Source organism: Paralichthys olivaceus, chromosome 11, assembly GCF_024713975.1.
Source record: "Paralichthys olivaceus isolate ysfri-2021 chromosome 11, ASM2471397v2, whole genome shotgun sequence".
NCBI lineage: Eukaryota > Metazoa > Chordata > Actinopteri > Pleuronectiformes > Paralichthyidae > Paralichthys > Paralichthys olivaceus.
The window spans coordinates 24,426,153-24,669,945 of NC_091103.1; the positions used below are offsets into that span (position 1 = coordinate 24,426,153).

General features: G+C 40.6%; 10 protein-coding genes and 1 long non-coding RNA gene across 37 annotated transcripts in view; 9 read left to right on the top strand and 2 right to left on the bottom strand.

The window, feature by feature from the left end:
* Nucleotides 1-1,994, top strand: part of irf2bp1 (interferon regulatory factor 2 binding protein 1) — a 5,425-nt gene extending 3,431 nt beyond the window's left edge. Inside the window, exon 3 of the mRNA XM_020088373.2 lies at nucleotides 1-1,994. This exon is cut by the window's left edge and continues 1,526 nt beyond it. The gene's annotated coding sequence lies outside the window, so the exon portion shown is untranslated.
* A 4,095-nt stretch (nucleotides 1,995-6,089) lies between these two features.
* On the top strand, nucleotides 6,090-10,546 carry foxa3 (forkhead box A3). The gene is made up of 2 exons (XM_020088557.2): nucleotides 6,090-6,547; nucleotides 7,800-10,546. Exons 1-2 carry the CDS (start codon nucleotides 6,476-6,478, stop codon nucleotides 9,129-9,131), a joined length of 1,404 nt encoding a protein of 467 aa, XP_019944116.1. The 5' UTR covers nucleotides 6,090-6,475; the 3' UTR covers nucleotides 9,132-10,546.
* A 47,728-nt stretch (nucleotides 10,547-58,274) lies between these two features.
* On the top strand, nucleotides 58,275-66,928 carry pld3 (phospholipase D family member 3). Of its 4 annotated transcripts, XM_069534218.1 has the most exons (13): nucleotides 58,304-58,472; nucleotides 60,532-60,653; nucleotides 61,006-61,111; nucleotides 61,287-61,334; nucleotides 61,440-61,597; nucleotides 62,031-62,211; nucleotides 62,321-62,438; nucleotides 62,793-62,920; nucleotides 63,576-63,773; nucleotides 63,915-64,054; nucleotides 64,447-64,612; nucleotides 64,756-64,855; nucleotides 65,221-66,928. In XM_069534218.1, the coding sequence occupies exons 4-13, from the start codon at nucleotides 61,332-61,334 to the stop codon at nucleotides 65,406-65,408; spliced, it is 1,380 nt and encodes a 459-aa protein (XP_069390319.1). In that variant the 5' UTR covers nucleotides 58,304-58,472; nucleotides 60,532-60,653; nucleotides 61,006-61,111; nucleotides 61,287-61,331; the 3' UTR covers nucleotides 65,409-66,928. The 4 variants fall into 4 exon arrangements, with proteins under 4 accessions (XP_069390316.1, XP_069390319.1, XP_069390317.1 ...); XM_069534215.1 differs by lacking the exon at nucleotides 61,006-61,111 and having other exon boundaries at nucleotides 58,275-58,472; XM_069534216.1 differs by lacking the exon at nucleotides 61,006-61,111 and having other exon boundaries at nucleotides 58,320-58,617.
* Nucleotides 66,929-67,286: 358 nt separating this feature from the next.
* LOC109630164 (uncharacterized) lies at nucleotides 67,287-71,396 on the top strand. Its single transcript, XR_002202758.2, has 3 exons — nucleotides 67,287-67,583; nucleotides 67,970-68,086; nucleotides 71,196-71,396. It is a non-coding gene; the product is annotated as an uncharacterized lncRNA (long non-coding RNA).
* Nucleotides 71,397-74,360: 2,964 nt separating this feature from the next.
* On the top strand, nucleotides 74,361-115,416 carry prx (periaxin). 12 transcript variants are annotated; one of them, XM_069534182.1, is made up of 10 exons: nucleotides 74,363-74,613; nucleotides 89,233-89,285; nucleotides 91,716-91,823; nucleotides 93,927-94,052; nucleotides 94,754-94,913; nucleotides 95,610-95,803; nucleotides 95,983-96,215; nucleotides 96,369-109,918; nucleotides 110,021-112,003; nucleotides 113,277-115,416. In XM_069534182.1, the coding sequence occupies exons 1-10, from the start codon at nucleotides 74,370-74,372 to the stop codon at nucleotides 113,561-113,563; spliced, it is 16,938 nt and encodes a 5,645-aa protein (XP_069390283.1). In that variant the 5' UTR covers nucleotides 74,363-74,369; the 3' UTR covers nucleotides 113,564-115,416. The 12 variants fall into 12 exon arrangements, with proteins under 12 accessions (XP_069390286.1, XP_069390283.1, XP_069390281.1 ...); XM_069534180.1 differs by having other exon boundaries at nucleotides 96,369-109,207; nucleotides 109,310-112,003; XM_069534187.1 differs by having other exon boundaries at nucleotides 96,369-108,700; nucleotides 109,310-112,003.
* Nucleotides 115,417-119,624: 4,208 nt separating this feature from the next.
* Nucleotides 119,625-129,696, top strand: LOC109630435 (uncharacterized). The gene is made up of 5 exons (XM_020088646.2): nucleotides 119,625-122,378; nucleotides 124,962-125,134; nucleotides 126,400-126,512; nucleotides 128,118-128,232; nucleotides 129,420-129,696. The coding sequence occupies exons 1-5, from the start codon at nucleotides 119,915-119,917 to the stop codon at nucleotides 129,549-129,551; spliced, it is 2,997 nt and encodes a 998-aa protein (XP_019944205.2). The 5' UTR covers nucleotides 119,625-119,914; the 3' UTR covers nucleotides 129,552-129,696.
* A 6,865-nt stretch (nucleotides 129,697-136,561) lies between these two features.
* On the top strand, nucleotides 136,562-149,662 carry kcnk6 (potassium channel, subfamily K, member 6). Its single transcript, XM_020088610.2, has 3 exons — nucleotides 136,562-137,264; nucleotides 143,150-143,542; nucleotides 148,156-149,662. The coding sequence occupies exons 1-3, from the start codon at nucleotides 136,949-136,951 to the stop codon at nucleotides 148,404-148,406; spliced, it is 960 nt and encodes a 319-aa protein (XP_019944169.1). The 5' UTR covers nucleotides 136,562-136,948; the 3' UTR covers nucleotides 148,407-149,662.
* A 1,012-nt stretch (nucleotides 149,663-150,674) lies between these two features.
* sertad3 (SERTA domain containing 3) lies at nucleotides 150,675-156,706 on the bottom strand. Of its 6 annotated transcripts, none has more exons than XM_069534879.1 (3): nucleotides 156,453-156,706; nucleotides 153,309-153,706; nucleotides 150,675-153,194 (listed from the first exon to the last, which is right to left on the bottom strand). In XM_069534879.1, the coding sequence occupies exons 1-3, from the start codon at nucleotides 156,689-156,691 to the stop codon at nucleotides 152,632-152,634; spliced, it is 1,200 nt and encodes a 399-aa protein (XP_069390980.1). In that variant the 5' UTR covers nucleotides 156,692-156,706; the 3' UTR covers nucleotides 150,675-152,631. The 6 variants fall into 6 exon arrangements, with proteins under 6 accessions (XP_069390980.1, XP_069390979.1, XP_019944204.1 ...); XM_069534878.1 differs by having other exon boundaries at nucleotides 150,675-153,197; XM_020088645.2 differs by lacking the exon at nucleotides 156,453-156,706 and adding an exon at nucleotides 155,655-155,853.
* An 809-nt stretch (nucleotides 156,707-157,515) lies between these two features.
* blvrb (biliverdin reductase B) lies at nucleotides 157,516-162,251 on the bottom strand. The gene is made up of 5 exons (XM_020088137.2): nucleotides 162,035-162,251; nucleotides 159,825-159,986; nucleotides 158,862-158,951; nucleotides 158,577-158,708; nucleotides 157,516-158,122 (listed from the first exon to the last, which is right to left on the bottom strand). Exons 1-5 carry the CDS (start codon nucleotides 162,147-162,149, stop codon nucleotides 157,968-157,970), a joined length of 654 nt encoding a protein of 217 aa, XP_019943696.2. The 5' UTR covers nucleotides 162,150-162,251; the 3' UTR covers nucleotides 157,516-157,967.
* Nucleotides 162,252-164,760: 2,509 nt separating this feature from the next.
* On the top strand, nucleotides 164,761-225,656 carry LOC109630351 (spectrin beta chain, non-erythrocytic 4). 7 transcript variants are annotated; one of them, XM_069534266.1, is made up of 43 exons: nucleotides 164,761-165,148; nucleotides 176,975-177,132; nucleotides 177,514-177,665; nucleotides 178,005-178,178; nucleotides 181,811-181,902; nucleotides 182,035-182,115; nucleotides 182,921-183,036; nucleotides 183,144-183,256; nucleotides 183,379-183,566; nucleotides 184,007-184,124; nucleotides 184,275-184,433; nucleotides 184,560-184,862; nucleotides 185,067-185,217; nucleotides 185,591-185,727; nucleotides 186,123-186,272; nucleotides 186,658-187,026; nucleotides 187,122-187,336; nucleotides 187,431-187,568; nucleotides 190,067-190,307; nucleotides 190,886-191,044; nucleotides 191,515-191,645; nucleotides 191,728-191,953; nucleotides 193,982-194,184; nucleotides 195,189-195,279; nucleotides 199,612-199,758; nucleotides 208,917-209,180; nucleotides 211,031-211,255; nucleotides 211,704-211,793; nucleotides 212,133-212,411; nucleotides 212,557-212,687; nucleotides 213,034-213,238; nucleotides 213,379-213,666; nucleotides 214,250-214,384; nucleotides 215,096-215,340; nucleotides 215,664-215,802; nucleotides 216,184-216,268; nucleotides 216,390-216,586; nucleotides 216,703-217,763; nucleotides 217,900-217,969; nucleotides 218,246-218,505; nucleotides 221,639-221,809; nucleotides 221,972-222,014; nucleotides 224,330-225,046. In XM_069534266.1, exons 2-43 carry the CDS (start codon nucleotides 176,988-176,990, stop codon nucleotides 224,621-224,623), a joined length of 8,181 nt encoding a protein of 2,726 aa, XP_069390367.1. In that variant the 5' UTR covers nucleotides 164,761-165,148; nucleotides 176,975-176,987; the 3' UTR covers nucleotides 224,624-225,046. The 7 variants fall into 7 exon arrangements, with proteins under 7 accessions (XP_069390367.1, XP_069390368.1, XP_069390369.1 ...); XM_069534267.1 differs by having other exon boundaries at nucleotides 221,642-221,809; XM_069534268.1 differs by having other exon boundaries at nucleotides 213,421-213,666.
* A 4,451-nt stretch (nucleotides 225,657-230,107) lies between these two features.
* On the top strand, nucleotides 230,108-241,507 carry acp2 (acid phosphatase 2, lysosomal). 2 transcript variants are annotated; one of them, XM_069534416.1, is made up of 13 exons: nucleotides 230,108-230,269; nucleotides 234,575-234,670; nucleotides 234,864-234,950; nucleotides 235,167-235,227; nucleotides 235,354-235,445; nucleotides 235,560-235,658; nucleotides 236,101-236,190; nucleotides 236,635-236,718; nucleotides 237,421-237,469; nucleotides 239,408-239,496; nucleotides 239,656-239,762; nucleotides 240,274-240,449; nucleotides 240,562-241,507. In XM_069534416.1, exons 1-13 carry the CDS (start codon nucleotides 230,180-230,182, stop codon nucleotides 240,705-240,707), a joined length of 1,266 nt encoding a protein of 421 aa, XP_069390517.1. In that variant the 5' UTR covers nucleotides 230,108-230,179; the 3' UTR covers nucleotides 240,708-241,507. The 2 variants fall into 2 exon arrangements, with proteins under 2 accessions (XP_069390517.1, XP_069390518.1); XM_069534417.1 differs by lacking the exon at nucleotides 230,108-230,269 and adding an exon at nucleotides 233,766-233,884.
* The last annotated feature ends 2,286 nt before the right edge of the window (nucleotides 241,508-243,793 follow it).

Consider the following 243,793-nt stretch of genomic DNA (forward strand, 5'->3'; position numbering starts at 1 on the left):
TTGACTGTATTTCATTAAACGTTGCTTTCATATAAGATCCAGCCCAGCCTACGCTTTACCCCGAATGTATATGAAGATATCTATTGATAGACCTAGGGCTATATTTTTTACTAGAATATTAAATGTTCTATACTGTATAGACCTATAATAGTATGTATGTGCAATCCTTAGTCATAGTATATGCAACTGTTTGGAAAATTTAATTAAAAACGACTGCGTATCATTTCTTAAACCTTTTGTTTTTTAAAGGGAGAACCCACCTAAAATCTACCTGAAAGATTTAATACAATTTTTTAAAGAGTTTTTTTCAAAAACGAAAACTTCTATTGAATTAATATTCATAAGCTCATTTTTAGTTTTAATCATAGACAGTTTGTTTAGTTTGCTTTTCCTTCATACTCAATAATTACAGCTGTTTCAATAACATTTTTCCTTTTCCTGATACCGATTCTGATACCTCGAAATATGATGGACTGTAACAGCTGTATGTTACTAACCCTTTGTGGAAGTTATGATTGCTATCATTGTTGTATTGGCTTTGAAAACCAAATACATACAGAGACTGAACAACATAGAAATTCTCATGTTATCTTGTTTGACAGCCAGAACTGAAAAAGAAGTAAGATGACTAAATATAGGAATTACTTACGATTACTTGCTTTAAATATCTGGTAAAATGCACTTCCAGCGTGAAAAATTTCCAAATTGTTGACCTATTAATTCGCTGTGGCCAACGCTGCACCACTGGAAATCACTTCTTCGCAGCCCAAAAACTGTTCAGCAGTAACAGTACATTGCAGCTGTTCTGGAGCGGTGAAGAAGGGATATCCGGGAATAGGAAATTGCTGTCTGGGTATAATACTTACCATGATACAATGCAATATTGGATTCGATAAGATTTAGAGAAGAGTCGTAATTTTACATGAAAAAAGTTCTAATTTTAGGCCTCGTTTCATTTTACAGGGGGATAGCAGAAGATCATTCTGTTGCCTGTATTAAAATGAGGAATGTTGAGCGTCTTGTTAGATAATACTTTAGTATAGGTATCACACATGACATGATATTTAATCTTTAATCTTGTACTTCAGAGACCTGGTATCAGATGGGTACATAGATTTGCATGTTTTGATGCTGGTATTGGAAACATCTCTATCAATAATATAAGTGACCACAGATGTTCATGCGTAAATCTAATCCTGTTGATAACTCTGTAAATTACATACACATTCAAAGATTTAATTTCCTAAATTGAACAATCCAACAGTTAAATACCCACAGATTAAAATTGATTTGTTTTTTGGTGGTTTCTCTCTTTATGTTCCGTATGTACTCGTCCGTACAGACGCACAAACAAACCAAAGGTCATTTTATGTCCAAACTGATCTTTCTGGATGTAAATGTTTTATGAAAAAAATATATATTGTTATATTTCTTGGCCAGGTCTTAACCGGTTTCCTTCATCAAGCCTGTACAGTAAACAGGCTGACGCAGGTTGACTGTACATTCGGGATTTTACATATAAAAGTCTATAGTATTGAGCAGATACCTAAGGCCTTCTATACTGATAGAATATCCCACTGTTCAGGTGTGTCGTTGAGAAATGTCCTTTGAAGAAGTGGAGTTTAAGTTTAATATGCACTGATACATCATGCAATCCCTTGTAAAGTGCCTTTTTAAAATGTTTACCGTCTGTGTGTGTGTGTGTGTGTGTGTCTGGGAACCTCAGGGGAAGTAGAGTGCAATGGCTTTTTTATTGTCTCGTCAATGATTAACCTGAATCTGTTTCCCTTCAATCGCCATCAGACGGCTTTTGCTTTTATCTGAAGCCTTTGTAAAAGTATGAAGGCCATTCATTGTTTGGATATGGTCTCTCTGCCTCTCTCTCTCTCTCTCTTTCTGTTGAGTTTCTTTTCATTTGTTATTTTTAGATCTGTTGGTTTTATTGTAGCTTCATGTACAAAATAGAAACCAGGAATAAATGGGATGGAAACTTGCTCTTGTTTCTCTGGTTCTTTGGTTTGAGATTCAATCACATGAATTAACTTGTTAATGGAGAAAATCTTATCAGATGTAACATATCAAGATGTCTGTTAGAAATTATAAACTGTCTATGACTGAATGTTGTTTAATGAATCCACATTAACACAACAATCCTTTTTCTCATTATTCGGTCTAACTGCTACAGAAATTAATGATTTTCCTCAGGGCTCGAACTATAGATGACATTAGGATATAAATATCCTGTTTGGTTTCTGGGAATTTGAAAGGCTGATGCAGGCGTTTGATTAGAGTCGATCTTGTGTTTGTGTATTAGCTAGAATAAAATAGATGGGTTTGGTATTTCTCTACCAGAATTTAATCGAGACTGTTTGAAGATTTTTTTTCAGGGGTCTCAGTCTGCTTTGGATTCATGATCTCAGCATCTCAGCAAACCAGAGCTGCAGCATTCACATCTAAAAATGAGTCAATGTACAAGGTGGACCTTTGTCTTGTTCCGGCAGCTTTGAGCTCAATGACTCGCTGCAGCATTTAAATTAAACATCAAGGTGAATTCAAATGGGTTTGTAGAAACTAAAATCGAGGCTCCAGTGAAACACTCATTAACTTTTCTTTGTATACTGTCATGACAGTGAGGGTGTTTGAACGCACCTGCTTACTTACTAAATAAACCAAATTACAACACACTGGCAAATAAAACTCAAGAGTCTGGGGAAAAAAGTTGGAAACACCCAAGGCTTCTTAGGTGTTTCCAACTTTTTTCCAAAACTGAAGAGAATATAAACTATGGAAAGATAACTTAAACCTTAAACCACAAAGGTAACAAACAAGTTATATTTTTTATAAATCTTGATAAAATATTAGATTATGCTTTTCGAAGAGAAATAAACTAGAAAACTGTAGAAGCATGGAGCAGGCTTCATTTAATTATGAAGTGTAAAAACCCTTTTTCTTCCTCTTTGCCTATCTGTTAAACTGGGCAGATTGTATTATGTCTCGATATATATTTACACTATAAACACACATTTTCAAGGTCAATTTTGATGTATACGATTAAATCAAAGGTATGTTTTTAATAATATTAAATACTATACAGTGAGAAAAATATTTTCTGTTTTGCTGCATTTTATTATATAGCTAATATAATATGTTACAGCAAACCTTTCATTAGACCCAAATACAGACTGTGCAGGTGTAACGTGTTTCGTGATGGCCACATGATGGCGCTCTTCAACTCTCTGAAGGCCCAGAAGCTACTGAACAGGTTGATTATACCACGTTTTTTCAGATACAGGATATTAGGTCCTGTAAAGCCAACAAACCTCAGGTGACCTTTAAATCTAAAATCTAATGTAGGCTAAACGGAACTATGACTTAAAATCCATTGCAGGAGTCTGTCTCAAATATAAAATATAATGAGCATCGAACCAAATTCCTAATCAAAGGCAGTTCAAAGCAACGTGGGTAAAATATTATTTCTTAATGCTGAAGCTGCTGATTTTATGTTAAAGTGGAGGGAAGGGGGGGAGGGAGTGAATGAAATCGTTTCCTCCATTAGGCGCAGCTCGTTACAGCTTTTGTTAAACCAATTAAAGAGGTGTTAATGGACGCTGGAGGAGCTATTGGCATGAAAAATGCCCGCAGAGAGAGGATATGACTAAATGTGAGTTTGGGGGGGGGGCCTTAGAGGAGCATTACACCAATCAAAGCTGCGTACTTAGAGGAGAGGAGAAGGCTTGGTGCGTCATGACCAAAATACCCAAATCAGCATCCCTCAGAGAAGTGTGGAAAAGTGAGGTTTTCTTACAATCCATTGCTATGAGATTCAGAGAGCCTCCTTTTCATAACACATGTGTAATAATAATGTTTATTATAATGAACAGAGGAGCGAAACCATTTGAGGAATACGTTTTGCGCACTGGTGTGTCTGTATTTCCCTTTTAGAAGCTGCAAGGATGTGAGGCTGTGTAACCTTCCACATCATTAAATCAGCAGATTAAAGCTTAAAATATGTGAAGTCACAAATGGAACAAACTCTTATCACCTCCCAAACTGATCACACAATAATCTTTTTTATCATCAGTCTGGGGATGTGAACCCTCTGATGGAGTAAAGATATTTGGTGCCTTATTGCTGATGAAGGAACTGAAAAACAAAGTCCAACAAACAAGAACCGAGAGAAACCTGTTTATTCCCATGTTGCCTCGATGATAATCAACTTTATCCTGCGTTTGGTTCGTCAACGTTCTGCGGATGTTTGAAGAGGCTGGAGGTCAAAGTTGATCACCTTTTTTATCTCCAGCTGCATCACCGTGCGGATGAAAAAAAGCTCATCTCTTTCAGGCCTAATTACATCATTACAGACACTGAGGTGTGAGCTCATTCCGCGTGTTAATCGACTTCACAGCCTTTTGCAAACAGGCGATAATCGTCGAGACTTTTACAGGTGAAGTCCTGCGGAGACTCTGATTGACGATGTTGGCTAAATTTCCTTTTTATCTCGGAGCTGCAGCTGAAACATCACGATGAAGACGATGATGGTCATTCTGAGGGTTTGAGGAAAGGCCTCATCTGATTGATTCTCATAGAAAAACCACCCACTACAACCGGACGCTGCAGAAATCTATACAACAAATGTTCCTATCTCATAAAGGTGCTGTTTTCCCACACGTCATCCCTTGTTTAACACTCGACCCTCTCTGCCTGATGTTTCTGCTGCGTGTGCGCGCTGATGTTCCTTCCTGTTATTTCTTATTTCCTTTTTTTCTCACCGTCTAATCCCATCGACCTCCCGCCTGCGCATCAATTACATCTCCATTGAGCGGCCATTAGGCAGAGGCATTGACATTCACAGTCCTCCGTCTGCTCCGAGGCCTGATGTGTATTCGGGCCCTGTGCATTACACCGGGATTACATTATTTATTGTTGGCCGCTTCTCTGACGCGTCGGGTCCCGAATGTCTCTTTAGGAGGAGAAAGGAAGTCTCCAAGAAGAGGCCCTTCGTTTTTAACCGTCCCACATTTACGCACAAATTACGCACTGGAGAATGCAGTTGAACCAAATGGAACTGAGCAAATTGTTGTTGTTTTTCATTATGTAGAGCTGAAGTACAAGTACATTCTTTTACGCAGTACTTACGCACGAACAAACACGTGCGTCTGTTTATTCTTTACGTTTTAATATCTATCTTTTTGGTGCAGCAGAAACACACGTGACACACGGGGGGGGGGGGGGGGGGGGTCTGTTCTTAAATATAATTAATTACTCTGAATATGGCGGTGGGAACTTATGGGGTTTGCAGTTTTCTGATTAGGATCTCTGATTATCTGCTTCTTGTTTTGATAGTCAAATATTCGTGGTTTTTCATGACTATCAGGAAAATATTTGACTATCAAAGACCAGAATCTGGAATAAGTTTGGCGGTTATTACAATTAAGCCCCGGGGGGAACGTGTTAAAAGGCTCAGGGCCTCAGAGAAGTGATAGCCGGGGGAATTAACAACTTTCACACCCCTGAGCGCAGACACACACACACACACACACCCCAAAAACTCACTCCACACCCCCAATCAAACTCGCTCAATCTACAGGCGATCTTTGCAAAATAAATCTAATTATCCTGTTGATCAAGTGCTAAAACTTCACTTTATCAAGCATCATTTATTTTTAGTTCCTATAAACCACCAATAAATTGGAATTAATAAAAGAAATCAATTTTAAAAAAGTTTTTGGTTTACCTGAATCACATGATGACTTTTTCTGGGGTAAGTTCTGTTTCTATTTATTGACCAAGCCCCGAATTTTACATCTGCAGATCAGAATCCTGTTTAATATTTACCCTCTGACCATATTTACACCTCCCTCTTATGAAGTTCACTTAAAAAATAAAGCGTCATCCCTTATCCTGAAAACTCTGTGAGACAGTCAGTGGTCCGGGTGGCCCCGGTGCAGCCGCCGGGCCAATATACAGCACGCCAGGGGGCCATATCGGCCATTTTGCAGGGCCCTTCCTGGATCCTAACACCGTATTCAAATGTGAGGAGCGGGGCGGGACCCGGTGCTCCGTATAAGAGGAGCGCGTCCAAGTTTCTTTACTGTATTTGCGCGCAACAGCTCTGCGTCCCGAGGCCCCCGGTCCACCGAGAGAGACACGGGACAAAAGTTGCTGGGACATAACAAGAGTCAGGTTATGAAACAATGGATGAGTGACAAATAAGAAATATTGACTTTACTATTCCAGGAGCAGAAAGTCTCTTCGCTATTTCACTTTTTTTTCCTCTCACATTTTTTTGGGGGGGTTCGAGATCTTCTCTCCTTCGTTCTTGGCAAAGGAGACAAATCGACGTTTGGATTTTCCCCTGAAATTCTCAAACTCTGCGACGGATTTTATATTTATTTTTGATTTATTTTTAAAGAAAATAGTTTTTTCCCTCAAAAGCCTCAAATAAGACTTCATCCTCCAGAGGTTTGTGTTGGGGATGTTGAGCTCTGTGAAGATGGAAACCCATGATCTGCCAGAGTGGAATACTTTCTACAGCGAGGCCAGTGAGGTAAAGACGGATTCACACATAAATATAATTTTAAAACTAGAATGTTTTGTAGGAATATAAATGTCATTGTCTTCATGAAGTAGGTCTGTGTCTTGTTTTCTTTTTTAGATTCAGGTGGAAAAGTCATGACAGATTTTTATTTGCGCACAGAAGGGCTCGAAAAAAAGCTGGAGTCTTATAAATTCTAAAACAATATTATCAGGACTTAAAACCTTAAAATACTTTCGAAATTAAGTAGAAGTAAAACAGGAATTAAAATAAACTTGTGATAAAATAAGAATTAATGTGCACTTTAATGGATACAGATGAAGGGAAATAATTTTTTGCAGTTTTATCAAATAAATCAAATTGAAATATTTAAAATCATTACAGCAACAGTTACTAATAATCTGAAGCAAATGAAACAATAACTTCTACTTCTAAATTGATTATTTAATCGCTGAGAAGTAATAAAGTTGGAATTATATGATTAAAACAGATGTTTTTGAAAGTATACATTTTTTTATATTCATCATTCTGCCTCCTCCTTCTTCTTCTCTCTTTGTGTTGCAGCCTAAATGTTTTAATTCAGTCAGAGTTAATTTTATCAGCAGCTTCAGTTCTCACCTTAGTTCGACCTGATGAAATTACTGAGAAGAAAGAGTCGGATAATATTTAACCAACGATCAGTAAACGAGCCGAGATACCTCCTGTCCCCCTGTGGATTTAAAAAAAACCTTCTCCTTCACCTTGAGAGCTTTTACAGGTTTTATTCAAAAAGTTCATTTTTGCAATTTAACACTGAAAAATGCATCCTTTCCCGAACATAATAAATATAGAATGAAATAATAAAATCCCTCCATTTTAATCTGACTGCTGGACAACATGTTTTTTCCATGGGAGCAGTGGAGGAGGCCGTCTGAACTCAAGAGGCACCATGACGCACTTTTACGCATTTTCAGGTTAACATCGCCGTGTGAAATCCATGTCCTCTCCGCACACTGAGAGCTTCATTGTGCATTGATAAGAAGTCTCCTTTTTTTAGTCCATCTTTTTTCCTTTCACATTTAACAGCAGTTTAACAGCAGAGAAAATAAATTCAATCAAACCCTCAGAACAGAACTCTTTGTGATTTGATTTTAAACGGTCAAAATTTTAATTAAAGGTCAATATAACACTATTATAATTTGTTTTACTAATTACACTGTTGAAATCTTTGTTGCACCAGTGTGATGTTTCTTGTGAGTAACCAGATGTTCCTCTCTGTGTCCAGATGTATTCCTCCCCCAGCACCATGAACTCAGGTCTGGGCTCAATGGGCACCATCAACAGCTACATCAACCTGAACCCAGCCACCGCCTCCCCTGCTGGCATGAACATGGCGTACCCCAGCTCCAGCATCAGCAGCTCCCCGCTGGCCTCCATGGGACCCGGGCCCGGCCACATGTCCCTCTCCCCGGTGGCCTCGTCCCTCAGCACGAGCTCTCTGACTCAGCTTGGCCCCGCTGGTTCCAGCTCCCTGGGCTCCTTGTCCCACTACCAGAACATGGGCCAGTCCATGAGTCAGCTGGGATACCCCTCGACTGGGACCCTGAGCCGGGCCGGGCCCAAGGACATTCCCCCAAAGCCCTACCGGCGTTCCCTGACCCATGCCAAGCCGCCATACTCATACATCTCCCTCATCACAATGGCGATCCAGCAGAGCGGCAGCAAGATGCTCACCCTGAACGAGATCTACCAGTGGATCATGGACCTGTTTCCCTACTACCGCGAGAACCAGCAGCGCTGGCAGAACTCCATCCGCCACTCGCTCTCCTTCAACGACTGCTTTGTAAAGGTGGCTCGCTCACCAGACAAGCCAGGCAAAGGTTCATACTGGACTCTGCACCCACAGTCAGGCAACATGTTCGAGAACGGCTGCTACCTGAGGCGCCAGAAGCGCTTCAAGATCGAGGACAAGATGGCAAAGAAAGGAGGCAAGAGCCAGGAGATGGGCTCAGGGAAAGGACGCCACAGTGGAGATCACCTAGGGGAGGATTGCAGCCCCACAGGAGGATCAGAGGGAGCCGACTCTACCCACTCAGACAACTCCCACCCAGGCTCCTCAGATGACCAGCCGCACCCCCGAAACTCCCTGATTCCACTAGACTGCCCTGCGCTGTCCTCCTCACACCTCCACAGCCCACCGGTCTCCCTGCCTCCCTCCTCCTCCACCTCATCCTCCATCCCTCCATCCTCCTTGTCCCTCTCTGGCACCTCCTCCTCTTCTTCCTCCAACCCGCTCCTCCACTCCCAGTCCTTAGCAGGCAGCACCCACCTCCTGCCCAGTGCCATGCAGCAGCACATGGACCTACAGAGCGATGCCCTTAAGTCCCTTGACCCCCACTACAACTTCAACCATCCCTTCTCCATCACCAACCTCATGTCCAATGAGCAGAAGATGGACCTCAAGTCCTACCAGGACCAGGTGATGGCCTATAACAGCTACACTGGGACCTCTCCTGTGGGGGCCAAGCAGATCTACGACAGCCCCGGGCCAGTGGCCATGGACTCAAGTGCTTATTACCAAACTCTGTACAGTCGCTCTGTGCTCAACGCTTCCTAATGTGGACACACACACCTGGTGAGCCGAGATGGAGACTTCTCGTTTTCTCTGCCTTTTCTAAAATGGACACCCAAGCTCTCTTTATTTTCCTCTTCCTTTCTCTCTCCCTCTCTGGCTCTCGTCCAGCGGCCTTGAAAGAGACTCACATCTAAAATGGCCACCGTGTTTGAGGGACCAAAGAACAGGCTTTTTTTCTTTTACCAGGTTCTGATAAACGTAGAAATATGGGTTTGGTTACATGGAGGAAAGAAAAGTGAAGCTGGACGTTGAGAAGTCTTAACTGATGATGAAGACATTTGACCCATCTGTGTTCAGTCAACACAGACGTCAGATTCCATCATTGCCCTTCGCAGGAGCTCTGTGTACGGCATTATTGGCTTTGTACAAAATGTAAATAGAACTAATGTGGGGAAAAAGGATATTTGCATTTATTTATGAAGGGAATAAATTTTAATATATCTTGTATAGTGCTCTGTCAGCCAGTTACAACCCAAATGTGAGGAAATAAGAAGTTTCAGGTTACTGCTTCAGGCAGGTGTTACTGCAGTGGGAGACAGCTTAGTACATTTTTGTTTTGTTACAGCATTTCAGATTACGTTCCGTCATTTCTGTCACGTCAGGCGTCCATCAATGTAAATGTAGCCTGTGAAGTCTGTACTTTCAAAAAAATATTTGTAGTTTTAGTTTGATATGAAGAAAAAAAAGCCATTTCATTGTTGCTGGAGCACAAAGGAGACAAAAAACTGCAGCCAGAGGGAAAGAGGCAAAGAAACTGTGGTAAAAAAAAAAAGCATGTTGTGTTTCTGTTTTTCAAGACCCAGATCATTTCCTGTTGCAACGTATACGACAGCATTGAAGCTAAATGCCTTCCCACAGCCTGTAACATTCAACAGTTGGCGGGTGAGGTGCATTGGGGGAGTTCAGTCAGTTACCAAAACAGCAGAGGGGAGGAGAGATGCACTATGGGAGGATTTACATACAGTACTTTGCACTATGGAGCTCCCACTGGTCAGGTGGGCTGATAGTGTGTGTGTGTGCGTGTGTTACAACAATACTTAGAGCGACCCCTTACACCGTCAATGCATCAGCTCAATGGGATCAGTGTAACAATGTCAAAGGGTGTCAAAGAACCCTCGCAGTCTTCTCCTGACTGCCGGTCTGATAAGAGATCAATGTATAGATGATCTATTGAAGGATTACTCAGAGGACGCACAAGTTTCAGGTCACACAATGTCGTCCTTTGTGGAGCATATTTTAGTTCATGTCTTTTATTTAAGTGATGGTCCTTCTCAAACTTTTGAACGTGTGCTGATATAATATATTGTTGTTTTTGTTGCTGTTGGTTTAAATGTGATTAAAATGATTCATGTTTCATTTTTCTTATTAAAAGGCAAAATATGTGGGGAGAAAAAAAATGTGTTTGTTTTGTTTTTCTTGTTCCATCTTTTTGCTTGACAGGGGCAGCGTGTGACAAGATATCACACTGTCACCTCACAACACGCCACCCAAGAGTGAAACAGTTATAGATTCAATATTTAAAAAAAAGAAGTTTATTGTTTGATACTTTAATTAGTACACAGATGTATACAATTTTTCTATTAATGAAAGGAGGTGGATAAATGAATAAGAAACGTACCTTATGTTTAATAACTGATTGGGGCCCTGTCAATTTTGAAATCCCCTTTTGGGACAACACATTTGACCAGATTTTACAAAGAAATAAAAAATAGCACCAAAAAAAGGTACTTTAAGGTTTTAAGAACATAAGCATAGCATTAGCACGTCCTGCTCAATCAATCAATCTTTTTCTTTCACTCGGCTGGTGAGGCCGTGCTGAAGGAATAGCAGAGCCTTGTTGAAACAGCTCCTGACCAAATGACTGTGGTGTGTGACATGTCAGACTGGTAGACTAAACACGACTGGATCACACTGAGGGCCTCAAAGAAGAGCTCTGCACAGGCAGCATCACACAGACACACACATGCACAGCAAGACTCTGACCACTCCAAAAGTGACTGACCTGCCTCTGACCCAGCACTGCACAAACAAGTCCAGAGACAAACGAATAAAACCAAAACACAGAGAACAGAAGAATATTTTTCTCTTCAATCTTCACCGTGTCTGCTCATCTTTAGTGCCTCCTCTGACCACTCACACGCTATTCAGTGAAATTCAACAATTTCTCTAAACATGTTTTCCGAGTGAAAAGCAAGGGAACAGCAGCTGAAATATGGAAACCTGTAGAACTGTAACATAAAAAAACGGAGCGAATCCTGATCCATATTAAAATGTTGCAGACGATGAAGTAATGGATAAAATCATTGTGCTGTTTACAAATACAGCAATGACACTGTGACAACTCATTAGCAGATACATAAAAAATAAATGTATTGATCTTGGTTCCTGCTGCTGCCACGCCCCGACCTCCTGCTCTGGCGACAGGCCTCCTGTCTACTTGTCTGCCTGTCGCCTGTCTACTTGTCTACCTGCCTGCCTGTCTCCACTCAGTATGGTTGCTCAAGCCCCATGTTGTCGGAGTTGTCACGTATTTGTCGCTGCCTTTTTTTGTCTGTCACGTTAAGCCCGGCAGCCACTACGCCTCAAGGCTTCCAAAATATAGACGACAGCAATATGCAATCTTACACGCACACAAACGCACGCTAAATATGTTGTTTAACCCCTGTCTCAATCAATGTGCTGAGATACCGCAGATCATACAATGGTTCTGTCCATGCAGGAAATAAACATCCTGATTATTTTAGCCTTTTTATGATGCAAGATCAATACAAAGGCTTCTGGAAAGAGCCACAACACACTTTAAAAGTCCTCACTTTGCCAAAATGTCCTCACTCTGTGGGTTGTAGGCTCAAAATGGTCCTAACAAAGATAGCTGTACAAGAACATGCACGCACACACACACACCTTAAAAATGGTAACTGGTTTATAGTCTGAGTGGGAATCTAAGGCAGTTTGTCACCTTGCATACACAATAGACCCTTCAGAGCAGTTTGATAAGAAAGGCGCGCACCCGTCTGATATGGTCTCCACAGCTACAAAGACACACACACACACACACACACAGGTATGACTAACCCGGCCGACTCTAAAATGTCACTCTGATACGTTCCCCGGCAGAAATCAGGTGATCACGCTGATAGTGGCCACATTCAGTTCTCATGAAGGAAAACTGATTACAGTCTCCCCACAGCTAATGAAACAGTGAGGTTTAGAAGCAGCAGCAATGCAGCAGGTACTGGAACAATTTCAGCCACAAAACGGGAGAAAATTAATGTGAGCATGACCCTAACATTTGTAACCTCTCGGTTGTAATCTGTCAGCCTCGACCGACCCAGTTTCCAAATGCGAGACTCTTAGAAAAGAGATACCAGCAGCTGATAACAGTCTGAATGTCACAAGAAAATAATCTCCTCTTGCAAACGACCACAATCCAGTCAGGTTCTGGGTTTAGAAGTTTTTTTCCCTGCTCATTTTCCATTCATTTGAAATGTAAAGATTTAAATTAGAAAATGTTTTAGCAGATGTAACACAGTTTCCACAAGAAGGGTGAAAAACACATATTTGGCAAATCACAGCATTAATTATGCTGTTTAGTTAACATTAGCATCAGTCATTTACTGCATATGTGAAACTGATATAAGCAAATTAAAGACAATCCTTGTTGGAATATTGGGGGGAATTTGGCTATTGTGGTTAAAAATCATTATTTCACACAGATAATTTTAAAGTATAGACACTGTTACCTGAATCAAGAAAATTCTGGAAGAAAGATCATTACATTCCTGCAAATTATTCAAAATATTTCATTGTTTTCAAATCAGATCACAACACTGTTTGTGGATCTCTCTGGTCTGACAGTTATAATCTGCTGTGAATTTTATTTAACGTACGCAAGTAAAACACAGCAGAAATAATAGTGTGAATATGCACATTTATCAGTATCAGATCATCTGTAGGTAACAGAGGAGTCTGGAGATCACAAGATGTAAAAATTTGGTTTGACCGATAATTTTTACTATTTAGAAGTAAAGTATGGGAGCGAAAAACAATATGGTTATAGTTTGATATGTTATGGTACAAACATTTAATGTAAGGGTTAAATCAGATCACAGTGAAAACTTTGTGCATTTGTATTTCAGTTTTGACTATTTTATGGATAAGGGTTAGGGTTATAGGCCATATTCTTTTCTACATGGAAAATAAATACAATATATCACCATCAGTTTTGCTGAAGCTATTGATTAACTGCCTTAAGAGAGGAAGGGAAAAATCCTGTATTATGTCAATAAAAAAGAGACACATTCTAACATTTCAAATCTGTGGTTTAATGGTCAAGTTTAGGAAAATAAATATTTTTTTATAGCAAATAAACTATGGTTAAATTATGGCCAGGGGTTAGAGAAAGAACTTGACTTCACAGATAATAAAAAACAAGTTCGGAAAAGTTAATTGAAGATCTGTGACAGGACGCAAACTCCCATCCTGTGCATGAAAGACAGACTCTCTGCCTCACCACATTAAGGGCTGATTCATGGTTCTGCATCAAAGCTACGCTGCACGTACCCACATAGCCTACACGAGCTGATAGATGTTGAAGAACAATGACTTTTACTTATAGAACTGCAACAAAGAAAAGAAAGACGTCGTCCGTGTTCGTTCCTTCAACTCATTTCAAAAATGGCGGCGACTCTGTCGGACCAATCACAGCTCTTGCGGTCTGTGTCCCCTTGAAACGGAGTTGAATTTTCGAGGAGCTGCATGCCAGGGTACGGCGTAGTCTCTGTAGACGTGGACCTTAAGCAGAGGCCTAGCAGAAGTGAAAATGGATGTTGGGCCTCAGAAGAGTTACTGGTTCGTTAAGCTGTAATCAATAACTGCAGAAGAAGAAAAAACAACTAAACTCTGTCAATGTGGCTCGATTGACTTTAATTTACTTAAAGGTACAGTGTGTAGAATTTAGTGATATCTAGTGTTGAAATTTCATGTTACAGCTGAACACCCCTCACCTCACCCTCCTCTTGAAAGAGAACCTGTGGAAGCCTTAAGTTGTCATAAAAACTCAAAACGTAGAGAGGGTCCCCTCGATGTAAATATAAATTATTTAAATATAAGGGCTTTTTCTGGGGTGAAAAAAAACTACAATTCATACAATTTAGATGAAATGAACTAGTGAAAACATCATGAGGATTATTCTACATTAACTTTCTGCCAATAGATCCCTTTCACCTAAATCGTACACACTGGACCTTTAAACTATTTTCTTAGGTTGAGTAATCTGTATTCAATTACTCATGTAACTTTTACATACAGAACCTCACAAGTTTGTTCACATTGACAGGTGAAGGTGTGAAGTGCTGTTTGAAGTGAAAACTGTTTGAGTGGGAAAGTTTTCTCCAGATAAGATCTTGTTGTTTTTTTGCATAATTAGCCGCTCAGCTTTGAGGAGATACTCTTTAAAGGGAGTAAGTTCAGTCGTCAGGTCAGCGGGAGGGTGACGCTGTTGTCATTCTCATTAAAAAGGATATTTGTCTCCTGAGGTGTAACAGTCTCTGAGTAGTTAAACACTTGATGACAGCCGCCCTCAGGCTGCGGCTGGTGACAGTGAGCAGCCCGACGACTGAGACACCTGCACAAAGAACGACTGTGAACAACAGATCACATACAAAAATAAGATGAATTTCCTTCTGCTGCTGGAGTTTATCTGTGACTTTCATTTCAGCACATTATGGCTGCAGGATGGTTTAAACTGCTGCACGCTCCGTGGCTCAAACACTGGAGAAACTGTTTATGCACCAGAGTAGAAGCAAAATGAAGCAAGACAAGAAGTAAAAGTGGTGTTAACATCTTTCACTGAGCAGCAGAGCAGAGAGTGTTTTGTAAAGGGACACAAAATACCGTCAGGATTTCCATAGAACTATGAGTCAGAGAAAAACACATTCAATTTTGATGTGGGGTAGATCCAGGAATCCTGATTAAATCTTGACAAAACCAATCAGCCATTTTTGGAGGACTAATATTTATGTGGGTGTGACATTTGGTGCAGATTGATTGAATTTAAGGAGACTGTTGGGCTTTGGCAGTGGTATGCACTCTGTTTTAATTTAACAGGTGTTTGATTCTGATCTCCTCCCAAAGAAAGAAAGAGAGCAAAGGGAGAGAAAAGGGTGGTGCATGTTTTCAAGATGTGCAATGCAAATGAGGCAGTGCATCCTGGATCCTGTTAGGTGGATGTACTGTTTACTTTTGTTATTGCCTGAGGAGAGGGAGGGAATGACGGAGAGACAGAGTATGACAGAGAAAGAGAGGGAGAGAGAGGGAAAGAGAGAGAAGGAGTGGAGCACTTTCAGTTCAGCCCTCAGGTCATACTCTCCCTTTTTTGAAAAATAAATTGGTTAGATGACAGACAGATAAGTCAGTTGATCCGGGAGATGAGACAATCAGTAATTAAGTTGGTAAATTTACACTTTCGTAAACAACAAAAAAAAGTATTTTTATTCATACAGGACTCTATGTGGACTCCACCATGCACCTGCAATCTCAAACTAATAATAATGATCATAAAGCTCAAATTGAAGCCATACGAAATTTAAGAAATAGAAGAAAAGAAGAAAGTAACACACATTTTTAAAGAGACAGAAAGATGGAAATTCAAAACAATGCAATTTGTAAGCAAAAAAAGAGAGAAAAGGTCAGTGCGTCCATCAATACAGAGTCAGATTGAGCTGCAGCTAATGAATATGCAGACTGAGAGACAGTTTGGCAGTTGACCAGAAGCTGTAAAAAGGCTGTCGGAAAGACATCAGACAGACAGAGAGACAGTGAGACAGGTTCAGCAGCAGAGGAACCTTAAGAGGAGGGAGACAAATCATTTGACACATTTATATTCAAACTGGTGTGAAAGGTTTTCAAATATGTCAACTTGAAATATGATGCAAGTCAAAAGGAGCTTTTACAGACAACTGAGAGAAAATTTTTAATTTTTAAAAAAGTAAAAAAAAATTTTTAGGTTTCAGACTGTTTGGATAAAATAAAAGATCTTTATGTATTTGATTGAAAAAATAAAATAAAGAAAAATTACATCTGCCGAGGAGGTAATGTGTCCACCCCTGTCTGTCTGCTGAATTACACGAAAACTACTGGCCAGATTTACACAAAACTTGGTGGAAAGTTGGAACATTGGTGCTGATCCGGCTCAGAGGGCGGATCCAGAGAATAATTCATGGATCTTGATGAAAAAAGGACTGCTGACTGTTGACGCTCGATATTGAATTGTGACCTGAAAAAAATGACATTAATAATCACAATGTTGGATTTTGGAATTGTATTCAAATAAAACATGATTTACAATTTATCAATAGCAAGAAAAATAAAAATCACACAACTAAAATAATAGTGTACTCTCAACGTACAATATTTAACTACTGCTTCTAGGGGTCAGTCAAAGAGTTCGATGACATCATGAGGCGGAGTGGGATCATAGGAGTCTACCTGACAAAGTCTAACTGACACAACTCAGACACAACTCATGTTCACGAATGACGAAAAAAAAGTCAGTTGGTTAACTGGCTAGAAGTGTGTTGTTCCTCAGTCATAGACAGGTAAAGAGGATGTGATGCAATTAAAAGGTGACAGAAAAATGAAACGTCCTGTTACCTTGAATCAAACTGGGGAACGTTGTTGGAGACATTTTGGATAATGTACGTACACAAGTCAGCAACATTATAACATGGGTCTAATTTGAATGAAGAATTGGTACAAATTAGATGTTGAAAGAAAACAACATAGGATCTATCAATGAGTGAGACAATCAGTAAAAGACTCAGTGTGTTTTCAAAATGAACAAAAAGATGTTAATGAAACAGTAAGTTATTAGGACAGAGACATTCAGGTAAAAGGAGCTGCAGCCTGTAAAGAAGAGACAGTCAGTTAGTCTTTCATTCAGACCAACAGACAGACAGACCGACAGACACTAAGCGCCACTGGACAGCAGAGGAGCAGATAAGCAGGTTGGACTTTGCTCCATCAGCTCTGCGTGTTGCAAAGAGGCCTGAGATAAAACTGCTGGCCTGCGAGAGGAACACAGAGGAGGCTGCTGATTACATTTAACCTGACGGTGTGCATGTGTGTGTGGGTGTGTGTGTGTGTAGGGACAGTATTGATTAAACCAGGGCCATCGACACATGGACGCAACAGGCTAAATAACAGTCACAAAAAAGATGGGAGAGCTGCCTCTGTGCTGTTGAGCAAGCAAGAGGCAAGAAGAAGCAGTGGAGCAGGTTTGTAAAGAAAAAAGATGCAGAGCCTAATCCCTGAGTCACGGTTCAGATGACTGAACCGTCGCAAACGTTAACGTGCCCCAGAGCAAAACATTTACAACTTCAGTCACGTGCGAACGTATTGAATTCTCTGAAAGAAATTCAATTTACATTCATCCAGCTTTAATTGTTAAGTGATGTGTTTATATGATCTCCTGATGAGCTGAACGGCCTGTACTTCACAAAACAACCTGTTTCCTCTGTGCTCGAGCCTCTCGTCCACACACAATGTTTCAAAGACTTTCAAAAGTGCAGATTTTCAAAAACGGACTTCTGTGTACCCTTAAGCTTAAGTTTAGTTCCCACAGTATGATTTTCAGCCTGATTTGCCATTGCTGACAAGTTTAGTAGCCCTCCTTGCCTACAAGGCTCCAAACGTGTCGCGGACTGCGGTCAGCCAACTCCAGCCAATCTGAGTGCAGGACGGGGTGGAGGTGGTGAAGGTACATGTAGTGAAGCGGTGCCTTCTGTAATCTGGATAATCGAGCATCAACCATGTGTCTGAAGGTCAGGGTAACATTAACTCAGCTGATATTAGCTGCATCAGGCTCGGTTCATGTCGGATTCGTGGTGTGAGTTCGGCTGTTACTTCACACATGCCCACTGTTGCTTTGTGAAATGCGGCTGGTCCAGAAACAACTATGGCGGCGATATGTTTTCTACGTTTGGTGAGCACTTCTAGGTCTAATTACAACTTTAGCATCACTACAGCTTTCCTCTGTAGTATTTAATGGATCGTTGACGTAGACTATATCACCACCTACTGGCCAGGTGGGTTTGAGCGTTTGTAGTTGTTTTAATGTTCGTAACTGGACGAAGACATTTTGTAAAGCGAAGGTCTTTTTTGTTTTTATAAAACAGCGGGAAATATGTGTTAAAAACACTGTCGGCAGTAGTGTGGATAAGTCTTCATATCATTTTTATCGTTTCTTCTTCCTTTTCTCATTTTCCTGCTTCATTTCCTGCTTGGCTGCGTCTCGGCTGTTTGCACTGACCCAGTTTCTCCTTAGGGATCGTTAACAGTTCCATCTTATCTTATCTCTGTGTAGCATTGTTTCTGTTGTGATTGCACACACAGCACCTGCCTGGTTAGTCAAGTTTAATCTGCAACAGGATACACTGTGGATTTCAAAATAAAATTCAAATGTTTTATTGTTTGAAAAGTATCACACTGTTTCATATGGCATCGTCTTTCACCGAGCCTCCTGCGATAAGAATCTGTCTGTCTTATCAGAAATTAAAATACTGGTCAAACTCCTTCTCTGTGGTTTCAGGATGTTTAGATATGCAGCGGAGGGGGTGGGAAGTTCAATATCCTCAGGACTTGGTAGTACATTCTCCTTCTCGTGTCTCTGGAGAGCCTCAGGTTGGATTTTATGATGTCAGGAGTTGAGCGCCGTGAGCAGCGGTGAGGGGAAACCCCAGCACGACCTGTTACCGATCACTTAAATAAACCATGATCAACAAAATGAGGGGGATATCAAGCAGCCCATCTCAATGAAAACGCCACTCCAACATGCAAACCAACTCTAATTACAGTGTTACTTCGCCTTGGGTAAAGCTAATACCGCTGGAATCCTGCTGGTATTGGCTAAACGCTCATATCATCAATACCATCACACTTAGGGGACAAACCCTTGAGCAAGACAGAACACAAACCACGTTTGATTGACTTTATTGAATTAATTAAGGTTTTAACACACGCTTCAAATCCAACTCCTGATTCCACAAAAAATAAAAACCTGCTGAACAGATGATTAGAAGCATAACAGCCGATTCCGCACCTGCAGGTTCGATCCAAAATTTTTATATGTTTTCACTGATGGAAAATCAACCAATGCTTGTATTGTTTTCTGACTATTTAGCCTGAAAAACAGGTTCATTTGAACACCTTACATCATTTGACTGCCAATCAGGTGTTTTACTTCAGATACAGAAACATATGGAGGCCACTGTCTGTACACAGTGCATTCACTTAGCCTGTATTCGTGCACGTTGTCTGAGATAAAACAGAGCACTACCACTAGAAACTGTGGGGGGCAGTGTAGCCAATAGTTCAATTTCGACGACCATACGACACGACTAAAGCAGTTGATAAAGAACTACAGGCGTCTATATGATGTTGCTTCGCCCAGGTACAGGGACAAAACAGACGCTTTTGCTTCTTTCTCAAGACGTTATTATCAGAACCTCTACCATCGTCGTGATCTCTCGACTCTGTGCTGCCCTCTAGCGGATGTATTTTCTTATCTTAGCCAACGTAAAGGACTCATGAAAGCATGTGGGCAGTGACGGTTTCATCGTTTGAACGGACGTATTTCTTTAAATAAGTAAGGAAAACATAAATGTTTACTTCCTTTAGTTGACTAGACTTCCTGCAATAGTTTGTAATCAACCCAGAGAACTTCTTTTTAGGTCGGACTAAATTTTGTGATCAGGTCTGAAACTAAAAGTCTGAAGGTCCGGACCAAACAAGCTAGGTGTAAAACCCTCAAATTTTCCTCAGCAAACTTTCTCCAAGTTGACTCCTGGATTTTTGGAGGAGCTCTATAAGCATGTGCTGAATGTTCTAATCCATCAATTTAAATTTCATGTTTGGTTTGGAGTCGCTGAAACATGTTTCATTCAGCCAAAACAAAAGTTCTACAGGTCGGACCTGAGGCAGAGTGAACGTCCTGTTTCCTCATGGCTGCTTTGAATTTGAACAAACTGAGAAGTGGACTGTGACAGTTTCAGGACAGTGTGAGGAGATTAAATGTCCACGAGTGTGAAGAGGCCTTGAGGAATGTTCTCCAACATCTGGAGAGCATGTGTTGGGTCACACAGTGAGTGTGTGTGTGTGTGTGTGAGAGAGAGCTACTGGCTAGACTTTAAGACAACACTACTTGAATTGACATGACAACTACCACTGTCCTCTGCCTTGTAAATCTCACACACACACACCCACACACACACACGTATGAAGACAGAGGGTGTTCATCCTTTGCCAAATGACAGGATCTGATGGAGGAATGTGTCGGGCTGTTCTGTTGAACCTGGCTCTGCTCTAGCATCAGACCCGACCTGACGCTGGGTGAGAAGCAGCTTGAAATCAATTTGGCCGAGTCAGACTCTAATTTCGAACTTGTTCTGTTTTCATGTTGTTTTTTTTTGCTCGTGTAAGCAGACGACATTTCTTCTGTCCGAGGTCTTGCCAAGTTTCTCTGAGAGGTTTATGGGTTTGTCCAGTTTTATAAAAACAGATTGAGACCAGCAGGAGGCCGAGTCTGGGGTTTTAACACCGTCAACAGCTTTTTACCAAAAAGCCCTTTTCTCAACTCATTTAAACAAAGATTGAAGTAAAGAGTGAAGAAGAATGAGAAATGCAGTGAGACAGTCAGCTGGATTAGATAATCAAATAATTGTTTCATCTGATCTTAATATTTACTCAACAGATTGTTAGTTCAATAGGAAAATTGAAAATACTTACACATGCCAATAAAAACTTCTCAAAACTTCAACACCAACAAATTGTTCGTTTTCTTCAAAGATTCATAAATGAATCAACAAAACAATAATGTACTTACAAAAGGATGAATAATTTATAATCAAAAGTTTACATTTTCTTCAAAACAAAAAATGGATGAAAATTAAGATTTAGAATAAAGATAAAAGCTCCAACCAATATAACAGCTCCAAACAATATGTGCAAATTCATCTCATCTGTGTGACAAAATCCTGAGGTATCAATATTTGAGTTTTAATTCATGCTATTTTAAACATTCCTGATGTTGAATTTTTGTCTGGGACCATCGATCAGGAAATTCCAGCTTCATATCTGATCATAAAAACACAGAGAAGTTTCTCTAACTTCATCTCTGGATCGTCTCGAAATCTTACGGATCATTTCATTTCTGGCATGGACGCCGTAACTGACCTCCGTTGTCATGGTTACAGTGATTAAAATGCAGTGAAGCTTGTGGGATGGTAATGATTGGGTCGGGTTTATGGAAAGATCATAATTTGGGTTCAAATAAAAACTTCTTTAAAGTTAGAGGATATTCATTAACATGGCTACAATATGAAACACAAAGTCATTTATAACTAATGTGAACTGAAAATATATTTGATGAAGGAACTGATAAAGATTCACTTTTGATGATCAGCTTGAGTGAGTTTAACCTGACAATTCATTTTACCGAATTGTGCAAATCAAAAATATTAATCAAACTTGGCTCAGACTGGATCTGTGTGCGAGGAAACGTCCTTATGGTGAGGAAGGCAAATATCATCATTGACACTGATTATTTGCTGCAAATATTTGCTGCGAATCAGAGAATTAATCTTTATTTACAGCACAGACAATCTCTGATTGTTTAATATTCTGCCAGTTGAAAACCAAATTTACTTTCAGAGATTTTTTATACAGTGCGAGTATCATTCATAGAGCGATGAAACTTCCCCTACAAGTGTGATGGCCCAGAGGCTCAAAACAGATATACAGTATTATACAGTGACCTGGTGCATTAGAGTGTGCACACATGTGTGTACTCACTTTATACGACTTTAAATAAACCTATGGGGTTAAAACGAGGCACACTTCTTTTCAACTTGCTGATTTTAGTTTAATCGGGGTCTTTTTTTCATTTAGTTTACAACAAATGTCATTTTATTTAATTTTCATTGGTGTTTATTTAAACACATTAAAATTATATTTTTATTTTTTATTAATAAATAACAAATTAAATAAAACCAAATAGAATAAAATCATAATTTTCTTGAGGATGATTTGAGGATGAAACCGATTTACCTCATTGTAACACTGACCAAAAAGGAGCTTTTCATCTTTTAGCTTTTATCTCCTTGATAGAACATCCATAAAGAAGTGTTTACAGTCTGAAAGTTTCCCTTTAAGGAGCCTGTGATGCATGCACACGAACAACATGCCCTGCAGTTATTTTATCAGTCATTACAGGTGTGCATGTGGAAGGGACCCCACCCAGTACTGGTTTCTTGTTAAGCGCGGATACTTATGTGCAAGTGTGTGCGCACATCTGCATGTTTGACTTTACAGATCAGTGTGTGTTTATGCTTATGTGACTGTTCGAAAAGTGCGTTAATACCCACATTAACCTACATGCATATTGAAAGCCTGTGTCAATATACAGTGGGGTTGTTCCAGTCTTTTGGATCCCACTGTAACTTAGTGTGTGTTTTATAATCTGTTCATCTTTACAGGCTCAGAATATAGACCTACAACACAGGGATAAAAATGGAAAAATAATATGCAGATTTTAGACGAAAGACAAATAAACAAAGTGACAACACTGCTAAAACTTAAATCGACTGTTCTTCCTTGTGTTTCATGATTTAATTAAGCCCCAGAGAGCTCAAACTCCTCGTTGGGCCTTTCTAAAAAAACAAAAATCCCTTATGAACAGTCAATATCAGTCACCAAAGAAGAACTGTGTGAACTCTGATGAACGTCACGAGTTTAAAACCATGTTTGTAGGAAATTTGTCTATAATTAGGATAAGAATCAAAGGTTTTACAGACAAGTGATTTGAACAGTAGGGAATCAAACATCAGGATTAAATGTGCAGATCTGGTTTTACTTCATCAGATTGTACTGAGGTCCTCATTTGAAGCTGTTCGTCTAAAACCAATTGACTTTGATTGAATCAGTTTATTTAACTTATTAATATGATATACGCACAAGAGTTAAACATTTGGATTTGAACGTAATGGTCAACTCGGGCCGATCTATGCAGAGTTTACGTGTTCTTTGCGTGTCTGCCAGTAATCCAGCTTCCTCCCACAGTCCACAAAGACATGCACGTTCATTGGAGACTATAAATTTGAATGTGAGTGTGAAAGGTTTTATCCGGCTTCCCATTCACGGTCAACTGGGATTGGCTTAAGCTCCCCTGGGATCCTCAAATGATAAGCGTATAGATAATGAATAGATGGATCACTGTTGGTACGTTTAAATCCTATCATCCACACTACTTCAGAGCTTTTTAATGCCTGAAACGCTGCTGGTCCAGTTCACTTGAAAAACTCTGATAGTACATCATAGTTTAAATGTCCAAAAACGATTGCATATGGAAACAATGACGTAGTATATACGTATTCATCAGGAACAGTTCCACCTTGTCGTGAGTCCCAAGGAAAGAAATCCCACCCTTGTAAAATGTTCTCCTAGTAAGTAACCAACTGCCAAATATACAGTTTCCTGTTTACACCAACAGACGAGACCAGTTAATCACAGGTGTCATGGATGGAGGAGATCACTTCTGATACATAGCTCAAACATCTGGACAAAGATTTTTTTTAGGATTTAAAACGCCATTTAAAAAAATATATATATTAGTATGGATGTAGTCGATAAGTCAGTCCTGCAATATGTTAGCAACCTCTACAGGGTGTATTGGCTTTTTAACTCATCTGCCTGATATGCAGATACCTGTGAACAGAAATTAGGCAAAATGTTGTTTGAAGCTAAAACTGAAGCTTAAACAACAAAAAGTCTCATTGTTTGTTTGTGTGGAGAAACGATCGACTTCTATAAAACTAGTCAGACTGTAAACAGTGTACAACGAATGGCCCAGATATCCACTGTCTACACCGGGAAATATTAGCCGTAGTCCTCAGAGGCTAATTCATCGTCAGAGATTATTAATGCACAGAAAAATGCATAAAAATGATGTCAAGAAAGATTCTAGACGTGATCTTAAAAAACAACACCAGTTACAAAAGCTTGCTCCAAATCTAGTACTCGGCTATATTATATAAGATCATGAAAAGATATCAAAGGTACTTTTTATTTTCTAGTATCTGAATCTTCTTCATTGGATCTGTCCTCTTCCACCACTTTAACCAAAGTAATCTGAAATCAAGCTGCTTTCTGGCCTTTGACTGAAGCTGCTGAGACAGTCACACCACTGTGACAACTGCAGCCAGGCACTTAGAGTTCATTAGCTGTGTGTGTGTACAGCTGGATACACAAACACACACACACACACATAGAGGAGGAACAATATAACAGCTGGGGCTGTGTTCTGAAGCGCTGCCAAGACAAAAGTAGCCTAGAGGTTAAAGAAGCAGATTCAGATAAAACTTCATTTAACTGTGAAACACTCTGTACTTTCTTTGCAATTTAAATATCTGCTATCTGCTGTATATATTCTCTTTTCATTGAATACAGGCTACTGTTTATACTGCATTTACACTGATGTTTCTTATTGTTACTTTCCCACTTGCTGCTGTAACGCTGTAATATAGGATTATCTTATCTTAAACTACAGACCATCAACGATTCTCTATGAGCAGAAAGCTTTAACCACTTATATTAATTATAGTATATATTTTTCTATATCAATTATATTACTGTAATATGAACATTAATATCAAATTAGTAATGTTTGCAGGACACTTAAAGCAATAAAACAACAAAAACTCAAGATTCAATATCGCAGAACATTTTCTCTTTAAACTCATGACAACATTGTTGTTACCGACCAGATGTTTCAGCAGAAAACACTTTAAGATCTTTAACGTCAGCCTGACCCTGGTCCTGCACTTGAACGTGTGAGTTCCACCGTCAACACACAGTTTGCAGATTAAATCATTAACGTCATCAGGTTTCCTTTGAGTGATATAAACCTATAATATTGGAACCGAATCTAAATAAATAAATAAAATACAGAAAATCTAATTGTTATAGACGTTGGGGTCGATGGGTGAGTTTTGTAATGCCAGAACATCATGTAGTGGCAGTAACTTCCTGGCAACCGCAACACAAACATGCCAAAAGTGGAGAATTTCATGTGAAGATCATATTAATCAACACAGGCGTGAACGGCCTTTGCACCTTTCGTCAGGTGGAAACAGGTGAACAGGTCATTTCTGCTGTCAGGACGTGTACACACAGGGGTGATTGACAGCTCTTGTATTACCTTTACCTGAAGAGGCGGGACAAGAGAGAAAATGTGCCACATGTTTATCACAACATTAAACTGAAAAAGAGCAAAAGTACAGGATGTGGATTCATTCAACTATGCTCAGTTATTTCTTAATAATTTAGAAAAAAAGGTATCATCAGTAGTATTATGCAATTTGGTATTACTATATTTATTATTATACATTATTTTATAGCAAGAACTCTGTGATTTCCTGTTTTTGTTTTGACAAATTTCACATCTTTGTTTGTACAGTGTACACTACCAATTTAATTAACTACGCTTAAAAACACTGTGTATAATTTATTTTCTCATACATTAATGCATACAAGCCACAGTTAGTATCCTACCAACACACACACACACATTACTATGCGATCTACGGCAGCACCCAGGTGTGGCAGATTAGGGACCCTCCACCCGCCTATTGTGCTGCCTGGATAATCGGGGGTAAGGATAACACCTACACATGAGAGTAACTTTAAACGCAGCCTCTTCCAGGCAGTAATGCTGCACTTTTATTCTGTCTCATGGTTCTGTATAAAAGACACAGACGCAGAATTGAGTTACATAGATGTTTCTCCTTAACATCAGCAATGGGGGTTGTTAGCGAGCCAGACTTTTTTACATTACACGGCTGACCCAAGAAAACCAGCATGCCATCTAAAAATCACACCCTGAGGCAGCGATATACCATCTTTGTTTGCTTCACACATACGAGAATGTAACAGTGGAGAACCTTCACCTCCCGTTCAGGGAGCAAGGAGGCAAATAAAATGCTTCCTGTGGTGAGGTCAATCGCAGCGTGTTCAACCTTTGCGAACTTTGACCCAAACGCCTGCACCCGCGTATCTGTTACAGTGCCCTGAACAAGTAAAGACGAGTCTTCTTAATGGAAATACAACAGAATCTCTGATTAAAACAAGCCAGAGAGAATAATCCTCCTCTACCCCTATACAGTTTCTGATCCTAATGTGCATTTTTCTGAGCTACATGCAAATCCAGGTTCCAGAGTGTGGTGGTCATTAACCCGAAGCTATGCGGTAGCTGCCAAAAAAACAAGGAAGAAGAACCTCTGCAATTTAGGTCCAACAACAATATTCGTGAATATTTGTTATCGATCCTCATCACTTTTTTTTTTCTTTCATTTTTTGCATCTGTCACTTTGAATTCTGCGGAGGATCTTTTGTTCACACATTCTCCAGAGTTTTGACTACAGGGGGACTAAATCTGCTTAGTTTGTTTTTTAAACATACTCATAGTACCATATCACCCCACTAGAGCACTGTACTCCCATAATTCAGGCTTACTTGTTGTTCCTAAAGTATTGAAAAGTAGAGTAGGAGCCAGAGCTTTCAGCTATCAGGCTCCTCTCCTGTGGAATCATCTCCCAGTTTCAGTTCGAGAGGCAGACACCTTCTCTACGTTTAAGAGGAGTCTTAAAACCTTCCTTTATGATTAAGCTTATAGTTAGAGCTGGTCCAGACTTGCTCTTTGTTATGCTGCTATAGGTCTAGAATGTTGGGGGACACATGACACATGGAGTTTCTCTTTCCTCTTCTCCATCTTTGTCACTTTAAAGACATTAATGTCTCATCAATACATGTTACTCACTTGACTTCTTCTCCGGAGTCCCTGTGCCCTATCGCTCGCAGATCCAGGGCTGCGGCTGCGGCCACATCATGAATCATGATGGCGGATCACGAATTAGACATCGTGATCATAATGGCGGATCCTGTATCGTGCTGGCTGATCATGATGGTGGATCATGAATCCGAGATCGTGATCGTAATGGCTTGTGCTGGCATCTGATCGTAGTGGTGGACCATGTTCAAGGTGGCAGCTGATGGTGGATCCTGATGGCAGCAGTGGATCGTGACTATGGATTATGGTGGTGTATCCTAATCGTGCTGGCTGCTGATCGTGGACTATGATTACAAAAAGACTGCTTGATATACAATATGTCTACTCAGATATTCTACCATTACTGACAATAATTCCTCAATTCATTTACCTTCCATCATGCTACAAACGGTTTACTCTAACCAATGCTGTAATTACTCTTATGTCTCTGACGTTTTCCATTACACGTTGCATCTATTGCACTTCTGTCCATCCTGGGAGAGGGATCCCTCACATGTGGCTCTCTCTGAGGTTTCTACGTTCTTTTTCCCTATTAAAAGTTTTTTTGGGTAGATTTTCCTTACTCTTGTTGAGGGGACAGAGGATGTCCCACCCTGGCAAAGCCCTATGAGACAAGCTGTGATTTGTGATGGTGAATATGGGCTATACAAATAAAATCTGATTTGATTTGATGCTCAAGAACCTATGACTACAGACGACTGCTATTGTACCTGGAGTTATTGTTAGAAACACATTCCACCCCCAGAGAGAAACATGGCAGAACAGACCAGGACAGTGGACACAGTCTCATATGGTTTGGCGTGTTCTGGTGTCTGTAACAGTCACGTTGAGGACGCCTCCATCCTGTCTGTTCGCTCGTCAGAATGTTTTTCTACCTTCCCAAACCCCAGAATGGACGTGGTGTGAGCAGGGGGATGTAGGAGAGGAGGAGGAGGAGGAGGAGGGTGGACAGACGAAAAAACGGGGAAGGACTGAAGGCCACTGGTGGGGAGGTGGGGAGGAGAGGGGTGAGGCGGCTGCTGCCAGAGGATGAATGAGTTCTACTATGTCTGCTGGCTGCGGACTCTGTGCGTGCATGTGTGTGTGTGTGTGTGTGTGTGTGTGTGTGTGTGTGTGTGTGTGAACAGAGCTCCTTAAGCAGCCTCTCACGCTCAGGTACACAAGCTCCACTTCTTTCCACAGCACAGGCTGAAAACACCACCGCTCAGTTTGGGCCTCTGCAGACACCGTAGAAATGGAAGGGAGACGTGATGATGATTTTACATTTTTTAACCGAATCTTCAGATGTTTAAGTTTGTGTGAAAGTGTGTTTCCTGTAGGGTTTGTTTATCTGCAGTCTTGAAGTGAAACTTTGGTTTGCCATTTCCCACATTGGTGGTCAAATAAATATAATATTTGAATAAAGTGACTGAAATTGCTGAATCAATAATAATAATAATGTAATAAATGGAGATAACTTGAAAATAGAAAAATATATTCAACGTCTTCAACTATAGATGCCTCAAGAAAATATCTTCTGGCCTAAAGAGATCCCAAATGAAGACGTGTACAAGAAGACTATAAGAGTGTGGGGAAAGTCCTCAGAATGGACCAGAACAAAGATGGACACCAGTTACCAGTGCAGAGAAAATGAGCCGACTAGTGTCTGAAAGTGAATTTAAAAAGACATATATAACAACAAATTTAAATCATAAACAGCCAGAGCCAACACAGGAGAACCCTGGATACATGGAGAAAGAGATAAGTAATGTCAGCCATGTTTACATCTTAAAGAAAAGTCTTGTCAATCAGGAGGAAAGACATTAAGAACCAGGAGGTGGATGAACTCAGCATCATTTCCTGACTTGCAGCTTCTTACACTGAAGATATGAGCAGTCTTTACTGTCGCACTCCACCTCTCCACACCTCTGCCTCACCCACAAGACACTTAATCATTGACCCAGTCCCCATCATTGGCATCTTGGCACTGAAATCCTCCTTTCAAAATAAAATGCCTGGGCCCTCTTCACTCACTTGAGCGTTGTCTTTGGAAGCAAAGGAATGTCAGAGTCTGAGATTCTTCTACCTCCTCCTCCTCCTCTCACTCTTTTTCTCTCATCCCTCCATTTCTGTCTCCACTTGCACCCCCCCCCCCCCCTCAAATCTCACTCCCTCCTGTCAAAATAAACACTCTGAGAGCTGCCCTTCTTTTCATTCAGACGCTCTGAGCCGACAGCCTCATTTAGGGACCCACTGTCCTCCTGTGTGCATGTTTCTCCCAAGTATTTATAACTCACATTGAAAAGCAGCTCTTTTTTTTTAACACCCCGTCCCTCCTCCTCCACCTCCTGCCCCGGCGTGGTATCTGACATAACCGGCAATGGGTTTCTCTCCGCAGCCCTGCGTTCCTGGCAGATAGAGGGGCCGCCGACCGCCACTGGGGGAACTTTCCTGGCTCGGGGAAGCCGTGGGACAATCACACCTTTCATGGGCCGGAGAGAACGCCGCCTGTCCAGCGGCTCCTCAGCCACGGCACAGGGAATTTCTCTCCCTCCCTGGACCCTCTCCCTCTCCTTTTCTTTTTCTGTTTTCTAACGCGTGTGCTGTGCCACTTGTTCATTGCTGCCATCGGATAAACTGCCACTTTCAACACAAACAGCCATTTTGGTTTCTGTATCTTATCTTGCTGCTCCTGTTGTAACAGTGTAATAATAATAACTATGGCTCTTAAATATAGTATTTCAGTATTTTGCCTTTAACTATAAGAGGAGACAGCAAACCAGAAAAGGGGCCACAAAAAATAAGGGTCTCGATACAAACCAGGGACAGTGCAGGTGCACATTAGGTGCAAATTCTACACCTGAACTAATTTATTTTCTCTAAATACTGCAATATGTAGAATTTTGTGTTCCATTATTTATTCTTGACATACAGTATTTACATTATAAGATTCTGCAAACCCAACACATTATGTACAGTAACAACCTTCATAATTCATAAGGATCAATTTATTCTAGCATTTTGTTGTTGAGGTCTGGCTAAAGGCTAATGTGACTACAGCTACAAACATACATTGGGCATGTGCGGTGTTAAACAGGAAGTAAATTACTCTACTCTAGTTGCTTAGTTGCTTAAAATACAACAAATGGTGAAATGAAGGTGAGTGACTGTTACTGACAGTTAAAAACAACTTTAGCCTCCACCACTGGTAGTCGAGTCGTGACTGATAAGAACCTCATCAGGAATCAAATGTGGGTCATCACTGAAAGCTTGAAAACTCCTGAGTAGTGATGCATTTAAAAATATAAAATGTAGAAGATGGGGGAAGTGGAAGTAGCAAAAAAATGGCGTCTACACACTGCTGCATGGTCGACTGGATTTTCAGCAACAATTACAACCCAAAATAAGATCACTGTAGTCACACTTACATTAGGGGCGTACACTTGGTAAAAAATATGATTCAGTTTGCAAAGTAAACATGAGCCAAGATTTACTCTGAAAATTGTATTGATTAAATCAGAGTCTATTCTAAGAGGAGAAATGCACTTGAGCAATATTATCCCCAATGATATTAGTCAGAATTGTTGTTGGTTCCCCCTCTCCATCATTAGGTATAGGGGCAGTCACAAAGTCTTTTATTCCTGAATACATCATAATCATCCGAGAGGAAAACTTTTCACATATTTGGGATCACAAAATCATTAAATAATTAACTCATTTGCTTTCAGTGGTTTCTGGCCTGCTGCACCTTCTCACACTCCTCTTCTACCCTGTTTTTCTTCCTTGATCTCTCTGCAACTTTCCTCCCCCTCCTCCCTCCAGATCTCCATCTGAAGCCACCTTGGGGTTTACAAAGCAACCTTTTTGCAGGTTTAAATTTAGAATCACCCTCTTTGGGGCCACGACTCGTTCTGTAGCTCGTCCCGGGGAAGGAGAGACAGAGAGGGAAGAGGGGGCTGGTTTCTAAACTCGTCCCTGTAAATTGGCAGGTTCTGTGAAAACCAATTTGGAGAGGTTCGGTTTGGAAGCGAGAGGGGGGCCGGTTGTGATGCTGCGCTGTGCGCTTCCCGTAAACATGTTGAGTAGCTTTATTCAAAGAGCTGCGGTAAAAAGACCAAATAAAGATCAAATCAACATGGAGGAAGCTCGCAGGGGAGGGTTGGGTTTCTGTGCAGTGGTGGGGGCAACCTGGGACAAGGAAAACTCAATGAAAAGGAAGAGGAGGAGTCAATGAAATGAAAGGTTCCCAAAGTTAATGAATGTGTTAATAAATGGAGTCAACTGAAGCACATCAGAGTGAAAAAATTTGTAATCGCATAAATAAACGACACTCACACTGCAATGAGGGACAGTCCCATACCTCCGCCAAGGCTCAACACACTCTCAGATTCAATCAACCCGCACCAAAGCACACACATAGATATCAGTTCTGATTCTTTTCACAATTTATAAACGTTTTCCAGTGGGAAATTCCTCAAAATGTCAAAAAACATCCCACAATGAAAAAGATTTTTTCTTATTTCTACCAGCAGTGATGAAATGTGCAGACTTTGTTTCAGGTGGAGCTTCCCATAAAGAAGTGTCACAGAGTCACACACACACACACACACACACACACACACCCTGACTTGGATTAGCAGAGGGGTGGGACCTGCAGTCTTGCATCCTGGTGTCACGTCAGACTTTTTAATTCCTTCCAGGAACCTGTGAGGATTTTCACCGTACTAACAATGTGTACTCATGCATGACTCACACTCTCTCACACACACACACACTCCCTGTCCCCCTCTTTCTTTCCCCCCACCTCTCTCTCTTTCTCTCTCAGAAGCCCTCATGATATGTGTGTTTTCATGTGGATTCATGTGTGTGCACCTCCACGCACGGATGCAAGTCCCGATATTACTGTGCAGCCTCATCTCTTTAGTTCGGTCTGTTGCTCTTCAGTTTCCCGTCCTGTCGTCTCCTAACACGCTTATGACTTCGCTCTCTGTGCAGGCTCCATCATCTCAGGGCAATCAAGTGCAGTCAATGTTTCTTTCATAAAGACTGCATTTCGCCTCATCGTAATTTCTCCTCAACCCCAGTTTAGCCAGAAGCCCCTTTATCTATAGGCTCATTCAGGGGCTGAGCATATCGCCGTCACCACACGAAAACCAGGCATTTGCAGAAAATGTGAGCTTTTCAAGGACACAGAAAAGACATAAAGTTGTTCCACTCAAGGATTTAAATTAAGTTTTTGCATTACAACATGAATGGGAATCACTTTTACGTCAGAGAAAAAAGAAACTCTACCTCTTACTGAATAATAGTATATATTACTGCATATGTTGATCTTTAGTTAATTTATAATACTGAGAATAAAGGTGCAGGGATACATGTCAATAAAACCACAACTCAGGAATATCTCAGCCAATTAAACAAAGAGAGACAAATATTTCTTGTTCTTCCTGGAGCTGTTTTATCATCATTCACATTTAGTTTGAAGTTTGTGTTGTGGATAGCTCCTTCATTTCCTTTGTGTGGTGCATTATGGGAGAAGAGTTTAATGCTGAAAAAGCCAACGCATCCTGTGATCGCTGATTTTTTCCTATATTTAACCAAGACAAAAGCCTTTGCCACATACTTTGGTGAATCATGCTTTAGTGGCCACGAGCAGAAAGTTAAAACTAAATATTCTGTGAGCAACAGTATGAACGTTTTGAATATTTGTAGATTTGTTCATTCAAAACTCCAACACGTCTCATATCCAGTCTTATTAAAACACCATCAAAGAGATGTGCAAAGGTTCAATTAAACGTGTCGTCTGACAGAGATGCTGGTTCAGAGCAAACAGAGTGGCAGCCAGACAGAACAAGTCCAACTGGTTTTCATTACAGACCCCCTCCAACAGGGTTTGCTTTCCTGGATCCTGTGTGGAGGAGGGCAGGTGGATAAAACTGAGGATAAAAACCTTTTCAGAAACCCTGAAATATCAAATTTGAATATAATAAATATGAAAAATATCAGAGGAATGAACAAGAGGAGGCGACTTCCAATGTGTGTTTATACAGTAAGATGGGGATGTAGCAGCCATTATTCATTATCACATCAGCCATTTTTAAAGGTGGAATCAGCAACAGTATGTAATCATCCTCCTCCACTGTCCTCCACATGAAAAGAAAATACACGTTCAGCCGTTTTTTAAATTACTTTTCGAAAAGAATAATTTCATCATTATTACCCGACGAGCACCTGCCTTCCTTTTCTTGCATCGGGGCTTTGTTTGAAGTTGAATGCGGCCGACAGAAGCCAAATAAAACGCCTCCAGCCTTGTTTGCTTGTTTGAAAGAATTACATGACTTGACAGATTACATGAACCATCAGGTGCTGCAGCAGCTTGTTAAATGGCAGATAGGGAGGATGTTCATGTGTATGCATGTTATATATTTTTTAAAAGAAGTATAACATGTTTTGGAAATAAAGGGAATGGACAAAAATCTTGGGAGATCAGTTTTTTGTGGGATATTTATGAAGTGGTGGGAGGGAATATACCACATGACAATTTGGCCAATAACATCAGGTCCAGAATCATCAATATCAATGGGAACATAATTACTTGCATGAGACAAAACACAATGTAGTTTGTGATGTTTAAAAACAAAAATGAATCATTTGCATGGTTTGAATCCCGCTTCAGGGTCTTTCTGTGTTTGCATGTTCTCCCTGGTTCTGTTTGATGACGTACATCTGGCCTCTTCTATTCCTAAATCCTTGTGTTTTACAGTGACGCACTCCAACTGAAATAACACCACGTAAACAAAGTCTTTACATGTCAGTGATTTATAATATTGGATAAATCCTCAGGAAAAAGAAGGGGTGATATTGCAGCTGCTCAAACAGTCATTAAGAATGAGATGTGGTCGGTGTTTACCACCTGTACTAAATGTATATGGTCTTATTACCACATTATATTCAAATGGAACAAAATGATTTATGCAGCCATAAAAATTGGTTCTAATATTCCTTGTGAAACAGCGAGCATACAACAACTTTAATAACGATTGTTACAGGCTTACAGGAGAATTGTTGAAATTAATGGATTTTTGAATATCAGTAAGGTCATTTTCTGATAGATGTTAAAATCACTTAAAATTGTTTTATTAAAATGATACACACAGGATTATTCTCTCGATTCTCAGGGTCTATAAGTAAGTTGGGAAAAGGACAGAAGTAGTGATACTGCGTGTCGATTATTCACTATAAGTGCAGTTCACTGAACCAAATAAATAACACAACCATTCATTTAATTTTCCCTCCACCACCAGTTTCCTTTCCTTTTTACTGGACTACACTTAGAACCCACACACACACACACACACACACACACAGAGACAAACGAGTGAAGATGTCGACCCACTCAAACAGCAACAACACACTGACAACACAGAGCAAACACATGTCAGAAACATACATGTTCACATGTGGACCCACGCAGAGGGAACACACATGTCGAGTGATGCACACATGCACTAAACACACAAACATACACACAGTGAAAACACGCTCGGCTTCCATGCACATTCGAACATAAATAGCAGAATAAACACAGAGCGGCGAGAGTCCGTTTTTAAAAGGCCTGGTTGAAGTGAAAAAGGTCAGACCGGTTCTCAGACACCTGAGAAGAAACACACACCTCAACTGACCAAAACCAGACTGGACGGATTCAACTCAACACTGGTGCCAATATTCTGATGCATTTTATAATATGTTTAGATCTCAGCCCTAAAGGACAGAATTACAAAACATGTGTGTTCATTATAATCGGACTGGACCTCTGGATCACCACAGGATCCCATATCCTGTATGTACTCAATGCTAGTATTTACTGTTTTAACTAAATAACTCATGTCCTTGGATCAATCCAGATATCTGATCATCAATCTCATCATCCATTTGTTTACTGCTGACACATCAGCTGAGAAAAATAAAATATGCTTTATTCAAAGATTTAAAGGACTCTGATTCCACACAATGTTATGATGCAGTGATCTTAAATACACGGTGCGGTTGAATTTAAGTTTCTGAAATTTCTGAAGCCATTTTCAGACATGAACAGAAATCTGTTTAGTAGTTTTAAATCCGGCTGATAATCTAACAAAAAAACGGACAGGGTGAAAACATCAGGTCCTTGTTAATGATGATGTGAATGGATGTGAGTCAGTGAGGAGACTGGCAGTGAATGTAGCCTGAGAGGAAAGATCATTTCACCACTGGGGAGACATAGGAGTCACGTTTTTCCTTGTTCTGTCTATTAATACTTTAAATAAACATTGACCAAAAGAAAAACACGGAAATCTGAATAAATACAAAGTGAATGAATGCACTGCTTCTTCTGTTTATTATTACATATTACTGATTCTATTACTGGTTTGAATATGAAACGAATCATGACACTGGTTAACTGGGGCAGAATGAAATCATTATAGAGGTTCTCTTTTCCTTTTCTCTCAGCGTTGACTTAACTACAATCTTATGACACTATAGCGGGAGTTGTGTCTGATCCGTAGACTCCGAGAGTTACCACAAACTGCTCATATTATCACTGGTCTATTATCACAGCTAAAATGTGCTGCAGCAAAACGGCACTTGCGAAAGTCACTTGTCGGCCACTGGTATTTATATTCCATACTGCAAATACTGGTACCACAGTTTGTTTTAATGAATGAAATAAATGATGACAACAATAGACTTATGAAGAATTATACAAAAGGGTAAAATGGTAAATGGTCTATATATACTTGGTGCTCGTAGAAGTTCACTCAAAGCGCTCTACAGAACAGTATTTGCCATTCATGCATTCACATATCACTCATACACTTCCAGCAAAGCCTTCAAGGGCTCTGTGTTTTGCTGATGGACATTTCAGCTTGCAGAATGGAAGAGCTGGGGATTGAACCACCGAGTGTCTGGTTAGAGGATAACTCATTCTATCTGCTGTGATAATGGATGTTTAGCTTCATTGAGACTTTGGTTGAGAAACCTACAACTCATCTTAGCTTATATGCAACTTATATCAGAGGTATTTCTAGAAGGTTTTAAATCTAACAAACTGCATGCTGGGATGTTTTCTGAACTCATTTGTTTATTAGAATAGCACACAGTCGAGCTCATACCTCCGCCAAGGTCCAACCATCCTGTTAAATTCAATCCACACACACACTCATAGATTTTTGAATTATGAATTATTTCCCTGGCAAATTGAAAAGAATGTCCTGTATCTGCCCCTTTGTTCAGAAGATTTAATGGGTTCTTTCTTGGCCCATGTCCCATCCTTCCACCAAGTTTCGTGGAAATCTGTATATTAGTTTAGTTTTTGTCCAATGCGGCTGACAAATGATTAACAAATTAACAAATCAAATCACAAAAGAGTCGTCTTAAGTCAAAGGAGGGTTTATAATGTAAAATCATGCTCATGTGCTTTCCTGGATGCATGCAGACTTTTAGAAGCTTATGAATTAGTTTGGGTTTGAAATGGAGAAACAGATTGGTATCCAGATTAGTACCTTAAAATACTTTGAGATAAATGTCTTCTTCTATTGCAGGAAGCTCACTCATGACTTCATGAGGATTCGGATGAAGTCGTCTCACATCTTGTTTCGCACCGTTCCACAGCAAACACAGACCCGAGGCAACGACGGACATTTAAATCCATCCCTCGTCTGTCACTTTTGACCATATTACTGTTTTACAGAGACGACAGCCGGCCGCAGCTCTGAGTCTGGCGGCGGTGAAGCCGGAGTAATGAGTGGGACATTTTGGAAGGCGACTCACTGTTGCTGTGCCAGCGAGGTTTAAATGGAGACAGAGGGAAAAGAAGTGTATCAATGGAGAAAGTGTCCTGCTGCAGGTACAGGTGAGGTTCCAGCGAAAAGCCAAACAGAACAGGTCCAGTTCAGTTCATTTCCACAGTAAAAACAGAGAGAGAGACCCAGAGGGTACAGTTAGTGCAGCTCCATCCTCAGTCTGTTTCCTTCAAAACATCCGCTCCATGAATTAGACATCTTATTTACAGAGCCCCCCCTCCTCCTCCTCGTCCTCCTCCGCCCGGACCTCCATCCCACCCCCTCTGCTCCTCCCCGCCTCTGGCCCAACACCATCACCCAACCCGTCTCTCCCCTCTCCTCCCGGTCTCCTCCCCTGTCTCTTCTCGTACGCCCACAAAGAGGAAGGTTCTGTAAAGGTCTTTGGTTGCCATGGTGGTTCTGTAGAAAACCGCTACGACTCAATGAGCCCTCTGATTTCTTAACGGGGAAAAGAAAACTACACATGAGAATAAATAAGCAACTGTGGTTCTTACAGTTATTTTTAGTCCGGTAACTTCAGTTGCTCTTACAGGACCCACATGTGTCATCTTAACATAAATAAACACTTAAAATCAAAATTATTATTATATTTACTAAAACCTTTAAAGGATTTTATGTATTATTGGTTTCAGAAGAAATAATAAAAACTATTTCAACAGAACCTTTAGTGCTAAAAATGCAAAAACAATGTGATTACCTTCGCTAAGGAGGTTGTGTTTCGTTGTGTCTGATAGTTTGCAGCTTTACACAAAATCTACTTGAAGGTTTATCACGAAACCTGTTAAAAGAACAATTAAAATTTCGGTGCGAATCCAAATGAATAATAAACTTTTACTTTCTCTACAGCGTTTCCAACAGAATTCATTCCGCCTAATGGCGGTAGCATGGCTGCACCATCTGGACCGTCGCTGTAACAGCCAACAGATTTTGCAGAGTATAATGCAAAGGAGCAAAACATCAAGTTAGAGATCTTTGATATTATGAGAAGTGTAGAATTGTTTTTGGTTCACTATGGAAAATTCAATTATGGTGCACCGTTACTGTCTAGATAATTAATGGGCCCTTCTAACATATTAAGAATAAGATTCCTCTATTTATTATTTTATTTTATTTATCTTTATCTTATGAAGGAGGAGATGGAGACGGAGATTGACAGATCATAATGTGACAGAAAAGTGAAGTTTTTTCCTCTTGGTATATGAGTGTGGAATTTGACAGCCATTTCTTTTGTGTGATTAAAACATCTTCTGGAACATTCTCACACAGCACTTCTCACGCGGGTTCTCACTGTGGTTCCCTCCTGAACGCCTCTGAGTTTTGGATAAGTTGAAACGACGTCTTGAGTATTTCTCAGTAACGAGTCATCGCCACCAGATCTCAGACTAAAAATATAATTTCCTCTCTTTAAATCCTCCTCACCTCTCACACACACAAGCTGCAATTTAAGTGTGTTTAATTTTAGTCTCATCTGGCATGTTAGCTGTACAAAGGTAGCAGTGTTAGCTACAGGTCGGGGAGGGGGGGAGGGAGGGTATTTATGGTGAAGAAAGTAGAGAGCAGCGGCGGAGGGAGGAGTCCGCAGCTCAAGAAGGAATGAGACAAGTACAGAATAATAGAGCGGAATATTTGTTGTTTTCATTACCAGTTCAAAGCGTGGTTCAGCTGAGGTCTCTGTTCTGTACAGTTTCCTCCCACGACGTGAGCTTTACATTAATTGGTGACTCTTAAATTTCCAATAGGTGTGAATTCTGTTTGTCTTTATAAATTAGGCCCAGAGTCATTGTGTTTGTGGCGTTTAATCACACTGGTGATTAAAAGGGTGGAGACAGAGACGACAGATGAATCATTTAAATCTTCAGAGCAAACAGTGACGCAAAAAGTCATAAAGTTGTGAACAGAGTTGAGAGGATGCCGTTTGTTATTTGATATCTTAATATTACGCTTGAGTGGCTGCAGGTTCGTTTCTGCCCCAGAACTTTGCTTCCCCCTCTCTCTCACTGAATTTCACACTCAACTAAGTCAAAGGGCCTAAATACGCATTTAAAAAACAGTGTTAACTACTTTTTTACTCCTTATTTCTCTTAAAATGGGAAAAAACTATTGGCCTGAACTGAAATGTGTCTGAATCCAACAAACACATGAAAACAAAATGAAAAATGAAGAACTTTTTAAGAAAGTCAGACACATCTTGTGATCCACTGTCAAACTTTTGACCTGAATTTTAACAGATTCTGGATGTTTTTGGTATTCTTGAAAGATTTAATTTGAAAGAAAGTTTATCACGAGAAGATCAACATTTTTGAGGAGAAAACTTTGCTGCTGAAGGTTTCAACTCTAAAAAAACTAATAGAGGTTCATAAAAACTTTACCGATTTGGGTTTTCCTACCTTACTTTCATGATGTTAATGTGCATTAGCTTGTATTTATGTTTTTAAGTAAATGAGATCATTCCTTTTAATTTCTGGCAGAGGAAGATGTAGAGAAAGACCTGACCACGATAAAGAAAAAGTGAGAAATAAACTCTAACTTTAACACAGAACAAAGAAGTGATAAAGTTTTTTAAAGAGTCAGACACAGGAACAAAAGAGACGACTCACAGCATCTGATTATTGTCATATTTGGCCAAGTTAATAAAAAATAGTGCATCACATTAGAAAATAGTTGAAATACAGTGAGGTATTTTCTAACTGTCTTGCAGAAAAGTGACTTTGGGCAAATGGCCTGAATCTGTATAATGTGTATGTATATACTATATATATCTGTTAGTCAGGATGTGATGAGTTGTGTAACAGCATAAAACTGCTGTACAGTTTCATTCTCTCTCTTTCCCTCCCTCGCTCCCTCTCTCTTCTGTTCATTGTTCCAGCTTCAGGTGCCGTGCCGGCTGGTTAATGGTTAACGTCGGGCTCGGCCCTGGCGGACAGAGAGGGGAGGAGGTGGAGGCCGTGAAGAAACGGTGACATTTCACTGCCATTATTCATCCGTGCTTTGTTCCCGCAGCGCTGAAGAGTGTTTGCACTGGGATGGAGTGCAGGGCGGAGAGGGACACCGAGATGGAGGGATGAATGGGGCAGGGTGTGGAGGGAGAGAGGGGGAGATTGGGGGTTTGAGAGGTGAAGAAGTCACAGGGTTAAAGTGTGAGACACCTATGAGGAGAGGATAAGAGACAAAGACCTCTGTGTTTCTATCTCTGACTTTTAATCCTCATGATCTTATTTTGTTTCTCTTTCCTTTTGTGTCTTAGTCCTTTATTTCTAATTTTTCTACTTTTAGACTCACACACACACGCACACACACACACACACACACACACACACACACACACACACACACACACACACTCACACACACGGACATGCTGTTGGCAGCTGTTTACATGGTGTGTTTGCACAATATGATGGCTGGGAGGAGGAGGAGGAGGAGGAGGACAGTGAAGGAGGGGCAGGGATGTTCTCTCCTCTGTTTAAAGTTCCACAGAAAACCACATCAGCTGCCGCACTCCCAGTATTCCAGGATGGATGCAATCTACCCGAATATACGTCTGTGATGAGCAGATGATTGTTGATCTGCTCGGACATGTTACACTTCTGTATTTGTCCTGCAATCAAAGTCTGTATCATGGTGGTTTGTCTTTTATTATTTATAGTTTATCACCTCTGGAGTATATGTTCCCTTGCTGGACACTTTATCACAAAGCTTGGTGGAAGGATGTATTATGGGTCAGGGAGGAACATTTAAACTTAGGGGGGGATCCAGGCCGATTTTTTTTTCCACTTTCTGTAACATTGCATGATTGTTTTGAGGTCGTTTGGAAACATTTTTTCCAGAGAATAAATCATGAATCTTGAATTGTTTTTTATATTTATGTTTAGAGAACTGATATCTGAGATTGTGCAGATCCAGACAGAATCTGGATCTTGTGAATTTAGAGAGGTTTTATAAGGGGGCTGTTGGGCTTTTCACAGACAAGCAAACAAATATTTATGATGTCCTCCCGGCTTTCTGTTTGTTTATGAATGTGTTTAATGTGTCAAAATGAAATGGTACATCCCATTGGTTTTATCCATATTTATAATACATACAAATGTTATCTTGATATCTGGAAGAAAAAAAACTAAAGATATGTTTAAAGTAAAGCAAATATATGCTCCCCAGATGTTTTATCCAAAGTTTCACTATTGCTCATTTTTTCTGTCAATAAAAAAGGAATAATTGATTTCAAGCAGAAAGAAAATAAAAATGTTTTCCTTTTTTTAAACATACTGAAACATGCTCATCATCAAAAACCTGCAACGTGTAAGTTTCATAATGTTTTGTGTTGAGCCTCAATGAAGGACTGATGTTCATAATGAGCTGTGCCTGCACACGTATGTTACACGTGTGAATGCATCGTGCACGTCATTGTGTGTACAGTGGGGTATATTCTCAGTTAGGTCTCACACTCTGTCACACACACACACACACACACACACACACACACACACACAGGGTATGCAGAACAATGGTTGGCTTTGACAGAGCTGGGCTGACAGGAGGAGATGGGCCGGATCTATTGTCTCCTCTATTTACTGACAGACTCACCTGGCACTGAGCTAATAGCACCAGCTCTATCTGTCAGTGCAGGGGACGGGGGTCCACAAACAGACACACTCTCTCTCACTGACACACACACACACACACACACACACACACACACACACACACACACACACACAGACAGACAGACAGAAACAGCAGCATGCAGTCTCACAGTTGTCTGCAGGACACTAACGCAAAATAATAAATAAAACTTGGAGAGGGTGAGGTTTTTATGTTTTGTTAATGTTTTGATTCTAAATGGCGTGTGTCTCTGTGTGTATCTGTTGTGTGTGTGTGTGTGTGTGTGTGTGTGTGTGTGTGTGTGTGTGTGTGTGTGTGTGTGTGTGTGTCTGTGTGTGTGTGTGTGTGTGTGTGTCTGTGTGTGTGTGTGTGATTGTCCAGTCACACCTGGGTGTCCTGGGAGGTTCTCAGTGGAGGGGAGGGTTTATGGAGTAGAAAGAGGAGGAGGGGGTGGGGGTTCTTTCAGGTTTTTACTACTGTGCAAATACACACACACACACACACACACACACAAAGCAGCCACAGTTGATGGGTTTTGATGGGATCAGTTGGAAGCCTCAGAGTGACCCTGCCCCAACCCCACCCTTGTTTGATCGACAAGGCTGAGAAAAGAGGGGTATGACCGTGTGTGTGTGTGTGTGTGTGTGTGTGTGTGTATGCTGCTCCTACAAAAAGTTAAGGAAAAAACAGTACTACACAGGTACTGTAGTTCATAAGGATTTACATCAGCCTTGTGCCAAAATGTTTTAACCCCAAACAACTTTTATCCCAGCAAGATTCCATTCTATTCTTTTCTTAACGTTAACAAATCATTTAAAACGCAAAACCAACATGTGTTAGTTGTTCTTTAATGTTAAATATTCTCTGAGGCACCAACTCCACGCCCATCGGTTCCCACTGAAAACACTCACAGTATAGTTTCATAATCAGAAGTATAATGTCACTGAGTTGAGCTCATATCTCAGCCAAGCCCCAACAGTCACCTTGAGTCCAATCAAGCTGCACCAAGTTGCACACACTCATAGATATCAGATCCCTAAATATGCCAGATTTTTTTTCCATCAAGATCCATGAATGTTTCTCTGGGGAAAATAGTGAAAATGTTGAAAAATGCCATATCCCAGAAGGTTAAAGAAAGTTTTAAATAATTCCTGGGTTCCACCCCATGATCAGGATTCACTCCTGTCTCTCATCCTTCCACCAAGTTTTGAGGAAATCCATTCAGTTGATTAATCTTGCTTAAAAACCAACCTACAAACAAAGTGAAAAAAAAAAACTCTCCTCAAACAGCTGGACATGACACTCAGAGAGTATTTATAGCAGCGGATTGATACCCAGAGTATCTGTTGGTCTGGTGAGTGTTTCCAGCTGCAGGACGGTGAATGTGGGATTGAATCATGATAATAAACGACAATGTGTGTATTCATGGTAATCAAGTAATATATCACTGAGTGCAGCTCAGTGATGTGTTATCAGACTTTTACACAGACAATATTTGTTGTGAGAATCAAGTCACTGTTGGTCCAAGAGAAACACTATTTCTGATGCTCATTTACAAACCTCAGAAACAGGATTCTCAATCCTCATGGAGATCTGTTACTGCATCAAGTGCATGTAAACAAAATCATTCATTTTGTTAAACTTTGTTAAACTGAAGAAAAGACGAGTGAACTGGTAAAAGCATGAACTTCAGAATAAGATTTTTAAGGTAGAGTTTGTTAACAGTTGCTTTTAAATAAGGTAGAAGGATATCTAAAAAATACAAAATCATGGATATCACCTTAAGTACGTAAACCGTGTGTTATTTTAAAGTGGTGTGTCTTCAAATGTCTCAGTGGATAATGGCGGCCGTACCAGAGGCCTTGCTGTTTCACAGTATTTCCTTTAACTTCAGAGTTTCAAACCTATGTCAGAGTTTCCCCCAGTACACTCTCAGGTCTCAAGGCCTGGCCAGTCAGGAGCCGGGCCGACCTCGGCCGATAAGCCGTTTTTTTGTTGTTTTTCTGCTCGGGGCCTGGCTCGCTGCCAGCTGATAACAACACGGGGCATACCTGCTGCATTAATGATTGGTCAGCCCTGCCTCCTGCCCTCGCCCAGGCTCTTTATTTTAACATCACTCTTTATCGTTCATGCACCCAACACAAACTAAATCTTATCAAGTGAGGCCAGAGATCTATTCATGACTTTAACGGCTCCAATTCTGGCTCTATTGTAAAACATTAAATTAAACCGACTGTATACTAAAGGAACAAATTATAGGAAGTGTCGTATATCCTCAAAATGTACGGACCAGTGTTGATCTGGACTAAACACGAGGCAGCACCAAGCTCACCAAACTCTTATTAACATGAAACAGGCGACAGTGGCTCTGACAGCACTGCAGGGAGGGTATTTATCCACAGTGGCATCTGGTCACAGCGTGTTGCACACCACTGCACTCCTACCTACCCACAAGTGCATGTGCAGCTGTGGGCTTTAACATGACATAATGCCTCAACAGTACCACTGGTTGTGCTAAAGTAACGGCTACAACATCATCAGAACACGATTCAATTATTACCCCCAACAAGGTTATGTTTTCAGCAGGATTACGCAAAAACTACTCAACTGATTTCCATGTAAGTGTGTGCAGGGACGGGACATGACAAGGAAGAACCCAATAGATCTGGTGCAGGTTCAGATCAGGGGTAGATCCAGGATTTTTTTTCAATCACTCTCCTAAACATTTGTGAGATAGAGTTGGTTTTCAACATTTTTGGTAAATTCCTCAGCAAAATAAAAGGCTGGATTTAATATTAGATGCAGAACAAATATATGAAAGTTAAATAAGTTAGATAAGTTGATGACTCGTTCTTGGGTCAAAAACATTTGGAGCCAAAGTCTGCGCAGTGGCGATCGGGGGATGGAGCCACGCTAGCGAGGTCTCGTCGATACACACGCTTGACTTGATGTCATCAAATGAGTATTTAAAACCAAACTTAACAGAAACTAGGAGGTGCTCAAGACACTTTGACTTCACTTTTCGGGGGCCATCTTTATTTACAGTCTGTGATAGAAACCATCAGCAGCATGAGTGAGTCCTAAACTTTTAATCAGAGCTCTCAGTCTTTTGTGACAGTGAAGAAAAAGAGAATTAAAACCAAGTGAGGGTCAGCAGAGTGATTGTTTCGTGTGCAACTTCCACATATTTCGAAAAGAATCCATAACTATTTCTACATCCTCGTTCTGTATTTTTATTTTTTTATTATATCTCTGAGTCAGGCTGTATGTTTAATATCTGCAGTACATCTGAAAATGAACAGTGTGGGTCGGGCAGTGACCTCTGGGTTGTCTGGGCTGGATAAAAGGAAGTCCTGGTTAATGAGTAACTGTGGTGATGTGGTTTGGCGCTGCAGGTGGGGTGGGCGGAGGGGTTGGCAGGGACGCACACTGATAAGAGGGGAAGGTAGGGTGAGTTTTATGGGGTGCAGGTAGAGACAGACAGAGAAGGACTGGAGCTTTGTCTTCTGTATGTGAACCTATCAATGATTTTATTTCTATAATATGTTTTAGTTATAGTTTTGTCCGTGAACTGGAGGAAGGTATTGAGCATATCAAGGGAAAATAGATGCTACGAGAGGCCACCTGTGGGAGGCACGAGGAAGATGTGTTAGATCTATGTATTATGTCTACAATCACAGGAAACAATGGTAGAGCACTCGATGGGTCGCAGGAGAAAATAAATCTCCTAAGAATTTAAGAGAAATTAAAAGTGTTTGCAGCATATTAAATCATTTTTAGTGACAGGTTCATACTCAAAGCTTCGAGCGTAAAACATAATGTTGACTGAGCGTCCTTACGCAGACGCCAGCTGCATTAAGATGAAGTGCAGTTTGCAAATTTACTTTTTGGTCTTTGACTTCATCAAATTTCAGCCACAGCAAAGAATTCTTTCACGTGACATCAATGAGTTTCATCAATTAGCTTCATATAGTAGACTACAGTATTTATAATAGACATAAAGTATGTGGATCTCCGGGTGGTACAAGCTTTACAATGAAAACAGGAATAGGACTTTGTTAGAAGTGCTGAGGGTATACGCAGAAGGTTTGGTATTAGTAACAGTAGAGACAGAAGATACATAGTAATTGTAATATAGTTGTAGTGATAACAGCAGCTTTATTATTATAGCTGTACAATCACAGCAGCGAGTCAATTTACTAGTAACATGAGCTGGAGGAAAGAAGAGTAAGTAGCCAGTATTTACCCCTGATATGAGTCTGAGGTACTGGAACTTTTATTTTTGGACTCGCATATTTATTTAAGTTTTTAGATGTTAAACAAAAATTTGATATTTTAGTCATTTGATATACTTTCTAAAAATATTTCATATTGAGTACTGACATTTTTCTCATTATGCTCTTTAAACAAATGTATGTCAAACTTTTACTTCAGCAGTAATGAAGTAGTTGTATAGCAGCAGCAGCAGCAGCAGCAGCAGCAGCAGCAGCACAGTCGTAGTTTATTGATCTCAAAGTGGGAAATTCCATTTTCGGACGATTTACAGTAAGTAACGTAACACATAGACCAATCAGAGAGTTGCTCTCCATCCTGCAGCTGGAATCACAGTTATATCAACGTCATCTGAAGATGAGTTGAATGCATCAACATCTGTGAGTTACACACGTTTCCCCCCTAAGACATCAACCGCTTCAGTCGACCCTCAGTTTCTTACTGCTGCGATGGAGCGAGCAGGAATGTGAAGGTGAATCATGTTGATCTCTGCGCCATCAGGGAGAGAAGTTTAGAGATAAGACCCCCAGATACTGACCTAAAAGAGGTTGCCATGACAATCACCGTCACCTTTAACCTCAGCACTTTAGCTTCACTTCCTCATTCTAGACAGCAAGACGGGGGGGGGGACCAGAGTGAGATTAACATCAGGAACAATTTGAATCAGTTAGAGTGAATAGTGATCAGTTACTCTATAGATTCAACTTTTTAATTAACTCTGATGTGGGGCCATGATTAAAGACTCTACTGATGCTGCAATATTTCCTTTAATATTAAAAATATAAGAGCATCTTTGGTTCGAGTAATTCATGTTTAATCTATTTCATTTTGTCGTGTTACTCTTCACAAGACACTCTGACACAGGGGAAACTTGTTTTGATAACTTTAATAGATCCAAGTGAATAAAATCTTTTCTACATTTCAAGCCATCTCTGCAGGTTGTTATTTGAAACCCTCTGTGGCCAAATCTTGTTTGTCCAAAGCGCAGAATCTTCACCTTCCTAAAGTGCTCTGCTCCGCACTCTGTTTTTCTTGCGTCTTATCTGAACAAAAGCCGACTTTAAACGCAACAATGCAGAGGAAATCCTTCGCATTCACGGTCAGGGTGTAAAGTTTAGGGTGGAAAGCTTTAAGGGTTAAACTAATGAGGATATAAAGATATACCTCAGGATGCACCGACTCCCTCCTCTTCCCACACACAGACCTGGTTCGACCGGACTGGGTAATCAGTTACCTGCTCGAGCTGACCTGTGCTGCCCACATAGCCTATTACACACATACACACAAAAACCCCAAAGTCCACTTAAAAACTTGGGCCCTGTACTTACTACTGTGGATAAAAGCTGTTTGCATGTCAAAACACTTTGGAATAGTGTTACTACGTGGTACTATGATATTGTGCACTTGGTGACTTCTTTCATTTGGTGTGCCTGCATTATGAAAAATGAATCATAACTTTATAAAGATAAATACAGCTAAGGAAGGTATTTGTGGCTAAAACATAGAGCAAACGTGAAGCCAAATTATTTAACACGTAATACATTTCCCATTGATTTGAATCCAGTTTTGTGTGGAGGTGTTCTGTGAGATAACAAAAAAAAAAAATATGCAAAGCTGAGCAACAACCGAGTTACTAATTAATCTCCAGATGGGCCGATGCACTCTATACGATACATATAGTGATATCATGTCAAGTTTATACGAGTTTTTGAAAACAATTCCACATCATAATTTCAACTGCAGACACCTAAGAAAGCTTATTTTTCCAAAACACAAAATCCAGATTTATGTGAAGTGAAGCATAAAATGTGAGAAAGAAAAGCATCTTCTAATGAATCCACTTTGTGAGTGGACATGGCCTCCGACTGTCTCTTATCTCAATATCTCCCTCTATCCACCTGAACCATAACTGCCCCTCCTCCAACTCCCTACTGCTACAGCCACTTCCCCCCCGAGCAGCTTATTACTAACCCGACCACCTCCTTTCCTCTAACTACCACCTGGAGAACACACTAACACAGTGGCCATTTTCCTGTGGCTCTACAGAATAATGTTGAACTGCAGCACATTGCAGGTCATATAAATATATAGACTCTTCCAAACTGTTTATGTTACTGCTTCCTGCTGCCGCTGAAGAGACGATGGCTAACCTCAGCTAATGTTTGATACTGTTATCAATTGCAATGAGAAATACGGAGGCATCTTATCAACATGATTGATTTAATCTTGGAAACATCTGAGCTTCACACCCATCGACTGTAAATAAAGATGGATGACATGTCTCTACTTCCTCAAACTGTCCAGAAATGCTACCATAACCTACAATGACATCATTTGGAGTCTGTGCAGTGGCAATAGACATTCAAATTACTGAGGTCACACGTCGGCCAATCGCAAGTTATTCTTAGCTGTCAGTCATGATGTTTCACCTTGCTTTTCTTGCATCAAACAAATAATTCAAACCAAACCTGAGCAGAAACACTTGAACATAAACCAGTGTGATAAGAGATACCTAAAAATGACAACAACCAAAATACAACATCTATAACAAAACATTGTGAGGTGTAACAGGGACACTTTGGCTTCCTGTTGTCCATCTTTATATGCAGTGAATGTTCCCACCCTGAGCTGGTGACTGCTTCCACTGCATTGGTTGCTGTAAATTAGTTGGAAGGGGTTTTGAACACCTGTAAATTCCCCGGTCAATTTTGTAAAAACAAAAAACCAACATGCTCTTAATGTGCTCAAAAACAAACTTATTAAAAGTTCATTTCAGAAGAAGTTGACCACAGACACAGTTATTATGGTTACTTAGAAAATAATAAAAAATAAATATTCACATGTAAAATAACTCTTAAAAATTCATTCTACGTTCTATCAAACATCCTCTTAACTTAACAACTGTGACTATGGTGCCTGCAGCCACAACTGCCCCACGTCCATGTTGTTCTGGAGATATTTTGAAGTAGCACAAAATGTCCGAAAACTAACCACAACAAATCTTCATCCGAATATTAAGAGTGGAACAGCCGCCCAGTGTAGTCTTTGACCCCCAGACCAGTATTTGGGTTATCTATCAGCCTTCACCTGTGGCTGAACAGCCTGTTCTCTTTGCTCTCCTCGTTCCCCCCGCTGCCATCCCACCATTGTCACCCACATACCTCCCCCTCTGTACTCCCCCGTCCCTGGTCACCAAGTCCAGCTTTGACAGACGTGGGTGGAGGATGAACAGAATGAACTGGGCCCCCAGTCAAAATCAATTTCTCCTTGTTTTATTTACTCTTTAATTTATCCGCTGAAGTGTCACGTCAGCATCAGAGTCTCGACCGTACACAGAGTACGTTGTTCGATAAGAGAAATTCATCAAGTTTAACGTTGCATTTATTCAAAGCTTGAACCTGAGGTATCTATAGAGTAATATTTAACAACAGGGCCGCAGACACGTATGAGGTTAGAGCGCAGGGATGTATAGTTTGCAGCCAGTTCATAAAACGTTATCATGCATCAGGAGTTGAGCAACTGTGACTTGTAGGAATGTTTTGTTGTGGCACACTGAGCTGGGAGAGCTGGGTGTGTCCCACTAATGTAGTTCTGCACTCTTATACCTCTATGTTTGTGAGGAATAGAATTCTTAGACTTTGAGAAAAGACATTTATTAAAATAGTTATATTGGTTTGTGTTTCGGTTTAAGTCATGTAAAGTAGCTGTAAAAGCTCAGGTGACAGAGTTTCAGGCTACGGAGAAAGAACCTGCCTGTAGGCACGTTAACGAGTCACTCAACCAGTCAGTTGGGTGGCAACTGGTTAATAACAGCTCGAGCAGTCGTTCCACTTCCTTCTCTACATCCTTTAACTGCACAGGTGACGGGCTTTCGTAGGATCCGGGAAGCTGTGTGCGTTTGTGTGTCTGTGTGTGAGTGAGAGAGAGACAGAGAGAGAGAGAGCGCCCGAGGAGGACAGAGAGAGAACAACAGATCAATATGGAGTGACTAATTAAGAACTGTGCGGAGCAGGAAGTCATGAGTCACCACAGAACATCAAACCTGCAGGCGTGAACCTCCAACTCTTTATGTTGAGAAGTAAACCGTTTTTTCAGTATAGTTTCTAAACCAAACATCCAAACATACAGTACAACTGTGGTGATTCATCGGATAATAACTAACCATGATCACGTGCTTGTCTGTTTAAACCAGGACAGAGTTGAGAGGAAAATACAGGAATTTAGAAGATATTATTGATATTTGATTTCTTTAATTAATTTGATTGATGTATTGATGTTATTTAATTAAAATTCACATTAGAGAAAGAAAAACAGCAAATTCTGGACAAACTGACAAATCTGTGTATTTGGAATTTTCATCAAAATTACTGAAATGATTTAGAAGTTATCTATTCATCAAATCAAGTAAGACGTATTATTATACTTATCACTTACTTACTATTTTAAAGTAAGTACATAAGTAAGTATTAATAACTTGTTACTTATTATTAAACTTATTAAATTGACTATTTGGACTATTAATTAATCAATATTTATACAATTAACAGATTGTTGATTATTTGTTCAGTCTTCAAAAAAGGCCAGAAATTAGGGGGAAATCGTTGTGACAGGGACCCACAGCCCGAGGAGATGTCCTCACAGTTTGTTTTATCAAACAGCCCAACGCCCATGTTTCAAACACATTCAATATGTAGATCTACAGATATGTATAGAAAAGACATAAAATATAAATCTTAGAGTTTGAGTAGCATCTTTCCTTCATAAATAAGTGACTTTAAATGATGGATGGACCGGAGCTGTTCTGCGGTAAGTTCTAAACCATAGATTGTTATATTCACTTTGTTTGTTTGTTTAAATCTTTAACATATATTAAAAAATTATCGATTTATTTATGATTCACTTATTAAGGACTACTGAATTAATTATTTTGCAGGAATTCACATACACAGCATTGGTTCAAGATTGGTCATTATGCATCTTTACATATATATACAAACTAGTTCGTTTTTTTTTAACATCGGAGCATTAATATAAAATAATTCTGACAGGAGGAAGAGGACACACACTGCTGTGTTGTTTGTGAGCAGCCTGGTCTGGTGATGTCACAGCTTTTTATGGCCAACACAGTCATAAATGGAATCAAAACCTGAGAGAGACTCTTTACTTTATAGAAGCCAGAAAAAAAAAGACAAGAGCTTGATATTTGCATAAACTCACACATTTCCAGATGAGTGTAAACAAAATGTGCTGATTTGATTTAGTTTCATTTGATTTAACTTCAGATATCTGGAAGGTGCTGCACTAATTTTTCAGAATAATCCCCTCCCCCTCATATGCCCCAGGTGAATCACACTTACTGCACAGAAGGGAAGAGGTGGTTACCCAGAATGCAAAAGGGCAAAATTATTAGGGTGAAAAGCCTCTAAGTTATAATCAGGCAGTTCAGTTCTCACGTTATATTACATTCTCTGCTCTCATACTTAATTTGTATATCAAAAATACACCACAAAACAGTATATCATTCAAACTAAACACAAATTACAGAGATGGATTTGTCTTGTTTCTAGGTAACTGATTAAAGCGTCAGTGGACAGGAGGGATCTCGACTGCGGAAGTGAGGCCAGTCAGCCTTTTATAACCTCGGCCATAACTCTGCCTCCGCTGCTATAAAAAAATAAAACCGTCTGGGATATTCTTGGCCTGTCTCCATGGTTACACAGACGCACATGACACACAAAGTGAGAATAAACATATTTAAAAATACGCTCAGCAATAGTGACACTGTTTAGTAGCGCTCGTGTTTATATTGCTGCAAAATAAAATAAAAACCCACTAGTGAAGAGAGAAAAGAGGTGTATGTTTGTGTGTGTGTGTGTGTGGGTGTGTGCGTCTGGGTGTGCATGTGTTTCAAAGTTCTTTCAATTTGGCTCTTTCTCTCTTTTCTCTCCTCTCAAGGGACATTTCTCAGGATTCTAAAAGTCGCTCCCCCTGCGTCCTCTCTCTCTCTTCTTCCCTCTATCATCCTCTCTGATGTCTCAATAGCCAACAACCCCTCAACCCTGAAGAGCTCAGATATCTCTGTCTGTGCTTGCACTATGGTGCCCCCTGTTGAAATATGACCTAACCACCTGTGGATGCCGTTCTTGTTAGTGAAGACTCTCAAACTCATAACAAACCAGACTGTCACTCAGTACAGTGCATACCCCCACCAAGGCCCAACAGCCACCGTTTGAAACCACGTTTAATTCACTGGATCCAGATTTTTATTTGGTTTTCATCGAAATCCATTTAGTAGTTTTTGGCAGAGGTAATGATTAAACTGCATGTGGGTGTGGACAGCATCAGTCCTGTGCATCAGATATCACACGTGTTTCTTTCTATGATTCAGTACAACATGATAAATCGTGAATGCATCATATTCTTAGAAAAAAATATTAATAATTGGCACGCAGATTGATACAGACAAATCTTTCCATGTTTAGGTGAATGCATGGTAAGTGCATGGGTTATTGGCTAGAGTGTGTCTATAGTCCACAGATGTCAACTAACAAACACATAGGCAGCCATTCACGTGGCCCAGGAAGCATCTGCAGTCACTCGCCTAAAAGAATGACCACCTCCGATTGTGGCAATCAACGCAAATGTGTCCTCAATGTGTCTGAGGTGAGTTCACACCTGTCCAACTGTCCAACTGTGATTGGATCATTCAGGACAGATGGTGACACCAGGTCTGAACAGGTCTAGGAATAAGGTGGAGGAGTTTCAGAGCCTGATGAAAGAGGTCAAAAAGAGATTTTTTAGGTTTTATATCGGAAAATAAACTGCTCAAGAAAAGTAAAGCTTGATGACTCCTTTTGATTTCACTAATGCCGGAATTTAAATGTACTGTAAGTTCAAATACAGTCTTTAAATGCTGTACTGAAAGTTTTATAAATGTCAAATAGACATCATCTAAAAAATGATTCTGTCACTGCATCAGACTACAAGGTTTTAATCATAGATGTATACATCATGTACATCACCAGTCTTATCTGTTTGATCTATATTTTCATCTTCTGCTGCCAGCAGCACTTTGTTCTCATCATTTCACATTTGAATATATATATTAAACATTTTAATATCAGTAATTTCAGCACTTCAATGTCTGTTATGGAAACCAAGGCTGATAAATAATTTGGTCGGTGGCACTACACAGAATTAAAGTTTTACTTCTGGATACTTTTCTCCAACATTTGAAACAGAGGCTCGCTCTATAGTCACAGGTTGCCATGGTGAACCAGAGTATCTAAGCTCCGTAGGTGATGATCTTCTTTCTTTTCTTTTTTTAACACCACACACATGATTATCTCAGAGGGAAGTACTCAGAGCTGACGGAACTCCTTCAGATCAGCTGCTCAGGAACCAAAACTGTTGAGTTTCTCAAGTTCTCCAGGTTCATCGGTTTCTTGAACCTTGGTTACGTTGAGAGTTTGTTAAACAGGTTCCTGATGTTCTTTCTGAGGATTGTATGTTCCTCACCTATTCACTTGGAGCTGTGCAAACACCTTTCGGGTCTTTGTCTTTCCTGCTCCATCTTAGCCAGAGGAAGCCAAGAAAGGGCCAATAGAAGCTCCGAAGAGAAAAGGCAATCATTATTGGACACTGTATAGAATACCTATATATAAAACAAACCTGTCGGAGCCACTCTGTAATATACTGGGGCGCTGCTCTGGATTATACAAGGTGCAGTTGGAGCAGAAAAAGTTCATACTAAACTGAATATTATGTGATGCCTGCACCGCAAAGTTAGTAACTGTGGCTCAGGAGGTAGAAAAGAAACCAACAGAAGGTTGTTGGTGCGATCCCTGGCTCCTCCAGTCTACCTTTCAAAGTGTCCTTGGGCAAGTGACTGAACCCTGAAGGCTGTGCCATCAGTGTATGAATGGTATGTGATGAGAAGTGCTGTATGAATGTGTACATGAATGAATGAATGTGGTTTTGTACTGTTACGCTCGATGAGAGGTGGATAAGACTGGAAAAGCGCTTTACCATCCATTCAGCAAAGGAGTTCAAATGAATAACCAAAAACAAAAATGCGTCTCTCTGTGTTACTGCCACTGATTTAAAAAACAAAATAAAACAAAATGGTAAAAGTGAGGAGTTAGCACCTGGAGTGCAAAAAAAAAAAAAGCCAACCTCGAATCAAGCCGATAAAATTCTAACTAAAGCCAAGATCAAACACACACATACACACAGGTGTTCTGTAAAGTCAGATTCAGAGAACTTTATTAATTTCAGGAGGTTAGTTCCTTTCAACAGCCGAGCCAATTCAAATTTTAAAAAAAACACCTCAGAAATAAATCGTAAAGACGAGAAACTAGCAGCAGAATTCAGATGCCAAATACACAAAATACACTTAAAGCAAAATAAATTGTGTAAAGATACAAATGGAAAGGCATCACAAGGAGAATGTTAACACCCAGGGCCTGAATCAGCACCTCGGAAAGTCTTGATCAAATTCTAGACTATTTGAAATTCTGTTTATAAAACATGTTAAATGAATCATATTGATTATTGCTCACCTGAGTTACAGGTCTCTAACACAGTTTTTAATTTAAAAGGAGAATGAGTAGAAGATAATTATGTGTAAGATGATTTACTTGATGCCAGACAGGTAAACTCAGCTATGAGGGTCTCGCAGCCTGAGAGGCCTCAGCACATTATGTTGATGCTAATGAAGCTTCTCTGCCTGCAGGTGTCAGCAAAAACAACATTTCTCTAAGTGGAGCCACTGAGTTAATTCATACACATTTATAATGTTATTCTCAAAGAGCAGCAGGTTACATTCAAATAATAATCATAAGTGTTTATTCTACTTACTTGTTCGCGGTTCTGACGTAGCCTCAGGCCATCCTCAGCCCAGGGGTGCAGATCCAATGTCAGGATTGAGGGGAACACAAAAGTGATTTTTTTTTTTTGCCCGTATGCATACCATGCCACCATAAATCACAACTTCGTAGAGGCTCACCATATCATTCAAAAAGTACTGCACAGGGAATCATTTATTGTGCTTACCTTTCTTGTTTATTTGTCCTAAACAGCCAACAGCGCCTATCACTGCCTATTTAACTGTTATATTATTAAATCATAATTTTAATGGTCTCGGGCGTTTGTAATGTCTACTCACGTTCTTATCTTTCACCTCCTTCTGACCCTCCCAGATCCACAATTCTTATCGCTATCATCTCTACCATCCCGGATGTCCTCTTCTGCCTCTCAGTTCTAAATAAATGATCATCATACTATAAAACCTTACCTTAGACTCCCTTTCCCCATTATGTTGTCTGGTAATGCTCACCACTTCTTCAGCTGTCTTCCTAACTTTCCTTGGCCCTAGAAAGAAATCTCTTATGTCCCCTCTCCTTTTTTCTGCCATGCTTTGGGAAACAGTGACCAGAACCACACGTACAAGGACAGCCAAAACTGCCCAATAGAACATCCAAAAAAGTGCTAGCTATAGAAGCACTGTATGAATGTGTGTGTGAATGGGTGAATGGAAAACTGTAGTGTAAAGCGCTTTGAGTGGTCTTCAAGACTAGAAAAGCACTATATAAATACAACCATTTACCATTTTACCATTTAATTATGGAATGATTCAAATATGATGTCTTAACCTCACAGTAATATAGCTAGCTAATATAAATAAACACCTGATCAATGTGGACTAGCAAGCAAGCAAGTCATCTAGCTCGTGCATGTAGAAGTATTAGGGCTAGTGCTAACAAGGAACCAACTTTAGGGGAGGCAATAGCTCAGTCCATAGAGATTTGGCTTGTAGAACCAGATGGTGGCTGGTTCAAGTCCAGCATGGACTAAAGTATGAAAGTTGGACTGGTAGTTGGAGAGGTGCCAGTTCACCTCCTGGGCACTGCCAAGGTGCTCTTGAGCAAGGCATTAAATGCCCCAATCGCTCCCCAGGTACCTTCATGGCTGCCCACTGCTCTGTGTGGTCTGATTACATCTTTAAATCATTTATGGCCACACTACTGTTCCAGTATTAGTATTCTACTATCGATCAAAATTACTCACAGAGCCCCAGGCTGCAGCCACTTTCCAGAGCTGAGAGAAAGATTGAGGGGGGGTCATTTTTTTCAAAGCCTGCTGATGTCATCAGCATCTGTGTAAGAAACTACCCATTCACTTGCATTGTAGTGGAGGAGACCAGAGATGGGATGTGGAGTCGGAAATATATTTGTCAAACATTATTTGTTCCACCATTTCAGTCATTTCTTTTTAGATGTGAATCTAAATTGTGAAGAATGTGAAGTCTGAAAATACATTTGTTCAATTTTTTTATAATTTAGGGTATTTTTATTGGGGGGGACAATTCATGTTTTTCAGAAATTGGGGGGGACATGTCCCCCCCATCCCCCCCGGGATCTGCACCCATGCCTCAACCAGGAAGTGAGGTCAGAGGTCAATAAAGTGTGTGATGGATGAACAACGCCCTCCGATGGTCAAACCTAGGAACTTTTTTAAGGTCTATTGGTGTGGGAACACGCAAATTTAAATTTAGATAAATAATTAAAAACATTTAAAATAAGTAATAACACATGTTGAAAACACAAGACTGAAATTTAATCAAAACAAACATAAGATAAAGAAAGAAAGAAATAGATTGATAAACTTTTGTCAAATCAGTCAACGAGGGTTTTAAAATAATATCCAAAATGCAACTTGACAACCTAACAGTTTTTAATATGTGATTATATTTTCACCAGTATTGAAGAGAGAACGAAAAAATAGAAATAAAATAAATACATTAATTCTAAAAAACAAGTCTATTAGTTTGAATAACCATCTTATTTTTTAAGTACATTTAACATGCGTTATTGCAGCTGTTGATACAAGGTTCAAGGTTTAGTTTGTTATAGATGTGGAATTTTCTTTGTTGTAAAATAATTTGCAAGACATAGACATAGAAACAGTGAAAAAATGTTAGTTTGTCCGGTTTTTATATCAGGAGCACATGATTTTCAACATCCACTCATGACTTAAATACTTAAATAAAGTTGACGGAAATTAATCAAAACAAAAATAAGACAAATATCCTATTATTCTCCCTTAAATCAATTTGTAAATATGTCTACAGATTTTCTTTTTTTGTAATCAATAAAATTTTGGGTAACACTTTATATTAGGGAACACACAAAGTGAACATATCCAAGTACTTGATTGTAATTCATGTACAACAACTCCCTTACTTACCATCAATAAGCAGTAATATTCTGTCCTGGATAATACGTGTGCTGTATTTGTAGACAGATAGCTAACTAAAAAGACCCTGTAGGCGAGATTCCAGGTTGAGAACGATTTACTGAAATCTTCTGAAACATTTCTTTGTAAAACTGCAACACAATAAAAATAAACATAATGTTACAATTGAAATTAAATATATGTAACAACACTGGTCACACTTTCTTCTTTCTTTTCAGGTTATAAACCAGGTAAGTACAACACAATATTACATGAGGCATACACACATCTTTTTACAGTATGCTCTTACAGGCACGTAACAGCGTAAACACAGTAAATGGTGATAATAGTTCACACATAAACATAACATGTAACATGAATGAGGCCTGAATTGAATCCACCTATGCTAATAGATACAGACCTGTTAGCATTAGCATTGTAAGCACAATTTAACCAACTAGGTTAGGTTTTTAACTCTAATGCACTTTCAACAACTTAAATGAGCTAACAGCAGCCATGCTTACTGATGGATCTACTCCAAGGCCTAGACAACAACCACTCCGTGGTGGAGCACAGCCTGCTTGTGTTATGTGTGTTAGTGCACTTCTCAAGTCAGACTTTTCCAGGCGCAAAAACCCTGACATGCCACTAGGGGGCCACTAAACATTATTAAGACACTGACAGGAGTCAGAACAAGTAATTAGGAGGTTATTAAGGGAAAACTGTTAATCAATGGAGTAGTGGCAGAATAAGGTCATTAAGAATAAGGCATTAATAAGTGCTTTATAATGACTAATAAAGAGCCAATATGCCTCTAATATCCATGGTAATAAGCAACTAGTTAATGGTTGATATGTGTTCCATAATATAAAGTATTACGAAATTGTGAATTAAATTTTTAAATAATATTTCAAATTGAGGGGGGAAAGCCAGAGAGTTTTTTGGGGGGGACAACTTTACTGTTTATACAATATTATTGTGTGTAAATACAATTATTGAATAAAGAGAATAAAAAAAACTGAAATGAAATTAGAAAATGAATGAATTGTGAAATGAATGAATAGAACTAAATAGAGCACATGTGGAGACAGAATAAATGACTTTTACTTAGATCCACATGTCAGGACATTAATTATTAATTATTTGATCTCTGTCGTGATTTTTGCTGAGTGTATTTGAGTCAAACATATTTAAAACAAACCTTTTTGCCTTGAGTGCTTCTCTTCTCCATGTTTGTTTCTATGGGCGGTTATTTTCGGCTCCACGGTAACTACAGCCGTCACGTCACATGACCCCCTCTCCTCCAACGAGCCGTCGGGACTCAGGTCACATGACCGCCCCTCCGCTCCGGTCTGGATGTCCGCAGCGTCGGTGAGCGTCTCCTCTGTTTTCCTTTGTTTTTAAATGGAATATCCGCTCCGACCTTCCTGCGAGTGAGGACTACACGTGGACGCAGTTTCCCGGGGAGCGACAGTGAAGCCGGACCCGTGAGAACAGGCGAGTGGAGCAGGTTGAACAGGAGAGGGAGATAATGTTGTTGTTGTTGTGTTGCATCGTCAGCGACTCTCCGTCTGTTTCCAGAAGTTTATTCACAGACACGACACCACCATTACACTTTCAAGTCAGAAGTAAGATCATTTAGGTGATTGTAAATGATCAACGTGTGTTTTATGTCCTTCGGGTGTTTGCTAACTCCCTGTGTCGCTCACACAATAAGTGTGTTGCTCTTTTGTTGCCTATGTTTTTGCTCTGACTCACCATCGCTTTCACAACTGGAGCAGAAACTTGGGAGTCACATGTTCCTCAGCTCGGGACTCACTGTTTTTTCTGCTGCCACTCGTAGTTTGATGCTCAAGTGTCCAAAGCACGTGTCCCTCTTTCCCTAAGAAGAAACTTAAAGTCTCTGTTTACTTTAAATACGGTGTAATCTATATACACGAGGTTCAATAGAGATCACAGGGATGGTGTCATTTGTAATACACAAAGTAAGAAGGTTCAAATGGGACTTTACAATGTGTCCCATGTTGCGTCACAGCTGTGTCCATTGAGTTGACGTGTTCAGTCCTTATCAGGCCACACCAGTGCTACAGTATTGGAAAAGCATCAGATTTCCAAATGTCACTATTCCTTATTCCAGACTCTGTTTACAAGACAAAAACATTTGGTTTTCATTATCACACAATGGCTTCAATCGCTACTGTTTTCATGTTAATGTGAGACAAACCTCACAAGTTATTTCTTGTTGTTTCTGGACAATGTGTTTGAAATGCTGGCACAGATTTAAATGTCTGTGTGCAGCCTCCTTCTCCTCTGCTCACAGTTCACCTCCTTAACTTTGAGCTTATTTTCTTCAGTTGACCACAAATTAAATCAAGATAAATATTTTCAATTCAATTTTTTTATTTTTTATTAAGCAATATCAATAATTATCACAGTAGATGTCACATTATTATTAAGTTTGAAGATAGAGTTTTGCTCCTGAGTGAAGGTTTTAGTTTTAAACTCCGACACAACGCACAAGCAACCTATCAATGTTGAACTTTTGTTACATTGCTATAGATTGAAATGATATTGCAATAATTATTGATATTGTTTCATGAAGCATAAAAATGATCAAACTACCGCAGCAGCAGCACCAGTGTGTTTTGGTCACTGAGGAAAGATTTGAGCAGGAAATGTTTTAAAAAATCTGACACGTTAGAGAACTTGTTTCCTCTATTTGCTCGTCCAAATGTTTCTGTGAGCTTCTGATGCTTTTTTTTTTTCTGATGCCAGTCCAGGAAAGTGTTTGTATCAGCAGCTGCAATAAGTCATGTGTTTTGCATGAAGAGACGGGCACTCTTGTGACTGGCAGCTTAGAGATTAAGCGTTCTACTTTCCATACTTCCTCATGCTTCCATTTCAATCAAACCTCACATCACAAGACCTCAGAATCCAGTGAACAGATAATTCTGTTTTATTTTTAACCTTGTTTACTGTGGAGTCTGACAGAATTATCTTAAAAACGATCTGAGCGTTTCTCAGACACGTCAGCTATGGTATTTACTTTTGGAGTAAACTTTTTTTTTTATAGAATAAACAATGCAGAAAAGACATGTTTACATTTACATTGCATAAATCTATGTTGGTCAGTCTGTAGTATTACATTCATGCAGTCTGTCAGCAGCTGAAACCTTGTGTGTCTTTGTGCCAGAGATGATGAACCGTGCAGGTTATTCTCTCTGTTTGGTGTCGAAAACATCTAGAACCTTCTCTTTGTAAAACCACTAAAGGCTAAGCAGAGGTGTTTTTATGTGTGTTTAAAGGGGAGACAATGCTGGTTGAGATTGCCATATGCAGCTAAATCACCCCCAAATTATTCAACTAGCAAATTCATTATATATTTCTTAAAACATAATATTAATCTCCATCTCTACACGGGTTGGTTAACATCAGTTTGCTGAGTGCCCTTCTTTGATTTTCCTTATCATTGCACTTCTGTTATAGACCAAGCGGAGGAACGAAACACATTGTCTATCATGTCTTCACGTGTCTTAATGTTTTCATGTTCCTGCAGTGACGACTCAGTGAATGACCTGATACTGAATCTGCACAAGGAAGCTCTGAGCTGCAAGACTGATACGGAAGTCAGATGTCGTTTTGAACATGACGATGAAAATAGACGTCCCTTACAATCAGGTAGGAGGTGTTATTGAGATCTATTAAAACTGATGAATAATTTCCACGTTTAATTATTTACTTGATAAAAATTTGCCTAACAGATACATTGATGCAAAAGATTTCAGGTCGAGGTTGTAGCCCTTAAGATTCATATCTCTTATAAATTGAATATTTACATTCAAAACTAAAAGAAGTAGAGGGAAACTAATGTAAAGGGTGTGAAAAGGTTAAACTTAGATGGTTGGACCATTCATGGGGAATTTGACTCCAACTGTAATAAGTGAATAAATTAGATTTATACAGTCAATCCGGTTGAGAGGAATTTCCTATATGTGTTCAATAGAATCTTGTAAAAAGTTTTTTTTGCCAGTCGGTGATGCCAGTAAGAAACAGAGAGTAACAACAACTGATTTCAAAACTAATCTGAGGAAGTGAAGGAAAATGGACAAATCGGATTGGACAGCTCTTTATAACAGGTATCAGTAGTGATACTTTCAGCACTCTCAACTTCCCGTTAACATTATTGATTTTATTTATTACGTTTAAATGGCAGCGCGGATATTAAATTAGAGGTCAGTTATTTAGTTTGAGAGGAAAATTCTCAAAATATTCTACAGTCATTGTGTTCATTTATTCCTTTGATGCCTGTAGCTGGTGAACGTGGAGGAGAGGAAGCAAGAGAGCAGAAAAACACTGATGGTATGTTACACACACACACACACACACACACACACACACACACACACACACAGAAGGGTATCAAAGTATCAAAACGCAGACATTTTAAGTGTTCACTCTTTCCAGTACTCCAGGGGGATGCTTGCACTGGCCACGATAGCCACAGTGCTGCTGGCTGCCATGGCCATCTATAACCTCCTCACGCCCAGGTTTACCTCCTCCCACCCTGCCCCAAGCAGCAGCCTCCGTCTGCCCAAGGGCGAGTCCTGCTCCGACCCCTGCAAGTAAGGAAAACATCTGCTCACACACATGGACACAGAACCTGCACATTTACTCGAATTTTTTTTTGCTTTCATATCGCTGTGAATAAGCAAAGTTATAGACAACAAATTCGAGAAATATATATTAAAAACTTCATTGGTAACATCAAAAGGGTTAGTGAGGAAATAATGAGAATAGAATGTAATAAATAAGATGGGAAATAATGGAAACAAATTTTAAATGGGCTAAAATATATCTTTAGCATTTGTGTACTATAATATTTTATCACTTATCAGTGTATTCATTACATGCTATGTCATATAACCTGGTATATAAGCCATAAGCTAATATAGACCATCATATCCACCTGGTTGATTTATCGGCCAGACTCATTTGTGAGCAGCAGGATTTCAGATATCAGTCAGTATCATTGAGACATCCCTTCTCTTCTGTCAGGATTGTTCTGGTGGAGAGCATCCCTGAAGGTCTGGAGTTTAACTCCAGCACCACTCACCCCTCCATCTATCAGGCCTGGCTCAGTCTGGCAGCCGAGGCTCGCAGCAGTCTCGACATCGCCTCCTTCTACTGGACACTCACCAACAAAGACACTGGCACCCACGAGCCGTCAGCCTATCAGGTCAGCCGGAGCTGGAATTAAACATGGTTCTTTTTAACAAATGGTTGTCTTTTTAACTACAGCAGAGCAGATGACAGACTAAGATAACTATGCTCTGGCTGTGTGACAGGGTGAAACCATCCTGAAGAAACTGGCTGAACTTTCAGGAAAGTTAGCTGTTCGTATCGCCGTCAACACGCCACAAGAGAGTCAGCCTCAGGACAACCTCCGGCTGCTCAACGACTCAGGTTCTAAAAATATCTTTATTCATTTTGAGATATTGATTCTAATGATGTCACTCAAAACTCTGTTCCTTCAATAGATAGTGAGCTTTTCCTATTACCAAATTAAAATTTACCCTTAGTTCATATATTCTGTTTCCTGTCCACAAATCTGAACTTCTTAGAAAACAATCTCAAACTGATGGTTGAATAGAAACAAAGGTACATGCATGAAGCTCATATCTACGGTTTATAAATCATATTCAAATAAATGTCTCTGAACTGACTGTGTGTGTGTGTGTGTGTGTGTGTGTGTGTGTGTGTGTGTGTGTGTGTGTGTGTGCGTGTGCGTGTGTGTGCGCATGTGTGCGCATGTTTCAGGAGCTGATATCAGGACAGTGAATATGAGAGAGCTTACTACAGGCGTCCTACACACTAAGTTCTGGGTGGTTGACAAGAAGCACATTTACATTGGCAGTGCCAACATGGACTGGAGGTCCCTCACACAGGTACACACACACACGCACATGTGTGTCACCAGAATAAACTGGTTCACCAACATGTTTTTTTTCTTTGTGAATGTGAAATAGTTTTTTTCTAAATTGTTTTATGGGGTTTTTGATGGTATCAAAAATAATGAGAAGCAGTGCATGAGAGATTTATTTTTTAAGTTTTATGTGTATTCAGTAATTCATCATTCAAAGATTCTAAGCTAGAAATCAAAGGTGTTCATGGAGCTCAGTCCAGTCTTAATGTTTCTTCTGCTTCTAACAGAAAGTTCTTGTGTTAGCTGAAGCTTATGGCCATATGCCACACTGTCGCAATCATTTAAATTAGCTTCAATACTGTGATGGTCGGAAATGTCTCAAACCACATCCTAAGTTTCGCTCACATCATCAGATATTTCATCCTAAAACATCCTGTTTTCAGTCTGCACCAACATCCTAAAAAACTGTGTTTTCGAAATCTTCAGATTTATTCTGATCCCTAAAAAGCTGATCTCTAGAATCAACAGGTTGATTGATAGTTGTTAACATAGTATAATTATTGTTGTAATGTAGTCATTTTGCTTTTTCTCGTGTTTAACGTATTTTAAAAATCTACAAGCTCTAACACTGTAAAGCCAAGTGATTGAGAATAAGTGAATGTTCTGGTGTGTTCCAGGTGAAGGAGCTGGGCGCGGTCGTCTACAACTGCAGCTGTTTGGCCGCAGACCTGAGTAAGATCTTTGAAGCCTATTGGTTCCTGGGGGAGAGTCAGTCGATCCCATCGCCGTGGCCAATCAGCTTCTCCACCCTCTACAACAAGGACACGCCTCTGCAGCTGCCGCTCAACAACACGCCGTCTGACGTTTATCTATCGGTGAGAAACATGCAGGGATAAAGGATGAAGATTGTTCTCCTTTGTGTTTTACTTAATTTTCGTGAAACCATTTCTTTCATTAAAACTCTTTCTGAGCAAATAATAAGCATGAACAAATATCATTTCTAACTTCTCTCTCAGAGTTCCCCTCCGTCGTTCTGTGCAGCCGGCAGGACTCCAGACCTTCAGTCCGTCCTCAGTGTGATGGACGATGCAGACAGCTTCATCTACATCGCTGTCATGAACTACCTGCCCACCATGGAGTTTTCACACCCTAAAAGGTACAGATGTGTCAGATATAATACAGCAAGAGAGAGTAGAGGAGAGTCAGATGATGATTTGATGACCACAGTGCGTCTGTTTCATCCTCTTGATTTTTAAAACCAGAGTACTAACATGTATAAGATAAGACAGAGGAAATTCAAACATGACACAGCAGCGAGAGGGGAAAATGTAGTAAGAAATAGAAATAAGAATAGATAATGAATCTAAAAAAAATAATATAAAAACTGTCTGTTAGAAAGGCACATATAATTGTGACGAGTCATTGATTGAAATAAAAAGAAACTGCACAGGTGTTATTTAGATTTTATTTTAGAAAAACTACAGTCATGTAGTAATGAATTTGAGGTGGTTTTATTCCCTCATACTCATCACATTGCGCCCCCTGCAGGTATTGGGCAGACATTGACACCCAGCTGAGGAGAGTGGCATACGAGAAGCGAATCAAAGTTCGCCTGTTGATCAGCTGCTGGGCGAGCACCCAGCCCGTCATGATCTCATTCCTGAAGTCTCTGGCCTCCGTTTACGAGCCCAAGAGCAAACTTGACATCCAGGTGGTAAGTGCATCTTTTCTATTTCTGTCCGAAGAAAGGAAAACTAGAAAGGAAATTGTACATATCGTGATGTGTATCCTGTAGTAAAACCAATCCTGCATATCCTGTAGTAAAAACCTTTCCTGATAACTTGTTCCACTATCCAGAGGCTGTTTGTAGTTCCTGCCAGCCCCAAGCAGAAGGAGATTCCCTTCGCTAGAGTCAACCACAACAAGTACATGGTGACGGACAAGATCGCTTATATCGGTATGGCTGTAGATACGTTGTATGTTTCATGTGACACACATAAGCTTTTTTAAATGCATCATGCTGTGATGAACACTCACACACCTGACTGTTAATATAATTCAATGATAAGACTTTTTTCCCCCTTAAAACATGTAATTTTACCAAATATGATTAATTATATCACAAGAAATTTGTGTAAAAAAAGTCTTGATGTAATTTTAAAACATTTAATACGCTAAATTATTAATTGATTAATCAAATAAAGGTGAGTTAGCTTTGATTTACCCACTAATATTAATAGTAATATGAATGTCCTCTCAGCCTTTTCTTTAAGCAAAAGTAAAGAATGCTCTTCAGTATAATCTCTGTGGTTCTGTTTCCAGGTACGTCTAACTGGTCAGGTGACTACTTTGTGCACACCGCTGGCTCTGCATTGGTTGTCAATCAGACCGCATCACAGTCCATGGAGCCGACCGTCCAATCACAGCTGAAGGCCGTATTTGAGAGGGACTGGGACTCCGACTACAGCACGCCTCTCACCCAACACTCAAACCTCAAAGTCATCTGTTAGGTTCTACAGCCAATAATGCAAACACTGGCACTCCTCTGTTTAACATGCACAGAGCTGTAGGTGCACATTTAATGTATGTCTTAAGATTCTCAAGGACACTTGGACGAATCAGTTGAAACAATAGAAACCCCTTAGCTGAAACATCAGCCGCAGACAAGCCCTCGGTGGAGCCAAGCTTCTCTGTGTGTGAGAATAAAATTTCCAGCTGACTTGTTTTATCACAGCTTCAGTGCCAAACTCCACTATGAGAGAAATATGCCTCAAACCACTTAACAGCTCGGTAATGCCAGTCTACACATTGTTCAAGGCGAGAAATTCTTTACGTCTCTTTGCTGTTCCGATCGATGCTGACCTAGGATTCGATATGTAATAAGATGCAGTCAGTTAGATCCAGTTTTTGTGTCTGTCATCAGCTCAGCACCAAACATACGAGTGCCGCCATCATTCTGATTCGGAGTCTGCAGTGATTGTTTTGTGCAAAGCTGCAGTATCAAGGTCAGAGTCAGTCTCAGCTGTCAATCAGGATGTTTAACCCCTTTAATGAACACTTCGAGTGATAGGAAGTACAGACAATGGCAGAAACCATTGTTAAGGAACATGTATTTGATGTGTGCTTTGTTTAGTTTTGACAATGTCCCATCTGCTAACATGGAGGAGGCTGAGTTTATTATCTAGACTGCAGCCAGCCACCAGGTTTTTTTGGGGGGGGCTATCATCTTGTTCATCTTTATATGCAGTTTATAACAAAACAAAACTTCAACTAACATGAACGTTAAACACTCAAATAATCCTGTGGTTTGTATTATATCATGCTGTAACACTAGGGGTCACTGTTTCATCTTTTCATTACTCATGAATGTTAATTGATAGCTTTCTCATTTTAAAGATCAATCACTTTGTTTTTTTATCTTAGCTCATCTCAGGGAGAAAAATATTGTGTTTTCTTAGCGAATCAATTTACTTTGCTGGACTTTGCTGTGCCTGAACTGTAATTATAAAATAAGGATTTTAAACTCACTGTTTTTAAAGTAATTTCATTTGGAGGAACAAACATTTGATTTTAGAAGTTTGCAGCTGTAGTGATTGACGATGATCAAATCGAATGTCCACTGTGTGGAGTGATTTCAAACTTCTAAATAGCAAAGACACTGTTGTTATGGCAACTGTCCAAAGAAGTGTGTTGACACAGGTACAACAAAGCTCTGGAGCAGTCATGTGCCCCTGCAGCTGATTCCAATCAGTCACACACCAATCACAACCAAGGCTGTCCATTTAATCTATGACAGACTGACCCCGTCACTACCTGCCGCTGACAGGTTTAACCTCAACCATCCCAGCCTCCACCGTTTCTAGTTTAAAGTGGTAACAAGGATCCAAAGTGTCAAACGTTACTCAAGTGTCTTGGGGAGTTTTCTGCATTGCGCTTCCTGTTGCTGCGTGTTCTGCTTTTCAACAAGTGGAGCCATCAGCCCCAAGTCTAACTAAACGTCCATTTGCTGCAATAAATTGTTTAATGATGAGAGTGTTTGACTGAACTTTTATAAAAGAGAGATTTCGTTTTATGTTTTATCCTATATACATTTGATTTGGTCAATGAGAGTTATTGAGTGTGCACTGGTGGACAACATGACATCTTTTATCATCTAAGAATTAAATCTACAACTCAATAAACTGTAAAAAGTGAAGAGGTGTAATGAGTCTAAACATCTCATTAGCCAACATCTATTTGTCATTAAGTAATTAAGATATACTGAATACTGTGGCCTACACTCAACAGAATACTAACTATTAGAATTGATATTATTATTTTATAAAGCTAGAACGTGGAGCTGTCAGTTTGTTCCCCAACAAACCTGCAGAGTTTTCCAGCCTCCCTGTTTCCATACGAGCGTCCATCTGTGCGCAGCAGAGGAGGAGGAGCCTTAACGGCGCCGGTCAGCAGCTCTGACATGGCGGCGGCACACAGCCTGGTCCCCCGGTACATCGCTGCTGGAATGGATGGAACTTTACTCTGCTGAATGAGTCCATCACGTAACGTTCGATTCCACGCGTGGACATGGACGCGTTTTATTTCTCCCTGCGCGGAGATGGTCGGTGCGTAAAAACTTTCTATGAATGGAGCTGCAAAGTTTCCAGACTCACCCTCGGACCAGCGGCTGTTTCAACAAAATGAAGGTACATATTCACACATTTACGTTTAGTCTATGATAATGTCGAGAAATATACTTTTTCCATAAAGAGTATTTCTTTTAAACTTGTTTCCATCTCCAGTCGAGTATTTATTGTGCATATAGCACCAGTGAGTCCTGCTGGTCCATATAAGGCTGTAACTCACTGCTGACCTTCATCTATTATTAGACATGCAGTTCAGAGACATAACAGACACATGTTATATCAAGTGAGTTCAAATATAAAGTGATCATCAAAGTTTCAAACTTTATCATTTAAAGTTATTATCCACATGTGGTCCTGCACCCTGCTGTTTTATCATGAGGAGAGAGGACTAGTATTGTGTAAAATGTGTGGTGTTATAATAATGTGTTTCCTTTGTGTTGTTGCAGAGATCCTCTGTCGAACTGCTGCCTCTGCACTTTCAGCGGCTCAGGCCGGATTAAACCCGGCTGACGGTGCTCAGTGTGCGGCTGCTCCGCTCCCTCACGCCAGCCTCTGTGTTCCAGGTACAAACACATGCTCACTCAGACCACATGAAACTGTCTCCTGAGAAAATGTGTCTTCTTTTCCTTTTTTAGCTACAGTATAATCATTGTAGTTTGACCTTTAATTTATAAGGTTTTCTCTCTTTTTAAATTGGTTTTCTGGATTGATTTCTTCAGTCAGTTAATCAATCAGTCACTCCTACTTTTACAATAACTACAGTTTGTATTTCTGACCAGAAGCAGTGCAGTTTTGCAGTTTTTATTAATTTTGTTGCAGGGATTTGAAGGAAGCTAAATCCTAAACCGTGTCATACCTTTTTTTAAATCAGTAAGACCAAACATTTCTGATTTCAATATCAAACTTTAGTTTTTTATCTTACACTGGGTTATGTGGTTATTTGGCCTGTGTTGTGTTGCAGTAGCAGATTTCTAACACTTGTGTGCAGCACTGGAGCAGGTTTAACATGACTTCAACAGACCTTCGCTCTCATCTCACTCAGATGCTTCTCCTCTGGAGGAGAGGACAAACTGACGATGAAAATCTGAGCTTGGTTAAATCCCAAACTTTCCCCAGAGAAATCACCAGAGAATCCTGGGAGGTGTCTTTATTTTTTAATTTGATTTAGAAATGGGCAGTGCACAAATCAACACTCATACAAAAGTAAATGCACATAAGCTGAAAGGATATTTTTTTACTGGCACTCCCTTTGCCAGATGTTGATGGACATCCTGCAGTGATAACTCATTGAGCAATAACAATACAGTAATAAACTGCAGCCCACAATGATCATAAACACTTTATGTCTCGACACATGTGCATTTCTCTCTGTTTGTAATTTATTATCTGTCTGACGTGAATCGGTCCAGACCAGAACGACTTGAAGTCCAGCTGTGGTTTATTGGATCTGATGTTTATAGGTGTGTCTTGATGTGACAATCAAACACACTATAGTCTCTGCAGACCAGCCGGAGATGTGCTGCTTCACACACAGAGCGACTTTTCATTCAAATACATTGAATCCACAGTGAATCTGAAATTCTCACATCACATTTCTGTTGTCAGCGTTTTTCTGGATGAAATTTTTTTTTAAAATATCAAGAATACAAGGCTTTTAAGTGCTATTGCTCATGAATATACTGTGGCTGTAACAGGACACACACACACACACCCTGAGATATCTCCTGCACTCCCGAGTATCTAAACTATTCAGTGTCGCCATGGGACAGAGCACAGCCCAATTCAAGAGGTTATTTATGTTTCCAGCCCCCACACACCCGCCACCTGCGTGGTAGACTCAGGGTTCACTCACCAACAGTCAAAAGTGTAAACCAGTAGTAAAATTGCATTTTAAGAATAATAGTACAACTTCTCCTTTAATACACCAGTGGGATTATTTGTCTCACTGTTGTAAAAGAATGATGTTTTGTTTGTTGGATGTGAACATTATATTTAGTGACATATGAAGTGACAGAACAGTGAGCTCTGTGTCTTATCGCTGCAGCATCAAGCTGCACCACCCACATAATAGTGTGATGGAGTCTCTGCTGTCAGGGGACGACCGCAGTGGTTTTCAGTCCTAATGATGACAGTCACACTTGTTTCCTATTCGATCCTTTCTGAGGTTAAAAAAAAGAAGCTGCGTGATGAATTGCCAAGTACTTTCCAGGTGAAAAGAAATGAAATTAGAAATGAAAACCCATGAAAACCTTCCTTGTATATATGAGATTCACATTTTGGAACATGCCCAATCATATCAAACAGCACCGAGCCCATACATCAACACATTGATATACGAACAAAATAAATGAATAAAATACGTGAAAATAATGTGTAGCTGATGAGATAAATATAAGATCAAATGTGGCTACAAGGAAAATGTGATCCATTATTGAAAGTGAAATCTAAATAAAGAAAATAGGGAGGCTGCAATTATAAAAGGATGATCTCCTATGAAATGAACATGTGATGTATTCTCTAATACACCATCACAAATTGCTTCAAAGATCTCTAATCAAATTTGACCCTAAAAATGACAGTGACACAAAGAGAAAACAAATGAAACTCAGCCTCGTCCTGCAGTGTGTCTGCAGAGGGGAGCTGAGAGGGATAATCATAACGTCCCTCAGCTAACTGCACTTTAATTACCACCGTGTCCTCTCAGTGGACTCGAGTGGTGACGAGGGTGCAAACAGTAACTGGTGGAGACTCGACCCTCGACTCAGCTGGTTCTCATCGTACCTGCCTGGTTTGTGGGGGGGGGCTCCACTACAGAGTCAGACCACATGTGACTTTGCTGCTTATTAAGTTTCAAATTTGATTTCAAGGGGACTGTTGGGCCTTGTGCTCCACTGAGTGTGATTCTTGTTTACAATTCAATTTATAAGAGCAGCATTTTACTGCCAGTGATAAAACCCCTGAAGCTGATCCATTTAATTAATGGCTCATTTTAAAATGATGAATCCATGACATTAACAGCTTATTAGCATAAGTGGCTTATTAGAAAGTGAGTGTGTAGTCAGGGGCTACGAGTTAGAATAAGTGTTGTGTGTGAACAGCTGAGAACCTGCCACACAGGGAGCATGAATCAAGCTTTATATCGGCTACATGTGTGGAATTAAACCCAAAACAGCTTTACACACTTTGTTACACACTTAGAACACAAACTAAACCTGAAAACTGAAACACTGGGAAAAACCACCAGCAGAACTACAAGTAAAACATGCTTCCAGATGAACTGGAACACGAGAGTGAGGAGCTCAGGGACAATGCACACACGTGTGTGTATATATTCTATGTATTTATTGTATTTATTTAATATGCAATTTATGTATGAAGGAGGCAGGATCATTGAACTCAATAGAGCAGCTTCAGACGATCACAAAGGAGAGAAACCCGACAAAGTCAGAAAGTAAAGTGAGAGAGACACACAGGAGAAAAGAAGCTTCAAAGTGAAACAGGAAATAATGAACTGCAACAAATATTCAATCATATATAAAAACACAAGGAGACTATAAATCCAAACTGCAAATTAAATTACAATCAGTCACAAGTCAAATGTCTTTCAATAGACATACATAGATATATATCTATATATATAACTGGAGGTCTCTCTCCCTTTCTCTCTCCCAGGTATGGTTGTCCACTTCAGCAGCCCAGAGGAGGAGACGTGTCATTACAGCTGCCCACCATGGATTTACCCTTTCACATTAAGTTTATTTCTTGGATTTACATGACTTTTGACCTATTTTCTTAATGTGAATGTGATGATACCTGAGCTGTTTTTCAAAGACATATGTCAAACATTAAAGAACATTTTTTACTTTTATACAACCTGGGTCTTCGTGTCATTGGTATTTACATGAAGTGGTAAAGTTTTACACTGTTTGACCTCTGTGACGAAGGAAATAAACGTTCCGCTCTGTCTCAGATCTCAGCTCCTCCTCTCGTCCACTCATGCTCCCGAATGTTATCAACCAATTAAGATCATTTCTCAATTCTCTCCCCAGTGATTGGATTAGATGTGATTTGCCGGTACTGGATGTGAATGTTTCAGCAGGTCTCCACTCTGACTCATTTAAAGTCTTTAACTCATATAAGAAAGTTTTCTGAAGCACCAGAGAGGACAAGCGCAATGTGTTGACCAAGAAAAAAAATCTCTGAAACACCTTCTATAATTTAGTTTGTTGCCGAGGGTGGAGTTAAGAGCATCATGAGACACTTTGGCACATCACGCCTTTCATCATATCACTCCACCAATGTTAAACACTCATGTTACATACCTGTAGGGTGTGCATCATAGTTCCTGCTCTAAATTAGGGAGCAGAATACAATATGTACACTGTATACCATATATTATTACCATTTATTAGATTAAAGGATACGACTGAGATAAATAAGGTAATTTACATAATAATTCCCCACAAAACTAAATCTAATCTTCTTAACACATTCAAACTTTATTTGTACAGAAACAGAATCCAGCAGGATGTGTTCACATGGATCATTTCAATAGAGCTCTGTTGTTTAAAACAGTTTTTTACATTACAAAAAAATACAATTAGAAAAATCTGAATAATTTGAATAAACAACTTGTTTTTTTCTTAGGGTGTAAGTTATCATGGAAACACACTGATTGCAGGATGTCACTGATTCACCAGCAGCAACAACAAATGCATCAAAAGCTGATTTAAAGGTCCAGTGTGTAAGAGTTAGGTGAAAGGGATCTATGTGCAGATATTTAATGTAGAATAATCCTCATGATGTTTTCAATAGTTTGTTTCATCTAAATTGTATGAGTTGTAGTTTTCTTTACCCCAGAAAAAGTCCTTTATATTTAAATACTTTATATTTACATCGAGGGGACCCTCTCTATGGAGGCCGCCATGTTTTTTAGTCTAGACCAAGCTTCTTGAAATTGTCATTAGTTTTTATTTTTATTTAGTTTTTCAGTTTGCTTTTTTATTTCACTTTAGTTTTAGTTAGTTTAACAAGTGATTGTGTAGTTTCAGTTTAGTTTTTACTAAGTTTTAGTCTTAGTTTGTCCAGGTATTAAGAGAAAGCCTTGACTTGTAGAAGCTAAAAAAGGATGAAACAATGTGTGACACCAAATATGGTTTATCAAGTCCTTTAATTTCATTCTTTAACCATCACCTGCAGGACAGGCAGGAATCGAGGGAGAAAACGAAATGACAGTGAAAACGAAGCTGAATTTATCTGCAATTCAGTTTAGTTTGAGTTAGTTTTTCATTGTTCATTGTAGTTTTTATTTAGTTTTCGTTTTTTGTAATTGTCGTTTTTATTTCTATTTCAGTTAACTAAATTATTTTTTCATTGCTGGTTTTAATTTTAGTTTTAGTCTTAGTTTTCATTAACTATACTATACACTTTTTGAGTTTTATGACAACTGAAGGTTACCACAGGTTCTTTTTCACTTTTGGAAGGAGAGGGTGAGGTGAGGGGTGTTCCGCTGCAACATGTAACTTCAAAACTAGAAATCACAAAATTCTACACACTGTTCCTTTAAAGCTGGATGTATTTCTCTGTCATAGAACTGTAGTAACAGTAACTATGTTTTCATAACAGTGTAACTGTGTTTTCCTGTAACTAATACAAAGTTGTTCTGGGTCACAAGTTCCTTCATAGTGAAAACACACTGTAGTTTGTTTATCGCTGCTGATGTCGTCCTTCTGTTCTCAAAGGTTGATATCAACCACTTCATGCAAGGGAGAGTATCACTATCCAACTCATGTTATGTCCTTGATGAAGAAATGATGTGTTCTTTTCTCTGTAATGTGTGTTTATATCTGTACAGATTTCTGCTGCATCTGTGTTTTCCTGCAATCGAACTGTTACTTTCCTCTAATTCGAGTTACCTGCTCTGTCTCTTATGATAATGAGCTGTGATGTCACTTCCTGATCTTTCCCAAACCTTTGAATGTCTTGTTCATTCTTCGCTTCAGGTGAGTCATTGAGATGAAGGTCAGAGTGCAGCAACATCTTTTTTATCTTTACCATGCATTAGCCATATTGATAAAGGCTGTTTTACTTTTCCACAACATGCGGGTGCTTTGGTTTATTTACTTTTATTGTTATATCCAAATGTGCAACTCGCTGTAATTTGTTTAGACCCAGTTTCACATGCACCATCCTGCTGCTGGAAGTACGCCCATGAACAGCAAATGAGAGGTAATCCGCTCCAAAAAATAGTCCCAAATATATGTAGATTGTAAAGGGACATTTCTAAAGGGAACTCATGGTCTTGGGAGTGTCACAGACGTGGAAGCTGCGGCAGATTCATTGTTTAGTCTTTTCATTTGCTAAAAAACTAAAAATAAAGACTTTAATGAATGTTTGGTCATCAGTCATGAAGTGCCACAAGCAGAGGATGTGTTGGCCTATGTGAGGTGTGGTTGCGTCTGACTCGTATCCAGTGTCCAGCCCCTCTAAGCCCAGAAACAAGGCCCCACTGGGTCACAGCTAAAGCCTCCAGCACCACAAACAATGGAGCGGGGCTTTACAGAGGGTCGCTGCAAACTGCTGACTGTCCACTAGTGCTAATACACCCCTATTCTGTCCTGTCTCGCTGCTGTCGCCTCTCACACACACACTATGGTGGTTTGTGGAAGAAAAAGAAAGTTCAGTCGTCCATATGTTGATATGTACACACACTGATGAGATAGTCCCTCTCTTCTTCTATTTTTCTGTCAATCCATCCATCCATCCGTCCGTCCCCCTCTCTCTCTGCCCTGGGACCCCTCCACTCTCCCTCTCTCTCTCTCTCTCTTTCTCTCTTGCTTTCTTTCTATGTGTGATCACACTAACAGTGCAGCTCGTTCTCCCGTTGGGCCCAAACGGTCAAACCGACCCCTGGATCGCCTACGACGACCACCTGCCTCCCCCCAGCTCTGCAGCCCACCTCTCCCAGCCCCGAGGCCCGTGTGTGGGCTCCTGCATCAGTGTGTTTCCTCCGTCGGCTTCCTCCTGCTGACCATGTGTGAGTGTCTGCGTGGAATATTCAGAGTTACCTGGACACCTTCCTCCAATGCAGGTCAGGATGAACAACTTGTCTTACTCTACTGCATATGTGGAGCCGCTCAACCTCCATAAAAACAGTTTTGTATGAAGATCATTTTTTAAGAGCCAAAAATGGAAGATTTATGAAAAAGCATTCCCTTTATTCTCTTATTTGTAAATCTGAGCATTTAATCAGCGTTAGATTTGAGTAAATCCTTGTTTGAGGTTCAGCAGATAATTTATGATTTATGTCAGAATTAAACAAAGACATTTTTCAGTTGATGTTCACATCAAACGATCCTAGCACCTTTTCCTATTTCAGCCGTAAGCTTTACTCCTTGTGTCTTCATGTTCATGTACATTGGTGGAGGGAGAAAGTTGTATTTTTACTTAGAGTGTAATATTCCTAACCTTTGATGGACCAGAACTGTGTGGATGTAGAGCTGCATTTACACCTGTAGTGATAGGTACAGCGTGGAAGCAGGAGGAGGCGTCAGATGTGGCCCAATGTCCAACTCATGGTTAAAGATGTGTTGACTATAAACTCATGTTGCTGATTTTACAATACACATGGTTTGTGGTCATCAAAATATTCTAAAGCCACCTACTTCTCAATATTTTGGATGGATTCAATATTCTGATGATCCAGGGGCTAAAGCTCAATCTGCAGTCTATCATATCCACACAACTTTTTATGCAGCACTCACACAGATTTACTACTTGAAGGTGGATGTGCCTGTCGCTTGGTGACATCGTGATTGTCACAACGACATCAACAAATCACACAACCTGACTCTCTTGATAACAGGGCCACGCTAGCTGTCCATCAAAACCTGATAAACCTCCAGCCTCATTCTGACATATGAGTATTAGCTGGTGATTGGCCGCTGCCTGCTTATTTCAACTTCTACCACACGCAGCACAAGCAAAGCAACGGAACCATGATGCAGTTCGGCAACGCATGACGTCATCAATTCAAACTGAATCAGCAGCATTTCTGCATCCAATGTGAACAGTAAATTACAGTGAGAGTCGTATAAATTCTACTCAATTACCCAAATATTAATAGTTTTAACAAATTTAAACAGAGGTGAACTGATTTAAGATAAGAACGTTTTATTGATCCACACACTGGGGAAAATCTGTTACAAAATCAGTTGTTACAGCTGCAGGCAAGTCAGAATGAGGTAGACAAGAGAATAAAATTATCTTTTTAAAGGTCAATAGAATAAACTTTTACATTATATACGCCTCTCACTGTAGTGTTTTGTATTGATTGCACGAGCAAGAAGAAAATACTTTTGTACAGAAAAATAAAGACATTGTGATGTGCAAATGACACAAATGTGCATAAAGTTATTTTCCATTAGAAATGTTGAGAATAGTATAAGTAGACCACGAGTGACGTCTTAAAACAAAAAAGAAGGTCTACATTTGTCCACAGCCAAGTGAACATCACATAAGATCATGTTCGTGTCCATCTAATGAATAAGAGTCAGATATTCCTCATTTCAGTTTCCCACAAGAAATACATCTGGTATTGTTGGATCTTCTTTGCAAGTTTGTTGTAAAAAGAGGCTAAAAGCTGTAGTTTGATCAGCTGTATATAAGCAAGTAAAAGTCCCTGATTTATATACCCAGAAAACTTTTTTATCAACTTTTAGTCAGATTATTATGTAGCCCTGAAAGCCATTATATTTATATTTCAGCTGTGGACTAGCAGCACATTCATTCAGTCATTTATAGAATTTACTTTCAAATGCCAATCATAACTTTAAAGGTACAGTGTGTAGAATTTTGTGATATCTAGTGTTGAAATTACATGTTGCAGCTGAACACCCCTCACCTCACCCTCTCCTCCCAAACAGGTAAAATAACCTGTGGTAGATTCAGTTTTCATAAAAACTCAAAAGGTGTTTAGTTTGTCCAGTCTGGACTAATATGAAAAAAACATGGCAGCCTCCACAGAGAGGACCCCCTCCATGTAAATATAAAGTATTTAAATATAAAGGACTTTTTCTGGGGTAAAGAAAACTACAGTTCATACAATTTGGATGAAATGAACTAGTGACAACATCATGAGGATTATTCTACATTAATATCTGCCAATAGATCCCTTTCACCTAAATCTTACACACTGGACCTTTAAATCACATCCTCTCAGCTGAAATATTTTATTCCGGACACCATAATTGACTCTTGAGGCGAATTTAACAAACAAGACCGAGTTTGTCAGAGTTTATATTTTCCAGTAAACCTCAGTCATTACAAAATAACAAACATACACAGCTTAACACTCAGAAAACTGAACGCCTTGCACTCATCTCTATTAATACCCAGAGGTCAGGTCGGCTCACACACAGGTCGAGGCAAAGAGAGGAAGTGAGCATTGTGTCACTGAGAGGTGTTTTGAGTCTGTGTTTAGTTTATCTGCTCTGAGTGCGTCCATGTACGAGTCTGCATCAGAGAAATGTGTGCACTGCTCGGAATGTGGATACAAACTCACACAAGTGACGTCCATAACAACATCATTCTCGTCTGTGTCTGTTGGTCTGGAGCCTCAAAGATTTCATCTCATCAGTATATTCAGGTGCAGAACCTTCAATGTGATGACACGGTTAACCACCGGAGGTAAAGCTCGTGACTTTGAAAATCAAAGTGACATTGTTACTGGTTCTGGGTGTGAGCACATTGACAGCAACTGGAAACTAGAGTCAAATTCTGATTCTGACTGAATTAGCATTAAAGAAGTAACCTCAGAAACTGTTGTAAAGCAACACAATGCAAGATTCACTCTCGGGTATAGTCAGGTTATGTAATTTACTTCCGTAAATACAAGTTGCGCACATACATGTGCACGTGTCGACAAGCTGACAGAGACGAATCCTGCAACCTCAGAAGCCAAAGAACAATGTCAGCTGATACACATTTAAATAAATATGTAGGGAACATAAGAAAGAGTAATAATAATAAAGTGATTTAGTTTAGCTGAAACACAGCAGGCAAGTAGCCGACCCAGTAATTGATGCGCATCAAATCATAAACATCATATGGATTCACTTGGCCATTAACTCGCAAGTCGACAACTTCACACCCAAGGTCAAGAGAACAGCACAAGATGTACCAAACGAGCAACAATCATCTGTCCTGCATGCTCTGGCCTCTTTCTCTCACTAGTGGGTGAAACATATTCCAATATTCACTCTTGTTTTGGTTTCTTACTCGGTCACTTTCTCTTTTCCTCTTCTTCGTTTTGTCCGATAACGTCCTCTTCGCCTTTTTGATTTTATCAAGTATTTCTTTAAAGGTTCAGTGTGTAGAATTTAGTGACACCTAGTAGTGATGTTGCATATTGCAGCTAAACACCCCTCACCCCACCCTCCCCTTTCAAACATGACAGAGAACCTGTGGTGACCTTCAAACTCAGAAGGTGTTTGTCCAGTTTGAACTACTGTAAAAAACATGGTGACCCCCGTAGAGAGGAACTGCTCCTGATGTAAATATAAAGTATTTAAATTCCCATTTACCCATTTTAACTCTGATAAGGGCATAGCTGTGGTCTGCTCATCCTGCAACATATCCTCACCCTTCACCACTTTCTTTATCCTGCCCTTCTTTTTCTCTCCCCTGATCTTTCTTTCCTGACGTCCCTTCCAGAAACATCATTTACAAGGATTGTGCACAGTCAGTCCACAACGTGTCTCTGAAACGAGGCCTCACTTGTAGCTTAATGATCACGACGAGGTAAAATCATTCAAATTCCCAGTGATGTGCGCACAGATAACCTCCCCTCTCTCACCCTCCATCCCTCCCCTAGCTGACCCAGCCCCTGTACAGGCTTCCAGTCCTCCCCCATATCTAAATCCGGGCTTTGTGCGGGAGCTGGAAAGCAACAATGACCATGTTAGCTGACACAGTGCTGGCTGCCTGATCTGCGCTGACAGCATCTCTCCCTAACACTTCTGCCTAGTTCATTGGAATCCATCATCATGGGGTGAATGCAGAGAGAATCCAGTGTTGCTGTAGCCTGAGCAGTGACGAACACCTGGAGAGTTTAACTGGAGTTAGTAATGTTCATTGTTCCGCCTGTCAACAACGCTTCAGAAATCTGCAGGCAGCCATGTTTGATACATTTTGTCAGCTCATTTCATCCAGCTGAATTACTTCCAGTGGAGAGGATGCATCTCCTGCTCATTTCACCTCAGTGAACATGAAGTTGTGTCGGTCTTGATTTGCTCACATCAGCGACACCTTGAATGATTTCTCACGACGGCAGGTGCTGAATATGAATACAGTTATTCTGAGTGTGAGTTCAACACCTGGGGACAGAGGGAGGACATAAAAAAATAAATAAACGTTTCTATTGAAGTAAAAGTAAATAAGTATTTGCTTTTAGGTTTACTTAAAGTGGTAGCATGTTGAGTGTTTACCTGAAAAGAAATCAACTTAAGTACAGATGTATGAAAGATGTATTCGGTTAATGCATTTAGTTGCATCCCACTACTGCCTGAAGATCACCCTGTTGTGTTGGCTGACCTCTGACCTCAGTAGGATCAATAAATTAATATTATTAATAAAAAAAACAAAGACACACACATGCACAGAAATGCAAACAGCAGGGAACACAAAGCAGACAAACAACACCCCTCTCACACACACATGCACGTGCACACACACATGTATACGCCACACACACACATAACACAACAGCAGCTGCTCCACTGAAAGGAAGAGTCATATCTTTTTCTAAATACAGATCCAAGGCCTGCTCTTTCTATTTTCAGACATTTGCGATAAAAATAACTTGCTGTAAAGTTCATCCAGGTATTTAGAGACAATCCGGGTCTTTTGTTTTGTTTTTTAGAGCCTTTTTTCTGCTTTATTCTGGAGGTTTTTAATTTGCTTGCTCAGCCTGGACATAGAGAAATACAATAACTGATGATTTACTGAAGAGAAAACCCTTTTAACTGAAGTCAGAAATGTGCCAACTCATTTTAATCACCATGGGCTGAATGCACATTACATTTTTGGAAACTGTCCCATTTTTCATATGAAGTCAACAGCAGATGCAGACACAGCAGTCTACAGTCGGATAGTAGATGAGGAGGAACATTATCTGCTTTCATTTCATCGTGTGTAGACGATAAATCACTAACTCAATATTGCTAATGTAGCCAGGTTTTATTACTACTATCACTTAAAATCCATGCAGGAAAAGGTGGGGAGGTGCTCTTATCTCTTGTGCCGAAGTAAAACTTGGCCTCAGATTGTTTGAGATCGATGGACCATTTACTTTAAATGCTTCAGGAAGCTCTCAATTTTTTGGTTTCAGATTTCACCTAATAGCATCAGCTCAGTAGCATCTCAACTATCAATTTCATCATCCTGATGATGCTGGATTTTCATAATAAAATTCAGACACGTTGGAAGAATCTGCAAAGAAAGTCATTCAGGAGCTTCACAGCACAGACAGACAGTCCACTATGTCGCAAACTATGTTATCTGCTTCTCCTCCCTCTGTTGTCCTGGCCGTGCTACCCCGCCCCCTTGCTGCCCTAATATGGGGCATTCCCTCTTGCCCTCCGGCCAATCAGGTGGCCAGGCGCGTCCCCCTTCCAGAGATGCCATGGGCCCGGGCCAGGCCTGGGGTTTCAGTGAGGGGAGCAACAGGCTGGCTGGTGGCAAGGGGGCACGGGCTGTAGACAGGAAGAGGGGACAGATTAAAAATACCAACAACAAATCAACAAGTGCAGGACGGCAGCTGAGGGTAGAAAGGAAGTGAACGTTAGAGAGAGGAGAAGGAGGCTGAGATTGAAACTCTGCAGCTGCTGCAGGTGGAGGTCTGTCACCTCTGAACCACTGGAGGACACACACTGAGCATTGAGGTAGGACGGATGGATGTGGTTTGATGAGGTCTCTGAGCTGATGATACTCTGGAGTCTGTGGATACCTGAGGGCTTTCTGCTGCTGTTTTTGGAGAACGTGCTGCAAGAGGTTTATGGCTTGTGCCTGGTCGTTGCAGAGGGAGAAGCAGGTGACTGATAGCTCACTTTCTGGAGTAGCAGCAGCAGATGACAGTTCTATTGGTGACTGTGCATGTGTTGCTCTGTTTGTATAATTCAGCTTTAAAACGGCCTGGTAGAAACTAGATTTTATTTCTGAAATATCACTATAACATTTGACCGCTCAGGAGCTGCACAGAAGTGTGTGTGTGTGAGTGTGTGTGTGTGTGTGCGTGACTCCACATTGCTGACGTTTGGAGAGAATAACAATAGCATGCTGTGTAAATTTAGTTTTAGTAAAACAGCTGCCGCTTGTGTTTATTCCAACATGCCAGTAGCTGGTTACAAACACTCGAGCATTCAGAGGTTTATGGGGACTATTTGCAGTGTGGCATGTCACTATGCCTCCAAGTTTATAACAGTGTTTTGTAATGAGACCTGGGTCAAATAACACTTGAGGATTATTCATAACATTTATTCAAACCTTTAATAAGTGCCAGACGGGTGGAGCCTGCAGCTTGGACGACAGAGAAAAGCACCTAATTTATCCGAAATAATAAAATGTTGAATATATCTTATGAATGAATTCTTAAATAATTCTTAACCTTAAATTCAACCCATGTAATGGGGCCTAGATGTGGTTGTAGTTGACAGTCAGAGAGAAAACTGTCCCATTGACATTCTTGCATCTGTCACCAGACGTTAATAACAGATCAAACTGAGACATGCAGATGAAGCAGGATAAAGTCTGATAGAAGAAGAGGAGCATCCAAAATGAAACGTTTTTATTTTACAACAGTATTTCACAGCATTTAAAGGAATGTAAATTCATTGTCTAATTGAAACACACCTACAAATAATAGATTGTCCTTTAAATATGTGTATATTTGTTAAGACTAATTCTGAAACTACCCATGTGATCCAATCTACATTTTTTTTTCGAACTTGGCCCAGGTGTGGTTGTAATGATACGTCTTGAAGCCGTCAGAACTGGCCGTGGTCGGACGCAATCATTTCAAATAGCCCCTGTCTCAACGTTACACACCAGCGACAGCTGCAGTGTGACGGTCACAAGATCTGTTTGCCCTCCAGCTCCAGCTCCACCTCAGAACTCGCCCACCAGCCTGGTATGTGTTTTGGCCCAAAGAGGGTTCAGAGGCCGCGAGCGCCAAAACACACCCGTTCTGTGACAGAGGATCATCCACACGTCTGACACTGGGTTACATAATGTACGCACTGGGTGGTTTTGAGGTATTGGTGTTGATACTGAATATCAGACTTTCTATTTCATCAATACGTAAATTAAAGCAAAACAATGCAACTAAAAGAGCAGCTTGATAAGGTGTGCCTGTGAAAAAGGAGAATGTTTCCTCTTTCGTTCCCATTTCTCACCCTGAACGTCTGTTCCATGTAACTTTGGTGAGTGGGTTCGATCTCCTGTGAGAAGAACTGACTGAGAGTCATAGCTTCAACTGTCAGATTCAGGTCCAGCAAGTCGAAGAGTAAAGCTGAACTGTTAAAAAGACTTGGAAGTTTTCAAAAACCAGAGTTTATCTCCAATATTCTGCAGGAAACTTTTAAAATATGAAGAATTCTAAACAGAGTTTGAACTGTTACAGCAGCAGCTCTTCTGGTTCTGGAAGCCAGGGATCATGGGTAATATCCAACATTCAGTTGTGTTTCAATTCACGTTCTTCACAAGCTCTGAAATTAAATTCAAAGGTGAACTGAATGTTTTACAGTGCTAATGAAGTAGTATTAAAACATCTCAGCCGTAGCAACAGGCACCAGCGAGCTACATGGTCATAAACCAATCAGAGCCTATCATCATGGGATAAATTTGGCCTAACTGTGAAGTATAAAGCAACTTATCTTACATGAAGACCTTGGGGTCAAAGGTCAAGCATTAATTTATGTTTCAGGCTTAAAATCTAATGAAATGTAATGTTATTCAGAAGCTTGACTGCAGTGTTTTTTCCGTTTTGGAAGCATTAGCTTTATTGTTTATGAGCTTTCAGCACATTAGAGCATGTTTTAATATGTTTATCAGATGGACTTGATTAAATGGAGGTCAGTAACTGGACTCCTTTAATTCTGTCTCGTACAAACTGTCACTGGGATCACAGGCCTGAGGCTGAAGTTAAAAATAAAGTTGGAGGTGTCAAACTCATGGTATTTTGTTATTATGTTCACTCTAAGAAATCATAACCTGAGTTATTTTGAGGTAACATGTTGCTCTGGAAGATGTGTAATAAATAAAAACGTGCATGTGTGTGGATGAACTGAGACTTAATGATGTCAGAAATGAAATGATGGATGATGAGAGCAGTTTCCTGGCGACATACTTTTGGGTGGTGGTGTTTGCAATTGTGGGTGGGGTTAATTTTAGACCAGGAAGCTGGGTCAAGAGTCGATTGGGTGGTTTTGGTAGGGGCAGGGGGCAACTCCTGAGGAAACACTGCTTGATGTACGTATACAGGATTTTACAAGAAGGAAGACTCATGTAAACAAATGTCATTTAAATATAATTATTCTGTAAAATATAAGATTTAAGTGCAGGTTAATATCCTGAAATGACTCTTGCTGGGTGAGTGTTTCTCATCATATGCTGAGTATATCTCCCCAAAACATCTCTATTTCCTGTTTACATGGAGGCCTTTCCTGTACGAGGGCTCACGCCTGCGGGTGTGTCTTGTTTTGTCCATCTGAGGCCGGGAGCCATGCTGGAATCTGTCTCTCTAATCTTGGAGGGTTCAGACATGAAGCTCACAGCAGCAACACTTCCTAAATGTTCCGCTCAACAACTCTGACACCGTCCCTGCTGGGCTTTAAGGGAAGTTGTGGCATCAGTAACACAGCCTGTGATTTACAGCTTCATTTTGCTTTTAGGGCGGCATGGCGCTCGCCTCACAGCAAGAAGGTTCTGTGTTGGAACCTGACGGACTGGGCCTTCGATTTTGCAAGTTGTCCTGTGTCTCTGTGTCTCCGACTTCTTCTCACAGTCCAAACACATGCAGCTTGGGTTAATTGGAGACTCTAGTGTGAGTGTGAAGAGTTTGTCTCTGTAAAGCTGAAGGAAGGTTACGGAGTAGAGTAGAGTACTGGAGTGGAGCAGCATGCTGTAGTTGTCACTTTTTTATACGTCAGCAGATTAATTTGGAATTTCATAATTTGCACTTTCACGACAGGTTGATGATACAAATAAAAGTTTGTTCAGGAGAGAGATATATGTGGAGACACCTGCAGGCTGTTAAAATAAAGAGGTTTTGTGAATGTAGGAAACATTTACAGACACAAATGAACAAAGTGAAGTAAAATAAACTCCAAATGTATGAAATATTTTGGACATCATCTTTTCCATTGTTCTGAAAGAGATGTTCTGGAAGCAAAATAGTGTTTTTTCTGAATTCAGTTTAGTATCTGGAATAGAAAGGTTTTCGCTCCTCTGGTTTTGTGATTGTCCTAAAATTTGGCCCAATAAGATTTGTGTTACTGTGTGTTCAGGCTGCCACTGAATGCAGAAGCGTAGCGGTATTTCCTCTGTGTGTGTGTGTGTGTGTGTGTGTGTGTGTGTGTGTGTGTGTGTGTGTGTGTGTGTGTGTGCACACTCTTATGCAACTGTGTGTGAGAAGAAAACCTATTTTTGTCGTTATCTGGCCTCTGCTGATAATACCTTTGTCCATGACTAAATCCTAACCTCACATCCTCAGCTGTCGCTCACACGCTGCATCACCGCTGCAGCGTTGTGTCAAAGACATGTTATTAGGTTTTTGGAAGGACAGATCAGTTGTTGTTTTCTTTGCAGAGGACACTTGAGTTGTTCCATGACCGACCAACTGTAACATCATCAAGTTGTCCATCTCTAATTGGCTGAGAGCAGCTTCTGCAAAGGATTAGAGCGACAGGGTCATTTGCACAAGTCTGCTGCAAGAACAAGAAAAACTATTCAGCTCACATTGTCACATTCAATCTATCTATCTATCTATCTATCTATATCATCCATCCATCCCAGTTTTAACTGCTGTTTCAGTAGGGTGATGACCATAAATCACATGTTAAGTCATTCAAAAAATCGTCACATTACTATGTCTATCACTTTTAACAGATTGATTATATGATTGTTGATCATTAGATTGCTCTCATGTGTGGGCTCAGTCCATGTGATCAGTTCAGGGAAAGTTTTCTCTCGGGTGTTTGATCTCATTATAAAAGCATCTGTCACTGCTCAATAACACCTCGGGAAACATGACGTAGCTTTTTGTGCAATCAGTTAATTTACTCGATTCCAGCACATTTCACACTTTTGCAAGTATCTGAAAGATGAGAAGCTGCTACCAGATGATGTTTAAGCTGTCTTTTCTCTTCCGTGACCTCAGGAACCCGCCTGCATTATCAGATCTATACTGGAGACAACTTAATCCAGCTGCTGTTGGACAAAGTGCAGAGTGGCTGACAGCTCCAACAAGCTCTCTAACTCTGGTTTGTCCAGGATTTTAAAAGCCAGAGCTCAGTGTGGAGCAGCAGGACTCTTCAGCTGCACATTAGTTTTGTTAAGATGATATTAGCAGGGCGCTCTGTCTCTTACCCAATAAATTACAACTATTTAAACCTTTCATGATAAACGGACAGATTATTATTTACATTTTATGGAAAGAGTTTGTGCCTGATGTGACATTTGATTTGTTTGTAGGATCATGTAGTAGCAAACATATATTGTTGTGTTTGTGCCTTTTTGATTCAGCTCTCTGGATATTTTTTCTGACAAGGCACTGTGATCACATCTGTGAGTTCAGTCTGTCAGGATGTAAACACTGGATCGGCCCCAGAGAGACTAAACAGTGTCTACTAATCTAAGTCTGCATCAATTTACAGAGATGGCATTTGGCATTTACAAGGGTCCTGGGTGTGTTTGTTTTATTGCACAGCTACAGGACATTGGTAAACCTGCTCACAGCAGGTTCTGCTGAGTAGGGCGGGGTTGTTTTTCTGACAAGGTTTGGGTCTGCTTGTCTCCATAGGGGGAGGAGTGATAGCAAATCAATCTGTTGGAATGGACGTAGTCTCTTCCAAGCTCAGGGCATGAGGAGGTCCTGTCTATGAAATTTGAAGAAGCTCTGCTCTGTGAGGGTCAATGAGGCCTTGTTGTGATTGACCAGTGACAAACAGCATTCATACCGTCACGTCCACCCTGACTGACAGGCACAAATGGTAAATGCTCTGTATTGATATATTATTTATATATCTCTAGTCTCGATTCATACAGTGCATCTATGTGCAGCACTTTCTCTGTCATACATAATGTAGGCAGGTGCCACAGCCTCTGGTTATTAGACGACCCGTTCTATCCTCTGACCCACAGCTACCCTACATAGAGGACAGGTAGAACCTTTCTAAGTTAATGAAGGACCAGGATTTTTCCCAATGTGCCAGATTGTTAGTTACAGCATTGCTGCATTGTTTTCTAATGTATAACTTTTACCTCTCACACCTCAAATGGCTTATTACGATTATCAGCTGTGACGTGGATGGATTTTGGCTCATATTCACCAACCATGACACTTTTTTTTGCTGTGCAGGTCATGGGTACTAAAGTATTGAGACGTTCAGTAAATCAAAAATGTAATTTATGAATCATCCAGGAGACTTTATGTTTTCATGCTGACGCTTATCAAATATTTTTTTCAAAACACTTCACTACACACCTACGTCTGCAGAAGGTTGAGGGTCCATGTTTGTTGGGGCAGGCATGTGTGGGCCTGCAGACATGACTCTGATCTATAATAAGACTGTGAGACATTTTAAATCTTCACCTCCTTCTCTGCCACGCCTCCATTCCTTCACCGTGTCCAGGGAGTGCCTCCTCCTCCAGCTGCTGCTGTCTGTCTGTCACACAGTGCTGCAGTTTAAAGATGCTGTCAGGTGCAAAGCTACACAACTTCAGTTGTAGCTAAAAATCATATTTACTTACACTGAAAATTTTGGCAACAGTTTATAAACTCACACAGGTAACACAGGTGATTGTAAAAAGTTTTTAACAAAATCTCCCACATTGGTCAATAATGAGCCCATTTAAAAAAAAATCCCTTTTCATGCATTTAATTCACGTGTACATTTAGTGTCATCCTGCACATTGCAGCTGCTGCTGTATCTGCCATCCAGAGGTTAATTAAACAGCAGCTAAAGGCTGTTAGTGCAGCAGTGTCACGGTTGCACCTGTTGTTGTTGCTGCACTTGGTGAAATGTCCGACACTCAGCACAAAAATAATATTTAGAAAGGCCGGATCTTCACACAGCAAGATGAATGTCTCTGTTTGAATTCTCCTCTTGAAAGACGTTCACATTTTGTTTAAATGCACAAAATATTAATATTAAAGAACAAACACCATCATGTTCATTTCATCATGATTAAATATAAAAACGTTACATTGTGGATTCACGTCTGAAAGCAAATTGTTATTGTTGTTTCATCTGTTTCAATATACCAAGTATCACAGAATACCCTAGTATATAAACTCAGTAGAGTGCATATCACCCTCAAGGCCCAACAGTCTCCTTGCATTTGACCAAGCTCCACCAAATTACAGAGACTCATAAATATCTGTCCCTTTAATTTGCTTTTTTCATCAAGATCCATGAAATATTCTTAAGTCTTGACAGCCGATCGTCCTGTTGTCATCGCCGCAGCAGCACCAGAGCGAAAGATGCAGAAGAGACTCAGTGTTTTCATCACCTTTCACTTCATGTACGAAGGGTCTCCTCTCAGAACCTTGTTCTGTTCCATCACGGCCTGTGTCTGCTGCTCTGTGACTGATACAGTGACGGCCGAGCTGCAGTGAATGTGTGTTATGTGTTCCCTGTGACATGCTGGACACCAGATACCTGCAACCCACCCAAACAGGCACGGCATCCACGCTGACACTCTACACGTCCCCCAAACACACACACACACACACACACACACACACACACACACACACACACACACACACAGGCTTTCCTCTTTAATAAACACACACACAGCTATGCAGTTTAAAAAAAGTAATCACATGAAGGTGGGACTGTGAGGAATGAGATTGCAGGGGGCCAAGGAGACAGAAGTCCAAGTGATTCACAAACAAGTCGAGCTGCTGATGGACGGACGCTAAACTGACAGACTCGTCATTTCAATCAATGACTGCTTTTAAATGTTCAATTTGGACAACGTCGATAATGAGCTTGTCTAGTCTTAAATTACTTGAATGTCTTTACAGCTCAAATTCACCCAATCACACACATTCATTCAGAGCTTGTTCTATACATAGTGCTTCGTACACACAGAGCGATCGCACATCATCAGGGTAAGTTTCTTTGACAGCTGGTCAGGATTCAAACCACTGATTCAATTTGTAATGTGTTTGCAAAGGAGCTAAGCAAACGTCTCTGCAGTTTAGTTTAATTCGTCCATATTTAATACAAACAACTCTGTGCTATGGTGGATTTCTGCAAAAGTTTTCACAGGTTTTTCATGCATCTTCTAACTCACAGTTACTTTCACAACTTTATTTGATCGTTTGCTCAAACTTTCTGAACCCGTACTGCTGATGTTTCAAAACCGATGTGAGTTATTGATACTGTATCAGGTTCAGTGGCTCCTGCTCACTGCGTTGACTGGTTGCTGAATGTCAAATTTGTGGCAGAAAAAAAAGTAGGGACATGAAGTTGCTGAACACGAACTATTAAAAAATCCTCTTATCATGTGACACAAAAGTCACGACGATCTTTTACTGCTGCAAGTCACGAGATGTGGATTTTTTTCAGAAACTTAATTTAACTCTTTGCACCAGCTGTCAGGGTCTCATCACCTCACATACAAGTTTGACTCCTGAGGTTTTGGTGGATAACTTGGTTTAAGTTCAGCCGACGATGCTTCTGCTCTTTGTACCAGTTTGAAGTTTCAACTATCTTCTGCAGCACAGATTGTTTCTCTGTTATCCTGAAATTTCTGCTCCTTCCTCTTTTCACAGTTTCACAGCTAGTTCTTTCTGTCCCCTGGCAGTCTTGTGCAATTTACATTTCTCTTTTCATTAAGAATTACAACATTTTTAGTTATTGGGATACGTTACTTCTCTCATTAAGCTTGTCGAGACCTGTTCACCTAGCAGCATTGATTTCCTCAAAGCATCTGTGGATTCCGTGCAGATGGTTTGGGCTCGGGTAGCCGGTGCAGCGCCGTGACCCAGACCTCGGAAAGAATCTCAAACTCGCAGTCCCAGAAGCCTCAGACTGACGGTCATGTCACTACTACTCAGATGCTTAAAATCCATAGGCACAAGCCTGACATACACCTGATGCAACACTCCCTTGGGAATGCTACCAATTTACTGTTATATGTTACAGTATGCAAACTTGTCCCAAACATTTTTGTTTTGGAAATACAGGGAGAAATGGAACTAAATATCAGAAAAGAGATTATTCTTTACTCTAACAGGACATTAAGACTTTTTTCATTTTTCTGGCCTTCATTTAAATCTAAGATTAAAGGTCATTGTACATTTGTCACTTCTATTAAGTCCATGTTTATGTGCTTTTATCTGTAAGAAGACCAGTTAGAAAAATCAGCTCTCCATAGATCCTCACATAATGATCTGCATTGTTGTGTTTTTCTGTTTCAGACTCTGACAGAGAAGAGGACAGCCATGTTTTCAGTCAGACCAGAGATTCAGCCGTAAGTGAGCACCCCTCCTTATGATCTGAGAATGTGAGAAAATTGAGAGATCTGGTCATATAGTCTGATTCATGAGCTAATACATAAGGAAGAGAGCTAACACCAAAGTTAGCAGGTGCTGAGGATGAAAAGACCTCAATCAGTAAAGCTTCATATGGTAATTTAATGTGTGTGTTTGCATGTTATTGTGACCAAGCAAGTTGAATATATGTATATTTTTGTTCATTTGATACGATCACTATGTGAAACGATCACAGGTGAATCCTCATGTAAGAAAGGATTAAAAAGAAGAGAGAGATAACAATTTAAACTCATCCGAATGGGTAACTCTCTATTTCTGAATATAATAATAATAGCCGGTGGGTGATATGACAGGGATGTGACATTAAGACTCTGTGACAGTGGCTTTATGATTCTGTTGAAACTGACAAAAAGGCAACAGACATGTCCCCTGACGGCAGAGAGAGTGAGCAGGGTCAGAGGGTTTGTTTGGGTGAATATGTGAGAGGACTCATTGATCTTTAATCTCACTGAGGTTAGAATCTAAGGCCACGATCTTGACTCTGACAGATCAATAGTCAAATCTGTGCTGTGTATTGATTAATCTATGGAGCTGTCTGTGGTGCTGACCTTCTGTCAGTTTTGTCTCGGAGCTATAATCTTCTCTAAACTGCAAACTATAAAAATTCACTACTTCATGTCCTAGAGACACACTGCTGTGTGTAGTATTCATCAAATATTTCATTCATTATATTTAAGATAAGATATATAAGATAAGATAATATTTTAGAGTAGACATGACCACAGATATAACGGGCAGGTGGTGCAGTGGTGCTGGCTCACAGCAGGAAGGCTCTGGGTTCGAACGTGTGTCTGCCTAGATATGAATATTATTTTATGTATAGTATATATGTGCCCAGTGATGGACTTACAGGGTTTACCCCACCTCTTGCCTAATGTTAGCTAGCAGTGTAGATAATAGATGAATGATTATAAAGCATTGTCTGTGTATGACCGGTATTTTACTTAAACACACTACTAAAATAGATATCTTTAAAAAAAATTATCAATCTACCAAAATAAAATAAATAAGAGTTATTTAAAAGCTGTTATTAAATGTCCACATCCAGTAGACGAGCAGGCCTAAGCTAAACATTGTCATAGCAGTTCTACTACATGAAATATTCCTGTGTTTATAATATTAAGAATCATCAAAACACCTGTATAATAATATTATAGCCATCCACCCTCTTAAAAAAAGTACCATCCAAATATACATGTATGTGTGCAAAGAGGTAAATGTGTAAGTGCAAGAGATTATGTAAGTGAGTATGTTAAAGTTAAAAGTTATACATATACAGTATACACTGGACACATTACCTACTGATGATCTATCTAGGAGAAATTCATTTCCATTAACTTAATTGTATCTGTTTAAAAAGCAAATTGTTTAAATGTGTGAATAATTGTTCAATAAAAGGACAAAAAAATAGGAAATACCATCCCTCCTGCTGCGATTACAGCACATATTATTCTTTCAGGAATTTAGCTCACCGTCACACTGGACATTTATAGTTGAGACAAGTGTTGAAGGTCACAGCAGCCTGACAAAAGGTGAAGTGTTAGAACAGGATGTTTATACAAGATTCACCATGCAAGAGTTTATGGAGCGAGTAGAGGAAGGAGATATGGGAAAATGGGACATGACATGTTTCCTCCAGAAAGAAGGTAAAAGGAAAAACAACCTCCAGTTCAGCTGAGTTAGTCCGGTGAGATCTTTCTAGAGGAGCAATTGAAAAAAAACACAAAACCTAACAATACTTATATCCAGGAGAAAAAAACACTTAATTTACCTGTCTCTTTAAAAATCCGGTTCAGGAAATTAAAACTAATTGAGTGACAGAAAAAATAAACTGTCAGCCATGTGCAGACGATGATGAGTTTAGCTTTCTCATGGGTAAAAACCATGTTGCCATTATTTTACTCCCTCTGTATTCTGACTGAAGTTCACTTGTCAATGATTTTTCTTTGATTTGTCATGAATACATCCTCAAGTTAATGGCAGCAGCATCACAAGATCAGCAGCTCAGAGTAAAACAACCCCACAGCTCGTATTTCCTTTTTTTATTAGTGCTGCAGAGAAAGCTGAGAGCGCCTCACACACACTGAATCAAACACCAGGAGCCTCCCAGTTCAACCAGTTCTCTCCTGCTGAGCAGCTTCACTGGAGCAATGAAGGCCGACAGCCGAGAATGTCAGCGGTTATTAAATTAAACTGAGAACATTCACATCATGAACCTCCTGCTTTTTGCATCCTCCCAGAGGAGGCTCCCACCGGCTGCAGTGCAAAAATAATGGTTGAAGAGTAAAAGCTGCTACTGCATGAACTGTCTCAGTGTGACTTTACACCCTCGTCTTCTCTGTGGGCAGGTGAAAGACAAGAGGCGGTCGCCCCCCTCGGACAGATCCCCCGCCGGCCCTCAACGCAACCCTCACCACAGCGGCTCCACAGACGAACAGGAGAGCCCTGAGAGAGTGGTGAGACACACACCCACACACACTGAAATCAACTAACCTGGGAAGTCTGGATAAAGCTGTCTAGTAAAAAACTGTGACTGCAATTCTTGATAAAGAAATCTGATGTGTCACAGGAATGCTAAATCCTAAATTAAAAACATTGTAGGATCTTCTTAGTTTTACTGTAAATTGTTTTTTATTGTGTTTACCCGTGTCATTGTATATATGGTCATTTTGTTCATTACACCACTTTGGTCTAGACTGCAATAAAATATGTGAACAACTATTGGATGGATTCACATGAAATGAAACAACTGAGCTCGGAGATCGACTGATTTAATTTCATCTTTAATTCTAAACTTAAATTTTCAAGGTAACTTCATATGTGTAAAAACAAGATGACCTCTCCATTAGCCTCAGCAATACACTGTGTGTAATGCTAATTACCTGTATGTCCACTTTGTATGTACACTAGGAGTGTGTACACCTACTTGGCCAAAAAGCTGATTCTGATCAACTACTTAGCATCAGTATGTTAGCCTTGTCAATTCAGGCATTTGAGCATGCTAAAAGTGCAATTTAGTCAAATTAAATGAAAATATAAAGTAAAATATGAAATATATCAGTGAAATCCATCTGGAAGAACAGTTTTATGAGTTTTAACATTTATCAGACACCAAAAGCACAGAACTGTGGTTTGAATTTCTCTTTTTATCTAACGTTTACATGACTGAATACTGAATATGACTATTTTCATAAAAGATTGAACTTTTCTGAGATAAATCCTTGTGATTTACTTTAATTCACCGAATGAGAGTCTGTATGACATTGAACCATAAAAGCAGCAGTTGCAAAATCTGTTGCTCAGATTAATTCTTAGATGAAAACACAACATTGTGATTGACCTCCTGACCCCAGCAGCCACCAGGCCAGTGCAAACTGGATCACAATGGTCCAGGCCTGATCTGCTGAGGTCATTGTCCGCAACATAAACAACCTTTCATTTCTCCCAACTCAGCACAGATGCCAGTCGTGGCCTTTTCATGCCACAGCAGCAGCAGCAGCAGGTGCTGGACACAAAGTCAACAACAAAAAACATCTGAATGTGGCGGCTCTAAAACCGGCTGCAGGTGTGAGGGAGCCTGTAAACACTTTGACCCACATTCAGAGCGTTAGTGACTGTTGCTTGTCAAGAGACAGCGACACGTGTTGGTTTCTGTCAGGCACATCAACTAGCGAGTTTTGCGGTTTAAAGACAATAAGATCCAAAATTATGTAAAAATATATTTTAAAAACTAATAATACACACATTTTCTGAATAGATATATATTTTTATATACACCAACACACACATGCACATAAAGGATGATTTTCTCAATATTTACTTTTCTGTACCTATATATATATTTATATACATTTAACTACAAAAGGTATACCTTTGTTAAATCTCTTTTTTGACGTGACACCACATTTTGACTCTTTAGTATTTTAGCATTTTCTTTTTTTCTTCAATCATCTAAAAAAGGTTATTACATCAATTGGTATGACTTATAGCAGTGGAAATGCATTAAGTTAATGGATAATATACAAATTACATTAATGTGTGTACCAATGGGAAGTCACATTTAATTAAATCAGCAGTTGCACACTGATTAATTTATGATTTATAATGTCATTCCATCAAAAAATATATTTAAATACATAAAAGTTGAAAAAGAAATAGCAGGACTTCTAGTGAATTGAACTGCTTTTGTAATAACCAGTTCAAAAATAAGATAGTGACACAAGGAATTTAAGCCAAAACCCAAACATGTATTTGCACTAATTCAAACAACAAAAAAGAGAGTAGAATGATAAAAGGAGAAACAAATCTAAATAAAAAACCAACCCAGCTTACAAAAGACATGGAGTCATCACACTTTCACCATCACTGTCTAATCATAGTGCTAAAAATCGAGAAATAGCAGTGGAGTAGTAACAGATTATAGTTTTAAGTAATAACCCCAGTTTTATTATTAGTAATAATATTTGAACCACACTTTTCCAAACGTTTTGATAGTTGTTCTCGTCAGAACATCCACTCACCCTGCAGACCATGTGACCGCATGTTATCTGTGGTCTCAGGTGCAGAAGGAGAAGCTTCATGCAGAACTGAAACAGGTGCTGAGTCAGAAGAGAAGTCACCTGAGAGAGTCGACCTGCCAACTGGCCCAACCAGAGATGGACCCAGATCCCACAGAGGAACAAACAGTAAGCTGGACTCTGATCAACTCTGTTAATGCGACTTTTCAGGCTAAAATCTTTGGTACGCTTATTGATATGAGTAGTGAATTAGTTGTTTAATTATCATTAATGTTTCAGGATATAGTAACCTAGTAAGATACATGATTTACTTTTTCCTCTATCGTCTGCAAGATATTTCTTTAGTGCTTTCAAAAGTAGTCCAAGAATAGAGTGACCTTCCCTCAATGACACTTTAATGGATAAAATGGATTCAAAAGGGAAGTGAAAACTAACTGTATAGCAAGTGAAACATATGGATTTAAAACTATTTCAATATATTGAACTGAAAAAGAAATATTCAGTTCTTAGTGTTTCTTATTGTTTAGACAAACAGGGTTAAATCTACAGTTTGTTTTCTATTGTAATGCAGATTAATAAAACTAGTGACTTGCAAGTTTGGAGACAGCAGGCACATTCTGCTGCAGTAAATTGCAGTGTGAGTTGTTTGGGGGCATTATGCTGTCAGTCGATGATTTGTCATTCTGCTACAGTGTGTGGAAAATGTAGGGTTTCAGGCATCTTATTACCATAACAACTGTTATTGTAATTCAGCCTCAGCTCAAACTTACCACCATAAATAATGAGGACAAAGCACAACAGAGATAAAAAAAATCTTGATTTTGCACAAAATCTTGTTTTGGGTGATAAGTTGTCTGTGTGTGTTTCAGAGCATGGATGAGGCCTCTAGTTCCATGCTAATTGTGGTGGAAACGGAGGCGGAGGCTGGAGCCAGCGGCTACAGCGTGACTGGCGGAGGAGAGCGAGGGATCTTTGTTAAAGACGTCCTCAAAGACTCTCCAGCTGCCAAACATCTCAGTCTGCAACAAGGTACCTGCGAGAACCTCTGATTCATTTCACAGTGCTCCTCACAAAGTGCCGTAAAAAGAAACATTATAACTGTGTCCTGAGTTTGTGAATCAGCAATTATGCTTTGTTACATATATTCATATTTTTATCCAAATGGAAAAAAAAATCCAAAGAATTATATTTTATGAAGGTTGGGAAATAATGGAATTTGTATTTGGAAGAAGTATAAACATTTATTGACTTGTAATAAATTGAGAAACGTATGAGAAAGGTTTAGTAAATATGCGATTCTTATGAGTACTTTCATTTTATTGTCAAGTTGCAGTTCTACACAATGACCACAGGAGGGCAGTAAAAACTAACATCCAGAGCTGAAACTTGCCAGTAAAAGCACAAGAAATCGTTGTATTGATCAATTGTATTAGTACCAACTGTGTGTAGCCACGTGGGAGTAGTTTTGCCACCCTTGGTTGTATTCCAGACATTTTCGAGGTGTAAGGGTGGAGAGAGAGAGACAAGAAACAGCAGCATACAAATGCCCAGAGAGGATATTCAATTACGCTACTTTTAAACCCTGAGCACCCAAAATACATATTTTAAAATTTTTAGAGGAGATAAAATACATATCAGATTGATTTAAGATTTTTAGAAGTTTCATAAATCACTTTGGCAGCCTCGACACTGGAGTCATTAATTCTTGATGTGCTTCGTGTGAAGGTGACCAGCTGCTGAGTGCCAAGGTCTACTTCGACAACGTCAAGTACGAAGATGCTCTGAAGATCCTTCAGTGTGCGGAGCCATATAAGGTCAGCTTCCAACTGCAGAGGACCATCCCCGGAGCAGAGGTCAGCATGCGGCCTCGAGTTCCCAGTGTGGAGGTCAAAGGTCCCAAAGCCAAGATGGCCAAAATGGTAATCAAATCTATACTGTATTTATGTGTGGTATACATTAAAAAGGTGTAATTTTTCTTTTTTACAATCAGACATAGCTAATTAAAAGACTTTTGTAGGCTTTTAATACAACTTCAGATTAAATTCACAACTTAAAATATACCAAACATTTGGCCCAACACACAATGTGTGTATTTCAGAGTGTAAAGGGCACCAAGCCATTCAAGGCCAAGAAGAAAAGAGGTGGTCGTTTTGGTCTGAAGAGGCTGAAAGAGAAGCGCAGGGAGGAGCTGGTGATAGAGGGAACACCCCCCAGGCTGGAGATGAGTGATGTGGATGTGGAGTTCTCTCTCCCCAAATTCAAACAGAGGAGAAGTGTGAAGGTGGAAGCAGAAGGAGCAGCAGCCGGAGCAAAAGGAAAGACGAGGATCAGGTTGGCTTTGTGTTCTTCTTGTGTTGTCAAATGGTCACAGTTAAGGCAATTGTAATCTAAAGAGCTGCATTTGAAAAGACGTCAAATGATTGTCTGATTGGTATGTTTTCAATGTATTTCTCTTTGTTTCCTTTCTTTACACCATTCTCCCAGGTTTCCTCGTATGAAATCAAGGGGAGGAAATGTGGAAACAGGACGGATTGAGGGACATGCAAATATTTCTCCATCTGAGATACCTGGAGCCAAAGTGAAAACCAAAGAAAAGCGACACAAATTTGGAATCACCTTTCCAAAGAACAAACACACAAAGTCAGGAGCAGCTTTGGATACTGGATCTGTGGAGCTGAAGTCGCCAGGTGTGAACATCCAGCCACCAGCAGTGGACTTCAGCTTGTCTGGAAATAAAGACATGGACATGGAGAGGGGAGCACTCAAGTTTAATGCGCCGGGTGTGGAGTTTGATCCTTCTTCCACTGAGGCATCTTTGCCCACCGTGAAGGGAAAGGCAGATATCAAAGTTCCGCAAATCAATATCAAGGGAGGAATTGATGCAGCTGAAGGAAAGGGAGATGCAAAGCTCAGATTGCCAAAGTTGAAATTACCCAAAGTTAGACTCTCACGTCATTCAGATGAAATAGATGGTGACATCAAGATAAAAGCTGAAGGGGTAAAAATGCCCATTGATCTCCCTGCAGCAAAGTTGGAGGGCGACCTTTCAGGAAAATCTGCATCTAATAAAATACCTTCTGTTGATATTTCTTTACCAAAAGTGAAGGGAAAGTCTGACATTGACGTCTCACTCCCAGAGTATAAAGGAGCTGGGAAGACCACAATCAAAATGCCTACCATTGACATCTTAATGCCTGATGCTGATTTGGAATTGGACACTGGACGAAGAATACCTGATGAGGTGGAGGGCACTTTCAAAGGGCCGAAAATCTCCATGCCACAGGTTGATATCTCATTACCTAAGATGGGATCACCTGATGTGAATATGGAATGTCCAGAGGGTGGAGGAAAATTCAATCTACCTTCTGTTGACATCTCTCTACCAAAGGTGAAAATGGAGGGTGGAGATGTGGATATGGACTATTATGTTGGTGGGGATGGGACGTTCAAAATGCCTAATTTTGACATATCTCTACCAAATATTAAGTCACCAGAAGGAGAAGTAGATATAAAACGACAAGAGGTGGAAGGGGGCTACAAGTTGCCCAAAGTAGACTTGACCCTTCCCAAAGGCAAAACTGGAACAACTAATATTGAAGGAGAAGGAAAATTTAAGATACCATCATTTGACATATCACTCCCTAAAATGAAGACAGGGGAGTTGGATGTCAGCATCGCTGGCCCTGAAGTGAAAGGACATACATTTGAATTGGTCACACCTGATGTTGACATTTCTGGAGATGTAAAAGTCGCAGGACATGCTGAGAAAGGAGGAAAATTTAAAATGCCCACCTTTGATGTTTCTGTACCCAAACTGAAAGCACCAGAGGGTCACATGAACATAGAGGGGCCCAAATACGAGATTGGAGATAAGATCCAGATGTCCTCTGTTGATATATCTCTGCCAAAAGGAAAGATGGGAGGTGACATTGAAATAGAAGGTCCATCTACAAGAGGAGGAAAATTCAAATTGCCCTCACTTGATGTCAGACTCCCAAAGATGGGGACACCTGGAGCTGAGGTTGACTTGCAAGGACCTGAGATTAAAGGGGGGGAAATTGGATCACCATCAGTGGACATTTCTTTACCGAAAGGTAAATCCAAGGGAGAGGCTGACATAGACGGAAAGGGAGGCAAGTTTAAAATGCCTTTGTTTAATGTAGATCTTCCAAAAATGAAGTTTCCTGAGGGTGAGGTTGTTTTGCAGGGACCTAAAGTTAAAGATGGAAAGATAAACATTCCCACTGTTGATATCTCTCTCCCCCAAGGCAACCTAGAGGGAGATGTGAACATTGATGGTGGTGAAGTAAAAGGAGGCAAACTTAACTTGCCCTCTGTGGACATTTCTCTTCCAAAAATGAAGCTACCCGCAGGAGAAGTCAAGCTAGAATGCCCTGAACTTCCAAATGTTGACTTTTCACTTCCCAAAGCAAACTTAGAGGGTACCATGGAACTTGAGGGCAGCGGAGCAAAGTTTAAGATGCCGACTTTTGACAGCTCACTCCCAAGGATAAAAACAAAAGATGGAGTGGTTGACATTGAAGGGTCTGAAGTCAAAGGAGGAGCAAAGTTCAACATGCCATCATTAGACATCACTCTTCCTGCAATGAAATCACCACAGGGGGAGGTGAAAATCCAAGACTCTGAATTTAAAAGAGGTAATATCCAGATGCCTTCTCTTGATGTGTCACTACCAAAGATCAAGCCACAGGGAGGTGACATTGACATCGAAGGTCCAGTGTTTAAGGTTAAGTCACCAGAGGCAGATTTAGACCTAAAGGGGACTGAGATTAAAAGTCAGATAGATATTGAAGGACCCCCAGGAAAAGGAGGCAAATTTAAGATGCCTTCATTTGATGTATCTCTACCAAAGGTGAAGTTGCCTGAGGGAAATATTGGCCTTGAGGGGCCCTCAGTTGATATCTCTATCGAAAAAGGAAAAGCAGAGGGTGACATTAAAACTAGAGGTAAAGAAGGACATTTTCAAATGCCCTCAATTGATGTTTCTCTTCCTAAAATAAAATCAAAGCGAGGTGACATCAACATTGAGGGTCCAGAACTCAAACGTGGGGAAATTAAGATGCCAACCATTGACATTTCACCCCCTAAAGGAACATTTGAAGGTGAAATCAATGTCAAAGGTGGAAGAAAAGGTGGCAAGTTTAACGTACCATCTGTACCTGCAGTAAAATTTCCTGAGGGTGATGTGAATTTTCAAGGACCAAAAGTAAAAGGTGGGAAATTTGAAATGCCAAAAATCAACATAGAGCTTCCTAAAGGTAAAGCACAGGGGGATATTGATATTGACATTCACTCTGGAAAAGATGCAAATATTGAAATACCATCCTGTGAAATTGGTTTTCCCAAAGGAAATGTCACAGGTGACATTAATTTTGAAGGAGGGAAAGGAGGGAAGATAAAGAAGCCAAAATGTGATATTTCATTACCAAAGGTAAATTTTCCTGAGGGTGATGTAAAATTAAAAGGGCCGGAAATCAAGGGCAGAAAGATCGAGATGCCGGACATTGATATTTCGCTCCCCAAAGGAAAAGCTGAAGGTGAAATAAATGTTGAAGGCCCTGAGATGAAAGGGGGCAAATTCAAAATGCCAAAATTTGATCTTTCTTTACCAAAAGTGAGTCTTCCAAAGGTCGATGCAAATGTGGAAGGACCAGATGTAAAAGGAAAAATTGAAATGCCAACTGTTGATATCTCACTTCCAAAAGGAAAGATGGATGTAGATGTTGACATCGATGGGCACCGTGGTAAAGGAGGCAAGTTTCACATGCCCTCAGTCGATATCTCTCTCCCTAAAATCAAAGCAAAGGGAGTTGACATTGATATTCAAGGACCTGAAGTCAAAGGTGACATTTCACTCCCTAAAATAAAGTCACCAGAAGTAGATATCAGTCTTGAGGATCCTGATGTTAAAGGAGGGATGTTTAACATCCCAAATGTTGACATTACACTCCCGAAAGGAAAAGTTGAGGGGGACCTTGAGGTTGAGGGCCCTGAAGTGAAGGGTGGCAAGTTTAAAATGCCCAAATTTGATGTGTCTCTACCAAAAGTTAGTCTGCCAGAAGGTGATGTCAAAATAAAAGGCCCAGACATGAAGGGAGGGAAGATTGAGATGCTAGACATTGATGTTTCACTCCCCAAAGGAAAAGCAGAAGGAGAAATTGCAATTGGAGAACATACTGGAAAAGGAGGCAAGTTCCATATGCCCTCTATTGATATCTCACTTCCTAAAATGAAAGCTAAGGGACCAGAGGTCAACATAGAAGGTCCTGAACTTAAAGGAGGGAAAATACACATGCCAGACATCGACCTTTCACTTCCTAAAGGAAAGGTTGATGCTGACCTCAGCCTTGAGGGCCCTGACGTAAAAGGAGGCAAATTGAAAATGACCAAATTTAACGTTTCACTTCCAAAGATGAACCTGTCAGAGGGCAGTGCCAAACTGGAAGGACCTGATGTTAAAGGAAAGTTCGAAATGCCAACCATAGATGTTTCACCTCCTAAAGGAAAAGTAAAGGGAGAAATTGACATTAAGGGAGATGGTGACCAAGGGGGCAAGTTTCACATGCCTTCAATTGATATCTCTCTTCCTAAGATAAAAACAAAGGGAGCTGATGTTGATATTGAGGGGCCTGAACTTAAAGGTGAAATTTTATTTCCAGAAGGAAAAGTTGAGGGGGACTTAAACGTTGAAGGCCCTATGATAAAAGGGGAAGGAATCGATGTTGAAAGCCCTGAAGTTAAGGGTGGCAAGTTTAAAATGCCAAGATTTGATGTGTCTTTACCAAAAGTGACTCTCCCAGAAGCTGATGTCAAAATAAAAGGCCCAGACATCAAGGGAGGGAAGATTAAGATGCCAGACATTGATATTTCACTCCCCAAAGGAAAAGCTGAAGGTGACATAAATGTTGAAGGCCCTGAGATGAAAGGGGGAAAATTCAAAATGCCAAAATTTGATGTTTCTTTACCAAAAGTGGGTCTTCCAAATGTCAATGCCAATGTGGAAGGACCAGACGTAAAAGGAAAAAATGAAATCCCAACTCTTGATATCTCACTTCCAAAAGGAAAGATGGGTGTAGATATTGACAGTGATGGGCACAGTGGTAAAGGAGGCAAGTTTCACATGCCCTCAGTCGATATCTCGCTTCCAAAAATCAAAGCAAAGGGAGTCGATGTTGATATTCAAGCACCTGAAGTCAAAGGTGACATTTCACTTCCTAAAATTAAGTCACCAGAAGTAGATATCAGTCTTGAGGATCCTGATGTTAAAGGAGGGAAGTTTAAAATTCCAACTGTTGACATTCCACTCCCTAAAGGAAAAGTCGAGGGGGACCTTGAGGTTGAGGGCCTTGAAGTGAAGGGTGGCAAGTTTAAAATGCCAAAATTTGATGTGTCTCTACCAAAAGTTAGTCTGCCAGAAGGTGATGTCACCATAAAAGCCCCAGACATGAAGGGAGGGAAGATTGAGATGCCAGACATTGATATTTCACTCCCCAAAGGAAAAGCAGAAGGAGAAATTGATATTGGAGGACATGCTGGTAAAGGAGGCAAATTCCATATGCCCTCTATTGATATCTCACTTCCTAAAATGAAAGCTAAGGGACCAGAGGTCAACATAGAAGGTCCTGAATTAAAAGGTGGGAAAATACACATGCCAGACATTGACCTTTCACTTCCAAAAGGGATAGTGGACATTTCACTGCCAAAAGAAAGTGTCAAACTGGAAGGACCTGAGGTGATAGGAGGAAAGATGCCAGCAATGCCAGCTGTTGACATATCCGTTCCAGTGGGAAACATGGAAGGAGATATCAATATTCAAGGACCATCAGGAGATATGGAGATACCAGCCAAGTTGAAAGTTAAGGGTGCAGACATTCAGACAGGTGGTGTTGAAGGTCCAGGCGCATCACTTAAACTTCCCTCAGTCAAATTGCCAATAGTTGACATCACAGCTCCAAAGGTGGATTTAGACTTTGGTCTTAAAAAACCAAAAGGGGACGATGTGGAAGTGGAGCTTCTTAAAGCAGAGGGAGGAAGGCCTTCTTCTGGGGGCAGCTTTGATCTACCTGATGTCTCCCTCAAAGTCCCCAGTTTTTCTTTCCCCAAGTTTGGTACAAAGTCCAAGAGTGGTGAATTAGAGATATCAGGCAAAGGCCCTAAGGCAGATGTTTCCCACGGCCCACCACATGTGGGAGGAGAGATAAGAGCACCATCAGTAGAGTTCGATGGGGATGGAAAAGTCAAGGTGAAAAAAAATAAAATCAAAATCCCCTTATTTGGAATAACCAAAAAAGATACAGATGTTTCTGTGTCTTGTCCTGATGTGGATGTTAAAGGGAAAAAAGGGAAAATTCATATTCCACAACCAGAAATCAAATTTGAGAGCCCAGATGTTAAATCAAAATACAAAGTAAAATTCCCAAAGTTTAAAATGTCGCCACCAAAGGGTCAACTGCCAGAAGAAGAAGTTGATGCAAAACTGGAGACAGATGTTGAAGGAAAAGGTGGCTTCCATGCACCTGATGTTACTATCAAATTACCCAAATTCTCCATGCCAGGATTTGGCTCCAGAGAAAAAGATTTGGGGAAGCTTCAAGGTGACCTTGGAGCCAAGGTCAAGATGCCCTCCATTGAGCTGTCACTACCAGCAGCTAAAACTCCAGAGAATGAGGTTCTTCTCCCCAAAGCAGAAGTTGATGTTACAGAGGCTGATATCAAAGGTTATGAGGGAAACCTTAAAATTCCCAAAATGCCAATTATTGATGTTTCCATTCCCAAAATAGATCTGGATGTATCCCTGCCAAAAGGAAAGTCCCAAAAGATCCAAGGACCAGAAGTGGAATTAAAAGCGGGTGAAGGAAAGTTCAAAATGCCTCACATAACAATGCCAGACGTTGACCTTTCACTTCCCAAAGGAAAGATTGAAGGTCCAGAAGTAGAAATGAAGGGAGGTACAGGAGGAAAGTTCAAAATGCCTCATATTAAAATGCCAAATGTTGACCTCTCTTTGCCCAAAGGAAAGATTGAAGGTCCAGAAGTCGAAATGGAGGGAGGTACAGGAGGAAAGTTCAAAATGCCCCACCTCAGCATGCCCTCTGTTGATATTTCACTTCCCAAAGGAGAGATTGAAGGTCCAGAAGTAGAAATGAAGGGAGGTACAGGAGGAAAGTTCAAAATGCCTCATATGAAAATGCCAAATGCTGACCTCTCTTTGCCCAAAGGAGAGATTGAAGGTCCAGAAGTTAAAATGGAGGGAGGTAGTGGAGGAAAGTTTAAAATGCCCCACCTCAGCATGCCCTCTGTTGATATTTCACTTCCCAAAGCAGAGATTGAAGGTCCAGAAGTCGAAATGAAGGGAGGTAGTGGAGGAAAGTTCAAAATGCCTCATATGAAAATGCCAAATGTTGACTTCTCTCTGCCCAAAGGAAAGATTGAAGGTCCAGAAGTGGAACTGGAGGGAGGTACTGGAGGAAAGTTCAAAATGCCTCATATAAAAATGCCAAATATTGACCTCTCTTTGCCCAAAGGAAAGATTGAAGGTCCAGAGGTTGAAATTGAAGGAGGTAGTGGAGGAAAGTTCAAAATGCCTCATATAAAAATGCCAAATGTTGACCTCTCTTTGCCCAAAGGAAAGATTGAAGGTCCAGATGTGGAACTTAAGGGGGACAGCGGGAAATTCAAGATGCCCAATCTCAACATGCCCTCTGTTGATATTTCACTTCCCAAAGGAAAGATAGAAGGTCCAGAAGTTGAAATGGAGGGAGGTACAGGAGGAAAGTTCAAAATGCCTCATATGAAAATGCCAAATGTTGACCTCTCTTTGCCCAAAGGAAAGATAGAAGGTCCAGAAGTTGAAATGGAGGGAGGTACTGGAGGAAAGTTAAAAATGCCTCATATGAAAATGCCAAATGTTGACTTCTCTCTGCCCAAAGGAAAGATTGAAGGTCCAGAGGTGGAGCTTAAGGGGGAGGGTGGAAAGTTCAAAATGCCCCACCTCAACATGCCCTCTGTTGATATTTCACTTCCCAAAGGAGAGATTGAAGGTCCAGAAGTAGAAATGAAGGGAGGTAGTGGAGGAAAGTTCAAAATGCCTCATATGAAAATGCCAAATGTTGACTTCTCTCTGCCCAAAGGAAAGATTGAAGGTCCAGAAGTTGAAATGGAGGGAGGTACAGGAGGAAAGTTCAAAATGCCTCATATGAAAATGCCAAATGTTGACCTCTCTTTGCCCAAAGGAAAGATTGAAGGTCCAGAAGTTAAAATGGAGGGAGGTAGTGGAGGAAAGTTTAAAATGCCCCACCTCAGCATGCCCTCTGTTGATATTTCACTTCCCAAAGGAAAGATTGAAGGTCCAGAGGTTGAACTAGAGGGAGGTACAGGAGGAAAGTTCAAAATGCCCCACCTCAGCATGCCCTCTGTTGATATTTCACTTCCCAAAGGAGAGATAGAAGGTCCAGAAGTTGAAATGGAGGGAGGTAGTGGAGGAAAGTTCAAAATGCCTCATATGAAAATGCCAAATGTTGACTTCTCTCTGCCCAAAGGAAAGATTGAAGGTCCAGAGGTAGAGCTTAAGGGGGAGGGTGGAAAATTCAAGATGCCCAATCTCAACATGCCCTCTGTTGATATTTCACTTCCCAAAGGAAAAATTGAAGGTCCAGAAGTTGAAATGGAGGGAGGTACAGGAGGAAAGTTCAAAATGCCTCATATGAAAATGCCAAATGTTGACTTCTCTCTGCCCAAAGGAAAGATTGAAGGTCCAGAAGTTGAAATGGAGGGAGGTACAGGAGGAAAGTTCAAAATGCCTCATATGAAAATGCCAAATGTTGACCTCTCTTTGCCCAAAGGAAAGATTGAAGGTCCAGAAGTTAAAATGGAGGGAGGTAGTGGAGGAAAGTTTAAAATGCCCCACCTCAGCATGCCCTCTGTTGATATTTCACTTCCCAAAGGAAAGATTGAAGGTCCAGAGGTTGAACTAGAGGGAGGTACAGGAGGAAAGTTCAAAATGCCCCACCTCAGCATGCCCTCTGTTGATATTTCACTTCCCAAAGGAGAGATAGAAGGTCCAGAAGTTGAAATGGAGGGAGGTAGTGGAGGAAAGTTCAAAATGCCTCATATGAAAATGCCAAATGTTGACTTCTCTCTGCCCAAAGGAAAGATTGAAGGTCCAGAGGTAGAGCTTAAGGGGGAGGGTGGAAAATTCAAGATGCCCAATCTCAACATGCCCTCTGTTGATATTTCACTTCCCAAAGGAAAGATTGAAGGTCCAGAAGTTGAAATGGAGGGAGGTACAGGAGGAAAGTTCAAAATGCCTCATATAAAAATGCCAAATGTTGACCTTTCTCTGCCCAAAGGAAAGATTGAAGGTCCAGAAGTTGAAATGGAGGGAGGTAGTGGAGGAAAGTTCAAAATGCCTCATATGAAAATGCCAAATGTTGACTTCTCTCTGCCCAAAGGAAAGATTGAAGGTCCAGAAGTTGAAATGGAGGGAGGTAGTGGAGGAAAGTTCAAAATGCCTCATATGAAAATGCCAAATGTTGACTTCTCTCTGCCCAAAGGAAAGATTGAAGGTCCAGAAGTTGAAATGGAGGGAGGTAGTGGAGGAAAGTTCAAAATGCCTCATATGAAAATGCCAAATGTTGACCTCTCTTTGCCCAAAGGAAAGATTGAAGGTCCAGATGTGGAACTTAAGGGGGACAGCGGAAAATTCAAGATGCCCAATCTCAACATGCCCTCTGTTAATATTTCACTTCCCAAAGGAAAGATTGAAGGTCCAGAAGTTGAAATGGAGGGAGGTACTGGAGGAAAGTTCAAAATGCCTCATATGAAAATGCCAAATGTTGACTTCTCTCTGCCCAAAGGAAAGATTGAAGGTCCAGAGGTGGAGCTTAAGGGGGAGGGTGGAAAATTCAAGATGCCCAATCTCAACATGCCCTCTGTTGATATTTCACTTCCCAAAGGAAAGATTGAAGGTCCAGAAGTTGAAATGGAGGGAGGTAGTAGAGGAAAATTCAAAATGCCTCATATGAAAATGCCAAATGTTGACTTCTCTCTGCCCAAAGGAAAGCTTGAAGGTCCAGAAGTTGAAATGGAGGGAGGTACTGGAGGAAAGTTCAAAATGCCTCATATGAAAATGCCAAATGTTGACTTCTCTCTACCCAAAGGAAAGATTGAAGGTCCAGATGTGGAGCTTAAGGGGGAGGGTGGAAAATTCAAGATGCCCAATCTCAACATGCCCTCTGTTGATATTTCACTTCCCAAAGGAAAGATTGAAGGTCCAGAAGTTGAAATGGAGGGAGGTACTGGAGGAAAGTTCAAAATGCCCCACATCAGCATGCCCTCTGTTGATATTTCACTTCCCAAAGGAAAGATTGAAGGTCCAGAAGTAGAAATGCAGGGAGGTAGTGGAGGAAAGTTCAAAATGCCTCATATTAAAATGCCAAATGTTGACCTCTCTCTGCCCAAAGGAAAGATTGAAGGTCCCGAGTTGGAGCTTAAGGGGGAGGGTGGAAAATTCAAGATACCCAATCTCAACATGCCCTCTGTTGATATTTCACTTCCCAAAGGAAAGATTGAAGGTCCAGAAGTTGAAATGGAGGGAGGTACTGGAGGAAAGTTCAAAATGCCTCATATGAAAATGCCAAATGTTGACTTCTCTCTGCCCAAAGGAAAGATTGAAGGTCCAGAAGTTGAAATGGAGGGAGGTACTGGAGGAAAGTTCAAAATGCCTCATATGAAAATGCCAAATGTTGACCTCTCCTTGCCCAAAGGAAAGATTGAAAGTCCAGAAGTTGAAATGGAGGGAGGTACTGGAGGAAAGTTCAAAATGCCTCATATGAAAATGCCAAATGTTGCCTTCTCTCTACCCAAAGGAAAGATTGAAGGTCCAGATGTGGAGCTTAAGGGGGAGGGTGGAAAATTCAAGATGCCCAATCTCAACATGCCCTCTGTTGATATTTCACTTCCCAAAGGAAAGATTGAAGGTCCAGAAGTTGAAATGGATGGAGGTACTGGAGGAAAGTTCAAAATGCCCCACATCAGCATGCCCTCTGTTGATATTTCACTTCCCAAAGGAAAGATTGACGGTCCAGAAGTTGAAATGGAGGGAGGTACTGGAGGAAAGTTCAAAATGCCTCATATGAAAATGCCAAATGTTGACTTCTCTCTGCCCAAAGGAAAGATTGAAGGTCCAGAAGTTGAAATGGAGGGAGGTACTGGAGGAAAGTTCAAAATGCCTCATATGAAAATGCCAAATGTTGACCTCTCCTTGCCCAAAGGAAAGATTGAAAGTCCAGAAGTTGAAATGGAGGGAGGTACTGGAGGAAAGTTCAAAATGCCTCATGTGAAAATGCCAAATGTTGCCTTCTCTCTACCCAAAGGAAAGATTGAAGGTCCAGATGTGGAGCTTAAGGGGGAGGGTGGAAAATTCAAGATGCCCAATCTCAACATGCCCTCTGTTGATATTTCACTTCCCAAAGGAAAGATTGAAGGTCCAGAAGTTGAAATGGAGGGAGGTACTGGAGGAAAGTTCAAAATGCCCCACATCAGCATGCCCTCTGTTGATATTTCACTTCCCAAAGGAAAGATTGAAGGTCCAGAAGTAGAAATGGAGGGAGGTAGTGGAGGAAAGTTCAAAATGCCTCATATGAAAATGCCAAATGTTGACCTCTCTCTGCCCAAAGGAAAGATTGAAGGTCCAGAGTTGGAGCTTAAGGGGAAGGGTGGAAAATTCAAGATGCCCAATCTCAACATGCCCTCTGTTGATATTTCACTTCCCAAAGGAAAGATTGAAGGTCCAGAAGTTGAAATGGAGGGAGGTACTGGAGGAAAGTTCAAAATGCCTCATATGAAAATGCCAAATGTTGACTTCTCTCTGCCCAAAGGAAAGATTGAAGGTCCAGAGGTGGAGCTTAAGGGGGAGGGTGGAAAATTCAAGATGCCCAATCTCAACATGCCCTCTGTTGATATTTCACTTCCCAAAGGAAAGATTGAAGGTCCCGAAGTTGAAATGGAGGGAGGTACTGGAGGAAAATTCAAAATGCCTCATATGAAAATGCCAAATGTTGACCTCTCCTTGCCCAAAGGAAAGATTGAAGGTCCAGAAGTTGAAATGGAGGGAGGTACTGGAGGAAAGTTCAAAATGCCTCATATGAAAATGCCAAATGTTGACCTCTCTCTACCCAAAGGAAAGATTGAAGGTCCAGATGTGGAGCTTAAGGGGGAGGGTGGAAAATTCAAGATGCCCAATCTCAACATGCCCTCTGTTGATATTTCACTTCCCAAAGGAAAGATTGAAGGTCCAGAAGTTGAAATGGAGGGAGGTAATGGAGGAAAATTCAAAATGCCTCATATGAAAATGCCAAATGTTGACTTCTCTCTACCCAAAGGAAAGATTGAAGGTCCAGATGTGGAGCTTAAGGGGGAGGGTGGAAAATTCAAGATGCCCAATCTCAACATGCCCTCTGTTGATATTTCACTTCCCAAAGGAAAGATTGAAGGTCCAGAAGTTGAAATGGAGGGAGGTACTGGAGGAAAGTTCAAAATGCCCCACATCAGCATGCCCTCTGTTGATATTTCACTTCCCAAAGGAAAGATTGAAGGTCCAGAAGTAGAAATGCAGGGAGGTAGTGGAGGAAAGTTCAAAATGCCTCATATGAAAATGCCAAATGTTGACCTCTCTCTGCCCAAAGGAAAGATTGAAGGTCCAGAGTTGGAGCTTAAGGGGGAGGGTGGAAAATTCAAGATGCCCAATCTCAACATGCCCTCTGTTGATATTTCACTTCCCAAAGGAAAGATTGAAGGTCCAGAAGTTGAAATGGAGGGAGGTAGTGGAGGAAAATTCAAAATGCCTCATATGAAAATGCCAAATGTTGACTTCTCTCTGCCCAAAGGAAAGATTGAAGGTCCAGAAGTTGAAATGGAGGGAGGTACTGGAGGAAAGTTCAAAATGCCTGATATAAAAATGCCAAATGTTGACCTCTCTCTGCCCAAAGGAAAGATCGAAGGTCCAGATGTGGAGCTTAAGGGGGAGGGTGGAAAATTCAAGATGCCCAATCTCAACATGCCCTCTGTTGATATTTCACTTCCCAAAGGAAAGATTGACGCTCCAGAAGTTGAAATGGAGGGAGGTAGTGGAGGAAAGTTTAAAATGCCCCACCTCAGTATGCCCTCTGTTGACCTCTCTTTGCCCAAAGGAAAGATTGAAGGTCCAGAAGTAGAAATGCAGGGAGGTAGTGGAGGAAAATTCAAAATGCCTCATATGAAAATGCCAAATGTTGACTTCTCTCTGCCCAAAGGAAAGATTGAAGGTCCAGAAGTTGAAATGGAGGGAGGTAGTGGAGGAAAGTTTAAAGTGCCTCATATTAAAATGCCAAATGTTGACCTCTCTCTGCCCAAAGGAAAGATTGAAGGTCCAGAAGTTGAAATGGAGGGAGGTACTGGAGGAAAGTTCAAAATGCCCCACATCAGCATGCCCTCTGTTGATATTTCACTTCCCAAAGGAAAGATTGAAGGTCCAGAAGTTGAAATGGAGGGAGGTAGTGGAGGGAAGTTCAAAATGCCTCATATTAAAATGCCAAATGTCGACCTCTCTTTGCCCAAAGGAAAGATTGAAGGTCCAGAGGTGGAGCTTAAGGGGGAGGGTGGAAAATTCAAGATGCCCAATCTCAACATGCCCTCTGTTGATATTTCACTTCCCAAAGGAAAGATTGAAGGTCCAGAAGTTGAAATGGAGGGAGGTAGTGGAGGAAAGTTCAAAATGCCTCATATGAAAATGCCAAATGTTGACCTTTCTCTGCCCAAAGGAAAGATTGAAGGTCCAGAAGTTGAAATGGAGGGAGGTACAGGAGGAAAGTTCAAAATGCCTCATATGAAAATGCCAAATGTTGACCTCTCTTTGCCCAAAGGAAAGATTGAAGGTCCAGAAGTGGAACTGGAGGGAGGTAGTGGAGGAAAGTTTAAAATGCCCCACCTCAGCATGCCCTCTGTTGATATTTCACTTCCCAAAGGAAAGATTGAAGGTCAAGAAGTTAAAATGGAGGGAGGTACTGGAGGAAAGTTCAAAATGCCTCATATGAAAATGCCAAATGTTGACCTCTCTTTGCCCAAAGGAAAGATTGAAGGTCCAGAAGTTGAAATAGAGGGAGGTACCGGAGGAAAGTTCGAAATGCCTCTTATGAAAATGCCAAATGTTGACCTCACTTTGCCCAAAGGAAAGATTGAAGGTCCAGAAGTTGAAATGGAGGAAGGTACAGGAGGAAAGTTCGAAATGCCTCATATGAAAATGCCAAATGTTGACCTCACTTTGCCCAAAGGAAGAAATGATGGTCCAGAGATGGAGATCAAAGGGGAGGCTGGAAAATTCAAGATGCCTCACATGAAAATGCCAGATATTAATATCTCACCACCCAAAGGAAAGATTGAAGGTCCAGAAGTTGAGATACAGGGAGGTACTGGCAGAGGAAAATTCAAAATCCCTCATTTGAAAATGCCCTCAGTTGATATTTCGCTGCCCAAAGGAAAAATTGGCAAAATTGAAGGGGCAGAGCTGAGGATAGGGGTAGATGGAGATAAATCCAAAATGCAACAAGTGACAATGCCCTCAGTTGACATTTCATTGCCAAAAGGAAAGACTGAAGGCCCCAAAGCTGTGATGAACTTACCAACTGTTGAGGCAGGAGGGAAAATTAAAAAACCACAAGTCTCGTCACTGGATATAGAAATCGATGCGACCTCTGGTAAACCTAAAAAAGACACAAAGACTCATGGGGACGTTGATTTGCATGGTGAAGGAGAGCACAAAGGTCTGAAACTCAAGATGCCAACAATAGATATCAAAGGTCCAAAAGGAGACTTGGAGCTTGATATAGGAATTCATAGAGGAGAGGATAAAACAGACAAGAAAAAAGTTGAACTACCTGACCTGGATCTCAACACAGCAGGAACTAGCAGCAAAGCAAAAGGGCCTAAAGTTAAAGGAACAAAATTCAAGATTGGAAAACCAAAAAAGAAAACTGGCAAAGATCTAGCAGAGAAGGAGCACGGATGCAAGGTCAAAGAAAGATTTGAGTATGAAGTTGAAGTTGAAACTCACAATGGACATAAAGATGACAAAGATCGCATTAACGTCTCTGTGTCGGAAGTTACAGTACCAGGCGTTAGTATGAAAACCAAACAAGGTTCTACCAACCTAGAAACAAGGGGAGCATTTGAGCTGTTATCACAGAGTGGAGAGATCAAAGTCCCCAGGATTCCTGACATAGAGTTTGATATTTGTACATCACAAGATGAAGATGATGATAAAACAGAAAAAGGAAAGAAAATCAAAATCCCAAAGTTTGGTGTCCCATTACCCTCCATTTCCTCTCCCGAGAGAAGAATCTATGGGCCAGAAATTCAGTATGAGGGCCCAAAAATGCCCAAAGTAAAGAAAGCTGTTTTTGTCTTGGTAAATCCTTCCCAAACAAATGAACCTCCTCCATGCACAGGGCTCATGCAGGAGGCGACGACAACTGAGATTGATACAGAGGACATCAAAGTGAAGTTACCCAAAATCAAAATGAAGCCAAACTTTGGGAAGACAAAAGATAAATCAACCACTGCGAGCACAGAGAGAGAATGGTTGAGAGAGGAGAAGTCAAAGGGAGGGAAGGTCAATATGTCTCAAGTGTCGTTTTCTCCGGGAAAATCTGGGTCGTATGATGTCAATCTCAAGGGAGACGGTTCAAGTTCAAGTCTCAATGGTGAAAACGCTGCAAGTCCTAACAATGATTCCAAGGACAACAAAGGGACATTCACTGGTAAAATTAAACTCCCAAAGGTGGAGTTCACCAGTCCATATGGCAAGATGGCTGCTGGGGAGGGAGACACTGAAATGAGTGTGAAACAAGAAAAGGCGTTTTCAAAGGATGTGGTTTCATCTCATGCCAGAACAGAAATGCTGGACAGGGACAGCTCAGAGTCTCCTGGTGGTTCTGCCATAGAGTTCAGCTCGACAAAGGTCCGTGTTTGGAGTGACATGGAAAGCAAAAGTGCAGAGTCTGAAGAAAGAGAGTCTTCCTCCTGGTTCAAGGTCCCTAAGTTCACCCTGAAGCCACACTCCACAGGTAAGGACAAATGATACTTTAATCTTAGATAACAGGATGTTTGTAAAACGGATGCTGATTGAACGGAATTGCTTTAGTAAGGGCTGCTCCGATGGTCTAATCAATGTAGTTTACAATACAAAGGAATCATGTAATCATTGTCTTTCATTGTAATTGTACAATATGTTTCTGTTGCGTTGTTCTGTACAAATGACATCCATTGCACGTCTGTCCGTCCTGGGAGAGGGATCCCTCCTCTGTGGCTCTCCCTGAGGTTTCTTCCACCTTCTTTTCCCTGTTAAAAGGGTTTTTTTGTGGGCAAGTTTTTCCTCTCTCAAACCGAGGGTCTAAGGACAGAGGGTGTCACTACCTGTACAGATTGTAAAGCCCTCTGAGGCAAAATGTGTTTTGTGAATTTGGGCTATACAAATAAAATTTGATTTGATTTGATTACAATTTGATTTGTTACAAATGAGGTGTAATAAATCTAAGGGTTTGTTAAGTAACAAGAATAATACAACCAAAAAAAGAATGACTTCATGACATAGGAAAGCATGTTGTCTAGATTTATAGCTAACTTGATTGGTATAGACAGAATTAACACGATTAATGTTACACAATCTGAACCCAGACTGCATTATTTCTGAGCTACAACATAAATGACCTAACAAGTAAACGGTGCCCAGCTGGGGGATTTGGTGCACTGATTGTATCCAATTCAAACACTGGAAGAATTATATTAATCAAGTTATATTTAACTCTAATTATATAGAGTATAGTGTATTTGCTGTGTGGGGGGGGGGGGGGGGTTGTTCGAGGGAAGCTCCTACAAAAGTCAGTTTACTAGTCATAGTATTACTCACCCTGTGTTGTGTCTTCTGCATCTCTGCAGCCTCTGCTTTTTGGAATTTTCTAAACATTTATTTTCATGGTCCTCAATCTCTGTAGTAGGGCAAGTTTAGGGAGTGAATAATTGCTCAAATCTTTCAGAATTAGCAGCAGTGTTTGCATTTTATTTTCCAAATGTGTAATACGGATATTCTATCATCTCTACATTATCATATATTCTGTTGCAATATACTTGACATTATACATAATTTATCATTTTACCTTTGATGTTTTCCTGTTTTTATTCCATAAATTATTAATATATCATCTCCCATTTTATCTCTGCTACACAAGACTAAGTTTCCTTTCCTCTTTTACATTCTTCCCTCTTGATTTCTCCACCTATCCTCTTCTCTGTTTCCTCTCATCCACTTGCCTGTCCTTGTTTCCTCTCCTTTTGCCCCAGGCTTCCTTCAGATAACCCCCGAGGGTTCTCCTCAGGCCCAGAGGAAGGGGGAGGTGGGAGGTGAGGCCGACGTCTTGGGATCCTTCTGCTTCCACACCTCGGGGCTGGACTTTACCACTCTGGAAAAGTCAGAAGAGCACCAAGTGTCCTCCACCGAGACGGAAACTCTTACCACGGTGACCAAGACCACCCGAGTCACCCAGTGCTTGGTTTCCACTGAAACACGAACAGGTGATTCTTCGACAACAGTGACAACAACCAAACAGGAGTCCGACTTTAAACACTGAGGATGCTGTAATGATTTCTTCAATGTATTTTCAGTTTGGTTGTTTTCTTTGGTGAGGTTGCAGTGTTCTCGTAAGCTCCACCTGCAACGTGGCAAACCTCTCTTAAAGAAACGTTTTTACATTATATTTTAATAGATTAAGTATGAATGTGATGAAAAGCAATGACATTTCATCGACCAGCAATATTATTATATCATATATACTTCCTTTTTTTCATTTTAATATGGCTGTAATTTTGTTACTGTTCTTTGAGTTTTGTTCAGTTAGTTTAGTCCTGATTATTATTGGCTTTTGTTTGGTTTTAAAGGTTTCACTCTGAATGTAAACATGTCAGATTGCTTCTTTATTTATTGTTGTTTGTGTGTTCACAATACGATGGAATGAGTCATTGGCTCACATCAGCTTCATGGATTTGACCATGATTTTATGATTAGTTCAAAATAATTAATTTTGAACCACAACAGTCCAGGCCAGAGTAATATTTATGTAAATATGACTTTATTTAAATTGCTTTTTTGAAGCAGTAACCCTTCAATCTGAAATGTAATTATTTTCATATTCGCCAGAGTCAGGAGTGGAAGTTGTATTTTTTCTGACCTGATAACATATTTTGTTTGTCTCGAAGGAAAAGTGTGAGCTTTTTGGGATCATGGCTTGTTCTCATTTTCTGCCATAGTTTTTATATTTGATTCATTTAGCTGGTGCTGTTACCCAGACATATTCACAATGAGTGGGCAGGACACTCTGGACTCTATCTGCTGTGGGGATCAAACCTGTGACCACCTGGTTGAAGGTTGCTCTCTGACATATAAGCCAACCTGCTGCTAATCTATTTTATGTATTTACTGTACACTGCCAGATAAAGACACCACTGTATATTATGTGATTGAGGCTCAAAGATACACCTCCTGAGTGATGTTGATGTTTTGATGACAGCAAACTGGGAGGATATATCGGTTTCTATGGGTAAATGCTATTGTAAAGGTAAAAATATATATATAAAATAACCCTCTAAAAATGATATCACTAAGGCTGCTACAATGACACACAGGCTAAGGAGTGGCAAGCCTTCAGCTTTTTACAAAGGCCATCACACAACATAGTTAATCTATAGACAGAACAGAGAGGATCAAAAATAAAAGGATGGAGGCATGTTTTCTAATTTCATTAAAATATTCTCAATAATTCTTCTGTTTTTTGTATGAATATTTCTAAGAATGTCAATAGAGGTTTACTTGCAGTTAAAATTACAGATTAATAAATGCATTTTATTACCTTTACCCATTATTTTTCAGGTGTTTCCTCCATTTAAAATAAAAGTTGCTCTGAGGGAGAAGATATATATTACGTATATATATAGAATATTTATTATGTATTTAAAGTTTCACTCGCAAATGCAGTAAATACCATTCAAAGCAAAATTTACCTTTGAAAAGTATTCATTTTATACATTACTTATTTAGACATTTACTTGACAAAGGTTGCAAAAATCTGAGGAATCAAAACTATTATTCAAGAGGATGTGAAGCATTTGAGAATGAAGACCTTATCACTTTACTTGGTTTATTTACTCGGTTGGTAGAAGGAATGAAATCGTGTGACTGTCCTGACAAATCCACTCCCACATTTTTTACATTAACATTTAATTCTGTACTTGTTTTGCAGAGTTTAGTGACACGTGGAGGTAACACACATAATTTCTGTGTCTATGTAGATTTTACACTTTCTGGTTTAATCAAGTCTTCGCATTTCTTTTAGATTATAAGGGTTTTGGTGCCATGTGTTTTTGTCAAAGCTGCATTGGAAAGAATGTTGGTAAAGATGTTTCATCAATAAAAAAATATTCACTCAAACATTGTTCAAATGATTGTTCACTCATGTCTTGACCTTCACTCCGACTGAAAACAGCTTTTGGCTCATTGGTCTTTCCTCAGGTTTTCATTGTCATCTATGAATCTAATTTAAATTTGGTAGAGATGTACAGTAGTTTGGAAGCACAGTTACACCAGAAAAAGTGTTATATAATAATATATGTTAATAATAATAATATTACATTTTATGTCCTGGTGGCTGTCTAGACACCCAAGCCTTACAATATCTCAAAAATAGACACAAATAATCAAAGAAAGAACAAGTTTTAAAAACAACACAACACATGTAACACAAGAATAGCTTAATAAATAAGATCAAGGTTAAAAGCAGGTTAATGACTGTTTGCTGTTATACTGTCGAAGATGTGGCAATGAAACAACGGACACACGCACAGAAATAAAAGCAGTGACACTGATTCATCTGAATAGAATAGAATAGAATAGAATGCCTTTAATGTCATCATACAATGAAGCATGGCGAAATTACAGCAGCTAAGGTGCATTTAGTAAAAAAAGAAATAAAGATAACAATAAAAATAAACATGTTTACATGGAAAAAAACACCTTACAAACTATACAAAATAGTGCAAAAGAGGTGCAAAAGGAGGTAGTTGTGGTTGGATTGTATAAAAAAAATTTTGGGAGTTCAGTGTTCTGACAGCCCATGGATAGAAGCTGTTCCTCAGTCTATTTGTTCTGCATTTTAATGACCTGAGCCGCTTCCCCGACAGCATCAGGTCAAACAGTCCATGTCCAGGGTGGAAAGTGTCCCTGGAGATTCTCTGCGCTCTGCTGAGGCAGTGGGAGCTGGCAATGTTTTCCAGGGGGGGCCGAGGGGAACCAGTGATCCTCTCTGCGGCCCTGGTAATCCTTTGCAGAGCCTTCCTGTCTGCAGTCGAGCAGGCGGTGAACCACACTGTGGCACAGTACATCAACACCGGCTCTATGTTGGACCGGTAAAAGGACACCAGCAGTTTCTCCTCCAGATGGTTCTTCCGCAGCACCCGCAGGAAGTGGTGTCTCTGCTGGGCCTTTTTGACCAGCGCCAATGTGTTGGCTGACAAGGTGAGGTCCTCAGCGATGTGTGTCCCCACGTATTTGAATGAGGCCACTCTCTCCACGCTCAGTCTGTTGATGGTCAGTGGAGCATGGACCCCGCTCTGCCTCCTGAAGTCAAGGATCAACTCTTTGGTCTTGGGGGATGAAGGCTTTGGCACGGAGCACTTTGCCCAGTACTCCGTCCGGTCCGGCAGCTTTTCGTGGATTAACTGCCTTCAGTGGGCACCTCACCTGATAAACCTGGAGGATGAAGGTGAGAGGGCTGGAGGGGCGGTGGGACACTGTAGGAGTGGCAGTTGTTAAAGTCATTGTTAACCAGTAATAAAGAGACAGAACTCACAGATACAGGTCAATATACAATGGTATGGTCAATACATAATTTTCCTTGCAACTTCAACCAATGGTAACCAGACAAAAACATAAACATACATATGAAAGACAAATAGGAAAGGAACAGGAAAAATGTGTTTTTACTCAATCTAAGTCACATCTGCAAGTAAGCCGGGGCCCCAACAGAATGACCACGTTTTTAATTACCTAGTTAATTTTTTACCAGATTAAGAAAGTGAATAAATAATGTCCTAGATCTGCGCTTTTGAAATCTGCTTCGTGGAAATCTCAGGCGCAATCCTGCAGAAAAACAAACTTGCAGGGGCTAAATCTGAACTTCCTTAACAAGTTGCACCGAGAGGTGGGTGTTCCACAACAGCAGACGAGCATGTCAGGTTTCCTCTCCAAAAACCGTTGCAGTGGACACGGTTAAACAACGTGTGATGGTTAAGGACTGAAGAGACTAAGCCTGGTTTGATGAATCTGGATTTCTGCTGAGACCGCAGACAGTGCTCAGAATTTGGCCTCAATGCCATGAATCTATAGATCCAAACTGCTTTTAGTGCACTGTGCATTAAAAATAGAGCTATGCCTCTCCACAGCTTTAGCATCACAATCACGGTGAGAAAATGCAGGGTGTCGTCTGTATCCTGCTTAAATCACATGGATTAGACCTGTTCACATAGAGAATACAGTGTCACATCAGATGGTTTATTAAAGAAAAAACAAACACAGCAAAACTATCTTTATTCTCACCTTTAAAAACTAAAAAGAAAAGAGAGAGAAAACAGGTTTCTGCTGCAAATCAGAGACACAGAATGAAACAGGTGAACTGAAAAATGCCTGAAGAAGAGGAGAGAGTGGTCGACTATTCACAGAGTGTATGACGTCTTCCCATTGTGTGTGTGTGTGTGTGTGTGTGTGTGTGTGTGTGTTCCCGATCTACTCATCTGCTGCTGTGATGATGCTGTGCGACGTAGGCTACAAGGGTGTGCGTGTGTGGGGCGGGGGGGAGATTAATACTGTATGAGGAACAAACAGTGCCATAGAAAGGCGGAGGGAGGGACTGAAGCTTCACCTTTACTGTTTGCATCTCACTGTTGACGTAGAAGCTTTTACTTAAATAAAACATTAAATATTTTAGTACCTCATAACCTAGAATGAAATTGTCATGCAGAGGTTTTATATAAGTGCACACACTGTTCAGGGCAGTGCACAGTTGCTGTCTCTCTGAGCCCTTTGTGCAGACTCTCCCTAAATTGGCAGTTTTGCAGTCTTTGCCGAAAGTAACTAGAGGAACGTCGGTGTTGTAAGGTGATTAAAAACAAAAGTGAATGGCAATGTAAGAATGAACCAATCCCAGTGTAGACGTTACAAATACAATTATAAACATAATTATATCTCCTGGCTGATTATTACCTAGAATTCAGGTAGTCAATTTTTTATTTTGACAGAGGTCAATAATATTGGCAGCACCAAGACGGTGTGTGTGTGTTTGTGGCGTGTTGCAAGCGTCAACATCGTTTACGAGAAAATGAAAAGAAAAAAAATATCTACATGTTCAGGACCTAAGAAAGTGCAGTGTCGGATTTGGTTAAGTTCTTTGCGCAGCAGCGGTTCTTTACTTCAGATTAACCCTTTGGTGGGTTTTTTGGATCAGTGAAATAGCGGTTTGAGTGTGGCACCAACAAGCCCTCATACACTTCCGCTTTCATCTCCTCTCCCTGCCGCTGTGTGGCATGAATCGCCCTCCCTCCGTGTGAGTGGGCTGCAGGAGGAACCAGCTCCGTCATCGTGCGCGCTGCGGAGAGATGCGGCGGCGCACGGTGAAGCCTCAGCGGTGGAGGAGCTGATGCGCAGTGACCGAGACACGGAGCAAACACCCAGGGCTGTGCTGGGCCTCTGAATCCAGGCGATGGGACGGCGCTGAAAGGCATCGGACGGGTTGGTTGTGCAGCAGCGGCAGCGGAGGGGCTGGTGGTGGTGGTGCAGGCCGAGTGGACGGATGATCCTGAGCCCAGAGAAGGATGCTCCATCTCCAGGGAGGGTTGAACAGGCTCCTGTAAACAATGAGGAGGCAGAGAGGAGGACTCTTCATCCACAGCCTGAGGAGACACTGAGGTGAGAAAAGGCTTCTTCCTCTCAGGTTGTGCTGGTTTGACTCCTCTTCATCACAGGTGGCTAAACCTGCTTACTCGTTCACTTTTTGTAAAATCCTCTCAGCTGTGTGGGCATGAGCAGTGGGTGTTCAGAGGATTACAGTCACCTGTGTTTTCATCTTCAGTCCCTGAGATGATTCCGTGGCTGATGCAACGAATCATCTAACCGGCACCGTGATGGACGCATTTGGATGGATGCATTTATTTTCGAAATCAAACTGAGGCCTGTTTGTGTAGGAGTGGAGCCACTTGGACTCAAACGTTTGACCTCTGACAAACTCCCTCCTCCACAAACAAATGAGATCCATGAGTCAGTCTGAATCAGTCATTTAAAGTCTCTTTGACGTTTCTGTCTTCTCTTCCTGATGCCATCCTCACGATATCAAAACACTTTGCTGCTGTTTCATTGTGAGCACACGTCACATTTTTTCCATCAGACTCCTGATTTCCCTGTTTTGTCCCCTGCAGGTTGTTGTGTGACAGCTGAGTCAGTCCACAGTGACGAGAGGCTCTGAAGACGCCGTTACGGAGTATCGTGGGGGGAAACCTCTCCTTATTTTCAGCGCTGACAGCTCAACGTCTGACCTGAGCATTTCTTCTCTTCATCAGAGGATCTGGAGCCGCTCCAGCTCCCTTTCACAAAACAACTGACTCTGATTTACTTGTTTCTTGTCCAAAACCTCCAGATGAGGTTGAACTGTTAAGGTACAAGATTAAGTGGAGTCACTTATCTCCTGCAACTAAGAATTTTCTCTTGAGAGGATTTCAGCTGTTTCATGATGCCCTCTGTGTTTTCGCAAAACCTTTTTACTGTTGCTCTGAATCTAGAATAGATTCCTGATAGTGGCAGCTTTTCCTCTCACCGATGAGAATTCGACCTGACGGGCTGAATTTTAATAAAGGATAAGTGAGGACAAACTGATACAACATAGATGAGGCCAACAACGAGCATCATGCTCCAGCAGAATAACAACAACAACTACCCCTGTCTGAACGTGTCAGGCTCCACCCGGGAGATGCTCCAGAAGTGCTCCAGAGCCTCCCTGCCCTTCCCCAGCCGCCTGGAACTGGGTCTGGGAGACCTGCCGCTGATCAGGGGCCTCCGAGCTTGGGCCCTGTGCTCAAAGAACCGCTGCAAAGCTGGTGGTCTTCTGGGAGGAGGTCAGGCCCCCCTAGCTCCACTCACAGGCCACGGGGGCTCAACTGCCGGCCCCCGGCCTGCAGATGTGCACCTGAGTGGGGAGTGGGGTCGTATGGGGTATGGTCTTCCCTTGGGGGTGGATACCAGACAGGCTGGGATTGGAGCTTTGGTAACAGTCGCCACTCTGAAGACCTCAGAGGGCAGTGGGAAGACGCAGACTCAGTGCCTCTTCCTGCGGACTGAGAAAGGAAGCTGTTTATACTCAACCGCTAAACCTGGTTCTGGGAGTGCAAGCGGTGCAGTGGCCTCAAGCGGGGTCGGAGGATGGCTGAGAGGGAAGACAGGAGTCGGAGGCAGTGACGCTCTAGCCGGGAGGAGGGACAATGGGTCAAATCTGCCGGCACAGACTGGAGCAAACCGGGTTAGAGTGCGTTCAGGCCGGAGATGGAGGAAGTCTGGTAACGCAGCTGGCCGTGAGAAAATGGGCGTGAGCAAAGAGAGGCAGCAGAGGAGCAGGGAAGGACCTGCAGGAGAAAGACAGGAAGAGCAAGACAAAGGAGGTCTGCACAGTGAACAGTTTCCCAGCATGCAGCAGGATGGCCGGAGAGCCAGGCAGGAGAAAGAGAGAGAGAAAGAGGGAGTTTGCAGAAGTCCTAGAAGCTGCCACAGTGTTTCTCCTAAAACTCAGAGTGGAAGGATAGTGCAGAGAAGGGAGAGCCAGGAAGAGGGCGAGGGAGGTGAGAGTCCGAGGAGAGAAGATGTGAGAGGAATGAGGAAGGAGAAGCAAGAGGAGGAAGGAGGCCCCTGTGAGTTACAGTCCTCTGATTCTGTTTTGGCTTTGGCAAACCCTGACCTAGAATCTAACTGCCTTCACCCACAATCCCCCAGTGGCTGTGATGGTGAAGAGATTAGAGAGGCCGACAGCAGTGAGGAGCCGAAGACGCAAACCACTCCCAGGATGCACTGCTGTTCAGAGGAAGAGCAGGATTCAAACTCTGAGATTCTGAAAACACGTAACGAAAACAATGATATCATTCACGTCCAGTCTGGACTCAGCGGAGGTTTTAATGACAGAGAACCAACTGAAAATCCATGTGAAGACAAAGTGGCTAATGTAAATGGATTTCCTGATTGTGCAGAAGCAGATGAAGACAGGGAGACAGCTGAAAGTAAAGAAGAGGAAAGGAGTGTCTGTCAGACTCCTCCTGAATTCACAGTTGTCTCTGACTGCTACAAGGACGTCTCTATCTACACCCGTCCTGTCTCCATTAGTGCTTCAGTGTACCCTGAGGCCTCTACTCCTGCAGAGGGCAGCATCTGCCCTGCTGACCACCAGACTTGTTGGGTTGAAGGAGTACAAGAGAAGAGCCGTGCAGAGCACCCAGAGTGGCATCATGAAGGGGACTCAGGCATTGTGGGTAAAGAAGAGCTGGATGTTGAGTCTGATGAGAAGAAGGCTGTGAAACCTCAGCTCTTCTGCAAACATGAGGAAAACAGCATCGAGGTGGAGGAGAGAGAAGCTTCATATTCCCTTCTCTGTCTCAAAGATCCTTCCATCTTTGAGAGTGAAACAGAAAACAGATGCAACAGTCACAGAAGTGAAAATGAGCAGAGAGTGGAGCTGGAGTCAGAGGAGAAAAGAGAGGAGACGCTGAATCCTGAGGAAGGTGAGGAGATCAGGGGGAGGGAGCTGGACGGTATCAGCAATGAAGGTGATGATGAGCACACAAGGGAAGAGACACGCGTTAGCGACGCACTGATGGACAGTTATAAAGACGTGGAGAAGAACTGTGCAGCAGAAGATGAGCAGAGGCGACAGGACTCTGCAGACGGATCCAGAGGATGGAGGAAAAACCATGGAGACACCTGCAGCGTCACCCATCCTGAGGAGAACCGCGAGAGCAGCACTGACCTCCCTAATGTCGCCTGCTCTGATCCCCCCACCTTTCTTGCAGCCTCCCCGGCTAATCCTGACCCCTCTCTGCCCCCCCTGGGATCCGTGGCAACCAGCCTACCCTGTCTGGAGGAGGAGGAGGTGCTCAGAGCGCCGGCCAGAGACGGAGGTCAGGAAGGGACGAGGCGGTGCAGGAGAGAGCTGGAGGAGGAGAGGGGTTCCACCGTGGCCACTGCAGACAGGAGGAAGGAGGAGGAGGAAGATGAGTTTGGAGTGTTCATGCAAGCGGACGGAGAGCTGGCCTGGAGCGAGGGGGTCACCATGTCTGCCTCAGTGCCTTGTGGGAGCAGAGCGAGTGCTGGTGAGTCTCATTATTGTTGTTCTCTCTCCACTGTCAAGCCCTCCCCCTCTCTCTATCTCTCCCTCTTTCTGTCTCTCCCTCTTTCTGTCTCTCCTTCTTTCTGTCTCTCCTTCAGCGTTTCTCTCGCAGCTGTAGTTCAGTCAGTCGACATGTGACAGAGGAGCTTTGGTATAAGTTGACAAGCCTGACACTGAGCGGCGTCAGAAGCCGAGCACAGACTTTGAAATATGTCAGAAAAGCACATTTAAAGACATGAAAACATCAGCAGCTTCTGTGTTGCTGAGCGTGAGTCACGATACATTAGTGCAAGGTTAACCTTTTGTACAGTTTCAGGAATGTGTGTGCATGTGCTCAGGTTTAAAGGGCCATGCCAGTGAGTTTGCAAGTTTTAGCCCTTTTGCTACAACCAGTGCAGTGGCCGTTCTAAGCCTGCCTGTTTGGAATGGGCTGTTTGTTCGACCTGTGGTGATGCTGGTGCAGTTTTCTGTCTGAATCTGTAAAAGCGACCTGCTGAGCAAATAAAAACCTGCTGCTGGACAGAACCTGAAGCAAAGAGCTGCTGCTGCTGCACAAAGAGATGTTGACCTGTTTATTCAAAGTTCAGTGAAGCTCGACTCTGGACATTCAGTCTTCGTTGCTGCTGTTGAGTCGTTTGTTTATTCAGAGTTTTGAATATTGAACTTGTCCAAATTGCACCAAATGTGTTCTATGTGAGATATGTGAGCCACTACGGAGTTTACCCAGAGTTTGTCTTTCACACATGCACAACACAGGGGGAGGTTTTCTGCACAGGCGCGTTCACAACAGCATCGAATCCTCTGTGTTCATTCAGGCAAGAGGTGGAGCACCCGGGTGCAGCAGACAGGCACAGGAAGTGACGTACTAACTCCATGGCGGAGATCACGTGATCATGTTTACAGCATCATCACGAGCTCTTATCACCACAAACTTTCTTGACATCTTCGTCGGTGTCTTCTAAGTGTGTGTCACGAGGAGATGATTTGTTTTCTTTTTGTTATTTCATTGTTGCATCTGTCACGTGTTAGAAGTGTCATCAACCCCCCCCCATTCACTAGCGGTGAATCCAGCAGAGGTCCGCTGCTGCGTTCAAACATCGACTTCTCCTGGATTTGTATGGACTTTATACAAGGAGGCCAGGCAGAGAAAGTCTCTAGAAACTCACACATCTACCTCCAGCTTGACAGACAGAGGTTATGAGGTGATGCACTGGAGACATTTGAAAGAAGTCTGCACTCTATTGATGTTTTCATGACAGAAATGTCGCAGACTTTATCATGATCAGGTTCATTTTTGGAAAAAACAAAATCTGTCCAAGACATTGAGACTCGAGTGATTGTTAAAGCCTCAGGATATATGGTTTAAAATCTAAATCACATTAACGTAATGAGCAATAATCTTGTTCAAAGCTTGGTCAGATAAGTTCTTCTGTATTTTTATTAAGTTTAAGAGCCAGAAACTGATTTTGGTTTGATTTTGATTAAATTATGGTAAACTCCACATTCATACACAGTATGTTGCATCACTTTTTCCAGCTGAACCCTGCCCACTTCTAACTAGGGACAACAATCTAGAACCAAAGCACAATTTAGTCTGATGTGATGTAACTGGAACAGTTCTAACTATAAAGAAATGTGTCTTTTTCAAATCCTGGATCTCGTTGCTCATTCAACGAAGCTGATTGCTTTCAAACACTCTGTCGTGACCTAACGACTTCAGACTCTTTCACAGTGCATGAACTGGCACTTATTCAGTCCCTCTGACACATGTATGTGGCTGTTTGGCATCTGTGTGTGTTTGTGCCTTTTTGTTTTTCTCTCAGTGTTAATGAGTCGTTATGTTCCCTCATTATGCTGCTTTTAGATAATCACCTAGAAGCCCAGTTTCCTCTGCAGGGCTGAACAAGGCTAAGCTGAGGTTTGCTCATTATTTAGATCATCTCAGCTTATCAACATAAAAAAAATATTTTATTTCTGAAGGCTTATCAGAGGAGGATTTATGAGGTGCTGTCAGAAGTGTGCTCTGGAGTTTTCTGCAAGTTGTAACTTCACTAAAATATGAACCTCTGCACTTTCAGGGAGTTGGTTGAATTTTTGGAGATTGCAGATTTCCCAATTTCTTTGGTTTAAAGTAGTTTAAATATCAGTTTTCAGTGATACATTTTATTCATCTCAATGTCACTGAGTTTAAGGCAGAAATAACTTAGCTCCATGTTTACAGATTTGTCAACATTCAACAAAATTCAGTGTGACGCTCACTGCTTTCATGATTTGAATGTTAAATAATGTTTGTCCTAGTTACATTATTATGTCTGTACTGTAGTTTAATGCAGATCAATACATTAACCCTTATTTAACATTGATGTACCTGAACCATACGGTATGTCACTTTGGCTGCTAGGGGTCTCTCCATCAAAGCAATAACGAACAACCTACTTTAGACCGAAACTGCACTGGTTGGCGGAGGAATGAAACTACAGGGCAGCAGTTCTTGTTAGAAACATTATAACTGGGATGTTGCTGGGGTGCTATTTTGAACTGTGTGTGTCTGTGTGTCGGGAAACAGCCAGGGAGTCGACCCAGTGGACGCAGGGCTGGACGGACAGCAACTTCCACCAATCAGATGATGCCTGGACAGCCTTTCCGTCGTCAGATGAAGGACGAGACGTTGCGGGACAGTGGTGGCCGACCAGCGCTGTGGAGGCGAGGAGAGACAGGCCGTCGGCCAATCAGAACCTGGTACGGTTGTTTCCGTGTTCATACGTCCAATAGGTGCTTGTTTGCATGCAGGCAAATTGCTTGCATACTTTTGCTGAAAATGTATCACGTCTCCTTTAAAACAATAATACAGTAGCCACCACTCCACCGTTACCGTGGAAACAGCTGGACCTGACACAGCCCTGGGGATTAGGTGACGAAGTTTTTAAAATGAGTCAGTATTTTGTCCACGTGTCTGATGTCTTATTCAGATTATTCTGAGCTGTCAGGGTTTTTTATTTTCCTCATTGGACATTAACATTTAACTGAGAGAGAAGATGCAGATTTAGCTCTGTCCAAATCCTGCAGAGTGTGAGTGTTGGGTTCTGTTTGCTCAAACTGCCATGAAAGTCAATCTGTGATGAGCTGCTGGAACTTTTCTGCAGTTTTTGAACTTATTCAAATTTCTTATCTTTCTAATCTTTTATTCAATGTCTGCGTCACACTGGAAGATAATCAGGCTGATTCGGGGTCAGATTCAGGCCTTCTTGCTGATTCAAAGCTGATTATGTTGTCAAATGATGGTTTTAGTCTGATGCACTCACAGACAATTTTAATGTAACTGGAAAATCCACAAATTCGAATCCTAGAACTCAAACGTGTTTGAAATTTACAATTTGAATCAGGGAGATTTGTGTAGTGTAAACAGCGACTGGACGAAACCCACAACCAGATGTTGCATTCTGGTGTCAAGAGGACTACAGCGTAAATAAGACTTTTGTTTCCCGCACCAGGAGGACGGTGGAAAAAAACAAACGTGCAGAATTGTGGCAACAGTATGTTTGAGAGAAAATCCTGTTTTGTGCAAAACTTCACACAAACTTGTGCAACCTGCCACCTCCATCTTTGTTTTTAGTTCACGGTCACAGAAGCACAAATGTGAAGCGAGTATTGATGGTTCACCAAAGTTGAAACCACGCGTGAAGTCGACCTGCGTTTTCACTCACCATAGGAAGCAAATGTTTTATTCATTCGTATGTGTGACCAGGCCTTTATTCTGAAGTTGATCATATGAGTTTCTGTGAGTTTCCAAGTCTCTGGAATTTCCGCTCAGAAATCGTTGTGTGCGTTCTTGCGATTAAATTATGAAAAGTAATTTAATCTGTCATTATGTCTGCGGACTGTCACATTTTTAAAACCAGGTAAGGTTTGAAAATCTTCTCATGCGCAGCAGGCAGAAGAAAACATCAGTGTTATTCTCTTCTGTCTCTCTGATGTTTCTCTCTGTGCATCTGTCTCCTCTGCAGACGTCTGTCTTCACTGAGGCCTTTCCCTCATTGCCGGGCTCACCGCCATGTGACTTCGACACTGTTCCCACCCTGACCCAGCTCCTCAGGGGCAGAGCCAGCCAGGACCAAGGGTACGTAGACTTCTTCTTCTCCACCGGGTCCACTTCATGTTTGGTTACATAACCAGATCGTTTTGATTTTCTGCAGGGTTTAGCGTTTGTTTGAACTCATTTCTGCAGTTTTTAGATGATGAGATATCAGAAGCCACTGGAACATCTACATGATCTGCTTATAATTAGCTTGAAGAGAATGAAGGATTCTGAATTTCATGAGCTTTCATTTAAAAACAATTTGATTTCTGTGCAGTGTAATAGGATGTAATAATCTGTTAAAATGTGTCTTCATTCATACCAGAAGTTGCTGGATGATAGCTGTATAACCATAATCATAGTGAGGGGAATCATTTTCCAGTTTTCACTAATAAAGACACGTAGATAGTCTCTTCACCCAGAGAACAAAGGTAACAACGCAAGCTGGTGTGTCTTAAAAAAAATATCCATGCACCTTGACAGCAGGGGGATCATCCCTGTACACATGGAATGGAGTGGAGCGATAGTCTCTTCACTCAGAGAACCAAGTTTGCAACGTAGCCGAGCGTTTTAAACATTTCTACATGTGCATCAGCTCAGTTGGTTTCTGATGAACTAAGTCATGGGTCACGGGAGGAAGTGTCCAAACAAAGGCCTCATTTGAAGTGGTCACATGTGCAGCTCAGATGCATTCAATATATTAATTTGTAGCCACCAAGTGGTTAATGTGGTGAACTGCAAGTAGGAGTTAGACTCTAGCAGTGAGTGATTCACAATGTGTGTGATGCATGTTACGGTTTGACCATTACGGTGTCCTGAAATACTGACGTTTGTGAAGTGGAGCAGTCAGTTTTCAGTTTCATTTATAAAATAATGCTCGGCAGTCTCCTGAAAATCCATCAAGCTGCGCCAAATTGCACACACACATAAATATCAGTCTCCTAAACATGTCTGGTTGTTTTCAACAAGATCCATGAATTATTCTCTGAGAAATCCACATCTCACAGACAAGAGATAAAACGTACCTGGATCTGCCCCCTGATCCAGATAAGCACCAAACTTGAATGGGTTCTGTTTTGACCTATTCCTCTGAAGAGTCCACATTTAAAATTAAAGGTTTAAATAAATCATGACCATATTTAAATCTTTTGTCTGTAGAAGAAAAAGTCAGTCTGTCTGTGACCTTTTTACACACACGTCATGCAAGTGTGCAGCTGGTTTGGGTATAATGAAGAAAATATGTTAAATATGATCAGTGCTGGACGATATGAACACAATAGATAACGAAAGTAATGAGTGTACATTGATCATTCTTACGATAAATGTCACATCATTGTTTCTTTTCAGTTTAAAGACTGATTTGATGAACAACAAAACATTTGACATATCTGAGGTCAATCAATAATGTGTTACACCTCCTCAATTTACCTAAATAAATACTGATATATAATGAACCTTTTATATATTGCTATTAATAAAAAACATGACAATAATTACTGATATTGTTTTATTGCCCAACCCTTAATGTGATAAAATGTAAATATGATGTTTTGACACAAAGTGCACATCTGTATTTTATAAAAAGCTATAATTTAACATATGTCCCTAATGTCATTGTTTCCTCTGTGTCCGTGTTTGATGTCACAGGTTGTTGGACGGTTTCCATGACTTGAACAAAATGATTGGTCAGAGATACAAGAGAGCCAGTGGTGTGTCTCGTGACCTGCTGCTGACGACCCTCCCACTGGAGCCGCCTCCCACCGTGAGTAACGGCTCAGCCGCATGAACAAACATGGGAACGGCCGCACGACAGAAAGTGTCACTTGACTCGCGTCACGCTGACATGTTTCAGCGTTCAGTCACAAAAGAATCGGATTTTACAGTGAATTCTCCGACACACGCAATCTCTCTGCATTTCTCTTCGTTTCATGTGAGAGCATGAACAGAGCGCTCAGTGTCCACTGTGTGAGGCTTCAGGGTTTCTATGTAAAGTGATGCTGTTTGACCGATGGCCTTGAAAACTGCAGCTCTATGCAAATCATTTGACCGCTGCTGTATGCAAAAACACCGCTCACACAGAACGCGTCATATCAAACAGCTGGAAACATGTCGAAGAACCTGCAGAACTTGTAGTTTCCTCTTTAAAATGTGTAGAATGTTTATGTTTCAGTATTTTACTGGTGGATCTTGTATTTCCCCAACTTCTTCTCTGAGTCCCAGACAAAGCACCTGTTAGCTGCTCATGAATTAGCCGTTGGATGCTGATTTGTTTCTTATTTGCTAATGATTCCATCTAATCTGTCACAGAATATTATACAAATGAGTGACACAGTAAAAGTCACGAGAAGGATTATTAAATGTCAAATGTTTTAAAAGATATTAAACTAAAGTCTTTTCTTCATCAAATCAAGATTTAAAATGACAAAATGATCCATGTGTGATATGTCTCATTTATATTTCTAGTTATTTGCTTGTATTTGCTTTCTCTATAGAGTGTCTCTGAGCATTGTTAAAAATGCTATACAATTTATCATTATTATTTATATATATTGAGATATTATATTATTATTATATATTATTATTATGTTGCTCTATGAATTTATAATTATAATTGACTGCTGTTAAATTAATCTCCCATTAAATGTGCTATAACACTAACAAATTGAGAAACTACATACTGCAAGTGTACTTTACTTTAGTTATATATATTATTATACTTATAAAGTTAGTAAAGGATATATTCATTCAATAAAATGTCAAAAGTCAGAATTTTTGCTTCATGAATAAGATCAGATAAAACTTGATCCAGAAACCGAGGTAATTCACTTCAGTCAATTATTGCGTTTAAAATTAATTTTCTCTCTAATCATTCATCCTGTGTGTTTTTAATCAGTGGGATGTGTAACTGTTTTTGCTTTTGTTTTATCACGACATTTGATTGTGTTTCAGGAAAGCAGACCTGCTCCCTGGACAACCAACCGGCGTCTCTCCCCCGGCCTCCCCTCGGCCAATCAGCACGTCCAGAACGCTGCCGCCAAGCGACGGCTGTCATACGACTACAACAGAAACGTCATGGAGTAACTCTTGAGTTATACTTGAAGAACTGAGGGTTTTAAACCGAGCTGAGTCGGACAGATCGACCACAGGTTCATCAAGACTCTGCAACTCTCTGCTGTTTAAACTCTGACCATTTGACCAACCTGAGGCGCTGAGAAGACTGAACCCGTGAAAGTGGAGCGACGTCGTCTCCTGTTGAACTGGTGCAGAAATCTTTCATCGCACATCTGCCGTCATGTTCAACACCAACCTCCCAGTTTGATTTTCTTTTATCAACATGTTCGAGACCTGAGGGTCCAAGGTGCTCACTCACCACCGTGTTGGGGGGCGTCCACCCTCGTATTTATTCCTCCTGTTATATTATTATCTGAAAAGGTTGTTAAGTCTAAAGTAATTCAATCAAAAGTTAGAACACTCTCATTTCTCCACTTTTTAACTAACATTTAAGCAACACATCCAGTGATTGAAGAGAAATGAAAGGCCCCATGAAATGAAACATACAGTTTACCAGTATTCATCTAATTAATTGTTCATTTCTCACTTTTGATTTGCCGGACAGCAGAGAGTCGGCTCTTAATGGTGATTTATAAGTTTAATGTCAACGTTTTCCATTTTGATGGAAAACGAAATGGAAAAGTGTCCGGCTGCAGGATGAGTCAAACATTCAGATTAAATTTACTTCATCATAGAAGATGCTGTAACTTCAGAAACACTGACACGTTGAATTAAGGACATTGAAATAATCGCTGGAAAAATGGAGATGTTCTACAACCTTCTCTGAGTCGTGTTTGTCTCGGAGGCAGAGCCACTCGCTTGGCAGAAACAGTCTCAGTGGTTGAATTCAATCTTAATGAGCTGATGCATGAATCATGACCATGGAATTGAGGATTCTGAATGGTTGACATGCTGCTAACAGATCAACTTCTGTTATTTCTTTGTGGATCGTTTTTTCTTTCCTCACGTTCTCCCTCTCATATCTGCTGCTTTATGCAATGAAATATGATTTACTTGTCACATCCAGAGAGTCAAACAGAAACAAAGAGTTCAACCAATGAGAAGATTTGTTGCTGTGAGAGGTTTGAAGAACGGATGTCATGTGGAAATAGAAGAGAAGAGACGGTTTATACAGTCTGGGCATAAAAGAAATAGTTTACAGTATTTTATCTGTCAAATTCAGTGCTGATGAATGACAACAGATGATACGATGCGAACACATGAAGCTCCAGTCAACCTCTCAGACCTGATGTTTTGGTTTCATTAGAGGACGAGAGGCTGTGGTTATCTCAGTCAAATGTGCTGTAACAGCTTCTCTAGCCTCCTCCTTCAGTTTCTCTCTCTGCAGCAGAAGCCTGCAGTGTCAGACCCTGCGTGGCCTGTCACATGCACAACTGTGCTCAGTGTCACATTCTCACTAAATGTTAAAACTCATTCTCATCCCTTTGTTTAGTTATAATTAAAAGTAACAGAGAAATATGTCATCACCGTGTCGGGCAAGATAGAATTGTCTGGAAAATTGGGTTCTGACATTTTCCAGAGTTTGAAGAACGCAGCAGGAAATTGTTAAGGTCGTTGACGATGAGAAAATGTCTGGAACAAGGACGTAATGACACAATGAACCTGGCGTCGATCCTTAAAGCCAAAAGCTCTCGAATTTCTTATTTCTACGTCGACACCTTTGTCTGTGGATCCTCTTCATCATCCTGATTTTTCTGGTTTGGGAGACACTGTGGTGCAGTAGTTAGTGCTGGTGCCTTGCAGCACAAGGTTTTTGTTTCAAACCGCAGTTTGTTCAGGGTCTTTCTATGTGGAGTTTACTTGTTTTCTTTTTGTCTACGTGGTCTCCTGCAGTGCATAGACCTTCACACTGGGGTCAGGTTAATGGCTGGGGTACAACCTGGGGTACAGCAACAACAACTCTCACGCAGCTTGCATTGGCTCTAGCTCCCCTGTGCTCCTTGAAAGGAAAAGCGTTATAGAAAATGGATAGATGGATATTTGTATACCGCCAGTTTTGTGTCCGTCACTCACTCACTGTGAATTTCAGGTCGTTTTCCTGTTGTATTCTCACATGAGCTCATTCGGACATTTCACATGGGGGCTGCAGTAAAGGTTCCGGAAAATGTCCAACTGACTCGGACATTTGCCTCCTCGCATACAGAGCCTCGGGATAATTTCAGAAAAATGTCAGGACTTCGATGTGCGTCTGAAAGCAGCTATAAGGGGATTAGGATCCTGTTTCCAGATGCGATGACTTTTGAATTTTACAGTTTGCAGAGTGATGCATGTTCTTTCATTGTGTAACAGAAAGAAGAAAAAAACTGATGGGAATGAACCTTACCCATAGTTTTGGTTCCAACAAGCTTGTCTTCCAGTTGGTGCGACAAGGACACCAGAGAAAGTGCTAATGTTTACACGACATCACAGAATCATTACAGACACGTTCAGGAGAAACGCGTCAGATGCAGCGGTCAACAAACAAAAACTCTGGCATGGGATGATTTCTTCTGTTGTTTTGTCTTGTTTTTTTCCGACAGACTGTTTTGTCATGTGAATGCATCTTCTTTTTTCTTTTTTTTGCAATTGAGTTCACTTCTTGGGCCAAACTTGAATCGAGCTGCCAATCAAAATGATATATATTTTGAGATTATTGTCAACATGTCGGGATTCACTGCCCATTTTTAGTTTAGACTTGCACATTATGTCATTATCTCATGTCAGAAAGTTGATTTTACCTTTCGTTGTATATTTCACTCGTCAATATTTGTGATGAAATTCAGAAACAAATCGTTTGTGTGTGTGTGTGTCGGCCATTTGTAGAAAATAGAAATTTCTGAAAAAGAAAAAGATGAATATTTTCTGATCTGTTCAATGAGGAAGAGGGTGATGTTGCCTTGGTAACTGATGTAATAAAATGATACCGCGTGATGACCGCTTCCTCAGTTTCATCATCAGGCGAACGAAAAACACAAGACGAGGGGGAAAGATACATCCAGCTTTTTAAAAGTGAAATCAAGCAGGTCTGAGTGAGTCATTAGTTGATGCATGATTTACTTCACAGAAGAAGTGATTGAAACTTGTAATGTTGATGTTAGGATGATGTTAATGATATTTAAATCCAGTAACAACAAGGGATGTTTGTGAGGTTTGTGTTTAGTTTCATCAGACTCGTGACCACCGACATGTGGTCGGTGTGAAATTCATCACGCTGCCGTCGAGCTCCCTGCTCCACGTGAAATGTTGCAGGATTATTCCAGATGTGTATCTTTTTCTGAAACGTCCACAGCAGGTTCTTATGCAGAAGAAAAAAACCTGACACTGCAAAATGATCAATTCTTCAGACTTGTAAAGCACGCTCCATATAAACCATGTAGCATAAAAAGCTTCCCAGACTAAAATAAATAAAAACACCCACCCCTCCATGCGATATTAACAGGAAGTGAAGGAACACTGTTGTAAAATTAGAAACAGGAAAGGCAAGAAAACAAAGAAAGATGAAATGATAAAGATAAATCATTGAAATATTAAAATAGATGAGTGAAGGACAAAGACAAAAATAAAACCAGAATGTGGCTGAGTTGAGCTCAGACCTAAACCAAGGCCTAACAGACTATAAAACCACATTTAAATTCCATTTAAGTTTTTTAAAAATAAAAAATCCCTAAATATGATTTGTTTTTCATCAAGAAAATGTTGAAGAACAAAAAAAAAGAAAAAAGATTCCTGGATCCTCACAGAAATTAAATTGGCTCTTCCATTGGTCATGCCCCACCACTGCACAAAATGTCATGGAAATCAAAGAAAACAAAAGGACACAAACATCCCATGATAATAAAATGCTTGAAGAAAAGAAAGCAAAACCAGGGAGGAAAACTATTAGTGAAAACAATTCAGAGAAAGTAAATAAGTCAGTAAATTATATCAAATGAACCAAATGTAGGACTCAGTGGATAATATTAAAAAAGAGCTGCTGATACATGTCACCATCACCACACAGAGCAAACAGCTCAATGTGACACTTCTACTTGTTTTTCAAAGCAACATCTTGATCCACATGTTGAGATGTTTACATGTTCATGTGTGTGTTAGTGAGAGAATATTCACTACCTGCACCCGGGCGTGTTACGAGGGACTTTAAGGGTCGCAGGCAAAAGGAACATGGGGGCCCTACATAGAACCGAACTGAAAACAACACATGAGGCCAAACCCCATCATTCTAATCTTCAAAGTGTTCCTTTAAAATCAAAATTACGAACAAAGTGCAAACGTTGCGTGAACGTAAACAACAGTAGTGTAAGTGCAAACCTCCACCATCATCACAGGCACCTCATGCACACATTCAGTCTTCTAGTCATCAACCAAACCTCTTACATTACAAAGCTTTTTGCAGAAAGCTGATAGCACGGGGCCTCACTAGGAGGTTTTCGACCCCGGAGCTGATTTATTAATCAAGAGGGGGCCCACTACATCACTCTGGACTAATGCAATCAGCTGTTCTTGGGGGGCCCCACCTCAGCTTGAGTTAATTTTGCAACGCCCCTGCCTGCACCTTGACATATCTTCGCACATCACAGGATAAACAGTGATCGGGCTCAGGATTTATTGAAATAGATCAATAATATTCATTGCAGGTTTGCCTGCTTATTTCTCAGGAAATGTTAAAGACCTAAGCTGCTTTACATGTTGATTTAATCCATTCTCAACAGTGTGATCCTGTATTTAGATGCTGTGAACATGAGGCTGCTGCGGTGCAGAAAGAGTTAAAGGCTTTGTTCTGCTGAGTCAGAGCAGCTGCCTGCAGAGCTGTGATAACACAGCTTTGTACTGCGGGGTAGAAAACAGGCCTACGGGCGGCAGACTGCCCTGACCCCGCCGTCGACACTGCATGAGTCAGCCGGCCTTTTACATAAACACCAAAAAAACAAGACAGTGTAACTTTCAGGAGAAGCAGAGAGTGGTGAGGGTGTTGTACTGTGACTGGGGGTGAAAACAAGAGCTTGGGCTTTGGTGAGATTGTAATTATTCTTGGTTTTTATACAGATTAATTGAGTGTAATGATTCTCCAAATCCGCTCTTTGGTCCACTCCTTATTTTTTTGCAATGGGTGGGAGAGAATAAACTTTCTAATGGTTATCATCAAACCTTTACCACAGACATGATCACTACATTGGACCAAACACATCCATAAGACAGATGAAAAAGAATAGAATATGTATAATGTGTAACATTAAGAGTTTCTCTAACTTTAAATAGAATCATGATTTGGGGATTTGGGGGGTTAGGGTGTAGCAGTTCCGTTGTCCTGTATCATGATATGTTAAGCTAACCAGCCCCTGGTGGTATCTTTTTATTTACAGTACATATAGTGGCATCATTTTGAAACTGTGGCACAGAAAACAAATTGTACATTTCCCAAAATGTCCAAGACATTGATTCGAGTGATTTTTGAGTGACGATATATTTTCTTCACAAAGGCTGTTCAAATGTCTGACGAGCAATGTGCAGGAGTGTATTGTAAAAGTAATTTACATGTAGATTCTATCCTGAAAGAACCCGGTCAGAAATGTAAACCCTGGAAAACTTCTTCTAACATCTCTGAAGCTGCATATTTTTTACTTCCCATCCATAAAATTTCATTCCACCATTTCCTTCAACCCCTCTGTGTTCGTGCTGTGTGATTTCATTCTTGTTACTGGCGTGAGAGGCATTGGAAAATCATTTACTTGCTTCAAGGAACATGTGAACCGTCCTCTGAGCCATACCACGGTTCTCTGAGGTCAGGGGAACATTTCCCTTACAAAAACTAGCACAAACATATGATTGAACTATAACATGAAGTGATTTGGCAGGTTTTACAGACTGTTCTCTAGTTCCTGTCATATACAGATGTGGATTTCCCCTCCACATTTTCAGGCATCCTGAGTGCAGCCACCTCCGAGCCTCATGTGACCCACAGAAAACATCCAGGAGCAGCTACATTCACATATCCGAACATACGCACATCACAACCCCTTCACCTTCATATCCACAAACCAGATGAGACCCGAGGTTCCGTGCAAAGACTGTCAGCAAAAGAAACAATAACAGATAAGTTACTTTTAAAATTCATTCACAACAGCTCTAATTTCCCACTTGTTACTGACATTTTCAGAGTAAAGTCTCAGTGAAGTGATTTTGAGCTCAAAGCATAAGACCAATAAATAATAAAGATTAAAAAAAAGCTTTAATCGTGAATTGAATCTAATTCTCTTACTCACTCAGCAGCACAGTGTGACTTTCTCTCTACTCCATGAAACTTTGTTCCTCTGCAGAAGCTAAACATGTTGCACTCAACTGAACTCGTATAACTCCTGAAGAAACCATGACCTGGATGAATCTTCACAGATATGTTGCACCTTCTAAACTAAAGCAGCTCTGTGGGGTTTCAATCTGAGACTGTTCCGCTCCTTCATCATGTGACACCTCCGCCTGCGTCTCTTCTTCTCATGTTTTTGGGCCATGATCTTGTCGTAGGATGAAGCTGTGTCAGTCTGTTACCGCTCCTTTTCTCACCATTCTGAACACAGAAATCGTCAGCACCACTTCCTGCAGCAGTTTGTAAATTTCCCCTGTGCAAACCTTCAAGGATTAATTTCCCTCTGTTGCTGCAGGAAATATTTACATTAACCAGCTTCTCCATCCCTGGAAAAGGCCGGTTCAACATTGTATTTACATGATTTTCCAGTTTTTGTTGACCGTGTATTTTCTTGTCTCACTCGGTTAACCATTGGTCTTTGTAACACTAAAACTCTCTCACTTGAATTTTAAGAAAAAATGGACAAAAGTTCTAAAACTTTTGACTGTCTACACATCAACATTATCCACACCTACTGTTTACACAATGAATAAATAAACTCTGTCAAACTGAGCCAAAACAAACATGGTAGAAGCTTTTGGACGAGGTGACGTGAATAATTAAATGTTTACAGCTCAATTAGGATTAAAATGAAGATCCAGATACATGTAAATGATAATAAATATATTTTCATTTTACGAATGGGACTCACAAGAGGAGCAAATAGACAAGTCTCTCTTTCAAAAGTTCAGAATTTTATCAATGATCATCATCAAGTGACAGTCCTCGAGTGACATGACACTGTGTTGACTTCATGACTCATTGATTTTTCTCCAGGGTCCGGATTATGACCAGGATGCAGTTCCAGGACGCAGAGCTGAACACACCCTCCTCCTCCTCCTCCTCCTCCTCCTCCTCCTCCTATGTGGGAGGAGGTTGATGTGACAAAGGAGGGGTTCAAGTTCAGGCAGGTCCAGCCCCTCAAACTGTTTCCACTCACTCACAGCAGAAGGCAAAGTGGACTTAGACGCAGGGAGTGAATCTCTGTGCGCAGCTTCACTGATGTTGATCCAGGAGTGAAAGCACAGACATGCATTCTGTGGGCAAGTCGTGGCTGCTGCTTACAGGCTTCATCCTCTTCTACATCATCTACCTGTTGTTCGGAGCCCTGGTGTTCTCCAGCATCGAGCGGCCGGTGGAGGACAAGCTGCGCCATGACATGGACGCGCTGAAGCAGGAGTTTCTGAACCAGAGCTGCGTCAACGCCGCGTCGCTCGAACTCTTTCTGGTCAAGGTGCTGACGGCCAACAAGTACGGCGTGTCGGTGCTCAGAAACTCCTCCGCCACCTCCAACTGGGACCTGGCATCGTCCATGTTCTTCGCCAACACGCTGGTCACAACTGTGGGTGAGTTCACACCAAAGCACACTGGGTGTTTTCAGACAAAGGGACTTTTACGCACGACGGACAAATACCCAAACTTCAGATATCAGCGCCTACAGTGGTATGAGCCATGAGCTGTGAACAAACATGAATATGTGGACTTAACTCTTTGTCTTTAATTGGATATAAAATACCAAATCCCTGTCATAACTTTTCTGGTGATGTTTTGCCACGTGTCAGGGATGTTTCTGACAAGTTGCAGCTGTGCAGTTTAACAAACACAAACAGCCAGAGGGGGAGTAGTTTAATCCATAAAGTGAAATCAACTTTCTGTTGCCTCAGCCAGATGTGGAAGTTTGGGCAGAAAGTACAGAGTGATTCTCTTCATCAGATTGACGTTCAAGAGGCTTTTAGTATGAAATTATGAGACAAAGTTGTGGTTATGGAGGATTTATAAGTGTGTTCAGAAGATTACAGGGTCTGATCCAGTTCTCATGAACGTGGCTTGGTCTGAAAACCCTCTGTGATAAAGTGACCTGAGCTGGATGTGAGGGGAAGTGCAGCTGCAGGGAGAGTTTGTCATGTGTCACAGATGATCGGCAGTGATATGCTACTTGTACTTCCACACGCTCACAGCACATTTTACCCTCATCATGCTTGAGTGGAGGCATATAATCAAAAGCTCAGGGTAATTATCCATCTTCAGCTGATTCAACTTTTACCTCAGATGTGATCATTCCAGCAGGTTTGGACACAAAATATGAAAACATGACACGAACAGATGGTACAATATTTACAACTTGTTCTCACTTTAAATTAAATTGTGATATGGGGCTTGGTTGTCATGGTCGTCCTGTTGTGTTAAAAGATTGTGGACGTTTGATTCGTGGTTACCGTCTTGGTTTCGGAACACCCTTATTAATTGGTCTTAGTTTAGCTGTATGTCCCAGTGTCTTTATATTTTACACACAGACATTTTCTCATCTAACACTTGCACAGAAAGCAAAAAAGCAAATCCTATTCATGCATGAAGGAGAAGTTTGTTTGTCGTTTGGTTTGTGAGCTTCAGATGTTCACTCTTGTCTCCTGATGAAGGAAACACGATACACGGTTTAAACTTCCATAAACTAAACTGAGCGATTTAAAAAGAAAAAGTATTTTCATTCCATTAAGATTTGAAGAAGTGGCAGTTAAATACTGTATTGGTGCAACTTTTACATGTGCTACATTCATTAGTTGCACACATGCAGTGTTTTGTACTTGATGCATCAGTGTTATAGTTGTTTTAATCTAATTATGTGAGATTTAGTTTAGTCAACAGGAGCTGCATGATATGACGACATGTGAAAATGTCTGGAGGTTATGCTCTATTGTTTATTTTTCATTATGAGCAAATAGCTCAGGGTTGTGGTTCTTCCACATGATGAAGGTGCAGGCAGGAAATTTTGCTTGAAGGAAACAAGCAAACATGGAGGAGAGTGAATGCGTCACAGAACGGGGAGAGGATGTGGTTTGGGTATGACAAGCCTGACACGGAGCAGAAAACTGTACTTATTATGCCCATTTTACCACCACAACACCACAAACCTCTCACCATCAAACGCCTCGTGTCAAGCGAGCCTCAGACGCTGCAGGAGGATTTCACCTTATGCAAAGAATCATGAAGGAACTATAGATTGAAGGAGATAACAGTCGCTGTCACACTGCAAACACACGGCCACATGTCACACAGAAGAACAGAGGCTTTAAAATGTATTGTGAGGAAATGGAATTCATAAAACAGAAAACTTGTGTCACAATCAGAGAAGTGGAGATTGAAAGATGTTGATATTTATAAGGAAGGTAGAGTCTAGTGTCAAGTGATACGATGGGAAATGTAGGCTACAGTTGTAAAAGCAGGATATCTCAACCTCTACTACTTTGAATATCTTTAACAGTGTCACAAAAGCAGGGAAACGCTGCGTCTACCTGGATGAATCGTCAATTGCTCATGCAGTCTTTTTATTACCTCCGCCATGAATGTTGTGTTTTGTCTGATTGTTTGTTAGAATCACACAAAAGCTTTTGACGGATCGTCATGAAACTCCGTGAAGGATGTGTGGTGTGGGTCAGTGAAGAAACCATTAAAGTTGGGCTGTGAATCTGGATCAGGGGGTGGATGCAAGAGATAGAAAGGTTTGCAGCATGTCTGTTGTTTCTCAAAGAATTACTCATGGATCTTGATGAAAAAAGAAACATTCAGGGGAGTGCTATTTATGACTGTGTGTAATTTGATGAAGATCCAAATAAAAATCTGGATCTAGTGAGTTTAAATGTGGTTTCATAAGGAGACTGTTGGACCTTGGTGGAGATATGAACTCGTGTCATTCTACTTTGTAATTCAGTTGATTTCATCATTAAGGTGCAGGTGGTGGTCTTGGATAGGAAGGGTCCTCTAATTTTAGACCCAGCCCAAAATGACATGTCAGTGCTGGTTTCAGAATGACACAGTTGTAATTTCCCCTTCAACACCCACATTGTTTAAATAGAAAATGCACTTGCACCTTTCTGAACACCCGTGGGCGTGTTGGTTTTAAGATGAGCTTGTATTCAGGAGCTTTGTCAGCACAGCGCAAAGTGACTGCACGTTTGACTAATTAAAGCCTGTTTGGATTCACAAAACACACCAAAACACCCATAAAACTCAGTGTAAATCACTCCATGCATTGGATCATGAAAATATAACGTTAGTTCTGCAGCTACAGGGCTAAAGGACCTGAGGGTCGGAGAAATGGTCATAAGACGTTTATTTTTTCCACAAAGAAATGTGTTTCTGTCTGTGTTGTGGAAAAAGTTTTGAGCAACAGGACAAATCTTACGTAATGATAGAACTTTATTCATACAAACCTAAATTGAAACATAACTTGTGTTTTTAACATCCTGAGAAAGTTGGTGTCAGTGTGTGTGTTTGCTGTTTTGAACCTGCTTCACATACAGGTCACTGTTTTACTTGTGGGACTAACATCGCTCATATACTGTAAAGACGTGGTTTCATCAGTGCAGAGATTCACATACTCACAGATGTTCAACTGTGTTTTCTGCAGAATCTGAAGCTTTTGTGATGTTGGTATTGGAACATCTGTATTCACATCAATTGTAGAAGCAGTTTAGTGAATCTTTGCTACTACTACGCCAAAGTTTACTTGTGTTTGAGTCCAGGATATTTTAAATTATTTATGACTTGTCCCTAGAGATTCAAAGGAAGGGTTGGCAGGTTGTTTCTAAAGTCAGATATAGCTGATATTAGTACTTTATTAATAAGAATACCTAGTAGTAATATCTTACTAGCTTGACGCTGTTATGGAACGATTGATGTGACAGGAATTTTATATGTGAGTTTATACTTTGTACATTATTCTATGTATATTTAGTATGATATCTATCATGTTGTGTTTATCACTATTGCTTATACACATGATTTGTTCAGAATGGATTGTGGGTTTTTAAGATGGTGAAGTTTGAGGAGGAGCCTTGTGCCCTTAACCGGAGCTTGAGGTGTGTGGGTTTTTCGCTCATGCAACATTTCACCCTGTCAGACGTTTTTTTATTTTTTTTATTTGTACATTCTCAGTCCAACGGTAGAAACAAGACAAGCTGTGAGGTTGTGAATAAATACACCACCAGTTTATTATATAACTTTTACCTGGAGGTGGAACCAGAAGTGAACACACCCTGATGTGTCTGTCACCGTCACTAATTGCACAGAATTAACTTTGTGCAGAACAATAACAAATATATTTTACATGTTCCCTCCCTGTTGAAGAAGGGACAGTGGTGGAGGAAGTACACAAATATTCCACTCAAGTTAAAGTACAAATATATAGAAAATGAGAACTATGAGTACTACTACTACTATGATCATGGATCTGGTTTAACTGAGTCTCCGCCTCAATCCACGTTTTCCCTTCATTAGTGATTCTGACCCTGCAGGAGGCGGGGTCTAATGTTACCTGCCCGCTCTGATTGGCCCAATCAAATGTCCCCTCTCATTATTGATTCATTTAAACATGCCACTCAATTCTATGTTAAAATGAAGTGGAATACAAAGTGCAGATATAACAATTCAGTTAAGAATTGAAACATTAAGTACAGATGCATAAACACTGCACATAAGTACTGTAAAGAAGTCAATGTACTTACTTGCATCCCACCACTGAGTAGCGACATTTCCAGAATGTTCATGCTCCACTTTTTGAATTGGTTTCATTGATTAAAGATTTGTACAGAACACGATGGAATGATTTCATGTCATTGAGCTTCAGCAGCTTGTGACTGGTGTGAATGGAGAATATTGGTGAAGAATTGATGTCGCAGGTTCTATATGTCGACTCACTGTGAATTAGTCGCAGATTCGTCACATGTGGAACACGATGCTCAGCCCCCTGTTGCATTCAGGGTCACCTGGTTATTCTTCTTTGTTTTGTATTGGCGGGTGGCAACCAACGTCAAGGTGCATTACCGCTATCGACTGTATCCAATGACTGTGAAGACACAGGAAACAACCCCAGGGCAGACGGATGTCCTGGGGATTGTCTAGATCTGCTTCAAAACTTTTTTCTGTATGTTGGTCTGTTTTATTTTCGTCTGCTTGCTAGTGTAGCAAGAAGCAGGGTGTTGTTTTTTCATTTTGATTTGATTTGATTGATTGATGTTTGAGCAAATAGCTCAAATGAATGGTCCAAAACACATATCTTCACAAATAATAGAGACAATCTAAAGGTTGTATTGATCAGAAAATGATTCCCAATCAAAAGACGTCATATGATACGTGACATGAAAGACTCACACCCAAGTCAGAAAATGTTCCCGGTATCTCTACATCATACAGGACGACAGACACGACCTTACATGGATCAATAATTGTTTTATGATCTTATGGTTAATGATGTCATCACGACATCACATTCGACATATATTTAGTTTGTTTTATTTTCCTTCCCCAGCATTAGTTTCCTGTTTTGTTATTGGCCGCAGCTGCTGATTTTAATGTGACGTAACATTGGTTCATCGATCAGGGGCCTGTAGTTGTAAAGCAAGAAGCCGTCTACGATAAGGATGTGAGTCCCTTCCTCCTTATGGGCAGACTTGGGATGATCCCAGTATCCAGGGTGTTATTAACGCCATGCGACTCCTCAAGCCTCACTGGTTTCTCCAACAACGTGTAGATTGCACTCATCATGACCGTCCATGTCCAGAGCAGCGATGACATCGTACAACTTAAAGCCTTCTTCATCAACTTCAATTTGATCTTGGAGCTGGTTTACATTCATTATACTTCCACCCAGCAGGTTTTTATTGTTTAATCTTTGTATTGCTGTCTGTTTAACTTAGCAGGATTGTGCAACAACTAATGGTTACGCTGGATAGTGACATACATCATAATGTCTTTAGACGTCACATGAACTAATCTTTACTTTACTTGGTCTCTTTCTAGTCTCTTGTTATCAGGTTTGTACAGGCTCTACTTAAAGTGTTCATTGAAATTGAAATAAATAAGTAATTGTGTTTGGTTAAACTGACTTTAGCTCATAAAACCATGAAGACAAAACATAATGTGGTGAAAAGAAAACCAATAAGATGAACAGAAATACAAATAACGTACTTAAAAACTTTAAAACGTAACATCAGATATTGTTTAACAAGATGTGTGGCTCAGTTTTTTAGTCAAAAATGCAAATGCGAGTTATAGAACAAACAAATCTAAATATTATTTGGATTGTCTTAAATAATTTAAGAGTTTTAATAATTTGAAATGGATAATAATAAAACAGATAATAGATTTTATACAGAAAAGCAGGAAATCACAGGTACATTTTGACCAGTGTATAACAATTTTCTCTCCTCTGCTGTCTCTCCCTCTTCACCTCCAGGTTATGGTCACACCACTCCTCTGTCTGACACTGGGAAGGCCTTCTCCATCCTCTATGCCCTGATAGGAGTCCCCTTCACCATGCTGGTCCTCACTGCCTGCGTCCAGAGGCTCATGTTCCCTCTTGTCCACGCCCCCGTCGGCCTCCTGCAGCGTTCGGGGATGGAGCCTCGGCCTGCCACCGCCGTCCACTTCCTGCTGCTGCTGGTCTTCATGGTACTGTGCTTCTTCGTCGCTCCAGCTGCGGTGTTCAGCACGTTGGAGGTGTCCTGGTCCTTCTTGGATGGCGTGTACTTCAGTTTCATCTCGCTGTGTACCATCGGACTTGGGGACTTCGTTCCGGGGATGCAGCCTGGACAGAAGTACAGGCAGCTGTACCAGGTCTCTGTCATGGGTGAGTACTTTCATGAATATATCTCAGAGCCGAATTGGATCTATTGTGGCTGAGAAGATCAGACGAAAGAGATGAGACCACATGTCTTTTTATTTACTTTTAATATTCTAAGTGTTTGCTTGTTAGTTCCCCTCGGGTGAGGTCAGAGTGCTTCTCCATTCTCTCAGCTACTCTCACTCAGTTCCTCTCTGATGTTTGGTCCATGGCCGAGTGTGTTTGACAAGAAGGTGTTGTCTCATTTTGACACTTGACTCAGTGACGTTAATATTAGTCACTGTTTACTGAGCTGAGAGTCTGAGGCAACAAATTAGTTTTAAATGCAGCTGCAGTGTTTGTTAATGTGGATGGATCAGTACACACAGCGTTTTAGTTTCCGGAGTTCCACACTCGAGAGTTTTCAAAAGAATAAAAAAGTTTAGAAACGCAGCTGCTCCAGTTTTAGTTTGAAACATCCTCGGCTGCTTTGTAGTCGTGACTGAACAAAACTTTTTGAATTTGGTTTCTCATCCTCGTTCACTTCCTGATCTCCCTGATCCCTGACTAGAAATCCTGAGATGGACTTTTCAACATTGTCGTTCCGCGTTTGTTGTATTTTCTGCAACTTAACAACCAGTTGCAGAGTAAATGTTTTGCTTCCTGTTTACACCTGCACACTGAGAATGGTTTATTTATTCCTAAGGCAATTTTAACATATTGTTAAAAGTAAAGCGCAGTTTAAAGTATACTTAACTTATACAAATATAATATAATTCTTCATAAATTCACATCACAAAATCTAAACCGACTTCAAGAATGAACACTGAAGATTTTTTACAAGTGATAATAAGGAGGATGGAGATTTTTTACTGATGAGCTACTGAGAAGATTGTGTGGACGGAGGTCGTTTTTAAAATGCCTCTGAAACTAACATTAGTGTGGAGACAGAGCCTCACTCACACTTGAAATGTATCATAGACGTGTTGAAATATACGAAATAAGTGCCAGGCCTCTACACCACTCACTTTCAAAGTCTATGTTTAGTTGACAGTATTTTGTCAGGAGGTCGGAAAATAAAAGATCTGTTCCTGAAGGAAACGGCTGCATAAACAAACTGTTGTGCTATCTTGTGCAACATGCAGCGTAAAAATATCTTGGGGGGAAAAAGCTCAATGCTCAAGACAATAAAGTCTGAGTCTTTCTCGTCTCCTCCTAATCGCAACATGTTTATTAAAGTTTACCTCAGACGCTCTGACCTGTCGGAGTTCGATGGAGGACTTTGTTATGAGCTGGTTCCATGCAAACGTGTTAATACGCAGCTCTGCCAAAAGGTTCACTTCATTCCACTGATCTGCAGGGGCCGTTAACATGTTCAATGTACGGGAACATGCAATCAAAGACAGAAGAAGATTAATCAATATTTGAAATGCTGTCTGTGTCCATGTCCCAACTTTTCAGACAGTTTTGTTGAAATACATTCAGTAGTGGAGAATCCTGCAGACAAACAAACAACAACTCCACAGAGGTGAAAACGTAACATCCTGTGTGCAGATTAAAAAACAGTGATACCATTCAAAAGAACATGTGACCTGGATTTGTGCCAAGACTCTTCAGCCAGTATCAGGAGTGTCATCTTGACGGGCTGGACAGGAGCATTCTATTCATCTGTGTAGAAACCATTCTCATCCTTATGATTCAGATGTTCAAATGTTTTTCATCAATCTCTACTCTGTTTAAAACAAGAGTCACATGATGGAGGTTATTTTCATACTCGTGCTCTTGTTTTTCAGCCTGTGTGTGTGAGTGTTTTCTCTCTAATTGAATCAGGCCTGGAATGATGCTTTTGTCTAAAAGTAGACGAGCTGTTTGTTTTTGTTACAGTGAATATCTGATAAACAAGGCTTATGAGATGAGGGTGGTCTGTTGTATTCAGGACTGAAAAATCATCTGCAACAAATTCAGCAAGGCCGTTTTCAGACATCTTCAGAAAATGCCTCGTAATATGGGAAACCTCATCAACACGGCCACTAGCCCACTTTGACATTTTCGTGCTGTATTCTCACACGGACTCACTCGGACATTTTACCAGGGGGCTGCCAGGATAAGTTCTGGAAAAGCAACTGACTCGGACATTTGCATTCTCACATGCACATCTGAAATCTGCTTTAGAAACAACAAGTTCCACCCTAAAATGCTTTTTCCTGATGATGAAACTTTAGATTTAGGACATGACGATGTTTTTTTCCATTTTTTCACCTCTAATAAATCATTTTAGGAGGATTTCATGTTTAATTCAATGGTCAGAGACATTCAGGTGGACATGGCTGCCACACGCTGGGTTTTCCTCGCCGTCCTTTCTCATCTAATCCCCCCTGACTCCTGCTCGCAGGAGAAGCGGCGGTTCACACGGAGCAGCCGTGTTGTTGCCTCGTCATACAGGCTGTGTTACATAATCATGATGTAGGTCGAGTCAGATTAATCCAAACTGGCCCTGAAGGTTCTGAGTAGGATTAGTGATCCGGCCTGTTGTTCTCACAGCCTGATGACGGGACGTCTCGTGAAGCCGCTGTGGTTTTTCCAGCTGTAGTGAACACGTTGTAAATAACAACACATCTGCAGCTGCTGCGGTAAATGAAAGTGAAGCCGACTAAGTGGCAGTTTTATCCATCGCAACCCACATCAGGAACTCTCTTGTATTCTTTCAGTAGCAAAACAAATGTTTCTTCAGTTTTGTGTTCATCTCTGCTGAGACAATTTCCCCCCTTTTATCTGTTGTCGAACTGAAGCTTACAGGAGGTACAGAGCTTTTGTCTGAGGAAGTCAAAGTTTCATATAGAAGATATTCTAAAGTTATACAATATACAGGCCTCAAACATGTTGATACACTCAGTATAGTATTGACGACGCAACGTTCAATTGAGCAAGATGCACTAAACTGCTGTTTAAAGTTTTATCATTTCTAGTGAACTCGTTGAACAGCAAATATTTTGTGAAGTTTGGAGTTTGAACTGTCAAAGTCCTGGAACTCATCACATGCTGTTATCCACCATGAAGAGGTCATACAAATGGTATAATACAGTATAATATTCAACATTCAAAGTCTGCAGGTTTAAACTCTGTGATTCAAGCACTGTAATTAACTAGAATATCAGTAGAGCTCATACCTCCGCCAACAGTTACATTCAATTCAGCTGCACCAAATTACACACATTCATGGATATAAGTTCTTTAAATGTGCCTCTCTTGTTTTTTACATCAAGATCCATGAATCGTTTTCTGGGTGATCAGTTAAAATGTCAAGAGACGCTCTGTCTCTATAATTTTAAAGAAAGAAATCAGTTAAGTAGTTTTTGTGTAATCCTGCTGAAAAACAAACAAATCAGCAGACTGGGGTGAAAACATAACCTCCTTTTCATTTTCTTTATTTCTTAAATCAAACTCCAGGTTTTTGCATGAAATCGTTTTTTTAAGATCTGAATCTGCAGATATAAAAACAGCCTCTCGTGTTGTCCTGGGTCCCTCAGGATTTCCTCTGCAGCACTTTTCCTGTAAACTTCCCACAGTAACGGTCCAGTTCAGGGTCGGGGCCTCTGTAATCTGACGCTGTCCGCCCCCCCCCCCCCCCCCCCCCTCAGTTGGCCTACTTGTGCAATGAGACACTATTGTCCAGGACCTGTGGTGATTTGGGGCGGTTTAGTGCACATATGTGACAGAGGAGAACCTCATGGCTTTAAGGCAAACACAAGAATCTGAGCAGGAACAACAGATGTTGAGCACATTTAGTTTTCACCCTCTTGCTATTACAACTAGAGGGCGCTGTTGTCCTCCTTTCTGCCCTCGGCACAGAAACACATTAATTGCAGAACACACAAAGCTCCTTATTCATCTCTTGTTTTGCTGTGCTTCATAACCAACCATTTCTAAAGAAAAATAATACCCAAGGACAAAGCTCCAACCAGTATTAGTACTATTATTATTGTTATAACCAAAATTAAATTGCATATTTGATGCCATTGAAAAAAATACTTAAACTCTTCAAAATCTTTGTATTTCATGCGACACAGGAAGTGATGCATAATGTGCAAGAAAGTACATGTCCCAGTGCACAGCTGCATCAGCCAGCATCCAGCCTGCACTCTGACATGCACAGTGATGACAGGGTGAGAGGGCCCAGTCAACACTGCTCATTGGATTTTCTGTTTACCTTTACTGAGGAGCTCATGTTTTCATCTCTGTCCACTGGTTAGTTTATTTGTCTGCATGATTATGAAAAAAAACAGAAGGATAGCGCTTGTGTGTGTGTGTGTTCCTAACCAGAATGTTGGTGCTTGGAATCAAGTGTACATGTTCTTTTATTCACATTTCTACACAGTACTCTAAATGGCAGCCTTTTTTATTTTAATATATATTATTAATTGAGATTTCTTATTTTACCAGCTCCAGACATTTCATACATAAAGTATCACGCCCACCAGGGGCCAATCGAGACACATATTTTAGGTCTAAAGTTCTTATCCACTCCTTCTGATGTTTCCATTATATCAGACAGAGTGATGCAGCTTCAGGTAAAAAATATTTTTGCGTGATTGAGTAAATAATCTCCTGTGACACCTGTGTCTCTCTGCTGCCCCCTGTAGTCTACCTGTTTGTGGGTCTGATGATGATGTACCTCCTGCTGCGCACCTTCCACAAAATGGCCGACCTGCACGGCCTGACCACCTTCCTGCAGCTGCCGCGCTGCGAGGAGTCCGACCAGGACGAGGACCGGGAGCCCATCGTGGAGAGCAAACGTGACGACCAGACGCCGCCTTACCTGACGGACAAAGCAGCCAGTAAGCCCCTGGAGCCGGGATCTCAGCCCTCGTACAACACCATCAACAAGGGCTGAGCTGTGGGGCGGCAAAGACAGGAAACAGAAGCTCTACCTCTGCCGATCCCTCGGTCTTAAAGCAGCAATAAAGAAACCCACACCGGTCGGCTGAATCTGAATTCTTCTCTTAATTTCCATTTTGTTTCCCTGAGAAGAGAGCGGAGCGATAACGAGGAGTTGAGATGAGAGTTTTGAGATTCAGCCTCAGTGGAGAGGGCGGATGAACAGCGTGTTTGGTCGTTACATCACTTCCTGCACGTGTAAAAGGATTTTCAGAAATTGATGCAGCCCGCCTGGGCCAAAAGGCACAAATGTTCCTGTTAAACACTGGTGTCACACATGACTCGGAGTCGCACATGAACCAAAACTGTAGCTACATGGTGGTTTGTTTGTTTTCACTTTTATCCTGCGTGGGGGTTTTTTCTTGTTCATGTTTCTTTTTTGCGCCGTAGGATTGGGTCACACATTCAGGACTAACAAATATTTAATTCATAAAACGGCTCAAATTAAAACTTCACATTTTATGTAAATCTTATCTTATCTAATTTGTTTTTGTTTTTCTTTGAGGGGCGTGTATCGTTCAGCTCCTTCTCTTTATGTTTCACACATGCACATCATGGTCAAAACGCCTCCAGACTATTCACTGCACCGTCCACTCGTGTCAATGATCCTCTGGTTGGTTCGGCCTTGACTTTCTCTTGCACCACTTGCATGAACTAATTAGTCTGTTGCAATTTTAGGTCTAAAATACAGTTCTCATTAAGATCTGAGCTTTTCAGATCTGGAACCTGTTTCTTATTTAATCAGATTTAATTTGTAAAAGTTGCAACAGCCTTAAGCACAGAAATACAGAGGAACAGTGTGTTTCCTTCAGGACATGTTCTGTCCTCCTTTATGATGCCGCCCCCTGGTGTCTGCATGTGTGCAGTACCACACCTCCAGGACAGTAGCAAATAAATAGGGTAAAAGGGTTGCAATAGAGGGACTGCAGAGAAGGAAACGATGGCAAAGAAGTGTTTCATTGTGGTGATTGAGGACGTGATCCATGAAAAACCAAATGTTTCTGTAATGTGTGATTCATAGTGCATGGATTTAATCCATCAGAAGAGAAACAAACATTTGAAATGCACTTTAATGTTCACATCAGTTCTTGTAGTCAAACAGGTTAATTACATCCTGATACTGTAACATGATTTGTTCCTGTTCATGTGTATGTTGTTGTAGTTTAGCAATGTAATGTATTCATATTGGAAAATAAATTAAATAAAAAAATATCGTGTATCATGTCTGCATGTTTGGAACAAAAACCTCCCCTCTGTCTTTTCAACCCCCCTCTCCTCTCTCTCTCCCCCATTTTTCTCTGCTCACCCCACCAGTCGAGGCCGATGGCTGCCCAAACAGACTTTCAGTTCTGTGTGACTAGGGTTGCAAAGGAGCAGAACATTTCTGGTAAATTTCCAGAAAATTTCCATGGGAAGTTAAGGTGGGGAATTTTGGAAAGATTCCAAATTGGAAACTTTCCATGAGAATTATGGGAATTAGTGGGAATTTATGGGAATTAACTGTAAATTGGGGGTAATTTAAACAAACTGGATATCCATATCCAAATATAAATGTAAATATATTTGTTTTGTCATAAGCAGACATCCATGCAAAATAATACAATTAAAAAACATGACATTTCAAGAGATTTATTTGAGTAGAACTTTAGTTTTATTTCTTGTATGAACAATTCTTTAATGAACAACAAAAACATGAATGTTGAGTAGCCTCTTAAATGGTCAATGAAATGAAAACTAGCTTACATTTAGCACCTATTTTGATTTAATATTTCCAAGTTAAACATCAATACTATTATAGATCAAATATATTTACCCCATAATATTATCAAAACTTACTTGACTTCAGATAGTCCTCGGTCTCAAATGTGTGGCTTCAATAGTCTTGAAATCAGATGTGCATGTGATGGAGGAATGCACAGTGCATGTAGGGGGTGTGGCCTCAATTGCCCTGAAGTAAGCAGTGTGCTGTGTGCATGTGATTGAGGAGTGTACGTGAAGTAAATATGGTTGTTTTAACTAAGATTATGCTACAATATATTTTCCCCAACTATATTTAAGTTCCCTGTTGAGGGCCAACCTCCAATTTTGTAAATTTCAGATTTATTCCCTTTAAATCCCATATATTCCCGTTAATTCCCATAGAAAGTTTCCAACTTTGAAAATTCCTGGAATTTTGCAACCCTATGTGTGACACTTATCTGCTAAAAATTCAAATAAAGCACAATTTCATTTTCACGTTTTATTAAAAACGTCAGTACAAGTAAACATTTACCTTCTTTAAAAAAAGTCTAAATACATAGTATCTGAGCATTCTGCCCTCAATTTTAAAACAACCATTAAAATATTTGTAGAGAAAATAAAAATTAATACAAATAACTGCCATAACAGAATATTAATAAACCAGTATTGAATTGTCAAACATGGTACTGTTTTGTTCACAAAATATGCAGATTCAGAGTAGTTTTGAGACGACGTCCCTGTTGTTCAAAGAAGCTTTGCACAGAAAGCAACTTTGATCCATGATAAAACCGAAATCTAACAGACATCCTCCTCGCGTGCTTCCTCAGCCACTCCTGTCATGTGGTTATAGCAGTGTTGGTTAAAACGACGGATCAACATCTAGAACCAATGACGTTACAGTCAGCACACCTTATTTTCAACAATATGCATCAACAGAACATTTAACAGGACCACACTTTACTTAACAGGTCTGACAAGGGACAATTAGGCCAAATCTTACCTGTAATGTAACATTTAAATAAATACAGAGTAAAACATAAACCACATGACACCAGATTTCAAATGCATATCATTAACAAAAGTGCAATATTTCAGATGTAAACCAAACTAAACTTCTTCTACATCAGTATCATAGAAGCGGTTGAGTAGTGGTTGTGACTTTAAATAACATGACACCTACAGGGTGGGGGGGCCTGTACTGTCACATTCAACCTTCTGAGGGCGTTTGTGTTCCATCTCAGCACCGTAAAGGCTCTCTGAATAAAAGCCTCTCTCAGATATCGAATACTCTGCACGTGGAGTCGTGACAGGAAGACGACGTGTTACTGTGGTTTCTCAGCTGCACTCGCACATGTCGGATGGAACTAATTTTAGCTTTACTCCTCATTTGAGTCATGATTTGACTGTCAGCTGGTTTAAACAGTTTTTACAGAGTTGTGCTTTTTCCACAGATGTTGAAGGACTAACTTTTTTCTATACTGCGAATACAGGAATATATAAATGAAATGTGATGATCACTAAAATATCACTGGTGAAAATCAAGCTTAAGAAAAGCTTCAAGAATTAAACACAATTAAAACTTTCAGTTTCTTTTTTCTTATTTCCTAACTGCACAAACTACTGGTTCTTATGGATTTCTTCTCCTGGTCGAACCTCTCGTTCTCTCAATGTTTTGAGTTACTATGGTCCTATTCAGACTGGTCTGAACAAAGTCTAACAGTCACATTTTCCTGGGAAGCTCGACCGTGTTAAAATCCTGATCTCTTTTTTTCTGACGTGATTCCCTCAGTTATAACCAACTAATAAATATGAGGTTAAAGAATTTCTTCACAGAAGATTTGACCAATAATTTTAGTGTTTCAACCACCTTCCTCCCACACCAGCCAAATCACATCCTCCCAGATCTCAGGTCAACGTTTTACACTGGTTATAAAGGAATTTGTCTCACATCTCCTGAATTAATAAATTTTGTCTTTACAATTTGAACACAAGATCCTGATCTTTACACAGGCACTGCACTATTTCTGATTATCTGAGTCACACTGGAATTAGTAATAAAATGCATTTCTACAGCTCATTATGTGGTGACTCACTGAGCCTCATCTGACTTGATTTTCACCCTCAGTCGACTTCCATTTTAGCAGTAACACAAATCCTTCCTGTTTTCTGTACTTCAACTTACAAGAGGAGCTGTCAGGCGCATCACAGCTTCTCTTGTATTTTCTGTCTTACACGTGAACCATTTCTACCTGTCAATAACACTCGTACTACTTTCTACAGCCTCTAATACATTGCTCATTGAGCAGTTATATATATGAACAGCAAAGACAATATTGGACATGTTTGACAGTCCATTTGAAGAATACAGTTTTTGTCCACTAAGTTAGTGAATGGTGTTCAGGTAACTTCCTGTTTACAGTATGATGAAGCTGACTAGGCTCTCAGGACTCCACCAGGATCTCCATCAGGTGCTCCAGCTCAAGTCCTTCTCTCGCATGATTGTGGCCAGAGAAGACAGAACACGGTGGCGAGGAGAGAGAAGGCGAAGAAGGCGACAAGGAAGACAATGGGCTGAATGAGGATAAAGAAGGCAGACACTTCAGATTCTGGTTGAGAGAGAGGGAGAAGGAGTGTGAGGAGGGAGAGAAAGGCGGCAGGTAGCGGAGAAGATCATCCCCGGCTGGGTATCCACCTCCACTGCCTCTGAGCCCAAACACTCCCATGTCCCTCTCCAGCAGGGATGTGTCTATGTCCTGGAAGAGATCTTCCACGGTGAGATCGCTGAGGTAGCTGGACCACATCACCTCCACATTGCTCTCCCACACCCTGCATTCCTCCTGCTGCTCCCAGCTGCCCCCATAACCTCTGACTCCCTGTTTTACCCATGCTGCACTTCCCTCTGGGGACCTCGACAGGTTCTCCAAGGAGCGGAGAGGTGTCCGAGGAGCTGCCTGAGGGCTCCCGTCAATGGTGGAGTCCAGTGCGGAGAGAATGGAGGAAATGGCTGCTGAAAGGGAGAAATCAGGATCAGTGGACATCGACCCCCAGTCCTCATCTTCGTCTCCTAAAGACAGCGGAACATTGGATGTATATGAGTGGCAGGTTGCCTGACACCTACTTGTAACACAATTTGATGAGTAACCAGAGGAAACCTCGGGGCAGGTGGCAAGAGCTGAGTGGCTGTTAATCACCGCTTCAGCAGGTTGGTGTTTTGTAACACCGGTGAAAATACTCTCCTCCTCCTCCTTCGCCTGGAGTGCAGATGAAGAGCTGCATGGTGATACCTCTACAGAGGGGGCTCTGCAGGCCTCGAGGCTGATCTGTCGCAGTGTGTTGGCGATCAGCACCGACCTCCGCAGGCTGGGCTCAGGTAGCTCCTGGCCTCGCTGATACTTGCTCAGGGAAACGGAGAACACAAACTGTCGCTGGCTCTCCCAGGTCAGGCTGCTTCCGTCGGAAACTTCCACGTCCTCTGGTGGGAATTTGCGCTTCTGCCCCTTCATGATCATCTTTGAACTGCAAAAGAAGGCAGACGCTGTTAAAATGACCTGAATTAAGTGTTTTACAGTAAACACTTTGTAGATGATCAGTTTCTCCTCAGTAAAGAAATTAGGGATTTTAAATAACAAGAACCGAATTACATAATATGAATTTAATAATTTCACAACAGATATGACAAACTATATGTGCAGGGCTTGGCAATATGGCCAAAAAGAATAAAGATAAAACATTTCATATGAGTTTATATCAATAATTATCACGATATACATCAAATTATTATTTATTTTAAGTTTAAAGATATCTTTTTTGCTACTTAGTGAGGTTGTGGTTTTAAACTCTTATTTATGAGCAGAGAATGACAACAACTTTCTTAAAAAGCTAATTGGCCTATTATAAATCTGAGGTAGACCAATGTTTGTTGGACCAATGTAGGTTGTAATAAATATTTGACACATTTTATAAAACTATTTCAAAATAAAAACATCAAAGCCGTGAACTGACAATAAACACTGTGATGCAAACCAAATGATTGGAAGGACGACATGAACAAATGTTTTAGATATAAAGAGCATATACTTCATTGAGACAGAAGTTGAGCTGCATGGTGAAGTTTAATAAAATGTACATTATTATTACTATTATTATATTTCACAATATAGAGCACAGGTAAACATCATATTTATAGATACATAGGAAGCTGGTTAAGTATAAGATAATATTAAGATGAGATCGTGTAAGTTTGTATATTTCGTCTCACTCCTTTTGCAATATGTAGATTATGTCATTAAGGGTTTTTTCCCCCTCATCGCTGTTTGAAAATAATTCTCAAATATAGAATTAATACATATTGTAATTAGCTCCACTACTGATATTAATAATTACTAATAATAACTATGTTGTCCCATAGTGATAATTTAATTCAAGTTTAGTTTACTTTAGTTTGGAAAGGTTTAAGTTGAGTTTAGTTTACTTTGGAATAGTAAAGTTTAGTTTGGAAAAGTTTATGTTCAGTTTAGTTTACTTTGGAATAGTTTAGTATGAAACAGTTCAGTTTTAGTTTAGTATGGAACTGTTTAGGCGTAGTTTAGTATATAGTATAGTAATAGTTTAGTTTAAGTTAAGTTTAGTTTATAATAGTTTAAGTTCAGTTTATTACGGAATAGTTTAGTATGGAAGTTAAGTTTAAGTTTAGAATAGTTAAGGTTTAGTTTAGTATGGAACAGTTAAGTTTAAGTTAAGTCAAGAATAGTTTACGTTCTGTTTAGTATGGAATAGTAGAAGTTTAGTTTAAGTTTAGTTTAGAATAGTTTAAGTTCAGTTTAGTATGGAACAGTCGAAGTTTAGTTTAGAATAGTTTAAGTTCAGTTTAGTATGGAACAGTCGAAGTTTAGTTTAAGTTTAGTTTAGAATAGTTTAAGTTCAGTTTAGTATGGAATAGTAGAAGTTTAGTTTAAGTTTAGTTTAGAATAGTTAAAGTTTAGTATGGAACAGTTTAGTTTAAGTTTAGTTTAGAATAGTTAAAGTTTAGTATGGAACAGTTAAGTTTAAGTTCAGTTTAGTATGGAATAGTAGAAGTTTAGTTTAAGTTTAGTTTAGAATAGTTAAAGTTTAGTATGGAACAGTTTAGTTTAAGTACAGTTTAGTATGGAATAGTAGAAGTTTAGTTTAAGTTTAGTTTAGAATAGTTAAAGTTCAGTTTAGTATGGAACAGTCGAAGTTTAAGTTTAGTTTAGTATGAAGTGACTGATCCACTGAGCTACAATGAGTGTTGGGGGATGTAACATTACTTTCACGGTGCAGGAGGGAAACAGCAACTGTGGGTAAAAACGCCATTAAATCCACACACAACCTTAATTAACCACACTCTATTTAAACGTCTTAGTTAAAACCAAATGATCTGAAACAAGAATGAAAACCACTGAACTTTAACCGGTTTTTTTAAAAAGTCTTTAAACCAACAGACCTGATGAATCACGGCTCCTCCGTAACTCTTCTTCTTTTTCTTCTTCGACGGTAAAAACAAATCAATCGAACGTGTCGCAGGTTTCAGCTCGTTCGGGAAACAAGTCTTTTTACTAAAGCAACATTATTCGGATTTAGAAACAGTTCAATCGTCGTCGCTGAGTTTCAGGAACCGACTGCTTCTTCTCCCGCTCGTGATTTGAGTTTTACGCCAAAACGTCTACAGTTGGGGGCTGCAGCTGTCGCGAGGCATTCTGGGCAGTGGAGTTTTACTGCGTTGCATTCCAATACAGAAACTTTCACACTACAAATCCGCTTCAAATGCATTTTTTTGACAACTTAATTAACAAATATAATGACTCCACGTTAATGAATGTATCACGTAGAGCTGTAGATTCACCCCCAGCCTCATTCATCAGCAGCCAAACCGGACTGCTGAGCTTGTTTTTATGGGATTTACATAACAGTGATTCCTAAATGATCACATCAACCACGGCAAGACAGGGATCACTAATCTGAGAAGTGACTTTTAAATTAATGATTAAATACAAGGCAACGTGTAAAACAACAAGACACACTTTACACAGAGTCAGGATGTTTTAGTCAAAGTTACCCAAAAAAAAGTTTGAAGTTAAGAAAATGAAACTTTCAACTTCTGAGAGGATCGATAATCAAAACATAGAGATTTAAATTAAAATGAAGGTTAAACATTATGGTACCCAGCACAACAAAACTCTGCATCATGTTTAACTCTGATTAAAATGTGCAAATCAAACTGCACGTAGAGACATGTACTTACCTGAGAGATGCAGGGGACCTGTCAGTGAAGTAAACTCCATCAACATGTAACTCTTTATTTTCTGTTTCGTTTTTAAATTCCACCAACACTCGTCTTTTCCCCTCAATAAGCAGATGAAGCAGAGTCCAGACTCCTCCTCTGTTTGAATAGAGGACAAACAGGAAAATACAGCAACTGCTTCTGGTCTCCTTCAAAATAAACTCCACCGGAACATCTGCTACAAACAAGTAATAAGACATGATACAAAAGAATCCTTTATTGGATTTGATTTTCCTTACTTAACTAATAAATCTAAACCCTCAAAATTTCAGAGAGCTCCAGCTCATCTAATACTTTCATATATGTCGAAATACATTGGCATCTACATCCATGTAAAACAATTTTAAAAAATCACAAGAAAAAACAAGCTATTACTTTATTAGTCCAACTTTGGGACAACTTCCGGTGTTACAGCAGCGAGGAAGAGGATAGTAAAAATAAACACTCAGTAAAAGTAATAAGTGAATAAAGATGCAACATAAACATTAGGAAATAGAAAGTTAGTTGAAGTTGTGAAAATGTGTCTTTTCACAGAATAACAGTGAACATATATGCCTCATATGTGATCTGTTTACATTTTGTGTATTCAAGTTGTGTATTCAAGTTCTGTGCATAATGTAAGAAAAAGGTGACAATCATGCATTACCCTGTAAATTTGATGTTATGAATGGAAAAAGTTTAATAAATGAAATATGAAATCCCTTTACAGGGCATCACTCAGTTACAGAGGTTTATGGGGTGATTTATTCTGAAATGTTTCTTGTCCTGATGCTGCTTAGATCTATTGTTAGGATCTGTTAGGTTCCTCTATAATACTACTTCTACCGCTGCTAGAACTACTACTGCTAATAATAATTATGTTAATAAAAAGTAAGTAAGTCTCTGAAGCACAAAAGTTTGAGAACCATGCTTCAACAGAGTAAATTACTGTACAGGAACTAATCATATAATTTAGTCACAGCCCCTGTTGCTGTACATTAGCCTGAGTTCAGTCACATGACACTTTACTCTTTCACCAACACAGTTTGTACAATAAAGTGTTTTATTTTCAACAGCAGTAAAAAAGGGAGGCGACTGTCGGCCTCACATGACAAACGGTTCCATGGAGGGAAACAAAACATTCAATATGTAGGAACAGTTCATGTGACAGCACAGACGTGATGTTAAGAAATACACACAGCTACAGAGCTAAAGCTGTTGTGCAGGCTGGCACTTGTTTTAACATATCTCTCATACACTTCAGATTATTAAAACTGAAATTATTATTAATTAACAACAAGCTAAAGCTGCTCAATTATTATTATGTAGGTGAAAACAGCAAAGCAGAAGAAAAACAAACATATTTCTATAATTTATCTCTCGGCACACATAAATATAAAATTTCTCCAGTTTGTTTGTTGGAAAAAAAGCAAAATAAAATAAAAAGAAATGTAATCTCTTTAGCATGTGGAGGAAATCAGCCGGGTTGGTTCAGGATCATTTGTAGTCTCCCCAAAGTCCGACAGTCTTGGCATCCCACTCTGAGGTGGACAGACACTTGACGAAGAAATGTCCCAGGTCGTGTTTGGAAATGGCTCTTCCTTTTAGCATGTTTTCTGCTGTCATGTAACGCTCTGTCAGAGGGAGGTCGCCTGGAGAGAGCGAGACAGACACGGAAATATTCAACGAAAAACATATATCACTGCATTCTACAACCACAGTTAAAAGAAAAATTGATGTGATAGAGATGCTTTTCACAGTAAAATAACCATTAAAACAGAAATGTTCAAATCAATGGTAAGATTTTGTTTTGTACAAAAGAGGTGAGTTGACAGTCTATAAATATTTTCTCTGTTAAAGACAAAAATCTATGCACTGACCCCTCTGTTTTTCCCCTTTTGTACATTATTAATTTCAGTAGACACTTTTATTTATCCATTTACTTTTGTTGATGTCACTGCCATTAATTTTTTTCAGTTGAGATTTGAGGTGTTGTGTTTTATTGTTTAAAATCTACTTGTAATCAATTTTTCCCAAATAAGTGTCATCAGACTGGCTTATTGTGGGACTTTTTTGCAGCAATAAAAGTTTCTACTTCTTACTTACTGGCGATGTGAGGAGGCATGACAGCCACGTAGTCCAGCTCGGACGTTTTCAACACCGTGTACATCCTGTCGTGGTCCTCTGTCAGTGGAACCAGACGGGGCGGGACCTTGTTGCGATCCCACAGCAGGAAGGCTGGAAGAGAGGAGGATGAAGAAAATGAGTAGAGAAGGATGAAATACAATATGTATGTTGATAAGAAATTATAGGACACATATGTATCTAATACATGAGCTTCAAATACACTCTCTCAATCTTCTTTGTTACAACAGTGAGTCGTACTCGTACCTGACATGCAGCCGATCACTTTACGGATCCCTCGAGCTCTCATGGCCTCCACGATGTTCTTGGTGCCTTCAGACATCATGGTGGTTGGGCCTGATGAAAAAACAGAAAAAACTATTAAAAACTGGGCTTGAGTGTAGTTCTCAGGCCGTGACACTATACACTTACTCCACTTTCATTAGAGATACACACATGAAAAGATTAAAATGTGTATACAACTTTTATCTTTATATTGCACATTTATTAAACAGCCTTGTGTTGTTTTTAGTCTTTCTATTTTCATTTTATTTATTCTAGATTATATTGGAATTGCATTTTAAACTTGTGCTGCTACTTCTTTGTGCTGCTGTTATTCAGATTGTGTCACAGTGGGTTGAATGTTGGGTTATAAGTCTTATGGCGACCTCTAGTGATATTTTAAATTTTTACACAATTAAAAGCTACAATCCTCCTTTTGGAGGGCAACCGTAGTCAGTTACAGGAAGATGTTGAAATTTAACAATCTGTGCAAAAAAAACATGTAAAATCTTATAAAAGGAAGAGAAATCATATGCTGTGCAGTCTTTGCACAAATGCATGAAGAAGAAAAATGCTGCAAGGAGAAAAAGACTGTGGAAACATCTAAAGCTAGAATCAAGGCTCATTCTGTGAGGTCACTGTTGAAGGAGGGACTTACCTGGATTCACCTGTCTGTGCAAGGGGAGGAGTTTTGAAGTGGAAGTTATGTAAGGTCTGGGTGTGTCCAGCCGATTACTTGCAGCCCAAGCACCAGTAAGTGTTTGATGTTGGCTAGTTCCTAATAGCTAACAGCTCATTTGATGGTGACATCTATGAGAGTACTTTGATTTCCTGATGACGACTTCAGATGTTTTGTGGACATAAAGGTTCAGTGTGTAAGGTTTAGGTGAAAGGGATCTTTTGGCATCTTTTCTCTTATATTATATGGTTGTGTGTTTTTCCTCTTACTCAGGTCACTACGCGTGCCCAGGATGATGATGACAGCATCCTGGCCCTCCATGGTCTTCCTCACATCCTCTTTATTCAGTACGTCTCCAACCACCACTCTGGAAGCCTTGTGGTCAGCAGGCAGCTTGGCAGGGTCCCGCACTAGCACCGTCACATTGTACCCTGAGGGAGGACACGTGGAAACTAAACAGGTCAACAGAGAAATTGTAGCAACATGTGCTCACTGCCCCAAAAACCACAGATGTAACTTGGCAGAGGTTGTCTTGCATATGAATACATAACACAATTTTAAATGCATATAGAGATTTATGGTCTATATGCCCCTGAACGGGCCATCATGTACTAAATGAACATCATGCTGTATTGAAAACCTTAATGCTGATGTTATAAATCAAGTAAGAAATAAAGTAATTTACTCATAGACTTCTATAGAAACTGACTTTTAAAACCGCCCTCTGCTGGTAATTCAAGAGACTTTTTTTATACACTACTGTAAAAGAGTCAGCATGTAGGATTTAGTGGCATCGAGAGGTGAAGTTGCATATTGCAACCAACTCTAAACTCGCCTCACACGCTATGAGGATAATTGGCTGACCCACTCCCTGCGTAAATATAGCTATCATGCTGCATTTTTTTTTTTACACACAGCATGATATCTATATTGTTTTTATACTATATATTATATTATTTATTCATTACACAATACAATAATAACCTAATAGTGAATATGATGTCATTGTTTGTCCTTCTTTTAAATCCTATTTAAAGTGTCTGAGTTCCATGAAAAGTGCTTAACAAATAAAATATATTATTAGTATTCCAATGAGGCACATTCTTGGTGTGAAATGTGTGAAATTTGCTGCGGCTGGATTTAATTTAAAGGACTGTTGGGCCTTGGCACAGATGCATGCTCTATTGAGGACCATTTTATTTGCCTTTGTGAAGCAGAATTAAAATGATCAGTTTTTCTGCATTCTCTACTTCTAATGCCCTTATCCCTGAGGGAAGTGTGTCATGAACATGAAAACATTGACAGTAAAATTCATCAGCATGACACAGTTTTTTTAAACTCAACATGGAATAAGTCTTCTCCATAAGCAGTGTAATAATGACTCCACCCATTCTGTGCAGGCAAGATAGTAACATCTTCTATCGGCTCTCTGTGTCTTGCTGTGACTCAGCACATTCTATAACGTCTAAGGTGACTCAACAGATTTTTTAGCGGGAGGAGAGGAAATGAAAATGCTGTTGAATCGAATTAATCTTGTGACATGATGTGTGATTTGTGTGGGTGTGAGTTTGCCTGTATTTTGCATTTGTGAGTCTTTCAGTGGAAAATTGAACCAATTACAGCAGAGATTTAAAGTTAAGTCATATTCTGATGTGACTTTATGAATGAAGACAAACACAAGCAATGCTAAATTTAAGTTTACACGAAGAAGACGTTTCTCATTATATTAAATATGTTAGTCTTCGGAAGCAATTAAAATACAACTGGAAAATCCAATATCACCAAATTTTGGTCCCATCTTGATATAGTTATTAAAAAATCATGTATTGATCTATAGATGATTCTCGGTGCTCTTGCACTACTGAAAGTCTGAGGGGAAAATAGTCATATGTATGTTATGCAGAATCGAAATGTGAAAGCTACAAGTTAAGCTATAACCTGCTCTATAACAATTACACAGGAAGTATAACAATATAATTTCAATATATTACATTGATCTACTATCCAGCTCTAAATCCATGGCAGACGCAGATGTCTACACCTTGACTCTCCTAATCCTAAAATTAAGCAAATCCAATAATAATACTATATTAATGAATCATGAGTCTTTTTCTACAAATTGTATTTCTAATGTTGTTGATCTTGTATGCATGAATGTGTTCACATCATAATTGTAAAGCCTCCTGTTGTTTTTAATGTGCATCTTGACTTGACCAATAATAATAACAATAATAATAATATAAAGAACAAATTATCATTTTAATAATCATTGATAATCAAACGCAAATCTATTACAATGTAAATGCATCATTTGGATAGATTTAGAGCTTCACAAGTGTATCCCACAGTTCACTCCTGTATGGATTAGTGAACTTAGACAGATTCCACTTGTCTTCTCCAACTCTGCACAATAACATGTTAATATCGTGTCAATGAACTGTATGAAACATGTCAATGTCATGTTAACAGATGTTCTCACCTGCGGACACAGCCAGGGGCAGAGTTGCCAGACCGGTCATTCCCGTCGCGCCAAAGATCGCAACGTTTCTGATGGACTCTGACATATTTAGTAAGAAAGGAGGAGCGGGACTCATCAGCAGCTTGTTTCTCTGCGGTTTGACGGACTTTCACCTCAAAACACACTCACGTGTCACCATATGTAACCGCGCACAGACGCGCCCCCTTTATGTCACACTTCCGCATGCCAGACTCCTCCTCCCGCGAGCCTTGACGCTGCCATGTTAAAGTGACACTGCACATGTTTCAAACTAAATTATGCCTGAAATACATGAATGCTGCTTTCAACATCACATTAATACCAAATTAAACATTCTTTAGTGCGCTCCCCAAATTACAGTGTGAAACCAAAACTTACCAGATCAAATGGAAACAAAGGAACGAAGAGATGAAGCTTGGTTCGGACTTTCAAGTGTCAAAATGTCCTTTTAGAGACATTAAAATATGATCTTGTTAGGACAGACTTCATTCTGCAGACTGACCACCAGGGTCTGCAGTGGCTCCATAAGAACCCAAACTTTGTTTCACACTCAATGAAAACCTGAGACAAGTCAGATCAGATGTGATCAGTTATTTTCTCATAGTGGAATCACCTACGTCTTACATTCTTGCCTGTTTGACATTGAAAGTCATTTTTAATAGTAATAATTGAAGTGTGCAGTAACATTAGGTTTGATTCCACCTTTAAAGACATGTGGTGACTGTGGTTTGGTGAAGAATTCCGGCTTTGAGATTGTGTTGTGAGAGGAGCAGCGATCGTCCTCCAACCTGAATGTTGGCGGTTCAATCCCAGTCTTCCCCATCTGCATGCCGAAGTGTCCTTGGGCAAGATGCTGAACCCTGAATTGCCCCTCATAGAAAAAAAAGTGCTGCAAATAGATGCACTGTATGAATGTGTGTGTGAATGGGTACTGTAAAGAGCTTTGAGTGGTCAAGACTAGAAAAGTGTTATATAAATACAAACCATTCAGTTTTCCCTCACCTCTTATTGTTTTGATTTAACAACAGAGACCTAGCAGTCGTATGAACTCTGATAAACATCTTAGTGAACCCCTGGAATTAATTTAGCTTCCTCACTGCTACAAGCAGAAAAGTAAATAAACTTCAATTAAGTAAATAAATCTGTCAGGGTTTTTTTTTCTAATTATCAAATCTGAGGATAGAACAGTTCAAATAATAACTATATGTATGAAAAATATAAAGATATATGTTTTTTTGTTACATATAAATGTTTATTTTTCATCATTTAGATTATATACCAACCATCATCTGGAATAAAAGTGCAAACTTGGATAAATAGACTTTTTAATTTTCTATTTTTGAAGAGATACAGGTCTGAGGAGGGTAAAGAGGGGAGGGGTTAGGGGGAGTAAAGGAGGGGAGGAAGTGGGGTTTAGGGGGTAAGGGTGTGGGGGGTTGGTCTGAGGGGATGGTTGAGAGAGGAAGGATGACAGAGGAGATTAGGAGGAGTTCTGGTGTTTAAATAGAGAACTGGGGAACATCTTCATCCTTTCCTTCTTCTCTTCTTCAGTTCTTCTCTCTCCTTATTCTCCTTTTTGACCTTCAGCTCATACTCATCGGTCTTCAAGACGTCTTCCTGAGAAGACAGAGCAACATAAGTTTCATAATTTTCTTCTTCAGAGTCTAAACATAAAACAAACCTATACAATCCATATAATTCAAATCAGAAATGATCTGATGTAATGTACCTGACGCTCAGTGTTCTGCTGGATCAGGAGTTTTACTTCTTCCTCCATCTTTCTCTCGTTTTCCACTGACTGCTCCTGCTCAGCAGACCACTTCTCCTCTGTGTCCTTGATTCCTTGATCATGATCATGTTGACCAAGTCTTCTCTGGCCTGACACAGCTGTGAGGCAGTAGAGCCCATCGGCTCCACCACCTTTCTTTCATTATCCCAGCTGAGTTTCTTGTTGGCGATGTGACTCTTCAGAGCGTCGTTCTCTGCAGCCAGCTCCTTGTTCTCCCTCTTTGAGTCTTTGCGCCCGGCGGAGGGCCTGCAGCATTTTGCTGATGCTGCACCCGTTGGGTTGGGTAGCATCAGGCTGCATTTGTCCGAATGACTTAAAGACACAAATACACACAACAGGTAAAAACACAGAGATGAGTAGTTTAAGGTTACATCTCTTTTACATGCATTTCAAAGGTTTGACAAATTGAACTCAAAACTGCAGTAAGTTGTCTGACTGTGGCTAACATTTGGTTAGCTGGTGTCGCGACCTAGCAATATTTGAACTTAACTTATGCTGAAACAAATGTGTGAATAATTGAGTTGATGCATTATTTAACCCTTTCTATTGGTCGACCCTCATATGTTTTCAATTCCTACTGTTGCTCGTCCAGCAGGAAAAGAAACTGATGTTTCAAGAGACACAGACTGACATCAGTCTGCTTTATGGCAGTGATGTCCTTTCTCCCCTCCTCTCGTCTCTTCCTTCCTTCCTCCCCTCCTCTCGTCTCTTCCTTCCTTCCTCTCGTCTCCTCTCACATTCTCTTCTAGTCTCCTCTCCTCTCATCTCTTCCATCCTCTCCTCTTGTCGCCTCTCTCCTCCCTCTGTCCTTCTCTCCTCCCTCTTTTCCTCTCTTCCCTCCTCTCCCCTCTCGCCCCCCCCTGCTCTCCTCCCTCCTCTCCCCTTCCCTCCTCTCCCCTCCCTCCTCTCGCCGCACTGATGCTGATATTTCAGTGCAGCCTCACCAGTGGAGAGGAGGAGGAGGTGGAGGAGGTGGTCGTTGTGTCAGGTGGAAACACAGACCTCTATGGATCATCACCTCCGTCCAGCACCGGCTCACATCCTCGGCAGCACCGACAGTGTCTCCCGGCCGGCGGTCACAGCTGCAGGGACGCAGCGCCCCTTCATCCGCCGACACTTTGCGTTTCCCCGGTACAGACTCCCCGGACCTGTCCTGTAGACACCCAGACGAAGGAGGTCTAATAGAGGAGAAATAAAAAGCTCCTCCATTGACAAACCGCTGTCCTGCTCCTCATCGATTCAGCCCATCTTGGTAGAGGAGGACAAAACCACCACCCCCCCCCAGGAAGCTGCCACAGAAGCCGAAGGTAAGGCCGATAGATGGAGGACAGGATGCCTCCTCTCTCCGTTTCGCTCAGTCGTCCCCTGCAGGAGAGCGAGGAGGAGGTGCGCGGTGTTTTGTTGCGGGGACGCCGGCCTGCATTTGGGTGCAGGGTACCGCAGTGATCCGGCGGAGGGACGCGCCGCTTCACGCATTATTTCACCGACATGCGTTACGCGATGCACGCGTGGAGACGTGTTTGCGGTGTCTGCCGGAGCTCGTTGTCTCATTTGAACAGATAAATGGGTGCAGATGCAGAGGCCTAGTGCTGGGGCTGCAGGAGAGGACGCATGTTACCGGCTTTAACTTTCATTTCACTGAGGGGCTTGTTGGTGTCAGTCTGTTCTAAATGTGCTGCAAACAAACACAACTTTCCCCAAATCTTTGCAGCAATGCTTTATATACTGAACCCCTGCAGGAAGTTAAACTCTGTCTGTGACCTCAGATCAGATTTAGATTTAGCTCCTCTGTTGGGGGGGGGGGGGGGGGGGGGGGGTAATAAATTCCTGATGATTGTGTGCTTTAGTGAGATTAGGCCAACAACGGCACAGCAGCCTTCAGCAACACAAGGACCAAATGCACTGGAGCCTGTCAGGTCCTGATGTCGTGTGTTTGATCACAGCTGCAGTCGAAAGTGACCTCAGTTTGTCTAGTAGATATAGCTGGTTATTAGATATTAGGAATCTGCAGCTACTCATCCAGATGTGTGGTTAACTGGTGCAAGGTGTGTGTGTGTGTGTGGAGAAAAGAAAAAACACACGAGTGTACTATTTTCACAGGCAGTCACAATAAGCCAAAACTATATTGTGATTTTGCTTTAATTCAGTGATTTCATAATGGATGACAGCAATTATACTGCAGGTAAATAAGTGACACTCACTCTCTCCTTCATTGTTTGCAGTAGCTTAGATGGAAAGTTGTTAACCTTGTTGTATTCAATGGAATATAAAGTCGTGCTGTTTTCAAATCATTTCTGTTACACACTCTGTTACATAAGAGGCTGCTCATCAGTTTGGTTTACATCTGGTGCTAATAACAATCATTTTAGTAACTTTTATAGTGCTTAATATTGAACTATATAGTGTACATACACATATTGTACATATTATTGAGGTCAGACGTTATAAAAATACAAAGATATAGATTTAAAATGATTAATGGTACATCTCCCATAACCCCGCACAGCTCAGTTTTAGTATGGAGTCCCTCTCCTGCTTGTCGTCATCAAACCTTCTGGATGATGACCGGCCTCCTCTCCTGGACTCTGACGCTCTCTGCTGCTGTTGTGTTGTTTATCCCACCACAAGGTGACGGTTAGGAATAAGACTTCTTGCCAACTCAGAACTGGGCGGCGGCTGCTGCACTTGCTTACAGATGTTGTTTCACTCTGCTGGGGTGAAGTGAGTGGAAGAGACTTAATGCTGTGTGTGAAGTGCACAGTGTGTGAAGGGGCCTGTGTGTGTGCAAGAGAGGGAGAGAAGCTCCATCCCTGGAAGATCAGCCTCGGTTTCGGATATTTTTGCAAAGTGAGATCATCCTGGATAAAATGTACAATGAATCTTATAATAGTCCAATTTAAGGTTAGCGTAGGTTCTCACAGAGCAGCTCATGTTATTACTAAATATACAAATGTCAAAGCCTTTCCAATATACCAAATACATTGAGTTGACATTGTTATGGCAGCTATTGGCTGGTGAATACAGCTGAACTTGTGCATCTTTCTCTGCTTTTTTTTGACAGACTAATAAGAAGTATATGTGACACAGGAAGAACAAATTTCAAATCAAATAAACTTTATTGTCCCCATGGAGACATTTTCTTGGGCTGAAGTGCTGCAGCCGCTGCAGAACAGTACATTGTACAACAAACAGTACACAAGGACATATCGTGTAGGAGAATAATAATGCAGAATAAAAGTGAGTTGAATATTGCACCTGCCCTGAAAAAACATAAAAGGTGAAAAACAAAAACTGTGATTAAAACCTAAAAGCCAGTAAAATGTGCCAGACAAAGTGCAAAGGTTATTGAGCTACATGGCCAAAGCAAGATGTTTCCTTATCGAGTGGTGTGATGGACGTTGGAGTGAAAAAAGCTTGAGGCTTAACTTTCTGAAACAGTTCTCCAAAGTTTTATTTCTTATTTAGGAATGGAAGGAAGGAGCCTGTTTGGGTTTGATGTATTAGATTAATTTGCAGACCCTATAATGATTATATATGGGTATTGGTGACTGTGATTGATTGACACACACAAGAACCACAAGTCTTCACATATGATATAGGGAAAAATAAATAAATTTGTCAAGTTTATTATGATGCAACAACATCAGTTTCTTAGTATCAGGGATAGTGCATTAGATGGCTCATTGTGGAGAATATTGATATTTTACTAAATTTCTTCTCAGATGCTGCAAAGGGAATTTATTTGATACTTGATTATTTAATATCTCTAAGATATTGTCGACCTGTGTGCGTGTGTGTGTGTGTGTGTGTGTGTGTGTGTGTGTGTGTGTGTGTGTGTGTGTGTGTGTGTGTGTGTGTGTGTGGTTTCCATTAGAGAAACAGAGACACAGAGACACAGAGCTGCTGCCACTGACTGATTAACACTGGCAGGTGTCTCTCTCTCTCTCTCATTCTCTCTCTCTCTCTCCTTCTTTATCATTCTGGTGATCTCTCTTTTGCTCCTTCACTTTCTTCCCTTTTCCCCAATTCTCTCTATTTCACCTCTCTCCCTCCACGTCTACCTTCTTTTGTCTCTTGAACATCTTTGTCTTGTCTCTTTCTTTATATATAGAGCCTCCTCATCGTAATCATTCTCTCTCTGTCTTTTGATTATGTCTCCCTCTCCTCATCCGTCTTAAAATCGAACCTCTGAAGAGACAGACACTCAGATGTCCGTGATCTACTTCAGGCTATTTTTGGATCATAAGTGCAGCAAAATGCTTAGAAGGAAAAAAGCAAACAACAGAGGATCTTCACAAAAATCGTTCTTGTTTCTGAAGAAGTCATCACGGACTGGTGGGGTCACAGGGCGTTTGGGGCTAGTGTGTTTTCTGCCATATTTCGGTGAATTTCCTGTTGGATCTGAGTTCCAGTTACAGATTTGACATCTGTAGATAAAACATGGACACACACATTTAAAAATATCCACCATAGATTTGTGTTGCCTGTGCCACAGCACAAAACTTCTCAGTGTGAAGAATTCCCAGATTTTAGGCTGTTTACTGTCGCTTATGGAACATTATTGATCCAGTTATATTATTATTAATTAAGAGCCTTTACATTTCCCTGGTGGGCTTTGATTTTCAAAACAAATTGTTCAAACATCTACACAACTCCAGGAACTAAGCAGAGGAGCTAAACTTTCCTTAAGCTCAGTTCTGCTTCAGCTGCACTTCCATGCCTGAAGATGACACTGATTAAAAAGGTTTTGCATAGGACATGATAACCAACTGTTGTGAGTGTGATATGCATTTCAATTAGTATTGGAAAGGTGACATGTCAAGTCCAAGTGGAGAATCAAATCCTAGCAAGTGTTGATTTAGAATAGAAAAGCTCTTATTGTAAGAAATTACAAAAAACATGAGATGTAATTGTGCTGTGGAAAAGTGCTTCAGTTCCTCTAGAGTAGAGGTCAAAAACTACAATAGAAAAGGCTTTTGGAAAATGCTCCTGCAGCTTGTTCAGGTCTTGTGAGTAAATGCTAAAGTGTTGCTCTGGGCCTGAGTGGTGTATTTGTTTTGAGGAGGTTAGCAGAGGATCAGAAAATGGAACCCCTGGAAAATATGGAACTAGATTAATCGAAAAAGGTTTTTGGAAAATGCACTCGCAGCTAGTTTTTGAATCAAGTCATATTTTACAAACTAATCCAAACTCATCAGTTTATCAAACTGGAATAAGACCTTTGGTTGTGTCTTTGTCCAGTGTACATCTACAGTATTTGGGAATTTATGAAAAGGATCAGGACCTTTAGTGACAAAATTAAATTTGCTCTCTTCCCTTCTTGATGACAGTGATAAAGTTTTATAAATTGACAAGCTTGTGCCAGGACAGTCTTCAGCCTCTGAATATTCTGCTGTTGGTGAGTGAACAGCTTCATTGCAGCGTTTTCAGGGTTAAGCGCTCGTTTCAAGGTTGCCTTGTGTTGCCGTGAACGGAACGATTAGAGTATTGTCACTCTTCGGTATAGCATGGAGGCATCAGGCCAAATGCTAAAAGCCAAAAACACATGTGTGGAGACCAGAGAGGATGGGAGGAGTGTGAATAGAGGGGGAGGACAGTTTAAAAAAGGGTGAAGGATAATAAAAGGAGAGAGGTGGTGGTGGAGGGGCTGAGGCTTTAATTAAACCATTAGCCTATTGGTTTATTGTGGTTACAAGCAGCATCATAGCTGGGGAGACGATAATAACAGTGAGTGGTTAAGAGGAGAAAGTATTATGACTGATGTTTATACAAACACACACACACACACACACACACACTCACAACCTCATATATATAACTGCTGACACTATGAGGTCATTGACTGAATATAAATAAATAATCAAATCATTTGATAATCTGTTCATTTTCCTTTATCATACAAACACATTTTCGTTTCTGCTTCTCAGATGTGTTGAGTTTGTTTTACTTTATAAATTCCACGCCTTTGTATTTTGGATCTTTGGTTGAACTTAATGAGCGATTTGAAGACATCATGTTGGCGTCTCACAGTGTGTGTTGGACTATTATTTTCGAATGTGTGAAGACTAAATAATCAACAGAGTAGCTTTAAGAGTAATTGATATTAATTAATAATGAGAATCATTGGTTGCAGTTAACCAAGTTATACATGTAAAGTCATGCAGTACAAAAGAGAACTTCGATTTTAGAATTAATGTATTTAAAAAATATATATTTTGTGTGTTTTTGCACTATACCATTATTTCTCTCATACATTGTACATGGGATGTACACACACACACACACACACACACACTGCTCTCTCATCCAGCTCCATGGAGAGATCAGAGAGGCTGCTGCTGTTCAAGTGTTTGATGGTTCAGTGTAAGAACAGTTGACTCCGTCTGACGTGTGATCACGTGAACTCTGTAATCCTGTGGAGTCCAACAGGACAAACCCCAGAACCAGAACCACATCCAATGTACAGAAAAAACAACAGTGTCCAAAAACAACCTTTATCCCGATCATATAGTCCTACTGTTATTTCCTTCACAATGTTGGACTATTTGTTTTTAGCATGAAAGATGAGTGTAGATATTAAATCATATAATTACTGCTAAGTTAATAGATCTCATCAGATTTAACAAAGGACACACTGCACTGCTGTCACCATTATAAACGAACAAGAAGAGAACCTTGTTAAAGAAGCAGAATAAACGGGCTGTAGGAAAAATTAGCAGCGCATCACTTTCGTTTCAGTGCAGCTTCGTGGTTTTAGGTTTTGATTACTGACCAACTTCACATCCTGGCTGCTGTGAGGGCAGCAGCATTACTCAGCACTTTATTTTGAACACTGTAGTAAAGCAGCTGCATTAATAAAGCATTTGAAAACAGTTAAATAAGACTTAAAATAAGGCTTTTTTTTGCAACCTTTCTATAAGTGATTTATACTGTATATTTGTTTACTTTTCAGAGCAGTATGAAGTAGATGTCCCTTAAAGGTCCAGTGTGTAAGGGATCTATTGGCAGAAATTTAATGCAGAATTTTCCTCATGATGTTTTCAATAGTGCGTTTCATCTAAATTGTATGAATTGTAGTTTTCTTTACCCCAGAAAAGTCCTTTATATTTAAATACTTTATATTTACATCGAGGGGACCCTCTCTACAGTGGCCACCATGTTTTTTACATTAGTCCAGACTGGACAAACTAAACACCTTTTGAGTTTTTATGACAATTAAAGCTACCACAGGTTCTTTTTCATGTTTGGAAGGAGAGGGTGAGGTGAGGGGTGTTCAGCTGCAACATGCAACTTCAACACTCAATATCAAAAAATTCTACACACTGTACCTTTAAACATTATACATATACACACCTATACCTGACACACTGACACTCACAGAGGAGGAGTTAGCTTTTAAATAAATTAAAAATGATTAACAATGACGCAGTCAGATGCTGATCCATCCTTTTGTGAGCACAAATACACTTAATACAACGATGGTTTTGCTCCTTGGTTTCTTAATTTTTACTCATAATTGATAAAGATTTGAGCAGGAACATATGTTATTTGGTACTGTGCAGTCAATTTGCTGCAGTTATTTGATGATATAAAAATGGAGTGAAACGTCATGATTGACAGCTGAGACTGACGTGATTGGTCAAGCGTGTGTATTGGTGGGACTTTGTTCAGACTATGATGCCTAATGAAGAGGTCGCAACGTATCCAGGATATTTTTGGCTTCATTTCTGCATAGCGGGAGGAAGTTGACACGCATCGTCCAATCTTCACGATTTAGACAAAGATGCACTAGAATAAATATTTAGACTGTGGTATCTTGCGTTTTTCTCCAGCGTTTTTGGACTATTGACATTGACCATTGACCTGCTCCTTTGAGTTAGACCATTTAAAAAAAGCAAAACCTAATTTCTCAGTGGTATATTTAATAATTGACTGGAATATGCTTTTAACGTTCTTTCACATTTGTCTCCACATTTGGTAAATGTTGCTGATGTGAGACTGAAACCTCCAGCTGATGTTCCGAATGTAGATACAATTATACTGAGGTGTTTCTCTTTGTCTTTTGTCCATCCAAGATCTCCAGGCTGTGTGTGTGTGTGTGTGTGTGTGTGTGTGTGTGTGTGTGTTTTATCACCTTTATTCATAATAATCAGACTCAGCTGTTCAGGAACCAGTCAGCCCCGGGCAAGAGAATCAATGCTATATCTGACAATAACACACCCACACACACCCACACACACTCACACCCCCCCCCCACTCACACACACACACACACACACACACACACACACACACATCCGAGCTATCCTCAGTGTTGTGAGTCTGATTGATTGAAAGACACCAGGTGGGGGAGGTTAGGCGAGGATCATGGCAAAGTAGAGGACACACACACACACACACACACACCACAGTATTTTGATTTGACAGTGTGGCAGTTTGACTGATGTGGACCTGCAGTTGTGGTGCAGATATTGTTTTTCCTTAAATCCAATGATCTCATCACTTTGAATTTCTACTCTCCTTTAGGTCTCTACCAGGAGTTTGTTTTACCTCATTCAGATAAGTTATATTCTCTATATCTCTGTGACAAGAGCGCTCCCGTTCAAACCTCTGCTGACTTCATGGTTTGTAATATCAGTCAGTTCAGTCTGCAGCCAATCTTAATTCTGGCTCCTACACACTGTGAGGGGAAGTGCTGGCGAAGGATTTTGCCAATCAGGAGAATACAGGTGAAAATGTGCAGGGATTTTATGGGAGTTTAACATTGGGCTGGTTCATTTGCAGCGTAGATCAGCTGCTGCTCATCTGAGACTTGAGGTAAAAAGTGGTTTTATGAGACAGGACATACGCTGGAATTAGCTTGTTAGCATGCTAATGCCAGTATATACTGTATCTTTGCTACATTATGCCAAAACTGTTATTCTTCACAATTTATTTATAATCTCAGTTAATTGGTCATTTTTTTAAACTCATAATCACACATGGTTATTACATAATTACACTGTAGCAGTTGCAGTGAGACACAATGTAGCAGATAAGCTTATATTATGTGTTTTTTTAAGTTATATTTGTTTTTTAATTAGCAGTTTTAGATAAAAATATTTTATTACAAATAAAACCCCTAAGCACCTCATGAAGATTGTTCAAAGTTGTAAATCATTTATGTATCTGTTTATGTATCCTGGTTCAGTCGTCAAATTTTCTAAAACTATCAGTCATACTTCCCCATATTATATGATTTCATCATCAACATCCCATATAATAACAAGAGAACAATTTTTGATAACAAGATGTGAAAAATATATTCCAATCATAAATGCTTTGTCTCTTTAACCAAATCGTTATCTCAATAGTAAAAGTATTACATTTCTAGCAGGGCTGGGTTTAAAATAATCGATTCTCTGATTAAAATCTTAACTTAAATGATCTGATATCAATTCATAAAAAGGTGGAATCGATCTTTCGATATGTGCCTTTTCCCATCTTGACCCCACATTTTAGCGAGTTGTTTCTCTCATCTCTTATCTGTGTGTGGAGATGAAGCGAGACAGTTTCCCCTCACACACAAACAATATTATTACGATAATTTACTTTCTGCTTTTGGACAGTTTCATTGACATTTTCTTTCTATTTTCTGACTTTATGTATAAACTTATTTCTCAAGACAATAATCATCTGAATAATCTGCAAAATAGATGTTAGTTGTTTCTCCAGTATGTACTGCATTACTTTATATACTGTCATTACACTGTTTTGTACAGAACTTGTATTTTACTTCCTGAATGGCACAGTGGGATTAGCACCTCTACATAGCTGCAAACAAGCTGATGTTTTCATGATACTCATTTTTCTTTTGTGTTGGGTTCTGCTGCAGTCCACCATCTGCCTCATCATCCCACAGAAAGCTCCATAATGTTTGGCTGTTATTCGCTCCAGGGAGAACAGCTAAGTGCATGAGCACAACTACCTCTCCTTGCACTGCCGTGCAGAACACAATGACATTTACTTGATATGGCTACGTTGTTGTCCAGTGGTTTAGGTACAGTGACAACTGTGAGCTTGGGTCTTGTGGCAGTGGAGGAGGAGGAAGGGGCCAGAATAAGAAGAGGTGGGATGAGGAGAGGACAAAGAGATTTACAGCAGAAAGGTTGAAGCAGAAAAAGTCAGGGAAACCTCTTAAGCAGCTTCAGTCCCACTGAATCGCTTTTAATCTTTCACTCGAAATCCTGATGAATCAACCACAAACGCATGAACATCATTTGATCCAGTTTTAATGAATGTAAACATGCAATACAAACACATAGCATGTTGTTCAGACTTTCCTTAATATATATTAATATAAATCTGTAAATTTTGCATCGGTGCATCTGTCTTTTTAATTTATTTGATAGATGTGTGTGTGTGTGTGTGTGTGTGTGTGTGTGTGTGTGTGTGTGTGTGTGTGTGAGTGTGTAAGAGAAAGAGAGGTAGAGATGGGGGAAGGGAGAGGGCTGAGGGGGATTGAGAGGGAAAGGACATTTTTCATTCTGTGTTCTGTGTTATCTTACAAGGCATTTCAAGGACATGGGCTCCAGTGGTGCAGAGAGAGCTGAGCAGTTTTAGTGTGTTGGGAGAATCCCAACAAACATCTGATGGGAGGAGGATATACGAATAGATCTTGATAGTGTCTTTAATTTCAGCTGCAGTCGTTTGAATGTGAACTGGGAACAAAAAAGAACAAAAGTGTAACCGATATATGAGCCTTTCACAGACATGTGTGGTGTTCATCAGTGTTCATTTTTCTTGAAATCTTGAATTTTACAGAATAAATAATGCAGAAAAGAATGTATGCATATATTCTCCATAAAAAGTGTTGTTTGTTTCCTTTTGGTTGTGTTTGTGTTTTCTTAGTCATTCATTTTAAATCTTATGGGTAAACAGCAAAATAGCAAACCTCGATTATTTTTCTTTGTAATATTGACATCTTAGGAACCAAAGCCTTTTTTAAAAACATATATATATATATATAGTGTTGCTTTAAAAAAATAGGTGCCTGCCATTCAGAAATGTGGCACAAAATCATCCTTACAGTGTCACATATTTCCCTGTTTTTTGAATTGCTGAAAAAAAATCTGAAAAATATTGTATCAAAAATATGTAAATAAGAAGCTGCAGGATGTTTCTATCATTACATTTCTAAATCAGCTTTGTCCCCCGCGCCTACATGTGGAAAAGCTCAGTAAGGACGAGGGTGTGATTTCCACAACACGCAAACATGGCTTCCTCCAGCGTCTGCAGCTTTGGAGAAGAGCACCAAATGGCATATTTCATATCCTGTGGGCACATCTGCTCTTTACCGCAGAAACCACTGAATGTGTTTTCTATCTGTCACGTATGCAAGACAAAATGAGATGAAGGAATGTGACATATTTACATATTGAAACCTGTTTAAGTTTTCATCCATCACAGAGAACAAATTATCTATAAAAAACCTTTCTAATTCTTTTACAAACATGACTGAATACTCTGTCTTCTGCTGTTTAATAACCATCATTGAGCACTATCATTTTCTTTTCATATCATTATTTTTAAATTCATTTTTTCATTTTATTTGATTCAATTAAATTCAGATATCTGGGCTGCTGGAATATTCAAATTTCCCCCATAGGGATCAATCACCTTCCTACCTACCTACCAATCTACAGTACATGTCCACCTGCCTATACCAACCCTACTTTTTTCTTCATAACTAACTATGGGGGTTATTGACATGATATTAGCTGAACATTTAAAATCCATAGATTTTTGATTTCAGAGTCAATATCAGACATATTTTCCGTTTATCTGTAGTCTTACAAAACGTAGCTGTCAGCCTTTTCAGTCTTGTAGACACAAGGATTTTGAATTTTGCTGCTGTCTGCTGATTTTAATGATGTCCCTGAATTTTTTCACTGATACCTGAGACACCTGGTGTAATGTTTCTTTTCTTCTGCATTTTGATGTTTCCAATAATTCCCTTTCTTACCTCTCACCCTGTTCTGTGTGATTTTTTGGGGAAGTTATTTTTGTCGTCAGGTGTTCAGCCGTCAGTGGAAGAGACAGGAGAGATAAGAGAGACAAATCATTTGGAGTCTGTCTCCCATCGTCCTTTGGATCATCAGAGAGGTTTTATTTTAAGCTTCTCTATTGTGAAATGCTCTGATTCCAAGGACAGGTGCTGCATCATTCATGAAAGGGAAAGAATGTTTCTTTATGGACTCCTGAGTAGTTTTCTCTTTTCTCTGTGATATTTTTTGTACATTCAGTTAAATTGGTTTGCACGTATTTCTCTCTGTGAATGGTGAGTGTGAAGTTGCTTCAGTGAACGTGTGTAAGTCAATTGGGGTTAAAAGGTGTGTGATGAGGTGTGTGAAGTCAGTCAGAGTTTACATATGAAGTGTGGACAGATTCTCACCTGTGGGGATTAGTTTGATGGTTACACAGGGATGACGAGAACACAGCAGTGACACCCGTCCCCTTCATTCTGTCCTTATCCTCAATGAGTAAAGCTTCTGAAACAGCATTGAGAATGAGCATCAGTACTGATTTATATTATTTCGATCAGCAACAACTACTGCATGTGTGCAATCAGACAAGCTGATATAAATTGTCCGATATGAGTCTTTCACAGACATATCAGCATTTATGTTTGCCAGTATGAAAACGTTTATTCTATGGATTAAATAATGCAGAAAAATATGTTTGAGTATGTAAAACTTAAATATAAATAGAACTCTAACTAAAATAACTATTACAAATATTTAGATTTTCACAGTTCTAGCTCTATTTATTTGGTTGTATTTGTGTTTTCTTTTTAGTTATTTAAAATAAAGTTTATGGTTGAACTGTAAAATATCAAGCCTCTACTACATTTTGTTTGTCATAAGGGTTTGAATAGGACATCTTAAGAATAATTTCAGATTTTTATATATATATATAATTACACAGTATATTGGCTGATATATCAGTTTCAGCATCAGCCCATGAATCCATATCTTGTCGGGCTCTAAAGCTGATTTTGATATTTCCTTTAATCAGTGTTGATATGGGTTCATGTCTCCTGTCTTCCTGATTCCTCTCTGTATTACCTGTATCCTTGTGTGTGTGTGTTTCAGGGCGTCGGGCGCGATGGCTAATGCCTCCCCAGACCTGGACAACGCGGAAGCCCAGCGCCAGCTCAACAACAACAACCGACCAATCAGCTCTGGGTTCTGGGAGACGGAGTGCACCAGCTCCAAGCTGTTCGAGTGCTCCCGCATCAAGGCCCTGGCAGGTCAGAGGTCACACACACAGATTAGAACACACGTCTACTCACATCCATACGGGCAAGCACACATCTGCAATAGATGGTATATTATTACACATAGTATATGGTGTTGTTTTTAGTCGTGATTCTTTTTAGGTTGTTAATTTTGATTTTGTTAATATTGTTTTAGTGGTAAAGCAGAATTAAACTGGTCCTAAAAATCCTCCTCCCGATGAACACAGAATACAGCTGTTGTATTTTACAGTCTCATTTGTTAACCCCACAAGACAAAGCAGTTAGCACACATTGATTTAATGCTTGTTATATTAACACAACTTTCTCATCTAAAATAAAGCAGCCACACTGTTCTTTGATCAGAGGTAAAGCTCCATCCTCTGTTTCTCTCAGATGAACGAGATGCAGTGCAGAAGAAGACTTTTACCAAGTGGGTTAACTCACATCTGGCCAGAGTGTCCTGTCGTATATCTGACCTCTACAACGACCTGAGAGATGGATACATGCTCACCAGACTGCTGGAGGTGCTCAGTGGAGAGCTGCTGGTGGGGAAAAAAAAACCACACACACACACACACAGACAAAATGCCAAATCAGAATGGGCCTTGTATTAGTTTATTACAGTTGTACATAAATGATTTGTTTTTCCTGTACTTCACTCAGGAGGGTAAATGTTAGAATTTTCTTGTCATTTAACCAAAAGCCTTTACCTCAAATCCTGTTTTTACTCTGTTCTTGTTTTGTTTTAAGTATAATCCAAGCTAATGGCTGATTTGCATATGGGGATGATATTAATATGTATTATAACGTTATGGGATGTTAGTATTTAAATGTTAAGGGCTTTGATATCAAAAGTAGTAATTGGGTCTCTGTCTCTGTCTCAGCCGAGACCAACTCGGGGACGTATGCGGATCCACTGCCTGGAAAATGTTGACAAAGCGCTGCAGTTCCTTAAAGAGCAGAGGGTTCACTTGGAAAATGTCGGTTCCCACGACATCGTGGATGGAAACCACCGTCTCACTCTGGGCCTTATGTGGACAATTATTCTACGCTTCCAGGTAAACACCATCCAATATACAACACTTCGCTTATATTAAACCAGGTGACTTGTTATCAAAGCTTGTGATGTGAGTTACCTCTGGCGGAGAAGTGGCCAACGGCTAGAAATGACGTTTTCAGTATTAACATCGAGGGATTGTGATTTACTGTAAGTAACTTTCATAACAAAAAGCAATCAAAATTTCGTTGACTTACGTTCAATGACAATAAAGGAAATCTGAATCTGAATCTGAATCTGAAAAATGAATCCTTAAGAATGGGGAAGACGTGCAGCAAGGGACAGAAAGACACATCATTAAAGCATAGTGCTAACCTAGCTGATAAGTGTAGTACTTTGTGTTTCATGTGAATGGCTTCAAAAAATAAGCTTGTTTCACCAGCTAAATACTTTTAATATGAAGCAGCAGAAGGAAATTGTTTTTCATTAGCAGTAACTTTTTACAGAGTGAAAGCTGAATCACATGCTGCATTTGATCTGGTGAGTCCAGCGCATCAACAGAACTGACTCCTTAAACCAAAGAACGGTGGTTGGGTTTTTGATTCTTTTCATGTTTTGGATTATTCCTGTGAGGGACTGAGGTTCTTACTTCCACATGTTCCCATGCTACATGCCGAAGCCCTGGGATGGTAAAATCAGCAGTCGCTTAATTTAGGATGAGCTGCCAGCGGTTGTGTTTGGGGCGGAGGTTGTCACAGCTGCAGCATCATCAGTGTGCGACAGTGACAGACAGCATTGTTTGGTGTAGAAAGCCTGAAAGTCACCCAGGGCTCAGTGGCAGTCGCCTTCTAGTCTCTCAGACAAGGTCACACAGGCACACGCACACACACACACAGACACACACACACACACACACACACACACACACTCTGTTTGTCTGTTTCTGTCTGTCTCTCTCTAGTCATACGTACACCGATGTCCTCATATATTGTCACACTCACTCACACACACACGTGCACTGGTTTCCAGGCCTTAGCAGCAGTGATACAGGATCATTTCATGCGATGTAAGTACAGTAGAAGCTCAGGGCTTGTCTTCATCACGCTTCAGTGCTACAGCACGGCCTCTGCATGAAAGGCTTGTTTAGCATTTTTCAGACCCCTCTGGAACATTCTTGGTGTGCAGCCGCCTGGTGGCTGTCCCCTGGGACTCAGTATTGTCCTGCTTGGCCTAGCTACCTACCACAAAGCACATTTAACAGCACTGCAGGCAGAATTATCTCATGATTTGTTGGGTGACCCTATGATATTAGGTTGTTAGCTCAGTCGACCGTAGAAACAGCATTTATAGTTTAGATTTGTACATTTCTCACAGATATGCTGCACAACTTTATGGTGTTGTCAGTTTAGCTGAGCAGCTGTAACTGCAGTGTTAAGTCTGCAGCAGTCTGCACCCCAGAGCCGCCAGTCAATTGCCTCTTCAATTTTGCATGTGTTGAGAAAGGAGTGAAGGGGACTGATGTTCAAGTGTGTGTGCAATGCTCACCATGGATGGTATATTAAGATGGACAATATGTCTCCACTTCCTCCCAGTGGACAAAAATTCATTTGATATGATATGTTCGGAGCCAGAATCTGCATCGTAGTGATGGTGTGGAGCCATGGTAACGAAGAATATGTTTGAAACTAACTAGTACATACATAACTTAAGTATTTTATCAAGTATATCATATATTTACATTTATTTTAAATAATGTGAACATATAATAATAATAACTTTATTTGTATAGCACTTTTCCTAAACAAGGTTACAAAGTGCTTCACAAAATACATGGCAAAAAAATTAATAAAAGGCAATTTTAAGTGCAAAATCATAAACATTTTAAGACAATTATAACAAATATTTAATACAAGTATGGAGAGCAGCTCTTTGGCCACTGTGGAGAGAGAAAACTCAATTACTGGAAGAAACTTCTTGAACCAGACTCAATGCCCAGTTGGATGGAAAAGAGGGGAGGGGGGTGGTGGGGCAGTAACAGTTGTATAACCTTCATTATAATCGTACCTCAGATAAGTGGAAGAAAATGGAAATGATTACCCATTAGCCCATTTTGTGATGACACTATTATAACTATGATACTAACAGAGTCTGAGGTCTGAGAAGAATTTAGGACCTTGACCTGCCATGTAAAGTGCCTTGAGATAATGTATATGGATAATTACAATTTGGTGGTATACAAATAAAATTGAATTGAGGTTTGATTCCAAATCCTAAGATCTGTTTATAGGGTCAGTAACTGCCCCGTTCCCTCCGTCCTCTGGGGTGAAAGAGAGAGTTTGCTTTGCCCAGTCAGCAGGTATAGGACCCAACCACTGCAGTAACTGAAACTGCACACACGCAGAAAGAGGGAGAGAGAGAAAGAGAGGGAAAGAGAGGGGGAAGAGGACAGAGGAGTGACAGGCAAAGGAAAAGGTAAATCCAAATGCGTTTACAGAACCGTACACAAATAATAACAGAATGTTATTATTTGCAGGAACTTCAATTATAGTCTCTGGTTGGCTTGGGGTCCTATTGTTGTGTACGTGTGTGTGTGTGTGTGTGTGTGGTTGTGGTTGTGGGGGGTGTAATATATGGATGTGCTTTCACACAGATCATTGCTTTTTACAGTGAACCTGAATCAAGACACATTGGTCAATGTTAATGTCAAATTAAGAAGATACTGTATCAAGATTCAAATCTATGATATTAATGCTAATACACTCAGTATTTTCAGATTTGCATTCAAGCATCTAGCATTGAATTATTTCAACTTTCTCCATATTCAGATATTTTCAGCTGTTGTTTCTCTGTTTATTCATAAATTATATCTCTGCTGCTGAAACAACATCTTGTGCCAGTTTCTTTCTCTCTCTCTCTCTCTCTCACACAAACACAGTTCAGTTATAGTGTGTGTGTGTGTGTGTGTGTGTGTGCGTGCATGCGTGCGTGTGTGTGTGTGTGTACGTGCAATGTTGTTTCTAACAACATGGGTAGCAGCTGATTCGTGGGTGTCAGTTCCCCAATTACCTTGGATCATGTCACTGTGATGTGATTGGCTGAATAGCTGTCACTTCTCATCAGGCGCTCTAATGGCTCTGCACTTCTACACACTGAAATCCTCAGCTCTCATTGCTGTCGTCTGTTTTTCAGGAAAAATAAGTCACGGTTTCATGAAGCCATTATCATGATTTGAATGGTGGCTGTGAATGGATGTTCTGAGTCTTCGTGGGTCAACACTTAATAACTGATCTAATCACTGCTTATGACCCACTGCTGTATAGTAATTACAAATCATTTGATAAGTCAACCACAGGTAGCTAATTAGTCAGCTAACTCTCAGTGACTGGCTCAAAAAAACTCAATATTTGACCCTGTAGTGAGAAGTAAACTGAAATTGTAAATACTCAACAGTCACTGACAAGTGTATGAGATACACGGTATTGCATTCTGGGATTTTTAGCAGTTGTATGTGAACACAAATTTAAAAGGCTTGTATTGCCCAGTTTTAAGCTAACCTATATATCGGTCAGGCTCTAGTAAATACCTGTACTGCAAATGTGTGTATTAAAATGGTGTAGGGACGGGAGGTGTTGGGTCTGTGTCACATTGTCTCTCTTATCAATGCTAAACTGTTGCTGTTGTGTTTCTTTTCAGATCCAGGTGATCAAAATAGAAACAGAGGACAACAGAGAAACTCGCTCTGCCAAGGACGCTCTGCTGCTCTGGTGCCAGATGAAGACTGCAGGGTGAGCACTGTGATTGTATATCAACGTATATAGAGGAAAATGTAATGTTCCACGATGAATTAAGTTGATTTGTTAGTGTTGGGTTTATGGTTCTCCTTGGTTCATATTTAATAAAGCTTCTCTCTGGTCCAGGTACCCTGAGGTCAACATCCAGAACTTCACCACCTGCTGGAGAGACGGCCTCGCCTTCAATGCCCTCATTCACAGACACAGGTGATAATTACTTACAACACATTACTCATGATTATAATTTGAAGCTGCAACTGCAGATGATTCAAAACACAGACGCACATGCGACGACTGTGTAATATTCACAAGTACTCAGCCGTCACTGTTATTACGTATTTATATGTTCTTATGTCTTGTGCTGAGAATTCTTATTTTACTTGTATATATTTTTTATTGAATACACATTTTGTCCTATTTTGTGTATTTATTTACTATTTAGCTGCTTTTTCTTTACTATGGGGCTTCTCTGCAGGTTTTTCCACATGATCATAACCAACTGATGTCACAATAATGAGAATGTTGTCCTGGATTTTTATTTAAATTTACATTTACATTTAGGGCATTTAGCAGACGCTTTTGTCCAAAGCGACTTACAATAAGTTGTTTTTTATGTCAGAGAAACAGCCGCAACACACAGAACATTCATGGTGGTTTAATTTAAATTTGATTTTAGTTTGTTACCAAACCAACCAAAGAAATTTCAACAATGATATAAAAATAAGAAAAAGAATCACCGAATGCCCAAAATGGGAGAAATAAAGTGACCCAGCTTGCGGTGGGAGGGGAGGTGAGTGAAAAAACCCAAAACATAGTATATCATGGGCAGTTATAATCATACCAATATACAACCACCAAAAAGGTACAAGTTTGACCATTTTCATAAAATAATGTCTCATGCAAACTGGGTGATCATCAAAACTCACATTTTTGTTTGCAGGGAAAGATTTAGAGTAGAACAGGTTTGACTATCAGAGTCATAAAAACATTTGGATCATTTTGCTCCCTCCAGACCCGACCTGATAGAGTTCCACAAGCTGACGCGCTCCAATGCAACTCATAACCTCCAGCAAGCCTTCAACATCGCAGAGCAGAACCTGGGCCTCACCAAACTCCTGGACCCTGAGGGTGAGAATTTTCAACTGATTTTGGGTCAATTTCAGTTCAAAGCACATTAAACCTAAAGTTAAGCCAATGTTTAACGCTCTGCTTCCTGTCTCGTTCCTCTGGTACAGATGTAAACACAGAGAACCCAGATGAAAAGTCTATCATCACCTATGTGGTTTCCTACTACCACTACTTTTCCAAGATGAAGGCTCTTATTGTGGAGGGCAAGAGGGTTGGGAAGGTAATAATCTGTGTAAATCCACATGATGCTAACACAGCAGTGGAGTAGCCTTTACTTTGAAAGTTAAAAGACCTGCAGTGTCATCAAGCTGAAACACAGCAATAATGAATCACCTTCTTCAGGTACTCGAGAACTGTGTCGAAGCGGAGAAAATCATCAACCGCTATGAAGCTCTGGCATCAGACCTGCTGGACTGGATCGAAAAGACCATCGCTATCATCAGCAACCAGAAGTTTGCCAACTCACTGACCGGAGTTCAGCAGCAGCTTCAGGCCTTCACAACCTACTGCACCATCGAGAAGCCCATCAAGTATGATCTTTTTGCTTCTGTACGATAAGAGACAAGATCCAAGCGAATTTATATTCTTGTGTTGATGCCTTTCATAAACCAATGTTCTGCACATGTTTTTAATTCAAGGCAAATCTTTCATATTAAGGGGTTTTGTACTTGTTTTTTCATTGAAGCAGTGATAAACACCCCAAGCTACAAAAAGTAAACTCCCCCAGAGTGATGACAGCAGGTTAACAGAGTGAACAAAGAAGTCGGCCTTTACCCAGAGTCCTCAGACCTCCCTGTCAGCAAGCGTTCATGCTGCGTTGTGTCCTTGATCAAGACGCTGAATCCCTGAATAACTTTGTGGATGCAGCTTGTTTCTTTGACCTGGTGTTTTTTTAGCTTTTCCTATAAAAAAAAAGGAATGGAAAGGTCGTAACATAATATTCTAAAATGTTTTTTTGTTTCTCGCTCAGGTTTCAGGAGAAGGGAAATCTCGAGGTTCTTCTTTTCACCATCCAAAGCAAACTCAGAGCCAACAACCAGAAACCCTATGTGCCTCATGACGGGAAGCTGATCTCAGACATCAACAAGGTCAAACGTCCATTTCTATTTTGTCTGGAGTATTTTTCGTTTCAATCGCTGATTCATTTCGAGGTCAGATCACTCTGCAGTAGCTGAGAGAAAACCTCTTTTTCATCGCATTGCCGCCAACAAAAGTGTGTTTTGTCATTTCCTGTCCAGGCCTGGGAGAGGCTGGAGAAGGCGGAGCATGAGAGGGGTGTGGCCCTGCGCAAGGAGCTGATTCGTCAGGAGAAGCTGGAGTTGCTGGCTCAGCGCTTTGACCACAAAACCACCATGAGACAAGCCTGGCTCAATGAAAACCAGAGACTTGTATCACAGGTAAGGATCTGAGGACTGAACCAGAATTCAATAATCTTAACCATCCCTCTGCCCCACTTGCCCGTCTTGCCATCCTTTTCCTCCACTCTCCTTCCATTTTCTCTTCTTCTTTGTCTCCTCCTTCAGGACAATTTCGGCTACGACCTGCCAGCAGTCGAGGCGGCAATGAAGAAACATGAAGCCATAGAAGCGGACATTGCCTCATATGAAGAGCGAATCGGAGTGGTGGTGGAACTTGCAGCAGAGATGGAGACGGAAGGATACTATGACATCCGACGTATCTTGGCTCGTAAGGAGAACATCCTGGGGCAGTGGGCTCTGCTGAAGGAGCTGGTGGCAGGGAGGAGGACCCGGCTGGAGAAGAACCTGGCCCTGCAGAAGACTTTTCAGGACATGGTTTACATGATTGACTGGATGGAGGACACACAGGTATGGAGGGGAATGCAGAGAGAGACAATCATCTTGTACAAGCAGTAGAAACAGTGGCGATGGAGGAACATAGAGAAAGAGTCAAATCTGCATAGTTTAAAGAGTGAAAATTGAAAGAGAAGACAAAGCAGAGACATGTGTCCATTAAAAAAATAAAATACAAATTTGTCTTCTTGTCCCTCCGTCCCTTTGCATCCCTCTCAGGTTCAGCTGCTGTCAAAGGACTTTGGGAAACATCTCCTGGAGGTGGATGACCTGCTGCAGAAACACAGCCTGCAGGAGGCAGACATCGCTGTGCAGGCTGAGAGGGTGGAGACGCTCAACACAGCTGCGCTCAAATTTACCACGATAGAGGGTACACACACACACACACACACACACACACACACACACTCACACAGCTATATCACTTTTAAACAAATTATTTTGATCTGTCTGAAGATACGTATATACACTGAGATGATGCAGCAATGAATGTGAAAATGATCAGTTTTGAATTCCAAGATTAGGCCAACACTTATTAGTATTAAACATTGACAAGAGCATCAGACCATGACAATAGAGCTTCAGGTTTTAGTATTCAACCTTTGTGCAGCGTATAATGATCGCTAATGATCACCATGACTCAATTTTTGAAAACCTAATATGAGTAGGTTGATCAGTTTAATAAACTAAATAATAAAGTGTATGTTTTTAATGAACATTAACCTAATGTTGTGGCCCCTCAGGATACCAACCGTGCGACCCTCAGGTGATCTGTAACCGTGTCAACCACGTGTCTTCTTGTCTGGAGGAGCTGAAACAACTGGCAGTGAAAAGACATGCTGAGCTCGAGGAGTCGAGACAGCTCTGGGCCTTTTTTCAGGTGAGACGCCTTGAAAGGTTGTGTTGAATATTCCTCTTCAGTCGAGGGGTCCTTGTGCTGGTGTGTTTGTTGGATACTTCAACCAGTGGAAACATTTCTTAAACTTCATGAAACCGACAACTGTGTGGAAATGAGAGAATAAGCAGGGTTCTTCTCTCAATTTTTTATTTGAAGATTTTTTTTCTTTCACTTTTCATTTAAACAACCAAGTAACTCTTTGAATGTCAAGAGAGACCACGTGCCATTATCCTTATGTTTAAATAATTATCACATTTCCCGCATCTCTATGGCCACTGACTCATATGATTTTTAAATTTTTTTAAATCATTTTTTTTCTTGACGCCTGTATGTTTTTTGTGTCCAAACTTAATGAGTATGTGCGTGTTCTCCTGTAGGAGCTGGAGGAGTCGGAGGCCTGGATCAGAGAGAAAAGCTCCATCCTGGGAGCGCAGGGCTACGGGAAGGACCTGAGCAGTGTGCTGAGGTTACTACAAAAGCACAAGACTCTGGCTGGAGAACTGCTGGCTCACCGGACGCTGCTGCAGGTGTGTGTATGTGTGTGTGTATCTGCTTGTGAGTGATTCAGCACTTGGAATATCTGCAGTACCTGGAGTTTCTGTTCCGAGCTTCATGTACGTCAGTAAAAAAGATTCATTTGCAGTTGTGGTTAGATGTTAGGTGCAGTACCTCCTAAAAGATGAGTCATAGGACTCAGTGTATTTTAATGCATATGTTTTCTCAGCTCTTCAAAGTTGACCACTACAACAGTTTTCAGACTATGATAATGATTTGGTTTCAAACCCTCTTTTCTGCAAATAGAGGAAGCACAGCACTAAACTTGAAATACTGGCTACTGTTCTACTTTAATGTTCCCAGTGTGAAATAATTTACAGCAACGTGTTACCCCTCCATCCTCCCCCACTCCTCCAGAACACCATGAAGAGAGGGAAGCAGATCCTGAGCGAGAAGAGCTTTGGCACCGCGGGGATCCAGGAGCGCATTATGGAGGTGAAGGAAGAATGGAAGCAGCTGGAGGACCAGGCAGCGCAGCGTCTTGGACACCTGCAGGAGGCACTCAACTTTTTCCAGTTTTCCACGGAGACAGACGACTTGGTGGTTTGGCTGCAGGACGCTTACCGCCTGGTCTCCAGCGAAGACTTTGGACATGACGAGTACTCAACTCAGTCACTGCTGAAGAAACATAGAGGGGTCAGCGAGGCTGTTGACAAACATCGTCTGCATGTGGTGACGCTGCGCAAACACATGATGGTGCTGCCTCTGCGGTACCGTGATCAGGAGGTGGGTGAAGGGTCAAAGATGTATTTTTTGTTTTTTTCCCCATTTTTTAATTTACTTGTTATTGTAATTGCGCCTCTTTTTTCTCCTCTGTGCAGGAGGTGCAGGTTCGTATGGGCGAGGTGGAGCAGCTGTACACTGAGGTGGCTGAGGTTGCCGTGCTCAGACAGCAGTGGCTTCATGACGCCCTTGCTGTCTATCACATGTTCAGTGAGGTCAATGCCTGCGAGCTGTGGATTGATGAGAAGGAGCAGTGGCTGGATAAGATGGAGATCCCTGAGAGGCTGGAGGACGTGGAGGTGGTGGCACACAGGTGAGGAACCACTCATATATTTCGAATTATTGTTATCGAGGCTGAGGAGTGACGAGCTCTGACTGACTCTCTGCATCAATGTCCTTGGTTGTAGGTTTGAGAGTCTGGACCAGGAGATGAACAGCCTGATGGGAAGGATCCTGGATGTCAATCAGATAGTTCAGCAGCTCCTGGATGGAGGTCATCCGTCTTCTACGGAGGTCAGAGGTTGTCAGGACCATCTCAACTCCAGGTACGGATATAAAACTGCATTACTCCCAGCATTTACTACTGCTTTTAGTACGACCAGTGACATGACAACTACAGAAGCTATACAAAACATCCCAGCGCTGAGCAAGAAGTGCTCTCGCTACCGCTAATAAAAGATCACAGATTACAATTACTACATCTCTACTGATAGTACTCCTCCTGAGCCAGTGTGTCTGAAAACAAATGAGCCTTTTGGGGCAATAGACACCATAATTTGGGTGGAGGCAGCAGATATTCAGGCCAAGACTCCATCTTTTGTTCACTGTAGACTGTTTGCAATCCCACTGGTTTCTTTTATCACGTGAGTCTAGCGTTTCTCCACACCAAACATACAATCATACTTTACGTAGGGGTTTTGAATACAGACAACATTGTTGGCTAATTAACAGCCAACTTCATATGAATACAGATACATTTTATAAAGGTCTCTGTGTTCCGCCTCTTTTGCTCTTCCAGACCCAAAATCTTTGTCCCTCCTCTGCAGAGTCGTCACATTCACATGCAGAATCTGTCTGTAGAGATTACCCAGAGGCGACCAAGACCAATTCATTTGTATCAAAGTTTTAAACCTAATACTACTATACTGTGGATGTGTCTTTCTGTACTGGTCCTGTGTAGTGATCAGCTTTTTGAATCAATGTGGAGAAAAACCCTTAATCTCAGTTATGGTCCAGTAAAGAGTTACTGCCGCTGTCACCTAAACAGTCAAGAGGATGTGCTGAAGTTATTTTCTAGCTCCTTGGTGGTAATTGGACTTTTTTAACTGTCTTCTCACAAACACCTCAGGCCCTTTCAGTTGATTCAGTCTTGTAGAAAGATGCTGGACTTTAACGTCCCTTCTTGTCTTCGATCAGTGCCTGAGATGTAAATGTAAAATGGCAGCAGACTCAGTATCTCTTCTGTGCATCTGCTGCACCAGTCTCTCGTTATCTGGCTCCTTCTCTGTCTGGCATGTTAATCTATGGTAGCATCCGGCCAAGACCACCCTGTGAAAGGACCTGGCTTTTTTATCCATCTCGGTCATATTCACTGGACACTGGTGCGTCTGGCAGCAGTGTCCATGACGGCCGGGTGTCCATGAATCTCATGACCTTGGCAAGTGGAGTTGGTCTCAGGGTGACCATCTGTGCTGGCTGCCTTAGTCAAGATAGAGAGTAGTTGTCCCAAAAAATAAAAACAAACATTCAAAATAATCTCTGGTATTCATGACTAAAATTCAGTTTTACTAAATAATATCAATTGAATGTAAATACATAAATGCATTGTACAGTGAGTTTAGTCACCTTGACATCCTTGTACAAATACATACACAGATTATAGGTCATATTTGCCCACGTACAGCAGCGACTGCCCTCATTCACACCTCAGCACCAGTGCTGATCTGATCTATGAGACGACTCGTGCAGCTCAGTGTCACTGAGCTGTTTTCCATCCTGCCTGCTGAGCGCTCTGTCTGCCTCTCAGTGACGCTGCCATTACCTCATTACAGTCACAAGGGTCTCTGTGTGTGTGCATCAGTGTGTGTATGTGTGTGTGTGTGTGTGTGTGTGTGTGTGTGTGTGTGGAGACCTGCTGGTCTGGAGCAGAATCAGGAGAGCATATTGTGTGACGATATGGTGAGCAGACGAGGCCTGGGCTGGAACCACAGCTGAGCAGAGAACAAACAGAATCAACTATCTCAGATAAACAGTAACGGTTCATAGCAAGTCGTCATTACAGTGGGTTTAACATGTATTTTAAATTTGATGCAGCTCCTCTCTTGTCAAAGTCAAAATAATTGACTGAGATTTGTGTTTCTTAAGCAATAGACTCAGAGTTACAAGAGAGTGGTTGAATGTTTTCAGCTGTTTTTAGCTGTAATATCTTTAACTCCTGACACATCTGCTGCATTTCAATTTATGCTTGAACAAATAAATATAAGCCCCACAGTTTATACTTATTCAAAACTGATTGTATGATCCTTAAACAAACTGTGTTATCGACAATGTGATTCTTAAAGATATAATATGCAACAATTCTTCATGAAAATGGCTAAAACACCTGAATCTATATATTTAGCTGACTTGCGTACGTGCATTATCCAACACCGTTCAAACCCAGAGAAATTTAAATCAAGGCAGAGGACCTTTTATTTCCTTTGCCTTTCAATCACATCATATCCTCTTAACGCGAGGCTCTGTTATAATTTCCGAGGCACACGCTGTTTGCACCGATCACTCATTATAGATCACAATTATTCATTGTTTAATTATTCATTCATAAAACTTTAATACATGACCTTATCTGTGAATATAATTTGTGACTGAGTTGCGTTGAGTAGATTTTCATTGGCAATCCCACCTTGCTTCACTAAGTCACCAAACTGGGTCTTTGTTATTGTTGTGATTGAGAGACCACTGGCGGTGGAGGTTACACAATGTGCGTTTAGTACTGCAAATGAGAGTGAATGATCTCGTGTCTTTCTTCCCTCTTGAATTTTAGGTGGAACAGCATTGTGGAGCTGGTTGAGCAGAAGAAGGATCAGCTGGACTCCATGTTGCGTCTGCAGAACTACTTGCTGGAGTGTGCAGAGATCAAGTCTCAGATCCAGGACAAGAGAAAAGCCATCGACTCCACTCAGTACGTGGGCAGTGACCTGGGAGGAGTCCTGGCACTGCAGAGACGCCTCTCCACCATGGAGGGAGCCCTGTCTGTCCTGGAGCCTAAACTACTGCATCTGCAGGTTTGGAAATAAAGATATTGACTGTATAAACATTAAGAATAAACTCTCAAATTACTGTGTGAATAAAAATCTGTTTTGATCAAAGGTAGCATTTTGGCAATTCCAGGTTCTTTGGCTTGTTGGCTGTAGTTGTCGTTGATGTAAGCTACCAAAGTCACTGTTGCTGCTACAGAAATTGCATCAGCAAATATAAAAGGATTCATGAATTGGTTATGTTGTCATGCATTTATTCCGATAAAGAGTGATTCTACTGCTGGAGATACACTTGCTTTTAACCATGCAAACACGTCATGTCCGCCTCGTGCATCCTTTTGGTGCATTGATTGCATTGAACGCTACATGTCTGCAAGATTCTGTAGTACATGAAAGTTCTATATGGTCTGAGTTCTGTCATGTTCCCACAAGTGGAATGTTCCAGTAAAATGAGTATCACACAGCAAGTATTTGAACAGTTACGCTCACCCCACATCTGGTTGTTAGACAGCAAGTATATCTCCAGCCGGGGAAACTACAGAAGATATAAACAGCAGAATAAAAGGCTGCACTCACGTTAATGCTGTCGGTGTTTGGTGACGCAGGAGGAGGCGGAGCATCTGGCCTCTGCTCACTCTGGTCGGACCATGGATATTCTCGTGCCCTTCGATGGCATCAGCCTTGAGTGGGAGGAGCTGAAACGCACCCTGCAGGGATGCGAGGACTCACTGTTGGTGGCTGGCAGGCTGCAAAGCTTCATACAGGTACACAGGGATAGTTCATGCATAAGGACATTTCTATTTCTCTGATCAGCCCTTGCTGATAATCATTAGGAACAGAATTGTACCTGACATTAACAATAAAGCCACATCACCCCATTTAAAAACACAGTGCTGCTTTGACTTATTATTGTAACAAGGCAAAATAAACAGTGCTACAGAGCAACATAAACTGTACCTATTGCTTGTTACATTGAAACATGTTTTTTGATATCATATCATATATATTTAAAGGGATATTTTTATCATTTTCACATAAAACAAGGAAATTGTCATTGTGCAAGAGAGAACACGTTATTCCAAACAAAATCCTTTCAAACTGATGTATGGTTATAATATGCTAAAGAGGCTTTAAGTGATCTTTCATCAACACAATTGTCTCGGTGCACAGGCGTATGCAGTGTAACAGTAGAATGGATGAAATGTAAATGGTGTTGCTCTCTCCGTGCTCTCAGGACCTGGACTCGTTCCTCACCTGGTTGGTCCAGACACAGACAGCTGCTGCCTCAGACCAGCTGCCCAACGACCTGGAGGAGGCAGAGAGACTCATCAACAAACATGCTGCCCTGAAGGAGGAGATAGGACGGTGGGTGACCCAATTTTCCTGAGAGATCCTTCAAACTCATCAGATCATGAGAACATTATGAATCAGGACTTTCTCTGTGCAGATATGAAGAGGACTACGAGCGCCTGCAGGCCATGAACGAGCTGCTGGAGTCCGAGGAGGCCCCTCTCCCTCAGGCCGCTCTGCAGCAGTGGCTCCAGAAGCTCGATGTCGGCTGGAATAAACTGCTGGAGATGTGGGAGAGCAGGAGAGAAGTTCTGGTCCAGGCTCATATTTTCCATCTGTTCCTGAGAGACGTTAAACAGGCTGAGTCCTTCCTCAATAACCAGGTGAGATGAGGAAAGAGAAATGGAGGACATCATTTCAAACAGATGTAGTTCATTGCGTACATAAAAGCAGCATAAATGAGTCTTAAAAACTTTAAAAAATCACGTTTTCAATGGCTCGCCCTGGAATCTGGTGCCGATATTCATGTTCCCCAGTGGATGAAGCTTAATGACTGCGTTTATTTAACATGTCAAAGCTTTTACAGTGTAAAATAAGTCCACATGAAAAAGCAGCATCCTTGATCCACTGTTCTCAACGACTTCTCGTCTTTTGTATGCCAGGGTTTCAAATTCTAATGTACTCACATGTCAAACTGAAGAAAAATTGAGGGTCAAATAAAAAGGAAGAACAGACTCACAAGAGAGGGTCTGCAGAGCACCTCTGTATTTTCTGATGTTGGAGCTGGAGCAGTGGTTTCTAGAAACTTAAGATCTACATCATGTTGAAGTGTCAGAGGATGAGCTGTGTGTGTGTGTGTGTGTGTTAGCAATATACAGTATGATGGTATTTGCATGTAGGTCTGAGTAAATTACACATCTTCCCTATTGGTTAAAATCTGTTCATGAGTCATTGGTTAATAAACAAGTGTCATACTCTTAATTTGAACTGTTTAAATAATGTAGTTGCATCATGAATAAGGTAAGATTATCTTCTCTTTAACAGAATACTAGTTTAACAAAATTACAAAACATTTAGTGGAATGAATTAGTAATAAAAACGAAGTGTAGTGTTTTATGTTATGAATCTGTGTTAGGAGCATCAATCAACTACTGACGATGTGTAAATCTACTTTAAAAGGTAATTAAAGTTTTAAATAGATTTACACATTGTGAGTAGTTTTGACTGAATGATGATTTATTTCTTAAGAAAATAATCATAATTTTGTTAAATATTTGTGTGTAAATATGATCTAAGGACGTTAACATATCTACAGACTTGCCTGAGTCATGTGGTTCAGAAGAACAGTGAGTACCACATGCACAGAGGTTTGTTTTTCTAACCTGAAATGTCACAGGCAGAGCTGTCCCTGACCTGTGTGTGTGTGCCTGTGTGTTAACGTGTGTGTGTGGCCTGCAGAATGTGTCCTAACCAGGGACCACCTCTCCTTATAATTGCCATGGTGGGGGAGGAGGGGCTGTTTATTCAGGGAGCAGCATTTCTTCTTCAATAAGTATCAACGATGTTTGAGGCCATAGACCTTTTTCTGCCTCTCCCTGTTGTTTCCGCCCTGATCTCATTTGCTTTCTTCTGTTTCCAGATGATAAATTAAAAACAAATGTTCAATTTTCACATGAATAGTAAAATATAAAAGGATTCCTCATAACGAAGGCTGAGTAACGATTGATGTCGTTATTGATTTATTCAGCTTATTTCATGTTGAATCAACTGATAAATTGAATAAAGATTTAGTGACAATGACTATAAAAGTGAAAAAAAAACATCATAACATACAGTTGATGTCTTCAAAGTCCGAAACATAAAGATATTCCATTCACTAACAGAGAACGAAGAAAAGCAGTGAATCTTCACATTTGACAGACTGGAACAAGTGAAAAATATCATCAGTATCTTTTCCTTTGATTGTCTCATCAATAATGTTGTAACCACAGACTGTAAATAAAAATGGATGTCTTCTCCCACTATCCAGAAATGAAGCCAAAAAATTAGAATTTTAGTTAGAATAATAATAGAAAACTAATTCAAACCAAACCTCTCAGAAACATGAACTCTTGAACAATCATCAGTGTGATACTACCTAAAATGACTCTTTAGTTTGGTCCATGTCCCATCTGCTAACATGGAGGAGGCAGGGTTTCTGACCTATACTGCAGCCAGCCACCAGGGCATGATAGAGGTCATCATCTCGTCCCTATTTATTTATGGTCCATGGTTGTAACCAATAAAGTTGGTTGTTGGAGAACTAACAATGTAAAAGAAGAATCTCATTGTGATATTTTTCTGTGTAATGTGGATCTTCACATTTTTCTTCGTTGCACACCTGACATCACCTCACTTCTCCTGTCTTCCAGGAATCGGCCCTCGCTCACGTTGAGCTGCCCACCACAGTGGAGACGGTTGAAGCCGCCATAAAGAAACACAAGGACTTCACCACCACCATGGAGCTGAACCTGCACAGGATCAAAGCTGTCATCGAGGCCGGCGAGAGTCTGATCAGCCAGAGCAACATCTACTCTGAACGCATCAGGGAACGCATTGACACCCTCGCCAACAGGTACTGACAAACAAGAGGAGTTAAAAATAAAAAGGAATTGGACTCAATCTGACAGTGTTTGTATTATTACGTAATGTTATACCAGTTTCACTTTAAGTCTTTTCAAAGCTCCAATCATATTGAGGATTCCGTTTCTCTCTTGGTTTGTAAGTTTTTATTGATAAGAACTTGTGTGGAGTGTGAGAATATGGCATGTAGAAATAAAACCAGATACAGGCCCGTAGCTCACACGGTCCTCCTCGCTGTGTGTTGTGCACATTTTAAAGCATCTGAGCAGCTGCTTAAACACAATACAACAACAATGAAAGATTAGTAGCTCTACAATCTGAAGAAAAGAGAATTGAAAAGTGTAACTGAAACAGAAACACAGAAAAAGAACTGACACCTGACCATGAAATCTGTGTGATGGTTGTGTGGGTCTGCGTTTGTGTGTGTGTGTGAGAGAGAGAGTGAAGTGGGGGTTGGGCTTTTTTCTGTGTTCAACAATAGGTAACCATATGGTTTTTGAATTTAATTTACATCAATTAACTCGGGGGACGTTAATTATTCTCCCATGGACATAAATAAATGTCACAAAACTGCCACAATGTGATTTACTGTATTGTGGTTGTTTAATAGATAACTTCACAATCATTACATCAATCAATGCTCTTTTTAATAGACACGTTTTCTCTGATAAATAAGTATGTTGAATTGAATTCTCTGTTATCTACAAATATCAATATTCTATCTGAATATTTCCAGGCCAGACATTGAAATAAATACAAAATAGAATGGCCAAACAGCCCCTTAAATATGCATATAAAGCAGTCCCCTAAACATGATTCTTTTTCAAGTTCCATGAAACAATCTCTGAGAAAACCTTTTGGAAAAAGGTTTGTTGAAGTTTGTCAGGTGGTGGAAAAGAAAGAAGACAAACAAAGATAGAAACACACACACGTCTAAATGTGCTTTAAATGTGTTACATGTTTAGTTATTGAGGAGTCTGTCCTTCACTCTTTCAGGGGAAACCAGAACAGAGAGCTGGCTCAGCGGTGGCTGGAAAAACTGAACGACCAGTGGGAACTTCAGAGGTTTCTCCAGGACTGTCATGAGGTAGGAGACCAGACCGGTTTCACACACAGGACGACCTCACGAGGAAGTGAATAAAGCCAGTTTAAAAGCATTTTCTTAGGGAAAATAAAGAAAAATGGTTGTGATATTGTTTGTTTTTACGGGAGCTGACTTCCTGTGTTCTCTAGTGGCAACATCAGATAGTTTTTCATTATTTAGGACTCCGTTAATTCATACTGATTGTTTTAGGATCAACCAATGTTCAATTTTGCCAGAGCAGGAGCAGCTTTTTTAAAGTTCTGTAATGTGTGTTTTAGAAGTTTGGATATATATCGCCTCATCACAGCAGCCGGTTGGTATCCAGATGTGTAAATGTGTAAATCAGCAGTCATGATAATTTCAATGTGGATATAAATATTTCCTTAAATGTTGTTTACGCTGCTTAACGTTGTCAGTGTTATAGTCACACATTGGGAAAGTTTCTTTTCTTGTCATTCAGTAGTTAGATAATGTTCTATATCGACCTCAACCATCTTTTTTAAAACCATGAACATAAGATTGGAGGGTGATATATTATATAGACTCATTGATTTCATATCATATCATTATATATATTCTCTCGGCTTGATTAGCAGGATTTTCCGTCTCAGTATTTTCAGGATAACCACTTTAATCCTGTGTTGTTGTAAGCTATCATTTACATGGTCCGCACCCTCGTGCGTGTCTAGTTGTGTTGCACACAACTCACCTCTCCTGCCTCCTGCAGTTTCTGCTCTTTCACCCTGCAGAGTCACAGACTCCTTTCTGGGCCAAAACCTTGTTTAGTTTCAGCAACTTTCTCTCGTTGGCTCTGCTGAATAATTCAGCAGAGCAGCACCTCATTACTAATTCAGAGGAGGAAGAGTGTATCTAACTGTACATGAGTGTGTGTGTGTGTGTGTGTGTGTGAACCTGAACTCTCAGCTGGCAGTGTGTGTTCTTCTCTTCAGTCAACCCTTCATCCTTGTGTTTCACTGCTGCTCCATCTCCACTTTACACTGACGTTCACAGTAATGTTTGATAGTGATAACATCTTAGAGTTTGTTTTTGTTCTTTAAAGTTAAAGTTTTTATTTCAGCAAACAAACACTGCTTCTCCCAGAGACTCATATCAGCCGATTTTACTGTCGAACAGATATATCTGCCTCTGGTTGTAACAAACGCGGTGCAGAACAGAACATGTTAAAAGGTTTTGTGCATTTGATTTTTGATTTTAAACTATTGGGGTATATTTTATTATCAGTCACATGGGTCCTCATGTCCCTTGGTGATTGGACTTGTAATGCACATGCAGCCTGTCCTGGGAATTTGTGTCTGTGCCTTTCATGAACAACTTTATAAAGAGTCCGAAAACCTCTTATGTAACTTTAGAAGTCCTTCTGTAGCATCTTCCACGTTGTCCTCAGAACAACTCCATCTTCAGGACAATAGGAGACTGAGGAAGTGAACGCAGGTCAAGTTAATACTGTTGTTTTTTTTAAACCAGACTCACCTGTGGGTGTATTTCAGGAAAAGCAGTTTTATGCTCAAACATCAAAACAGCAGTAACAGTAGCTGTAAGTTTGACCATGCTTCTTCCTCCTACTGTATCTGCAGTGAACTACTGTTTGTGCTGGACTCACCTGTCACTTACACTCAGAAGCTATGTAAATAAACTGTTCTTGGAAATGTTATAGATAAACTAAATTCAATTTAGCCTGTAATGTGTTTCTGTCAACATGCAGGTCACACAAAAACTTATTTTTAGTCTTAGTCCTAAGAAGGACAAAGTGTGTTCCTCAAGTGTTTATTTATATATTTTATTAAAATCTAAAACGTAGTCATCAGTTACTCTTGGAATCCCATCACTGTCTACTCAAAATAGAAAAGAATGAAATTGATTTAAAAAAAACCTACTTGAAAACATCTGGTAAATAATCAGTTTTTATTGTATTGCAAATAATTCAGATTTAATAAAATGTCAGTTGAAGTAACATCATCAGATTTATTCTGTTCCACTCATAGTTCCAAGCACAATGATGTTTGATGATGTTTAATAAAGAAAATATCCTTAATCATTTTTTATGTTGAACTTATAATGGGACACTTTTGGTTTTGCTGTGGATTTTCCAGAGAAGCTTTGTGAGACATCTGTTTGAATTCTGACGACGTGATGATGACAGCGAGTCTATAAATCCTCCTCTTCCGTTTCTTGTTGTTCTGCTCTATCTACCCCCCCTTCCCCTACCCATTCATCCTCATTCATTCTCTGTTCGCCCCCAAAACACACACACACAAACACACACACACACACACACACACACACACACACACAGACACACACACACACAGACATGGTCTTCCTCTTTCCTCATTCAATTCATTTACAGTCTCAAGGGGGGCATCAGGCTGTGACCCACCGTGACCTCTGCAGCCGTGTGTGTGTGTGTGTGTGTGTGTCTGTGTGTGTGTGCGTGTGTTACACCGTGTACACTCCTAATGAGTGTGCACACAGTCTTTTTTTTTGGTGTCTGCTCGTAGGACGTGTGAGGTGTGAGCATGTGTGTGATATCCTCTGGAGGAGGTGACAAAGGCGTCGGACTGAAATCCAGCCCAGGAGCAGTAAATCTATCAAACTACAGATGCATCATCCAGGAGAAATCGCTGTCCCTTCTCTCTTCACTATCACACCTCCTCTGTCCAAACCTCTGCTGTGTCTCTCTCTCTCTCTCTCTCTCTCTCTTTTCTCTGCTTTACCACTGCAGCAGCGTCAGGCGAGCTGGAAACAGAGAGTACAGCTGCCTGGGACTGCTGCAGAGAGGAGGAGAGGGATGGTAGAGGGGGGTGGAGTGTGGGAGGCGGAGAATAAAACAAAAGCAGCTGTAGAGGAGTCGTGAGCTTGTCTGTTAGTGGAGCCCGGCGTCTTTTAATCCTTTAGAGCAGCTAAAACTTCAGTTTTTCACAGTTTCTCAACCTTCACACTCGTCCATCCTCCTCCTGACACAATTTAAAAACCCACCTCCCCCTCAGCATCATTAGCTGTGACCGGTGAGCCTGGAGGCGCTGCTTCCACCCCCTGCCCCCTCCAAAAATGTTTGAAATCCCAGTCTTTTGCTCCTCCCCCTCCTCCACTCCATCTCTCCTCCAACCAGCCCGCTCACTCGCTCGCCTCCTCATGAAGGTGTGGAGCTCCCATGCGTCGGCTCGGCAGCCTGCCATTTTATTGTTTTGGGGGAAGAGGAATTTTTTTTCTCTTCTTCTACGTCTATCAGTCATCCTCATTCTTGCCCTCTCGCTCGTCACTGGTCCGCCCCTGCCCCTCCTCTCTCTCCTGGTGGAGCGTACAGTGAGGAGCAAGGAGGAGAGGGGAGCGCAGCCTCAGTCTGAAGTCTCCAGTCTGTCTCTTCAGCCTCCAGTATTGTTGTTATCTACCCTCATGGCCGGCGTTTTTCTTTCAGCACACCTTCTGCATCCCTCAGTCGCGTTCAGCTCTCCAGAAGACCCCTCTTTCCTCCTCTCTTTCCTTCTGTCCCTACGCTCGTTCTATCCGTCTCCATCTGGCTCAGTGGTGTGGAGCATCTTTGCATGTGTGTGACGGCAGACGAGCGAGGATGCGGATACCAGCGGCTGCCTGCAGCTGACACAACCCCGTGGGCTGTTCCTGTTAAAAGCTGCCGGTAAACGAGCCATCCGTTGCACAGTTGGTTGAGAGGAGACCGGTTACGACTAAGGGAGGCGCGGGTGGAAATGTTAGATGCAGGTGTGAGGATGTATATGACAGAGAGATGAGGCTTGCTGATGCTGACCTGAATATGTTGGTGATGCCGTTAGCGTGCACTGGGTTCTGCTGTGTGTTGGCCTCACACAGACAATCTGTGTGTGCACATTTTACTCTGGAGGTGTGTGTGCGTGTGCGTGCGGATTGTTTACTGTGTGGCAGCATGTTGATGCTGTGATCTCTTGTGCTGTGTGCACATGTGAATTCCTGCCGCCATGCTTGTTGGTACACGTGTGTCTGCCTACATGTGCCGGCTGTGCGTCATTAAATATTCATGTCTGTGTGTTTGACCTTGTATTTCCCACTTTATGTGTCGCTGGTGTTTCTTTTTGCTTCTTCACACAACAGATGCTATTGAAAACATACATGTGTGATTAAAAAAAATTTTTTTTAATGAGTGTATAACTAACATACGTTTCTCTTATGAAGTGGCATATAGAGTGTGTGATCGTGTTTGGTGAATCCAAATCTTAAAAAAGAGAAATCTACAACACCAACAGTTATTTGTAGTATTTATACTCATCCACTATTGACATCTCTCTATCTCCCTCTCTCTTTCATTCTATCCCATTCACCCAGCTGGGAGACTGGGTGTGCGAGAAGATGCTGATGGCGAGGGACAGCAGCCGAGACGAGACCCAGAAGCTTCACAAGAAATGGCTGAAGCACCAGGCCTTCATGGCCGAGTTGGCCCAGAATAAAGAATGGCTGGACAAAATTGAGAGGGTGAGTGCTGGTCATCCAAAGGACGGATCATTCCTTTCTCGCTGATACAGTGACTTGATACCTGAGTTTAATATTCTGGTGTCGAGATGTTTTGTGACAACTGGCTGCTTGAAACTGGAGAAAAGATCTCTGTGGAATAATGGTTTTGTATTTTAGAGTTTGTGTTTCTTTTGACATCAGGATAGATGATAATATTGATTTCGACTTATTTTCACGGAGTTTGGCCATTGACCCTCTAAAGAAACGCAACATATTCTAATTTGTGCCATGCAAAGTACACAGTCCATATCGAGCAGAATATATTGATTATATATTTGAACAAGTTCAACTCCTTTTTCATAATATCTTTTCATCATAAATTATTTGTAGTTTATTTTATAATGTTTAAACTTGAATTTAAGGTGACGGAATGGGCCTTAGCAGAAGTATACGCTCTTTTTGATGGTGTATTAGAGAAATATAGTGTCCCGTGATGCACAGAGGACATATTTTAACCTCTTGTCTTGTAACCACATCAGTGCCTGAAACTCTCCGGGCAAGAAACCATGTTTGCTGTCAAAGAAAAGCTACAAACCACTTCTTGTTTCTGTTTCCCTTTAGACAGGCATCACTGATGTAAACAGCGTGTGGGCATCAATCAGCACAGCCCTTCATTAATGTCAGATTTATGAAGCCGTTCTGTTAAACACTACAGTGTTAAACTTACTTAAAGCGTAACGAAGCCAGGAGCTAGGACACAAAGTATCAGAGGGGTTTAAAATAGAAAGGGGAGCGCTGCTGTAACCTTCACCACCTCTGCTCTGCGTCCGGATTGAATCTGTTTCATATTGAAGAGATTTAAAGAAGATTTATCAGCGTCTTGTCTAAAAAGCTGTTTTTGTGTGCTGTGTCTCTTTCTTTGGTAGGTGAGAAGCAGTGAAGGCGATAATTGAATGACATTTGCTCGTGTTATGATACTGCAGATGGCACTAGATGTTATATTGCTCTATATTCTATCAAAAGATTTCTCAATCTCTAAACTTCCCTCTGAGCTTTTCACATGGTTAGTGTTTGTCATGGCTAACTTAATTTGTGTGATGCTACTGCCCAGTTACAGTCTACATGACATTTCTCTTTTTTTAAGTTAAACTCCAGTTTGCTTGTCCGTCTTACCCCGTGTGTACATGTCATTTAGTATTAGCACCGGCATCAACCCATGTCACCAAAAGCTCTCGAATGTCAATGTCTTTCCAAGTTGACGTCCCCTGGCTCCTCGTTTTCATTCTGAGATTTTTGTATTCTTCCTGTTTTGCGTCTGTCATGTGTTACAAACACGCCTACTCACACATTAAGAATTTTTCTTGAAATTTTCCTGCTGTATTCTCACATGGAACTGGATGTTTTACAAGGAGGAAGAGAGAAAAAGTTAGGGCCAGACTTCGGTGCATGTCTGAAAGCAGCTCATGTGATGCCTCTTCAGTGTACTCATGGTGTATAGTAGTGAGTGGCTGACATGTGGAGTCTCATGGACTCATATGTGCTGATGTATAAACTCAAACCTGTGACTGTTTAGTTCTCAGCGTGTAATTCTATGTGATGGGAATGGCAAACAAACCTTGGCTTTCCAACTGTTGTGAGGGAAAATCAAGGAGATACTGGATATTTACTGGAGAGACACTGATGCTACATTTCTTATGATAAACCTCAGCACTTGTGATTCTTAACGAAACATTAAATATGTCTGTACCGAATGCATTTCATTCATAAAAGCTCATACTTTTGCTATCATGGTGCAAACAGTTGACTGTGATATAATGGCTCAGTCCTCTGCAGTCATACTGGGCAGGGCTGAAACTGAAGTCCCCCGTGGGAGCAGAGTGGGCTGAGCCAAAGCACAACACTGCGTTTTGTTTTTATCTGAACACACACTGTACTTTAAAACAACCCGCAACATCTCTGAGGCCAGAGCCGAAACAACCAGTCAATGAATTGAATGGCTAATTTTCGTGAGAAAGTGTTTTTATGACATTCTAAAATGATGCTGTCTGTAAAACAATCTTAAGGCAGAAAAGTTTAAGCATGTGTGTGTTTGTGTGTGTGTGATGATTCCTATGATGTCCTCAAACACAATATGTACATTTATATTTATATATTACAGTTTATCATCAGAAATAATTATAATACAAAGCAAACACAAATACAACAAAATAAAGAGAACTTAAATTAATAAAATAATAAAGTAAAGGATAATTCAGTGTATAAGAACTGACAGAATTACATTTGCATTTGTTTACATATATTATTGGTATACTTTCTGTGGACACCAAATCGAAACTGGCTTTGTTCGTCTGAATCGTTGCACCTCTTCAAATATCAAATCTGCTCCTGCTCTAAAGTATAAAAGAGTCCATTGTAGTTTTTACGCCCACAAGCTGAAGTATTAGAAGAACATTGAGTGAATTTCTTTGTTGTATTTATTTGGCAGATTGTAAAAAATCATAACAACCTACTCAACACTTGTCAAAACTGACACTACTCAAACAAAACTGCTCAAAGTATGTTCCTTTTTTGATGGATACGCTCTGTCTGATTTCAACACATATTTCGTTTTGTTTGTGGCATTCAGAAAGATTCATGAATTATTCCCCGGGAAATCTGTGGAAATGTCCTATTAAAGAAAGTGATATTTATCCGGATCACTCTAAAACGGAGTTATTTTTTGGCCCATGTCCCAAACTTCCTCCGAGTTTTGTAGAAATACACGCGGTAGTTTTTGCATAAGGCTGCTGAAAAACAAAGAAACAAAGGTGTGTAGAATGACGAGAGAAGCATGTTTTTACTCACACTCACGTTTACAAAGAAACGTGTGCTTCAACACGTATGTAAACACGGCTCAGCGCACACTAACAAAATGAAAACATGAGTTTCTTCTGCATATACTCATCTGTCCTTTACTTTCAGTACATTGTGATTTCTTCAGAGCTCTTCTAGCTTTTACAATTTGGTTTTAGGGTTCATGATAAAATAGGTTTGGGATTAGAGTCTGGCAGTGAAAGGTTATAATTGTAAGTGCAGAAGTACATCCCATGTGTATGTGTGTGTTTCAAAGTGTATGCTCTTCAGTGGCAGTCTGTAGTCACACCAGGATTCATAGCTGTTGATACAAGGTTTTGCTTCTGAAGTCGTACAGTCACGTTCACCCCACATGGCTGCTCCTTGGTCGTTGCTTAGCAACTTATATGTTTTTTTGCTAGAAAATATTTATAGGATTTGGATTTTTGTATCATGTAAATACTGATCAGAATCTTTAAACGTTGCTGACTGGTGTCCTTTTGTCTGGTGCGGTTGTGTCTCCATGTTTGTTTCCTCTGAGAGTCTTCAGTCTATTTATGTAATTAGGTAAGAGCCGCTGTCTGGCATGAAGATGTGAAGCACGTGGCCTGTTTTTGAGGAAGTGTTATCTGTCCATGATTACATGAGTATCAGTATTACAGTACAGACAAATGAACAGTGCATGGAAAGAATATGCATGAGATTTTTCGAGGACAATGAGTAACTGTCCAAACAAGACACTCTATACATCCAGGTCCATCTGCCCTCTTGATTCTGCTGTCCTCATCAGCAGTATCAGTAGTATCAGTTTTATAAAACTGGGCTTAGACTGCAGGAGGTTTGGGCTGAATGGATTCAGACGTCCCAAATACAGGTGGAGGAATCTGGTCTGGGTTTGTTTAACAGATCCAGTCTCCTGAACTGCCTGAATACTCATTCCTGTCTGATTAATACCACATATGCCTGATAATGGGATTTAAAATCTGAATTATTATGATTATGGTTGTGTCTGTACTTTCACAGCTTATGGTCTGGCCAAGCATCAGCAACCATTCTAACCGTTGGGCTATAATTTCCTATCATGCTACTGATGACAGATATTTCTCACTGCAAACATACTACTACTACTACTACTTATAATGCTGCCACCTGTTGTCATGCTAGGTGGTGAGTTGCTCCATGATTGCTCCTCTGACACACTAACGTTCTATAGTATGTGATGCACCATTATGTTTTAAATCTTGAACTGTGTGCATGTTTGAGATTAGAAAAAGGTTTCTCTGTGTGATGCAAACCAGTTTTAAAAAACATAGCTTTGGATCATAAAACCCAGACAGAGGCCGGAGGAGATGTTTCCGATGACATGAAGAACAATGAAGTGGCATCAAACTGCAGACAGAGGCTCACACGTGGTCTTCCCTCAGATATAAGTCCTGTGATGCCGGACACCCCAGCAGAGGATTATAATGCATCTTGTGCACTGAGTCAGTTTGCAGTGACGTTAAGAAGCAGCTGGAACAACGTGTCTCCTCTTTCCTGTGATTGCAGTGGTTACCAGGCAACAGCTGCCCAATCGCCTCTCTCTTCACCCTGTCTTCCCTCCCCTCTTAGCTCAGCTCATGTGTGAAGGTCATTCCTCATTCTTTCCCTCGTCAGTTCTCTCCCCTCTAACCAGGGGACAGGAAGCGGGCTGAGATTCAACAGGAAGTGATGTAAGATTTCCAAAATAGCAAAAGAGAGCTGCTTTGGAGTATTGAAATTCAGCCCGAACTTGTTCGGTGGTGTAGTGTAGAGTGCTAAATCTAATAAGCTGAGGTTTGCAGTGTTCTGAATGTGTAATGTAATGTTTAATCAATAACTGCTGTCGCTGCAAGATGTCCTGGGATTCCTCAACAGGCCAGAGTGCCACACAAACAAATCCGAATATATACATTGACCATAGCTCTACTTCAAAACTTAAAGCTTGTGAATGAAGGAATGAACGATCAGATAAAAAAAAACAATCAAAGAAGAGCAAAGATTAATATTGTTGTATTTATGAAGAGGAAACAAACATTTTCAACCAACCCTGGTTTTTCTATATATTTCTAAATAAAGTTACACATCAATGTGGCAGTCGTCTGGTCACCTCTTGGAGTTGTGTTGGTTGTACAAACATACAAAGTAATTCTGTAAATGTCTCTAATGTAACTCTGCAGTGATTTAGACCAAATACAAAGTGCTGGCTGTTAAAGGGGATTTGCTTCCATTGCAGCAGATTGCAGGCATTTGATTCCTGTCCCATTCTTTCCTGTTTTGCTTCAATAATTAACTTCATTTACTCTGAATAAGTTGAAACTACAAATCTAGTTTAGAGTTAAGGCCTCAGTTTGGCCTGAAAATTGGCTTCCCCTATTTCAGGGGACGGAACATGGACCAAACTAAAAAAAGTCAAAAGTACGGTTTGTGTCATTTTAGGTGGTTCTTCTCATTCTGATGTTAGTTCAAATGTTGATGTTCCTGATATGTTTGTTTAATTAGTCATTTGATTATAAAAACATGGGATGAAACGTCATCATCAACTCCATACCTTTTAAATTTCATTCATTTGTACTACCTCTGCAGAACAGAAGTGTGTGTGTGTGTGTGTGTGTGTGTGTGTGTGTGTGTGTACTGTGAGAACATCAATGAGGCACTTTTAAAGTGGTGAACCAATCTGCTGTTGTATTTTTATTCCTTTCAATCATTTCCAGTATTATTTAGATACTTTGACGATGCTCTTCAAACAGTATTTATGCCAGTCAAAGCATAAATGATGGGGAAGACGAGCAGGAGAGAGTCTGGTTGATTTGTTTTCTAATCTAAACCATAGCCGGACAGTCAGTAGTCATTATTTTCGGGTTGTACACCACAGAGACCTCACATCACACCTGTCATCATCTAGTGTCATGCCTTCATCTCTTATCTTTCCACCTTTGTACCTGCTCACTCTGACCTGAATGTGTCTCATAGTGAAACACACAGTCGCTTCACATGTGTTTTATTTTCAGCACAATGGCAACAGAACATTCAGCCTGTTCCACAAAGATGTGAAAGAAATGTCACTGTTGTGTTGTGTAGCAGTGGGGCGACCAAGACACATGTCATGGACGCCTTGGCTGGACCCTTTTTTGTCCCATCACTCCTTGTGGAGATGTACACGTGGACGATCAGATTTTTCACATGCAAAGTAAATATTGACACATTAGCTGCAGAAGCCTGAGAATAACAGACACACTGACCAGCCGAGTGTCAACAGTGACGCTCAGGAGCAGATGTCTGCTGTGATACACAGACAGCAGAATGAGGAGGCTCCATCTTTTACTGTTAGCATCAGTGTCCTGTCAGGAGTTCTTACTCTCATGCTTGGTCTTTATTTTGTTGGGTCATATGTGCTTTTGGCATTTGAATCATCTTGTCATCATCATTTTTAATGTCAAACAATGAAAGTGTGGTGTGAGGAAGTTTGCAAAGTGATGCACAACAAGTGTCAGTTTGTAAGAGACTGATCTTCACTGAGCCACTTTAACCTTCAAGGAAGGACACAGACTTCCCTGTTTGGATTAGCAGTAGAATAAATGATTCTGTGTGAGTGTAGCAGCTCTGAGCCTGTGGAAGAAGCTGCTCGAGCCCACGCAGCCCACCTACCCACCCACTCACTGCAGAGGAGGACACACCTCAGCAGCCGGAGAAACACCACACCACTGTGAAAGCTGACGTAACACACCTACACAGGAAATCACAGGACTGAGAGTGGTGAAGTGTAGTGTGGCCTGTTGAACAGCTGCTTATTCATCTGATGTACACATACCATTAGAACTCCTGTCATCTCCAGTTCTCCAAGGAAAAACTGCATTATTTTTGTTAATCTTGCTGGCACAGGAATCGGAGCCTCTTGTGTTTATATTTTACATTTTTACTCTCATTTAAAGGAACAGTGTGTAGAATTTTGTGAAATTGCATGTTGCAGCTGAACACCCCTCACCTCACCCTCTCCTTCCAAAAATGAAAAAGAAACTGTGGTAGCTTCAGTTTTCATAAAAACTCAAAAGGTGTTTAGTTTGTCCAGTCTGGACTAATGTAGAAAACATGGCGGCCTCCGTAGAGAGGACCCGCTCTATGTAAATAGAAAATATTTAAATATAAAGGGCCTTTTCTGGGCTAAAGGAAACTACAATTCATACAATTTAGACGAATTAGTGCATTAAATTTCTACCAATAGTTCCCTTTCACCTGAATCTTACACACTGAACCTTTAAATACAACATTTGACAGAGTCATTTATTCAGCAGATATGTTCACATTAAAATATGTTATATTTTACAATACATTTAGACATTTACAGCACTTGTAAAATATTGTGTATATAATTATTATAAAAAAAATATGGTGTAAGTAAATCCAATGCAATATTTTCAATAAGAGATTATTGCCTCTTTGTATACAGTACTATTTACAGTACTATACGACATACACAGCATCTGAAGAAAAATATTTGATATTGTGTGAGTCAAAAATTAGAAAGTTAAATCGCCACGTGTTTTGAAATGTAGGTGAAAAAAATTCGGACAATTTATTGTAAATGAAATAGCATTTTGTGATGAATTACATAATTTTTAATAACTGACTTATTTGTGATATTGTGATACAAACTGGAGATCTGTCCATCTCTCGCTGCTCCGGCTCCTCCCCCCCTGCGACCCTCTAAGGATAGGAAGAAGAGCTACTGGATGGATGGATGACTAAATATTCATGTTAATCCAGTTACATTTTCAGAATCGGGTTTAATTCCCAAGTAGGTTAACACATACATGGAGTTTGCTGCTGTGTGTTTGTGCAATTATAAATATAGAAAATGTAAAAAAAAAAAAATAAGAAAAAAAATTTAATAGAAATTGAGAATAGAAAATACTATAGGCAAATAAAATATATCACTTATAAACCCAATAAGTTGGTTCTGGGTCTTTTTCAGACCTCAAACCTGTGATGTTTCTTGTAATACTTGACTTTGTACTGTCACATAAGGCTGTTATAAGTAATGTAGCACAAACGGAGATTTCCTGAACCGTGGTTACACAGCCGGTGAGGGGGAGGGTGACCGGGAACCCTGTGATGGCCTCAGTGTCGTCCAGTTTCCAGTCATCGGGCAGCTCTCTCTGTAAATTTGATCAGATCCCGCGTCAGTCAGAGGGGATGCTGTCCTCTGCAGATGAGTCACTGCTCATAGGTACTTAACCCAGTGAAGTGTTTGGCATCCTGACAGAGACTTAAACTGTCACCAACAAGCAGCACATGAAGGAAACATTGAGAAGAGAAATATGTCAGAACAAGTCACCAGTTAGAGAACAGCATGCACCCCTGGCTAACGTGGCTGTAGACGCTTCACTTCATCCATCTCAATGTTGAATTTTAAATTTGTATAGTTTTTATTGCTACACATTGAACACATCAAAATTAAAGTGCTGCTCAAAACAACTCATTTTTATGAAAGTTACTAGACTGCAACATTGATTAGTGTTCAGTTTGAGACAGAGTTAAAATATGTCACAATTGTTTGTATAGTTTTCTGTCTTCCTTTTTTTATTTATATTATTTATATCTTTCTGTTTCTTCCTTTTTTCCAGCTCTCTTTCTCTTTTTCTCTCTCTCTCGCACATACAATACACATACAATTGGGGAGGGATTTCACTGTGGGGGAGGCTGAGAAGAAAAAAACAGAAGGTGTGTGTGGTGTGTGTGTGTGTGGGGGGGGGGGGGGGGGGGGGGGTTAAGGGGGTTCAGAACAGGGTGAGGTACAAAGGCAGAAATATGAAAAAGAGCACACACAGAACGAGAAAGGGGGAGGGGAGTGTGAGGTAATTTATGAGGCATTTTAACGCAGTGAGGTTTAATCTCTCCACACACACACACACACATACACACACACATGCCTCCTAACCCATTTCCACAGTGTCTACACATAATTATTCAGACTTAAGATCCAGTGAATATCTGTGGATGTGATGAAAGATGTTGGATTTATGCTTCTTTGTTGACCTCGACTGGTCATAATTATGTTGATGATTAAGTCCATGTCATTATTGATTAGTCTCCTAATTATTTTCTAAATTCATTTTTACATTATTTGATCAATTAAATGACTGAAAATTTGTGGAAAATGCTTGTCACAGCGGGAAGTGCTGGAGAACATTTTTCTTATGGAGAAGCTGAAACCAAACAGGTTGTAAATTACTGATCACTGCAGGTCTACATCTCAGTGTATCAGATTTAATGACCAGTTTAAAAGTGTACATTTTTCTCATTAATGAATCCACTTCCTGTCCATCCAGGAGGGCCAGCAGCTGATCCAGGAGAAGCCGGAGCTCAGTCCTGTGGTCCGGAAGAAACTGGAGGAGATCAGGGAGTGCTGGCAGGATCTTGAGAGCACCACCCACGCCAAAGCCCGCCAGCTCTTTGAGGCCAACAAGGCCGACCTGCTGGTGCAGAGCTATGAAAGCCTGGACCAGAGGCTGGGCCAGCTGGAGGGTCAACTGGCCTACGTGGACCAGGGACAGGACCTCACCACTGTCAACAAGCAGCTGAAGAAACTGCAGGTATGAAGATTTAAAAAAAAATTTTTTTTTGCAATATTGGACAAAAACTTCATTGTGGTGCTGTCACTTCTTATTGTACTTGTTGAACTTTCTCAGAAAGACTCACTGTTTGCATTATTATCACCTCACAGTGGTGACATCATCTCATTAACATTTAAACACCACATTATGTTTGAAAATGACTCACAGCTTTTCTCACCCTGTGCCTGCAACATTTTCCGTTGAGCTTTTCATCTCATTTCAGCGAAGTCAGGCTTTTTTTATTTTAAAGCCAACATTAATATTTAATTTGCATTGATGGATTTTAGAGACACTATCAGCCTTCGTGCCAACATCAGTCATACCGATGATTGTGAGATATAATGATCAGTATATTTTTAAATACAGCTGCCAGGATCTTGCAGAATTAGTTTAGATCAACGGATGCTGATTTCAACATTTACCTCTATAAGTCCTGTGTTTAGCTAATTGATGTTGCACATTACAATTAAAATTCCTTAGAGAACTGGTTCATCTTGCACTGTAAAGGAAAGCAAATGAATCCTGGATCCATTAATTAAGTCTGATCAATTTAGTGTTTCAGTACTTTTTATGTAATCATGCTCACAAATACAGTAAATAAAACCAGTAGACATCGCTAAAACAATAACAAATTCTTGAAACCGGAAGTAATCACATTTGGAGGAGCGGGGGAGGAGCCAAGGACACTGGACGCCTTCCACCTCCACGTATTGGATGATACTAGCTGTCAATCACACATGCCTCAATGCAAATGGTGCTCTATGGTCTACTTGACTCTAAATGGACCATCATTTACAAAATAAAGACCATGCTGTATTGTAAAAGACTTGACACTAGATTTTGAGACATAAACTCTTTTGGTGTTTACTGACGTTGTAAATCAAGTGAGAAGTAGAGTCATTTTCTCACGGACTTAGACAAACTTCTTTTAAAACTGATGTAGTCCTCAGCTGGTCATTTGAAAGAATACAGGTTTCAGGCACTTGGCCATTGGCTTTACTCTCCAGACCTGGAGTCTACGTCCGTTTTTATTTACTGTCTATATGGACTGAGGTGAATATCTATTCTTAATGTCCTTAATGGCTGTAAAAATATTCTCTTGTCTGTATACTTGTGATGTTGGGATGCAACTCCACCAGTGATGGTTTGGAGGAGAACATTTTTTTAACGCATCAGAGAAGCAGGCAGGTGTGATGTTGGCCGACACACAGCTTCATCCATTCATGAACTCAGCACTTCACCAGACATCTCTCACTCTCCTCTCCCACAGCATGCCACTCACAGCTTCTTTAACAAGCCGCCATTAGCTCTGCTTTCCCACTTCATCTTAACTCCACTTCCCAGCATCCATCCTGACAAGGGGTACAGTAATCTTCACAACACTTCATGTCTGTCAACTCTTCTTTTGCTGCTTTGGATTGTTTTTAGTCTCATCTTTGCCTTTTTTGCAATATAAATTAGGATAATCTAATAATAATAATAATAGAAAGATCATATCAATACAAGGATTATTGAAGCTATCATTTTTCTTGTTATCTGTCTGTAATTTTTACTTAAAAGATTTACTTGCAGTTTTTTATTTAGTTTTTGACAATATTGTTCTGCTTAAAAACCTGATAATTCTTGAATCTAATGCAAGAAAGAATTTCTGTCACAATCTTTACATCCCACTCATCCCATCTTTATCTTCTCCCCTATGACGACATCCAATTTATTCTCTCTCCCTTTTCACTTACCTCCATCTCTCACTTTTAATCAACACATCCAATTTTCCTCGCTCTGTTTTCATAACTTCGGCTCTATGCCTACTTCTCCTCTTCGCCCCCTAGACCATGGAGACCCAGATGGAGGAGTGGTATCAGGAGGTGGGGCAGCTCCAGGTGCAGGCAGCCTCCATACCACAGCAGACGCAGATCAAGGGGACGGTAGCAGAGCGTCAGGCCGTCGTGGAGGCCAGGATGGTGCGTCTCATCGAGCCGTTGAAGGAGAGACGGCGCATCCTGTTGGCGTCTAAGGAAGTCCACCAAGTTGGACGAGACCTGGAGGACGAGATTGTGAGTTTGCTGGTTGTCAGAGACACGTACACGCAGACATAATGTTGCACATTGTAATTTATAATATTAAATAAAATTATCTTATGACCTGAACTGTTAATGGATTTCTATGCAGACTACACAGATACATTAGGAAAATTAAAATCTTAAATGTTTTGCTCTAACCCAACAATACAACCTGTTATTGAAACACACACTGTTTTGTTAACAGGTATCAATGAGATTAGGCAGGTTATTTAAATATTGAATTTTCAGTTCTTTCTAAAATTACATTTTGTTTTCATATCAGCTTATGAGCTTGACAAGTTCATTTAAATTTCTTTTTTTGACCTCAGACACACATAATTGTATTTATGTAACAGTGCTTTTAAATACATTTACAAAATTATAGTTTGCAAATACTTACTACCTACTTACTACTAATACTTACAATGTGTTGTGGTTGTAGTTGTGGATCCAGGAGCGCCTCCCTATGGCCATGTCTCAGGAGCATGGTTCTTCGTTGCAGGAAGTCCAGCAGCTAATGAAGAAGAATCAGGTGAGGAAGTCAGAAAGTTGGTGATTCTGACCACAGCCTTTAATGAGAATGGCTCTTCAATCAAGCTGCACCAACCTGCACACAAATAGATTTTAGTACCATGAATATGCCTGATCTAACCTCCTTGGCAGAGGCAACTAATGTTTAAATTTAAATCTGACTCCCCCTGTTGATATGTCATCAACACCCTAATTCAATCTTTCCATTTCTCACTTACTCCCTCTCGTGTAGCTTATGATGCACTGACCTTTCTCCTGTTATGCAACATCTCGTCATCTATTTTCAACAACACAGAAAACTTTCAAACGTTCCTGAACTTACTTGCCTCTTCTCCTCCAGACACTTCAGAGGGAGCTGCAGGGCCACATGAGCAGGATTGATGACGTTCTGGAGAGGGCGGGAATCATCGCCTCAATACGCAGCCCCGAGGCAGACTGCGTCAGGGCTGGCCACGGCCAGCTGGCCCAGCTGTGGGCTCTGCTCTGGACAGAGACCGAGAGGAGGCAACTGGTCCTGGACGCCATGTACCAGGCCCAGCAGTACTACTTCGACACGGCGGAAGTGGAGGCCTGGCTGAGCGAGCAAGAGCTGCACATGATGAACGAGGAGAAGGGGAAGGTGAGCGTGTGATTGAAATATTCTTGTCTTTTCAGTAAACAACATCTAATTAAATGGATAGAAGATAGAGGGATAGAACATTTATTAAATCTATAAACTGTTGTGTATAAAGTAAAACTTACATGTCATTTCGTCCTCCCATCAGGATGAGCCCAGCACCCTGCAGCTGCTGAAGAAACACTTGATCCTGGAACAGACCATCGAGGACTATGCTGAGACCATCGGCCTTCTGTCGCAGCAGTGTCGGCAGCTGCTGGAGATGGGGCATCCAGACTGGTGAGCATGTAGAAAACACACACACAGCCCTAGAGAAAATGCTGGAGTACTATCAAAATTCAATACAAATCAAAAACTCATCTGAATCATAACCATCCCACCTGAGCCAAATGTTTGTTTATTGATCTGGTGTGTGGTTTATAATCAGTATAAAGTAAAGATCTGAGAATAATTAAAGAAAAGTTAGAACATTTTTGTAGATTCTGTCAATTATGGATTTTAGAAAAAAAATCGAAGACTTTAAAAAAAATTGTTACCGGCCAAGAAAATGTATTTCTAATACACGGTTTCCTGCTGCCGATACACTGTGCGTGACCTGACACAGTTTCTCTGCTTCTTTTGACAGCGAGCAGATCAGCAAGCGCCAGTCGCAGATTGACCGTCTGTACGTGTCTCTGAAGGACCTGGTGGAGGAGAGGAAGAGCCGCCTAGAGCAGCAGTACTGGCTGTACCAGCTAAATAGAGAGGTGGATGAGCTGGAGCAGTGGATCGCTCAGAGAGAGGTGGTTGCCAGCTCGCCTGAACTGGGTCAAGACTACGAGCATGTGACAGTAAGTGTGTTGACAGATGATGGATGTGGATGAATAATTAATTCAAAGAACATATTGGAAATAAAAAACACTAGTCTCATTTGATTTGAAGTGAAGTCACAACTGTTAATTATTATTTAACACTAACCCAATATTTCTAGATGTTTGTTTTTCCTTTCTTAACCTCCTATCCACAACTCCAGGTCCTGCAGGAGAAGTTCACAGAGTTTGCTTCAGAGACAGGCAGCGTGGGGCAGGAGCGAGTGACGGCCGTCAACCAGATGGTGGACGAGCTCATTGACTACGGCCACTCAGAGGCCGCTACCATCGCAGAGTGGAAGGACGGTGTGAACGAGGCCTGGGCCGACCTGCTGGAGCTCATCGAGACCCGGGCACAGATGCTTGCCGCCTCACATCAGCTGCACAAATTCTTCTCCGACTGTAGAGAGGTAACAGAGCTGACGTGATGTGATGCAGTGAAATACAAGACACGAAAACATGATGCAGTTGAATTGTTTGATTCCAATTGGTTTAAAACAATTTGAAAAGTCTGAAAAAGGGAAATAATTTTTAAAATCTGCAGATTATGCATCAAACTAGATTAGATTAGATTTCCTTTATTGTCCCTCAGTGGGGAAATTCACATGTTACAGCAGTAGCACAAGATTTAACTCCAAAGAGAGGACAAACAAACAAACAAACAAGCAAACAGAAACACACAATATCAGGTAGTATATATAGCAGCAGTTGTACATGGGCAAATAGCAACATTTTTTTGCTAAGCGCATCACTTAGCAGCACAGGCTGTTTTGGATGTTAGAAGCATTTACTTTTTTTCTGTCTAGTTTTTATGATGATCATACCACGCGATAAAATCAAGAAAAGAAATGTATAAGCTAGCTAATTTTTGTGGTTTAGATTCTATGAACCTTCTTCAAAACCACATTTGAGTTTAAATCTGAAAATGACATTTAGCTTCAAAGATAATTATATATACTGAACTCCTCTGCACTGCTTTGTGTGTTTTTTCAGGTTTTGGCTCAGATTGAGGACAAACATCGAAGACTGCCAGAAGTTCGGGCTCGGCAGGGCAGCACTGCCAACACTAGCACCCTGCAGAGACTCCTGCACAGCTTTGAACAGGACATACAGCTGCTGGTCACGCAGGTACAGCAACATGCAAAAGAGCGTTTAAATTCACTCGCTGCGATATTCAGAGGCCTTAGGACTCATGCAGGGAAGAGACTTCCTTTAAGATGATTACTATGTATTAGGTCAAAGACGTTTTTTTTTAAGCTAATTTAGCTTTTTTCCACATTCACAGCAGATGTTTGTTAAGCAAACACCATTAATTAAATTCAAATCAGGTGGAGGTGATGATTTTGAATCAGTACAATTGCAATAATGCAATATTTTCATGTCTTTTCATGCACTCCAAAAGCCACTCTATATTATTGGCCTGTTATGTTGGAGTTGTTTTCTGTTTGGATGTATTTTATGCACATAGGTTTAGTGTTGAAGCTGTGGTAGCAAATTCAATCTGATAAAAGTTCAATAGAAAATAGACCAGTGGTAAAGATTTCTGGTTATTTGTGAGCCTGAATCGTCATTGCAAAACTACGCTCCTACTCCGCATTTAATTTTGCTTTGTTTAGTCTCTGTCATGCACCTGGAGAAAAGTGCATTTTACTGAAGAAAGATGCAGAATCACAGCTGCGCCGACTGTTTGGCCTCCACTGAAGAAAACACAGCTGTCATAGCAGCTGTGTTTTCTGCGTCATTTGGAAAAGAAACTCTTTGTCTTTCCTTTTCTTTAAAGATCTGATTCTTCCTTGTTCAGCCTAGCTTCTTACTAAACTCTGCTCTCCAAACTTCCAGGTGCGTCAGCTGCAGGAGAGTGCGGCCCAGCTGAGGACGGTGTACGCCGGCGAGAAGGCTGAAGCCATTGCGTGCCGTGAGCACGAAGTGATGCAGTTCTGGAAGGAGCTGCTGACGTCCTGTGAAGAGTGTCGAGTGCAAATCACCACTGAGACAGATAAGCTGAGGTTCTTCGGCATGGTCCGAGACCAGATCATGTGGATGGACTCGATCATCTGTCAGATAGGGACAGGAGAGAAGCCCAGGTACTATCAACACAGGATCTGTGTCAACCTCAGGGTTAAATCAAAGCGATAGAAGTGTGTACTGATTTCAGACATTAATCTATAAGGTTTAGAAAGACATTCTACTTTCATCATCTTCATTTGTGGTTGTTATCTCTCTTAAACTGAGCTGGAAATAACCGCTGTATTATTAATGAATGAAGTTACTGATTGTGGAGAAGGAATTCTGACTCTTAGGTTGGATTAAGAATTCAGTGTGGTTCATGTTAAAATCATGCATCAGCCAGGCCTCCACTACAAGCATTGTATTGGTGTGTGTCTCAATGTGTTTGTGGTTTGTGCAGAGATGTGTCCTCAGTGGAGGTGCTGATGAATTATCACCAGAGTCTGAAGAGCGAAGTCGAGGCTCGCAGTCGGTGCGTACTCAAGTGTATTGAAATGGGAAAGACCCTGCTGGCTGTTCGAAACCCTGCAGCTGAAGAGGTGAGATGAGGAGACATGATGAAGATTATAAACTTGAGGGAAAATAATACACATTTAACTGCTTTTTGTTTTTTACAAAGCTATTTATTTACAAATGTCCTGATGTAAACAAGTATCCAGCATCATGTGGGCTTTAAAGATACTGGCCTTTTAAAGTATTTCTCATTCAAGCATCACAGATGAAAACCAATGAATCAGATCCTTTATGAAGCCTTGACTTTGACCAAAAAGTGGAATAAATTGATGGAATAAATCATCAAATCTGGTTTTCCATCTGGTATTCTACATGGTTATTCTCTCTATGATATTCTACATGGTTATTGCACGGTTAACAGTAACTTTGAGACTGATTCCTGCGACTTTTGTAATTTCAATTGTTAGATTAAGGAGAAGCTGGACAAGGTGGTTGCTAAGCAACATGAGCTGTCTGAGAAGTGGGACAAGCACTGGGAAGTCCTACAGCAATGTGAGTGCACACATACCTTACATCTTACATAAACACACACAGATGTACTACAGGAGACTGTGAAATGAAAGAATAGAGAAGAGAAGAGAAGTTTTTGAATTTCTGTTTCTCCTCCCTTCAGTGCTCGAGGTTCATCAGTTCGCCCAGGAGGCGGTGGTGGCAGAGGCGTGGCTGACCGCTCAGGAGCCGTTCATTACCAGCTGCGAGCTGGGCGCCAGTGTAGATGAAGTGGAGCAACTGATTCGTCGACATGAAGCCTTCCGCAAAGCTGCTGCCACCTGGGAGGAGCGGTTCAGCTCACTGCGACGAATCACCACGGTGATATTATCGTCACCACCATCATCATTACTATCATTATCTTTATGATATTCAATATCATCCACTCATGTCAAGGTCCTGTTTGATTCTAAAATTATTCTGTTTTCTTCCTGCAGGTAGAGAAGTTGAAAGCAGAGCAAAGTAAACTCCCCCCAACTCCTCTGCTTGGTCGTAAAGTCTTCCTGGACCCCCAAGATGCCTCCCCGAGTCCATCCACCCTCCCCCGCATACCGATCTCCCCCGTAATGAGACAGACCATCTATGAACAGAACGAAGCCAGCTCACCTCCCTCACCCTCACCTGCAACTCCTACACCCTCTCCTTCCTCTGCGGTTCGACGGCTGGGGTCGACAGTCGCCAACTACACCCCTGTGATGAATGGCTCCAACTACCGTCACACCCTGGAGGCACGGCATGGTGGTGTGGTGGGTGTGGCTGCAGGACTAGGCCAACCCGCACCTTCCTCAATTGCATCTATTGCCACAGCGGCCATGCTAGTCTCAGCCAACCAGGCGCGAGAAAGCATCAGTACGGCAAGAGACCATGCAACAAAAGCGATGACTCACCTCCAGCCAGTGCAGGCAACAAAGGAACTGGAGGTGAGATCGTCTCCGTATCTGAGGCAGCCCAAAATCAAACACATGGATGACGTAGTGACACCTCTGCTCGTCGCAAGCCGGCTGGAGAAGGTGAGGGAGAGGGGGAGGGAGAGAGAGATGATGATGGGAGAGATAGGTACAGAGAAAGTAGAGATGGCAGTGATGGCTGAGGTGGTACTCCAGGAGCCGGGTCGGGAGCGCCTTCATAGCGAGCCCACCAGAGGCCCCCGGGGGTCCAGGAGTGACCCGTTGGGCCACGCTGAGCCCCAGGTCCAGACACACACCTCCCACAGAGACCACAAGATAGAACGGCAGCTGTCCAGCGAGCAGCTGATCCAAGCGCGCAGGGACGAGCTGCCTCAGGAGGTGTGGAGGGAACAGGCAGAGAGGCGGGAGAGGCGGACATTAGAGAGACAAACGTCCAGTGAGCATGAGGGCCACGGGAGCCATGGGGGCCACGGGGGACACGAGGGCCACGAGGGCCGGCGGAGAGAGAGGGACCGAAACCGGCTGGAGAGACAGGAATCCAGTGAGCATGACACAGGGAAGGAGCACTCAGATAGACGCTCAGCAGGAGGGTGAGACTTTGTGTGTAATTGTCAGGGGTTAAGTGTTATTAAAGTAGAAAAGAAACATGCAGAAACAATTGTAACTGAATATTTTTTTTTCTACAGCTGAATTGCAGTGTGATTTTGTAATTTTCATTTTATTTAGAGGGAGAGAAGAGAAGAGATCCACAATGGCAGAAATTGTAGAGCAGCTGCAAGAAAGAGAAGCAGCACAGGTCTGGTTTTTATTTTATGAGCATTTCATTCAAATAGTGTTTGCGAATACTCAAGTTGTAGGTTTTTTGACACAAAAATTGAAAACAAAACAAACTTATCATACCACCACTATATTTTTTAGTCAGTCTCATCTTCAATCCATGGTCAAGTTTACTCTAGTTTTGTTCAAATTGAAGTTAAAAAGCTCTCATCATAGAAAATGTAGCTCTTTACCCCATGGATGTTCCCTGCGAATCAAATTCCTACAGACTCTTGTCAACCCTCTCTGCCTTCAGGCCCGTGGTGAGGTTCCCCGCCTCCCTAACGGGTTACCAGAGAAATCTTCCCGTCCCGACCGACCCCGAGCTCGGGACAGACCCAAACCACGGCGGCGACCACGACCCAAAGAGGCAGGAGAGGCGACGACCCGGCGGTCCAGGTCCGCTCCGGCTCAGAGCAGCCCGGCAGTTCCCCAGCCTCCAACACACACTGCACACCAAGAGGGCTTCCTTTTCCGCAAGCTGGACATTGAGAGTCTAAAGAAGAGCACCAACAGGTGGGTGTTCAGGGTCATAATGAAAATCCTGACACACGGAGAAGATGGAAGGGTCATAGAGGAGGAGGATGGATGCTGAGTGTCATGAGTATCAGACATGTGCTTGGTCAAATTATTTTCACTTGACAATAATGCTTCCATTATAACAGTTTCATTTGGTAGTTTCTTACCTAAACATGAAAAACCTAAAATTAAATTACTAAAATTAACTAAAATTAATTCAAAGCAATTCAAATAAAAGTTAAAAGTCTTAACTCCCCAGTTTTAAAGGATTGAAATCAGTTCAATCAGTATTATCAGATACTGTTTGACCCAAGTTGTTGGCTGCACAGGTCGTATCTGTTGCTCTGTTACTTATGACACCACAGCCAACCTCCCTCCCTCCCCTCTCTCCTTTTCCAGATTCCAACAGCAGCATGATCTTAGCATGCCAAGCTCACACACTCCCTGCTAACACACACAATGCCTCATTAGTTGCCTCAGTGTATGTGTCAACATGATAGAGATGTGGTTCAGGTTTACACGTTTAGATTATTTGACATTTGGATATTTATTTACACAATTTCTCCCTGGGATCAATAAATTCTTTCTGTTTCTGATTATTTATTGATCAGCAGGATCATGCGAAAGATAGTTAACTGATTTACATGAAATGTGGTTGAGAGCTTTTTAAATGGATCAGGATGAACAAGTGGAAGAATTTCTTTTCACTTCCTTAAGCATGGTGGGATATGGTGTTAGCCTTGGAGGAGGTATGCTCTTTCATTCCCACTCCTCACCCTGAATATCTGTTCTATGCATCACGATCTCGAACTGTAGATCAGTTAAAAAGACTCAGAAGTTATTAGAAACCAGAGTTCATCTCCAATATTCAGCAGGAAACTTTTAAAATATAGAGTTTGGTAGATTTGTTACATCAGCAGCTCTTCTGGGTCAACACAGTCAGAGCTCATTGATAGACTTGTTTTCTTTCTACATGAAAACCACTTCATTGCTCAGACATGGAGCCCAAAAGAATTCATCCCCACACGTGGCTGCAGAGGGCGCTGTTGCTTAGTGAAAGTTACACAGTGTTGCCTTAAAATGTATATTTCGTACTGACTAATCTATCACTATATGTTGTGGTTTGTGTTAACTGCCTCTGAAATCTCTCAGCAGTTAAAGTTATGAAGTTGTTTTTATTTAAAAAGTGACCATTAGTTGATCCTGGTAGGTTACAGCTGATGATTTATATTGAAGAATAATCCCATTATTCCGAGGGATATTCTTCTCATTATTATACTTGGAGTTGTGTAGTTTTTCAGTAACATGAGCATTGAAAATGGCACCAGGGTACACTTTTATATTACGTTACGTTATCCTCATATCAGGCTGCATCCTCAGAATATTTGATGTATGTCGTCACTGATCATCAGTATTTGAAGACAACAGTTACATGACCTCAAAGAGCAGCTCACAGAAATCTCACGGCATGTAAAACTATCATGCATGATGCTTATGATGCCTCCTGATTCAACACACAGCAGCAGTGATAGGCTGATTATCACACAGACTGAGCGGCTGGCTGACGAACGCTGTCGGAGTGAAGGTTGAGAAAGTACTGATGGCGCACACACACACACACACACACACACACACACACACACACACACACACACACTCACACACTCACTCACACTGGCCTCCACAGATGACTGCCGGCTTCCTCCAGAAAGAGACTCAGATGGCAGAAGTCTCTCTCTGCACTGCCCTGTAGTGGCTGGACTGACCACACACCGCTAGAAAGCTCATCCCCCTCCAGCTCAGGATGAGTCCAACGCATGCGTCCACTCATGGCAGTGGATGAATATCTCGAATGTACATGCCCTGCTATGTACATGTTAAGGTAAAGCATAATTGTGGCTGAATCCTGCTCAGATATGAATCTCTGAACGGCTCCTCGCTCTTGTTTGCTCTGTTTATGTGCACATTATTATTCTGGTGTTATTCAGGATAACCAAGTTTTCTATATCAAAATAGAGTGTGAGTGGTGCTGAGTCTTTATATCAAAGCGATGAAGTGAGTGAATTCAAATCGTTTCATAAAAAATCCATCATTTGACAGTAGCTTTACATTGAAGTTTCACATCACTTTTAGCCTCGAGCTGTGATTGTTCTGGATTTTTCTGAAAAGCTGAAACATCAAGGTTTTCTGTAACATCCTGAACACAATTTTAACAAACTAAATAAATAAAACTATTTTATTAGTGTTCAACAACTCCAATGGTTTTAAGCTTCCAAATTTGGTCAGTTCATAGTGAGAAATTCTAAAGGAGACTTTGTAGTAAAAGAAAATTGAAACTATAATAACAAGTTCCCGATGAAGATTTGCCCTTAAAATTCTTGTTTTTTATGTTTGTTAAAATGATGTGGTGCTTAAAACCTGTTTGTAGGATTTTAACATTTCTGACACTGATGAATCTGTGGGGCTATCAAAACCAGCTTATTATTATCTGATCTGATTTCCCCTTCTGTTAAATTCAACAAAGGCAGATCACATGCACCACTGGTCTTCTCCAGTCTTAGTTCACAGAGATATTTTAAAACTCGACATGAAGCTGCACTCAAACATCTTGCCCTGAATAATACCTTATTTGGGTGTAAGCTATCAACTGGAATGCTATGTGCATGTTATAATGCTCACATAAGGAAAATAACTATTAAAATGTTTTCAGACTAATTTGTGTTGATGCCAAAATTTCATTTAACCAAACTCCTCTATCTCATTTCTCCTCTCCCCCTCTGTGCTGCTGGTGGCTCCTCTCGTCTCCTCCAAGGTAAGTCATATATGAGCCCCACACACTAACTAGCCTCCGTCCCCGCCTGCCCCCCCCCCTCTGTACGTCTGTTTGTGCGTCGGTCTGTGTCTGTTCAGCAGTGTGTTACCTCCTTCCTTCTTGGCGCTGGTCCTTCTTGCCTACCTACCTGTCTGCTCTGGTCAGGTGAGTGAGGTGTTAGCTTAACAAGAGCAACTCTGCAGCTCCGCCTGACTCCTCGCATCTTCCCCCCAACCACCACCTTCCCCGTGCTCCTCCCCTCCTCCCTCTTTCTCCTCCTCCTCCTCCACTCTCCCTACCGGCTTCTCCACACCACAGCAGGTCATGGGTCAACCTGTACTGCGTGCTGAACAAAGGGGGCATGGGTTTCTATAAGGATGCCAAGAATACCGCTACGGCCTACAACAACGAGCCGATGCTCAACCTCTCCCACTGCCACTGCGACGTCACCAACGGATACAAGAAGAAGAAGAACGTCTTCACGCTCAAGTGAGGAACTGTTTCATATACTCACTAATTTATCACTGTTAATAAAACAAAGTCAACTCGAGCAGTATCTGTTCTAAACCTGTCAGTTTGGAATGGGCTGTTCACTTGGCCTGTGTTGATACAGGTAGCGGCTTTCTTTCTGAAACTCTCCTTTTATTGCAGAACGAAGGATGGCAGCGAGTTTTTGTTTCATGCTAAAGATGAGGTGAGACGTGTTCTGTTCACATCTCAGAATAACTGATGGAGCTGCAACAGTGGATTTATTTCACTGATCAAACTCTTAAAGGTTGAGTGTGTAAGATTTAGGTGAAAGGGATCTATTGGCAGGAATTGAATATAAAATATACCCAGGGATATTTTCACTCTTGTGTAATGATCTAAATCAGGGGTCTCAAACTCAATTTACCTGGGGGCCGCTGGAGGTAGAGTCTCAGTGAGACTGGGCCGCATCAAGTACTCCACAAAAAATCTTGTCGCCTCAGTAGACATGTTTTAAGACTGGCGACCCGGTTCTCTCTCTCATCTCTGGTATTTGGCATACTCCTCAGCATGTCTCATTGAGTAATGACATCTGATGTTGTACTCCTTGTGCACCGTAACTTTCTCTGTGCATATAAGACACGTCGGGGTGCCCCTGTGCTCAACAAAAAAATATTCCTTCTCCCACTTTTCCTGAAATTGTCTGTGCTCGTCGCCAACCTTTCTCTTCACGGCAGGTTTTGAGAAAGACATGACTGGGGCTGGGTGACAGGCAGTGGTGTAGTGGTCCCTGGAGAAGTGGGTATACTCTCAATGTTTGCCCTTTTTAAACGCAGCCCAGAAAAATGCCCTGTTTTAGAAACAGTGACGTGTAAGACTACTCTATTTAGTTTACCCAAAAATCCATCAGAAGTATTTGCTCATTGTCACATAATTTCTGCTGCTTGATCTCAGGGAGGAAGGATTATGAAATTACTAAACCAATACTGGCCCACAGACTAGTGAGAGACAACTATGCATTTTGAGTGAACTATTGACACCTATTCTCTCACTTGGCAAGTCAGTAGTTTCTTTTGTAAACTGTCTCTTTGAACAGCTGATTTGCAACAGATAGCCTGGGCCAGAGTGTGCCACTATTATAAAATTAACATGACTTGATCAGGAGCAGTTTGTAGGTATTACTGGTCACACAGGAAGCCTGCATGAATATAAAATATAGATGAGTCAAACATGGTGTTTCAGTTATTTTTTGAACATTTATTTAAATAAAATATTTCAGATCTGAATTTGACAATGCATTCTTGTTCATATTTCACCTTAGATAAATCAAATGCAAATCATTCCCTTCCACACATCAAAACCAATCAGATAAACTCAATCATCATATATATATAAGTATATTAATGATGATTGAACATCATCATTCAAATTATTCAACAAAACAACAATATTTAGTTAACAATGAAAAAAATGCATTTACAACACATTAACAGTGATATACTCTGTCACTGTTATCTGTGATTGTGTTGTATTCAGCTGTTAAGTGTCATTGTTGCTGAAGCACTGTGGTTTCCCACATCATTGAACGTGTTACAGGTGGGCACATGGCCGTTTGGACCAATGGAAGGGGTAGGATGGCATGGCTGGGTCCCCATTGGCCGGTTGTCAGCAGGTTGGGGCGTGAATGACAGATTCTATATGTATCTTGCGCGGACGATAGTAAGCGAGTTAATAAAACGCATTAGAGGCAGAGTAGTGTGGGTCATTGCTTCACCATCCTAGAAAAAAAATTGGGTAATTTGGCTCGCAGATACTACTGAATGGTGCGCAAGCACGGCCCTCGCAACGACTCGACAAAAAGGTGCGTTTGAGAAAAACACAAAACTTTGATGTCAAGTAGGGGGCCACAAAATATCGCCGCAATTGGCCCGCGGGCCGTGAGTTTGAGACCCCTGATCTAAATTGTATGAACTGTTGTTTTCTTTATGGAGGCAGCCATGTTTTTTACAGTAGCCCAAACTGGACAAAAAAACACCTTTTGAGTTTTTATGAAAACTGAAGGCGGTCACAGATTCTCTTTCATGTTTGGAAGGGTAGGGTTAGGTGAGGGGTATTCAGCTGAAACATGAAAGTTCACCACTAGATGTCACTAAATTCTACAACTGAACCTTTAAAGGTTCCTTTAAAGGTTCAGTTGTCATAAAAGGTTCAGTTGTCATAAAAAGAAAGAAAACAATAGTTTGTTCAATTCAGATTATTACACACTGATGATGTACTGTAAAAGACATGTCTGCCTCCATAGAGACGACCCACTACAGATGTGAATATAAAGTATTTAAATATAAAGGGCCCATTCTAGGGTAAAGAAAACAATTTAGATGGTTACACACTAGAGAAAACATCACTAGTTTTATTTTATATAAAATTTCTGCCAAGATTTCACCTAAATCTTACAGACTGGTCCTTTAAAGTAACATAAGAGACAAAAACTGTAAACGATAGATCAGCTGATTTCTCCCCTCACTCACTCTCTCCTACCAGGACGACCTCAAAGCGTGGGTGACCAACATCTCTGCCAGTATTACAGAGCACGAGGAGATTGCCAAATGGGGTCAGCCCCAACCAACTACCTCATCCACAGACGAGGGCACGCGCCGCGACGGCAGCAAGGCAGACAACAGGTCAGAGCGAGGTGGCGAGCGCTCGGACCGAGGCGATCGGATTGAGAGGGCAGAAAAGGAAAAGGAGAGGGAGAGAGGTGAAAGGTCGGAGAGGTCAGATCGAGGTGGGAAGTCAGAGGCGAAGCGCTCAGAGAAGTCTGGTAAGAAAAAGTGAGCCGGGCGACAGATTGGTCGGGATTGAACCGTATGAACTCTGGGTGGGAGGTGGGGCTGTAGACTGGTAGTAAACGCCCCCCTCCTTCTCTCCGCCTCCAACACTGACAACAAAGAGGTTGTGTTCGGATGGAAAGTGACACACAGGACAGAGGGACTGACCCAGGCTCACTCGCAGGATGGACAGGATGAATTAGGAGCAGGAGACATCTTTCTCCCTCTCTTTCTCTCTTCTGTGTCTCTGTGAGACCACACAGAGTCACTGTACGCCCCCTGGTGGCCTTTTCAGAGAACCGCCAAGGGTGGAGTTTTGTGCTGCTGAACCCCGGGCAGCATTAACGCAAGAGAGAGACGGGACATGCATCACGTTAACTTGAAGGCTGTTACTGATTGCTGGTAGTGCGATAAAATGTAGCCCATACTGTTCAACATACTGTTTGTTCTTTTTTTGTGAGATGAGCTCTAACTGTATGTATTTCTCGTCTGTCTGTCCTATCTACTGTATCTATCTGTCCGTCTGTAAGTTAAGACATCTTACACTATGTCTTATTACTCCTCGGTAATGGAAGAGAATGAAATTATGCCAAAATGTTTAACGAACACACAAACTTAGACAAACTTTTTTGTTAACTCTTTTCTCCACTTTGTCTCATCAGTCTCGAGGTGTCACCATGAAAAGACATGGAATTCAGACTGGTTCACTTTGATACCAAACACCACTGACGCCACAGTCATCCAAACCCATCACGAATGAATCAACAATGCTGAACAGCTGCTGTCCTGATTTTAGGAAGATGGAAAGAAAATGGTTAAGAACGAGGAGGGGCGTACGGAGAGCAGAAACCTCTAATCGTTGCTCAGAAATTGCTAGAAACACTTGAAATCTTGACGTTACGATTTTACAACGCTGAAAAATTGCTCAGAATTTTCTGAATTCTGCCTGACGAGAGCGAATGCTGCAGCTTCCTTTTGTTCATGTTGAATCGGGGTCAGAGATTTTCTCACGAAGATTCCTGAAGAGCGGACGAGTCACATGGTGTTTTAACCTGTGACAAATTCAGAAAGATTTACAGATGCACAGTTTGTGGATGATTGTCAGAAAGAGACTTAAACTGAAGCTAATCTCTGGTTCTCAGGGGCCTCATTTATTAAAATATGATTTGATTTTTATCTAATTCAAGTAAAGACCTGATAAAAGAAACATTTAATGTCCCTATTTTGAGATTTATGTATAAATATCTAATATAATTGGTGAAATATATTTTGATCAACTGGTTTAATAATCAAAGATCAGTTTTCCATATATTACATGTTTTGGTCATAAGCACAAAATCTGCATCGGGCATGTTTTTAATGAATGAGGCCCTCAGGCTGAAAACTGGCCTCATTTCATTCTCTCACATCAAACTACTTTGATTTATTCACACATCCGTTTTGATACAGAGTTCAAAATAACTTTTATGTGTGTGAGTATGTGTGCGTGCACATGTGTGCTGCTGCCCTCCGCTCCCAGGGTCTCCATAGCTCTCAGGTTATTTATGTTTGTGTGTGCTTTCCGTGTGCTTCACGTGCTTATACGTTTGTCCCTTCAGACGCCACCTTAGTCTTCCAGACACGTCCGGTCTACAACACACACACATGCACACACATACAGACAGACAGACACACACACACACACACACACACACACACACACACACACACACACACACACAGGAGTATGGAACTCAGCAGGTTTAATGTGTCCGAAATTATTAACCTGTTTCCGAGTGTAAACTGTCTGGGTCAACATCTCGTCAGTGTAGCGTTAGACAGGAATGAATGACTGAATAAATGAATGAAAAAGTGAATGAAGTGACAGCCAGGATTTCACACTGACCAAATATAAAAATAAAAAAAGGGTTAAACTGCCTGTAAATCCTGAGATTGCATGTTTTGCTTGGAGAGAAATCACTTGTCTTAAGAAGCTCGTCTCTGCTGCCCACTGACTCTGCATCCACATGTCAGTTTATATTTATTTTTTGTGAACTCACCACTAAGCCATAAACCACAGGAAACAAGGAAAGAAGAAAAGGATTGAGAGAATAGTTAAAGTCTAATGAAGTGGTAAATGCAGCATGGGTTTTGTGAAGCACGTGCCACGGAGGCTGACGGGCAGAGTAAAGTTATTTTTTTCTGAAGAAGCCTCCGGGTCAGAAAGCATTTAAAATCCTTTTAATAAATTCATTTCAGATACGAATGCTGTTTTAATATCACTGCTCTGAATGAAGATATTCTTCATTTAGTTGGTTTTTTTTCCACTTAAAGTCCAACTGAAATGTGGCGCATTTATTTTCTTTCCCCAGCCCACACATCTGCTCATGTCCTATGCTCAGCTTTTAGAAAATATCAGAAAGTTAAAGGGGGGAATTCATATAGCTACAACTAGAACCTGACTGATATGGAAGTTTAAGGTATGATACCGAGAAAGATCAAAACATTTCATAAATAAAAAACAACACAAAAAAAATCTGATCCATATACTTGTATCGGCTGCTATAAATAGATTTTAAAGATTGGCAATGATTCCTAAGATGTCGTTATCAAACTACTATGACAAAGAAATGTAAGTGAGGCTTGATATTTTATATTAGAACACAAACGTTATCATAAATACAACAATTACAACCAAATATAGAACTTGAATTAAAAAATAAACCTTTTTACCTTAAATATAAACATAAATACACAATGTTTATTCTGTAAAATAAAACTAACTAATAAAACTTTCTATACCGGCAATATAAACACTGATACTGTTTATTATGGTCTCCTGCCACTGGTGGCCACTGTGAGCTGGTCGGACAAAAGAGAAGAAAAAAAAAACTATACAAAAAACTAAAGATGTGATTTCAGTTGGACTTTAAACTCGCATCATCATCTCTGAGCAGGTAATTTCCATGTCTGTAGAGGATTTGTTTTATATTTTTAGAAATCATTCTTTACCTGGGTGAAGTTGATCATTGTCTCTGTTTCTGAAATGTTTAACATCGAGTTGAGGAGTTACAGTGTTATTACACCGTGTCTGGCTGTTCTGTGTGTTTGTATTTTTTTTTTTTTTTACTTTCTCCTTCAGGATTTTAAAGTCTCTCTCTACCTTTTTTTGTGGTTTGGTTTATCATAAAACATGTCTTGAGAACATGAAACTTTCTTTATCTTTTTACACTTTTTATGCATCTAAATTAGGCGTGAATGCCAGATCAATGCAATCATTTACATGCATGTTGGACACAACAAACAGTAAGAGTTAAAATAGGTGAATCCATGTGTGAAGTGACATGGTACAGGCATCTGCGGTCGGATTATCACTCTAACATCCTGATAAACTGACACACCTTGATGCTGTAGATGCACACGGGACAGAACATGCAGGGTACAGCTCATATGATCACAGGCACCATCACAAAGTCTGAAATCGGAACCATTTTACGCTGCAGAAACAAGAGATGTGTGAAGGTCAACATGGGAAACATCTGAGTGGGAAACATGGATAAGGTGGCAGCTGCCCTGCCTGTCTGCGTGTGTCCGTGCTGTTCTGTTCACATTGACCTCAGTCTGTTGGCCGAGATGAAATGACAAATAAAATACCTTTTGATTTATCAGTATTTCCAGTGTTTTCATTTCTCACTTGGTTTCAAACAGACAAAGTTGTTAAATGGGCTTCAGTGTCCAGTTAATCTGAATCTTGATGATGATTAATCTTGATGATGATTTGTTGAAAGACAAAGCTTCATCAAGAATTTACATTACTGTTAAAGGTTTATCAGTCTCTCAAACACTTATCTCACCAGTACCACTAAGATGTGTGCAGCAATATGTTCGACAGGAAATCTGCAATCAAATGATTTTTTTAGTCATGTTACAGGCAAAAATACTAATTTGTTAAATTTCTCATCCAGGTCATTTTGTCTTCATGTGTAACACTTTTTTGACCTCAATCACTATGACAGCCTAAGCACTGGGTTCACTGGTTTCTGAACCAATCCCTGTAATAATAATTATCAATCGTTAATGATATGTACTGTAGCATTAAGCAACAACACTCAAAACACAGTCTGAATAAACCAGTAATCACAGAAACTGTTTTACTGTTATGGGCTCACATAGAAAATGAAACATAAATGCTGGCAGTAAAACACAAATAAAACCCTGTTGCAGGTCTGAAAGTATCTTGAGAGCGACGTGTGAGGAAAGTGCTCTTACTATACATATCGAGTCCTCACTCCTATAGGCCGTGACACAGTCGGCTACTCACTTAGCACCAAAAGTTCATCATCATTTAGAAACGTCATGTTTCTCTATATTGACTAATCAGGCAGATACAGGTTAACACCTTAAATCAGCAGGATACTGTGTCACCCCATAAACCCCCAGGTAAAAAGAGATGTACCTCCAAAACAAACTATAGAGTGGCTACACGTCATAAAGTGACATACCCTATTGTGTTGCCACCACATTACTTTATTATTGTTATTATTATAGACACTCATAGCTCTGGAGAATTAACTCGGGGGTACACATGTAATGAAAAGATTTTGCGATTGTCTTTCATTCATTCTGCCATCTGTTCATTTGGAGTTAAACTGAGTTGAACTATTTCAGATTAGTCTGGTCTCTGGAGTGGGCTGGCACAGCTATGCTGTGAATGGGCCAGCAGAGGGAGAGTCAGACAGATTGGGGAGTGGGAATGGTACGGAAATCAGTCAGCAGAGTGAAAGGAAAGGAGGGAAACAAGGGAATTATTTTCGTGGAGTAGTGGCAAGGAAACAAATGAGACTGATGACTAATTCTGAGAGCCAAAGTGGTGAAGTGGAAGTGAATGAATTTTAGGTAATATTATGATTTATTGAAGCGAATGGAGTCCAGTCTTTGAGCCCAGTTAAATTAACCACAGGTTAAACATGGTAAAGCATAATGTGACAAGTGCAAGCAGAGTGAAGGGAAGCAGGTGGAATAAGTGAGTAATTTGGGGAATACCAGTTGATAGAAGAAATAATGAGCAAAACTGAAAGGTGGGAAATTGAAGGATGCACAGAGATTACAGGCCTTCAGAGAAGGGGTGAAGTGTGATAGTGAAAGTATATTATTGGAATATGAGGAGGAGACTCTTCCAAAGAGAGTAGTGCTGATACATGACATACACAGTGAGGGAATATATACCAAAACCAATAAGATGCTTCAACTGTCAAAGACTTGGACATACTGATATGAAATGTCAAGGGAAAAGAAGCTGTGCTAGATGTGGTGAGGATGTAAATCATTTGTTCAGCAATGAGGACGTGAAATATAAAGTATTGTTTGCATTTTTAAAATAAGCTACATTAGTGAAGATGATTTAAGTTTTGATTTCGTATTATTTGTGTCTTTCCCCAGACCAAACACTCTGACCCACACTCCAGCACAGTAGGTGGCGGTGACGCACCTTTAGCGTTGGGCGCTACCTGTCTTGAAACTAGAAGAAGAAGAAGAAGACAGTTAGCAACAGAAAGCGGTTCTCGTGAGCTGCAGGATCGTGATCATGGCGTCTGCTGTCGGACTAATTCTTTTAACGGTGGTTTCTGTGTGTGGAGAAGCTGCAGCCGAGAAGAAACTAGTTTATGTGACTGTGGTGAGTGATGTCAGTGTTGTGGCGTGTTTACTCTGCGTGTCCCACTGTGGAGTGGACTGACTCTTATTGAACTCCCTTCGAAGTTTAGGGAGTTTTTCTTTTTCTTTGCTTATTTGAAAGCATATTTATTTCTTTTCATTACAATTGAATCGGGACAGAGCGTTTGAGGTCTTTGAGTCAATTCGGCTTCAGGGGTTCGATCTAGCAACGTTTATTTGCTTCGAACAAACACATTTTGTGTGTTTAGTATCAATGCCCCGAGCAAAGAATAGCATGCCAACCCTTTGTAAAAGATGATATCTTATCGGGAAAAGAAGGTAAGAAACAACGAAAGTAGTTTTTTAGGAAGGAAAACATGTGTACAAGTAAATAAGTATTATTTATGTAAACATGTGTGAAAGCCTTTCTATACGAACACTTACAGGAAGCATGTGGAAGTTAGCATGTGTCATTATGACATACAAATCACCAGACATCCTGTGTTTGCCTCGATCATTATAATATTCCTGAGCTACACTTAGTTATCATCATTCCTAAACCTGTCAAGTGATCAAACAACACACCTTATTTCTATGGTGTATCTGGTCTCTGGGTCCAACTGAAAATGTCTTGGGGTCATACATAGCAGAAGTGCTGAGTGTTTTCCAAACCAAGGAGTGTGTCCGCTACTGGCGGCGGAGCAGCGGGTTTATCTCCTGCATTTCCTTCAATACAAGCCGGATTATGCACTGAAGTAAATGTCAGGACTCCACGGTATGAAGTCCTGCATCTTCTGGTCTGTTGGCAACAATCAAAGCCCTGTTAGAACAAATAAATGGATTCAGAAGTGAAACGCTGAAGTGCTTTTACTTTGAAACGGGTTCAAGAAGTGTTGTAAATACGTTTGTGACATAGACAGATCAACTTTGTGTTTCACTGCAGAATAAAATGATCTTTCACCTGAGTTTGAATGTTTATCTGTTGAATTTATGTCACAAACACAAAACAAAAGCACTCCAGCGTTTCTGTTGACGGAATCCATTCTTTTGTTTAAAAAGTTTTTTATTGTGAAATATTTGCAGGAGCTGAAGATGCATGAATTCATACTAAAATAATAAATGTGACCCTCCTAAGTGGGTTTTTTGTAAGACATTGGGGTGGTAGATCTCGGCTTACGTTTTGAATTAAAAAGTGATCTTGTGCTTTAAAAGGCTGGTGACCTATTAGTCTGGGGACTCCTTCGTGTATGATGTTTGTCACATGGAATAATTTGGCTGCTTCGTTATGTGAAAGATCAACACAGGAGAAATGTCTTTGGCAGATATTAAAACACTTTTTCCACCATGTCTTATCTATACATGATCATTTTAATGGAATTTTGAAATCGTCCACAGACCTCATGACAGTGTGCAACAGACCCCAACTTGAGGACCACTCCATTGTGTCTGTTTTCCTGGTTTTAAACACAGAATTAAGCACTTGTATTGAAGAAGCACTTGCTGAAGTATCTTCAGAAACGCCAGCTTGGGTCAGGGTCAAGTCAAGATACACAGGGATACAACAACACAGAACAAAATAAGACAAAACAGAAATAAGAGAGATAACATAAATATAATATATAATACAATAAGGTGTTGAAAGCCTTTCATATAAATGTCTGTCATAATAAGTGCTGTAAATATTATCTTCAAGGAATTCCAGAGCCTCTGGAATTGCAAAAGTTTGGTCACCCTTACTTACCAGCCTTGATTTAAAAACTATAGGAAGTGTTGGTTGGATGACCTTAGATGATAATTTGGAGCATAGGGAGTTAGTAGCTGCATAATATAACTGGGGTCCAGACCTGGAGTTATTAAAAGTGTCTTAAAAAAACCAGAAGGTCGGAAGTTCGATCCCCAGTCTTCCCATCTGCATGCCAAAGTGTCCTTGGGCAAGTTGCTGAACCCCAAATTTCTCCATAGAACAACAAAAAGTGCTAGTAATAGATGCACTGTATGTATGAGTGTGTGTATGAATGGGTGAATGGCAAACTGAAGTGTAAAGCGCTTTGAGTGGTCATCAAGACTAGAAAAGCTCTATATAAATACAACCATTTAAAATCTATCCTAGATTTAAATGGCCACCACTTAAAGGTAAGAAGAATTGTAGAGCTGTGGGACCTGCGCTTGGTGTTTTTTGAAATGCGAGCAGCTTCAACCCTGAAGACAATACATTTCATATACTGTATACAGCTGCTACAACTTCAAGTACTTTAACATGTTTTAAAATTGTTCTTGTAGCTGTCTGGGTGGTGTGAAGATTGTTTATTCCTCTAAAACTCACACCCACACACTTTATTGCGTTTAACAGATGAGTGCCAGTGAATTTTCACACATCTGTGCTCGGTATTGCGGTGATGTGAGAGAGATGCAGTGCAGTTCAGTGTTGCGAGCTTTGAGCACAAACACCGTGACCGCTACAGGGGGAAGAAATCTCGCAATAACAAAGTTGACAACTGGGATAGGAAGAGTAACATTTCTTATTTTTTTAGTTTGACTTTGTTTATTTTTTAAATCATATTAATCTGAGTTTTTAAGGCTTGTCTCTCTTGACCTCTGTTCCCGTTGTTTTGTTAGCTTTACAGATTTGGAATGTGTTACTGATGAGAGAATTTGTGTAGCATTTGACACCCTCGTGTTTTGCTGTGTTGATGCGTTGACATCAACAATCTGTCACAGTCTTAAACTGTGCTCTGGTCAGCAGGTCAATATGGATTTTTGTGTGTGTTTGTTGCAGCTGTTAGGGTAGCTATTCTCGATTTGACTTATTATTGCACTCTTTCTGAGAAAACCATTACCTGGCTATTAATGGATTGTGGTGCAGATACAATTAGCAATGCTAAAGGTATAATCCACCCTTCAACTCGAATGTACACACTTTATCCAGCTACTGTAGACGTAGTCATACCAGAAAACGAGAAACACAGACTGGTTTTGTGGCTTCCCAGTATTTCCACCTGAATAGAAACTCCATGCGGTGGCATCTAGTCATGAGACCATATTGACTACATACAACTCCTACTTTCAACCTACTTTCACCATTAGAATCTATTTATTAACAAGAGCATTTTTAGTTGTGGTTTCTTTTTTATAAATGTCATGCCTTTAAAAAGTCCCTGTTAAGTACATTGATACATAATTGCAATATTATTAGATAAGGTTAAACTTTATTGGCACATTGAACAAGTACAATGAAATGCAGTGTGTATGTCTTTCACAGTATGATTTGCCTTTGTTTCTGTCCTACTTCTGTTTTAAATAATGTTTCCCTTTTTTAATTTGAGATGGTCAGATTCCAGCATCAAAAATGCCTCCAATCCTGCCGAAAATGCTGGGTCGTTAGTGAGTAGGCAAACCCATGTCAGAATCAGAAATACTTTATTAATCCCCGGAGGGAAATGTTCAGATACCAAAGCTTTAAACTCAATGAGTCTCACAGAGACAAAGCTGCGGTTTTGTTTTCCCAGAAATCACTTCTTGAAATTACTTCTAGCACTTTACTGCCACTGACAAGTGCTCTTTTTAGAGTGGTGAAGAGAGAGCTATTTCTATTAGTGTAGCCATACAACAACGACAACAATCATCACTTCCATACAGGGTGAGTAGCGTACAGCTGTTAAAATACGCTATATTTGCTGTTATTTTTCTAAATGCACCGTTATCGCAAATCAGCACTCTGTAAAAGGAAGGAAAATGGTATCCTAACATCTTTGACACCCTTCATTATTCATTTTCACTTCCTTCTTTTTAGTCTGGAGACATGTTGATGCTGTGTTAAATACGTTTCAGCCAGAGAACGTGATTCAGCTGTCAGCAAGTCAAACTTGAAGCACAAACTTTATGGCTTAATAATGTTTGGCAAGATCGTTCCAATCACCACAAGTTGAACCAGTATTGGGACACATTCTGTTTTAGAGGAGCTGCTCTGTGTTCAAGTTAGTTTCATGTGGTGAGAGGTTGAGCAACTGCAACATCAACATGCGTGGCAGGTAAAAGGCCAATACGATTGTTCTCTAAATAACAAAATGAAAAATTACACCAATGAAATATCAAAACGTAAAACTCTCCAAGCCAGGGAAGATACAGTGCAGCAATGAATCCTGTGCCGTTGTGAAAGTCACAGGTTACACAGCTCTTTTTTATGCAATAAAATGTTCCAGTATTTCGCTGCTTTTGTGTTTCTGAGCACCGCACCTTTTCTCCGCTCTATACTTCTTAATTGTTTTTGTTGCGGGGAGGGGAAACCCTCAAGATACAAGTTACCTGACATCTGCTCTCTCCCCTTCAGCTGTTCCGCCATGGTGACCGTTCACCAGTCAAAGCCTTTCCCACAGACCCGCACCAAGAAAGCGACTGGCCACAAGGCTTTGGACAGTTATCGCAAGTAATAACATGTCTTACATATCCTGGGGCTTGAAATACATACACTGTATATACACCATTCATTTAGGGACTGGTGCATCATTTCATGAAGTTACCTGTGTTTTTAGAAATTAGCCAACGTTTGCACCGTTAGTGAGCTTCTTGATAGATGGGAGCTTTGAATTATTATATGTTATGTTAATGTGTGTTTGTAGATTGGGATGAGGCAGCACTTTGAGCTCGGCCAGTTCCTGAGGAATCGATACAAGGGATTCCTCAATGAATCCTACAACAGACATGAGGTGGGACTCTGCTTTTTACTTTCAGATCACATGACCCACAAAGACAGGAAAAAGTAATGGGTCATCCTGGCTTTTGTGATGAAGTTGAGCCACGTGATTAGTACAGCATGGTGTCATCTGTGTAATCATTCTCTCCAGTATATTTGGACTATGCCTTGTTAATGGGGTTTTCTGCTAGTTTAAATAAATTTGAGTGGTCACTTGCTTTTTTCTCAGATCTCAGTTCGCAGTACAGACTACGATCGCACGCTGATGAGTGCTGAGGCCAACCTGGCGGGTCTGTACATCAGCTACGTCTTCTTCCTCCTGCTTTTTCTACAGTCTGTCAGAGCTACTTCACTTTGTAGGACTCCTCTTCCTCACGTTCACAGTCTGTTTTATTTTGACTCCTGTTGCCATCTAGGTCTCTACCCCCCCAGTGGTCAGCAGGTCTTTAACCCCAACCTGAAGTGGCAGCCGATTCCTGTCCACACTGTGCCTCAGAGTGAAGAGAGGGTACGTGTATATATATATAACGTATGTGTGTGTGTGTGTGTGTTTTTCATCACAGAACTGAACTGAATAATTCTAAGCATATTGTCTGAAATCTTTGTTTTAATTGTTTTTCAGCTTCTCTCATTTCCTCTGGGAGACTGCCCTCGCTACAAACAGCTGATGAATGAGACTGAACACAGTGAGGAATTCATTAATGTCACCAATAAATACCAAGTACGCTTTCTTTTCTTTATTCACTTATATATAGGCTGCCAATATCATTTGTGAAATACATAGACATTTCTTTTAGCCTGATTGGGATATTTTCTTGTCTAAATATCCTCAAATTAAAGTTTTTTATCACAAAAGGAAAGACTCAATGATGAACAGTTGAAAACGTGTAATGTAACTATTTAATGTCAAATGTATTTAACTATGTTTTTGTTTTTATTGTCATCTTGAAAGTGTGGTGGCTAGTTAGACTACTAGGTGGTTGTGTTTACTATGGTTGTGTTTGAACATTGTACTTTTAATATTCTAGCCTTGACCATGCGTTTAAGTCAACGATAAACAAAAAGACAAGCTGAATAAATAGTGCATGAAAAATGATCCATGCCAAAAAAGTGGAGTGAATTTAGGTATGTGTTTACAGACCACATTGTGTTTCTGTCTTCAGGACATCCTGGAGCTGGTGAAGAATAAAACAGGACTGACTGAAGTCCATGTGGAAACAGTCTGGAGTGTGTATGACACACTCTTCTGTGAGGTGAGCGCACACAACATACACACACATACAAACAAACAATCATAACATTTGACAGCATGCCATGTTGAAGAATTCGCAGTTTCTGTTCTAATGTCATGATTAGAATGTGCTTCAAGTAAGATGTTTAGATAAGCCACTCTTCTCAGGCATGGTGATCTGCTCTGCCTCGTTTAGCTTCACAGAAAAAAATAGCATCCTGCTAGGCTTCATGAATTTCAACAGAGAAGTTCATTCAAGATAAAATCATGGTGGGCTGATCTGCAACAAACTAAATCTCACAAGTATCTGTTTTGGGCTTGTGACTTGCCCGGGCTGTTTTAAGGAACATGTGTAGGATTTTCTTTCCTGTCACAGTTTCCCAAAAATTTTCAGAGTAATTAAGCTGTGTGTGTGTGTGTGTGTGTGTGTGTGTGTGCGTGTGTGTGTGTGTGTGTGTGTTCTCAGTCCGTTCACAACATGTCAGCTCCTGACTGGGTGACTCCTGCTGTGATGGAAATGCTCAGAGAGCTCAAAGACTTTGGAACAAAGGTAAAAGTAATAAGTTTATTTGTATAGCACTATAAAAGATTCTCAGTCATTAAGGTCAGTGTGTCTCAGCAGTTAAACATGTGGAGCAACTGGACTTGCTTGAGTTTCTTGGAGACGTTTCACCTCTCATCCAATAGAGTCGTTGACCCACCCTGCTGACATCACACGTGACCACTCATACACTGGGCATGCATGCGTATGAGCGGTTGTACCATTGTAAAATACAGAATTTAACTGCACAACAGCTGTTGGCAAAGACAACAGGATCAGTGACGCTTGTACGAAAACGTAGTAGTATGGATCTAGCAACAGAAGGCCTCTTTCCTTTTTATCCAGACAGCTAATTACCCATCCCCGACCCAACTAATGTGACCCTAATGACTCAGAGAGCGGCATGGTTAGTCTAAAACTTACAGGAAACATCAGTAATCCATATCTTGAGTCAGGGGACACCAACAACCCTCTAGTTGGCGGTTGGTTGAAACACCATTGTTAAGGTAAGAAATCGAGCCTCCCATTAGTCATTTAGCACTGAAGAAGCCTTTTTGATTGGAGGTCAAACTATTTCAACAAACACAACCAAGTCCAATTGCCTATATCCAATATATATATATTTTATTTTAATTATCATGGTCATATAAATGCTATTTTGGATTTAAACGTTTTGTAATGTAATCATAGCTTGATGTCCAATTTTCACAGGTCTTTTTTGGGGTCTACAAACAACAAGAAAAGAGCCGACTTCAAGGAGGTGTGTGTGTGTGTGTGTGTGTGTGTGTGTGTGTGTGTGTGTGTGTGTGTGTGTGTGTGTGTGTGTGTGTGTGTGTGTGTGTGTGTGTGTGTGTGACTCAGTCTCAGTGAAATTCAAATTGTTACAGCAGAGACAAAGTTAGACATTTTTTCATTGTATCAACTTCCATTTGAGCAATTTTAATGGCTCACAAATATATAGACTGATTTGAAAAAAAAGGTCAATTAAGATCTCTGCAAAGAGCCCAGTCTCACAATGTGAAAGAAAGGGATAAAAAATTCCAGGTCAGCCCACCATGTTCAGATCCATGACAAAATTCATGATTGTACAGCGGCTGACTCCCTTGTCAAGATCCATGAATTATTGAAATCAGTGAAAATGTCCAAAAACCATCGATCAATAGAAATGCACCAGTATTTTATACATAAAATTATAATGTCTTGTCTCAAACTTTTTCCCCTTTTATTCCGAGTAAAGGGTTAAAAGGATAGGTCACTGAAAAATGAAAATTGCGTCATTATTAAAATTCCTTTATTGTGCCACAACACACAAGCACTACATGCAATGGGGAAATTGACCCTCTGCTTTTAATCAGTGTGAGCACAGTACACACAGTGACCACACGAAGCAGTGGTCAGCTCTTAGGAGCAGATGTTGGGGGATTAAGGTGCCTTGCTCAGGGGCACTTAGACAGTGGGATAGGGAGAGTCCATCTGTCCTCTTAGACTCTTATCAGATCCAGGTCTGGTCCATCCTTTGGTCCAGGTATGTTTTGCCAGTCCGTGGACTTGAACCAGCCAGATGTCCCTCTTTTCTAACCACTAGTCCACCGCAGCTCCCAATTATCTACTCACCATTACACTGATGGAACCCTTCTGGAGTCCCAGGGTTGTCAACAGTGTTGCAGCCAAGGCGACCTCTTCTTCAGACATAAGAAAGAAACGGAAAAAAATCATGCCTCCATAGTTCTCGAGTGGTGTCATCCAAGTGTTTGACTCGAAGCAGCGTTGTGTACATCGTGTTTTTTTTTAAACATATTTTTTATTGTGATTTTCTCATTGATTTAAACAATGACATTTAAACATGAACATTTTAACACATTATACCCCAATCTGGCTAAAAATAAATTAAAAATTAAAAAAGGAAAATAAAATAAAATAAAATATAAAAAATAAAAAATCAGCCTCTAGGGATACACTTTTGGGTAGCTCTAGTGCCGGTCCCAAGCCCAGATAAATGTTGAGGGTTATGTCAGGAAGGGCATCCGGCGTAAAACTTGTGCCAAAACAAAAATGCGGATCACAAATAGGAGGGGTAGTGGATATATTGGCAGATGATCCGCTGTGGCAACCCCGAAAAGGGAGCTGCCGAAAGATGAGGAAGAAGAAAATATAAAAAATAAAACAATGGTAATAAGTATGTAGATGAATAATAATTAAATAAAACAATAATAAATTCCAATAGGATCACAGCAGTGCATAAGTTACAGAACTTGTACAATGAATCACAATTCAAGGTTGTGAGTTTCCAGAAAATCTATATAAGGTCTCCATAAATGAGCAAAATTCTTTTTCATTCTTACGATATATGTTAGTTTCTCCAAAGCGAGACAGGATATCAGTTCTTTTGTCTACATTCCAATCGAAGGTGTGTCCATACTTTTCGTACACCGTGTATTTAGCCTAAAAGTCCTATGATATCCTCCTCGAATTTATTACGTCTGTAAAAGAGGTCCCCTTGGCTGCAACACTGTTTACCCCTGAGACTCTGCTGTTGTGTGGACTCAAACACTTCACCCCCCCTCCATCAGCATAGTGGTGAGTAGATAATGAGTGAATATTCATTTTTCAGTGAACCATCCCTTTAAGTCTGCTGATACAGATTTTTTTCTAACTGTAAACAAATCCCATGACATACTTCCTGTCTTTTTCTTTTCAGGGATGCTGTTGGGTGAAATAGTGAAGAATCTTTCCAAGATGGCCGTCCCAGATCCAACGCAGCAACTCAAAATGATGATGCTGTCAGCGGTGCGCAAATTAAAATATGGAAAACTTAATATTTTTGAATTACTCATAGGTGGGGTTTGTCAGTGTTTATGTGCTAAGCTAACTGTCTGGAGCTTCTCTTGTAGTGTAAAGACACAACAGTGATATTTTTTTTAAGATGTGTGTGTTCTCCTTTCGCAGCATGACACCACTGTCATTGCTCTTCAGAGCAGCATGGACATATTCAGTGGTCGACAGCCACCATATGCCTCCTGTCATATATTTGAGCTGTACAGGGATGACAATGGGTAAAACACACACCCCTCACACACCCAACAATGACTCAATGCTATCCTGTGGAGTTAATACTAGGATAATTAGAGATCTGGATTTTTATTGTTAAACTGATAAAAAATCAGTCACTTAAAATGCCTGATCTTTTTAATCCAGATCCATAACTTATTCTCTGAAGTTAAAAAAAAGGTTGAAAAATGTCTTACAATATTACAGGAAGTGGAAAACATCCCTAGATCTGCACCAAATTTTGATGGGTTCGTCCCCTACCCATACCGCATCCTTCCACCAAGTTTCATGGACATCCGTCGAGTAGCTTTTGCACAATCCTGCTAAAAATCAAACTCACTCAAATAAAAACATAACCTCCTTTTAACAATATAACAATAATAATGAAATGATTTCAGTTATTTCCAGTATATTTGGACAATTCTTTGACAATACTGATCGTCATTGTGGTCACTATAATTATAATGAAACGTTTATAGCTTGTCTTCACTGTCTTGTTCCCCTCTCTGCATGCAGCTCTGTTTCAGTGTCCATGTTTTACCGGAACGACAGCACAGTGGATCCGTACCGGCTGCAGTTACCGGGCTGCTCCCTTGACTGCCCCCTGGACGACTTTGTGAGAATTACAAAGCCCTCTATCTCAGATGACAGGGACAAGGAGTGTAAGGAGCCTTCCAAAGAGACTGGTACAGGTGAGCTCTACATATAACCGCACACACTGACTTTAAAACTCAAAATAATTTCCTCTTTTCTTTTCCTCTCCCCTTCCCTCTCCTTTGCTTTCTTTTGATTGTCCGTCTTCAGAGGTGATCATCAGCCTGGTGGTGTCCAGCTGTCTGCTCCTCTTCCTCATCATCCTCATCCTTGGGATCATTTGCTGCCAGAAATCACCCATGAGCACACAGGGATACCACCATGTGATCAACCAGGAGGCTGGAGAGGAATCCTGACAGAAGCACAAACTCCTTCCTCGGAGATCTCCAAGCCACCTATCGTGGGACAATAGTGATGAAGATGAACTCTAAAACTACTGAGTGACCTTTTCTGATGGTGCCATCAACTCTGGTTTTGGACCCACAATGGTTATTTTTTTGAAACATGAATGTTTTGTGCAGAAATTTAGATTTTAGACATGATTTTAAAAACTATTTTCGAATGACTGAGAAAGTGCTGGAGGGACCAAGGAAACAGGGGAAACTGTCTTTTGTTGTTTACAGTTACCACTGTGTTCCCATTGTGGTCTGATCTCCATCCTGTTCAAGATCTCAGCTAGGGATGTCACGATTAACCGATGTTAAGATAACAGCACGTCACGATTTTTATGGTGTCCAACCTCTCCCGTTTTGTGTGCGCGAGCCACTAAAACATTAGTTGAGAAGAGGGAACTGACTTAACGGCCTAATTTCCACCAGCGCTGGAAAAAATTCCATTGGAGGAGTTCACAGTGAGAGGAGAAATCCTTGTTTCTCGCACACACACACACAAACACCCTCTCTCGCTCTCTCTCTCTTTCTCTTCCTATTAACCATTTCCAATGTAGCCAATTTCCGTCGGTGACCCTCCACAATAAAAGTCCCAGACACATGAAGACAGGAGACAAAAATTCACTGACCAACCTTCCATAATAAGGCAACTAAATAAAATAGCTTACATGAATTACTTTTAAAAAGCCAAAAGTTACACAATAAAAACTAATTGGATGTTGTCATAACAATAAATATTTTAGTTCATTAGTATATTATTTGCTATATATTGTTTGTTGTGTGGCTTTTTCCTTCTATATATAGTATAAATAATCGTGAAACTGTGATATTTCCTCTGACAAAATTTCATATCGTGACATCTCTAATCGCAACAGCTTTTCTGTGACTTTATCACCAACCTCTGGTTAACATCTGCTTTGGCAGTGTAAGTCTTTCCGGCTGAAGACTCCGGTCATGCTCAGTTGGAGCAGTGATCGGTTAGTGATAAACAGGTATGCTGACCAAACATTTCATTCTGCCGTGTTTGTTACTTTCCTACGACGGCATCAGACGCAGGTATCAGTATCAGCTTCATTACTGAGCTTTCTGTGTGGACCTTTTACATTCACAAAAACCTATTAACACTCGAGAGGAAAGAGAAAAACTGAATAATGTGGTATTGGCATTGCTAAGTCTTGGAAAAAGGATTTAGAATATAGTTTTTTTGCATCAGCTTATCTGATTTCCTTTAAAAAAATGTAGCTGAAAAGACAAACTTGTTTAATTTAACTGAATAAGTTAAAGACGTTGAACTCTGCGTCTAAGTCTGGAGTGTTTACAGGGCTGAATGTCCCTGCTGGTTTTTGAAGGTACGTGTACACAGACATATTGTGATGGCCTGTGTGTTGCAGTTTGTGTACAGTGTGTGTTTTAACTCTGAGGTCTTATGACCAAGATGCCTTAAATAGTAACACACTGCTGTAACACTAGGTTTTTAATTTGAAAGTTGTCCGATATGTTTGATTTAATCACAGGAGCAGTAACAGTTCATCATTTAGAAACTCATTCTTAGCTCAAACCTCGGGGCAGAAGATCTTATTAACTGACATTTGGCCCAGTGGTGGTAGTATACCCAGCAAAAATAGATCAACAAAAATAAAGTCAGTGATCATTTCAATCAATGTCTTACAAACATGTTCAGATATAATTCAGCTTTATTCAGAATTTCAGAGTAAATATTGGGAAACTCAAATGTGTGGGATTTTTTAATATCTGCCTTTAAAAAAAATAAAAGGCGGCTTTGAATTATATGAAAACTAAAAACCCTTCCTATAAATGCAGAACAAATTGAATGCTTTTCTTTAATTGTGCTTTCTTTCCATCAGCTCATGAAAGTTTTCGACAACCATGTTTTTCTTTTGTTAACATTGTTTGTTTTGTGTTTTCTATGTCTGGATTTTCATCAAATATGAGGAAATTCATATCACTTGTTTGATTTTGACTTTGAAAATGTGCTGATCATCGCAGGTTGCTCTTCGATTCGTTACCCGTTGATTCCTGTGCTTGTAAACTTTTTGTCGTTTGGTCGTCATCCTGGCAAAAAGGTTGTATGTTCAGATTCACTATCAGCGTTATCACTTCAATTAATGTCATCCCACTGCAGAGCAGATATTCTCTACGAAATATATGAAACACTGTATAGACTACATCATTCACAAACTGAAGTCCGATTTATGTGGAGCCCAGCTCACAGGGGCATTGAGGGAAATGAAAGGGCAGACTCACACTAAGCAAGCATTAAAACAGGAAATAAATATGGAGGTAACATTCAGTAAGGCTGAAGCCAAATCAATAATTAGAAGTAGATCATGACTGACGGGCAAAAACAATGGGATGAGGGAGGAAAAGGAGGCCATCTGTATCAAATAAAGCAAAAAGTGGGAGGAATGAATACAATCGGGAAAGAATAAGCTAAGAATAGGACACACAGGACTAAACAAAACACTGCATTAAATAGGGAAGCACCCATCAGGACAGTGTGACTGTGGTTTATGGGAGGGAACTATGGACCATGTCATCTGTCACTGTCAGATATATAACAAAGAGAGATCAACTGAAGAGGGAGCTGAGGAAATGTGGGGTGGAAGAGTTAAGCCTGAAGAATTTGTTCAGTGTTGGAGAAGAACAATATGAAGTATTGTTTGAGTTTTTAAAAGAAACTGGTTAAATGAAGAGGGTTTAACTTTAAGTAATGTCCCTCTAGTTTTTTAGACCAAACACTCTGACGCACACTCCAGAACATTAGGTGGCGGTAATGCACCGGGAGAGAGAGTGACCATATTCCTTATTGGACATCCAGCCGTCCCTGCACCAGCCCAAATCAACCGGTCATCTCTACCTTGTCTGCACCTCTCATCAGTCCACTACGGCCAAACCGGGAAGAGACAGAACCAAACTGAAATTATCACCAGAACACCTGACAGTGAGCAGGCTAAAAAATAAGGAGTGTAAAAAGAATTTCCCCCTTGGGGGATCAATAAAGTATCTCTAGAATCTAGATAAATTCATCTCTG

Excerpts from the sequence above, each read along its gene's own strand:
- foxa3 (XM_020088557.2), top strand. The coding sequence starts at position 6,476 with ATGTTGAGCTCTGTGAAGATGGAAACCCATGATCTGCCAGAGTGGAAT. Across the intron at positions 6,548-7,799 it reads TCTACAGCGAGGCCAGTGAG|ATGTATTCCTCCCCCAGCAC; the intron begins GTAAAGACGGAT and ends CTCTGTGTCCAG.
- pld3 (XM_069534215.1), top strand. The coding sequence starts at position 60,621 with ATGACGATGAAAATAGACGTCCCTTACAATCAG. Across the intron at positions 60,654-61,286 it reads TAGACGTCCCTTACAATCAG|CTGGTGAACGTGGAGGAGAG; the intron begins GTAGGAGGTGTT and ends TGATGCCTGTAG. Across the intron at positions 61,335-61,439 it reads AGAGCAGAAAAACACTGATG|TACTCCAGGGGGATGCTTGC; the intron begins GTATGTTACACA and ends CACTCTTTCCAG.
- prx (XM_069534175.1), top strand. The coding sequence starts at position 74,370 with ATGTGTGATCACACTAACAGTGCAGCTCGTTCTCCCGTTGGGCCCAAA. Across the intron at positions 94,053-94,753 it reads ATCCCACAGAGGAACAAACA|AGCATGGATGAGGCCTCTAG; the intron begins GTAAGCTGGACT and ends TGTGTGTTTCAG. Across the intron at positions 95,804-95,982 it reads AAGCCAAGATGGCCAAAATG|AGTGTAAAGGGCACCAAGCC; the intron begins GTAATCAAATCT and ends TGTGTATTTCAG.
- LOC109630435 (XM_020088646.2), top strand. The coding sequence starts at position 119,915 with ATGAGGCCAACAACGAGCATCATGCTCCAGCAGAATAACAACAACAAC. Across the intron at positions 122,379-124,961 it reads TGGGAGCAGAGCGAGTGCTG|CCAGGGAGTCGACCCAGTGG; the intron begins GTGAGTCTCATT and ends GTCGGGAAACAG. Across the intron at positions 128,233-129,419 it reads CACTGGAGCCGCCTCCCACC|GAAAGCAGACCTGCTCCCTG; the intron begins GTGAGTAACGGC and ends ATTGTGTTTCAG.
- kcnk6 (XM_020088610.2), top strand. The coding sequence starts at position 136,949 with ATGCATTCTGTGGGCAAGTCGTGGCTGCTGCTTACAGGCTTCATCCTC. Across the intron at positions 137,265-143,149 it reads CACGCTGGTCACAACTGTGG|GTTATGGTCACACCACTCCT; the intron begins GTGAGTTCACAC and ends CTTCACCTCCAG. Across the intron at positions 143,543-148,155 it reads GTACCAGGTCTCTGTCATGG|TCTACCTGTTTGTGGGTCTG; the intron begins GTGAGTACTTTC and ends TGCCCCCTGTAG.
- sertad3 (XM_020088643.2), bottom strand. The coding sequence starts at position 156,691 with ATGTCTTATTACTTGTTTGTAGCAGATGTTCCGGTGGAGTTTATTTTG. Across the intron at positions 153,707-156,452 it reads AGGTCCCCTGCATCTCTCAG|TTCAAAGATGATCATGAAGG; the intron begins GTAAGTACATGT and ends CTTCTTTTGCAG.
- blvrb (XM_020088137.2), bottom strand. The coding sequence starts at position 162,149 with ATGAGTCCCGCTCCTCCTTTCTTACTAAATATGTCAGAGTCCATCAGA. Across the intron at positions 159,987-162,034 it reads GCCCCTGGCTGTGTCCGCAG|GGTACAATGTGACGGTGCTA; the intron begins GTGAGAACATCT and ends GTCCTCCCTCAG. Across the intron at positions 158,123-158,576 it reads CATGCCTCCTCACATCGCCA|GCGACCTCCCTCTGACAGAG; the intron begins GTAAGTAAGAAG and ends CGCTCTCTCCAG.
- LOC109630351 (XM_069534266.1), top strand. The coding sequence starts at position 176,988 with ATGGCTAATGCCTCCCCAGACCTGGACAACGCGGAAGCCCAGCGCCAG. Across the intron at positions 217,764-217,899 it reads GATAGACGCTCAGCAGGAGG|AGGGAGAGAAGAGAAGAGAT; the intron begins GTGAGACTTTGT and ends CATTTTATTTAG. Across the intron at positions 222,015-224,329 it reads TGTTTCATGCTAAAGATGAG|GACGACCTCAAAGCGTGGGT; the intron begins GTGAGACGTGTT and ends CTCTCCTACCAG.
- acp2 (XM_069534416.1), top strand. The coding sequence starts at position 230,180 with ATGGCGTCTGCTGTCGGACTAATTCTTTTAACGGTGGTTTCTGTGTGT. Across the intron at positions 236,191-236,634 it reads ATGACACACTCTTCTGTGAG|TCCGTTCACAACATGTCAGC; the intron begins GTGAGCGCACAC and ends GTGTGTTCTCAG. Across the intron at positions 237,470-239,407 it reads AAAGAGCCGACTTCAAGGAG|GGATGCTGTTGGGTGAAATA; the intron begins GTGTGTGTGTGT and ends TTTTCTTTTCAG.